Source organism: Somniosus microcephalus, chromosome 21, assembly GCF_052327205.1.
Source record: "Somniosus microcephalus isolate GS21.2 chromosome 21, FLI_Smic_1.0, whole genome shotgun sequence".
In the NCBI taxonomy this organism is placed as follows: domain Eukaryota; kingdom Metazoa; phylum Chordata; class Chondrichthyes; order Squaliformes; family Somniosidae; genus Somniosus; species Somniosus microcephalus.
The window spans coordinates 78,219,899-78,504,375 of NC_141007.1; the positions used below are offsets into that span (position 1 = coordinate 78,219,899).

The 284,477-nt window shown below is 51.1% G+C and overlaps 4 protein-coding genes across 8 annotated transcripts; 1 reads left to right on the plus strand and 3 right to left on the minus strand.

Annotated features, from left to right (window-relative positions):
* Nucleotides 1-21,309: 21,309 nt before the first annotated feature.
* On the minus strand, nt 21,310-31,283 carry LOC147102993 (WAP, Kazal, immunoglobulin, Kunitz and NTR domain-containing protein 2-like). The gene is made up of 2 exons (XM_085964011.1): nt 30,794-31,283; nt 21,310-26,932 (listed from the first exon to the last, which is right to left on the minus strand). Exons 1-2 carry the CDS (start codon nt 30,992-30,994, stop codon nt 25,379-25,381), a joined length of 1,755 nt encoding a protein of 584 aa, XP_085820137.1. The 5' UTR covers nt 30,995-31,283; the 3' UTR covers nt 21,310-25,378.
* Nucleotides 31,284-76,908: 45,625 nt separating this feature from the next.
* Nucleotides 76,909-93,170, minus strand: ankrd40 (ankyrin repeat domain 40). The gene is given in 6 exon segments (XM_085964015.1): nt 76,909-78,309; nt 79,746-79,927; nt 80,706-81,005; nt 85,369-85,422; nt 85,425-85,510; nt 92,981-93,170. Coding segments are annotated over 6 exon segments (894 nt in total). The 5' UTR covers nt 93,112-93,170; the 3' UTR covers nt 76,909-78,168.
* luc7l3 (LUC7-like 3 pre-mRNA splicing factor) lies at nt 79,861-132,501 on the plus strand. 4 transcript variants are annotated; one of them, XR_015073168.1, is made up of 12 exons: nt 101,279-101,447; nt 109,927-109,993; nt 116,416-116,455; nt 116,541-116,688; nt 117,610-117,684; nt 118,555-118,659; nt 120,374-120,535; nt 120,853-121,136; nt 126,541-126,707; nt 128,151-128,350; nt 131,873-131,953; nt 132,343-132,501. XR_015073168.1 is itself a non-coding variant. In XM_085964014.1 (11 exons), the coding sequence occupies exons 4-10, from the start codon at nt 116,563-116,565 to the stop codon at nt 128,315-128,317; spliced, it is 1,086 nt and encodes a 361-aa protein (XP_085820140.1). In that variant the 5' UTR covers nt 79,861-79,948; nt 109,927-109,993; nt 116,416-116,455; nt 116,541-116,562; the 3' UTR covers nt 128,318-128,350; nt 131,873-132,501. The 4 variants fall into 4 exon arrangements, 3 of the variants coding, with proteins under 3 accessions (XP_085820140.1, XP_085820138.1, XP_085820139.1); XM_085964014.1 differs by lacking the exon at nt 101,279-101,447 and adding an exon at nt 79,861-79,948 and having other exon boundaries at nt 131,873-132,501; XM_085964012.1 differs by having other exon boundaries at nt 131,873-132,501.
* A 1,548-nt stretch (nt 132,502-134,049) lies between these two features.
* On the minus strand, nt 134,050-242,334 carry abcc3 (ATP-binding cassette, sub-family C (CFTR/MRP), member 3). 2 transcript variants are annotated; one of them, XM_085964016.1, is made up of 30 exons: nt 242,204-242,334; nt 233,136-233,261; nt 225,764-225,901; nt 224,772-224,897; nt 222,843-222,904; nt 219,582-219,713; nt 218,696-218,914; nt 218,001-218,178; nt 212,994-213,155; nt 212,759-212,851; nt 211,160-211,363; nt 208,290-208,436; nt 204,268-204,355; nt 194,980-195,046; nt 181,413-181,539; nt 177,977-178,153; nt 177,723-177,890; nt 170,722-170,905; nt 168,449-168,554; nt 166,100-166,253; nt 162,705-162,912; nt 161,274-161,584; nt 150,660-150,859; nt 143,319-143,445; nt 142,367-142,468; nt 141,119-141,265; nt 140,104-140,262; nt 138,007-138,173; nt 137,671-137,865; nt 134,050-134,519 (listed from the first exon to the last, which is right to left on the minus strand). In XM_085964016.1, exons 2-30 carry the CDS (start codon nt 233,199-233,201, stop codon nt 134,411-134,413), a joined length of 4,323 nt encoding a protein of 1,440 aa, XP_085820142.1. In that variant the 5' UTR covers nt 233,202-233,261; nt 242,204-242,334; the 3' UTR covers nt 134,050-134,410. The 2 variants fall into 2 exon arrangements, with proteins under 2 accessions (XP_085820142.1, XP_085820143.1); XM_085964017.1 differs by lacking the exons at nt 224,772-224,897; nt 225,764-225,901.
* Between the last annotated feature and the right edge of the window lie 42,143 nt (nt 242,335-284,477).

The following is a 284,477-nucleotide window of genomic DNA, read 5'->3' on the forward strand; positions in this document are numbered from 1 at the left end:
TAGCCTGCTGAGCCTCACTGTCTAGGGTTACAGGTGAAGAACGGTCCCTTGAACAAGGTACTGGAGGAGCGGGTGATGCTCCAAAGACTCGGTGAGTTTGTGCCTTCAGAAAAAGGACGTGAGGAAATAAATCCTGAAATACTCGTGGACCGAACGCTAATCAGAAGATTAACTTAAATGAAGAAATCAGAAATAAACATCCTTGGAGCAAAGAATGAGTAAAAACCCCGACCAGATGCTCCTGCTCAGCCAAGGACAGTGGTGCCAGGGTTACAGCTCCCCACACTGGCAATCCCAACACACGGAATTTACTACTTGTTCATCAGAGCTGGTAACTTTAATCAGAGAGAGAAACAGGGAGAGAGACAGAGAGAGAGCCAGCGCCCTATAACTGTACCCCAGTGAGAGTCAGTGTCTGTGGAACTGTACCCCAGTGAGAGTCAGTGTAGGTGGAACTGTACCCCAGTGAGAGTCAGTGTAGGTGGAACTGTACCCCAGTGAGAGTCAGTGTCTGTGGAACTGTACCCCAGTGAGAGTCAGTGTAGGTGGAACTGTACCCCAATGAGAGTCAGTTTCTGTGGAACTGTACCCCAGTGAGAGTCAGTGTCTGTGGAACTGTACCCCAGTGAGAGTCAGTGTCTGTGGAACTGTACCCCAGTGAGAGTCAGTGTCTGTGGAACTGTACCCCAGTGAGAGTCAGTGTCTGTGGAACTGTACCCCAGTGAGAGTCAGTGTCTGTGGAACTGTACCCCAGTGAGAGTCAGTGTCTGTGGAACTGTACCCCAGTGAGAGTCAGTGTCTGTGGAACTGTACCCCAGTGAGAGTCATAGGGCTGGATTTTGATTGAGGAGGCGTGTAGGAGGCGGGACTACAACTGTCGGGGTTGTAGTCCCGCCTCCATCGAGTTGTGGCCAACCTACGAGATTTTCACTTGATTGACCGCGTTGACCCCGCCCAGCGGGCTCAGCAGGCCAATTAAGGGCCACCCGGCAACAGGTGACGTCACAGATTTACATTTCATCTGTCAAAAGCTCTTTGAAGCTGTCAAACACTGACAATCTGTACTCTAAGTTAATTCCTTCCTCTCAGGCTGATTTAGAGATCTCTCCGGAACAGAAAGCCGAATGCTGCAGATTTTGACAGCTGGCGGCCATTCTGCTTTCTGTGCCGGTGAGATGAGGGACTCCCGAGACCTGAAGGAAGGAAGGCTGGAAAGGTAAGTAAAGGTAAGTAAAACTTCTTTAAACACTTTACACACACCAAACACACTTACCTCTGAACTCATGCACCCATCACTCACCTGAACACCGGACATCTCGAACCCTCCAAGTCCTTCAGCCCGACGGTCCGCCTCGCTAACTTGGCGTGGTTTGGAGCCGTCGGGAATCCCACACTTTAGGGATAAAAATAGGGATTAGCCTAAAAACTGCCCGTTAACTACCTGTTAACAGGCAGTTAATTGGCACTAATCGTCTTCCCGCCTCATGGAGGCGGCTCCCAGCACAGGTCGGGTATCCACCTACTTTAAAACTGGCATGGAGGCGGGTTGGGGGTGGAACGGGTTCGTGCCCCACGATTTCGAGATTTTAACCCCCCACATGCCTCCAATCACGTCTCCACGGCCCAATGAAAATCCTGCCCAGTGTCTGTGGAACTGTACCCCAGTGACAGTCAGTGTCTGTGGATCCGTACCCCAGTGAGAGTCAGTGTCTGTGGAACTGTACCCCAGTGAGAGTCAGTGTCTGTGGATCCGTACCCCAGTGAGAGTCAGTGTCTGTGGAACTGTACCCCAGTGAGAGTCAGTGTCTGTGGATCCGTACCCCAGTGAGAGTCAGTGTCTGTGGAACTGTACCCCAGTGAGAGTCAGTGTCTGTGGAACTGTACCCCAGTGAGAGTCAGTGTCCGTGGAACTGTACCCCAGTGAGAGTCAGTGTCTGTGGAACTGTACCCCAGTGAGAGTCAGTGTCTGTGGATCCGTACCCCAGTGAGAGTCAGTGTCCGTGGAACTGTACCCCAGTGAGAGTCAGTGTCTGTGGAACTGTACCCCAGTGAGAGTCAGTGTCTGTGGATCCGTACCCCAGTGAGAGTCAGTGTCTGTGGAACTGTACCCCAGTGAGAGTCAGTGTCTGCGGAACTGTACCCCAGTGAGAGTCAGTGTCTGTGGAACTGTACCCCAGTGAGAGTCAGTGTCTGTGGAACTGTACCCCAGTGAGAGTCAGTGTCTGTGGAACTGTACCCCAGTGAGAGTCAGTGTCTGTGGAACTGTACCCCAGTGAGAGTCAGTGTCTGTGGAACTGTACCCCAGTGAGAGTCAGTGTCTGCGGAACTGTACCCCAGTGAGAGTCAGTGTCTGTGGATCCGTACCCCAGTGAGAGTCAGTGTCTGTGGAACTGTACCCCAGTGAGAGTCAGTGTCTGCGGAACTGTACCCCAGTGAGAGTCAGTGTCTGTGGAACTGTACCCCAGTGAGAGTCAGTGTCTGTGGAACTGTACCCCAGTGAGAGTCAGTGTCCGTGGAACAGTAGCCCAGTGAGAGTCAGTGTCCGTGGAACAGTAGCCCAGTGAGAGTCAGTGCCTGTGGAACTGTACCCCAGTGAGAGTCAGTGTCCGTGGAACTGTACCCCAGTGAGAGTCAGTGTCTGTGGAACTGTACCCCAGTGAGAGTCAGTGTCTGTGGAACTGTACCCCAGTGAGAGTCAGTGTCTGTGGAACTGTACCCCAGTGAGAGTCAGTGCCTGTGGAACTGTACCCCAGTGAGAGTCAGTGTCCGTGGAACTGTACCCCAGTGAGAGTCAGTGTCTGTGGAACTGTACCCCAGTGAGAGTCAGTGCCTGTGGAACTGTACCCCAGTGAGAGTCAGTGCCTGTGGAACTGTAGCCCAGTGAGAGTCAGTAGCTGTGGAACTGTAGCCCAGTGAGAGTCAGTGCCTGTGGAACTGTACCCTAGTGAGAGTCAGTGCCTGTGGAACTGTACCCCAGTGAGAGTCAGTGCCTGTGGAACTGTACCCCAGTGAGAGTCAGTGTCTGTGGAACTGTACCCCAGTGAGAGTCAGTGCCTGTGGAACTGTAGCCCAGTGAGAGTCAGTAGCTGTGGAACTGTAGCCCAGTGAGAGTCAGTGCCTGTGGAACTGTACCCTAGTGAGAGTCAGTGCCTGTGGAACTGTACCCCAGTGAGAGTCAGTGTCTGTGGAACTGTACCCCAGTGAGAGTCAGTGCCTGTGGAACTGTAGCCCAGTGAGAGTCAGTACCTGTGGAACTGTACCCCAGTGAGAGTCAGTAGCTGTGGAACTGTAGCCCAGTGAGAGTCAGTGCCTGTGGAACTGTACCCTAGTGAGAGTCAGTGCCTGTGGAACGGTATCCCAGTGAGAGTCAGTGTCCGTGGAACAGTAGCCCAGTGAGAGTCAGTGCCTGTGGAACTGTACCCCAGTGAGAGTCAGTGCCTGTGGAACTGTACCCCAGTGAGAGTCAGTGTCTGTGGAACTGTACCCCAGTGAGAGTCAGTGCCTGTGGAACTGTAGCCCAGTGAGAGTCAGTACCTGTGGAACTGTACCCCAGTGAGAGTCAGTAGCTGTGGAACTGTAGCCCAGTGAGAGTCAGTGCCTGTGGAACTGTACCCTAGTGAGAGTCAGTGCCTGTGGAACTGTACCCCAGTGAGAGTCAGTGTCTGTGGAACTGTACCCCAGTGAGAGTCAGTGTCTGTGGAACTTTACCCCAGTGAGAGTCAGTGTCTGTGGAACTGTACCCCAGTGAGAGTCAGTGTCTGTGGAACTGTACCCCAGTGAGAGTCAGTGCCTGTGGAACTGTACCCCAGTGAGAATCAGTGTCTGTGGAACTGTACCCCAGTGAGAGTCAGTGTCTGTGGAACTGTACCCCAGTGAGAGTCAGTGCCTGTGGAACTGTACCCCAGTGAGAGTCAGTGCCTGTGGAACTGTACCCCAGTGAGAGTCAGTGCCTGTGGAACTGTACCCCAGTGAGAGTCAGTGTCTGTGGAACTTTACCCCAGTGAGAGTCAGTGTCTGTGGAACTGTACCCCAGTGAGAGTCAGTGTCTGTGGAACTTTACCCCAGTGACAGTCAGTGTCTGTGGAACTGTACCCCAGTGAGAGTCAGTGTCTGTGGAACTGTACCCCAGTGAGAGTCAGTGTCTGTGGAACTGTACTCCAGTGAGAGTCAGTGCCTGTGGAACTCTACCCCAGTGAGAGTCAGTGTCTGTGGAACTGTACCCCAGTGAGAGTCAGTGTCTGTGGAACTGTACCCCAGTGAGAGTCAGTGTCTGTGGAACTGTGCCCCAGTGAGATTCAGTGTCTGTGGAACTGTACCCCAGTGAGAGTCAGTGTCTGTGGAACTGTACCCCAGTGAGAGTCAGTGTCTGTGGAACTGTACCCCAGTGAGAGTCAGTGTCTGTGGAACTGTACCCCAGTGAGAGTCAGTGCCTGTGGAACTGTACCCAAGTGAGAGTCAGTGCCTGTGGAACTGGACCCCAGCGAGAGTAAGTGTCTGTGGAACTGTACCCCAGTGAGAGTCAGTGTCTGTGGAACTGCACCCCAGTGAGAGTCAGTGTCTGTGGAACTGTACCCCAGTGAGAGTCAATGTCTGTGGAACTGCACCCCAGTGAGAGTCAGTGTCTGTGGAACTGTACCGCAGTGAGTGTCAGTGCCTGTGGAACTGTACCCCAGTGAGAGTCAGTGTCTGTGGAACTGTACCCCAGTGAGAGTCAGTGCCTGTGGAACTGTACCCCAGTGAGAGTCAGTGCCTGTGGAACTGTACCCCAGTGAGAGTCAGTGCCTGTGGAACTGTACCCCAGTGAGAGTCAGTGTCTGTGGAACTGTACCCCAGTGAGAGTCAGTGCCTGTGGAACTGTACCCCAGTGAGAGTCAGTGCCTGTGGAACTGTACCCCAGTGAGAGTCAGTGCCTGTGGAACTGTACCCCAGTGAGAGTCAGTGTCTGTGGAACTGTACCCCAGTGAGAGTCAATGTCTGTGGAACTGTACCCCAGTGAGAGTCAGTGTCTGTGGAACTGTACCCCAGTGAGAGTCAGTGTCTGTGGAACTGTACCCCAGTGAGAGTCAGTGTCTGTGGAACTGTACCCCAGTGAGAGTCAGTGTCTGTGAACTGTACCCCAGTGAGAGTCAGTGCCTGTGGAACTGTACCCCAGTGAGAGTCAGTGTCTGTGGAACTGTACCCCAGTGAGAGTCAGTGTCTGTGGAACTGTCCCCCAGTGAGAGTCAGTGCCTGTGGAACTGTACCCCAGTGAGAGTCAGTGTCTGTGGAACTGTACCCCAGTGAGAGTCAGTGTCTGTGGAACTGTACCCCAGTGAGAGTCAGTGTGTGTGGAACTGTACCCCAGTGAGAGTCAGTGTCTGTGAACTGTACCCCAGTGAGAGTCAGTGCCTGTGGAACTGTACCCAAGTGAGAGTCAGTGTCTGTGGAACTGTACCCCAGTGAGAGTCAGTGTCTGTGGAACTGTACCCCAGTGAGAGTCAGTGTCTGTGGAACTGTACCCCAGTGAGAGTCCGTGTCTGTGGAACTGTACCCCAGTGAGAGCCAGTGTCTGTGGAACTGTACCCCAGTGAGAGTCAGTGTCTGTGGAACTGTACCCCAGTGAGAGTCAGTGTCTGTGGAACTGTACTCCAGTGAGAGTCAGTGTCTGTGGAACTGTACCCCAGTGAGAGTCAGTCTCTGTGGAACTGTACCCCAGTGAGAGTCAGCGTCTGTGGAACTGTACCCCAGTGAGAGTCAGTGTCTGTGAACTGTACCCCAGTGAGAGTCAGTGCCTGTGGAACTGTACCCCAGTGAGAGTCAGTGTCTGTGGAACTGTCCCCCAGTGAGAGTCAGTGTCTGTGAACTGTACCCCAGTGAGAGTCAGTGCCTGTGGAACTGTACCCCAGTGAGAGTCAGTGTCTGTGAACTTTACCCCAGTGAGAGTCAGTGCCTGTGGAACTGTACCCCAGTGAGAGTCAGTGCCTGTGGAACTGTACCCCAGTGAGAGTCAGTGTCTGTGGAACTGTATCCCAGTGAGAGTCAGTGTATGTGGAATTGTACCCCAGTGAGAGTCAGTGTCTGTGGAACTGTACCCCAGTGAGAGTCAGTGTCTGTGGAACTGTGCCCCAGTGAGAGTCAGTGTCTGTGGAACTGTGCCCCAGTGAGATTCAGTGTCTGTGGAACTGTACCCCAGTGAGAGTCAGTGTCTGTGGAACTGTACCCCAGTGAGAGTCAGTGTCTGTGGAACTGTACCCCAGTGAGAGTCAGTGTCTGTGGAACTGTACCCCAGTGAGAGTCAGTGCCTGTGGAACTGTACCCAAGTGAGAGTCAGTGCCTGTGGAACTGGACCCCAGCGAGAGTAAGTGTCTGTGGAACTGTACCCCAGTGAGAGTCAGTGTCTGTGGAACTGTACCCCAGTGAGAGTCAGTGTCTGTGGAACTGTACCCCAGTGAGAGTCAGTGTCTGTGGAACTGTACCCCAGTGAGAGTCAGTGTCTGTGGAACTGTACCCCAGTGAGAGTCAGTGTCTGTGAACTGTACCCCAGTGAGAGTCAGTGCCTGTGGAACTGTACCCCAGTGAGAGTCAGTGTCTGTGGAACTGTACCCCAGTGAGAGTCAGTGTCTGTGGAACTGTCCCCCAGTGAGAGTCAGTGCCTGTGGAACTGTACCCCAGTGAGAGTCAGTGTCTGTGGAACTGTACCCCAGTGAGAGTCAGTGTCTGTGGAACTGTACCCCAGTGAGAGTCAGTGTGTGTGGAACTGTACCCCAGTGAGAGTCAGTGTCTGTGGAACTGTACCCCAGTGAGAGTCAGTGTCTGTGGAACTGTGCCCCAGTGAGATTCAGTGTCTGTGGAACTGTACCCCAGTGAGAGTCAGTGTCTGTGGAACTGTACCCCAGTGAGAGTCAGTGTCTGTGGAACTGTACCCCAGTGAGAGTCAGTGTCTGTGGAACTGTACCCCAGTGAGAGTCAGTGCCTGTGGAACTGTACCCAAGTGAGAGTCAGTGCCTGTGGAACTGGACCCCAGCGAGAGTAAGTGTCTGTGGAACTGTACCCCAGTGAGAGTCAGTGTCTGTGGAACTGCACCCCAGTGAGAGTCAGTGTCTGTGGAACTGTACCCCAGTGAGAGTCAATGTCTGTGGAACTGCACCCCAGTGAGAGTCAGTGTCTGTGGAACTGTACCGCAGTGAGTGTCAGTGCCTGTGGAACTGTACCCCAGTGAGAGTCAGTGTCTGTGGAACTGTACCCCAGTGAGAGTCAGTGCCTGTGGAACTGTACCCCAGTGAGAGTCAGTGCCTGTGGAACTGTACCCCAGTGAGAGTCAGTGCCTGTGGAACTGTACCCCAGTGAGAGTCAGTGTCTGTGGAACTGTACCCCAGTGAGAGTCAGTGCCTGTGGAACTGTACCCCAGTGAGAGTCAGTGCCTGTGGAACTGTACCCCAGTGAGAGTCAGTGCCTGTGGAACTGTACCCCAGTGAGAGTCAGTGTCTGTGGAACTGTACCCCAGTGAGAGTCAATGTCTGTGGAACTGTACCCCAGTGAGAGTCAGTGTCTGTGGAACTGTACCCCAGTGAGAGTCAGTGTCTGTGGAACTGTACCCCAGTGAGAGTCAGTGTCTGTGGAACTGTACCCCAGTGAGAGTCAGTGTCTGTGAACTGTACCCCAGTGAGAGTCAGTGCCTGTGGAACTGTACCCCAGTGAGAGTCAGTGTCTGTGGAACTGTACCCCAGTGAGAGTCAGTGTCTGTGGAACTGTCCCCCAGTGAGAGTCAGTGCCTGTGGAACTGTACCCCAGTGAGAGTCAGTGTCTGTGGAACTGTACCCCAGTGAGAGTCAGTGTCTGTGGAACTGTACCCCAGTGAGAGTCAGTGTGTGTGGAACTGTACCCCAGTGAGAGTCAGTGTCTGTGAACTGTACCCCAGTGAGAGTCAGTGCCTGTGGAACTGTACCCAAGTGAGAGTCAGTGTCTGTGGAACTGTACCCCAGTGAGAGTCAGTGTCTGTGGAACTGTACCCCAGTGAGAGTCAGTGTCTGTGGAACTGTACCCCAGTGAGAGTCCGTGTCTGTGGAACTGTACCCCAGTGAGAGCCAGTGTCTGTGGAACTGTACCCCAGTGAGAGTCAGTGTCTGTGGAACTGTACCCCAGTGAGAGTCAGTGTCTGTGGAACTGTACTCCAGTGAGAGTCAGTGTCTGTGGAACTGTACCCCAGTGAGAGTCAGTCTCTGTGGAACTGTACCCCAGTGAGAGTCAGCGTCTGTGGAACTGTACCCCAGTGAGAGTCAGTGTCTGTGAACTGTACCCCAGTGAGAGTCAGTGCCTGTGGAACTGTACCCCAGTGAGAGTCAGTGTCTGTGGAACTGTCCCCCAGTGAGAGTCAGTGTCTGTGAACTGTACCCCAGTGAGAGTCAGTGCCTGTGGAACTGTACCCCAGTGAGAGTCAGTGTCTGTGAACTTTACCCCAGTGAGAGTCAGTGCCTGTGGAACTGTACCCCAGTGAGAGTCAGTGCCTGTGGAACTGTACCCCAGTGAGAGTCAGTGTCTGTGGAACTGTATCCCAGTGAGAGTCAGTGTATGTGGAATTGTACCCCAGTGAGAGTCAGTGTCTGTGGAACTGTACCCCAGTGAGAGTCAGTGTCTGTGGAACTGTGCCCCAGTGAGAGTCAGTGTCTGTGTAACTGTGCCCCAGTGAGATTCAGTGTCTGTGGAACTGTACCCCAGTGAGAGTCAGTGTCTGTGGAACTGTACCCCAGTGAGAGTCAGTGTCTGTGGAACTGTACCCCAGTGAGAGTCAGTGTCTGTGGAACTGTACCCCAGTGAGAGTCAGTGCCTGTGGAACTGTACCCAAGTGAGAGTCAGTGCCTGTGGAACTGGACCCCAGCGAGAGTAAGTGTCTGTGGAACTGTACCCCAGTGAGAGTCAGTGTCTGTGGAACTGTACCCCAGTGAGAGTCAGTGTCTGTGGAACTGTACCCCAGTGAGAGTCAGTGTCTGTGGAACTGTACCCCAGTGAGAGTCAGTGTCTGTGGAACTGTACCCCAGTGAGAGTCAGTGTCTGTGAACTGTACCCCAGTGAGAGTCAGTGCCTGTGGAACTGTACCCCAGTGAGAGTCAGTGTCTGTGGAACTGTACCCCAGTGAGAGTCAGTGTCTGTGGAACTGTCCCCCAGTGAGAGTCAGTGCCTGTGGAACTGTACCCCAGTGAGAGTCAGTGTCTGTGGAACTGTACCCCAGTGAGAGTCAGTGTCTGTGGAACTGTACCCCAGTGAGAGTCAGTGTGTGTGGAACTGTACCCCAGTGAGAGTCAGTGTCTGTGAACTGTACCCCAGTGAGAGTCAGTGCCTGTGGAACTGTACCCAAGTGAGAGTCAGTGTCTGTGGAACTGTACCCCAGTGAGAGTCAGTGTCTGTGGAACTGTACCCCAGTGAGAGTCAGTGTCTGTGGAACTGTACCCCAGTGAGAGTCCGTGTCTGTGGAACTGTACCCCAGTGAGAGCCAGTGTCTGTGGAACTGTACCCCAGTGAGAGTCAGTGTCTGTGGAACTGTACCCCAGTGAGAGTCAGTGTCTGTGGAACTGTACTCCAGTGAGAGTCAGTGTCTGTGGAACTGTACCCCAGTGAGAGTCAGTCTCTGTGGAACTGTACCCCAGTGAGAGTCAGCGTCTGTGGAACTGTACCCCAGTGAGAGTCAGTGTCTGTGAACTGTACCCCAGTGAGAGTCAGTGCCTGTGGAACTGTACCCCAGTGAGAGTCAGTGTCTGTGGAACTGTCCCCCAGTGAGAGTCAGTGTCTGTGAACTGTACCCCAGTGAGAGTCAGTGCCTGTGGAACTGTACCCCAGTGAGAGTCAGTGTCTGTGAACTTTACCCCAGTGAGAGTCAGTGCCTGTGGAACTGTACCCCAGTGAGAGTCAGTGCCTGTGGAACTGTACCCCAGTGAGAGTCAGTGTCTGTGGAACTGTATCCCAGTGAGAGTCAGTGTATGTGGAATTGTACCCCAGTGAGAGTCAGTGTCTGTGGAACTGTACCCCAGTGAGAGTCAGTGTCTGTGGAACTGTACCCCAGTGAGAGTCAGTGTCTGTGGGAGGTTCTAATTTTAACAGAGTAATGACGAGGCTGTTTCCAGGCTCATTGGTGTCTGAAATATTTCATATGGTATCATGCACTGAATATAAATGTCAGGCTCGAGTAATGCAGCCTAACTGGTCATAGACACCAATCTCCCTTTATATAGATGCAGTAACAATATATAATGTTCTAGTATTGGAACGCCTGCCGATGTGGTAATGTTTGAAAAATACCTTCAAGCTCCTCCCACGCTTCAGTTCGTCCGGGCACTGCGAATGAAGCTGCTGAGCCACACGGAGCACGGGTTCGATTCCGCTCCGTGCTCTTAGTCCATCTCACCCTGCCTAGCACGTGAACTCAGCGCCCCTTTATTCGGGAGAGGTAAATCTGCCAGGTGAGCACCCCTGATTGCTCCCCAGTGACTGCTGCTAGACGGTCCAGGTGTGAGTGTGTGCGCGGACAGGGTGAGACTGAACATGGTTGTGTTCCCTGTGTAAGTTTGCATAAAACATGTGAATGTTTAACACCTCACCGCCTCACTCAGAAATGTTCCAAAGTGCTTCACATTACGATCAGGAAGCGCAGTCCAAAAGCCAAAAGACTTATTGTGTAGGCAACCATGGCAGCCATTTAGCACACAGCAAGATCCCACAAACAACAATGAGATGGCCAATTAATGTTTTTTTGGGTGTTGAATGGAGGAATGTTAGCCCAGGACACCGGGGCGAACTCCCCCACTTTTCTTCCGGTAGCATCCAGCTGAGAGGGCAGACGGGGCTTCGGTTTAATGTCTCATCCGAAAGATGGCCCCTCCCTCAGTACTGCCCCTCCGACAGTGCGGCACTCCCTCAGTACTGCCCCTCCGACAGTGCAGCACTCCCTCAGTACTGCCCCTCCGACAGTGCGGCGCTCCCTCAGTACTGCCCCTCCGACAGTGCAGCGCTCCCTCAGTACTGCCCCTCCGACAGTGCGGCGCTCCCTCAGTACTGCCCCTCCGACAGTGCGGCGCTCCCTCAGTACTGCCTCTCCGACAGTGCAATGCTCTCTCAGTACTGCCCCTCTGACAGTGTAGCGCTCCCTCAGTACTGCCCCTCTGACAGTGCAGCGCTCCCTCAGTACTGCCCCTCCGACAGTGCGGCGCTCCCTCAGTACTGCCCCTCCGACAGTGCAGAGCTCCCTCAGTACTGCCCCTCCGACAGTGCGGCGCTCCCTCAGTACTGCCTCTCCGACAGTGCAATGCTCTCTCAGTACTGCCCCTCTGACAGTGTAGCGCTCCCTCAGTACTGCCCCTCTGACAGTGCAGCGCTCCCTCAGTACTGCCCCTCCGACAGTGCGGCGCTCCCTCAGTACTGCCCCTCCGACAGTGCAGCGCTCCCTCGGTACTGCCCCTCTGACAGTGCGGCGCTCCCTCAGTACTGCCCCTCTGACAGTGCGGCGCTCCATCAGTACTGCCACTCCGACAGTGCGGCGCTCCCTCAGTACTGCCCCTCCGACAGTGCGGCGCTCCCTCAGTACTGCCTCTCCGACAGTGCAGCGCTCCCTCAGTACTGCCCCTCCGACAGTGCGGCGCTCCCTCAGTACTGCCCCTCCGACAGTGCGGCGCTCCCTCAGTACTGCCCCTCCGACAGTGTGGCGCTTCCTCAGTACTGCCCCTCCAGGCTCTGCCCATGTAACGGAGCGGGTCCGGGGCCCAGGCTGTGCAGCAGCTCTCAATCCCCACTGGTTCAAAGTTTATTTTTAATTCATGGTCTTCGGAGCCGCCGGCAGACACGGAAAGGCCTGAGTCTAATTCACTGACTGTGTGTGTTTGAGTGAAGCAGACAATCTGGTTCACCGCCACTCACCGTTACTGAGCAACGCCTCACAGCCCTCCCGGTCAGAGGTCACCAAACCCGCTTGGCCGCCCCGCCCACGCAGGCCCCTCATTGGCTGCCCGACATGTCCATCCTCCAGGGCCCGCCCACACTCTCTCACCATTGGTCGCCCTACATGCCAATTCTTATGTACCCGCCCGCACTCTCTCCATTGGTCGCCTGCCATGTCAATCCTCTTGTGCCCGCCCACACTCTCACACCATTGGTCCTCCGACATGTCAATCCTCCAGTGCCCGCCCATACTCTCACGCCATTGGTTGGCTGACACGTCAATCCTCCAGTGCCCGCCCCCGCACTCTCACCATTGGTCGCCCGACATGCGCATCCCGCCTCCCTTGGCCCCTTGGTAAAGGGACAGACTCTCATCACCAGTTCTGAGGAAAGGTCCCAGACCTGGAACATTAACCCTGTTTCTCCACAGACGCTGCCTGACCTGCTGAGTGTTTCCAGCATTTTCTGTTTTTATTTCTTCATTACCTGATTGGCTGATTTCCGACCGTCAGTCAAACCGCCTTTTATCCAATCTCCAATATTGTTATTGCTCAAGCCCGGCGTCGGGTATCCTGGATACGGTCACCAGGTGAGGGGCAGTTTGGGGAGACGGTGACTCAGCGACACCAAGGCCGCTAACCTTTCGCCTTTGCCCCATGACCTGTTTTTCACGTCAATGTCCTCACCCGGGTGACGGCGACTCGCCCGGGTGACCTGTGGGGAAGTGTCCGGGAGCGAGATCTGGACCAGCAGCATATTTATCAGTAAAGCCTTACAGCGATATTCAATATCATCACCGTGCCAACTCGAAGTGGATCACACCGTGTGCAGGTTTATTTAGAAGGGAATGTTTACCTGATGCTCGAAGAGAACGAAAGAATAAAGGAGTCAAAGACTGAGAAGATGGGAAAGTGTGAGGGTCGAACTGAGACAGATAAACATACCAAGAGAGAGAAAATGGAGAATGAGAGGCTGTTACAGGATGAGAGAGAGAGTTAGAGAGATAGAGGGAGACAGAAAGAGAGATAGACAAGGAGAGAGAGTTACAGAGACAGACAAAGAAATATATATATATAGAGAGAGGGAGTCACATGGAGAAAGATAGTCAGGGGCAAGGAGAGCAGAGACATTTAGAGAGGGATATATAGAGAGAGAAACAGTTACAGAAAGAGTGAGAGAGAGACAGAGCCAGAGATTGTTACAGGGAGAAAGAGAGAGGCGGAGACTAGGAGAGAGACTGCAACACTTACAGGTACAAACCCAGGTCCAGAGTTAGGGACACTGGCCATCTGCATGTTAATGAGGGGATCACCCCCTGACCCCCACGAACTTTGGCGGGGTCAGCAGTGGAGGTCCTGTAGGGGCGGATCCACAAGGTGCGAACCCTCCCCCCCCCACACCACACACCCTCCGCCGGCCCTCAGCTGCCTGTCTCCTGGGCCCCTCATCTTTGAAAAAATGGAGGAACCCTTTCAGACATAACTAACAAACTGCAGCACCGACCGGTGAGGGGCCGGTGATCTGGTGAGGGGCCGGTGATCTGGTGAGGGGCCGGTGATCTGGTGAGGGGCTGGTGAAGCAGATTCAATAGAAATGGAATTGGATAAATACATGAAGGGGGAAAATTAGCAGAGCTCTGGGGAAAGAGCGGGGGAGTGGGACTAATTGGAAGCTCGTTCAAAGAGCCGGCACAGGCACAATGAGCCGAATGGCCTCCTTCTGTGCTGTAACTTGAGGTCATCCAAAACTCTGCTGCCCGTGTCCCAACTCGCACCAAGTCCCATTCACCCATCATCCCTGTGCTCGCTGACCTACACTGGCTCCCGGTCCAGCAACACTTCAATTTCAAAATTCTCATCCTTGTTTTCAAATCCCTCCATGGCCTCGCCCCTCCCTATCTCCTGCCCTCCTGTATGCTTCAGAGACATGGACCTTGTACAGCAGGCACCTCAAAGCATTGGAGAGGTACCACCAACGCTGCCTCCGCAAGATCCTGTAAATCCATAGGCGTCAGTGTTCTTGCTTAGGCCAACATCCCCAGTATCGAAGCTTTGACCACGCTCGGGTCAGCTCCGATGGACGGGTCACATCATCCGCATGCCCGATACGAGACTCCCAAAACAAGCGCTCTACTCGGAGCTCCGACACAGCAAGAGAGCCCCAGGTGGGCAGAGGAAACACTTCAAGGACACCCTCGAAGCCTCATTGAAAAAGTGCAACATCCCCACCGACACCTGGGAATCCCTGGCCCAAGACCGCACAAAGTGCAGGAGAAGCATCCGGGAAGGCACCGAACACTTCGAGTCTCTTCGCCGGGAGCAAGCGGAAGCCAAGCGCAGGCAGCGCAAGGAGCGCACGTCAACCCAAACACCCCACCCGTGACAGAGACTCTAGGTCCTGCATTGGACTCATCAGTCACCTGAGAACTCATTTTTAATGTGGAAGCAAGTCATCCTCGGTTCCGAGGGACTGCCTAAGAGAGAAGAGAGAATCTCCTCCAGCCCCACAAGATCTCTGCGCTCCTCCAATTCTGGCCCCTTGAGCATCCCCGATTTCGATCGCTCCGCCATTGGTGGCCGTGCCTTCAGCTGCTGGGGCCCTGAGCTCTGGAACTCCCTCCCTAAACCTTTCCGCCTTAAAACCTACCTCTTTGACCTATCTCCTTCTGTGGCTCGGTGTCAAATTTTTGTTTGATAATCGCTCCTGTGAAACGCCTTGGGACGTTTTACTACGTTAATGATGCTGTATAAATACAAGTTGCTGTTGTAAGATTCGGTGATTCTGAGTGAAGGGCCATTGTTTGTGAGTTTGTGTAGAGACAGAGTTTGGATGGTGGGAGTGTTTGGGAGCAGCACTGAGAGATCCTGGCTAGGACAGGATGTACTGAGCCTGTTCTCGATGGTTGGGTGCTCAGGGCTGCTTGATACCTGAGCTCTCAGCTTTTACTGCACGCTTTGTTATTCTTCCCACACTCCCCGGGGAAATAATCCCAGGTGAAAATCAAGTAGTTACCCCTCGTTTGCAATCCTTGCTGGTCCACGGGCACCGCAGTGCCTCACCCAAGTGACCATTCTTCTGTGTGAGCTCAGACAATGCATGCCAGGTGGCTATTCAACCATGGGGGTATCACAGCCAATCGCCATCCATCTTCACCAATGACCACACGTAATACTGGGTTAGTAATATACGTCCAGAGCTCACGGGAGTCTTAACACCAGGCGGGTCTTCATGACATCATCAGTATCTAATTTATTTTTATTCGATCCTGGGATGTGGGCATCGCCAGCGTTTATTGCCCATCACTAATTGCCCTCGAGAAGGTGGTGGTGAGCCGCCTTCTTGAACTGCTGCAGTCCGTGTGGTGAAGGTCTTGCTGGGTGGCCCGCCTGCTTTTATTTTTAGTAACGGACTGATAGAGCTGAGTGTGGCTTGCTAGGGCAGTTAAGAGTCAACCACATTGATGTGGGTCTGGAGTCATCGAAGATAGGAGCAGGAGTAGGCCATTCGGCCCCTCGAGCCTGCTCCGCCATTCAATGAGATCATGGCTGATCATCCAAATTCAGTACCCTGTCCCTGCTTTCTCCCCATATCCCTTGATCCCTTTAGCCTTAAGAAATATATCCAACTCCTTCTTGAATATATTTAATGAATTGGCCTCTACTGCCTTCTGTGGTAGAGAATTCCACAGGTTCACCACTCTCTGGGTGAAGAAATTCCTCCTCATTTCTGCCCTAAAGTCACATATAGGCCAGGCTGGGTAAGGACAGCAGATTTCCTTCCCTAAAGGACATTAGTGAACCAGATGGGTTTTTACGACAATCCGGTAGTTTCATTGTCACCATTACTGATACTAGCTTTTTATTCCAGATTTCTGTAATTAACTGAATTTAAATTTCCCAGCTGCCGGGGTGGGATTTGAACTCACGTCTCCAGATCATTAATCCAGTCCTGTGGATTACCAACCCAGGAATATAACCACTCTGCTACCGTAACCCATCTTTACTGGGGGGCCCAGCCCAACAGGGCGAAGGGGATCAGGGCCGGGAGAGACCCCCACAAGGTAAGATTTTATTTATTACTTTCTGTGCAGGGTTGGGAGGGGTCGGGGGGGGTTGTGAGCAATGTTCCCTTTAACTTTTTTAAAGCGACAGGATTTAAGTGAGGCTAAAGTGTTAAAATCAGGCGGGCGAGCGATTCAGGTTAAGGTGCCGCGGTTGTTCCCAGTGCTGTACAATGCTGACACCAAGTGGTGACTCTCTGTAACAACACCGGATGCCTGCCTCAATTCCCCAAAGCACCACAAGATGGAGCTCGATAGCAAAATACCGCAGATGCTGGAAATCCGAAATAACAACAGAAAATGCTGGAAAAACTCAGCAGGCCAGGCAACATCCGTGGAGAGAAATTAGAGTCGACGTTTCGGGTCAAAACCCTTTTTCAAAACTGGTTGAAAAAGGGTTTCGACCCGAAACGTCGACTCTAATTTCTCTCCACAAGGTGGAGCTCCAGGCTTTGCCAAGTAAGGAGGCTTAGAGTGCCATCCTGTGGCAGCCGAGAGAACTTCACACTCTCCCCAGATCAAATTCAGACTCCCAGTCACCCCTGCTGCCCATTTCCAGCAATTTCTGTTTTTAGTTCGTAATTCCAGCAATTATAGTTTTCTTTCTTGGTCCTTGTGCACCAGTCGCTGAAGGTAAGCATGCAGGTGCAGCAGGCGGTTAAGAAGGCAAATGGTATGTTGGCCTTCATAGCGAGAGGGTTTGAGTACAGGAACAAGGATGTCTTGCGCAGTTGTACAGGGCCTTGGTGAGACCACATCTGGAGTATTGTGTGCAGTTTTGGTCGCCTTGCCTGAGGAAGGATATTCTTGCCATGGAAGGAGTTCAGCAAAGATTCACCAGGCTGATACCTGGGATGGCAGGAATGACGTATGAGGAAAGATTGGGTCGATTGGGATTATATTCGCTGGAGTTTAGAAGAATGAGAGGGGATCTCATTGAAACTTATAAAATTCTAACAGGACTGGACAGACTAGATACAGGAAGGATGTTCCCGATGGCCGGGGAGTCCAGAACCAGGGGTCACAGTCTAAGGATAAGGGGTAGGCCATTTAGGACAAAAATGAGGAGGAATTTCTTCACCCAGAGAGTGGTGAACCTGTGGAATTCTCTACCACAGAGGGCAGTAGAGGCCAATTCATTAAATATATTCAAGAAGGAGTTGGATATATTTCTTAAGGCTAAAGGGATCAAGGGATATGGGGAGAAAGCAGGGACGGGGTACTGAATTTGGATGATCAGCCATGATCGCATTGAATGGCGGAGCAGGCTCGAGGGGCCGAATGGCCTACTCCTGCTCCTATCTTCTATGTTTCTATGTTTTCCTGTTGTGTCAACTGTGGCTCAGTGGGCAGCACTTCTCGCTTCCAAGTCAGAAGCTCGTGGGTTCAAGTCCCACTCCAGAGACATGAGCACAAAGTCCATGCTGACACTCTCAGGGCAGTACTGAGGGAGCGCTGCACTGTCGGAGGGGCAGTACTAAGGGAGCGCCGCACTGTCGGAGGGGCAGTACTGAGGGAGCGCCGCACTGTCGGAGGGGCAGTACTGAGGGAGCGCCGCACTGTCGGAGGGGCAGGACTAAGGGAGCACCGCACTGTCGGAGGGGCAGTACTGAGGGAGCGCCGTACTGTCGGAGGGGCAGTACTGAGGGAGCGTCGCACTGTCGGAGGGGCAGTACTGAGGGAGCGCCGCACTGTCGGAGGGGCAGTACTGAGGGAGCACCTCACTGTCGGAGGGTCAGTACTGAGTGAGCGCCGCACTGTCGGAGGGTCAGTACTGAGGGAGCGCCGCACTGTCGGAGGGTCAGTACTGAGGGAGCGCCGCACTGTCGGAGGGGCAGTACTGAGGGAGCGCCGCACTGTCGGAGGGGCAGTACTGAGGGAGCGCCGCACTGTCGGAGGGGCAGTACTGAGGGAGCGCCGCACTGTCGGAGGGGCAGTACTGAGGGAGCGCCGCACTGTCGGAGGGGCAGTACTGAAGGAGCGCCGCATTGTCGGAGGGGCAGTACTGAGGGAGCGCCGCACTGTCGGAGGGGCAGTACTGAGGGAGCGCTGCACAGTCGGAGGGGCAGTACTGAAAGAGCGCTGCACTGTCGGAGGGGCAGTACTGAGGGAGCGCCGCACTGTCGGAGGGGCACTACTGAGGGAGCGCCGCACTGTCGGAGGGGCAGTACTGAGGGAGCGCTGCACTGTCAGAGGGGCAGTACTGAGGGAGCCCTGCACTGTCAGAGGGGCAGTACTGAGGGAGTGCTGCACTTTCAGAGGGGCAGTACTGAGGGAGCGCTGCACTGTCAGGGTGAAAGTACGGAGGGAGTGCTGCACTTTCGGAGGGGCAGTACTGAGGGAATGCTGCACTGTCAGAGGGGCAGTACTGAGCGAGCGCTCCACTGTCGTAGGGGCTGTACTGAGGGAGCCCTGCACTGTCAGAGGGGCAGTACTGAGAGAGTGCTGAGCTGTCAGAGGGGCAGTACTTAGGAAGCGCTGCACTGTCGGAGGGTCAGTACTGAGGAAGCGCTGCACTGTCATAGGGGCAGTACTGAGGGAGTGCTGCAATGTCGGTGCAGCAGTACTGAGGGAGCGTTGCAATGTCAGAGAGGCAGTATTGAGGGAGCGCCGCACTGTCGGAGGGGCAGAACTGAGGGAGCGCTGCACTGTCAGAGGGGCAGTACTGAGGGAGCGCTGCACTGTCGGAGGGGCAGAACTGAGGGAGCGCTGCATTGTCGGAGGGGCAGTACTGAGGGAGCGCTGCAATGTCGGTGCGGCAGTACTGAGGGAGCGTTGCACTGTCGGAGGGGCTGTACTGAGGGAGCGCTGCATTGTCGGAGGGGCAGAACTGAGGGAGCGCTGCACTGTCGGTGCGGCAGTACTGAGCGAGTGCTGCACTGTCGGAGGGTCAGTACTGAGGGAGCGCTGCACTGTCAGAGGGGCAGTACTGAGGGAATGCTGCACTGTCAGAGGGGCAGTACTGAGCGTGCGCTGCACTGTCGTACGGGCTGTACTGAGGGAGCGCTGCACTGTCGGAGGGGCAGTACTGAGTGAGCGCGGCACTGTCGGAGGGGCAGTACTGAGGGAGCTCTGCACTGTTGGATGGGCAGAACTGAGTGAGCGCTGCACTGTCAGAGGGGCTGTACTGAGGGAGGGCTGCACTGTCGGAGGGGCAGTACTGAGGGAGCGCTGCACTGTCGTAGGGGTTGTACTGAGGGAGCCCTGCACTGTCAGAGGGGCAGTACTGAGAGAGTGCTGAGCTGTCAGAGGGGCAGTACTTAGGAAGCGCTGCACTGCCGGAGGGTCAGTACTGAGGGAGCGCTGCACTGTCAGAGGGGCAGTACTGTGGGAGGTCTGCATTGTCGGAGGGGCAGTACTGAGGGAGCGCTGCACTGTCGGAGTGGCGTTACTGAGGGAACGCTGCACTGTCAGAGGGGCAGTACTGAGGGAACGCTGCACTGTCGGAGGGGCAGTACTGAGGGAGAGCTGCACTGTCGGAGGGGCAGTACTGAGGGAGCGCTGCACTGTCGGAGGTGCAGTATTGAGGGAGCGTGCACTGTTGGAGGGGCAGTACTGAGGGAGCGCTGCACTGTTGGAGTGGCAGTACTGAGGGAGCGTTGCAATGTCGGAGGGGCAGAAGTGAGGGAGCGCTGCACTGTCAGAGGGGCAGTACTGAGGGAGTGCTGCACTGTCAGAGGTGCAGTACTGAGGGAGCGCTGCACTGTCGTAGGGGTTGTACTGAGGGAGCCCTGCACTGTCAGAGGGGCAGAACTGAGGGAGCGCTGCATTGTCGGAGGGGCAGTACTGAGCGTGTGCTGCACTGTTGGAGGGGCAGAACTGAGGGAGCGCTGCACTGTCGGTGTGGCAGTACTGAGCGAGTGCTGCACTGTCGGAGGGTCAGTACTGAGGGAGCGCTGCACTGTCGGAGGGGCAGTACTGAGGGAGTGCTGCACTGTCAGAGGGGCAGTAATGAGGGAGCGCTGCACTGTCAGAGGGGCAGTACTGAGAGAGTACTGAGCTGTCAGAGGGGCAGTACTTAGGAAGCGCTGCACTGTCGGAGGGTCAGTACTGTGGGAGCGCTGCACTGTCGGAGGGGCAGTACTGAGTGAGCGCTGCACTGTCGGAGGAGCAGTACTGAGGGAGCTCTGCACTGTTGGATGGGCAGTACTGAGGGAGCGCTGCACTGTCAGAGGGATAGTATTGAGGGAGCTCTGCACTGTCAGAGGGGCAGTACTGAGCGAGCGCTGCACTGTCGGAGGGGCTGTACTGAGGGAGCCCTGCACTGTCAGAGGGGCAGTACTGAGAGAGTGCTGAGCTGTCAGAGGGGCAGTACTGAGGGAGCACTGCACTGTCGGAGGGGCAGAACTGAGTGAACGCTGCACTGTCGGAGGGGCTGTACTGAGGGAGCGCTGCACTGTCAGGGCGGCAGTACTGAGGGAGTCCTGCACTGTCGGAGGGGCAGTACTGAGGAAGTGCTGCACTTTCAGAGGGGCAGTACTGTGGGATGTCTGCATTGTCGGAGGGGCAGTTCTCAGGGAGCGCCGCACTGTCGGAGGGGCAGTACTGAGCCAGCGCTGCACTGTCGGAGGGGCAGTACTGAGGGTGCACTGCACAGTGAAATATTACACCCAGTGAAACACCAAACCCAGTGAAACACTACACCCAGTGAAACACTACATCCAGTGGAACACTACACCCAGTGAAACACTACACCCAGTGAAACACTGCACCCAGTGAAACACCACATCCAGTGAAACACTACACCCAGTGAAACACTACATCCAGTGGAACACCACACCCAGTGAAACACTACATCCAGTGAAACACTACACCCAGTGTAATATTACACCCAGTGAAACACCACACCCAGTGAAACACCACACCCAGTGAAACACCACACCCAGTGTAATATTACACCCAGTGAAACACCACACCCAGTGTAATATTACACCCAGTGAAACACTACACCCAGTGTAATATTACACCCACTATTATCCCATTGAAAGCTGGAGGTTCCAGGATCGAGACTCAATCTGTGCTGAATTCGCTGACCTCAGTTTCATAGCGTTTATACAACATGCTTCTCGCTCCTGGAGTCGGAAGGGGAGCATTCCTCAGGCTCCAGCTCCTGGTCACTGATCAGAGATTCCCTCTGGAAAATGATTCTCTCTGGACGTCTGGTGTGGGTGTGAAGCCCTCCCAGGTTGAACAGCCTGATGGAACTCACTGTTTCAGCTCACAGATGATGAATAGCTGTATGGGTAAGTCACGTGGTGGGAGTGTGCAGCAGTGAGAGGAGGGGAACACTGGAGAAACTACCAGAGTGGAGCAGGGCAGAAGAGAGCAGCAGAACAGAGACAAACTCTTTGATATTTTATTAAGATTGAATATTCACCGTTAAACAATCAGACAGATGGGCACTAGATCCAGGTACAAATAAATAGTATTTACACAGTCATTGGAAATTCATTCACAGTAAGATCAAAAACATTCTAAAAACCGTTTCTTGTTATTGGAATCAACTATTTACAAAATTCTGATTCAGTTAGCACATCTAAATATTGGCAGCTCAATCACACTGATTGAATCTTTATTAACTACACAGAGATATAGTGAGCTCACACTGTCAACTGCTTAAAACGTCAAACATTATTTTGTTAAGAAATTGTCTCTGTTCTTCAACTCCCCAGTGTCCCATCAAACACTCCCAGGGCAGGTGCAGCACGGGTTAGATACAGAGTAAAGCTCCCTCTACACTGTCCCATCAAACACTCCCAGGGCTGGTACAGCACGGGTTAGATACAGAGTAAAGCTCCCTCTACACTGTCCCATCAAACACTCCCAGGACAGTACAGCACGGGTTAGATACAGAGTAAAGCTCCCTCTACACTGTCCCAGCAAACACTCCCAGGGCAGGTACAGCACGGGTTAGATACAGAGTAAAGCTCCCTCTACACTGTCCCATCAAACACTCCCAGGGCAGGTACAGCACGGGTTAGATACAGAGTAAAGCTCCCTCTACACTGTCCCGTCAAACACTCCCAGGGCAGGTACAGCACGGGTTAGATACAGAGTAAAGCTCCCTCTACACTGTCCCATCAAACACTCCCAGGGCAGGTACAGCACGGGTTAGATACAGAGTAAAGCTCCCTCTACACTGTCCCGTCAAACACTCCCAGGGCAGGTACAGCACGGGTTAGATACAGAGTAAAGCTCCCTCTACACTGTCCCATCAAACACTCCCAGGGCAGGTGCAGCACGGGTTAGATACAGAGTAAAGCTCCCTCTACACTGTCCCATCAAACACTCCCAGGGCAGGTACAGCACGGGTTAGATACAGAGTAAAGCTCCCTCTACACTGTCCCATCAAACACTCCCAGGACAGGAACAGCACGGGTTAGATACAGAGTAAAGCTCCCTCCACACTGTCCCGTCATAATTCTCTCATGTTAGTTTAACACCCGATTAGTGTTGGCTATAGCTGCTGTACTAGTTTAATTGGTCCAGCAGGGACCGGGTACTGAATTTGGTTGATCAACCATGATCGCATTGAATGGCGGAGCAGGCTCGAGGGGCCGAATGGCCTACTCCTGCTCCTATCTTCTATGTTTCTATGTCTCGATTCTATATAATGCAGCGTGTGGTATTTGTGCTTCGGTTGTGTATTCGGTTTAAGAGCCCATGGGGGAGAAATTCCCCTCGAGGGCTATTTGGGGCGCTAAGTCAAAAATGTTTGAAAAGTTAGCGCCAGGCACTAACCTTTTCAAACATTTGAGAAATTCCCATTTTTTACTCCAGGAGGGAAGTGGAGCGCTAAGTCAAGCACTCCGCTTGACTCTCGGAGCAGAGGAGGTGGGGAATGTCCCGATCCGGGGAATGTCCTGATCTGGGAATGTCCTGATCTGGGAATGTCCCAATCCGGGAATGTCCCAATCCAAGGAATGTCCCAATCCGGGGAATGTCCCGATCCGGGAAAGTCCCGATCCAAGGAATGTCCCGATCCAAGGAATGTCCCGATCTGGGGAATGTCCCGAACCGGGAATGTCCCGATCTGGGGAATGTCCCGATCTGGGGAATGTCCCGAACCGGGAATGTCCCGATCTGGGGAATGTCCCGATCCAGGGAATGTCCCTATCCAGGGAATGTCCCGATCCGGGGAATGTCCCGATCCGGAAATGTCCCAATCCAAGGAATGTCCCGATCCGGGGAATGTCTCGATCCGGGGAATGTCTCGATCCGGGGAATGTCCCGATCCGGGGAATGTCCCAATTTGGGGCGATGTGCGCAGCAGCACCACGTGTGGCCACGTGTGGCGTTACCGTGTTGCAGGGGCTCTTCCCTCAATGAAAGGGAAGGGCTCCACGCTGCGAGCTCTGCATTTTTTTGGGCATCTGCTGGAGCACTGGTGTGCGAGAGTGCCTCGCTGACCAATCGCAGCACTCAGCCCGCGCCCAGTGCTCAGAAATTATTATTTTTTTTAAATCAACAATTTTTTTCATGTCTGCCGGCCACCGCGCCTTTAAATGGTGCCCCACGAGCGGCCGGCCTCACTATTGGCGACTCCTGCAGCAATCGGTAACATCGCCTGGCGCTGCTGTTGGGCGGGAGGGGGAACTTTTCTTCCGAGGCGCTACCAGGGCACTGCGCCTGGAGGTGACGTCCTGATCTCTGGGCGCAGAAGATCGGGGCGATACCCAGTAGCACAGCCGCTCACCTCCTGCAGAATTTTGCAGGAGGTGCGGTTATTGGGGGCGAAAAGCCATTTGCGCCCCGTTAGCAGAGGCGCTAACGATGGGAATTTCGTCCCCCATGTGTCTTAAGCATCCCTCCAACCAATGATCGCAGGAAGAGTGAGTAGATCTGACTTGCAAAGCTGCTGCTGAATTAACCCAGGATCCTACATCGAATGGAGGAGTGTGTCTGACACTGGTTGCTGTCTCTCGGTCACTCCTGATCGTGTTTCTGCTTTGAATCTAGTGGTTAGAAGCCTGGGCACAGTCGCTTGAATCACATTCCTTCCCTGAAAGCTGGGTTGTTCAATGCCCGGTGTGGTACTGAGCGTGCGGAGTGGCATTAAGGGCACTATAATTGGCCAGTTCTGTCCTTGTTCGCACTCCTTACCGATCCCTGCTGGGAAGAGCGGGAATGTGGATATCCGGTTAGGGAACGGTTGACCTTGAATGAGCTACTGCAGGGCACTCGACCCTCACGGAATTGTACTCAAGTGAGAGCCAGTGTCTTCAGGAGAGTAGAGAGAAAAGCAACTCAGTGCTCGCCCAGTGACATCACACAGTGCTTGCCCGGTGACATCACATATAGCCCAGTGACATCACACATTGATTGCCCGGTGACATCACATATAGCCCAGTGACATCACACAGTGCTTGCCCGGTGACATCACATATTGCCCGGTGACATCACATATAGCCCAGTGACATCACACAGTGCTTGCCCAGTGACATCACACAGTGCTTGCCCGGTGACATCACATATAGCCCAGTGACATCACACAGTGCTCGCCCAGTGATATCACACATTGCTTGCCCGGTGACATCACATATAGCCCAGTGACATCACACATTGCTTGCCCGGTGACATCACATATAGCCCAGTGACATCACACAGTATTCGCCCGGTGACATCACACGTAGCCCGGTGACATCATGCAATGCTAGCCCGGTGACATTACACATAGCCTGGTGACATCACGCAGTGCTAGCCCGGTGACATCATGAGGTTTTAACCCATTGTGATTATGGGCTGGATCAGCATTCATGACGTCACAAGGAGGAACTTGATGGTCGACACAATATGGCAACTACCAGGCTGACCCTGACCAGAGGCCCCACTATGAAGGAGAGCCACAAAGAGGTGACCAGGAGACAGCAATACATACACAAATATCTCCCTTTATTACATCCAGAATATTGGGGAAATTCAGCAGAATCCATGTAGATTTAAACAAGCAGCGTGATGGATCCCTACTGTCCTAACTGCACTGAGCATCATTGTGTCACTGCCAAAGCCCATCAGTAAGAAATGATCTTGTCAATCACCAAAGATGTTCTTACACCTGTTGTAAGCAGTTACAAATCTAAGAAGTTAAGTGCTTATTTAATTAGTTGGTCAAAAGTGAGATTTCTTTCAAAAAGATTTGCATAAGTGTATCTTTTTTCTGTAAGGACCTCTGTACCAGCCTACTGAAGGACCTCTGCAGATATACTGACCAGCACCAGCCTATTGACCGGTAGCAGCGTATTGACTGGTAGCAGCCTATTGACCGGTACCAGCCTATTGACCGGTACCAGCCTATTGACGGGTACCAGCCTATTGACGGGTACCAGCCTATTGACGGGTACCAGCCTATTGACGGGTACCAGCCTATTGACCGGTACCAGCCTATTGACCAGTAGCAGCGTATTGACCGGTAGCGGCCTATTGACCGGTAGCAGCCTGTTGACCGGGACCAGTACCAGCCGATTGAAGTCCTGTCAACTCTCTCAGGAGGTCGCAGGTTTTCTTATCTTTGACCTCAAACAGTTTCTTGATTCGCTTCTCGTTCAAGGTCCTGACGAAACTGTGGGGTTGGAGAACGGCCATTCCATTGTGGACATTGCCCATGACAATGAGAGGACCATCTTCTGTGGTCATGTTGGGGCACGGGCAATTCCAGTCCATATTTAGGAGCGTGATCTCCAGGACCTCACTGCCAAAGAACTGAAGCCCCATCTTTTCATCTTTCAGGACCCTGTCCACGGTGAACAGTGCACGCCCAGAGTCGGTCTCTTCGGTCAGTTCAGTCATGCTGCCAACTATGACATAGTCACTCTTGCAATAGCTGGTGACTATCTTGAAGCGCGGTTTGCAGACTTTGCATTGCTGGCTCCTGGGGTAAGGGCAGATCTCCTCGCAGGTCTCCCTGCTTTCAAAGTTGTTTTCATTCCCGCCACATCCTCCGTAGATGAAGGACTGACACTGCTTCATCAGGCTGTTGTAGGCCCACCGCGGATCCCAGACCTTGCAGGGGCCCTGCAAGGCTGGCAGATTGCAGATGTTGACGGGTTCGTTCATGCAGGTGGACATGCACGCCTCGTAGGTCTCAAAGTGGTTCATGTTGCCATCACACCTTCCATAGTTGAACGTGAAGCAGTTGTTTTTCTTGGGGTCGTAGTACCACCTGATCTGAGGCTCTCCGCAGTTCTCTCGGTCGGGCTGTTTCAAGCACTCCGTGGCTGGGATCTGAGTTGCGTTGGCAGAGCTCTGCCTCACCAGGGCTTCCCGCTTGATCACGGACAAGGGGAAGTTTGCCCTCAGGAAGCCCCCGACATTCCTGGCAGTGCAGGTGTAGATCCCAGCATCTTGGAGCTGAGCATTGTAAATAACCAGCTGACCGATGTTGGTGACGACTACGTTCCCATTGACGTGGTTGGGCCTCATGATGATGTTCTCCCTCCCGTCCAGCTCCTTCTCCCAAGTGATCTCTGGCCGTGGTCTCCCACTCACGTCGCAGAGGAAGCTGACCGTGCCTCCGACGTACATAGACTGGTGGACAGGGTTGGAGAGCAGGGCTGGTGACACCACGTCCTGAGAGGTAGTCAGTAAGTCGGCGGTGGTGGGGTGGACAGTGGTCTCCAGTGGCAGGGGGCTTGTGTTTGGCCAGGTGAGGTGATAGGTGCAGGTAACCATGCTCAGCGTGATGCCCTTGGTGCATGCCTCAGCGTCCATGTAGCACTTGTTGTAGTACGTCAGCCCATCGGAGGCACAGGTGAAGTGTGGCTCCTTCTCACACCTGTCCTTGCATTTACACACGGGCTGCCCATCCCATATATCACATTCGGAGCCCTGCTGGGTGCACATAAACCGGTCGCAAGTGGCTCCTCTGGGCATTCCGACGGGCCCTCTCCTCCCTTTAATGGCCATGTACCTGGCAGCAACACAGCTCTTCAACCCACACACGTTGGGGCAGCATTTCTCAAACGTTTCACAGTCCTGAGGGAAAGGAAAGAACAAAGGTTTCCAATAAAACACCAGGCTTTCAACAACAACTCGCATTTACACAGCGCCTTTAACGTAGGGAAAGCGTCCCAAGGTGCTTCACAGGAGCGTAAATCAGACAAGATTTGACACCAAGCCACATAAGGAGATGTTGCGACTGGTGACTGTGCCCTGCAGCCCCTCAATCCCCGGTGATGGTACTATTGGGGGCACCAGTGTTAATCAGACGTTGGAGGAGTGGGGCAGCCCCTCCCTCACAGTTAGACTTCTAACATCCCACTCTTCACAGAACTTTCATTGAGTTGTGTGAAATGTGAAAAGTGTTTAAAAAAAAACTTGTACAAATGGAATGACACCGACTGGGAGATCAATCTGTTCACCACACCACCCGAACCTACTGCCGCTATATAAATGCAAGTTCTTTCTTTCAACAGGAACAGGCAGGCAATCCAGTACACCGGTCCTGCACTGCTGCTGATGGTGAAAATCACCCATTGAGGGTGTTATTTCCCAGTGCTATTCTGTGGCGATCTCTCAGGCTGAGTCCAACTGTGGGATCATCCAACATGCACATTCCCGGGAGGCGTTCCCTCCCGGCAAAAGCAGTCAGACTCGAACCCATTCCCCACGTCCTGCGGAATACACAGGAACAGTCATCAATGGCACCTGACTGACCTGAAACCCACCGCTGCTGTACGACAACAAACGCCCTGCAACGTCTGTGCCAACTAACCAGGGGGTCAGAATAACACAGGGCGCAGGTTACTGGCGCCAGCTACACTCTGACCTCCAAATCTCTCAGCTCATCCGCAGAACAGAATCAGCTCGCAGCAAACAGTGAGCAGAAAGACTTGCATTCCTACAGCTCCTGTCACCACCTCAGGATGTTTCAAAGCACTTTACAGCCAATGAAGTACTTTTTGAAGTGTAGTCACTGTTGTAATGTAGGAAACGCGGCAGCCAAATATGCGCACAGCAAGCTCCCACAAACAGCAATGAGATAGATGACCAGATAATCTGTTTTAGTGATGTTGGTTGAGGGATAAATATTGGCCAGGACACCGGGGAGAACTCCCCTGCCCTTCTTTGAAATAGTGCCGTGGGATCTTTTACGTCCACCCGAGAGCAGACGGGGCCTCGGTTTAATGTCTCATCTGAAAGACGGCACCTTCGACAGTGCAGCACTCCCTCAGTACTGCCCTGGGAGTGTCAGGCTGGATTTTTGTACTCAAGTTTCTGGAGTGGGACTTGAACCTACAACCTTCTGACTCAGAGGCGAGAGTGCTGCCCACTGAGCCACGGCTGACACCTGAGCAAAGGAAATCACATACCCCCCCAAAAAAAAAAAATCTCTCCCACATACATGATGCAAATCCAATTATCACAGCACGCATGCATGTCACCCATAAACTCTCTGCACCCTAGCAACAAGATTTACTACACACCTGTACATTTGTACCCCAATTCCCTCCCCCTGAATGTGCTGATTCTCTCTGGGGCACAGACTTGCCCGACAGACTGTGACTATTCACCAGAGAGAGCATCACATCCGAGTCCAATCACGCTGGAGGTGGTGGAAATGGCGGAGTGATCCCACCACTAAACACATCTTCCCCTCCCCTCCCTTTCAGCATTCCGAAGGGACCGTTCCCTCTGTGACACCCTGATCCCCCCCAACACCCCCTCCCTTCCCACGACACCTTCCCGTGCAAGCACAGGAGATGCAACACCTGCTCTTTTACCTCCTCCCTTCCCACTGTCCTGAGCCCCAAACATTCTTTCCAGGTGAAACAGCGATTTACTTGTACTTCTTTCCATGTAGTATACTGTATTCACTGTTCACGATGCGGCCTCCTCTACATTGGGGAGACCAAACACAGATTGAGTGATTGCTTTGCGGAACACCTCTGTTCAGAACACAAGTGTAACCCTGAGCTTCTGGTCACTTGTCATTTTAATTCTCCCCCCGACTCCCACTCTGACCTCTCCGTCCTCGGCCTCCTGCACTGTTCCAATGAAGCTCAGCGTAAGCTCGAGGTACAGCACCTCATCTTTCCATTCAGCACTTTACAGCCTACCGGACTCAACATTGAATTCAACAATTTCAGATCATAACCACTGACCCCATTTTTTGGATGGCAGCTGTTGATGATTCTGCTGTCACCATTTACACCTCCTCTAGACCCATCTTTTGTTTCTTTTCTTGTCCCATTACCATCCCCTGCCTTGCACCATCGTCCCTTTTGTCATTTAATCTCTTCTGCCTTCCACCCTATCACAGACCTTCCATTTGTTCTTTCCTCCACTCCCCCCTTCTCCTGCCTCTGTACTCGCTTAAAACCTTAACTTTTTCCAGTTCTGACGAAGGGTCATCGACCTGAAACGTTAACTCTGTTTCTCTCTCCACAGATGCTGCCTGACCTGCTGAGTGTTTCCAGCATTGTCTCTTTTTATTCCTGATCTTTGTACTCGATGCTTCAATTTCTAAAGCCCAGGATGCCAATATACTTTATTAACTGCTTTGTTAACTTGCCCTGCCACCTTCAAAGATTTGTGTAAATACACCCCCAGGTCTCTCTCTTTTTGCACCCCCTTTTAAAATTATACCGTTTAGCTTGGCTTGTCTCTCCTCATTCTTCCTACCAAAATGTATCACCTCACACTTTTCCGCGTTCAATTTCATCTGCCATGTGTTCACCCATTCCACCAACCTGTCTATGTCCTCTTGAAGTCTATCGCTATCCTCCTCACTGTTTAGTACAGTTTCAAGTTTCATGTCATCTGCAAATTTCGAAATTGTGCTCTGTACACCCAAGTCCAATTCATTAATGTATACCAAAAACAGCAGTGGTCCTAGTCCCGATCTCTGGGGAGCTCCATTGTATATCTCCCTCCAGTCCGAAAAACAGCCATTCACCACAATGCTCTGTTTTCTATCCCTTTGCCAGTTTTGTATCTGTGCTGCTACTGCCCCTACCAGTACCAGTCCGGAGCGACGTTTGAACCCAGGGCTTTCTGACTCAGAGGTGGGGGGAATGTAGCCACTGAGCGAAAGGCTTGCTCCTTGTGTTTTGCTTCTTGGCAGTGGTAACGATCTACTTGCTCTGTCTCCTGCAAGCCCGCTGCTAAATTAGCAAAATGTCAACCTGGGCCAGTGACAGGCTGCTCCTGCTCTTGAACCAGTGCAAATATCACTCAGAGAAAACAAGGAGGATTGAAGATGAACATAAAACCAGTTTGTGAACATGTCGTGCTCCTAAGGTGCTGCTCGCTCAGTCTCATATCATGGGGGAGGTTTCAGGAACTCCCATTAACTCTGAAACCTAAAGTAGAAATCAATCAGTGGCAGGAAAATCTGGATAAAAGGGCGAGAGAGAGATCGTAAAGTTTAAAAACAAAAGTTCCCGAATTTTAAATAGGGTAAAACGCACTGAGGGGAAAAAAAGTTTCTCATTATCCTGGAATGCTGTTCATCCCAAAACAATTACAATCCAGGGAATTTGCTCCTGAAATGCAGAAGAGGAAAGTGATGGAAACTTGGGAAGGGACTGAGCTTTGTGAATGAGGCGATGACCCTGAAAGAAATATTCCCAAACTTTAAGATAGTCCCCGCTCACTTTATTCACAAACTCCAAGCGGAATCTGCTGGCTGGGAATTTGTCCTGAACTCAAAAGTGATTGTTTAGAATAGGTTTGCTCCCTTAAAAAACTGACAACGAATAGCGCTCTGTGTCTTAACGCTGTGCCCCGGGTGCCAACCCATCACTAACTACCAGCTCTGTTTATCTCATACATTTTAAATATAATCCTTCCCAGTTTGGGAATAAAGAACGGTAATTTGGAGCCGAGCGTTACCTGGTCGGTCTCACACTCCCGGGAGCAGGTGCTCTGTGCGTCGACCCACAGACTGGGACTCATCTCGTTGGGACAGATCCCGGCGTGAGAGTATTTGATCCGAGACACGGCCACATCTTCAACTGGCAGCGGGAGAAGCAGAGTGAAGAGAACAGGTCCCAGCGAGATCCAAATCCTCCGGGCCAGCAGCTCCCAGGTCATGGCAGCTGCGAGATGGTTAGTGGCTAAAGCAGAATCAATAATCTTAAAACTTTCTACCTCTCATTAATTGTCTCTCTTTCTCTGTCACTCTCTATCTTTTTCTGTCATTATCTGTCTTTCTTTGTCGCTATCTTGCTCTCTTTCTCTGTCACTATTTCTCTCTCTGTCACTATCTCTCTGTCTCTCTCAGTCGCTAGCTCTCTCTCTATCTCTCTCTGTCACTATCTCTCTCTCAGCACTCTAAGGCTGCCCTCGGTCTGAGTACAGGATTATAGAGTTTCAGCTCCTCGTGATTTTTGCAGAAAAGCTAATAGTTAATGAGATTGCCTATTCCCCTCGCCTCTATTTATACACTGCTCTCTGGAGAATCTGTCTGGATGAAGCTTGACATTCTCACTGACCGACCCACTCACAGGGTCTCGGTGACAGCAACAAATTGGTGCTGCGAAAGTTGGAAATAGTTGAAAGAGCTTGTACGCGTGTCTGTGTGAAGCTGTGGGACTGTGGCGGGAGGGGGAGGTGGTGATACACCCCTCCTGGTTACTGAGCACAGAGCAGCGAACCCCCAGCCCCAACGTGTAATAACAGGTCGATGTGTGCACAGGAAACTTAACTCCACCACCTTTCCACAGGGGTCCTTCCTCTGAACATTGTTCAAAAACACATACTCCTGCAAGGATTATAAAACAAGCTCCATCTTTGTCTGACCCGGGGAAGAGCTAGGAACACAAATCATTATACTGTTGGAATCAGGGAAGTAAAGGTCCACATTGTGGGATTGTAAGGGGATTACAGATCCCACATAAACTCATTCACACTCCGTTATCTCATTCACACTCGCTATCTCATTCACACTCGCTAACTCATTCACACTCCGCTATCTCATTCACACTCGCTCTCGTTCACACTCGCTCTTGCTCACACTCGCTCTTGCTCACACTCGCTCTCGTTCACACTCGCTCTCATTCACACTTGCTATCTCATTCACACTCACTCTCTTTCACACTCGCTATCTCAGTAAGCCTGAGGATTGGGAGAGCTTTAGAAAAGGATAACCAAAAAATGATAAAAAGGGAGAAAATAGAATGAGAGTAAACTAGCAAGAAATAGTAGATTGTAAGAGCTTCTACAAGTATGTAAAAAGGAAGAGAGTAGTTGGTCCCTTAGAGGCTGAGACAGGTGAAATTATAATGGGGAATAAGGAAATGGCAGAGTTTTTAAACAAATATTTTATATCTGTCTTCACCATAGAAGACACAAAAAGCATACCAAGAATAGAGGGGAACCAAGGGGATAATAAGAGTGAGGAACTTAAAGTAATTAATATCAGTAGAGAAAAAGTAGTTGAGAAACTAATGGGACTAAAAGCCAACCAATCCCCTGGACCCGACGGCCTACATCCTCGGGTTCTAAAAGAGGTGGCTGCAGAGATAGTGGATGCCTTGGTTGTGAACTTCCAAAATTTCCTAGATTCAGGAACAGGAAAAGGAGAGAAAACAGGGAACTACAGACCAGTTAGCCTGACATCAGTCGTCGGGAAAATGCTGGAATCCATTATTAAGGAAGTGGTAACAGGGAACTTAGAAAATCATAACATGGTTAGGCAGAGTCAACATGGTTTTATGAAAGGGAAATCATGTTTAACAATTTATTAGAATTTTTGAGGTTGTAACTAGCAGGGTAGATAAAGGGGAACCAGTAGATGTAGTATATTTGGATTTCCAAAAGGCATTCGATAAGGTGCCACATAAAAGGTTGCTACGCAAGATAAGGACTCATGGGGTTGGGGGTAATATATTAGCTTGGATAGAGGATTGGTTAACGGACAGAAAACAGAGAGTAGGGATAAACGAATCATTTTCAGGTTGGCGGGCTGTAACTAGTGGGGTGCCGCAAGGATCAGTGCTTGGGCCTGAGCTATTTACAATCTATATCAATGAAGGGACGCGTGCAATGTATCCAAGTTAGCTGATGATACAAAGCTAGGTGGGACAGTAAGCTGTGAGGAGGACACAGAGTCTGCAAAGCGATATAGACAGACTGAGTGAGTGGGCAGTAAGGTGGCAGGTGGAGTATAATGTAGGGAAATGTGAGGTTATTCACTTTGGTAAGAAGAATAGAAAAACAGAATATTTTTTAAATGGTGAGAAACTTTCAAATGTTGGTGTTCAGAGAGATTTGGGTGTCCTCGTGCAAGAAACACAGAAAGCTAGCATGCAGGTACAGCAATCAATAAGGAAGGCAAATGGCATGTTGGCCTTTATTGCGAGGGGGTTGGAGTATAAGAGTAAGGAAGTCTTGCTACAATTGTACAGGGCCTTGGTGAGACCACACCTGGAGTACTGGGCACAGTTTAGGTCTCCTTATCTAAGGAAGGATAGACTTGCCTTGGAGGCGGTGCAACAAAGGTTCACTAGATTGATTCCTGGGATGAGAGGGTTGTCCTATGAGGAGAGATTGTGTAGAATGGGCCGATACTCTCTGGAGTTTAGAAGAATGAGAGGTGATCTCATTGAAACATACAAGATTCTGAGAGGGATTGACAGGGTAGATGCTGAGAGGCTGTTTCCCCCTGGCTGGAGTGTCTAGAACTAGGGGGCATAGTCTCAGGATAAAGGGGTTGGCCATTTAATACTGAGATGAGGAGAAGTTTCTTCACTCAGAGGGTTGTGAATCTTTGGAATTCTCTACCCCAGAGGGCTGTGGATAAATTGAGTATATTCAAGGCTGAGATTGCTAGATTTTTGGACTCTAGGGGAATCAAAGGATATAGAGATCGGGCGGGAAAGTCGTGTTGAGGTCAATGATCAGCCATGATCTTATTGAATGGCGGAGCAGGCTCGAGGGGCCAAATGGCTGACTCCTGCTCCTAATTCTTATGTTCCTATCTCATTCACACTCGCTAAAAGCCGACAACTCCCCTGGACCTGATGGCCTACGTCCTAGGATTCTAAAAGAGGTGGCTGCAGAGATAGTGGATGCATTCGCAACCTTGGTGTCATATTTGACCCTGAAATGAGCGTCCGACCACATATCCACAGCATAACTAAGACCGCCTATTTCCACCTCCGTATCATCGTCCGTCTCCACCCTCGCCTCAGCTCATCCGCTGCTGAAACCCTCATCCATGCCTTTGTTACCTCTAGACTTGACTATTCCAACGCACTCCTGGCTGGCCTCCCACATTCTACCCTACGTAAATTTGAGGTCATCCAAAACTCGGCTGCCCGTGTCCTGACTCGCACCAAGTCCCCTTCGCCCATTACCCCCGTGCTCGCTGACCTACATTGGCAGAGTCTCGATTTCAAAATTCTCATCGTTGTTTTCAAATCCCTCCATGGTCTCGCCCCTCCCTATCTCTGTAATCGCCTTCAGTTCCACAACCCCCCCGAGATATCTGTGCTCCTCTAATTCTGCCCTCTTGAGCATCCCTGATTATAATCGCTCAACCCTTTGGCGGCCGTGCCTTCCGTTGCCTAGGCCCCAAGCTCTGGAATTCCCTCCCTAAACCTCTCCGCCTCGCTACCTCTCTTTCCTCCTTTAAGACGCTTCTTAAAACCTACCTCTTTGACCAAGCTTTTGGTCACCTGCCCTAATTTCTCCTTATGTGGCTCGGTGTCAAATATTTTGTCTTATAATCCTCCTGTGCAGCGCCGTGGGACGCTTTACTGCGTTAAAGGCGCTTTATATATACAAGTTGTTGTTGTTGTTATTGATTGTGATCTTCCAAAATTCACTAGATTCAAGAATAGGCCCAGTGGATTGGAAGATAGCAAATGTAACCACGCTATTCAAGAAAGGAGGGAGAGAGAAAACAGAGAATTATAGACCAGTTCGCCTGACATCAGTAGTAGGGAAAATGCTAGAATCTGTTATTAAGGACGTGGTAACAGGGCACTTAGAAAATAATAATAGGATTGGGCAGAGTCAACATGGATTTATGAAAGGGAAATTGTGTTTGACAAATCTGTTAGAATTTTTTGAGGTTGTAACTAGCAGAATAGATAAGGGGGAACCAGTGGATGTGGTGTATTTGGATTTTCAGAAAGCATTTGGTCAGGTGCCACACAAGAGATTATTACACTAAATTAAAGCTCATGGGTTTGGGGGTAATATATTAGCATGAATTGAGGATTGGTTAACGGACAGAAAACAGAGTGGGAATAAACGGGTCATTTTCGGGTTGGCAGGCTGTAACTAGCGGGGTACCGCAAGGATCAGTGCTTGGGCCTCAGCTATTTACAATCTATATTAATGACTTAGATGAAGGGACTGAGTGTAACGTATCCAAGTTTGCTGACGATACAAAGCTGGGTGGGAATGTAAGTTGTGAGGAGGATGCAAAGAGCCTGCAAAGGGGATATAGACAGGCTAAGTGAGTGGGCAAGAACATGGCAAATGGAATATAATGTGGAGAAATGTGAAGTTAGCCACTATGGTAGGAAAAATAGAAAAGCAGAGTATTTTTTAAATGGAGAGAGATTGGGAAATGTTGGTGTTCAGATGGACCTGGGTGTCCTTGTACACGAATCACTGAAAGTTAACATGCAGGTACAGCAAGCAATTTATTACAAGAGGATTTGAGTATAAGAGTAAAGATGTCTTACTGCAATTATATAGGGCCCTGGTGAGACCACACCTGGAGTATTGTGTACTGTTTTGGTCTCCTTACCTAAGGAAGGATATACTTGCTATAGAGGGAGTGCAACGAAGGTTCACCAGACTGATTCCTGGGATGGGGGGATTGTCCTATGAGGAGAGATTGAGTAGACTAGGCCTATATTCCCCAGAGTTTAGAAGAATGAGGTGATCGCATTAAGACATACAAAATTCTTACAGGGCTTGACAGGGTAGATGCAGGGAGGATGTTTCCCCTGGCTGGGGAGTCTAGAACCAGGGGTCACAGTCTCAGAATAAGGGGTCGGCCATTTAGGACTGAGATGAGGAGAAATTTCTTCGCTCAGAGGGTGGTGAATCTTTGGAATTCTCGACCCCAGAGAGTTCTGGAGGCTCAGTGGTTGAGTATATTCAAGACAGAGATCGATAGATTTTTGGACTCCAGGGAATCAAGGGATATGGAGAGCAGGCGGGAAAGTGGAGATGAGGTTGAAGATCAGCCATGATCTTATTGAATGGGGGAGCAGGCTCGAGGAGCCGAATGGCCGACTCCTGCTGCTAATTCTTATGTTCATTCACACTCTATTTCTTTCACACTCGCTATCTCATTCACACTCTATCTCTTTCACACTCGCTATCTCTTTCACACTTGCTATCTCATTCACACTCGCTATCTTATTCACACTCGCTATCTCATTCACACTCACTATCTCTTCCACACTCGCTATCTTATTCACACTCGCTATCTCATTCACACTCACTATCTCTTCCACACTCGCTATCTCATTCACACTCGCTATCTTATTCACACTCGCTATCTCATTCACACTCACTATCTCTTCCACACTCGCTATCTCATTCACACTCGCTATCTCATTCACACTCGCTATCTCTTTCACACTCGCTATCTCATTCACACTCGCTATCTCATTCACACTCGCTATCTCATTCACACTCGCTATCTCTTTCACACTCGCTATCTCATTCACACTCGCTATCTCATTCACACTCGCTATCTCTTTCACACTCGCTATCTCATTCACACTCGCTATCTCATTCACACTCGCAATCTCATTCACACTCGCTATCTCATTCACACACTGCTATCAGCTTTCCTCAGGTTCAGAAGGTATATTCCAGTTTTCCAGAATCCCGTGCTGGTTGTTCCCAGTTATTTGTCCCAGTTTCTGGTCGCTATTGTTTTTTTCTGGGATTTTTCAGATCTGGGACAGTTATTTTGCCTTATCTGCCTTGATTATTTTCCATATTTCCACAGTTAGTTTCCTAGATTCCCTCAGAATTTGCCCTGGTTTTCCATGGCAAGTTTTTCCAGGTTTCTTTGATTCTTTTTTTCTGGGATTATCAGACACTAAATCTCACTGGGGTACAGTTCCACAAACACTGACTCTCACTGGGATACAGTTCCACAGACACTGACTCTCACTGGGGTACAGTGCCACAGACACTGACTCTCACTGGGGTACAGTTCCACAGGCACTGACACTCACTGGGGTACAGTTCCACAGACACTGACTCTCACTGGGGTACAGTTCCACAGACACTGACTCTCACTGGGGTACAGTTCCACAGACACTGACTCTCACTGGGGTACAGTTCCACAGACACTGACTCTCACTGGGGTACAGTTCCACAGACACTGACTCTCACTGGGGTACAGTTCCACAGACACTGACTCTCACTGGGGTACAGTTCCACAGACACTGACTCTCACTGGGGTACAGTTCCACAGACACTGACTCTCACTGGGGTACAGTTCCACAGGCACTGACTCTCACTGGGGTACAGTTCCACAGACACTGACTCTCACTGGGGTACAGTTCCACAGACACTGACTCTCACTGGGGTACAGTTCCACAGACACTGACTCTCACTGGGGTACAGTTCCACAGACACTGACTCTCACTGGGGTACAGTTCCACAGACACTGACTCTCACTGGGGTACAGTTCCACAGACACTGACTCTCACTGGGGTACAGTTCCACAGACACTGACTCTCACTGGGGTACAGTTCCACAGACACTGACTCTCACTGGGGTACAGTTCCACAGACACTGACTCTCACTGGGATACAGTTCCACAGACACTGACTCTCACTGGGGTACAGTTCCACAGGCACTGACTCTCACTGGGGTACAGTTCCACAGACACTGACTCTCACTGGGATACAGTTCCACAGACACTGACTCTCACTGGGGTACAGTTCCACAGACACTGACTCTCACTGGGGTACAGTTCCACAGACACTGACTCTCACTGGGGTACAGTTCCACAGGCACTGACTCTCACTGGGGTACAGTTCCACAGACACTGACTCTCACTGGGGTACAGTTCCACAGACACTGACTCTCACTGGGGTACAGTTCCACAGACACTGACTCTCACTGGGGTACAGTTCCACAGACACTGACTCTCACTGGGGTACAGTTCCACCGACACTGACTCTCACTGGGGTACAGTTCCACAGACACTGACTCTCACTGGGGTACAGTTCCACAGACACTGACTCTCACTGGGGTACAGTTCCACAGACACTGACTCTCACTGGGATACAGTTCCACAGACACTGACTCTCACTGGGGTACAGTTCCACAGGCACTGACTCTCACTGGGGTACAGTTCCACAGACACTGACTCTCACTGGGATACAGTTCCACAGACACTGACTCTCACTGGGGTACAGTTCCACAGACACTGACTCTCACTGGGGTACAGTTCCACAGACACTGACTCTCACTGGGATACAGTTCCACAGACACTGACTCTCACTGGGGTACAGTTCCACAGGCACTGACTCTCACTGGGGTACAGTTCCACAGACACTGACTCTCACTGGGGTACAGTTCCACAGACACTGACTCTCACTGGGGTACAGTTCCACAGACACTGACTCTCACTGGGGTATGGGTTTCACAGACACTGACTCTCACTGGGGTACAGTTCCACAGACACTGACTCTCACTGGGGTACAGTTCCACAGACACTGACTCTCACTGGGGTACAGTTCCACAGACACTGACTCTCACTGGGGTACAGTTCCACAGACACTGACTCTCACTGGGGTACAGTTCCACAGACACTGACTCTCACTGGGATACAGTTCCACAGACACTGACTCTCACTGGGGTACAGTTCCACAGGCACTGACTCTCACTGGGGTACAGTTCCACAGACACTGACTCTCACTGGGATACAGTTCCACAGACACTGACTCTCACTGGGGTACAGTTCCACAGACACTGACTCTCACTGGGGTACAGTTCCACAGACACTGACTCTCACTGGGGTACAGTTCCACAGACACTGACTCTCACTGGGGTACAGTTCCACAGACACTGACTCTCACTGGGGTACAGTTCCACAGACACTGACTCTCACTGGGGTACAGTTCCACAGACACTGACTCTCACTGGGGTACAGTTCCACAGACACTGACTCTCACTGGGATACAGTTCCACAGACACTGACTCTCACTGGGGTACAGTTCCACAGGCAGTGACTCTCACTGGGGTACAGTTCCACAGACACTGACTCTCACTGGGGTACAGAACTGTACCCCAGTGAGAGTGGGGCTTCATCCAATGTTCATCCCGCAGTTGCCCTGAGATCTGGTGCTGTAGACCTTCTCTTGACCACATCTGTCCAACGCATTCTGCTTATGTTTCCTACCAACCCAGTACAAACCCTGCTCTCTATTCTTTAAGTGTCAGCTGTGGCTCAGTTGGGAGCGCTTTACAGCCAATGTTAGAAGGTTGTGGGTTCCAGTCCCACTCCAGAGCCTGGAGCACATAAAGCTAGGCTGACACCCCAGTGCAGTGCTGAAGGAGTGCTGCACTGTCGGTGGTGCCATTTTACGGCTGAGACGTTAAACCGAGCCCCTGTCTACCCTCTCGGTGGATGTAAGAGATCCCTGTGACCTTTGGAAGAAGTGCAGGGGAGTTCTCCCCAGTGTCCTGGGGTCAATATTCATCCTCCAACCAACATCACTAAAACAGATTATCCGGTCATTATCACATTGCTGTGTGTGGGAGCTTGCTGTGTGCAAATTGGCTGCCGCGTTTCCTACATTACAACAGTGAATACACTTCAAAAAGTACTTCATTGGCTGTAAAGTACTTTGGGAGGTTGTGAAAAGCGATGTAGAAAGGCAAGTCACTTTTTTTCTTCTCTCTCACCTTCTCTCTTTCTCTCTCTCTCTCTCTTACACTGCTTGCAGTTGAGACAGCTGGGAGTTGATTTTAACCTCATGCTGCTACAAATGCACTGTGGTGTTTTTCTTTATATGTGGAGTGTTACAGACATATACACAATAATTAATCATCTCTCTGCACCTCCCTGTGTCTCTCTGCACCTCTTTGGGCCTCTCTGCACCTCCCTGTGTCTCTCTGCACCTCCCTGTGTCTCTCTGAACCTCCCTGTGTCTCTCTGCACCTCCCTGTATCTCTCTGAACCTCTTTGGGCCTCTCTGAGGCTCTCTCGAGGTTCCCTGCTCAGTTGCAGTTGATGGTGTCAGTGCTGTCTGTTAATAACCATCTTCTGTGTGTTGAGTTTGGAGACAGAAGCTGCTATTGATCCAGGTAATGCTGTCCTCCCGATCAGTGTGTGGCAGGGAGGAAGCGCGGTGTCAGCGAGCTCTGTGGCATTGATTTGACCCTGAGACTTCAAGTCCAAATCCATGATTTCTGCTTGTCCATCGGGGGGCAGGGTAGGTGCCACGACTAGGGCGAGTCTGACTGTTCGGGGGCACGGGTGGGAGGGAGCTCCTGCTCCTGCTCCATGGCTGATTCAGATAAGGTCTCTCTCTGTCTCTCTCTCTTTCTACCTCTCTTTGTCTCTCTCTCTTTCTGCCTCTCTCTCACTGTCTCCCTCTCTGTCTGTCTCTCTCTTTGTCTCTCTCTCTTTCTGCCTCTCTCTCACTCTGTCTCGCTCTCTGTGTCTCTCACTCTGTTTCTCAGTCTCGCTCTGTCTCTCTCTCTCTCTCCCTCGCTGTTTCTCTGTCTCTCTCTCTGTTTCTCAGTCTCGCTCTGTCTCTGTCTGTGTTTCTATCTCTTTCTCTATCTCTTTATGTCTGTCTCTGTTTCTCCATATCTCATTCTCTATCTGTCTCTCTCCCCCATTTTTTCTAGGCTGTGCCATATGATTTTGCTTCTGATAGTGCGGCCTCCTCTTTCCAACACAATATTGTGAAGCCTGTATTTATTGCTCCGGCGGTTTCCCTGGCTACGCCGTCCCTTCATTGGAAGAAGATCAGCCTTGTTTGTGTGCAGACGGGGAAAGCCTCGCTCGCTTGCTGTGCCCACGGTGGCGCGAGCTCTGGGTTCTCGGCCCCGTGCACTGCCGCTCTGGGAGTTGAGGCGGTCTGGCCCTGATTAGTCCTTCATGTGAGAGGCGCCACTTCCTGCTGACTGCTTCACTTCCTTTTGCCGGCGTCCTGTGATCTCTCCTCGACGGCTGGAACCGGACACCCGACATTCCCAGCACGGCAGCCAGTGAGGCAGTGAGACAAGGCCTGTCAGAGAGTGAATTACAAACTGGCCCAGGAGCCCTGGGGTTAGGGGCCCCGACAGACCCAACACAGTCAAGGCCGCCTTTGTCCGTCTCCAGACCTTGGCTTTGAGCAAAACCAAGAGCAAAATTCCTAAAATGGTGACTCTTTGAGGGAGGCCTTGACAGCCGGCAATGTTCTGTGATTATTGGATCTAGAAATAACAGCCCTGTGTCTCACACTGCGATATCCTGCAGGGTTAGACCTCACTGTGTGTGACCAATAATCACAGCTACATGCCATGATTACACTGACTCGTTCTGCATCCTGTTAAAGCAGAGGCCTAACCATCCAGACCCCTTTTCATAGAATCACACAGCACAGGCGGCCATTCGGCCCATCATGCCTGTGCCGGCTCTTTGAATGAGCTCTCCAATTAGTCCCACTCCCCCAGCTCCTTCCCCAGAGCCCTGCAAATTTCCCCCTTCAACTATTTATCCAATTCAATTTTGAAAGTTACTATTGAACCTGCTTCCACCGCCCTTTCAGGCAGCGCGTTCCAGATCACAACAACTCACCGCCTAACCAGTGTTTTATAAAGGTTTAGCACAACTTCCTTGCTTTGGTGCTCCATGCCTCTGCTTATAAAGCCAAGGATCCCATGTGCTTTTTTAACAGCCTTCTCAACTTGTCCTGAAACAGATTATCGGGTCATTATCACATTGCTGTTTGTGGGCGCTTGCTGTGCCCAAATTGGCTGCCGTGTTTCCTACATTACAACAGTGGCTACACTTTAATAGTACTCCATTGGCTGTAAAGCACTTAGGGACATCTAAAGCTTCCCCCACCGCGGAGTCACCCCCCCCCCCCACCGCGGAACCCTCCCCCAACACCATAGAGCCATCACCCCGCCCCCCGACCCACCTCCGCAAGAACCATTTCCCCCATTGCCGCGATTCGTGACGTTCATGAATCAGAGGGCTGTTGCCTCTAACACCAGACATTAGGACACTGGCCGGCCGGCCTTGGAATCTCTCCTCCCTTCTCTCTCCCGACCCAATTTTTAACTGATTTTCCTGGTTCTTCTAGGTTGCTGGTCAGCTCAAGGCAGCTCATGTTCTTCCTGTGTGAGCCCAGATGTCGAGCATTGGCTATTTAAACATGGGAATCATTGCAGTCAAGACCAAGGGGTCCTAATTTGTCAGCGACCGGTTTTAGAGTCTCAGGACTGGCCAGAAATTGGGCCTGTTTAATATTCATTGGCCAAGATGCTGGTGCCTCCAGGGGGCAACGCCCGTTTGAAGACATGGATTTCGAGGCCAGATTTTTGTTGGGTCACGGTATCGAGGGATATGGAGCAAAGGCGGGTAAATGGAGTTGAGGTACAGACCCAATTGAAAGGCGGAACAGGCTGGAGGGGCTGAGTGGCCTCCACCTGTTCCTATGTTGGAGGGAGAGTGGGAGGTGGGCTGGGATGTAAGCGGTTGTGGCGAGGGGATGATGCAATGAGAAGATTTAAAACTAAAAATGGGGATTTTGTATTCAAAGCATGGGGCGGAGGTTGGCAGTGATGGGGGGGTGGGGGGGATGGGCGAGTGTGACCGTGTGGTATATGCCACCCCTGAACGGCCTGGCTCTGATTTTAAGGTTATGCCCCCTTGTTCTGGATTCCCCCACCAGAGGAAATAGTTTCTCTCTATCGACCCCTTTAACCGTTTAAAACGCCTCGATTAGATCACCCCTAAACTCGAGGGAATACAAGCCCAGTCTGTGCAACCTGTCCTCGTAATTTAACCCTTTCAGCCCCGGTATCATTCTGGTGAATCTGCGCTACTCCCCCTCCGAGGCCAATATATCCTTCCTGAGGGGCGGGGCCCAGGACTGAACACAGTTACTCCAGGTGGGGTCTGACCAGAGCTCCGTACAACTGAAGCATCACTTCCTCCCCTTTGTATTCCAGTAGTCTTTTTAATTATTTTTTGTACCTGTGCATTGGCTTTTAGTGATTTCTGTACATGGACTCCCTAAATCTCTCTGCCCACCCACAGTTTCCAACTCCTCACCATTAGAATAAGAGTCTCCAGCTGTCTTGACTCTGCTCCCTGGGACTCTCTCCCTAAACCGCTCCCCATTACTACCCCTCTCTCCATCTGCAAAAGACACCTCTCCAGTCACACCTTCAGTCACCAGCCCGAACTTGACTGACGACTCTCTTGGATGGTTTGCACCTTTTCTGGGGACACTTTGACGCTAATGCCTCAGTGTGGCTGTGTGCTGTCGCTCTCCTACACTCACTGATCTGACTGCACCAGGTAAGGGCCCAGGGACATTACAGAGGGTGCAGAGGCTGCTGGCCACCCTCCCTCAGAGACTCCTTCCAGCTACGAGATTAGACACCATCTCTCACCCAAACATCTCGTGACAATTATATGAGCTTACAGAAGGCCAACATTGAATGCCCAGTCACATTAATCTGCTTCCCAGACCCGTAATCAAAGTCACAAGATTCCCACTGCCACCTTTAACAGGCCGGGAGAATTCATCCCTTTGGCTAAGGCCTCCCTGTCCAGCCAGATTCCGAACGTGCGCTGGGAATGATGCACTTCAGGATCTACGGGTCCTGGCAGCTCGGTGGAAATCCCATCAGGTCTATTCCACATTACCCATCCAGAAATAGTCCAACACCTTACAGTCGGAGATTGTTAGAAACAAATCCCATATAATATACACAGGGCGCCCTGGCCATGAACTATAATATGTACAGGGAACGATTCACTCCCGTCTGGGACTGTACGGCCCGTGTGTGTCTCAGTGTCAGCTCCTGTACATGTACAGTACACACAGCGGGTAAAAGGGAACGATTCACTCCCGTCTGGGACTGTACGGCCCGTGTGTGTCTCAGTGTCAGCTCCTGTACATATACAGTACACAGCGGGTAAAGGGAACGATTCACTCCCGTCTGGTACTGTACGGCCCGTGTGTCTCAGTGTCAGCTCCTGTACATGTACAGTACACACAGCGGGTAAAGGGAACGATTCACTCCCATCTGGTACTATACGGCCCGTGTGTCTCAGTGTCAGCTCCTGTACATGTACAGTACACAGCGGGTAAAGGGAACGATTCACTCCCGTCTGGTACTGTACGGCCCTGTGTGTCTCAGTGTCAGCTCCTGTACATGTACAGTACACACAGCGGGTAAAGGGAACGATTCACTCCCATCTGGTACTATACGGCCCGTGTGTCTCAGTGTCAGCTCCTGTACATGTACAGTACACACAGTGGGTAAAGGGAACGATTCACTCCCGTCTGGTACTATACGGCCCTGTGTGTCTCAGTGTCAGCTCCTGTACATGTACAGTACACACAGCGGGTAAAGGGAACGATTCACTCCCGTCTGGTACTATACGGCCCGTGTGTGTCTCAGTGTCAGCTCCTGTACATGTACAGTACACACAGCGGGTAAAGGGAACGATTCACTCCCGTCTGGTACTGTACGGCCCGTGTGTGTCTCAGTGTCAGCTCCTGTACATGTACAGTACACAGCGGGTAAAGGGAACGATTCACTCCCGTCTGGTACTGTACAGCCCTGTGTGTCTCAGTGTCAGCTCCTGTACACGTTAATGCAATCAGACAGGAGGGAAGAAAATGGGACAGAAATTAAATTGTTATGAACTGATTGGCAGAAGTGAAGCTGACCGATGAAGCTGAGAGCAGTGATTGCTGTAAGTATCCTGCGTGTGTCTGTGTCAGTGGGAGGGCTAAACACGGAGCCACAGACCCTGCAATGGTGGAGGGTTGGGCTGAAGTTACCTCAATTCTCAAACAGAAAATCCTAATCTTTTTGCACAATAGATTATTTATGTTCATCTTAGTTTTGCAAAGGAATGAAGTAATTATTGAGCATAATCGTATTACTGTGTCTGCCCGTGGAGCCCAGCTCAGGAATAGTCTGATCCCCAGACTCCGGATACCAACAATAACCCTGTGTGAACAAACTCCAGCCCACACAAGATTCCTCAGCTGGGATTAGCACCAGTGATGGCCTGGCATCACGCCAGACTGCGCTGGGAGACGGTGGAGCCCCAATGGTCAGTGTGGAGGCCCCAATGGTCAGTGTGGAGCCCCAATGGTCAGTGTGGAGCCCCAATGGTCAGTGTGGAGCCCCAATGGTCAGTGTGGAGCCCCAATGGTCAGTGTGGAGCCCCAATGGTCAGTGTGGAGCCCCAATGGTCAGTGTGGAGGCCCCAATGGTCAGTGTGGAGCCCCAATGGTCAGTGTGGAGCCCCAATGGTCAGTGTGGAGCCCCAATGGTCAGTGTGGAGCCCCAATGGTCAGTGTGGAGCCCCAATGGTCAGTGTGGAGCCCCAATGGTCAGTGTGGAGGCCCCAATGGTCAGTGTGGAGGCCCCAATGGTCAGTGTGGAGCCCCAATGGTCAGTGTGGAGGCCCCAATGGTCAGTGTGGAGCCTCAATGGTCAGTGTGGAGCCTCAATGGTCAGTGTGGAGCCCCAGTGGTCAGTGTGGAGCCCCAGTGGTCAGTGTGGAGCCCCAGTGGTCAGTGTGGAGCCCCAGTGGTCAGTGTGGAGCCCCAGTGGTCAGTGTGGAGCCCCAGTGGTCAGTGTGGAGCCCCAGTGGTCAGTGTGGAGCCCCAGTGGTCAGTGTGGAGCCCCAGTGGTCAGTGTGGAGCCCCAGTGGTCAGTGTGGAGCCCCAGTGGTCAGTGTGGAGCCCCAGTGGTCAGTGTGGAGCCCCAATGGTCAGTGTGGAGCCCCAGTGGTCAGTGTGGAGCCCCAGTGGTCAGTGTGGAGCCCCATTGGTCAGTGTGGAGTCCCCAGTGGTCAGTGTGGAGCCCCAGTGGTCAGTGTGGAGCCCCAGTGGTCAGTGTGGAGCCCCAGTGGTCAGTGTGGAGCCCCAGTGGTCAGTGTGGAGCCCCAGTGGTCAGTGTGGAGCCCCAGTGGTCAGTGTGGAGCCCCAGTGGTCAGTGTGGAGCCCCAGTGGTCAGTGTGGAGCCCCAGTGGTCAGTGTGGAGCCCCAATGGTCAGTGTGGAGCCCCAATGGTCAGTGTGGAGCCCCAATGGTCAGTGTGGAGCCCCAGTGGTCAGTGTGGAGCCCCAGTGGTCAGTGTGGAGCCCCAGTGGTCAGTGTGGAGCCCCAATGGTCAGTGTTAGCCCCAGTGGTCAGTGTGGAGCCCCAATGGTCAGTGTGGAGGTCCCAATGGTCAGTGTGGAGCCCCAATGGTCAGTGTGGAGCCCCAATGGTCAATGTGGAGCCCCAGTGGTCAGTGTGGAGCCCCAGTGGTCAGTGTGGAGCCCCAGTGGTCAGTGTGGAGCCCCAGTGGTCAGTGTGGAGCCCCAGTGGTCAGTGTGGAGCCCCAGTGGTCAGTGTGGAGCCCCAGTGGTCAGTGTGGAGCCCCAGTGGTCAGTGTGGAGCCCCAGTGGTCAGTGTGGAGCCCCAGTGGTCAGTGTGGAGCCCCAATGGTCAGTGTTAGCCCCAGTGGTCAGTGTGGAGCCCCAATGGTCAGTGTGGAGGTCCCAATGGTCAGTGTGGAGCCCCAATGGTCAGTGTGGAGCCCCAATGGTCAGTGTGGAGCCCCAGTGGTCAGTGTGGAGCCCCAGTGGTCAGTGTGGAGCCCCAGTGGTCCGTGTGGAGCCCCAGTGGTCAATGTGGAGCCCCAGTGGTCAGTGTGGAGCCCCAATGGTCAGTGTGGAGCCCCAGTGGTCAGTGTGGAGCCCCAGTGGTCAGTGTGGAGGCCCCAGTGGGCAGTGTGGAGCCCCAGTGGGCAGTGTGGAGCCCCAATGGTCAGTGTGGAGCCCCAATGGTCAGTGCAGTGGCCCCAATGGTCAGTGTGGAGCCCCAGTGGTCAATGTGGAGCCCCAGTGGTCAGTGTGGAGCCCCAATGGTCAGTGTGGAGCCCCAATGGTCAGTGTATTTAAACTCACTTTCACGGGCTTTTTTACAGAGGCCAGTGTCGGGAGCGGTGAGAGCGGAGTTTCAGTGAGTATTTAAACTCACTTTCGCGGGCTTTTTTACAGAGGCTTACCAATCTCACAGACCAGCGGCGGTGTTCCAGAGCCACGTCACGATTCAAAATGTGACGCGGGCAGGAGGAAGCAGCTGATTGGGTGAGTACGGCCAGGTGAGTATTTATACTACTCTATAGTTTGACAGTTAAGGTTCATAGTTTATAAAGTTTAGAAGGTCTTAATTTTGTGGTTATAGTTTCTAAGGTCTCTGTTGTGTAGTGGGGAGTGCTAGGAAACAAGGGCCCTTGAGTATATCATTTAATTGTAGTATAATTGGTGGTATTGATTTAATTTAAATTAATTAAAGGGTAAGTCATGGCAGCAAAGCTCGGCCCCGTGGCATGCTCCTCCTGCACTATGTGGGAAATCAGGGACACTTTCTGTGTCCCAGACGACCATGTATGCAGGAAGTGTATCCAGCTGCAGCTACTGGCAGACCGCCTTGCGGCACTGGAGCTGTGAATGTATACATACTGGAGCATTCGCGATTCTGAGGACGTCGTGGATATCACGTTTAATCAGTTGGTCACACCACAGGTAAAGGCTGCACAGGCAGGAAGGGAATGGGTGACCGCCGGGCAGAGTAGTAGGCGCAGGCAGGTAGTGCAGGGGTCCCCTGTGGCCATCCCCCTCTCAAACAGATATACCGCTTTGGATATTGTTGGGGCTCCACACTGGCACCATGGGTGGTTCTGCTGCATGGGACGGGAGGAAAAAGAGCAGGAGAGCTATAGTGATAGGGATTCTATTGTAAGGGGAATAGATAGGCATTTCTGCTGCTGCAAACGAGACTCCAGGATGGAATGTTGCCTCCCTGGTGCAAGGGTCAAGGATGTCTCAGAGCGGCTGCAGGACATTCTGGAGGGAGAGGGGGAACAGCCAGTTGTCGTGGTGCATATAGGTACCAACGATATAGGTAAAAAATGGGATGAGGTCCTAAAAGCTGAATATAGGGAGTTAGGAGGTAAATTAAAAAATAGGACCTCAAAGGTAGTAATCTCAGGATTGCTACCAGTGTCACGTGCTCGTCAGAGTAGAAATAGAAGGATATTTCAGATGAAAACGTGGCTAAAAGAATGGTGCAAGGAGGTGGGATTCAAATTCCTGGGACATTGGAACTGGTTCTGGGGGAGGTGGGACCAGTACAAACCGGACGGTTTGCACCTGGGCAGGACCGGGACCGATGTCCTAGGGCGAGTGTTTGCTAGTGCTCTGGGGGAGGGTTTAAACTAAAATGGCAGGGGGTTGGGAACCTGTGCAGGGAGACAGAGGAAAGGGAAACAAGGATAAAAGCAAAGGACAGGAAGGAGAAAAGCAAAAGTGGAAGTCAGAGAAATCAACGGTTTAAATCAAACATGGCCGCAGTAAATAATAATTCTAATAGGTCTAAGCATTAAAAAAACAAGCCTGAAGGCTTTGGGGGAGAAATTGGGTGAGTAGCGCCACCTGTTAGCGCCTAAAGAGGCAGTCAGTGGCTGTAGCGCCACTGGCTGCGTCTCCGGCGATATTCAGTAGGGGCGCTAATGGTGGCGTTAGGCATTTGCGCTGCGCCGCCACCGATGACGTCATCGGTGTGCGCAGCACCCCATTCGTGCCCCGTTCGCGATATTTGGTAGCGAACGCCGCAGTTGCGCCGCTCGCTACCCGCGCCCGGTTCACGGGGCCTTACTGTGGTGTATGTAACCTGTTCCACCTTAAGAGAACTTAAGCCTGTTCCACCTTAAGAGATGTACTACTTTCTCTGGCTGCTGTATACGTAATACCGGTGGTGACCACCGGTATATAAGCACTGTGTAGTAATATTGTATTCAGTATAGTCCTGACCTCCAACCAGTAAAGACCTGTTGAACTTTAATCTTGTAGTCTGTGTTAGTAATTACAACTAGAACACACAGACTTAACAGTGGCGATGAGTCCGATTCTTACCCTGCGGCAGTTTATATCCACGACGGCTTCGTCCACAGAACGGACATCGAAGAGAGGCTTCCACCCTCATCACCCTGCTGGAAGACACGGCGCGCGGCAGACATCGAGAAACCAGAGTGCAGAAGACATCCTGAACTCAAAGCCTCCATCAGCGGCTGTCAGCTATCTTCTTTCTACCTCGGTGGTGGGTAAGCCGGGCAGCGACGCGACCAGAAAGTCGGCCGCGTTGGCTGTACAGACGTGGAGGGAAGACGGAGGAATAAGGGCGGTGAGATTGATCGCGACCGGAGATAAGGGCCGGGTTCGCATTCGGGCCGAAAGGCGCAGCGCGGGGACATCGATCGCGGCTGGTGATAAGGGCCGGGCCGCATTCGGGCTAAAAAGGCGCAGCGTCTGGGGCAACTGAAGGCGCGAGAGCCGCGGTGAAGCGGAGACAGCGTCGGGGGACGGGTGAAGACCGCCAAGCGTGGGAAAACCGCCATTTTGTAGGCGGAGGACGAAGACAAGAGCGGGAAACCGCCATCTTGGATAAAAATAAAAATAAATTAAATTGCAACGATGCCTAAACATGGGAACATTAATACCTTTGATAGCGACATCGAAGATTGGGCCATGTATGTAGAACGCATACAAAATTATTGTAAAGCAAATAAAATCCCAGATGAAGAGAAAGCACTAACATTATTAAACTTAATGGGTGCGAAGACATACGGGCAATTGAAACACCTTTTATCACCAGATGAACTGGCGGATAAGACGTTCGAGGAGATTGTTACTGTCCTGAAAAATCATCTAAACCCCACGCCGCTGATGCTAGCGGAATGATTTAAATTTTACAGCAGAAGACAGCTGAAGGATGAAAGCAATGCTGAATATTTAATGGAATTGCGTAAGCTAGCAAAGTACTGTCAGTTTGGAACGAGACTGACAGAGGCGCTACGAGATAAATTTGTGTGTGGTTTATTAAAAGAAGATACACAAAAGCGACTGCTCGAGGAGAATGAGCTGATGCTTGAGAAAGTGGTCACTATGGCAGCAGCACACGAAGCCGCAGCGAGAGGCACGGCAGTAATGCAGCTACGGTCACCGGAACTCAGTACAAATAAATTGGGTTTGAGTACTGTAAAATGTTATCGTTGTGGAAAGACAACGCACGATCAGAACCAGTGTTGGTTTAAAAACCAAGAATGCAGAACGTGTGGCAGGCTTGGCCACATAGCTAAAGTATGCCGGTCAGGAAAGAAGACCAGCAACAAAAAGTCACCGCAAGGAAAATACATAAAGGTACACAAGGTGACAAAGAACAGTTCGACCGAACAGAAGTCAGATTCAGACGCTAGCAGTAATGAACTGGGTAGCTTAAGAGTACACAACGTTGGTAAGGGTGCAGATCTCCAGACAATTTGGGTCACCCTTCAGATAGCAGGAGTCCAAGTAAAGATGGAATTGGACACTGGATCGGCATTGACGGTCATGAATAAGAAAGATTACAAAAGGTTATTCCAACATATTCCCCTACGGGATACGGAGATTATATTGAAAACATACACGGGGCAAAGAGTGTACCCCATCGGAAAGATAGAGGTAAAAGTGGTCCACAAGGGCGAAGAAAGCCAAGTAATGGACTTATATGTGCTACCTGAAGGAGGTCCACCACTACTAGGACGGGAGTGGATTAGGAAAATGAATATGGACTGGCACTCCTTGAAGGCACTAACGGTAGATTCCGGGGAAACAGATGTCAAACCTAAACGATTGTCCAAAATATTGGATGATGCTAAAGAGGTGTTCCAGCAGGGACTGGGAACACTGAGAGGAATTACGGCAAACATCAAGATTGATGAACATGCACACCCAAAATTTTTTAAAGCCAGACCGGTACCCTATGCAATACGACCTACTGTAGAAGCGGAACTGGGAGCGCTAGAACGTTCAGGTGTACTGTCTAAGGTAGATTGGAGTGAGTGGGCTACGCCCATTGTTCCCGTTATGAAACGTCCTTCGAGCAACAAGCCAGGAGAACCAGGGAAGGTTTGCATCTGTGGAGATTTCAAAATCACCGTTAATCCGGTGCTTCACACGGTGCAGTATCCGCTTCCGCGGATTGAGGATATTTTTGCTTCGTTGTCTGGCGGGAAACACTTCACCAAGATAGACCTGGCGCAGGCGTACTTGCAGATGGAGGTTGAAGAAGAGTCACGCCAATACCTCACGATCAACACGCATCGAGGTTTGTACCGGTACAATAGGCTGGTTTTTGGAGTGGCATCGGCTCCAGCAATTTGGCAGAGGGCCGTGGAGCAGGTATTACAGGGAATTCCAGGCACACAATGTTACCTGGACGATATTCTGATTACAGGTGATGGTGATGAAGAACACCTCGCAAACTTGGAACTGGTGCTCAACAGACTGAAAGAGTATGGACTTAGAGTTAATCGGCAGAAATGTGAGTTCTTCCAGAAGCGGATCTCGTACTGTGGTCATGTCATTGACCGGGAGGGGCTTCATAAGTCTCCTGACAAGATAGAGGCAGTTGTAAAGGCTCCCGCTCCGGATAATGTCTCTCAGTTGAGGTCGTTTCTAGGATTGATTAACTATTACCATAAATTTCTACCAAATCTATCCACGGTACTGCACCCGCTAAATGCTCTTTTGCAGAAGGGGGTACCATGGGAATGGAGCGAAAACTGTAAGAAGGCATTTCGCAAAAGCAAAGAATTGATCACCTCAGAGGAAGTGTTGGCTCATTTCAACCCGACACTGCCTATTCGGTTGGCTTGTGATGCTTCTCCATATGGTATTGGGGCAGTACTCTCACACAAGTTGCCAAATGGCACGGAAAGGCCAGTCGCGTTTGCATCCAGATCATTGACCTCCGCTGAGCGCAACTATGCGCAGATCAATAGGGAGGCTCTCAGCCTTGTATGGGGAGTGAAGAAGTTTAATCATTACCTGCAGGGCCAAAAATTCACACTTCTGACAGACCATCAGCCGTTGGTATCCATTTTTAACCCTAAGAAGGGTGTTTCAGTGATGACAGCACAGCGTCTCCAGAGATGGTCCCTTTTCCTCGGGGCACATCAATATCAAATAGAATTCAAAGGTACGAAGCAGCATGGCAATGCTGATGGGCTGTCGCGCCTGCCACTACCTGAAGAAGAAGAAACGACGAAAGTTGACCCTGTTGAGTTATTTCATTCGACCATCATCGAGTGTTTACCAGTCACCAATGCAAGTATTGAAAGAGAAACCAGGAACGACCCGACACTGTCCAGAGTCTACGAGGTGACAGTGAAAGGATGGCCAACACGTGGTGATCCTCTGTTACCGGCATTCTCGGCAAGGCGAGACCAGCTGTCCGTCTGCCATGGTACTTTGATGTACGGGACAAGAGTGATTATTCCTCCCAAGTTAAGGGAAAGAGTTCTGAAAGAACTGCATGAAGGTCATCTGGGGGGAGTTAAGATGAAAAGTCTTGCTAGGGCTTATGTATGGTGGCCGGGTATTGACCAACAGATAGAGGAGTTGACGAAAAGCTGCGCTGGGTGCCAAAAAGTGCAAAATGCACCTCCGATCGCACCACTACACCCATGGGAATGGCCTTCAGCCCCATGGCAACGCGTACATATTGACTTTGCTGGTCTATTCATGGACTCCATGTTCCAAATTGCGGTGGACGCACATTCCAAATGGCCAGAAGTGATCAAGATGAATACCAAACATTCAAAAAGGCAATAAAAGCCATGAACGATGATCAGATTCCGCTACAGCACAAGGTGGACAATTTCCTAATGGCATATTGAAACGCCGCTCATGCAGTGACTAACCAAAGTCCTGCCATGATGTTTTATAACAGGAGGTTGCGGTCCAGGTTGGACTTGTTAAAACCAAATGTGTGGAGGGAAGTGGAAAACAAACAGTTCCGGCATATTAATAACAAGACCACTCGAAGTTTCGACGTAGGACAACCAGTGTTGGCAAGGGGCTATGGAAACGAAAAATGGCAGTCCGGAACAATTCGGGCCAGACAAGGACCTCTGATGTACACAGTAGATATTGGTAACAATGTGATAAGGCGTCATGCGGATCAACTGGTAGAATCGAGAGCAAGGGTCGAACCCATGGTTGCGACAGAGACAACTGTGGAAGACGTTAATGAACCTGAAGCATCTACCTCGGCAGGGAATGTACCTGATGATGATAACACCCAATGCATGGGAGACCAACTAGAGGAGTCACCTCAGCAACAGGAATCAGAGACCACTGAAAGGCGTTATCCAAACCGAATCAGAAGGCCTCCTGAGAGACTGAACCTTTGAACTGTTTATACCTGAAGTTATATATGTATATATGTTATTATGTTATGTTAAATGGGGATATGACTGTTAAGCTAAAAAGGGAGGATTGTGGTGTATGTAACCTGTTCCACCTTAAGAGAACTTAAGCCTGTTCCACCTTAAGAGATGTACTACTTTCTCTGGCTGTTGTATACGTAATACCGGTGGTGACCACCGGTATATAAGCACTGTGTAGTAATATTGTATTCAGTATAGTCCTGACCTCCAACCAGTAAAGACCTGTTGAACTTTAATCTTGTAGTCTGTGTTAGTAATTACAACTAGAACACACAGACTTAACACTTACTGTGCCGGCAGCAACGCAAGTTAAGGTGGAGGTGCGGGGTGGCCGCTTTTTCGGCGGCCGCCTGCCAGCATCTCCGCCCCGGCCTCCTAACCCCCCCCCCCCCCCCCGCAGCATTGCCGGCTGTTTCCCCGAGAGCCCGGCACTTCTCCTTGGTGCCGGGCTCATTTGCCGGCACTCGCGAGCGGGGATCGCGCTGTTGCAGGCACCTCCCCCTTAACAGTGGGAGGAAGACCTGCAGTACCGCAGCGTGCCGTGCCGCAGCGTGTGGCGCTGCGGCACGTTGCACTGCGATAATCAGTTTCAGCGCCCTAAGAGGGACGCGGAGCGCCTCGAGCCTCGCCCCGTGTCCCTCGAGGGGCACTGAAACTGAATTTCTGGCGATTGGTATCACTCCGATCGCTGCGCTAAATCCTGCGCTCAGGCGACTTTTGCGCCACTTTGGCGCCCCAACCCAATTTCTAGGCCTTTGTGTCTTAATGCGAGGAGCATTCGTAATAAGGTGGATGAATTAGCTGCGCAAATAGATGTAAACGGATATGATATAATTGGGATTATGGAGACATTGCTCCAGGGTGACCAAGGCTGGGAATTCAACATCCAGGGGTATTCAATATTCAGGAAGGACAGGCAAAAAGGAAAAGGCGGTGGGGTAGCATTGCTGGGTAAAGAGATTAACACAACAGTAAGGAAGGATATTAGCTCTGATGATGTGGAATCTGAATGGGTAGAGCTGAGAAATACCAAGGGGCAGAAAACGTTAGTGGGAGTTGTATACAGACCCCAAACAGTAATGCTGAGGTTGGGGATGGCATTAAACGGGAAATTAGAGACGCGTGCAATAAGGGCACAGCAGTTATCATGGGTGACTTTAATCTACATATAGATTGGGCCAACCAAATTAGTAACAATACTGGGGAAGAGGAATTCCTAGAGTGTATAAAGGATGGTTTCCTGGACCAATATGTCAAGGAACCAGCTAGAGATCAGGCCATCTTAGACTGGGTATTATGTAATGAGAAAGGATTAATTAGCAATCTTGTTGTGCAAGGCCCCTTGGGTCGGAGCGATTATAATATGATAGAATTCTTCATTAAGATGGAGAGTGAAGTACAGGAAACTTTCGATTTACCGGCACCTAAATAACCGGAAATCTCAGTTAACCGGCAAAATTCAGGAGTAGGTTCAGGTAAGTTTTACTTCATATTCTACTTGCCTTCCTCGATCAGTTGCTGTGCAAGGGTGTGGCTGCAGCTGTTGCTAAGCTACAGAGACGCTTGAAACTTGTGGCCATTGTTCTGAACCTGTTGCTAAGCAACAGGGTTTGTTGCTTTATATGGAGCTCTCAGCTCTCCGTATCTTTTACTATAGCTTTCGGTTATCCGGAATTTTTGATGAACTGGCACCACGTCGGTCCCGTCGGTGCCGGATAAAAAAAAGTTTCCTGATGTTGATTCAGAGACTTGGGTACTGAATTTAAATAAAGGAAACTATGATGGTATGATGTGCGAGTTGGCTAGGATGGATTCGGGAATGTTCCTTAAAGGGTTGATGGTGAATAGGCAATGGCAAACATTTAAAGATCGCATGGATGAACTACAGAATTTGTTCATCCCTGTTTGGCATAAAAATAAAACAAAAAAGGTGACTCAACCGTGGCTAACAAGGAAAATTAGGGATAGCATAAGATCCAAGGAGAGGACATATAAATTGGCCAGAAAAAACAGCAAACCTGAGGATTGGGAGCAGTTTAGGATTCAGCAAAGGAGGACAAAGGGATTAATTAAAAGGTGGGACAATAGAGTATGAGAGTAAGCTTACAGGGAGCATAAAAACTGACTGTAAAAGCTTGTACAGATATGTGAAGAGAAAAAGATTGGTAAAGTCAAGCATAGGTCCCTTGCAGTCAGAATCAGGGGAATTTATAATGGGGAACAAAGACATGGCAGACCAGTTAAATACATACTTTGGTTCTGTCTTCACAAAGGAGGACACAAATAAACTCCCAGAGATGTCGGGGAACATAGGGTCTATTGAGGGGGAGGAACTGAAAGAAATCAGTATTTGTAGGGAAATGGTGTTAGGGAAATTGATGGGATTGAAGGCCGATAAATCCCCAGGGCCTGATAATCTACATCCTAGGGTACTTAAGGAAGTGGCCCTAGAAATAGTAGATGCATCGCTGGTCATCTTCCAAAATTCTATAGACTCTGGAACAGTTCCCATGGATTGGAGGATAACTAATGTTACCCCACTATTTAAAAAAGGTGGTAGAAAAAAAACAGGGAATTATAGACCGGTAAGCCTGACATCGGTAGTGGGGAAAATGCAAGAGTCCATTATAAAAGATGTAATAGCAGAGCACTTGGAAAACAGTGACAGGATCGGACAAAGTCAACATGGATTTACAAAAGGTAAATCATGCTTGACTAATCTACTGGAATTTTTTGAGGATGTAACTGGTAAAATAGTTAAGGGAGAACCAGTGGATGTGACGTATTTGGACTTTCAGAAGGCTTTCGATAAGGTCCCACATAGGAGACTAACGTGCAAAGTTAAAGCACATGGGATTGGGGGTAAGGTACTGACTTGGATAGAAAACTGGTTGGCAGACAGGAAGCAAAGAGTTGGAATAAATGGGTCTTTTTCCGAGTGGAAGGCAGTGACTAGTGGGGTACCGCAGGGATCGGTGCTAGGACTCCAGTTATTCACAATATATATTAATGATCTAGATGAGGGAACTAGATGTAATACGTCCAAGTTTGCAGATGACACAAAGCTGGGTGGGCGTGTGTGATGTGAGGAGGATGCAGAGATACTCCAGTACGATTTGGACAGGTTGGGCGATTGGGCAGATGCATGGCAGATGCAGTATAATGTGGATAAATGCGAGGTTATCCACTTTGGTGGCAAAAACAGGAAGGCAGATTATTATCTGAACGGCAATAGATTGGGAGAAGGGGAAGTGCAACAAGACCTGGGTGTCCTTGTGCACCAGTCGCTGAAGGTAAGCATGCAGGTGTAGCATGTGGTTAAGAAGGCAAATGGTATGCTGGCCTTCATAGCGAGAGGATTCAAGTACAGGAGCAAGGATGTCTTGCTGCAGTTGTACAGGGCCTTGGTGAGACCACACCTTGAGTATTGTGTGCAGTTTTGGTCGCCTTATCTGAGGAAGGATGTTCTTGCCATGGAGGGAGTGCAGCGAAGATTCACCAGACTGATACCTGGGATGGCAGGAATGACGTATGAAGAGAGATTGGGTCGATTAGGCTTATATTCGCTAGAGTTTAGAAGAATGAATGGGGATCTCATTGAAACTTATAAAATTCTAACAGGACTAGACAGACTAGATGCAGGAAGGATGTTCCCAATGGTCGGGGAGTCCAGAACCAGGGGTCACAGTGTAAGGATAAGGGGTAAGCCATTTAGGACAGAGATGTGGAGGAATTTCTTCACCCAGAGAGTGGTGAACCTGTGGTATTCTCTATCACAGAAGGCAGTTGAGGCCAATTCATTAAATATATTCAAGAAGGAGTTAGATATATTTCTTAAGGCTAAGGGGATCAAGGGATATGGGGAGAAAGCAGGGACAGGGTACTGAATTTGGATGATCAGCCATGATCACATTGAATGGCGGAACAGGCTCGAGGGGCCGAATGGCCTACTTCTGCTCCTATCTTCTATGTTTCTATGTGTGGAGGTCAGGCTCTGTGGGCAGCCTGCGGTCCAATGTAGCTTCTCGGCCAATTGGTCCCAGAGCACGAGGTCACCCAGAGACTGGGCAAAGTTGGTTCTGCAGGTCAGCGGTTCACCAAGTCAGCGGTCAGCCTCAGCCTCGGTGTTGTTGATGGGCTATGGCACTCGCCATGCCAGGTACCCGCATTGCCCACTCCGGATTGGGTAGGTTGCTCCAGTCTGCAGTCAGCCCGATGACAGAGCCTGTTAGTTTGTGCTGGTGAGATTCACATCTTGACCTATCACTGGTGGGATTCAGTGGAGGGATAATGGGGTAAGTACTTCTAAATAAAGTTCTCCATCTCAAATGTGCTGACTCTCACTGGGGTACAGTTCCACATGCACTGACTCTCACTGGGGTACAGTTCCACATGCACTGACTCTCACTGGGGTACAGTTCCACAGACACTGACTCTCACTGGGGTACAGTTCCACAGACACTGACTCTCACTGGGGTACAGTTCCACAGGCACTGACTCTCACTGGGGTACAGTTCCACAGACACTGACTCTAACTGGGGTACAGTTCCACAGACACTGACTCTCACTGGGGTACAGTTCCACAGACACTGACTCTCACTGGGGTACAGTTCCACAGACACTGACTCTCACTGGGGTACAGTTCCACAGACACTGACTCTCACTGGGGTACAGTTCCACAGACACTGACTCTCACTGGGGTACAGTTCCACAGGCACTGACTCTCACTGGGGTACAGTTCCACAGACACTGACTCTCACTGGGGTACAGTTCCACAGACACTGACTCTCACTGGGGTACAGTTCCACAGACACTGACACTCACTGGGGTATAGTTCCACAGGCACTAACTCTCACTGGGGTACAGTTCCACAGGCACTGACTCTCACTGGGGTACAGTTCCACAGACACTGACTCTCACTGGGGTACAGTTCCACAGACACTGACTCTCACTGGGGTACAGTTCCACAGGCACTGACTCTCACTGGGGTACAGTTCCACAGACACTGACTCTCACTGGGGTACAGTTCCACAGACACTGACTCTCACTGGGGTACAGTTCCACAGACACTGACTCTCACTGGGGTACAGTTCCACAGGCACTGACTCTCACTGGGGTACAGTTCCACAGACACTGACTCTCACTGGGGTACCGTTCCACAGGCACTGACTCTCACTGGGGTACAGTTCCACAGGCACTGACTCTCACTCGGGTACAGTTCCACAGGCACTGACTCTCACTGGGGTACAGTTGCACAGGCACTGACTCTCACTGGGGTACAGTTTCACAGACACTGACACTCACTGGGGTACAGTTCCACAGACACTGACTCTCACTGGGGTACAGTTCCACAGACACTGACTCTCACTAGGGTACAGTTCCACAGGCACTGACTCTCACTGGGGTACAGTTCCACAGGCACTGACTCTCACTGGGGTACAGTTCCACAGGCACTGACTCTCACTGGGGTACAGTTCCACAGACACTGACTCTCACTGGGGTACAGTTCCACAGACACTGACTCTTACTGGGGTACAGTTCCACAGACACTGACTCTCACTGGGGTACAGTTCCACAGACACTGACTCTCACTGGGGTACAGTTCCACAGCCACTGACTCTCACTGGGGTACATAGAAACATAGAAGATAGGAGCAGGAGTAGGCCATTTGGCCCCTCGAGCCTGTTCTGCCATTTAACGCGATCATGGCTGATTATCCAAATTCTGTACCCTGTCCCTGCTTTCTACCCATATCCCTTGATCCCTTTAGCCTTAGGAAATATATCTAACTCCTTCTTGAATATATTTAATGTTGGCCTCAACTGCCTTGTGTGGTAGAGAATTCCACAGGTTCACCACACTCTGGGTGAAGAAATTCCTCGTCATCTCTGTCTTAAATGGCTTACCCATTATCCTTTGACTGTGACACCTGGTTCTGGACTCCCCCGCCATCGGGAACATCCTTCCTTCATCTAGTCTGTCTAGTCCTGTTAGAATTTTATAAGTTTCAATGAGGTCCCCTCTCATTCTTCTAAACTCTGGTGAATATAAGCCCAATCGACCCAATCTCTCTTCATACGTCATTCCTGCCATCCCAGGTATCAGTCTGGTGAATCTTCGCTGCACTCCCTCCATGGCAAGAACATCCTTCCTCAGATAAGGCGACCAAAACTGCACGCAATACTCAAGGTGTGGACTCACCAAGGCCCTGTACAACTGCAGCAAGACATCCTTGCTCCTGTACTCGAATCCTCTCACTTTGAAGGCCAACATACCATTTGCCTTCTTAACCGCCTGCTGCACCTGCATGCTTACCTTCAGCGACTGGTGCAAAAGGACACCCAGGTCTCGTTGCACTTCCCCTTCTCCCAATCTATTGCCGTACAGTTCCACAGACACTGACTTTTTGTGGGGTACAGTTCCACAGGCACTGACTCACACTGGGGTACAGTTCCACAGACACTTACTCTTTCTGAGGTACTGTTCCATAGACACTGACTCTCAGTGGGGTACGGGTTCCACAGACACTGACTCTCACTGGGGTATGGGTTTCACAGACACTGACTCTCACTGGGGTACAGTTCCACAGACACTGACCCTCACTAGGGTATAGTTCTACAGACACTGATTCTTACTGGGGTACAGTTCCACAGACACTGACTCTCACTGGGGTACAGTTCCACAGACACTGACTCTCACTGGGGTACAGTTCCACAGGCACTGACTCTCACTGGGGTACAGTTCCACAGGCACTGACTCTCACTGGGGTACAGTTCCACAGGCACTGACTCTCACTGGGGTACAGTTCCACAGGCACTGACTCTCACTGGGGTACAGTTCCACAGACACTGACTCTCACTGGGGTACAGTTCCACAGACACTGACTCTCACTGGGGTACAGTTCCACAGACACTGACTCTAACTGGGGTACAGTTCCACAGACACTGACTCTCACTGGGGTACAGTTCCACAGACACTGACTCTCACTGGGGTACAGTTCCACAGACACTGACTCTAACTGGGGTACAGTTCCACAGACACTGACTCTCACTGGGGTACAGTTCCACAGACACTGACTCTCACTGGGGTACAGTTCCACAGACACTGACTCTCACTGGGGTACAGTTCCACAGACACTGACTCTCACTGGGGTACAATTCCATGGGCATTGTCGAAAGAGAATTGGAAAAGAGAAATTTTCAGGACGATGGGGAAAGAGCAGGGGAGTGGGACTAATCGGAGAGCTCTTTCAAAGGGCTGGCAGAGGCACGATGGGCTGAATGGTCTCCTTGAGTGCGATAAGTTTCTATTAGAGGGCGAAATGCAGAATATTTTTTTAAAAGGCGAGAGACTATTAAATGTTCATATTTGGAGAGATTTGGGTGTCCTTGTACAAGAATCACAGAAAGCTAATATGTAGGTACAGCAAGCAATTAGGAAGGCAAATGGTATGTTAGCCTTTATTTCAAGGGATTTGGTGTATAAGAGTAAGGAAATGTTGCTGCAATTACATTGGGCTTTGGTGAGACCACACCTGGAGTATTGTGCACAGTTTTGGTCTCCTTACCTAAGGAAGGATATACCTGCCATAGAGGGAGTGCAACGAAGGTTAACCAGACTGATTCCTGGGATGGGGGGATTGTCCTGTGAGGACAGATTGAGTAGACTAGGCCTATATTCTCTGGAGTTTAGAAGAATGAGAGGTGATCTCATTGAAATGTATAAACTTCTTGAGGGGATTGACAGTGTAGATGCTGAGAGGCTGTTTCCCCTAGCTGGGGAGTCTAGAACCAGGGGTCACAGTCTCAGGATAAGAGGTCGGCCATTTAGGTCTGAGATGAGGAGAAATTTCTTCAATCAGAGAGTGGTGAATCTTTGGAATTCTCGACCCCGTAGGGCTGTGGAGGCTCAGTCGATGAGTATATTCAAGAATGAGAGCGATAGATTTTTTGATACTAAGGGAATCAAGGGATACGGAGGTCGGGCAGGAAAGTGAAGTTGAGGTCGAAGATCAGCCATGATCTTATTGAATGGCGGAGCAGGCTCGAGGGGCCGACTCCTGCTCCTAATTCTTATGTTCTTATGTGACTAAATGGCATGGTCAAAGAAGTGTGTTTTTCAGGAGCGTCTTAAAGGAGGAGAGAGCGGCGGAGAGGTTTAGGGGGGGGAATTCCAGAGCTCAGGGCCGCGGCAATTTACAGATAATTGATCTACAACATTGCAGGTTGTGAGAGAAAGCTGGAAGTTAGGATCCCATTTATAATGGTATTTTTCCTGATTAATCCAAGGTGAGTTGATACATGTGGGAGGAATATAAAGAGTAAATATATGTACAAAATGTAAAATTAACAAGTAGAGCAGCAGCGTTAGCGATTGTGATACACAAATCTTTAATGGACAAGTTATGAAGCACTGGAAAAGAAGTGTAAGGGACCCTAATTTTTATAAACAGGAGTCTCGGTTATAAAAGCACAGCAGTAATGCTGCAACTGTCTAAATCATTGGACTGGTGACTGTTGGAATATTGGGGCGATTTTAACCGCACTCACTCAGCAGAAACCTGGCGGGCGGGCAGGCAGTTAAAATCGCCCCGGCTCTGACCTGTCCGAAAGCCGCCACGATCGCAGCATCTGCAATTTTAACCTGCTCTCCTGAGCAGGCAGCAAGGACACAAGCCCGGAGCCAACGGGGTCCTTCTTTACATGTACATGTTGCAGCCCCGATGACGTCATTGAGACCCGACTGTAATTTTAACTCAGGCCTGAGCGGGGAATCCACATGGAGTTAAAATCAGGGCCAATTGACCAGCTTTGGGCGCTTTACTTTACGAAAGAAAGACTTATATTTATATAGCACCTTTCACGACCTCAGGACCTCCCAAAGTGCTTTACAGCCAATGAAGTACTTTTTGAAGTGGAGTCACTGTTGTAATGTAGGAAACACGGCAGCCAATTTGCGCACAGCAAGCTCCCACAAACAGCAATGTGATAATGACCGGATAATCTGTTTTAGATGTTGATTGAGGGATAAATATTGGTCAGGACACTGGGGAGAACTCCCCTGCTCTTCTTCGAAATAGTGCCATGGGATCTTTGACGTCCACCTGAGAGAACAGACGGGGCCTCAGTTTAACATCTCATCCGAAATACGGCACCTCAGACAGTGCGGCATTCCCTCAGTAATGCACTGGGAGAGTCAGCCTGGATTTTGTGCTCAAGTCTCTGGAAGGATGTCAAGCCATGGAGAGAGTGCAGGAGGGATTCATGAAACCTGTGTTACAGAGAGTAACAGGACAGGACAGCAGGATATTAGAGAAGAAACATTGTCGTCCAGTTTTAATAGTTGCTGAGACGGTTTGTGCGCATTTCTGGAGCAGCAGACTGTAAATAACAGGTTAATAATCCATTCACACTGCCAAGCTTCGCAGACAAGGGTGCTGATCACAGCAGGGAGCCTTACAATAGGAGACTGTTGTGTATGAGCTTAGAGATCCTGGTCCCGTGGTACCTGCCCACAGTTCACATGCCTTCTCGTCACGTGCAGCTCAGATGCTTAGTCTGAGCTGAGGCCTGGGGCCGGTCAAGGGGGAGCATTCTGAAACTCTGCTAATTCGCTGCAATAATGTCAACAAATACCAAATGAACAGAACACGATAGATAAAGAGGAATGGGGCAGTGTGGGGTAGGATGGGAGGGGCAGTGTTCTGGGCGAGTTGCTCCATGTAGAGGGTTAATCTCACAAACACTCCCATTTTAGGTACAGCACGGGTTAGATACAGAGTAAAGCTCCCTCTACACTGTCCCATCAAACATTCCCAGGACAGGTACAGCACGGGTTAGATACAGAGTAAAGCTCCCTCTACACTGTCCCATCAAACACTCCCAGGGCAGGTACAGCACGGGTTAGATACAGAGTAAAGTTCCCTCTACACTGTCCCATCAAACACTCCCAGGGCAGGTACAGCACGGGTTAGATACAGAGTAAAGCTCCCTCTGCACTGTCCCACCAAACACTCCCAGGGCAGGTACAGCATGGGTTAGATACAGAGTAAAGCTCCCTTTACACTGTCCCACCAAACACTCCCAGGGCAGGTACAGCATGGGTTAGATACAGAGTAAAGCTCCCTTTACACTGTCCCATCAAACACTCCCAGGGCAGGTACAGCACGGGGTTAGATACAGAGTAAATCTCACTCTACACTGTCCCATCAAACACTCCCAGGGCAGGTACAGCACGGGTTAGATACAGAGTAAAGCTCCCTCTACACTGTCCCATCAAACACTCCCAGGGCAGGTACAGCATGGGTTAGATACAGAGTAAAGCTCCCTCTACACTGTCCTATCAAACACTCCCAGGGCAGGTACAGCACGGGTTAGATACAGAGTAAAGCTCCCTCTACACTGTCCCATCAAACACTCCCAGGGCAGGTACAGCACGGGTTAGATACAGAGTAAAGCTCCCTCTACACTGCCCCATCAAACACTCCCAGGGCAGGTACAGCACGGGTTAGATACAGAGTAAAGCTCCCTCTACACTGTCCCATCAAACACTCCCAGGGCAGGTACAGCATGGGTTAGAGACAGAGTGAAGCTCCCTCTACATTGTCCCCTCAAACACTCCCAGGGCAGGTACAGCACGGGGTTAGATGTAGATTAAGAGCTTATTTCAGTGGCGCTGTGCCTTGGGATGAGCTCCTCACTACCGCAAGTTTTTCTCCCAGTCTGATAGTTGTGTTGTGCTGTTAGCTGTGCGAATGTGGTGTAATGGGTAAGAGTTCTGGAAATTACCAGATTAGTGAGGAATTCTGCATTCCGGAAATAATAATGAGATTTAAACTCAGGGCCGTGACTGAGCTGCTCCAGACCGCGCCATCCCGCCCACGAGCACTTACCCGAGCTCAGTGCTGCACTTGCAGATTTACCCCGCGTGCCATCTCCTGTCTCTCACCCTCTCTTTTCAGTATTAAAACAGTGAGGAGAGCAAGGGTTACATTGGAGATGGTCGCATTCCAGCCCTCGCTCCTGCTTCCCATCACAGCTCACTGTCCAATCGGAGCGGGGAGAACAGAAACAAAATACAACAACTAACAGAATAGTTGGGGGAACCAGTGGATGTGGAGTATTTGGATTTTCAGAAGGTATTTGATAAGGTGCCACACAAGAGGTTATTAAACAAAATTAGGGCTCATGGGATTGGGGGTAATATACTAGCAGGGATTGAGGATTGGTTAACAGACAGAAAACAGAGAGTAGGAATAAACGGGTCATTTTCAGGTTGGCAGGCTGTAACTAGTGGGGTACCGCAAGGATCAGTGCTTGGACCTCAGCTATTCACAATTTATATCAATGATTTGGATGAGGGGACCAAATGTAATATATCCAAGTTTGCTGATGATACAAAGCTGGGTGGGAATGTAAGTTGTGAGGAGGATGCAATGAGGCTTCAAGGGGATATAGACAGGCTAAGTGAGTGGGCAAGAACATGGCAAATGGAATATAATGTGGAGAAATGTGAAATTATCCACTTTGGTAGGAAAAATAGAAAAGCAGAGTATTTTTTAAATGGTGAGAGATTGGGAAATGTTGGTGTTCAGAGGGACCTGGGTGTCCTTGTACACAAATCACTGAAAGTTAACATGCAGGTACAGCAAGCAATTAGGAAAGCAAATGGTATGTTGGCCTTTATTACAAGAGGATTTGAGTATAAGAGTAAAGACGTCTTACTGCAATTATATAGGGCCCTGGTGAGACCACACCTGGAGTATTGTGTACAGTTTTGGTCTCCTTACCTAAGGAAGGATATACTTGCCATAGAGGGAGTGCAACGAAGGTTCACCAGACTGGTTCCTGGGATGGGGGGATTGTCCTATGAGGAGAGATTGAGTAGACTAGGCCTATATTCTCTAGAGTTTAGAAGAATGAGAGGTGATCGCATTGAAACATATAAAATTCTTACAGGACTTGACAGGGTAGATGCAGGGAGGATGTTTCCCCTGGCTGGGGAGTCATAACAGCACAGGAGGCCATTCGGCCCATCGAGTCGGTGCCGGCTCTCTGTCGAGCAATCCAGTCAGTCCCATTCCCCCGCTCTATCCCCGTAGCCCTGCAAGTTTATTTCCCTCAAGTGCCTATCCAGTCTCCCCTTGGAAACATTGAGTGTCTCCGCTTCCACCACTTCCGTCGGCAGCGAGTTCCAGGTCCTCACCACTCGCTGTGTAAAAAAAGGTTTTCCTCACATTAGATGCAGGAAGGATGTTCCTGATCGTGGGGGAGTCCAGAACCAGGGGTCACAGACTAAATATAAGGGGTAAGCCATTTAGGACAGAGATGAGGAGGAATTTCTTCACCCAGAGAGTGGTGAACCTGTGGAATTCTCTACCACAGAAGGCAGTTGAGACCAATTCATTAAATATATTCAAGAAGGAGTTAGATATATTTCTTAAGGCTAAAGGGATCAAGGGATATGGGGAGAAAGCAGGGACAGGGTACTGAATTTGGATGATCAGCCATGATCTCATTAAGTGGCAGAGCAGGCTCGAGGGGCCGAATGGCCTACTCCTGCTCCTATCTTCTATGTTTCCATGTTTCTATCCCCCCTGTATCTCTTGCCCAAAACCTTATATCTGTGTCCCCTAGTCCTTGTACCATTAACTGTTGGGAACAGCCTTTCCCCGTCTAGCCTATCCAAACCCGTCATAATCTTGTACAGCTCTATCAAATCACCCCTCAACCTCCTTTGCTCTAATGAAAACAAATCCAGCTTCTCCAACCTGTCCTTGTAGCTAAGATCCCCCATCCCCGGAACCATTCTGGTAAATCTCCCCTGCACCCTCTCGAGGGCCTTCACATCCTTCCTAAAGTGTGGTGACCAGAACTGGACACAATACTCCAGTTGTTTCCTAACCAGCGCTTTATAAAGGTTCAGCATAACTTCTCTACTTTTGTACTCAATACCTCTATTTACAAAGCCCAAGATCCCATATGCTTTGCTAACCACTCTCTCAATATGTCCTGCCACCTTCAGGGACCTATGCACATTAACTCCCAGGTCCCTCTGTCCCTGCACACTCTGTAAAACTGTGCCATTCAGTGTATATTGCCTCTCCCTGTTCCTTCTGCCAAAATGCATCACCTCACACTTCTCTGTATTAAATTCCATCTGCCACTTGTCTGCCCATTCTGCTAGCCTTTCTATGTCCTGTTGCATTCGATTGGTATCATCATCACTGTTTGCCACACCCCCCAAGTTTGGTGTCATTGGCAAATTTAGAAATTCTACTCTGTATTCCAATATCCAGGTCATTTATATACAGTACTGTATATCAAAAAAAGCAGTGTCCCCAGCACTGACCCTTGGGAAACACCACTACCATCCTCCAGTCTGAAAAACAGCCATTTACCACAACTCCCTGTTTTCTGTCCTTAAGCCAATTCCTTATCCAAGCTGCCACTGACCCACCTATTCCACGAGCCTCAATTTTGTTAACCAGCCTTCTATGTGGTACTTTGTCAAACGCCTTCCGAAAATCCCCATGTAGACAACATCCATTGCATTCCCTTCATCAATCCTCCCTGGGAGACCAGCATCGGACCTAGGAGTGAGCAGCGAGGTCAGGAGGAGGAGCTATAACCCGGCATAAAAACCAGCGGCAGCGACCAGAGGCCCGAGACCAGCATCGGACCTAGGAGTGAGCAGCGAGGTCAGGAGGAGGAGCTATAACCCGGCATAAAAACCAGCGGCAGCGACCAGAGGCATACCAAATCAACAGCAGAGGAGAGAGGTAAAAAAATAATCCAAAAGTGACGTCACCAGGAAGCAGGTAAGTGATTGGTTGGTGAGTATTTCTTCTTTTTATTACAAGCTTAAATTCGGCGGTTTTTTTCTAGGGTCTGTGCTGTAAGGGAGACAGTTGGTTAACCATTAAACTGGTGTAATTTAGAGGGATTGATTTAATCTAAATCCAATTAATTAAATAAAAAATTTATAATTAATTACATAGAATGGAGCAGATGATGTGTTACTGTTGCGAGATGTGGGAGCCGGTAGACCCCATTGAGGCTAACGGTGATTACATCTGTGACAAGTGTCTGCTGCTACAGGATCTCCAGCTCCGTGTTGATGAGCTGGAGTCTGAGCTTCAGATACTGCGACACATCAGGGAGGGGGAGAAGTACCTGGACTCTGTGTTTCAGGAGGTGGTCACACCTATGAAGTTAATTAATTCAGATGTAGCCCATGGTCAGGGACAGGACGGTGTGACCACGAGTGAGGCAGGTACGGGGATCCAGAAGGTAGTGTTGGAGGAGCCGCAGCCCTTGCTCTTGTCCAACAGGTTCGAGCTTCTTACTCCCTGTGGAGACGGAAGCAGGGGCTGCAGGGAGGATGAGCAACCTGGCCACAGCACCGTGGAGAGGGGGGCCATTCAAGAGGGGGGAGTAAATAGAAATGTTGTAGTGGTAGGGGATAGTATTATTAGGGGGATAGATAGAGTTCTCTGCAGCCAAGAGCGAGAGTCCCGTAGGCTGTGTTGCCTACCCGGTGCCAGGGTTAAGGACATCTCCTCTGGGCTGGACAGAAACTTGGAGTGGGAGGGGGAGGATCCAGTTGTCGTGGTCCATGTTGGTACCAACGACATAGATAGGACAAGGAAGGAGGTTCTGCTGAGGGAGTTTGAGCAGCTAGGGGCCAAATTAAAAAGCAGAACCACAAGGGTAATAATCTCTGGATTATTACCTGAGCCACGAGCGAATTTGGCTAGGACAAATAAAATAAGAGAGTTAAATGCGTGGCTCAAAGACTGGTGTGGGAGAAATGGGTTTTGCTTCCTGGGACACTGGCACCAGTACTGGGACAGGAGGGAGCTGTTCCGTTGGGACGGGCTTCACTTGGCCAGTGCTGGGACTAGAGTCCTGGCGGATCATATAACTAGGGCTGTAGAGAGGGCTTTAAACTAACTAGTGGGGGGGAGGTTCCTAGAGAGCAAATAATAAAAATGACAACAGAGAAGGTCAAAGACTTAGGTAGCAGTGGGGAAATTAAAAACCAGAGCATGTCAGGAAGGGGTAGAAGGTGTGGAGTAAAAGGTAAAGTAATAAAAAGGGCAATAGCAGGAACTAAGTGTCACAAAACATATTTGAAAGTTCTCTATCTGAATGCACGTAGCATTCGTAACAAAATAGACGAGTTAAAGGCACAAATAGCTACATATGGGTATGATCTTGTGGCCATTACAGAAACATGGCTGCAGGGTGACAATGCCTGGGAATTAAACATACCAGGTTATTTAACAATCAGGAAGGACAGGCAGGAAGGAAGGGGAGGTGGGGTGGCTATGTTAATAAAGGAAGGAATCACTGTAATACAGAGAAATGATATTGGGTCAAAGGATCAGGATAATGAAACAGTTTGGGTGGAGATAAGGAATAATAAGGGGAAAAAAACACTAGTGGGTGTAGTATATAGGCCTCCGAACAGTCGCAACTCGGTTGGACGGAGTATCAATCAGGAAATAGTTGAGGCTTGTAATAAGGGAACATCTATAATTATAGGGGATTTTAACTATCATATAAATTGGATGAATCAAATTGGGCAGGGCTGCCTTGAGGATGAGTTCATTGAGTGTATTAGGGATGGGTTTCTTGAGCAGTATGTAACTGAACCAACCAGGGGGCAAGCAACCTTAGATCTGGTCCTGTGTAACGAGACAGGATTAATTAAAAATGTCCTAGTAAAGGATCCCCTTGGAATGAGTGACCATAACATGGTTGAATTCCATATTCAGTTAGAGGGTGAGGAGGCTGTATCTCAAACAAGCGTGCTAAGCTTGAATAAAGGAGACTATGAAGGTATGAGAGCAGAATTGAGTAAAGTGGATTGGGAAAATAGGTTAAAGGATAAGACGATACATGATCAGTGGTGTACATTTAAGGAGTTATTTTACAAATTCCAAAAAAAGTATATTCCACTGAGAAAAAAAGGGTGTAAAAGAAAAGACAGCCATCCGTGGCTAAGTAAAGAAATTAAGGATAGTATTCGACTAAAAACAAGGGCATATAAGGTAGCCAAATCTAGTGGGAGGATAGAGGATTGGGAAAACTTTAAAAGACAGCAAAAAATAACAAAAAGATTGATTAAGAAAGGGAAGATAGATTATGAAAGTAAATTAGCAAAAAATATAAAGACAGATAGTAAGAGTTTTTATAGTTATATAAAAAGAAAAAGGGTGGCTAAAGTAAATGTTGGTCCCTTAGAGGATGAGACCGGGAAATTAATGGTGGGAAATATGGAGATGGCAAAAACACTGAATGAATATTTTGTATCAGTCTTTACAGTAGAGGACACCAAGAATATCCCAACACTTGACAAGCAGGGGGCTATAGGGGGGGAGGAGCTAAATACGATTAAAATCACTAAGGAAGTAGTACTTGGTAAAATAATGGGACTCAAGGCGGATAAATCACCTGGACCTGATGGCTTACATCCCAGGGTTTTGAGGGAAGTGGCGGTAGGGATTGTGGATGCATTGGTAATAATCTTCCAAAACTCCCTGGACTCAGCAAAGGTCCCGGCAGACTGGAAAACTGCTAATGTAACACCCTTATTTAAAAAGGGCAGTAGACAGAAGGCTGGAAACTATAGACCGGTTAGCCTAACATCTGTGGTAGGTAAAATTTTGGAGTCCATTATTAAGGAGACAGTAACAGGACATTTGGATAATCATAATTTAATAAGACAAAGTCAGCATGGTTTTATGAAGGGGAAGTCATGTTTGACAAATTTGCTGGAGTTCTTTGAGGAAGTAACATATAGGGTGGATAAAGGTGAACCAGTGGACGTAGTGTATTTAGACTTCCAAAAGGCATTTGACAAGGTGCCACACAAAGGATTACTGCTTAAGATAAAAAATCACGGGATTGGGGGTAATATTCTGGCATGGATAGAGGATTGGCTATCTAACAGAAGGCAGAGAGTTGGGATAAATGGTTCATATTCAGACTGGCAATCAGTAACCAGTGGTGTTCCGCAGGGGTCAGTGCTGGGTCCCCAACTCTTTACAATCTATATTAACGATTTGGAGGAGGGGACCGAGTGTAACACATCAAAGTTTGCAGATGATACTAAGATGGGAGGGAAAGTAGTGAGTGAGGAGGACATAAAAAACCTGCAAGGGGACATAGACAGGCTAAGTAAGTGGGCAGAGATTTGGCAGATGGAATACAATACTGGAAAGTGTGAGGTTATGCACTTTGGCAGGAAAAATCGTAGAGCAAGTTATTATCTTAATGGCAAGAAACTTGAAAGTACTGAAGTACAAAGGGATCTGGGGGTCCTGGTGCACGAAACTCAAAAGGTTAGCATGCAGGTGCAGCAAGTGATTAAGAAGGCCAATGGAATGTTGGGTTTCATTGCTAGGGGGATAGAATATAAAAATAGGGAGGTATTGCTTCAGTTGTACAAGGTATTGGTGAGACCGCACCTGGAATACTGCATACAGTTTTGGTGTCCATACTTAAGAAAGGACATACTTGCTCTCGAGTCAGTACAAAGAAGGTTCACTCGATTAATCCCGGGGATGAGGGGATGGACATATGAGGAGAGGTTGAGTAGATTGGGACTCTACTCATTGGAGTTCAGAAGAATGAGAGGCGATCTTATTGAAACATATAAGATTATGAAGGGGTTGGATCGGGTGGATGCAGGGAGGATGTTCCAGATGATGGGTGAAACTAGAACTAGGGGGCATAGTCTTAGAATAAGGGGCTGCTCTTTCAAAACTGAGATGAGGAGGAACTACTTCACTCAGAGGGTGGTAGGTCCATGGAATATGCTGCCCCAAAAAGCGGTCGAAGCTACATCATTACATAAATTTAAAACAGAAATAGACAGTTTCCTAGTAGAAAAGGGAATTAAGGGTTACGGGGAGCGGGCAGGAATTTGGACATGAGTCTAGGTTCGGATAGGTCATGGCCCTGTGGGTAGCGGAGCGGGCCCAGGGGCCGTGTAGCCTGATCCTGCTCCTGTTTTCGTGTGTCTAATGCTGTTAGATTCAGGAGATAGTCCTGTCATAGTGGATTGGCGGTTAGGATCAGATCAGCCATGATCTTATTGAATGGCGGAGCAGGCTCGAGGGGCCAATTGGCCTACTCCTGCTCCTATTTCTTATGTTCTTATGTTACTTCATCAAAAAATTCAATTAGATTAGTCAAATGCGATCTGCCTTTTACAAATCCATGTTGGTTCTCCTTAATTAGCTTAAACCTCTCCAAGTGCTCGTTAATTTTTTCCTTGATTATTGTTTCTAAAACTTTACCCACCACTGATGTTAAACTGACCGGCCTGTAGTTACTAGGATTATCCTTACACCCTTTCTTGAACACATTTGCCACTTTCCAATCCTCAGGCACCTCCCCCGCATCTAGGGAAGATTGGAAAATTATGGCAAGCCCTTCCGCTATCTCCTCCCCCAATTCCCTTAGCAACCTGGGATGCAAGCCATCTGGACCAGGCAACTTATCCACTCTAAGCATACCCAGCCTTTCTAGTACATCCTGTCTATCAATTTTCACCTTTTCCACTTCTACCGATATTCTGTCAGCATCCACCTCCTTAGTAAACACCGATACAAAGTACTCATTGAGTATTCTAGCCTTGCCCTGCGCCTCTAAGCATAGATCACCTCCTTTGTCTCTTATAGGCCCCACCCTGCCTCTTACTACCCGCTTACTGTTTCCATGCTGGTAGAAGATTTTTGGATTCCCTTTTATGTTAACCGCCATTCTACTCTCATATTCTCTCTTTGCCAATCTTATTTTCATCTTCACTTCCCCTCTCAACTTATTGTATTTCATCTGGTTCTCCCTTGAACAATTCACCTGACACCCTCTTTTTTTGTTTCATCATCTTCTCTATCTCCCTCATCATCCAAGGAGCCCTTGGTTTGGTTCCCTTACCCTTCCCTCTTGTTGGAATGTACCTCGCCTGTACTTGGAACATCTCCTCCTTAAAGATCACCCATTGTTCCGTTACAGTTTTTCCTGTCAGTCTTTGGTTCCATTTTACTCTGGCTAGATCCTTTCACATCCCATTGAAGTTAGCCCTATTCCAGTTTAGAAGTTCCACTCTAGATTGTTCCTTGCTCCTCTCCATTGCTAATCTAAATCTTATGATACGATGATCACTCGTACCAAAGTGTTCTGCCACAGACACTAGGTCGACCTGGCCCACCTCATTCCCCAGCACCAGATCCAGCAATGCCTCCCTCCTAGTTGGGCCAAGAACATACTGATCAAGGAAATTTTCCTGAACACATTTCAGAAATTCCTCCCCCTCCTTTCCCTTTACCCTAGCATTATCCCAATCAATATTTGGGTAATTAAAGTCCCCCAATATCACCACTCTATAGCTCTTGCATATCTCTGCGATTTCCCTGCAGATTTGCTCCTCTACCTCCCTCTCACTATTTGGAGGCCTATAGAATACCCCCAATAGCGTGATCATACCCTTTCAACTCTAACCAAATGCATTCTGTCCTTGTCCCTCAAGAACATCCTCCCTTTCCAACACTACGTCTTCCTTAATCAGCACTGCCACCCCACCTCCCTTTTTTCCTTCACTATCTTTTCTGAACACCTTGTACCCTTGAATATTAAGTGGCCAGACCTCACCGCTTTTAAGCCACGTTTCCGTTATTGCCACAACATCATATTGCCACATGGAGAAGGTAGAAGAAATAGAAGGGGTGACAATTGATAGACAGGATGTACTAGAAAGGCTGGGTATGCTTAGAGTGGACAAGTCGCCTAGTCCAGATGGCTTGCATCCCAGGTTGCTAAGGGAATTGGGGGAGGAGATAGTGGAAGGGCTTGCCATAATTTTCCAATCTTCCCTAGATGCGGGGGAGGTGCCTGAGGATTGGAAAGTGGCAAATGTGACACCATTGTTCAAGAAAGGGTGTAAGGACAATTATAGTAAATACAGGCCGGTCAGTTTAACATCAGAAGTGGGTAAAGTTTTAGAAACAATAATCAAGGAAAAAATTAACGGGCACTTGGAGAGGTTTAAGCTAATTAAGGAGAGCCAACACGGGATTGTAAAAGGCAGATCGCGTTTGAGTAATCTAATTGAATTTTTTGATGAAGTAACAGGGAGGATTGATGATGGGAATGCAATGGATGTTGTCTACATGGATTTTCGGAAGGCGTTTGACAAAGTACCACATAGAAGGCTGGTTAACAAAATTGAGGCTCATGGAATAGGTGGGTCAGTGGCAGCTTGGATAAGGAATTGGCTTAAGGACAGAAAACAGCGAGTTGTGGTAAATGGTTGTTTTTCAGGCTGGAGGTTGGTGTTCCCCAAGGGTCAGTGCTGGGGCCTATGCTTTTTTTGATATATATAAATGACCTGGATTTTGGAATACAGAGTAGAATTTCTAAATTTGCCGATGACACCAAACTTGGGGTGTTTGGCAAACAGTGACGATGATACGAATCGAATGCAACAGGACATAGAAAGGCTAGCAGAATGGGCAGACAAGTGGCAGATGCAATTTAATATAGAGAAGTGTGAGGTGATGCATTTTAGCAGAAGGAACAGGGAGAGGCAATATACACTTAATGGCACAGTTTTAAAGAGTGTGCAGGGACAGAGGGACCTGGCAGTTAATGTGCATAGGTCCCTGAAGGTGGCGGGACATATTGAGAGAGTGGTTAGCAAAGTATATGGGATCGTGGGCTTCATAAATAGAGGTATTGAGTACAAAAGTAGAGAAGTTATGCTGAACCTTTATAAAGCGCTAGTTAGGCCACAACTGGAATATTGCATCCAGTTCTGGTCACCACACTTTAGGAAGGATGTGAAGGCCCTTGAGAGGGTGTAGAGGAGATTTACCAGAATGGTTCCAGGGATGAGGGATCTTAGTTACAAGGACAGGTTGGAGAAGCTGGATTTGTTTTCATTAGAGCAAAGGAGGTTGAGGGGTGATTTGATCGAGGTGTACAAGATTATGACGGGTTTGGATAGGCTAGACGGGGAAAGGCTGTTCCCACTAGTTGATGGTACAAGGACTAGGGGACACAGATTTAAGGTTTTGGGCAAGAGATACAGGGGGGACGTGAGGAAACACTTTTTTACACAGTGAGTGGTGAGGACCTGGAACTCGCTGCAGACGGAAGTGGTGGAAGCGGAGACACTCAATGTTTTCAAGGGGAGACTGGATAGGCACTTGAGGGAAATAAACTAGCAGGGCTACGGGGATAGAGCGGGGGAATGGGACTGACTGGATTGCTCTACAGAGAGCCGGCACCGACTCGATGGGCCGAATGGCCCCCTTCTGTGCTGTTATGGCTCTATGGCTAATTGTGCTTGTAGATCACCAACCTTATTCACCGCACTTTGTGCGTTTACGTACATGCATTCTAAACCCATTTTTGAATTTTTCGTAGTCTTTCTTAGTCTGCTGCTAATATGGTACTCCTTCCGCCTCTAGTACTACTTTCTTCTCTAGTACTATCCAACACACTGAATGTCAGGGAGTCTAGAACTAGGGGTCACAGTCTCAGAATAAGGGGTCGGCCATTTAAGACTGAGATGAGGAGAAATTTCTTCACTCAGAGGGCGGTGAATCTTTGGAATTCTCTGCCCCAGAGGGCTGTGGAGACTCAGTCATTGAGTATATTCAAGACAGAGATCGATAGATTTTTGAATATTATGGATAGTGGATAGTATATATTGGATATTGCAGGAAAGTGAAGATGAGGTAGAAGATCAGCCATGATCTTACTGATTGGCGAAGCAGGCTCGAAGGGTCAAATGGCCGACTCCTTCTCCTACTTTTCATACAAGTGGTAGCAATGAAACATGTGACGCAATACCAGACGGGAGTGAATCGTTCCTTTTACCCGCTGTGTACTGTACATGTACAGGAGCTGACACTGAGACACACGAGCCATACAATACCAGACGGGAGTGAATCATTCCCTTTTACCCGCTGTGTACTGTACATGTACAGGAGCTGACACTGAGACACACACGAGCCATACAATACCAGACGGGAGTGAATCATTCCCTTTTACCCGCTGTGTACTGTACATGTACACGAGCCGTAGAGTACCAGACGGGAGTGAATCGTTCCCTTTTATCTGCTGTGTACTGTACATGTACAGGAGCTGACACTGAGACATACACGAGCCATACAATACCAGACGGGAGTGAATCATTCCCTTTTACCCGCTGTGTACTGTACATGTGCAGGAGCTGACACTGAGACACACACGAGCCATACAATACCAGACGGGAGTGAATCATTCCCTTTTACCCGCTGTGTACTGTACATGTACAGGAGCTGACACTGAGACACACACGAGCCATACAATACCAGACAGGAGTGAATCATTCCCTTTTACCCGCTGTGTACTGTACATGTGCAGGAGCTGACATCGAGACACACACGAGCCGTACAGTACCAGACGGGAGTGAATCGTTCCCTTTTATCTGCTGTGTACTGTACATGTACAGGAGCTGACACTGAGACATACACGAGCCACACAATACCAGACGGGAGTGAATCATTCCCTTTTACCCGCTGTGTACTGTACATGTGCAGGAGCTGACACTGAGACACACACGAGCCGTACAGTACCAGACGGGAGTGAATTGTTGCCTTGTGTGTGACCATGTCTCGCCCCTCCTGTACAGCAGCTCCCTCTGCTGGATGTTCCAGTATTACAGGGCCAAAAGAAATTGTGAAGAGGTTTTTGCGAGAGAAAATTGAGCCCATTACCCCGACATGGGCAGAGATTAACCAGCCCAACGTACATCCAACCCCTTAATTTGAGCATTAACTATGGACTGGAGCAGGAAAATGTGATGAAAAAGATTTCACATTAAACATCGAGCCTCAGATCTTTGTGGGTGTGAGCAGGTAAGTCAGAGGATGCTCAGCGGTAGCATTCTGTGAACACACTAACACAGACTCACACACAAGACACACGCAATCACAGGCACATGCTGACACAGACACAGCAAATTCTGAATAGTGAAGCATAAAATTCTTACAGGGCTTGACAGGGTAGATGCAGGGAGGATGTTTCCCCTGGCTGGGGAGTCTAGAACCAGGGGTCACAGTCTCAGAATAAGGGGTCGGCCATTTAGGACTGAGATGAGGAGAAATTCCTTCACTCAGAGGGTGGTGATTCTTTGGAATTCTCTGCCCCAGAGGGCTGTGGAGGCTCAGTCGTTGAGTATATTCAAGACAGAGATTGATAAATTTTTAGGAATTAAGGGAATCAAGGGATATGGGGATCGGGCGGGAAAGTGGAGATGAGGTAGAAGATCAGCCATGATCTTATTAAATGGCGGAGCAGGCTCGATGGGCTGAATGGCCGACTCCTGCTCCTAATTCTTATGTTCTTTTGACGCAGACACAGACGCAGACGCTTGCAAACACACACCCACACCCCGATACTCATGCACACTCACCAACCTACACACATAAATTCTGGTCCCTGCATAAGATGCAGACCATGTTTTATTGATAATTATACAATTAATATGGTGTCAATTCGTGATTATAACAGTTTTGAAAAAGTGCCTTGGAATATCAAACGAGTAAAGGGAGAGGTATATATATATATAAAAATAGCAATCTCTAAATGCATAGGTTGAGTGAGTGATGGGGCAGCCTGCACCAAATCTACCCGGGAAGCTGGGTTATCTCCGGATGGTGACCTGGGACTCACCGTAAGTTCAATAAAACACCTGAGATGGTAAAAAGCGGAAGAGGAAGCAACAGAACAGATTTCCCGCCGACAGTGCGCGGCAAAGGTCAGAATAGAAAAATAAAATGGCCACAGTTTTATTATCAACTTTTCTTTAAAAATAAATTGTTAACTTGGGGGAGTGCAGCAGGTCAGGTGATAGGGTCAAAGCTCTGATAACGAAGGGTCAGCGCTTTATCGAGCCAGGCTGGATAAGTGCAGGAGGAGAGAGTGCGCGCAGACCGATGCTCCACTCAGTCCAGAGGCTTGTGTCACTCTCTTAGACCGCACGGCTGAGATTAGACTCGTGTGTGTGGGTGTCCCACCCACCCCCGTGATCACACCCAGCCCCAGGGGCGCAGGCTGCACCGTGTGGATTCAAGCCCCTGGGTGCGATGGGCTGGTGTTCTGGGTCAGTACCACACCCGCCGGGGGGAGGAGAGGGGGTGGGGAATTGCCTCGTGGGGTAAAGGAACAAGATGCTCAACAGTTTCGATCCAAAGGAGACGGCTGAACAGGGCCAGCCCATTTCAAAATGCAGTCGAGGCCCCTCCGATGAACAGAGTAGGGCTGGGAAGGGGGAGCGGGGAAGGTAGGGCACAGGAGGTAAATGGAAATAACCACATCCCACCCGGGAAACGGAGGATAATTCTTCACCCGACACTGGGACTGCCAGGATGGGACAAGGGCATCCGGACTAGGGGGAAGGGGGGTTGGCAGGACAGGAGGAGGGAGGGGTCGACAGATTTAATTAGTTACTATTTGTGCGGTACGAGGAGAGGCAGCTTAAAGACTTCACTATTTCCAGAAAGTAGTGTTAGTGACTCTCCGGTAGTCATTGGAATTAACCTTCTAATCATCAAAGCACAGCACAGGGTGAGGCCATTCAGCCCACTCTGAGACGCTCCCTCTCTTGTAAAGCAGGGTGACAGCGACAGTGCTCGGTTTATACTGGGCAGCTGAGATGATCCCAGTAACAGTTTCTCGCGGCGACAGGATTCAGTAGGTCAGCGTTACTGCTCCCGGATTGTAGCAAGGCCGCTCGGTCAGCACAGACTGTGCGGAAATCGAGTTTGTGTCGCCTTTCAGTAAAACAAGCTCCAGCTCCTGGAAATTCTGAAGTCTCGTCACATCTTTATCCTAAATATAAAATGAAATAAAACTTTATCAGTGTTACAGTGAGGGGTATATCAGAGTGTTACAGTGAGGGGTGTGGGGTATATCAGTGTTACAGTGAGGGGTGTGGGGTATATCAGTGTTACAGTAAGGGGTGTGGGGTATATCAGTGTTACAGTGAGGGGTGTGGGGTATGTCAGTGTTACAGTGAGGGGTGTGGGGTATATCAGTGTTACAGTGAGGGGTGTGGGGTATATCAGTGTTACAGTGCGGGGTATATCAGTGTTACAGTGAGGGGTGTGGGGTATATCAGTGTTACAGTGAGGGGTGTGGGGTATATCAGTGTTACAGTGAGGGGTGTGGGGTATATCAGTGTTACAGTGAGGGGTGTGGGGTATATCAGTGTTACAGTGAGGGGTGTGGGGTATATCAGTGTTACAGTGCGGGGTATATCAGTGTTACAGTGAGGGGTGTGGGGTATGTCAGTGTTACAGTGAGGGGTGTGGGGTATATCAGTGTTACAGTGAGGGGTGTGGGGTATATCAGTGTTACAGTGCGGGGTATATCAGTGTTACAGTGAGGGGTGTGGGGTATATCAGTGTTACAGTGAGGGGTGTGGGGTATATCAGTGTTACAGTGAGGGGTGTGGGGTATATCAGTGTGTTACAGTGAGGGATGTGGGGTATATCAGTGTTACAGTGAGGGGTGTGGGGTATATCAGTGTGTTACAGTGAGGGGTGTGGGGTATATCAGTATTACAGTGAGGGGTGTGGGGTATATCAGAGTGTTACAGTGAGGGATATGGGGTATATCAATGCTACAGTGAGGGGTGTGGGGTATATCAGTATTACAGTGAGGGGTGTGGGGTATATCAGTGTTACAGTGAGGGATCTGGGGTATATCAGTGTTACAGTGAGGGGTGTGGGGTATATCAGTGTTACAGTGAGGAGTGTGGGGTATATCAGTGTTACAGTGAGGGGTGTGGGGTATATCAGAGTGTTACAGTGAGGAGTGTGGGGTATATCAGTGTTACAGTGTGGGGTATATCAGTGTGTTACAGTGAGGGGTGTGGGGTATATCGGTGTATTACAGTGAGGGGTGTGGGGTATGTCAGTGTTACAGTGAGGGGTGTGGGATATATCAGTATTACAGTGAGGGGTGTGGGGTATATCAGAGTGTTACAGTGAGGGGTGTGGGGTATATCAGTGTGTTACAGTGAGGGGTGTGGGGTATATCAGTATTACAGTGAGGGGTGTGGGGTATATCAGAGTGTTACAGTGAGGGGTGTGGGGTATATCAGTGTTACAATGAGGGGTGTGGGGTATATCAGTATTACAGTGAGGGGTGTGGGGTATATCAGTGTGTTACAATGAGGGGTGCGGGGTATATCAGTGTTACAGTGAGGGGTGTGGGGTATATGAGAGTGTTACAGTGAAGGATGCGGGTTATACTCTGCTTACCTTTCTTAGCAGAGTGTTGGGCAGTTTCCTGATCCTTTCCACTTGCTCGGGATTGACGTCAAGTTCCTGGCAGCTGACTGTGAGGAGCGCCTGGTATGAGAGTTCCCGGCGATCAAGCTCCACCTCGATGAAGTCGTTGTCCCGGAGAGCAGGATTCTGGATCCGGACTTTCAGCACCAGTTCTGCGAGGATAGAAGGCAGCGGTGGGTACGAGCGGCGGGACCCGGCCATCGCCCATCTGCTCTGCAGGATCTCAGACAGTTAGCCCCGTCTTCATTTCCAGGTTCAGGAATCTCTTTACGGGAGCATTCATTCTCCATCAGAGCCTGGAACCAGCTGGAGGGAGTGTCACCATCGGGACCCCAGGGTACTGTGTGGGACTGGAGTCACATATAGGCCAGGCCGGGTATGGAAGGCAGGTTTCTTTCCCTAAGGGACATTAGTGAACCAGTTGGGTTCATTAATTAATATCAATAATACAGCAGATTCATGGCCACTTTTACTGACACGAGGCACAGCAACTGTGCTGTATATATTCTACAGGGTGTTAACCACTACCCTGTATATATTCTATAGGGTGTTAACCACTACCCTGTATATATTCTATAGGGTGTTAACCACTACCCTGTATATATTCTACAGGGCGTTAACCACTACCCTGTATATATTCTATAGGGTGTTAACCACTACCCTGTATATATTCTACAGGGTGTTAACCACTACCCTGTACATTCTACAGGGTGTTAACCACTACCCTGTATATATTCTATAGGGTGTCACAGTATAATCAGTATTCTGTGCACGTTCTTTAAGGTCTAGTGTTGTGTAACAGACACGACCAACTCACACACATTGCCACTACGTAGTGTGCAGGGACCGAGTGTGCAGGGACCGAGCGTGCAGGGACCGAGCGTGCCCTCCCCCTGCACATGGTGTCTGCCACTGCTCCCCCGCTCCTACCTTGCTCGTGTACGGGAAAGGCTCCAGTGAAGAATAGCGGCTGGAACGTTGCTGGGGGTCCCGCTTGCGCCCCATTCTGCGGCGGTAGCGTTGGTGGTGGTTTGGGGCCTGTTGGCGAGCAGGCGGCTGGACCAGGGAACAGCGGCACGTGGGCGGCTGGAGCCGGGGAGCTGGCGCCCGAACTGGGACTGCCATCGCCCTGCCCGTTCTCCAGGTATGGGAAGGACGGGTTTGCCAGGTAGTTCGGGAGGAATGGGCGCTCAGGTCCACCGTTAATCACAGGTGTTGGATCCTCATCAACTGCTGAAAGAGAAAACAGCAGTGAGAACCGTCTCCATCCAGCCACCCACTCCAACACAACAGCTTGTATTTATATAGCGCCTTTAACGTAGTAAAACGTCCCGCGGTGCTTCACAGGAGCGATCATCAAACAAAATTTGACACCAAGCCACAGAAGGAGATATTAGGGCAGGTGACCAAAAGCTTGGTCAAAGAGGGAGGTTTTAAGGAGCATCTTAGAGGAGAGAGAGGTAGAGAGGTTTAGGGAGGGAATTCCAGAGCTTAGGGCCCAGGCAGCTGAAGGCATGGCCACCAATGGTGGAGCGATGGAAATCGGGGATGCTCAAGAGCCAGAATTAGAGGAGCGCAGAGATCTCGGTGGGGGTGGGTGCTGGAGGAGGTTACAGAGATAGGGAGGGGCGAGGACATGGAGGGATTTGAAAACAAGGATGAGAAATTTAAAATCGAGGCGTTGCCGGACCGGGAGCCATTGTCGGTCAGTGAGCACAGGGGGTGATGGGTGAACGGGACTTGGAGCGAGTGAGGACACGGGCAGCGGAGCTTTGGATGAGGGTGGAAGGTGGGAGGCCGTCTATGCTTGGATATTCGACCTTGGACAGCAATACATCCAAGAGCGAGGGAGGGAGAGAGGAGGGGGCGGGAGAGAGGAGGGGGCGGGAGAGAGGAGAGAGGAGAGGTGGGAGGGGGAGGGAGAGAGGTGGGAGGGGGGAGAGGGGGTGGGGGAGGGAGGGGGAGGGAGAGGGGGTGGGGGAGGGAGAGAGGGGGGGAGGGGGAGGGGGAGGAGGAGGGAGGGGAGGGAGAGGGAGGAGGGAGAGAGGAGGGGGAGGGAGAGAGGAGGGGGAGGGAGAGAGGAGGGGGAGGGAGAGAGGAGGGAGGGGGAGAGAGGAGGGAGGGGGAGAGAGGAGGGAGGGGGAGAGAGGAGGGAGGGGGAGAGAGGAGGGAGGGGGGAGAGAGGAGGGAGGGGGAGAGAGGAGGGAGGGGGAGGGGGAGGGAGGAGGGAGGGGGAGGGGGAGAGAGGAGGGAGGGGGAGGGGAGGGAGAGAGGGGAGGGGAGAGAGGAGGAGGGGAGGGGGAGGAGAGAGGAGGGGGAGGGAGGGGGAGAGAGGAGGGAGGGGAGGGAGAGAGGAGGGAGGGGGAGGGAGAGAGGAGGGAGGGGGAGGGAGAGAGGAGGGAGGGGGAGGGAGAGAGGAGGGAGGGGGAGGGAGAGAGGAGGGAGGGGGAGGGAGAGAGGAGGGAGGGGGAGGGAGAGAGGAGGGAGGGGGAGGGAGAGAGGAGGGAGGGGGAGGGAGAGGAGGAGGGGAGGGGAGAGGGAGGGGGAGGGAGAGGAGGGAGGGGAGGGAGAGAGGAGGGAGAGAGGGAGAGGGAGAGAGGAGGGAGGGGGAGGGAGAGAGGAGGGAGGGGGAGGGAGAGAGGAGGGAGGGGGAGGGAGAGAGGAGGGAGGGGGAGGGAGAGAGGAGGGAGGGGGAGGGAGAGAGGAGGGAGGGGGGGGGAGGGAGGGGGGGGAGGGAGAGAGGAGGGAGGGGGAGGGAGGGGGAGGAGGGGAGGGAGGGGGAGGAGGGGAGGAGAGAGGAGGGAGGGGGAGGGAGGGAGGGGGAGGGAGAGAGGGGAGGGGGGGAGGAGGAGGGGGGAGGGGAGGGAGAGGGGGAGGGGGAGGGAGAGAGGGGAGGGGGGAGGGGGAGGGAGGGGAGGGGGAGAGGAGGGAGGGAGGGGGGAGGGAGAGAGGGGGGAGGGGGAGGGGGAGGGGGAGGGGGGAGGGGAGAGGGGGGGAGGGGGAGAGGGGGGGAGGGGGAGAGGGGGGAGGGGGGAGAGGGGGGGAGGGGGAGAGGGGGGGAGGGGGGGGGAGGGGGGAGAGAGGGGGGGGAGGGGAGAGGGGGAGGGGGAGGGGGGAGAGGGGAGAGGGGGGGGGAGGGGGGGGAGAGGGGGGGAGGGGGAGAGGGGGGGAGGGGGAGGGAGGGAGGGGGGGGAGAGGGGGGAGGGGGGGGAGAGGGGGGAGGGGGAGAGGGGGGAGGGGAGAGGGGGGAGGGAGGGAGAGAGGGGGGAGGGGGGGGAGAGGAGAGAGGGGGAGGGGGGAGGAGGAGGAGGGGGAGAGAGAGAGGGGGGAGGGGAGAGAGGGGGGAGGGGGGAGGAGAGGGGGAGGGGGGGGAGAGAGGGGGGAGGGGGAGAGAGAGGGGGGAGGGGGGGAGGAGAGAGGGGGGGGGGGGAGAGAGGAGGGGGGGTGGGGGAGAGAGAGGGGGAGGGGGGGAGAGAGGGGGGGAGGGGGGGGAGAGAGAGGGGAGGGGGGGGGGTGAGAGAGAGGGGGGGGAGAGAGGGGGGGGAGAGAGAGAGAGGGGGGGGGGGGGAGAGAGAGAGGGGGGAGGGGGGAGAGAGGGGGGGGAGAGAGGGGGGGGGGGAGAGAGAGGGGGGGAGGGGGGGAGAGAGAGAGGGGGAGGGGGGGAGGGAGAGGGGGGAGGGGGGGAGAGAGAGGGGGGAGGGGGGGGAGAGAGAGAGGGGGGAGGGGGGGGAGAGAGGGGGGGGGGGGAGAGAGAGAGGGGGAGGGGGGGGAGAGAGAGAGGGGGGAGGGGGGGGGAGAGAGAGGAGGGGGGGAGTGGGGGGAGGGGGGGAGGGGGGGAGAGGGGGGGAGGGGGGGGGGAGAGAGAGAGGGGGGAGGGGGGGGGAGAGAGAGAGGGGGGGAGGGGGGGGAGGAGAGGGGGAGGGGGGGGAGAGAGGGGGGGTGGGGGGAGAGAGGGGTGGGGGGGAGAGGGGGGGGGGGGGAGAGAGAGGGGGGGAGGGGGGGGAGGGGGGGGGAGGGGAGGGGGAGAGGGGGGGGGGGGGAGAGAGAGAGGGGGGAGGGGGGGGAGAGAGAGAGGGGGAGGGGGGGAGAGAGAGGGGGTGGGGGGAGAGAGAGAGGGGGGGAGGGGGGGGGAGAGGGGGGAGAGAGAGAGGGGGGAGGGGGGGGAGAGGGGGGGAGAGAGGAGGGGGGAGGGGGGGGAGAGAGAGAGGGGGGGAGGGGGGGGGGAGAGAGAGAGGGGGGAGGGGGGGGAGAGAGGAGGGGGGAGGGGGGGAGAGAGAGGGGGGGGAGTGGGGGGGTGGAGAGAGGGGGAGGGGGGAGAGAGGAGGGGGGGAGAGAGAGGAGGGGGGAGGGGGGGGGGAGAGAGAGGGGGGAGGGGGGGGAGAGAGAGGGAGGGGGGAGAGAGGGGGGAGGGGAGAGAGAGAGGGGGGAGGGGGGGGAGAGAGAGAGGGGGGAGGGGGGAGAGAGAGGGGGGAGGGGGGAGAGAGAGAGGGGAGGGGGGGAGAGAGAGGGGAGAGGGGGGGAGGGGGGGGTGAGAGGGGGGAGGGGGGGAGGGGGGGAGGGGGAGAGAGAGGGGGAGGGGGAGAGAGAGAGGGGGGAGGGGGGGGGAGAGAGAGAGGGGGAGGGGGGGGAGAGAGGGGGGAGGGGGGGAGAGAGGGGAGGGGAGGGGGGAGGAGAGGGGAGGGGGGGGAGAGAGAGAGGGGGGAGGGGGAGGGGGAGGGAGAGGGGAGGAGGGGGGGGGGGGGGAGGAGAGAGGGGGGAGGGGGGGAGGGAGAGGGGGGAGGGGGAGGGGAGAGAGGGGGGGAGAGGGGGGAGGAGAGAGGGAGAGAGGGGGGAGGGGGAGGGAGAGAGGGGGAGGGGGAGGGAGAGGGGGGGGTTGGGGGGGAGGGGAGGGAGAGAGGGGGGAGGGGGGGGGAGTGGGGGGAGAGAGGGGGGGAGGGGGGGGAGAGAGAGGGGGGGGAGGGGGGGGAGGGGAGAGAGAGAGGGGGGAGGGGGGGGAGAGAGAGAGGGGGGAGGGGGGGGAGAGAGAGAGGGGGGGAGGGGGGGGGAGAGGGGGGAGGGGGAGGTGAGAGAGGGGGAGGGGGAGGGAGAGGAGGGGGAGGGGGGAGGGAGAGAGGGGGGAGGGGGGGAGGAGAGAGAGGGGGGAGGGGGGGGAGAGAGGGGAGGGAGGGGGGGGAGAGAGGGGGAGGGAGGGGGGAGAGAGGGGGAGGAGAGGGGGGGAGGGAGGGGGAGAGGGGGGAGGGAGGGGGGGAGAGGGAGGGGGGGAGGAGGGTGGGAGGGAGAGGGGGAGAGAGGGGGGAGGGAGGGGAGAGGAGAGAGAGGGGGAGGAGGGGGAGGGAGAGAGGGGGGAGGGGGGGAGAGAGAGGGGGGAGGGGGGGGAGAGAGAGGAGGGGGGAGAGAGGGGGGAGAGGGGAGGGGAGGGAGAGGGGGAGGGAGAGAGGGGAGGGAGAGGGAAGAGAGAAAGAGAAGAGAGGAGAGAGGGGAGAGAGTAATTTGAGAGTGTGAAATAAATTAAAAACAGGCAGAGAGAGCCAGATAGACAAGGAAATGTGACACACAGATCGACAAGAGGAAGAATAAATTGTCAGCAAGTCACCTCCTAATATTGCTCGGATTCGGTTTCGCCGTGAGCAAGCTGCCCTTTCACCTTGTTTGTAAGGATTCTTTATCGGCCGGCATCGAGCAGTTCGGACACGATCGGGCTGTGGCCGCGTTTGCAAGCCCAATGCAAGCAGGTCCTGCAATGCAAGCACACAATGACAGGATGGTGATCACACGAGGAAGAGAAACAGCTGCACATAGCGAGATTAAAGGCGTGTTGGTGCCGGAGTTGTGACCAGTTTAGGGTCACTCTCGCTGGCAGGGTGGGGGGAACGGAAGAGATTTCTCAGTCCAAATACACCAGGAGAAAAGAACTTGCATTTCTATCGCGCCTTTCACAACCTTAGGACGTCCCTTTTAAAATGTAGTCATTTGCGCACAGCATGCTCCGCAAGCAGCAAAGTGATAATGACCAGAAAATCTTGTTTTTTTTTTAAAGAGAGGGGCTGAGAATAGAACTTGGGAAAATAAAATGGACATCAATATTGGCAAAAATTGGGAAACATTTAAAATGGTGTTCAACAGAGTCCAGGAAAAATATATTTTGCTAAAAAAAAGAACAAAATAAGCACTAATGGGACACCATGAGGGTGTTTGAGCAGCTAGGGGCCAAATTAAAAAGCAGAACCACAAGGGTAATAATCTCTGGATTATTACCTGAGCGCGAATTTGGCTAGGACAAATAAAATTAGAGAGTTAAATGCGTGGCTCAAAGACTGGTGTGGGAGAAATGGGTTTTGCTTCCTGGGACACTGGCACCAGTACTGGGGCAGGAGGGAGCTGTTCCGTTGGGACGGGCTTCACTTGGCCAGTGCTGGGACTAGAGTCCTGGCGGATCATATAACTAGGGCTGTAGAGAGGGCTTTAAACTAACTAGTGGGGGGGGGGGAGGTTCCTAGAGAGCAAATAATAAAAATGACAACAGAGAAGGTCATAGACTTAGGTAGCAGTGGGGAAATTAAAAACCAGAGCATGTCAGGAAGGGGCAGAAGGTATGGAGTAAAAGGTAAAGTAATAAAAAGGGCAAAAGCAGGAACTAAGTGTCACAAAACATCTTTGAAAGTTCTTAATCTGAATGCACGTAGCATTCGTAACAAAATAGACGAGTTAATGGCACAAATAACTACATATGGGTATGATGTGGCCATTACAGAAACATGGCTGCAGGGTGACAATGCCTGGGAATTAAACATACCAGGTTATTTAACGATCAGGAAGGACAGGCAGGAAGGAAGGGGAGGTGGGGTGGCTATGTTAATAAAGGAAGGAATCACTGTAATACAGAGAAATGATATTGGGTCAAAAGATCAGGATAATGAAACAGTTTGGGTGGAGATAAGGAATAATAAGGGGAAAAAAACACTAGTGGGCGTAGTCTATAGGCCTCCGAACAGTGGCAACTCTGTTGGACGGAGTATCAATCAGGAAATAGTTGAGGCTTGTAATAAGGGAACATCTATAATTATGGGGGATTTTAACTATCATATTAATTGGACAAATCAAATTGGGCAGGGCTGCCTTGAGGATGAGTTCATTGAGTGTATTAGGGATGGGTTTCTTGAGCAGTATGTAACTGAACCGACCAGGGGGCAAGCAACCTTAGATCTGGTCCTGTGTAACGAGATGGGATTAATTAAAAATGTCCTAGTAAAGGAGCCCCTTGGAATGAGTGACCATAACATGGTTGAATTCCATATTCAATTAGAGGGTGAGAAGGTTGGATCTCAAACAAGCGTGCTAAGCTTGAATAAAGGAGACTATGAAGGTATGAGAGCGGAATTGAGTAGAGTGGATTGGGAAAATAGATTAAAGGGTAAGACGATACATGATCAGTGGTGTACATTTAAGGAGTTATTTTACAACTTCCAAAAAAAATATATTCCACTGAGAAGAAAAGGGTGTAAAAGAAAAGACAGCCATCCGTGGCTAAGTAAAGAAATTAAGGATAGTATTCGACTAAAAACAAGGGCATATAAGGTAGCCAAATCTAGTGGGAGGATAGAGGATTGGGAAAACTTTAAAAGACAGCAAAAAATAACAAAAAGATTGATTAAGAAAGGGAAGATAGATTATGAAAGTAAATTAGCAAAAAATATAAAAACAGATAGTAAGAGTTTTTATAGTTATATAAAAAGAAAAAGGGTGGCTAAAGTAAATGTTGGTCCCTTAGAGGATTAGACCGGGAAATTAATGGTGGGAAATATGGAGATGGCAAAAACACTGAATGAATATTTTATATCAGTCTTTACAGTAGAAGACACTAAGAATATCCCAACACTGGACAAACAGGGGGCTAAAGGGGGGGGGAGGAGCTAAACACGATCAAAATCACTAAGGAAGTGGTACTCGGTAAAATAATGGGACTCAAGGCGGGTAAATCACCTGGACCTGATGGCTTACATCCTAGGGTCTTGAGGGAAGTGGCGGTAGGGATTGTAGATGCATTGGTAATAATTTTCCAAAACTCCCTGGACTCGGCAAAGGTCCCGGCAGACTGGAAAACTGCTAATGTAACACCCTTATTTAAAAAGGGCAGTAGACAGAAGGCTGGAAACTATAGACCAGTTAGCCTAACATCTGTGGTAGGTAAAATTTTGGAGTCCATTATTAAGGAGACAGTAACAGGACATTTGGATAATCATAATTTAATAGGACAAAGTCAGCATGGTTTTATGAAGGGGAAGTCATGTTTGACAAATTTGCTGGAGTTCTTTGAGGAAGTAACATATAGGGTGGATAAAGGTGAACCAGTGGACGTAGTGTATTTAGACTGCCAAAAGGCATTTGACAAGGTGCCACACAAAAGATTATTGCTTAAGATAAAAAATCACGGGATTGGGGGTAATATTCTGGCATGGATAGAGGATTGGCTATCTAACAGAAGGCAGAGAGTTGGGATAAATGGTTCATTCTCAGACTGGCAATCAGTAACTAGTGGTGTTCCGCAGGGGTCAGTGCTGGGTCCCCAACTCTTTACAATCTATATTAACGATTTGGAGGAGGGGACCGAGTGTAACATATCAAAGTTTGCAGATGATACTAAGATGGGAGGGAAAGTAGTGAGTGAGGAGGACATAAAAAACCTGCAAGGGGACATAGACAGGCTAAGTAAGTGGGCAGAGATTTGGCAGATGGAATACAATACTGGAAAGTGTGAGGTTATGCACTTTGGCAGGAAAAATCGTAGAGCAAGTTATTATCTTAATGGCAAGAAACTGGAAAGTACTGAAGTACAAAGGGATCTGGGGGTCCTGGTGCACGAAACTCAAAAGGTTAGTATGCAGGTGCAGCAAGTGATTAAAAGGCCAATGGAATGTTGGCTTTCATTGCTAGGGGGATAGAATATAAAAATAGGGAGGTATTGCTTCAGTTGTACAAGGTATTGGTGAGACCACACCTGGAATACTGCGTACAGTTTTGGTGTCCATACTTAAGAAAGGACATACTTGCTCTCGAGTCAGTACAAAGAAGGTTCACTCGGTTAACCCCGGGGATGATGAGGGGATGGACATATGAGGAGAGGTTGAGTAGATTGGGACTCTACTCATTGGAGTTCAGAAGAATGAGAGGCGATCTTATTGAAACATATAAGATTGTGAAGGGGTTGGATCGGGTGGATGCGGGGAAGATGTTCCGATGATGGGTGAAACTAGAACTAGGGGGCATAGTCTTAGAATAAGGGGCTGCCAATTCAAAACTGAGATGTGGAGGAACTACTTCACTCAGAGGGTGGTAGGTCCATGGAATATGCTGCCCCAAAAAGCTGTAGAAGCTACATCATTACATAAATTTAAAACAGAAATAGACAGTTTCCTAGAAGTAAAGGGAATTAAGGGTTACGGGGAGTGGGCAGGAATTTGGACATGAGTCTAGGTTCGGAATGGTCATGGCCCTGTGGGTAGCGGAGCGGGCCCAGGGGCCGTGTAGCCTGATCCTGCTCCTATTTCGTGTGTCTAATTCTGTTAGATTCAGGAGATAGTCCTGTCATAGTGGATTGGCGGTTAGGATCAGATCAGCCATGATCTTATTGAATGGCGGAGCAGGCTTGAGGGGCCGATTGGCCTACTCCTGCTCCTATTTCTTATGTTCTTATGGATGAATAAAGCCATAAGGGAAAAATTGAGAGTAAGGAAAGAGGCAAACACCAAGTACATGGACAGCAGGGGAGAGCATGATAAGGAGAATAGGGAGAGATTAGGAGAGAATTAAAAAAAAATTAGGAAGGAAAAGAGGAACTATGAAATTAAATGATCAAGGAACATAAAAAAATAATAAAATATTTTATAGGCACATAAATGAAAAAAGCAAGGTCGGAATGGGAATAGAGCCATTAAGGGATAGACAGGATAATACCAGTGGTAACGAGAGAGATGGCAGAAATATTAAATAATTATTTTGCTTCAGTATTTACCAGGGAGATAGAACAGATGGACATGACATTGGACGATGAGATTAGTAATGAGATAACTGCATTTAAAATAAGAGATATATTAAATAAACTAATCAAACTCAGAGGAAAAAAACCCTGGTCCAGATGGATTACATCCACGCATTTTAAAAGAATCTAGGAAGAGATAGCAGCGGCATTCCTACACATATTTAATAATTCGTTAGAAAAAGGTGTAGTGCCAGAGGACTGGCGGATAGCTAACGTAATACTGATATTTAAGAGGAATAGAACATGTCCAGGAATTATAGACCAGTCATCTTATCAGTGGTAGGAAAAATAATGGAATCCCTACTAAAGGAGAAAATAGAAGAACATCTAGAAGCCAAAAATATAATAAGGAATAGTCAGCATGGATTTCAAAAGGGAAAGTCTTGCTGACCAACCTCATTGAATTTTTTAAGCGGTAACAGAGAGTAGACAAGGGTAATGCAATAGATTGGGAGAAGGGGAAGTGCAACGAGACCTGGGTGTCCTTGTGCACCAGTCGCTGAAGGTAAGCATGCAGGTGTAGCAGGCGGTTAAGAAGGCAAATGGTATGTTGGCCTTCGTAGCGAGAGGATTCGAGTACAGGAGCAAGGATGTCTTGCTGCAGTTGTACAAGGCCTTGGTGAGACCACATCTTGAGTACTGTGTGCAGTTTTGGTCGCCTTATCTGAGGAAGAATGTTCTTGCCATGGAGGGAGTGCAGCGAAGATTCACCAGACTGATACCTGGGATGAGGAGAGATTGGGTCGATTGGGCTTATACTCGCTGGAGTTTAGAAGAATGAGAGGGGATCTCATTGAAACTTATAAATTCTAACAGGACTGGACAGACTAGATGCAGGAAGGATGTTCCCGATGGCGGGGAGTCCAGAACCAGGGGTCACAGTCTAAGGATAAGGGGTAAGCCATTTAGCACTGAGATGAGGAGGAATTCTTCACCCAGAGAGTGGTGAACCTGTGGAATTCTCTGCCACAGAAGGCAGTTGAGGCAAATTCATTAAATATATTCAAAAAGGAGTTGGATATATTTCTTAAGGCTAAAGGGATCAAGGGATATGGGGAGAAGGCAGGGACAGGGTACTGAATTTGGATGATCAGCCATGGTCTCATTAAATGGCGGAACAGGCTCGAGGGGCCGAATGGCCTACTCCTGCTCCTATCTTCTATGTTTCTATGTGTTGGGGCCTCAACTATTCACTGTATTTATTAATGATTTAGATGATGGCACAGAAAGCCATGTAACAAAATTTGCCGATGACACAAAGATAGGCGGCATTGTCGGCAGTGTAGATGGAAACATAAAATTACAAAGGAATATCGACAGAGTAAGTGAATGGGCAAAACTGTGGCAAATAGATTTCAGTGTAAGCAAATGTGAGGTCTTCCACTTTGGACTAAAAAAGGATAGAACAGGGTACTTTCTAAATGGTGAAACGCTAGAAACAGTGGAGGTCCAAAGAGACTTGAGGGTCTATGTTCATAGATGATTAAAATGTAATGGACAGGTACAGAAAATAATCAAAAGGCTAATGGAATGCTGGCCTTTATATCTGGAGGACTAGAATACAAGTGGGTCGAAGTTATGCTGCAGCTGTACAGAGCCCTGGTTAGACCACACCTGGAGCACTGGGAGCAGTTCTGGGCACCACACCTTAGGAAGGATAGATTGGCCTTGGAGGGGGTGCAGCGTAGGTTTTACCAGAATGATACCCGGACTCCAAGGGTTAAATTGCGAGGAAAGATTACACAAACTAGGGTTGTATTCCTTAGAATTTAGAAGGTTAAGGAGTGATCTGATCGAAGTTTTTAAGATATTAAGGGGAACTGATAGGGTAGATAGAGAGAAACTATTTCCGCTGGTTGGGGATTCTTGGACTTGGTGGGGGGGGGCGGGCATAGTCTAAAAATTGGAGCCAGACCTTTCAGGAGTGAAATTAGGAAACACTTCTACTCACAAAGGGTGGTAGAAGTTTGGAACTCTCTTCCGCAAACAGCAATTGATGCGAGGTCGATTGTTAATTTTAAATCAGAGATTGATAGCTTTTTGTAAACCAAAGGTGTTCATCGATATGGGGCAAAAGAGTTAGATCGCAGATCAGTTATGATCTCACTGAGGGGCTCAATGGTCTACTGTTGTTGCTTGGAACTCAGCGCCCACTCCCCGCTCCTCCCGCGCGCCCCCACCCCGCTCGCTCCCTCCCACCCCGTACCCCCTCGCTGCGCGGCGGCTCACAGTGCCCCCTCTCCCCACGCCACTTCCCACCCACCCTGTGCCCCGCACCCCCGCCCTGCGCCCCCACCCCATGCCCCGCACACCGTCCCCGCACTGCAGCTCACACCGTGCCCCCACCCACCCATCCCGCGCACCCCCTCCCACCCCATGCCCCGCACTGCGCCCCACCCCGTGCCCCCTCCCCGCACTGCGCCCCACCCCGTGCCCCCTCCCCGCACTGCGCCCCACCCCGTGCCCCCTCCCCGCACTGCGCCCCAGTCCGTGCCCCCTCCCCGCACTGCGCCCCACTCCGTGCCCCCTCCCCGCACTGCGCCCCACCCCGTGCCCCCTCCCCACACTGCGCCCCACCCCGTGCCCCCTCCCCGCACTGCACCCCACCCCGTGCCCACGCGGGGTGGGGGAAGGGGGCACTGTGAGCCGCCGCGCAGCGAGGGGGTACGGGGTGGGTGGGAGGGAGCGAGCGGGGTGGGGGCGCTGAGTTCCAAGCAACAACACGGGGGATCAGGGTGGGCACGGGAAGGGGGCAGCTCCCCGGTGACCCCCCAACACGGCGTGGCCGCGCAGTAACCGGGTGGTCATCGGGAGGCTTCAAGGTCTCCGATAGTTAATGAGAGGAAGGCCTGCATTTCTCTGGCACCAGCCACATCCTCTGGACGCCCCGAGGCGCTTTACAGCCAATGAAGCTGGTCACTGTGCTGGGTTAACCGCGAGTTCATAGGTTTAAAGTCCGAATAGTTAGAGTGTGGATTTGCTGCTGGTTAAGGGTCTGAGTTTAGCAATACTTATTGACTTTACTGCTAGTTATGGGCTGAGGACAGTCACCGATCTGCACCCGGGCCCAGCCCAGGCCCCGCTCTCTTTCCCCGGGCCCAGCCTAGGCCCCGCTCTCTTTCCCCGGGCCCAGCCTAGGCCCCGCTCTCTCGCCCCGGGCCTCACCCACCAGCCGTTCACCGGGTTCTGTCCGTTCACTCGGGCCCCGAGGCCCAGCAGCCGCCGAACCGACTCCACGTCCCCGACACTGCAGGCCTCCCGCAGCCGCTCGTCCAGCTCCATATTCGGGTCGGCCGCCATCTCTCCCGCTCCCGGCCCGGCTCCTCCCTCCAGCCCGGAGACCGGCCCCAGCCCCCGCCCCCCCCGGCCCAGCTCCTCCCACGGCTCCGTCAGCCGGGCTGTTCGACCGTGGGGGCATCACAGAGACTCAGCTCCCCGGGGGGGGGGGGGGTTGTGGGATCTTGCTGTGCTGCCTCCTGGGGGAGGGGGTTGTGGGATCTTGCTGTGCTGCCTCCCCAGGGTGGGAGTCCTGAGCTTTGATTCCTGGAGTCGCACAGGTTTCGGGAGGGACCCCCGTGTGTCAGGGCGAGGCGCCCGAGTGTTGGGCATCCCAAGGTCGAATAGTGGCCATAGTGGCTACAGGGTTCACCGGAGGCTTTGAGTGTGCTGTTGAGCGAGAGTTGATGCCAACGTGTGTGTAAAGGTGATAATTCAGGGCCAAGTCTGAGGTCTGTCCAGAGAGACAAGTGCTGACCCTCGAGGGTGGACATTAGTCTTACGTTAACCATACAACTGAACTTTATAAAGATGGGGCGCTCCAGGAAACTGTAGAGACTCGAAATAGTCTTGCAGCAACTTCCCTGCGAAGTCAGAGGATTTAAGTACATGAGAACAAAAGAATTAGGAGCAGGAGTTGGCCATTCGGCCCCTCGAGCCTGCTCCACCATTCAATAAGATCATGGCTGTTCTTTGACCTCAACTCCACTTTCCCGCCCGATCCCCACACCCCCAGATTCCCCTAGAGTCCAAAAATCTATCATAGGATTACACAGGATATACGGCACAGAAACAGGCCATTCAGCCCAACCAGTCCATGCCGGCGTTTATGCTCCACTCGAGCCTCCTCCCGTCTTTCCTCATCTAAATCTATCAGTGTAACCCTCTATTCCCTTCTCCCTCCTCCCCTTAAATGCATCTATTCTTTTCGCTTCAACCACTCCCTGTGGCAGCGAGTTCCACATTCTCACCACTCTCTGGGTAAAGAAGTTTCTTCTGAATTCCCTATTGGATTTCTTGGTGACTATCTTATATTGACGGCCTCTAGTTATGCTCTTCCCCACAAGTGGAAACACTCTCTCTGTATCCACTCTATCAAAACCTTTCATAATTTTAAAGACCTCTATTAGGTCACCCTTCAGCCTTCTCTTTTCAAGAGAAAAGAGACCCAGCCTGTTCTGATATGTATACTCTCGCATTTCTCATATCATCCTTGTAAATCTTCTCTGCACCCTCTCCAGTGCCTCTATATCCTTTTTATAATATGGTGACCAGAATTGTACGCAGTACTCCAAGTGTGGTCTAACCAAGATTCGATACAGGTTTAGCATAACTTCCCTACTTTTCAATTCTATCCCTCTAGAAATAAACCCTAGTTCTTGGTTTGCTTTTTTATGGCCTTGTTAACCTGTGTCGCAACTTTTAGTGATTTGTGTATTTGTACTCCGAGATCGCTTTGCTTCTCTACCCCACCCAGACTCGTACCCTCCATGTAATATGTGACCTCCCTATTCTTCCTACCAAAATGTAATACCTCACATTTATCTGTGTTGAACTTCATTTTGCCAATTATTTGCCCATTCTGCAAATTTATTAATGTCCTCCTGTAATTTGTTGCAGTCCTCCTCAGTATTGACTATCCCCCCAATTTGGTGTCATCTGCAAATTTAGAAATTGTGTTGAATATACTCAATGACTGAGCCTCCACAGCCCTCTGGGGCAGAGAATTCCAAAGATTCACCACCCTCTGAGTGAAGAAATTCCTCATCTCAGTCCTAAATGGCCGACCCCTTATCCTGAGACTGTGCCCCCTGGTTCTAGACTCTCCAGCCAGGGGAAACAGCCTCTCAGCATCTACCCCGTCAATCCCCCTCAGAATCTTATATGTTCCAATGAGATCACAAACTCCCGATGAGTCAGTTACTTATGAGTATAAAGGTGTCTCTATCATAAGAACTGCTTCTGTTGTGTTTATGTTCATTTGATAAACAAAGACCATTGATCAAACGACTCTCTGTCTTCTGTTTTCAAATAAAATACATTGGTGGGAGTTGTCTTTAAGCCTCCAAACAGTAGTGGTAATGTAGGGGATGGCATCAAACAGGAAATTAGAGATGCATGTAACAAGGGTACTACTGTAATCATGGTGACTTTAATCTACATATAGACTGGCCAAACCAGATTAGCAATAATACTGTGGAGGATTAATTCCTGGAGTGTGTACGAGATGGTTTTTTAGACCAGTATGTTGAGGAGCCAACTAGGGAACAGGCTATCCTCGATTGGGTATTGTGCAATGAGAAGGGGTTAATTAATAATCTTGTGCAGGATCCTTTAGGGAAGCGTGACCATAACATGATAGAATTCTTCATTAAAATGGAAAGTGAAGACCACCAATCCGAAACTAGGGTCCTAAATCTAAACAAAGGAAACTACGAAGGTATGAGGAGGGAGTTGGCTATGATAGACTGGGGAGCTTCATTAAAAGGCATGACGGTGGATAGGCAATGGCTAACATTTAAGGAACGAATGCATGAATTGCAACAGTTATACATTCCTTTCTGGCACAAAAACACAAGAGGAAAAGCGGCCCAACCATGGCTAACAAAGGAAATTAAGGACAGTATTAGATCCAAAGAGGAGTCATATAAAGTTGCCAGAAAAAGTAGCAAGCCTGAGGATTGGGAGCAGTTTAGAGTTCAGCAAAAAAGGACCAAGAGATTGATTAAGGGGGAAAAATAGAGTATGAGAGTAAACTTTCAAGGAACATAAAAGCGGATTGTAAAAGCTTCTACAAGTATGTAAAAAGAAAAAGATTAGTGAAGACAAATGTAGGTCCCTTACAGACAGAAACGGGAGAATTTATAATGGGGAACAAGGAAATGGCTGAGCAATTAAACAAATACTTTGGTTCTGTCTTCACGGAAGAGGACACAAATAACTTCCCAGAAATGCTAGGGAACCAAGGGTCTAGTGAGAAGGAGGAATTAAAGGAATTTAGTATTAGTAAAAAAATAGGGCGGGATAAATTAATGGGACTGAAAGCTGATAAATCCCCAGGGCCTGATAATCTGCATCCCAGAGTACTAAAAGAAGTAGCCATGGAAATAGTGGATGCATTGGTTGTCATCTTCCAAAATTCTATAGATAATGGAACAGTTCCTGCAGATTGGAGGGTGGCAAATGTAACCCCACTATTTAAAAAAGGAGGGAGAGAGAAAACAGGGAACTACAGACTGTTTAGCCAAACATCAGTAGTAGGGAAAATGCTAGAGTCTATTATAAAGGATGTGATAACAGAACACTTAGAAAATATCAACGGGATTAGACAAAGTCAACATGGATTTATGAAAGGGAAATTGTGTTTGACAAACCTACTGGAGTTTTTTGAGGATATAACTGGTAGAATAGACAAGGGAGAACCAGTGGATGTGGTGTATTTGGATTTTCAGAAGGCCTTTGATGTCCCACATAAGAGGTTAGTGTGCAAAATTAAAGCACATGGGATTGGGGGTAATATACTGGCATGGATTGAAAATTGGTTAACAGACAGGAAACAGAGAGTAGGAATAAATGGGTGTTTTTCGGGGTGGCAGGCGGTGACTAGTGGGGTACCGCAGGGATCAGTGCTTGGGCCCCAGCTATTCACAATATATATCAATGATTTGGATGAGGGAACCAAATGTAATATTTCCAAGTTTGCTGACGACACAAAACTAGGTGGGATTGTGAGTTGTGAGGAAGATGCAAAGAGGCTTCAAGGCGATTTAGACAAGTTGAGTGAGTGGGCAAATACATGGCAGATGCCGTATAACGTGGATAAATGTGAAGTTATCCACTTCGGTAGGAAAAACAGAAAGGTAGAGTATTATTTAAATGGTGCTAGATTGGGAAATGCTGATGTACAAAGGGACCTGGGTGTCCTTGTACACCAGTCACTGAAAGCAAACATGCAGGTGCAGCAAGCAGTTAGGAAGGCAAATGGTATGTTGGTCTTCATTGCAAGAGGATTCGAGTACAGGAGCAAGGATGTCTTACTACAGTTATACAGGGCCTTGGTGAGACCACACCTGGAGTACTGTGTGCAGTTTTGGTCTCCTTACCTAAGAAAGGATATACTTCCCACAGAGGGAGTGCAGCGAAGGTTCACCAGACTGATTCTTGGGATGGCAGGACTGTCGTATGAGGAGAGATTGGGTCGACTAGGCCTGTATTCACTAGAGTTTAGAAGAATGAGAGATCTCATGGAAACGTATAAAATTCTGACTGGGCTAGACAGACTGGATGCAGGGAGGGTGTTTCTGCTGGCTGGGAGGTCTAGAACGAGGGGTCACAGTCTCAGGATACGGGGTAGGACATTTAGGACTGAGATGAGGAGAAATTTCTTCACTCAGAGGGTGGTGAACCTGTGGAATTCTCTACCACAGAAGGCTGTGGAGGCCAAGTCACTGAATATATTTAAGAAGGAGATAGATAGATTTCTAGACACAAAAGGCATCACGGGGTATGGGGAGAGAGCGGGAATATGGTATTGAGATAGAGGATCAGCCATGACCATATTGAATGGCGGAGCAGGCTCGAAGGGCCGAATGGCCGACTCCTGCTCCTATTTTTCTATGTTTCTATGTTTCTATATTTCTATGTAAAAAGATTAGGATCGTCCGAACAGGCTGCACCCTAGAAAAATGGGATAAAGCTGAAGCGAATCATAGAAAGAAGAAAGAAGACTTGCATTTATATAACGCCTTTCACGACCGCCGGACATCTCAAAGTGCCCTTACAGCCAATGAAGTACTTTTGAAGTGTAGTCACTGTTGTAATGTAGGAAACGCGGCAGCCAATTTGAGCACAGCAGGATCCCACAAACAGCAATGTGATAATGACCAGATAATGTTTTTGTTATGTTGATTGAGGGATAAATATTGGCCAGGACAGGAGGAGGTCATTCGGCCCATCGTGCCTGTGCCGGCTCTTTGAAAGAGCTATCCAATTAGTCCCACTCCCCCGCTCTTTCCCCCATAGTCCTGCAATATTTTCCTTTTCAACTATTTATCCAATTCCCTTTCAAAAGTTACTATTGATTCTGCTTCCACCGCCCTTTCAGGCAGCGCATTCCAGATCACAACAACACCCTCTTAGCCGGTCTCCCATCTTTCACGCTCCGCAAACTTCAGCTCATCCAAAACTCTGCTGCCCGTGTCCTAACTCGCACCGAGTCCCGTTCACCCATCACCCCCTGTGCTCACTGCCCCGTGTCCTAACTCGCACCCAGTCCCGTTCACCCATCACCCCCTGTGCTCACTGCCCCGTGTCCTAACTCACACCCAGTCCCGTTCACCCATCACCCCCTGTGCTCACTGCCCCGTGTCCTAACTCGCACCGAGTCCCGGTCACCCATCACCCCCTGTGCTCACTGACCCGTGTCCTAACTCGCACCCAGTCCCGTTCACCCATCACCCCCTGTGCTCACTGCCCCGTGTCCTAACTCGCACCCAGTCCCGTTCACCCATCACCCCCTGTGCTCACTGCCCCGTGTCCCAACTCACACCCAGTCCCGTTCACCCATCACCCCCTATGCTCACTGCCCCGTGTCCTAACTCACACCCATTGCCCCGTGCTCACTGCCCCCGTGTCCTAACTCACACCCAGTCCCGTTCACCCATCACCCCCTGTGCTCACTGCCCCCGTGTCCTAACTCACACCCAGTCCCGTTCACCCATCACCCCCTGTGCTCACTGCCCCGTGTCCTAACTCACACCCAGTCCCGTTCACCCATCACCCCCTGTGCTCACTGCCCCGTGTCCTAACTCACACCCAGTCCCGTTCACCCATCACCCCCTGTGCTCACTGCCCCGTGTCCGAACTCACACCGAGTCTCGTTCACCCATCACCCCCTGTGCTCACTGCCCCGTGTCCTAACTCACACCCAGTCCCGTTCACCCATCACCCCCTGTGCTCACTGCCCCGTGTCCTAACTCACACCCAGTCCCGTTCACCCATCACCCCCTGTGCTCACTGCCCCGTGTCCTAACTCGCACCCAGTCCCGGTCACCCATCACCCCCTGTGCTCACTGACCTGCTCCCGGTCCACCAATGCCTCAAGTTTTTTAATTCTCATCCTTGTTTTCAAATCCCTCCATGTCCTCGCCCCTCCCTATCTCTGTAATCTTCTCCTACCCTACAACAACACCCCCCCCCAGATCTCTGCGCTCCTCCATTTCTGGCCTCTTGCGCATCCCCGATTTTAATCGCTCTACCATTGGTGGCCGTGCCTTCAGCTGCCTGGGCCCTAAGCTCTGGAATTCCCTCCCTAAACCTCTCCGCCTCTCTCTCCTCCTTTAAGACGCTCCTTAAAACCTCTTTGACCAAGTCTTTGGCCATCTGCCCTAATACCTCCTTATGTGGCTCGGTTTCAAATTTTGTTTGATAGTCGTCCTGTGAAGCACCTTGGGACGTTTTACTACATTAAAGGCGCTATATAAATACAAGTTGCTGCGTAGAAAATTCTTCCCATCTCCCCTCTGGTTCTTTTGCCAATCACCATGAATCTGTGTCCTCTGGTTCCCATTTGCAGAGTGGGACTGATTATAGGGGAGCATTGTCTCCCGGGTTATGCTGCTGCACCCTGTGCGGTTAAAGTAAGAATTTCCTACAGCATCTTTCACCACCTCAGGACGACCCAAAGCGCTTTTGAGCCAATGAAGTACCTTTTGTAGTGCGGTCAAAAGTGCACTGTTGTAATGTAGGAAACGCGGCAGCCAATTTGCACACAGCAAGATCCCACAAATACGAATGTGATAATGACCTGATAATCCTTTTTTAGTGATGTTGGTTGAGGGATAAATATCGGTCCCAAACACCGGGCAGGACTCCCCTGCTCTTTTTTGAAATAGTGCCGTGGGATTTTTTACATCCATTTCAGAGAGCAGACAGGGGCCTCGGTTTAAAGTCTCAGCTCCGACAGTGCAGCACTCCCTCAGTACTGCCCCTCCGACAGTGCAGCACTCCCTCAGTACTGCCCCTCCGACAGTGCGGCACTCCCTCAGTACTGCCCCTCCGACAGTGCGGCGCTCCCTCAGTACTGCCCCTCCGACAGTGCGGCACTCCCTCAGTACTGCCCCTCCGACAGTGCGGCACTCCCTCAGTACTGCCCCTCCGACAGTGCGGCGCTCCCTCAGTACTGCCCCTCCGACAGTGCGGCGCTCCCTCAGTACTGCCCCTCCGACAGTGCGGCGCTCCCTCAGTACTGCCCCTCCGACAGTGCGGCGCTCCCTCAGTACTGCCCCTCCGACAGTGCGGCGCTCCCTCAGTACTGCCCCTCCGACAGTGCGGCGCTCCCTCAGTACTGCCCTCCGACGGTGCGGCGCTCCCTCAGTACTGCCCCTCCGACGGTGCGGCGCTCCCTCAGTACTGCCCCTCCGACGGTGCGGCGCTCCCTCAGTACTGCCCCTCCGACGGTGCGGCGCTCCCTCAGTACTGCCCTCCGACAGTGCAGCACTCCCTCAGTACTGCCCCTCCGACAGTGCGGCGCTCCCTCAGTACTGCCCTCCGACAGTGCGGCGCTCCCTCAGTACTGCCCCTCCGACGGTGCGGCGCTCCCTCAGTACTGCCCCTCCGATGGTGCGGCGCTCCCTCAGTACTGCCCCTCCGACGGTGCGGCGCTCCCTCAGTACTGCCCCTCCGACGGTGCGGCGCTCCCTCAGTACTGCCCTCCGACAGTGCAGCACTCCCTCAGTACTGCCCCTCCGACAGTGCGGCGCTCCCTCAGTACTGCCCTCCGACAGTGCGGCGCTCCCTCAGTACTGCCCCTCCGACGGTGCGGCGCTCCCTCAGTACTGCCCCTCCGACAGTGCAGCACTCCCTCAGTACTGCCCCTCCGGCAGTGCGGCGCTCCCTCAGTACTGCCCCTCCGGCAGTGCAGCACTCCCTCAGTACTGCCCCTCCGGCAGTGCGGCGCTCCCTCAGTACTGCCCCTCCGGCAGTGCGGCGCTCCCTCAGTACTAACCTGGAGTGTCTTTGTGCTCAAGTTTCTGGTGTGGGTCCTTCTGACTCAGAGGCGAGGGTGCCACCCATCGGGTGAGGTTTGGGGGGAAAGTGATTGAAAGGCTTCCCTGGAATAAAGAAGCGGGCCAACGGGGTCGCCCTGGCAACCGGCGGGCGCTCAGGCGCGGCGCGGCCAGCCCGGGACAGGCCGGGAGGGCCCCGCGCGGGGCAGTGTGGGAGCGGGGGCCGGCGCCATTTTGCGAGCGCGGGCCGGCGGGATGTTGTCGAACGCGCAGCTCCTGGACGAGTTGATGGGCCGCGACCGCAACCTGGCCCCGGACGAGAAGCGGCAGAACGTGCGCTGGGACGACGAGAGCGTGAGTGCCGGGCCCGGGAGGGGAGCCCACACTCGATGGCCCGCCCTGCCTGCGGCCCAGCGCCGCCTCCCCCGCCGGCGGCCTCCTCAGTGAGGGGAGCCCGGGGAGAGGCCGGACAGACTCGCGGTTGGAGCAGCAGCGACACAGAGTCGCCCACCTCTCCGATTCGGCCGGCAATCATGCCCCCGCCCTTCCCCCTTGACCCCTGACCTTCCCCCTTGACCCCCGACCTTCCCCCTTAACCCCATCCTCCATCAACACCATCTCTCCCTTCCCAGAATCTCTCCCCCTCCCCAGTACATCACCACTATCCCTCTACCTCCCGTGCACCCCATCCCCCCCTCCTCCAGCACATTCCCCCCCATCTCCAGCACATTCCCCCCCATCTCCAGCACATTCCCCCCCATCTCCAGCACATTTCCCCCCTCCTCCAGCACATTCCCCCCTCCTCCAGCACATTCCCCCCTCCTCCAGCACATTCCCCCCCTCCTCCAGCACATTCCCCCCCCTCCTCCAGCACATTCCTCCCCCCCCATCTCCAGCACATTCCTCCTCCCCCCCCCATCTCCAGCACATTCCTCCTCCCCCCCCCATCTCCAGCACATTCCTCCTCCCCCCCCCATCTCCAGCACATTCCTCCTCCCCCACACCCCCATCTCCAGCACATTCCTCCTCCCCCACACCACCCCCATCTCCAGCACATTCCTCCTCTCCCCCCCCCCCCCCATCTCCAGCACATTCCTCCTCTCCCCCCCCCCCCCCATCTCCAGCACATTCCTCCCCCCCCCCCCATCTCCAGCACATTCTTCCTCCCCCCCATCTCCAGCACATTCTTCCTCCCCCCCCCCCCATCTCCAGCACATTCTTCCCCCCCCCCATCTCCAGCACATTCTTCCCCCCATCTCCAGCACATTCTCCCCCCCCATCTCCAGCACATTCTTCCCCCCCCGATCTCCAGCACATTCTTCCCCCCCCCCCCATCTCCAGCACATTCTTCCCCCCCATCTCCAGCACATTCTTCCCCCCCCCCATCTCCAGCACATTCCTCCTCCCCCCCCCATCTCCAGCACATTCCTCCTCCCCCCCCCCCATCTCCAGCACATTCCTCCTCCCCCCCCCCCATCTCCAGCACATTCCTCCTCCCCCACACCCCCCATCTCCAGCACATTCCTCCTCTCCCCCCCCCCCCCCCATCTCCAGCACATTCCTCCTCTCCCCCCCCCCCCCCCCATCTCCAGCACATTCCTCCCCCCCCCCCATCTCCAGCACATTCTTCCTCCCCCCCATCTCCAGCACATTCTTCCTCCCCCCCCCCATCTCCAGCACATTCTTCCCCCCCCCCATCTCCAGCACATTCTTCCCCCCCCATCTCCAGCACATTCTTCCCCCCCCATCTCCAGCACATTCTTCCCCCCCCGATCTCCAGCACATTCTTCCCCCCCCCCCATCTCCAGCACATTCTTCCCCCCCCCCATCTCCAGCACATTCTTCCCCCCCCCCCATCTCCAGCACATTCTTCCCCCCCCCCCATCTCCAGCACATTCTTCTCCCCCCCCCTCTCCAGCACATTCTTCCCCCCCCCCCCTCTCCAGCACATTCTTCCCCCCCCCCATCTCCAGCACATTCTTCCCCCCCCCCCCATCTCCAGCACATTCTTCCCCCCCCCCCATCTCCAGCACATTCTTCCCCCCCCCCCCATCTCCAGCACATTCTTCCCCCCCCCCCATCTCCAGCACATTCTTCCCCCCCCCCATCTCCAGCACATTCTTCCCCCCCCCCATCTCCAGCACATTCTTCCCCCCCCCCATCTCCAGCACATTCTTCCCCCCCCCCATCTCCAGCACATTCTTCCCCCCCCCCCCATCTCCAGCACATTCTTCCCCCCCCCCCATCTCCAGCACATTCTTCCCCCCCCCCCCCATCTCCAGCACATTCTTCCCCCCCCCCATCTCCAGCACATTCTTCCCCCCCCCCCATCTCCAGCACATTCCTTCCCCCCCCCCCCCATCTCCAGCACATTCCTCCCCCCATCTCCAGTACATTCCCCCCCCCATTCTCCAGCACATTTCTCCCCCCCTCCTCCAGCACATTTCTCCCCCCCTCCTCCAGCACATTTCTCCCCCCCCCCCCCTCCTCCAGCACATTTCTCCCCCCCCCCTCCTCCAGCACATTTCTCCCCCCCCCCCCATCTCCAGCACATTTCTCCCCCCCCCCAATCTCCAGCACATTTCTCCCCCCCCCAATCTCCAGCACATTTCTCCCCCCCCCCCCCCCCAATCTCCAGCACATTTCCCCCCCCCCAAATCTCCAGCACATTCCCCCCCCATCTCCAGCACATTTCTCCCCCCCCTCCTCCACATTTCTCCCCCCCCCTCCTCCACATTTCTCCCCCCCCTCCTCCACATTTCTCCCCCCCCCTCCTCCACATTTCTCCCCCCCCCTCCTCCAGCACATTTCTCCCCCCCTCCTCCAGCACATTTCTCCCCCCCCCCTCCAGCACATTTCTCCCCCCCCCCTCCAGCACATTTCTCCCCCCCCCCCCCCAGCACATTTCTCTCCCCCCCCCCCTCCAGCACATTTCTCCCCCCCCCCCCCCCCCCCTCCAGCACATTTCTCCCCCCCCCTCCAGCACATTTCTCCCCCCCCCCTCCAGCACATTTCTCCCCCCTCCAGCACATTTCTCCCCCCTCCAGCACATTTCTCCCCCCTCCAGCACATTTCTCCCCCCCCCCCCAGCACATTTCTCCCCCCCCCCCAGCACATTTCTCCCCCCCCCCCAGCACATTTCTCCCCCCCCCAGCACATTTCTCCCCCCCCCCCCAGCACATTTCTCCCCCCCCCCAGCACATTTCTCCCCCCCCCCCCAGCACATTTCTCCCCCCCCCCCCCCAGCACATTTCTCCCCCCCCCCCAGCACATTTCTCCCCCCCCCCAGCACATTTCTCCCCCCCCCCCCCCAGCACATTTCTCCCCCCCCCCCAGCACATTTCTCCCCCCCCCAGCACATTTCTCCCCCCCCAGCACATTTCTCCCCCCCCCTCCAGCACATTTCTCCCCCCCCCTCCAGCACATTTCTCCCCCCCCCCTCCAGCACATTTCTCCCCCCCCCCTCCAGCACATTTCTCCCCCCCCCCCCTCCAGCACATTTCTCCCCCCCCCCTCCAGCACATTTCTCCCCCCCCCCCCCCCTCCAGCACATTTCTCCCCCCCCCCCCTCCAGCACATTTCTCCCCCCCCTCCAGCACATTTCTCCCCCCCCCCTCCAGCACATTTCTCCCCCCCCCCCTCCAGCACATTTCTCCCCCCCCCCCCCTCCAGCACATTTCTCCCCCCCCCCCCCTCCAGCACATTTCTCCCCCCCCCCCCTCCAGCACATTTCTCCCCCCCCCCCCCCTCCAGCACATTTCTCCCCCCCCCACTCCTCCAGCACATTTCTCCCCCCCCCACTCCTCCAGCACATTTCTCCCCCCCCCACTCCTCCAGCACATTTCTCCCCCCCCCCCCCCCCCTCCTCCAGCACATTTCTCCCCCCCCCCCCTCCTCCAGCACATTTCTCCCCCCCCTCCTCCAGCACATTTCTCCCCCCCCCCCTCCAGCACATTTCTCCCCCCCCCTCCAGCACATTTCTCCCCCCCCCCCCCTCCTCCAGCACATTTCTCCCCCCCCCCCCTCCTCCAGCACATTTCTCCCCCCCCCCCTCCTCCAGCACATTCTCCCCCCCCCCTCCTCCAGCACATTTCTCCCCCCCCCCCTCCTCCAGCACATTTCTCCCCCCCCCCCTCCTCCAGCACATTTCTCCCCCCCCCCTCCTCCAGCACATTTCTCCCCCCCCCCCCCTCCAGCACATTTCTCCCCCCCCCTCCTCCAGCACATTTCTCCCCCCCCCTCCTCCAGCACATTTCTCCCCCCCCCCCTCCAGCACATTTCTCCCCCCCCCCTCCTCCAGCACATTTCTCCCCCCCCTCCTCCAGCACATTTACTCCCCCCTCCTCCTCCAGCACACACTCTCTTCCCCCCCCCCCCCCCCCCCATCTCCAGCACATTCCCCATCCCTAGATCCATCCTCTGCCCCTCTCTCCCCCTGTCTCACCCACTGCTCCCTCCGTCCATCCACACTGAGCCGGGGCACATGGCCTTGGTGGAGCCCGACTCGCCCAATACGAGGTGCCTGGTCACTGACTGTCAGGAGCCAGGGTCACCCCCCACCCCCCCCAGTCTAACCGAAGCAGAGGTTGGTGGGCTTCTTGCTGCCCATCAAGCCAGGGCCGCTCTGCCTGGAGGGATATTGGCCTGCAGAGTCTTGTGGAGTGGGAAGAATGTTGCAGGATGCATAGCGAGCGAGGCAGATTGATCACCGATCGGTGGCCCAGAGTTTGGGGTAGATTCCCTCCTGGCTCAGACTCTGCCACACTGAGCCCCAGACCTCAGGAGGTGCTGAGTGGCTCCGCTGTGTTTCCCCACCAGAGCGATAGTCACTGATTGATTGTCAATGGGTTAATCATTGATTAGTTTACAGCTGTGGATCTCCGTCAGTTGTTGTACTCAGCGAGTTCCATTGGGAATTAGAGGAAAATAAACTTCCTGCTGGAGAATGCACTCACTCATTCATAAAATGAACCTCGCTGCATTCTGAAGCTTCAGTCTGAGTTACTAATGAGTATTTCTGAGGGAAATACTGAATGATTGTTAGACTTTTTGGGAAGCAGAGTGGTTGCAGTACATATTTCAATATTTGTGGAATCACAGTGAGCATCCAAGATGATTTTACAGTAGTCTAAACTCACAGACCTGAATTGGGGGCTGCAGTTTTGTTACTTTCCCCCCAATTTAACTGCTTCCAGTGGTTCCTCATCACCAATAAGAGGGCACACTGTCATGAGGAGACCCTGTCTATAGTATATCCCGCAGGTCTATTAACGAGACACATTATAAACTATGTAGTATTTAGAATAATCTCTGTAAATAAAACCCAATGACAGAATATTGCCAGCAGCAGACTTTAAAGATCCCTGGCAGTGTGGGCATCAAGAACATAACATAAGAATGACGTATGAGGAGAGATTGGGTCGATTGGGCTTATATTCGCTAGAGTTTAGCAGAATGAGAGGGGATCTCATTGAAACTTGTAAAATTCTAACAGGACTAGACAGACTAGATGCAGGAATCACCTGGACCGGATGGCTTACATCCTAGGGTCTTGAGGGAAGTGGCGGTAGGGATTGTGGATGCATTGGTAATAATTTTCCAAAACTCCCTGGACTCGGCAAAGGTCCCGGCAGACTGGAAAACTGCTAATGTAACACCCTTATTTAAAAAGGGCAGTGGACAGAAGGCTGGAAACTATAGACCGGTTAGCCTAACATCTGTGGTAGGTAAAATTTTGGAGTCCATTATTAAGGAGACAGTAACAGGACATTTAGATAATCATAATTTAATAGGACAAAGTCAGCATGGTTTTATGAAGGGGAAGTCATGTTTGACAAATTTGCTGGAGTTCTTTGAGGAAGTAACATATAGGGTGGATAAAGGGGAACCAGTGGACGTAGTGTATTTAGACTTCCAAAAGGCATTTGACAAGGTGCCACACAAAAGATTATTGCTTAAGATAAAAAAAAATCACGGGATTGGGGGTAATATTCTGGCATGGATAGAGGATTGGCTATCTAACAGAAGGCAGAGAGTTGGGATAAATGGTTCATTCTCAGAATGGCAATCAGTAACTAGTGGTGTTCCGCAGGGGTCGGTGCTGGGTCCCCAACTCTTTACAATCTATATTAACGATTTGGAGGAGGGGACCGAGTGTAACATATCAAAGTTTGCAGATGATACTAAGATGGGAGGGAAAGTAGTGAGTGAGGAGGACATAAAAAACCTGCAAGGGGACGTAGACAGGCTAAGTAAGTGGGCAGAGATTTGGCAGATGGAATACAATACTGGAAAGTGAGGTTATGCACATTGGCAGGAAAAATCGTAGAGCAAGTTATTATCTTAATGGCAAGAAACTGGAAAGTACTGAAGTACAAAGGGATCTGGGGGTCCTGGTGCACGAAACTCAAAAGGTTAGTATGCAGGTGCAGCAAGTGATTAAGAAGGCCAATGGAATGTTGGCTTTCATTGCTAGGGGGATAGAATATAAAAATAGGGAGGTATTGCTTCAGTTGCACAAGGTATTGGTGAGACCGCACCTGGAATACTGCGTACAATTTTGGTGTCCATACTTAAGAAAAGACATACTTGCTCTCGAGTCAGTACAAAGAAGGTTCACTCGGTTAATCCCGGGGATGAGGGGATGGACATATGAGGAGAGGTTGAGTAGATTGGGACTCTACTCATTGGAGTTCAGAAGAATGAGAGGCGATCTTATTGAAACATAAGATTGTGAAGGGGTTGGATCGGGTGGATGCGGGGAGAATGTTCCCGATGATGGGTGAAACTAGAACTAGGGGGCATAGTCTTAGAATAAGGGGCTGCTCTTTCAAAACTGAGATGAGGAGGAACTACTTCACTCAGAGGGTGGTAGGTCCATGGAATATGCTGCCCCAAAAAGCTGTAGAAGCTACATCATTACATAAATTTAAAACAGAAATAGACAGTTTCCTAGAAGTAAAGGGAATTAAGGGTTACGGGGAGCGGGCAGGAATTTGGACATGAGTCTAGGTTCGGATCGGTCATGGCCCTGTGGGTAGCGGAGCGGGCCCAGGGGCCGTGTAGCCTGATCCTGCTCCTATTTCATGTGTCTAATTCTGTTAGATTCAAGAGATGGTTCTGTGATAGTGGATTGGCGGTTAGGATCAGATCAGCCATGATCTTATTGAATGGCGGAGCAGGCTCGAGGGGCCGATTGGCCTACTCCTGCTCCTATTTCTTATGTTCTTAGGAAGGATGTTCCCGATGGCGGGGTAGTCCAGAACCAGGGGTCACAGTCTAAGGATAAGGGGTAAGCCATTTCGGACTGAGATGAGGAGGAATTTCTTCACCCAGAGAGTGGTGAACCTGTGGAATTCTCTACCACAGAAGGCAGTTGAGGCCAATTCATTAAATATATTCAAGAAGGAGTTAGATATATTTCTTAAGGCTAAAGGGATATGGGGAGAAAGCAGGGACAGGGTACTGAGTTTGGATGATCAGCCATGATCTCATTGAATGGCGGAACAGGCTCGAGGGGCCGAATGGCCTCCTCCTGCTCCTATCTTCTATGTTTCTAGCATAAGATTAGGAGCCGGAGTCGGCCATACGGCCCCTCGAGCCTGCTCCGCCGTTCAATGAGATCATGGCTGATCATGGCTTAAGTTGTTCTTTGTCTTTTTAACTTTGTTTCTGTCACCATTGTGACAGATTCTCTTTTTAAATATTTAGAGCTCTTGTGTCCTGCTCTTGTTGCCTTGCCTCGGTAATTGTGACTGCCACTGGCTTTTAAGCAATAGTGAGAGTACGTTAGCACACTGACTATCAGCATACCTGCAGATTCATCTCTGCCCCATCTGACCTTTATCTCAATATTGCAACAATCAGTAACTGGGAGTGGGTGGAGGTCACGAGTGTGACTTTATGAACTGAATATCCTGTTGTCGTAAATGTCTCATTAATTTTGCTTTTGAACCTTGTAGTTTGAGGTTTGTTAAGCAATTTGCAAGGATGAGTGACTGTATGCTTTCAATTGGGACTTTAGAAATTACCTACCCTGCTCCCTTTGTCTAGAAAATGCTGTCTGTGTCTTCGGATCATTCATGAGCCCTTTGGGAGGTGACTAACAGACGTGGGTGGGCCCTCGCCGTTCTTTTTTAAAATTCTTTTCATCCTCTCCTGAAAGCACAAACCCTTGTGGTGTGGCAGGTACCCTCCAGTACTTTGCCAAGAGGCCGTGTGTCGATGCTTTTCGACTGGCATCACAGCCTGTGCTCACCTACCGTCCATCCACCGGGTTCACTGGGTGACGGTCAGGAGCAGGAACTCTGGCTGGCTGACTTCTGCTCCTGGCCTAGGAACGCTGAGCCCGTCAGTAACGCCTTATTCCTGTCCTGGCCGAGATAGGCTATCTCTGCACAAACTGGGCTCAGACCCTGAATCTGTGTCTGGTGCAGTTTTACACTGGACAGTGCGTGCACCAACCATTGGAGTGACTCTCGTGTTGGAAACTTGGTCCAGTGTTTCCTGCTACTGGCTTGTGTTTCCCGGAATGAATAAATGTCATTTCCACCAGGAGCTGATTGAGGAATTGAAAGTAGTTAGTCTGGAGCAGGGGCCTGCGTCACCCGGGATTCTGGAGAGCACGGTGACTTGAGATGGTGTTGATTTTGTTCCTATTCTTGGACACTTTAGCAACATATGCAGGTTGTTGTGCAATTTTTGAGCAGTTTTGGTTCGAGGAGTGGAGAATAATCTGTTGGGACTGATTTATTTGGAATGTTTTTTGGGGTGGGGTGGGACGGAGATGATGCAAGGGGTAAAAGAGAAACTGCTACTTGTCTTGTCTTTACAGGTGTGTAAGTATTTCCTGTGCGGATTCTGCCCAGCCGAGTTATTTACCAACACACGCTCCGATCTGGGTAAGACTACTTCATTTAGTAACTTTCTCAATGATCCTGTTTTTCAACATCTTACAATTACACTGGGGGAAGTGACAGTCTGTCTGCTTTGTCATTTAAAACTAACCAGGAGGCTGATGCAGTCGGCATCTGCCCTTGGAGTTAAAGCGGGGGGAAACCCCGAGGATTCTGCTCCTGTTGCTATCCTGTGACCCCTGGCGGGTGTGTGTGGCTCTCTGACGGTACGAGGAGGCTCGGCAGTGAAGCCCAACATTGAATAGACTACCATTACCTGTGAAGGATAGACTGTTTTCCACCCCCCATCCCCACCAAAACAAGACACAGCACCTTCAGGAAAGGAGAGAGGGGAATCAGTGAGTGTAGAACTGAACCCAGTCAGAGTCAGCACCTTCAGGGGAGGAGAGAGGGGAATCAGTGAGTGTAGAACTGAACCCAGTCAGAGTCAGCACCTTCAGGGGAGGAGAGAGGGGAATCAGTGAGTGTAGAACTGAACCCAGTCAGAGTCAGCACCTTCAGGGGAGGAGAGAGGGGAATCAGTGAGTGTAGAACTGAACCCAGTCAGAGTCAGCACCTTCAGGGGAGGAGAGAGGGGAATCAGTGAGTGTAGAACTGAACCCAGTCAGAGTCAGCACCTTCAGGGGAGGAGAGAGGGGAATCAGTGAGTGTAGAACTGAACCCAGTCAGAGTCAGCACCTTCAGGGGAGGAGAGAGGGGAATCAGTGAGTGTAGAACTGAACCCAGTCAGAGTCAGCACCTTCAGGGGAGGAGAGAGACCGTAGAGTAAGAGAAACCAAAAGGATTTAAGCTGCCCCTTTTGAGCTCATAAAGCTGCTGCGGTTGCTGAGTCGAATGTACTCGCTGGTTGATGAGCTGCTCTTGCTGTGGCCGGGCAGCCGTTAAATGTATTAATGCAGTCGGTGCTGAAGGTTAATGCATTGATGATCTCAAGTGCGGAGAGCATTGTGCAGCAGTTCTCAACCTGTGACTTCTGTGACAGAAATGAAGGATGTCTCTCTGGTACTGCGGCATTGCTGTGTCAATTCTGTCAGGGTACACAAGCGGTTAAAAGCCAGCTTCCCTTACAGGAAGGAAAAAGTCCCTGTTTACTTTGATTTGATAGTTTTAATCAGGTGCTTGTTTGAGCCAGGTTTCAGAAAGTGGAGCCAAGCCCACGGCTAATCGAGACAGAGTGTAGACTTCAGGTGAAGCAAAGTTCGAGGCCGGGGAGACTTGGACCAGATAGCAAGAGTTTCTACAGCTATATAAAAAGAAAAAGGGTGGCTAAAGTGAACGTTGGTCCCTTAGAGGATGGGACCGGGAAACTAGTGGTGGGGAACATGGAGATGGCAAAGACGCTGAACAAATATTTTGTATCAGTCTTTACAGTAGAGGTCATTAAAAATATCCCAACACTGGACAAACGGGGCAATGGGGGGGGAGGAGCTAAACACGATTAAAATCACTAAGGAGGTGGTACTCAGTAAAATAATGGGACTTAAGGCGGATAAATCCCCCGGACCTGATGGCCTACATCCTGGGGTCTTGAGAGAAGTAGCGGTAGGGATTGTGGATGCATTGGTGATTATTTTCCAAAACTCCCTGAACTCAGGAAAGGTCCTGGCAGATTGGAAAACTGCTAATGTAACGCCCTTATTTAAGAAGGGAAGTAGACAAAAAGCTGGAAACTATAGACCAGTTAGCCTAACATCTGTGGTTGGTAAAATGTTGGAGTCCATTATTAAGGAAACAGTAACAGAGCATTTGGATAAACATAATTTAATAGGACAGAGTCAGCATGGTTTTATGAAGGGGAAGTCATGTTTGACAAATTTGCTCGAATTCTTTGAGGACGTAACATACAGGGTGGATAAAGGGGAACCAGTGGATGTAGTGTATTTGGACTTCCAAAAGGCATTTGACAAGGTGCCACACAAAAGATTACTGATCAAGATAAAAAATCACGGGATTGGGGGTAATATACTGGCATGGGTGGAAGATTGGCTATCTAACAGAAAACAAAGAGTTGGGATAAATGGTTCGTTCTCGGGCTGGCAATCAGTAACTAGTGGTGTTCCGCAGGGGTCAGTGCTGGGACCCCAACTCTTTACAATCTATATTAATGATTTGGAGGAAGGGACCGAGTGCAACATATCCAAGTTTGCCAACGATACAAAGATGGGAGGGAAAGCAGTGAGTGAGGAGGACATAAAAAACCTGCAAAAGGACATAGACAGGCTAAGTGAGTGGGCAGAGATTTGGCAGATGGAATATAATATTGGAAAGTGTGAGGTTATGCACTTCGGCAGAAAAAATCAAAGAGCAAGTTATTATCTAAATGGAGAGAAACTGCAAAGTGCTACAGTACAAAGGGATCTGGGGGTCCTGGTGCATGAAACACAAAAAGTTAGTATGCAGGTGATCAGGAAGGCCAGTGGAATCTTGGCTTTTATTGCAAGGGGGATGGAGTATAAAAACAGGGAAGTCTTGCTGCAGTTATACAGGGTACTGGTGAGGCCACACCTGGAATACTGCGTGCAGTTTTGGTTTCCATATTTAAGAAAAGATATACTTGCTCTCGAGGCGGTTCAGCGAAGGTTCACTCGGTTGATTCCGGAGATGAGGGGGTTGACGTATGAGGAAAGGTTGAGTAGGTTGGGACTCTACTCATTGGAATTCAGAAGAATGAGAGGCGATCTTATCGAAACATATAAGATTGTGAGGGGGCTTGATCGGGTGGATGCGGTGAGGATGTTTCCACTGATGGGTGAGACTAGAACTGGGGGGCATAATCTTAGAATAAGTGGCTGCCCTTTCAAAACTGAGATGAGGAGAAACTTCTTCACTCAGAGGGTAGTAAATCTATGGAATTTGCTACCCCAGAGAGCTGTGGAAGCTGCAACATTAAATAAATTTAAAACGGAGATAGACAGTTTCCTAGCTGATGAGGGAATTAGGAGTTACGGGGAGAGGGCAGGGAAGTGGACGTGAGTCTAGGTTCGGATCAGCCATGATCCTATTGAATGGCGGAGCAGGCCCGAGGGGCCGTATGGCCTACTCCTGCTCCTCCTACTTATGTTCTTATGTGTACGCAACTTAGCCCCCATTTTAAAGTCCCACATTCTGTCCTTATTTTTATTTCCATTATAAATTCTTCTGTGTACCTTTATATTGGAACTTCCAATGTAAATTTGTCACGCTGTAATTACACCCTGCATCCACTGGGATGTATGTAACCATGGTAAACGTTGGTGGGAAGTCCGTGCAGACACGAGATTTATGGCGTGTTCCAATATTGCTCAATTAGTGCTTCGCAGGCATTACTATTTTCTGTGCCCTCAAGATGGTTGAGCTTAATTACTATAACATTTATTTGTATCATTACTGTTTATTTTACTGTTTAATAGATTTGTTATCATAGAATGGTTACAGCACAGAAGGAGGCCATTCGGCCTGTCGAGCCCGTGCCAGCTCTCTGCAAGAGCACTTCAGCTAGTCCCACTCCCCCGCCCTTTCCCCGTAGCCCTGTATATTTTTTCCCCTCAGGTACTTATCCAATTCCCTTTTGAAAGCCACGATTGAGTCTGCCTCCACCACTCGCTCAGGCAGTGCATTCCAGATCCTAACCACTCGTGATGTAAAAAGGTTTTTCCCTCACGTCACCTTTGGTTCTTTTGCCAATCACCTTAAATCTATGTTCTCTGGTTCTCAACCCTTCCGCCAATGGGAACAGTTTCACTCTGTCTAGACCCCTCTTGATTTTGAATATCTCTATCAAATTTCCTCTCAACCTTCTCTGCTCTGAGGAGAACAACCCCAGCCTAACCAGTCTATTCACATAACTGAAGTCCCTCATCCCTGGAATCATACTCATAAATCTTTTCTGCACCTTCTCTAAGGCCTTCACATCCTTCCTAAAGTGCGGTGCCCAGAATTGGACACAATACTCCAGTTGAGGCCGAACCAGTGTTTTATAAAGGTTCATCATAACTTCTTGCTTTTGTACTCTGCCTCTATTTATGAAGCCCAGGATCCCGTGAGCTTTTTTAACCACTTTCTCAGCCTGCCCTGCCACCTTCAATGATTTGTGCACATATACCCCCAGGTCTCTCTGTTCATGCACCCCCTTTAGGATTGGACCCTTTAGTTTATATTGCCTCTCCTCGTTCTTCCTACCAAAATGTATCACTTCACACTTTCCTGCGTTAAATTTCATCTGCCACGTGTCCGCCCATTTCACCAACCTGTCTGTCTTCCTGAAGTCTATCACTCTCCTCCTCACTGTTCACTATACCTCCAAGTTTTGTGTCATCTGCAAATTTTGAAATTGTGCCCTGTACACCCACATCCAAGTCATTAATATATATCAAGAAAAGCAGTGGTCCTAGAACCGACCCCTGGGGAACACCACTGTGCACCTTCCTCCAGTCCGAAAAACAACCGTTCACCACAACTTGTTTCCTGTCACCTAGCCAATTTTGTATCCATGCCATCACTGTCCCTTTTATTCCATGGGTTTCAACTCTGCTGGCAAGCCTATTATGTGGCACTTTAACAAACGCCTTTTGGCAATCCATATACACCACGTCAACCCTCTTTGTTACCTCATCAAAAAACTCGGATCAAGTTGGTAAAACACGATTTGCCTTTAACAATCTGTGCTGGCTTTCCTTAATTAATCCACACTTGTCCAAGTGACTTAACTTTGTCCTTGATTATCGTTTCCAAAAACTTCCCCACTTCCGAGGTTAAACTGACAGGCCTGTAGTTGCTGGGTTTATCCTTGCACCCTTTTTTGAACAAGGGTGTAACATTTGCAAAGCTTCCTACATACCGAGACATGGTCTAGGGCGCATGCACTGGCCTGCATTCCAATCTGTTGGGTTTGTGCAGCCATTAACCGAGTGCTGCAAGTCACAGCGTTCTGTGGGCATTGGATAGCCTGTGGTAGGAGCAGAGCTCCAGAATTTGGTTCACTGTATCAGTGAAGTTGCTGTTTATTACCTATGTCTGGTCTAAGTCGATAACTTCTTCTAGCTTCTAGAGTGAAGATTTCTGTCAGGACTCGGACTGAATACGTTGTGAGTGCAGTAGGGCAGGGGTCAGAGTGCACTCCGACACCCAAGGAGAGGACCATGGAGCTTTACACCATTTGGCCCTTTGAGCCTGTGACAGATCTTTATTAAATCAATCCGGAACTAATCCCACTGCCCCACTCTCATTGCGTAGTCCTGTAATTCCCCCTGCTTCAATTCTTTATATACTCTTCCCTTAAAAGGTGCCAATGGTCTCTGCCTCAAATACTCCTCACGGCAAAGCATATAACCCTCTGTAAAGAAGTTGCTCCGGGTCTTTCTCCTCACTTTTAAATTGATGGCTATTCGTCACTGACTCTCTGACCAACCAGCCCTTTCCTGTTTACTCTCTCATAACAACAACTTGCATTTATATAGCGCCTTTAACGTAGCAAAACATCCCAAGGTGCTTCACAGGAATGTTATAGGACAAAATTTGACACCGAGCCGCATAGCGATATTAGGACAGGTGAGTGGGAGCCATTGTAGGTCAGCGAGCACCATGGGGGTGATGGGTGAGCGCGACTGAAGACAATGGTTTATTTAATTGGGAGACATTTCTGCTTCTGCAGCACTGGATGTTGGGCAAGCAGCGTGACAAATCAGGCAGTTGAGGGATCGAGAGAGGTGGTGGTGAGCTGGAACTGGGTGTCATCAGTGTGTTTTCAGATGATGTCAAGGGGCAGCATGTAGATGAGAAATAGGAGGGGACCAAGGATCGATCCTTGGGGGGGACACCAGAGGTAATGGTGCGGGAGCAGGAAGAGAAGCCATTGCAGGTGATTCTCTGAGTACGACTGGATAGATAAGAATGGAACCAAGCGAGGGCAGTCCCACCCAGCTGGACAACAGAAAACCCCTAATTGTTAAAAAGCTCAGTTAAATTTCCTCGTAGCTTTCTCTGCTCCAGTGGGAACAGTCCCAGTATCTCGGGTCTCTCATCATAACTCTGGTTCTCATCCCTGGCGAATCCACATTGGATGCTCTCTGTGGCTTTAATGTCCTTTCTATAATGGGGCTCCCAAAACTGCACACAGTCTCCAATTGTGACCTTAACAAATTCATCATTACTTCCTTGCACTTTTATTCTATGTCCCTGTTTAAAAAAACAATTTGGTATTGGCCTTTTCTATGGCTTTCTCTACCTCAACTTGCACTGCCAGGGAATTACGCTTTTGAAAGACAATCCTTGAATGTGAGTAATGCCTCGGGTAATATTTGGAGCCACAAGGACTTGCTGGGTGTTTTGCTGAGTGAGCTCCTTACTGATGTGGGGCTTGGGGTCAAAGGGGCCTGCTTCTTGTGGCAGACACACCATTCCAGATGTTGATTTTTGTTTTTCTCTTTCAGGTCCCTGTGAGAAGATTCACGATGACAACCTGCGGAAATAGTAAGTATCTCATTTTGTGTGTTCTCGCAAGCTCGCCCAGTGTGCAGAGCTGCCAAGTTACTTTTTTCCCCTTTTTCTCCCACAGTTACGAAAAGAGCTCTCGTTTTATGAAAGTCGGCTACGAGAAAGATTTCCTGCGTTACCTGCAAAACCTGATGGCTGATGTGGAGCGGCGGATCCGTCGAGGTCACGCTCGACTGGCGCTGTCCCAGAACACGACAACGGGAACCACAGTGAGTGGCAGGGCAGGGCGCAAATGTGGCTGATACCTTCCGAGTTAAATATTCTCTTAAATCCCACCCTTAAACTGTGCTCATTTGCACAAGCCCATAGCTAAGGACGGCTTGCTGGAAGTGTATAATGTGGGTGGCGTGTTGAGCGGGAGTAATGTAGGGGCGGGGGGTTACGGGTGTGATGGGGGTTAGGGGGGTTGTTGGGGGTGTGACGGGGTTTGAGGACGTGACGGGGTTTGGGGGAGGGGGTGTGTGACGGGGGTTGGGGGTGAGGGGGATTGGGGCAGGGGGGTATGATGGGGGTTGGGGGAGGGGGATTGGGGCAGGGGGGTATGATGGGGGTTGGGTGAGGGGGATTGGGGCAGGGGGGTATGACGGGGGTTGGGGGAGGATGTGTGACGGGATTGGGGCGGGGGATGATGGGTGGGGCGGGGGTGTGTGTGATAGGGGTGGGGGAGGGGTGTGTGATGGGTTGGGGCTGGGGTATGACGGGGGTTAGGGGTGGGGCGGGGGTGTGAGATGGGGGTTGGGGCCAGGGGTAGGGGGGGGATGTGTGACGGGGGTTGGGGGAAGGGGGGGGGGTTGACGGGGGTTGGGGGTATGTGATGGTTGGGGCGGGGGATGGGGCGATGGGGGCTCGGAGCGGTGGGGGGTGACGGGGTATGGGGGAAGGGGGGGGTGTGTGACGGGGTTGGTGGGGGTGTGTGACGGGTTAGGGGAGGGGGGTGATGGGGGTTGGGGAGGGGGGTGTGACGGGGTATGGGGCGGTGAGTTAGGGGCAGTGGGGGGGGACGGGGGGACGGGCTGGGTGAGTGGGCAGTTTGTGCTGAGCGTGTGGAATGTGAAGGTTGTGATGGTTACCTGCATTAGTGTTGACGACTGCTGATATTTGATGGGTTGCTCTTCCTGTTTCTCTTGCAGACTGGAGGGCCTGTGAGTAAGAATGAAGAGAAAGGCCAGGTTCTAACAGAGAAAATTGAAGAACTCCTGGAACAGGTTAGAGCGGAGGACCTGGGTGCTAACATTTTGTAAAAAGGCACTTTTTAGATTTCTAGAACTTTATTCCCAAGTTGTCTATCGAGCTGACCTGCAGGAAATCGAGCCAAACTTCCTGTAGTTTTACTAAAACTGCCCTAGCTGAGTAGTGACACGAGTACTGGGTCTGTCGGTATCTGCCGATCACGTTTGGCCCCGAAACTCTGCACTGAGTAAAGGGAGGGAGCTTGGGCAGATTTCACTGTTGCTGGGACGGTGGAAGGTACCTCCCTGCGATCAAACTGCCGAGATCGTGCTCAGTGCGTGAGGTATGGGATGGGTGCACTGTTACTGAACCAGATTGACAAGTGTGTGTGTAACGAGGGGCTGCAGGAGGCGGAATATGTTTCCGGGACCTTTCACCCCATATGGCTGGTCTCTGCCGATAGGCGACGGCGAGACTGCTTCAGCCGTGGCTCAGTGGGTAGCACGCTTTCCTCTGAGTCAGAGGTGGTGGGTTTAAGTCCCACTCCAGTGCAGTTCTGAGGGAGTGCGGCACTGTCTGAGGTGCCGTCCTTCGGATGATTAAACCAAGGCCCTGTCTGCGCTCTCGGGTGGACGTAAAAGATCCCACGGCACTATTTCGAAGAAGAGCAGGGGAGTTATCCCCAGTGTCCTAGCCAATCCCTCAATCAACATCGCAAAAACAGATTATCTGGTCATTATCTCCTTGCTGTTTGTGGGAGCTTGCTGTGCTCAATTTGTCTGCCGCGTTTCCTACATTACAGCAGTGAGTACACGTCAAAAAGCACTTCATTGGCTGTAAAGTGTCCTGAGGTCGTGAAAGGTGCTATATAAATGCAAGTCTTTTTTTTCTTTGTTTCCGTACAGATTGAGGAGCTGGGTTCTGAGGGGAAGGTGGAAGAGGCCCAGGGAATGATGAAACTTGTTGAACAACTGAAAGATGAGCGAGAGCAACTGCGATCCGCCAGCTCGGTGAGTCTTCCTCAGCTTGCCATCTTTTCTTATGTCACACGGTTAGAACATTAAAAAATAGGAGCAGGAGTCGGCCATTCGACCCCTCGAGCCTGCTCCGCCATTCAGTGAGATCATGGCTGATCTTCTGCCTCAACTCCATTCACCGGCCCTATCGCCATACCCCTTGATGCCCTTACTAGTCAGAAATCTATTCACTTCTGTTTTGAATATACCCAATGACCCTGAGCCTCCACAGCCCTCTGGGGTAGAGAATTCCATAGATTCACCACCCTCTGTGAAGAAATTTCTTCTCATCTCAGTCCTGAATGGCCTACCCTTTATCCTGAGGCTGTGGCCCCTGGTTCTAGACTCCCCAGCCAAGGGAAACATTCTCCCAGCATCCACCCTATCAAGCCCTGTAATCATTTTGTATGCTTCAATGAGATCCCTTCTCATTCTTCTGAATTCGAGCATACAGGCCTAGTTTACTCAATCTCTCCTCATACGACAGTCCCGCCATCCAAGGAATCAATCTCATGAACCTTCGTTGCACTCCCTCTATGGCAAGTATATCCTTCCTTAGATAAGTAGACCAAAAGTGTACACAGTACTCCAGGTGTGGTCTCACCAAGGCCCTATATAATTGGAGTAAGCCTTCTTTACTCCTGTACTCAAATCCTCTTGTAATGAAGGCCAGCATACCATTTGCCTTCTGAATGGCTTGCTGCACCTGCACATTCACTTTCAGTGACTCATGTACAAGGACACCCAGGTCCCTTTGAGCATCAGCATTCCCCAATCTTTCACCATTTAGGAAATACTCTGCCTTTCTGTTTTTTCTACCAAAGTGGATAACTTCACATTTATCCACATTATATTCCATCTGCCATGTTCTCGCCCACTCACTGAGCCTGTCGAGATCCCCTTGAAGCCTCTTCACATCCTCTTCACAACTGACGCTGCCACCTAGCTTTGTATCATCAGCAAATTTAGAAATGTTACATTTAGTCCCCTCATCCAAATCATTGATATAGATTGTGAATAGCTGGGGCCCAAGCACCGATCCTTGCGGTACCCCACTAGTCACAGCCTGCCATCCTGAAAAAACCCGTTTATCCCTACTCTCTGTTTTCTGTCTGTTAATCAAGTCTCAATCCATGCTAGTATATTACCCCCAATTCCATGTGCCCTAATTTTGTTCACCAACCTCTTGTGTGGGACCTTATCGAAGGCCTTCTGAAAATCCAGATACACCACATCTACCGGTTCCCCTTTGTCTACTCCACTAGTTACATCCGCAAAGAACTCCAATAGGTTTGTCAAACAGGATTTCCCTTTCATAAATCCATGTTGACTCTGCCCAATCTTACTATTAGTTTCTAAGTGCCCAGTTATTGCATCCTTTATAATAGATTCCAGCATTTTCCCAACTACTGATGTGAGGCTAACAGGTCTGTAGTTCCCCGTTTTCTCTCTCCCTCCTTTCTTAAATAGCGGGGTTACATTTGCTATCCTCCAATCTGCAGGAACCGTTCCAGAATCTATAGAATTTTGGAAGATGACAACCAATGCGTCCACTATCCCAATGGCCACCTCTTTCAAAACCCTAGGATGTAGGTCATCCGGTCCTTGGGATTTACCGACTTTTAGTCCCATTAATTTTGCTAGTACTGTTTTTTTTTACTAATAGCATCTCTCTGTTTTAAAAAAAAATAAATCAATGATTCTGCAGACCATCGAGAGTTTTGCGGCCCAAGAGAAGCAGATGGAGGTGTGTGAAGTGTGCGGAGCATTCCTCATCGTGGGCGATGCCCAGTCCAGGGTCGACGATCACTTAATGGGGAAACAGCACATGGGCTACGCCAAGATCAAAGCAACAGTGGAGGAACTAAAGGTTAGTGCCGAGCTGACGTGGTGTTACAGCTGTACAGAGCTCTGGTCAGGCTGCACCTGGAGTAGTGCGCAGCTCCAGTGGTGTTTCGTTTCTCGCCGGACTTCCCACAGATTGATGAGAGAGAAAGGATGGGAAGGGGTGGGGAAAGAGATCACTGCTGCCGAACTGAAGAAGATAAAAATGAAAAGTTGAATTGGTTAACGTTAACATTTATGTGCAGAATGCTTCTGCACAGCTTCCAGTTCATTGGCAGCAGCCACCCTGTTGGTGAATATTGGTGTGCGGGCCTGTGTATTTAGTGTTTTATTTCTGTCCAGGAGAAGGTTCGGAAGAAGACCGAAGAACCAGAACGTGATGACAAATTAAAACGAGAGCGAGAAGAACGGGAGCTGGAGCGAGAACGCGAGCGGGAGGAGCGGGAGAAGAAACGGCGCCGGGAAGAGGAGGAGAAAGAGAAGGAGCGGGAGAGAGAGGCGCGGCGCAAAAGGAGCCACTCTCGGAGCCGGCACTCCCACTCCAGCCGGGCCTCTGACAGGAGGCGAAGCAGATCGCGAGAGCGCAAGCGCTCACGCAGCAAGGAGCGGGAAAAGAAGCGGAGCAGGTATGGGATAACAAGCATAGAGGAGAGCTACATAGTTAGAGAATTACATTGAGTGTCCGGCACCGACACAGGCCATTCGGCCCAACAGGTCCAGGCCGGTGTTTATGCTCCACACAAACCTCCTACCACCCCTCTTCATCTTACCCCATCAACATATCCTTCTATTCCTTTCTCCCTCGTGTTTAGTTTCCCCATGAGTATTGATGCTATTTGCCTCCACCACTCCATGTGGTAGCGAGTTCCATTATGTGTTAAAACGTTGAGAATCTCCTGTCTCAGCGACGGGGAGCGGTCGCCCACTTTTCTCCCTCCCCGGTGGCGGTAGCTCGCACAGTTGTAGTGCCACAGCTCACCTGCAGTTTCTCCTCCAAATGCCCTTGCTCCATGTGTGAGCCCAGACAAGCTGTTCAACCCTGGATGGTATTGCACCCATTCCTGCCTCTGCTTGGCGTTGCACTCACCAGCAGGAGCCGCTGAATAGCCAACGTGTTTGGTGTTGTATCTTCAGGCTGCCAGAGCAAAAGTCTTATGGTTCCGTCTCTGAAGTGAGTACGGCCGTCCTTCAATGTTAAAGGCTCTGTTTAAATGCAAGCTGTTGTTTTCTGCGTGTCATTTATACATTGCATTACCATCTGAGCGGTGTGTTGAGCTAACCCCTTTAAATAAACCTCCCTCTCCCAGCTCTCTCGCTGCAACCCATTACCTGGGGTGAGAGTGCAAGTTCCCAGCTCTGCCAGTGACTCTGAAACCAACCACCTGATCTGGGTTTGGCACCCAGAGTCCCTCAGATTGGCATTTCATTGGTTTATTCTGTTCAAACCAGCCTATCGGCGATGCAGTAGCTGTGCTACTCTGCCAGTCCCAGGCTGTGCAGAAGCACAGCTGTCGGTGGCCAGTTTCAGCTGCTGTTTGTTCGCCCTAGACTGAGCCAAGGTGTCAGCCGTGGATCCATGATCGCACGCTTGTCTTGGTCAGAGGGTCGTGGGTACAAGCCCCACTCCAGGACATGAGCCCACAACACCAGCTGAGGGAGCGCCGTCCTATACTATCGGAGGAGAGGCTAAACCGAGGCCCCGCCTGCGCTCAGGTGGGTGTGAAAGATCCCACAGCACTGTTTGAAGAAGAGCGGGGGAGTTTCCCTGACCAACATTTGTCCATCAACCATCATTAAAACAGTTTCATTGATCATTAATCACTTTGCTGTTTGTGAGATCTTGCTGTGCATAAATAGCTGCTGTGTTTCCCACATTACAACAGTGACTACACTTCAAAAATACTTCATTGGCTGTAAGGTTCTTGGGGCATCCTGAGGCCGTGAAAGGCGCTATAGAAATGCAAGTCTTTCTTAAACAGTTACACTGGCCGAGATCTAACAACTGATGTGTGTGCACTATTTATTATATTATATTAATGATGATCTAGACAAGGGAACTAGATGTAATATCTCCTAATTTGCAGACGACACAAAGTTGGGTGGGCGTGTGTGCTGTGAGGAGGATGTCGAGAAACTTCAGGATGATTTGGACATGATGGGTGATTGGGCAGAAGCATGGCAGATGCAATATAACGTGGATAAATGTGAGGTTGTCCACTTTGGTGGCAAAAACAGGAAGGCAGATTATTATCTGAATGGCAATAGATTGGGAGAAGGGGAAGTACAACGAGACCTGGGTGTCCTTGTGCACCAGTCGCTGAAGGTAAGCATGCAGGTGCAGCAGGCGGTTGAGAAGGCAAATGGTATGTTGGCCTTCGTAGCGAGAGGGTTTGAGTACAGGAACAAGGATGTCTTGCTGCAGTTGTACAGGGCCTTGGTGAGACCACACCTTGAGTATTGTGTGCAGTTTTGGTCGCCTTATCTGAGGAAGGATGTTCTTGCCATGGAGGAAGTCCAGCGAAGATTCACCAGGCTGATACCTGGGATGGCAGGAATGACGTATGAGCAGAGATTGGGTCGATTGGGCTTATACTCACTGAAGTTTAGAAGAATGAGAGAGGATCTCATTGAAACTTATAAAATTCTGACAGGACTAGACAGACTAGATGCAGGAAGGATGTTCCCGATGGTCGGGGAGTCCAGAACCAGGGGTCACAGTCTAAGGATAAGGGGTAAGCCATTTAGGACAGAAATGAGGAGGAATTTCTTCACCCAGAGAGTGGTGAACCTGTGGCATTCTCTACCACAGAAGGCAGTTGAGGCCAATTCATTAAATATATTCAAGAAGGAGTTGGATATATTTCTTAAGGCTAAAGGGATCAAGGGGTATGGGGAGAAAGCAGGGACAGGGCACTGAATTTGAATGATCAGCCATGATCGCATTGAATGGCGGAGCAGGCTCGAGGGGCCGAATGGCCGACTCCTGCTCCTATCTTCTATGTTTCTATTCCCTCTGATTGTTCGGGGTAGTGCTGACCCTCTATCCAGCCTTCTGACGGCCCGAAGTCCTGAGCTGTGAATCTAGCTTTGTGTCGGGAATGTTCCTGTGTCCTGTGTTCGTTTGCATAGAGTCACAACTCGGGCTTCAGCAGCCAGCCCCCAGGCATACCGTTGTTTGCCGGCGGGGTCACTGTTCTAGTCTGCCTGTGGATGTGCCTGCACAGGACCACTGTACGATACTAACGGTGTTGGGCAGAATGAGCAGGCTGCAGGTGAATGTGTGCAGCTCGTTCTGGAGTCTCTAAAAAGGGTGTATTCAGTACCATGGCAACCACATTACATCACATAACCCATTGGAAACAATTCTGTAATGCACACCAGGTAAGTCTGGAGTAACCCATCACCCCCTGTGCTCGCTGACCTACACTGGCTCCCGGTCCGGCAACACCTCTCAATTTTAAAATTCTCATCCTTGTGTTCAAATCCCTCCATGGCCTCTCTGTTCCCCAGCTCTGTAACCTCCCCCAGCTCTGTAACCTCACCCCCGAGATCTCTGCGCTCCTCCAATTCTGGCCTCTTGCACATCCCTGATTTTAATCGCTCTATCATTGGTGGCCATGCCTTCAGTTGCCAAGGCTCCAAGCTCTGGAATTCCCTCGCTACCTCTCCTTCCTCCTTTAAGTCGCTCCTTAAAACCTTCCTCTTTGACCAAGCTTTTGGTCACCTGCCCTAATATCTCTTTATGTGGCTTGGTGTCAGGTTTTGTCTGATAACGCTCTAGAAATGCAAGTTATTGTCTCGCCTCGTGTTGCGGTTATTGCCTCTTGTTCCATTATAGAATCATAGAACGGTTACAACACGAAAGGCCATTCGGCCCGTCGAGCCCGTGCCGACTCTCAGCTAGTCCCACTCCCCCGCCCTTTCCCCGCAGCCCTGCAAATTTTTTTCCTTCAGATACTTATCCAACTTCCTTTTGAAAGATAAGATTGAGTCTGGCTCCACCGCCCGCTCAGGCAGCGCATTCCAGATCCTAACCACTCGCTGTGTAAAAAAAGTTTTTCCTTGCGTCGCCTTGGCCTTGGCGGAACCCACACTGGGCATCAGTGAGCAGGTTATTGGTGAGTGCTGCTTGATAGCACTGTCGACGACACCTTCCATCACTTTGCTGATGATTGAGAGTAGACTGATGGGGCGGTAATTGGCCTGATTGAATTTATCCTGCTTTTTGTGGACAGGACATACCTGGGCAGTTTTCCACATTGTCGGATAGATGCCAGTGTTATAGCTGTACTGGAACAGCTTGGCTAGAGGTGTGGCTAGTTCTGGAGCACAAGTCTTCACGATAGCTGGGATGTTGTCGGGGCCCGTAGCCTTTATCCAGTGCGCTCAGCCGTTTCTTGATATTACGTGGAGTGAATCGAATTGGCTGAAGACTGGCTTCTGTGATGGTGGGGACCTCAGGAGGAGGCCGATATGGATCACCCACTCGGCACATCTAGCTGAAGATGGTTGCAAACACTTCAGCCTTGTCTTTTGCACTCGCGTGCTGGGCTCCACACTTTTGTACTCTATGCCTCTATTCATGAAGCCCAGGATCCCGTAAGCCTTTTTAACTGCTTTCTCAACCTGCCCTGCCACCTTCAACGATTTGTGTACATATACCCCCAGGTCTCTCTGTTCGTGCACCCCCTTTAGGATTGTACCATTTAGTTTATATTTCCTCTCCCCATTCTTTCTACCAAAATGTATCACTTCACACTTTTCTGCATTAAATTTCATCTGCCACGTGTCCGCCCATTCCACCAGCCTGTCTGTCTTCCTGAAGTCTCTCACTCTCCTCCTCACTGTTCACTATACTTCCAAGTTTTGTGTCATGAAAATTTTGAAATTGTGCCCTGTACACCCACATCCAAGTCATTAATATATATCAAGAAAAGCAATAGTCCTAGTACCGACCCCTGGGGAACCCCACTGTATACAGTCCGAAAAACAACCGTTCACCACTACTCTCTGTCTCCTGTCACTTAGCTAATTCCATATCCATGCTGCCACTGTCCCTTTTATTCCACGGGCTTCAACTTTGCTGGCAAGCCTATTATGTGGCACATTGTCGAACGCCTTTTGGAAATCCATGTACACCACGTCAACCGCATTACCCTCATCAACCCTCTCTGTTACCTCATCAAAAAACTCGATCAAGTTGGTTAAACATGATTTGCCTTTAACAAATCCATGCTGACTTTCCTTAATTAATCCACACCTAGCCAAGTGACTTAATTTTGTCCCTAATTATTGTTTCAAAAAGTTCCCCACTATCGAGGTTAAACTGACTGGCCTGTAGTTGCTGGGTTTATCTTTACACCCTTTTTTGAACAATGGTGTAACATTTACAATTCTTCAGTCCTCTTGGCCCCCCCCCCCTCCCCCATATCTATAGAGGATTGCAATATTATGGCCAGTACCTCCGTGATTTCCGCCCTCAATTCCCTCAGCATCCTAGGATGCATCCCATCCGCTCCTGGTGACTTATCTACTTGTAAGTACAGCCAGCCTTTCTAACACCTCTATCAATTCTTATCCTATCAAGTGTCTCCACTACCTCCTCCTTGGTGAAGACAGATGCAAAGTACTCGTTTAGTACCTCAGCCATGCCCTCTGCCTCCATGCGTAGGTCTTTTTGGTCCCTAATTGGCCCCACCCCTCTTACTACCCGATTACTATTTATATGCCTATAGAAGACATTTTGGATTACCTGTACAGCTTCCATCACCCCCAGAACCGGTCCCAATGTCCCAGGAGTCTGAAGCCCTCCCTCCTGCACCATCTCTCCAGCCACACGTTCATCTGCTCTATCCTCCTATTTCTATACTCACTGGCGCGTGGCACCGGGAGTAATCCGGAGATTGCTACCGTTTGAGGTCCTGCTTTTTAACCTCTTTCCTAGCTTCCTAAAATCTTGGATGAATTTTGTTAAATTATTTAACCGTTGGATCTTTTTAAGTGTACACTGCAACTTTGCTTTCACTGAAGGGGTGAGGATCGGCGGAGCCGGGACCGGTCCGACAGGAGCAGGGACCGATCGGAAAGGAAACACAGGTCCCGGAGTCGAGATCGGCGCAGGTCACGGAGCCGGGACACCAAGTCACACAAGCACAGAAGCAGGAGCAGAGAGAAAGAGAGGAGGTCGAAGGACAAAGGTACAGAGACACGCCATCTGCTTGGCTGTGTGTTTCTCAGTGCTGTTTACGCAGCAGGTTCTCAGTGATTTGCTGCTCCAGTAATGCCCAAGCCTTCTCCACCAGCAGGGAACCCTTTATGTTGAGGTGTTCGTGCAGCTGCAGAACTGACGCTGTTGTTTGTTCACAAACGAAATGAGCAGCAGCAGCAGCAGTCCCCCACACAACACCAAGTAGCACTGATGGCGATGTGCGAGTGAGCTGCATGTTGCGATTCTGAGCCCCGCACACTCGACAGACGTCCAGTTCCAGCCCTGGTCTGTGCTGGGAGGGACAGTCTCATCGCCCCCTCCTTCTCATGTTAAATATCGGAGCTGGTTTGGCCTAAAGTGACGACAGACAGACAGACAGGCAGGCTGTGAGTGACGGGCTTTACGGGCAGGTTCTCATCGCACACTTATCCCATGTCCCTGGTTACATTGAAAGGCAATAAATTGCCAAATGGGAAACGGACCCTGGTAATATCGACTGGTGCATCGACATGCTGTGAAATTACCAGAATTTTCCACAATTAACATTGGATCGTGAAAGTAAAGGTAATAGTTGCAGTGCTGTCAGCCCGAGTTGCTGGTGAACCTGCAGCCGGTGCTGTGGCTGTGCAATGCTCTGATAGTTGAGTCAGTATTTAGCGTGGGGCCCTCTCTCTATCTCCCTGGTGCTGAGACAAGGACTGGGTCAGGCTCGGCTGTACTGCTCTCCAGTGGAGAACAGCCTGCTGGTGTCTGTTCTCCAGGCTCACTCATGGCTACTTGGGTGAGGTACTGAAGGAGAACTGATTTCTGGAACCCATTCCCCAGCATGGCGTCAGCTTCAGGAGAGGAGGGGAGGGAGCTGAAGGGAAATCCCCTGACCTATTTTGAGTGAGGAGAGTTTCAGCTTTAGGCTGATCCCGTACCTTTTGTCGCTTCACAATCCGGCTACTGTACATGTAGTTAAAAGCTGAAACATTGAATCAAAGGTTGCTACAACACAAGAGAAGGAGGCCATTCAGCCCATCATGCTTGTGCTGGCTCTTTGAAAGAGCTCTCCAATTAGTCCCACTCCCCCTGCTCTCTCCCCAGAGCCCTGCAAAATTCTCTCTTTCAACTATTTATCCAATTCCCTTTTGAAAGTTACTATTGAATCTGCTTCCACCGCCCTTTCAGGCAGCACATTCCAGATCACAACAACTCGCTGCGTTAAAAAAAAATTCTCCTCATCTCCCCCCTGGTTCTTTTGCCAATCACCTTAAATCTGTCCCTCTTGCCAGTGGAAGCAGTTTCTCCTTATTTACTCTTATCAGAACCCTTCATGATTTTGAACACTTCTATCAAATCTCCCATTAACCTTCTCTGCTCTGAATCTGAGGAGAACAACCCCAGCTTCTCCAGTCGACATGTTGAGATTTCTCTGATTGTGTTGCAGAAAGGAGAGACTCTGATGAGGTGAGGAAAAGCAGCCGGAAGCCCAGTCAGACGGACCGAGAGAGTGCAGAGGCGCGGGCAGATCCCATGGAGATGGATGCCACTAAAAGCGAGGTCAATGGGAGAGAGGAAGACCTAAAATCTGAAGGTGACACTCAGTCCAATTAAAACTGATCTGATTTGACCTCAGATCAGGCCAAGGTAAGTGTGGCTTCTGCGTTCCTCGGTTAGGGTTTGCCGTTTGTTTTTTTTGTTTGGTTCGCTTTAGCAGTGCAGTGTAAGTATTGCAACAGAGAAGATGGAGAGACTCTAGCCAGCAAAAGCCCATGAAGATATACTTTGTAAAACGTCGAGCGAGGAGGACAGACTAGTCTTGAGAGTAAGAGACAAAAAATGCGTGTTGGAGACACGAGGTACCTTCCTTTACCTCCGCATATTCTATGTGTAATGTACTGAAACCCGGGCCCGCTCTGTTCCTTTCTGGACCCGCAGTGAATGGCAATGAATGGGTTTGTGTTTAAAAGTAATGATTTTATAAAGAAAACTGTGAAATGTGGGGGAATTGGTTGGACTGTGTGGGGCCGGTCGGTTGCTGTGAACTGTTATCAGTCGATTAAGTTTGGAATTCATTAACTGTAGGCAGAGAATGAGTGTTTTTTGCTGTAACTGCATCTAAGGCATATTTGAAAGATTTTTTTGAGTTTGAACGAATCTCTGTTAATGTCACGGATGTTGTAGTAGATTTTTTTTGTTTTTTTTTTGTTTTTTTAAAAAACTGCCTTGCACTCTAATGGAGTCTTTCTGTAACTCGAGCCAGTAGCATGGATTGATGGAAGTGTAGGGTTTATGACTAAGTGAACCTGAGAACCATATCTCACACTGCGCTGGTCTTGTGAGCCGCCTATGAAAGCAAATTAAAAATCAAGGAATCAGTGAATGAATTGCAGGTACTCGTGCCAGGTACACACCTTTCTCTACCCACCTCCATGTTTGAATGCTTTTTGCCTGTTTTTTTTAATGAATCTTTATCTTTTTTTTTTAAAGCTTGCTGTTTCATATTGTATTTGCTGATCGTGTTTAATGCAGGATTTAAATACTCGTTTCCTGTCACCGTAATGTTTTTTTGAAATTGTGGGATTGTTTCTGTGCAGATGTGTTACGGAATTCTCTTCAAACTTTCAGGGGATGCAAGGGAATTTTCAAGAATTAACTTTACCTTTCACATAAACTTAAAACAAACCAAAATCTGTAGCAGCCTTCTGTTTCTGTGCAGTTCGTTACTGGCCCTAGCACAGAGGTACGACTCGCGACTTCTTTGCCCCTCCATCCTCCTACCTTGCCCTCCCATTCCATGTCCACTGAGCTCTTGGTCGGGTGCCGCCCTGCCGTGGCTGATGAAATTGTTTTTCTTAAATATTAAATACAAAAAGACATTTGAACGACGGTGACTTTGGTTACGATTGTGAGGAACGGCATGGTCAATATTAATTCTTTGCTTGTGACCAGCTTCCTTCTGATGGTGACTCAGCTGAAGGATGTTGTAGATCTGTACGAGGTCTTTGAAGTAGCCCTGAAGCAGCTCAAAAATGTGAAGAGTAATTCATAGTGTTTATAGCTCACAGGCATAGTGACAGGCCCGTACCCTACTGTACCAGGTGTCTGCTTACCAATTGGGCACGGCAGCTCCTCCACACCCATCTCATCTGGTGCAACAGCCCTTCGGCCCATTTGATTGCATCCTTCTCTGACACCAACCCCACGCCTCCCATTACACCCTCCAGCTATTAAATCAGCCCAGTGTCCTGGCCTCATCCACCCTCTGTGTAAAGAAACACTTCCTGTCACCTCCTCGAAACTGGCCCTTCGCACCCTCTCCTGTATCTGACAGTATTGTTTCAGATTTACTTTCTCTGTCCCGTGGAGTATCTTCTCCAGCTATGCGATCCCCTCTGAAATGACACTTTCAAAGCTGCCGGGCCCAGGGCTCTGAATTCCTTCCTCACTGGGGCTGTGCCTCGTTCTGCTGTACATCACCTCCAGGCCATGCCTGCTGTGCATGTGGTGTAACTGCAGCACTATACTGCTTCGGAATGACTGCAGGGGATTCGAATTCCACTCCCCCTTTAAAGAGGACCTTTAGGAAAGTGAATTGTAGCTCTAAAACTCATCAGTAATGGTCAGTATAATCCACTAGTGAATCATGAACTCAGTCTGTCTCTGGGATTCCTGTGGCACCCTGCTAGAAATAGCCATTTAGCAGGTGATCTCAGTGATGGCATCTCCAGACTGGGCCACACGGAGTTTCTCCCCTGCCTCCTCTCCTCTCGCCTCCCACATGAGTCTGCTCCGACCCACTCACTCATGTACACCATTTCTTCAAACCATTCTTTAAGCACCATGGGACATTCTTTGTTCAAAACACTACATAAATGCAAGTTGCCGTATAATCTCCTACCCCTCCTGCATAGTATTAATGGCCAGACGAGACCAATCCCCTCATCCTCCTGAGCGAGCACGGCCTTGACTGGGAGAGTGGGCCAGTTAGCAGTGCTCTGGCCTGTGAGTGTACAGGGAGAGTGGGCCACTCGAACACTACTTATTTACCTACAAAACAACAGTGATTGTGCTTGTAATTCATTGACTGAAGTGCTTTGGGACGTCCTGAGGCTGTGTAAGTGTGTGAGATGCTGTATAAATGCAGGTGACAATAATAATTGTGATTGCACAGATGATTCTGATTGTGATGGTAAATTTGATTATAAATAATTCAACAAAACAAAGAATCCTTTTGTAATGATCATGTTAATGCCCTGCTGGAGTCAGTAACTCCTGCAGATTCCCCAATGTTGACAGCACTCACTGTTTAAACAGATATTCAAAAAGTCACCATGTGAGGGAGAAACATTCTTGCAATAATAAATTGTAAATGTGGTTTTCTTTGGGGCTCAGTGGGAACAGTTTAATCTGTTGAAGGGGATTGAGGGTAACGGCAATATCATTGGGGAAAGAGGGAGATGAATTGCTCCTTTTAAAATGGGGGAATCAGCAAGTGTGGGTGGATATTGATTCTAGCGCAGGGGGTGTCTATGATGTATCTAGACGCTGGCTTGATGGGCTAAAAGGGTGTTTCTCACTCCACACTGTTCTTGATTCCCACGTTGCCGCCTTGTATCCAGAAGGATGGTGTTTGGAAGTTGTAACCGAGTGAAGTATTGTTTAAAGTGAAGTGATACTGAGGCTGCTCTACAAGCTGCAATTAAGCACTAACTGGTTTGCTCAAGGCACCAGTGCACATCAAGGAGAGCTTTTCAGTAAAGAATTAATATTGACCTGCCCGAAAGTAAAATGTTTTTAGAGAATGTGACGTCGCTGCCCTTGACCCGTTTTATGTTGTGTGATAAATCCGTTGACAACTCTGTATGCTGTCTGTCATTACAGATGGGAGATTACAGTAAATCACTACTTAAGGATACAGTAGAGGTGGGCTGTTTACACTCTGAGAAAGGGTTTCCTTTTCTAGGTTAGAGCTGTAGCCAGTCGTTAGCAGAAATCCCAGAAGACAAGTGCTCTGTGTAGGGCAGTAGGAAGTCTCCAAGAGGTACTTTCCTTTTGCCTTTTTTATAAAAAAAAAGAAAATAAATGGTTGTGTATAATGGTGAGCAAGGGTGTGCATCGGTTTACACCGATTCTAATTGCATGTTGTCGAATGTTTAATCTCTGTAGGAGTGGCCATCTTGAAGATGTCAAGGAATCCTGGTGAAGATTCGACCACCCGACCTGAAGTCTCTGCCCAGTTAAAACAAGGTGAAAGAAAACTGTGTAGTGGTGTAGAGAGAGGGAGAGAGGGAGAGAAATTGTAATTTTTAAGCAAAAAAAAAATACATTCATTTCAGGACTTTTCTGTATGTTTAGCTGCCCTGAGGAGTTCCCATTTCTTGTGCTTGCAATACTCTTTTTCACCGTCAGTGAACTCGAGTCCTGTTTATTTCACAAGTCTGTGTCAGACTAAAGTGAGCAGCTCCCGCACCATGTGACCTGCATTGTGTACCCGAAGGTTTTCCTTGACGTTTAAATTTCGTAGCAAACTATCTGTAAATACACAGGCCGGTTAAGTTGTATAGAGCTGTTTTGATTAAGAGGCTGATTTCTACCATTGCTCCTGTGGCCACTATCTTTTTTTTTGGTTTTCGTAGTGCTAGGCTGCCTGCCTCTTTCTTCGTTTCCCATCCAACCACGAGGACAAGTGTTGAGAATTTTTCCCCGCCCTGCTGTTCCTGTATTTTGAAAATGGTTGCTGTAATTTGCAAATTTTAGTGTCAAGTATGAATAAATCTTTTTTTCAGTAAACCTTCTACGATGTCTTGTGTTTAATTTAGTGTTTAGGTCAGATTTTTTTCAGGTTGTGGGTGGGGGAGAGATGGGGCGTTGTACTAAGGAATATCGACTCTTTCCCGTAACTGACTTGGGCACCCTGCCAGTCATGGCCTATTGGGGTAAAGCGCTCGCTACTCTCCCCTAATATCTTCACCCCAGCTGCAGAAGAGCAACCCTCATGCTCCAGCCCGGCCGGCAGACTGGATTGGGACTGAAGGTTGTGGGTTCAAGTCCCACTCCAGAGACTTGAGCACAAAAATCCAGGCTGACACTCCCAGTGCAGTGCTGAGGGAGCGCTGCACTGTTGGAGGTGCCATCTTTTGGATGAGACGTTAAACCGAGGCCCCCTTTGCTCTCTGGCGCAAGTAAAAGATGCCACAGCACTTTCAGAGAGGAGCTGGGGACTTCTCCCTGGTGTCCTGACCAATGTTTATTTCTCAACATCACAAACCGATTAATTTCATTTATTTCAGTGCTGTTTGTGGGAATCTTGCTGTGTGCAAATTGGCTGCCACATGTCCTGCATCACACGTGTTTTTGACCATTTTGCTTCTGAGGCCCCTCCTGTGTTATCAAAAGTCTATGGACCCCCTGTAACACACAACTTGTATTTATGCAGCACCTTTAAATGTAGTAAAATGTCCCAAGGCGCTTCACAGGAGTGATTTAAAAAAAACATTTTGACACCAAACCACATAAAGGGATATTGGGGAAGAAGAGAGATTTAAAGGAGCGTCTTGTAGGAGGAAAGAGGTTCAGGGAGGGAATTCCAGAGCTTGGCGCCCAGGCAGCTGAAGGCACGGCCACCAATGGTGGAGTGATGGAAATCTGAGATGGGTGCAGATATCTTGGAGGGTTGTAGGAGGTTACAGTGATGGGGAGTGGCAAGGCCGTAGAGGGATTTGATAAATGTTAGGACTATGGTTAGGGATGACGTTAGTGTTTTGGATTAGGATTTTCCAGGTCAGGGTTGGGGAGCAGGGTGTTACAGTTTGAATACCAAGGCAGTCTGGAAGGTGTGGTAAGCTGGCCCTGACCAGTCACCTTTTCTCCTTCACTTAGATGCTCAGAGTTCTCAACGTTTGCTGTTGCTCCCAGAGATTGGCACTTACATTGTGCGCTGGGGCGAGCCCAGGAAGTGGTCCCCCTGGGGTTTATTAACCCGCTCCCTCCAGCAGCCGGCACAGGCTCCCTAGCTAATTGATGTGAGCATCAGACCAGTAAGAGATGGGGCTGGAGGACCGAGCAAGTCCTCCAACCAATCAGTGCGAGGGGCGGGATATTGTGTAGTATCTGGTTATTTTTGGCAGAGCCCCTGTCCTGTATTACAACAGTGGAAAAAGTACTTCATTGGCTGTAAAGCACGTTGGACATTGAGGTTGTGAAAGGTGCTGTAGAAATGGTATTGCCTGCTTTAACTAGCGGCGCCCTGGTGGTGGGGTCAGAGAGTGAGCCTGCCTGTTTCTGGGTTGTTGCTGCGGATAGGTTACTGGCCTCGATCGAGACAAGTTCATGGACACTACAGGTGTAGCAAAAATCTTGTTTTATTGAAAGAGCAAACTGCCCATGAGATTGTATTCCTGCTGTCACAGCTCATATTATATACTTAGAAAAAAATCAAACTCCTGTTTAACGTATAAATACATCAAGTACAAAAATAGAGAGTGTTGCTCGTTGATTTTACAGAAAAAACTGCCCATCTTTATTCCCCTTTGCTGCAGTGAAAAAAGATTCTCTTTGGCATTAAAGACAGAACCAGCAACGGCAGGTCTCTGAAGCTCTGTAAATTCACACTAGTCACTGTGCGCAGGATCTGGAAACATTCAGGCACAGTTAGGTGCCCGAGATTCCCACCGTGGTTGCTGTGGAGGTCTGTAAGGGTTTGGGTTATGCCAGTCCAGCATCCTTAGCCATGCTGTAGAAGATTCCCTTCTGTGTAATGAGGTTGCTGGGTGTGTCGAACTCTGCTAGGCTCCCGTTGTCCAGCACCAACACCCTGTCGGGGAGAAAAAATAAGTTAATGCAGAGAGATCATTAAACGGGCTGTGCCAAGGCTCCCCTTTAGCTGGAATCCACCCCCCCATGCTACTGATTTAAGTGGTCGCAGGCAGAGTGGACTTTGCTCAATCTGTTCCTCCTAGTTTCTAAGCCAAGGGCAGTGTCCCTGCTGGTACGGACAGTAATGGGCATCATAACCGTTGTATTGCTTTCCTCCTAATGCTGACTGTAGCCTACACCTGTACTGTTCCCGGGAAGGGAGGGCTGCTGTCAACACCACTCCTTGCTCCGGGACCTGCATGAGATAGTAATTCAGCTCTTGGTCAACATTCGCTTTTAAAGCTCACCCTTTCCCTTCCAGAGAAAACTCGCCTTCAGAACAAGATATCGTTCGGACATCCTTGACCTAGATCAACGGAGGAGGATGTACCCTCTCTCCTGCCCCAGATACCCCACCCCTACCTCTGCTTTTTAAAAATTTGTTTATGGGATGTGGGTGTCACTGGCAAGGCCGGCATTTATTGCCCATCCCTAATTGCCCTTGAGAAGGTGGTGGTGAGTCACCGCCTTGAACTGCTGTAGTCCGTGTGGCGAAGGTGCTCCCACAGTGCTGTTAGGGAGGGAGTTCTAGGATTTTGACCCAGCGACTATTGAGGATTGGCGATGTACTAAGTCAGGCTGGTGTGTGACTTGGATGGTGGTGTTCCCATGCGCCTGCTGCCCTTCTAATGGAAGAGGTCATGGGTTTGGGAGGTCCTGCCGAAGCAGCCTTGGCGAGTTGCTGCAGTGCATCTTGTAGATGGTACACACTGCAGCCACGGTGCGCCGGTGGTGGAGGGAGTGAATGTTTAAGGTGGTGGATGGGGTGCCAATCAAGCGGGCTGCTTTGTCCTGGATGGTGTCGAGCTTCTTGTGTTGTTGGAGCTGCACTCATCCAGGCAAGTGGAGAGTATTCCATCACACTCCTTACTTGTGCCTTGTAGATGGTGGAAAGGCTTTGGGGAGGCAGGAGGTGAGACACTCGCCACAGAATACCCAGCCTCTGACCTGCTCTTGTTGCCACAGTATTTGTGTGGCTGGTCCAGTTAAGTTTCTGGTCAGTGGTGACCCCCCAGGATATTGATGGTGGGGGATTCGGCGATGGTAATGTCGTTGAATGTCATGGGGCGGTGGTTAGACTCTCGCTTGTTGGAGATAGTCATTGCCTGGCACTTATCAGCCCAAGCCTGAACGTCGTCCAGGTCTTGTTGCATGCGGGCATGGACTGCTTCATTATCTGAGGAGTTGTGAATGGCACTGAACACTGCAATCATCAGTGAACATCCCCATTTGTGACCGTATGTTGGAGGGAAGGTCATTGATGAAGCAGCTGAAGATGGTTGGGCCTAGGACACTGCCCTGAGGAACTCCTGCAGCGATGCCCCGGGTCTGTGATGATTGACTTTCAACCACCACAACCATCTTCCTTTGTGCTAGGTATGACTCCAGCCAGTGGAGCGTTTTCCCCAATTCCCACTGATTTCAGTTTTACTAGGGCTCCTTGATGCCACACTCGGCCAAATGCTGCCTTGATGTCACGGGCAGTCACTCTCACCTCACCTCTGGAATTCAGCTCCTTTGTCCATGTTTGGACCAAGGCTGTAATGAGGTCAGGAGCCGAGTGGTCTTTGTGTTACCCACAGTGCATCAGTGAGCAAGTTTTTGGTGTGTAAGAGCCACTTGATAACACTGTCGATGACACCTTCCATCACTGCTGATGATTGAGAGTAGACTGATGAGATGGTAATTGGCCGGATTGGATTTGTCCTGCTTTTTGTGGACAGGACACACCTGGGCAGTTTTCTACATTGTTGGATAGATGCCAGTGTTGTAGCTGTACTGGAACAGCTTGGCTAGAGGCGTGGCTAGTTCTGGAGCACAAGTCTTCAGCACGATAGCCGGGATGTTGTCGGGGTCCATAGCCTTTGCTGTATCCAGTGCGCTCAGCTGTTTCTTGCTATCACGTGGAGTGAATCGAATTGGCTGAAGACTGGCTTCTGTGATGATGGGGACCTCAGGAGTAGGCTGATATGGATCATCCACTTGGCACTTCTGGCTGAAGGTGGTTGCAAACGCTTCAGCCTTGTCTTTTGCACTCACGTGCTGGGCTCCACCATCATTGAGGATGGGGATATTCATGGAGCCTCCTCCTCCCGTTAGTTGTTTAATGGTCCACCACCATTCACGACTGGATGTGGCAGGACTGCAGAGCTTTGATCTGATCCGTTGATTGTGGGATCGCTTAGCTCTGTCTATAGCATGCTGCTTCCGAGCATGCATGTAATCCTGTGTTGCAGGGTGTCCTCAGTGTGAAGACGGGACTTTGTCTCCACAATGATTGTGCGGTGGTCACTGCTGCCAATACTGTCATGGACAGATGCATCTGCGACAGGTAAATTGGTGAGAACGAGGTCAAGTCGGTTTTTCCCTCGTGTTGGTTCTCTCACCACCTGTCGCAGGCCCAGACTGGCAGCTCGGTCAGTAGTGGTGCTGCTGAGCCACTCTTGGTGATGAACATTGAAGTCCCCCACCCAGAGTACATTCTGTGCCCTTGCTACTCTCAGTGCTTCTTCCAAGTGGTGTTCAACATGGAGGAGTACTGATTCATCAGCTGAGGGAGGGCGGTAGGTGGTGATCAGCAGGAGGTTTCCTTGCCCGTGTTTGACCTGAAGCCATGAGACTTCATGGGGTCCGGAGTCAATGTTGAGGATTCCCAGGGCCACTTCTTCCTGACTGTACCGCCACCCCTGGTGGGTCTGTCCTGCCGGTGGGACAGGACATACCCAGGGATGGTGATGGAGGAGTTCGGGACATTGGCTGAAAGGTATGATTCTGTGAGTATGACTATGTCAGGCTGTTGCTCGACTAGTCTGTGGGACAGCTCTCCCAATTTTGGCACAAGTCCCCAGATGTTGGTGAGGAGGACTCTGCAGGGTTGACTGGGCTGGGTCGACTGGGCTGGCTGTGCCGTTGTCGATCCCGGGAGGTCCGTCTGGTTTCATTATTATTGTATTTCATACCGGTTTGTTACAACGGACTAACTTGCTTGGCCATTTCAGAGGGCACTTAAGAGTCAACCACATTGCAATGGATTTGGAGTCACTCCTTACCTGGTGTAATCCATGATTGTGTTCAAGCGGTGTGCGATGGTGAGGACGGTGCAGCCCTCAAATTGGGTCCTGATGGTCGACTGAATTAGGTCATCAGTTTCCAGGTCGACAGCAGCAGTGGCCTCGTCAAGAATCAGAATCCTCGTCTTTCTCAGGAGTGCTCTTGCAAGACACACAAGCTGCCTTTGCCCCACACTGGCGAGAAATAGTGTAAAGGTTTTAAATCAGAAATTAAATCTTGAAATTAGTGCAAAAAAACCCCATTCCCTCATGTTAAAAGTCACTAAGATTGCCACGTTCTTGTTCCTGCTGTTTTCTTTGGCCCAAGGGGTTTACCTGAGGTTCTCTCCTCCTTCAGAACACTCGTGCTCCAGCCCAGCCGGCAGGGTGTGGACAAACTGCTTGAGGTAGGACAGTTCCAGAGCATTCCACACTTCCTCCTCGGAATACTGATCAAAGGGGTCGAGGTTCATCCTTAAGGTGCCAGAGAATAGCACAGGGTCCTTGAATAAACAGATTAGAACGCGTTAGTTACGTGGGTGACAGGATGCAGAGCAGTTAGATCATGAATTCTGAAACGAGGAGTCTATTCTGACAGTCCAGCTTTCATTCACTTGAAGCAGTGGGTGCAGTGCTGGCGTTCGGTCCCTCGGTGTCTCTAGTGAGCTGTGGAAAGGGACGCTCAGGGAGCGCACGGCTGCCATCTGCTGGCCAGATTCCAGGCCTGCACCAGCCATTGGGAAGACAGTCAGTCTAAAGACAAGTTCAGATCCCAGCAAGGGTCAACTCTCCCCTCCCACTTCACCTGGGGTTGGGGCGGGGGTTAGAGATTTAATGAGCACTTTCCAAATAAATAGGACACTCTTTATTTTGCTGTGTTTGGCTTTATTAACCCTTTAGATGCTGGTCAAGACTGGGGTGAAACTTCAAGCAGCAGGTCAAAGGTTAGCAGGTAGTAGCTGATTGCAGCAGAGGCTTGCCATGGGATCTTCCTTTGCCAGAGGGCACCTCAGTATGGGGGGGGGGCAGGCAGGTGAGATTTCCCTGCCTTGTGCTCTTTTCTCTCTGGTTTCTATTGGAGTTCAGAAGAATGAGAGGCGATCTTATGGAAACATATAAGATTGTGAAGGGGCTTGATCGGGTGGATGCGGGGAAGATGTTCCCAATGATGGGTGAAACTAGAACTAGGGGGCATAATCTTAAAATAAGGGGCTGCTCTTTCAAAACTGAGATGAGGAGAAACTTCTTCACTCAGAGGGTGGTAGGTTTGTGGAATTTGCTGCCCCAGAAAGCTGTGGAAGCTACATCATTAAATAAATTTAAAACACAAATAGATAGTTTCCTAGAAGTAAAGGGAATTAAGGGTTACGGGGAGCGGGCAGGAAATTGGACATGAGTCTAGGTTCGGAATGGTCATGGCCCTGTGGGTAGTGGAGTGGGCCCAGGGGCCGTGTAGCCTGGTTCTGCTCCTACTTCTTGTGTTCTAATTCTGTGTTAGATTTCAGGAGATGGTTTTATTCCTGTTCCTGGCTGGGGTGGAGATCGCTTTTACAGAAGGTAAGTACTGTAGAAAATATAGGGACAGAGTGATCTCCTGGAAGAGTTTCGATCACCTAGATGGGTCGGAGAGGAATCTCCCAAATTGGCCATTGGGTTTTTTATCTGGTTTTTCGCCTCTCCCGGGAGATCACATGGGTTCGGGTGGGATGGAGAGTGATAGAAGATTTGAGGTTAGGATCAGATCAGCCATGATCTTATTGAATGGTGGAGCAGGCTCGAGGGACCGATTGGCCTACTCCTGCTCCTATTTCTTATGTTCTTATGGCTGAGGGATATCTGGTGTGGTCAGTGCTGCTCTGACCAGCCGCTGCCCAATGAGGTGGGCGTCATCACCTGGGGTTCAGTGAGTAGCTCGCTCGCCTCGGAGGCAAGAGGTTGTGGGTTCAATTCCCACTCCAGAGCAATAAATCCAGGCTAACACTCCCAGTGCAGTACTGAGGGAGCGCCGCACTGTCGGAGTGTCAGTACTGAGGGAGCGCCGCACTGTGGGAGTGTCAGTACTGAGGGAGCGCCGCACTGTCGGAGGGGCAGTACTGAGGGAGCGCCGCACTGTCGGAGGGGCAGTACTGAGGGAGCGCCGCACTGTCGGAGGGGCAGTACTGAGGGAGCGCCGCACTGTCGGAGGGGCAGTACTGAGGGAGCGGCAGTACTGAGGGAGCGCCGCACTGTCGGAGGGACAGCAGAGGGAGTGCCGCACTGTCGGAGGGTTCTGGTACTGAGGGCGCGCCACTAAACAGATTAGCCATTCGGTTTGTGGGAGCTTGCTGTGCACAGAATAGCTGTTGCATTTGCCGGTGTAGCAAATGCTGACACAACAGAGTAAATAACCGTGTGTAGCACCAGAGAATTTGCAGCCTGGAGTTTGGTGCTTACCTGGGGAATGATGGTGAGTTTTGAGCGGAGATCATGAAGCCCAATATCTGCGATCTTCACCCCATCGATGGTGATCTCGCCTTTCGCTGCCTCTATGATTCTGAAGAGGCAGAGAGTCATCGAGGATTTGCCAGCTCCTGTCCGTCCGACAATACCGACCTACACCAGACAGACACCGTTAGCTGCACAGGTGGGTGTAGAGAGGGTCCAGTTCCATGCTGCCATGTGCAATCTGTTACATTAACCAGTCACACAGCAGATAGTTCCCACACCTTCCTGCCCCATATTCTGCCTCTCACCTCCCCCAGCACTCATCATCGACTCACCACCCCTCAATAAAACCTTCACCTGTCCTGCCCCAGACAGATCCTAAACAGCCGGCTCCTCCCTGGCCCAATGTTTGCTGGTATTAGACATTTCCCCCTCCTTTTGGTCTGGTTCCCAGGTCCTTCATAACTGTTGTGCAGAAACCCTTTCTCAGCCCCTCGATTCTTTCTCTAACCTCTTGCCTTTCAATAGAATCTTACAGCACAGGAGGCCATTCGGCCCATTGTGCGTGTGCCAGCTCTTTGAAAGAACGAGTCCCACTCCCCCGCTCTTTCCTCAGAGCCCTGCTAATTCCCCCTCCCCGCCTCAAGTATTTATCCAATTCCCTTTTGAAAGTTACTATTGAATCTGCTTCCACCGCCCTTTCAGGCAGCGCGTTCCAGATCACAACAACTCGCTACGTAAAAAATTTCCTCATCTCCCCTCTGGTTCTTTTGCCAATTACCTTCAATCTGTCTCCTCTGGTTACCGACCCTCCCGCCCCCACCCCAAACCCACCAGCATTGCTACACCTCTCTCCACCACCCCCCCCCACCCCCATCACCAGGGACTTGGTACATCCCCCGCTTTCCCCCCTCCCTCTTTCCTCCCTCCCTCTTTCCTCCCCCCCTCCTCTTTCCTCCCCCCCTCCCTCCTCCCCCTCCCTCCCTCTTTCCTCCCTCCCCCATCCCACCCTCCCCCATCCCACCTTTTCTCCACCGTGCACACTCAGATGGAGGTCCTTGAGCACTAAGTCCAGCCCCTCCCGGTACCGCACGCTGTATCCATTGAACTCCAGATTCCCAGTCTCCGGCCAGGACTTCGGAGGACGATTACTCTCGATCACCCACGGGGCCTGCAATTAACCAAAGGGTCAGGAGTTATGCACCTATTCGGGCAAACATTCCGCGGCTGCATGTTTCTGTTTAGGCCACGGTTGAGTGGGTGGGGGGGGCGGGGTTGATGTTCTGAGCTACGGAGTATCCGGATTCTGGTCTGCCACTTGTGAGTTCCCCATATGCTATTGGATGGTCTAATTATCACACTTCTCATGAGCACTACAGACACCTCTCGACAGGATTTGCGGGGCTTCCTATGAGGGTCTTTAAGACCGCACTACAGTGCAGTACTGAGGGCTTCAGATCTCACTACAGCCTTTGTCCAAACATAGACACAAGAGCGGAAATTCAGAGGGGAGGTGAGTGACTGCCCTAGTAAAACTGAAGTCAATGGGAATCAGAGAAACCTCTCCACTGGCTGGAGTCATACCTAGCACAAAGGAAGATGGTTGTGGTTGTTGGAAGTCCCAGGATATCACTGCAGGAGTTCCTCATGGCAGTGTCCTAGGCCCAACCATCTTCAGCTGCTTCATCAATGACCTTCCCTCCAACATAACGTCAGACATGGGGATGTTCGCTGATTGCACAGTGATTGTTCAGTGCCATTCACAACTCCTCAGATAATGAAGCAGTCCATGCCCGCATGCAGCAAGACCTGGACGACATTCAGGCTTGGGCTGATAAGTGGCAGGTAACATTCGCACCACACAAGTGCCGGGCAATGACTATCTCCAACAACCGAGAGTCTAACCACCGCCCCTTGCCCTTCAATGGCATTACCATCGCTGAATCCTCCCCATAAACATCCTGGGGGTCACCATTGACCAGAAACTTAACTGGACCAGCCACATAAATACTGTGGCAACAAGAGCAGGCCAGAGGCTGGGTATTCTACAGCGAGTGTCTCACCTCCTGGCTTCCCAAAGCCTTTTCACCATCTACAAGGCACAAGTCAGGAGTGTGATGGAATACTCTCCACTTGCCTAGATGAGTGCAGCTCCAACAACACTCAAGCAGCTTGACACCATCCAGGACAAATCAGCCCACTTGATTGGCACCCCACTGCCGGGTCTCCAAACCCCCCCCCCCCCCCCGCGGGAACTCAGTGGGTCACGTACCTCGGGTTCAGTTTCCGAATACTCTTTTACTCTTTCCACTGCCACGATGTTAGATTCCAGGTCAGAGGTCATCCTCACCATCCAGTTTAAGGACATGGTGACCTGTGAGATCAGAGGAAACGTTCTGTTTGTTAATCCAGGACAAGCCTCCTAACTTGGCTCTCTAGGAGACAAGAACGCTGGCAGAAGACCGCGATTCTCACCCGCTACCTGCAGTTATTGAGCTCAACCTAATTAAATTCCAGCTCACAACTCATTGGAGGAAGGAATACCCCCCATGGTTGAATGGTCAGGTGCGCCGATTGGTGCAGTCATGAGCGCTACAGACTGTGAAGGTGTCAGCTTCGATCTTGGTTCTGGGCGGGGTTCACTGATCTAAGCTGGGACACAGTAAGAGCCATAGGGCAAATCAGCCAGGAGTCCCACTCCTTAACCTAACTATCAGCCATGGCTCAGTGGGCAGCACTCTCTCTTGCCTCGGAGTAGGAGGCTGTGGGTTCAAGTCCCACTCCAGAGACTTGAGCACAAAATCCAGGCTGACTCTCCCAGTGCAGTACTGAGGGAGCGCTGCACTGTCGGAGGTCCCTTCTTTCGGATGAGACATTAAACCGAGGCCCCGTCTGCTCTCTCAGGTGGATGTAAAAGATCCCGTGGCCACTATTTCGAAGAAGAGCAGGGGAGTTCTCCCCGGTGTCCTGGGGCCAATATTTATCCCTCAACCAACATCACTAAAACTGATTATCTGGTCATTATCACATTGCTATTTGTGGGAGCTTGCTGTGTGCAAATTGGCTGCTGCGTTTCCTACATTACAACAGTGACTACACTTCAAAAAGTACTTCACTGGCTGTAAGCGCTCTGGGACATCCTGAGGCTGTGAACGGCGTGGGAGAAATGGGACGACTTGATCGCAAGCAATGTGTTGGGGGCGTTGGGGGTCAGAGGTCCTTACCTGCAGGGCGTAGGATACCGAGAGGCCAACAATCCCTGGGTCGAGGTCATGTCGGCCTATGACCACGAACAGTGCAGCAAAAAGGACGATACAATTGCCGATAAACTCGATCCGGATCCCCAGCCACCTGAAGAGGAACAGGAAGGAGTCAGAGCTGGAGCAGAACCGGAGTTGCTTCCCCTCCCCCGCCCAGCCCAACACTCACCACTGCCGCCGGCCAGCTATTACCATCCCCCCACCCTTCCCAACGCTCACCCCTTCCCAGCCCCTCCCTCTCCGACCCTAGTCCAGGGAACTATAGACAAATCAGGTTAATGTCGGTGGTAGGAAAGATAATGGAATCTTTACTCAAAGATGTAATAGAAAAACATCTAGAAACTGAAAATAAAATAAAGAATAGTCAGCATGGATTCCAAAAAGGTCATGCTTAACTAACCTCATTGAATTCTTTGAGGTAACAGAAAGGGTAGATGAGGGTAATGTAGTAGACACAATATATTTGGATTTTTAAAAGGCCTTCGATAAGGTATCCCATTGTAGATTCATGACTAAGGTCAGAACATGTGGAGTCAGGGGACAAGTAGCAGAATGGATAGCAAGCTGGCTACAAAACAGGAAAGAGAGAGTAGGGGTTAACAGTAGTTGGGAAATGGTGGGAAGTGGTGTTCCACAGGGATCGGTGCAGGGAGCACTGTTGTTCACCATTTACATAAATGATTTGGACTTGGGAATCGGAAGCACAATTCAAAATTTGCAGATGTCACCAAATTGGGGGGTGTAGTTAATACAGAGGACTGTGATCAAATACAGGAAGACATTAATAAACTTGCAGAATAGGCCTGTAATTGGCAAATGAACTTCAATATAGAGAAGTGTGAGGTGGTACATTTTGGTAGGAAGAATAAGGAGGTCACATACTCCATGGAAAATAAGAGTCTAAGAGGAGCAGAGCGATCTGGGATTACAGATACACAAATCACTAAAAGTAGAGACGCAGGTTAATAAGACCATTAAAAAAAGCAAACAAAGCTCTGGGGTTCATTTCTAGAGGGACAGAATTGAAAAAGCAGAGAAGTTATGTTAAACATAGAAGATAGGAGCAGGAGTAGGCCATTCGGCCCCTCGAGCCTGCTCCGCCATTCAATGTGATCATGGCTGATCATCTGATATACCTATCAATTCAGTTCATGAAAAGCGACGAGTTAAGTTAGTAACTATAGGTTTTTATTGGCTAAATAACAGAGCCCACCCTCGTGGGTGATCGGATCCAACAAGGAGGAATACCAGCCAGTCGACCACCTTTATACCTGGGCAAGCAGGCGGAGCCAGCTGTGGTCAGCCCAGGTATAACAGCGTGGCAAGAGGTGACCTTGTGTAGTGATACAACAGTGTAAACAGTGATAACCATAGTGTAACGATAGTGAACGATAAAAGTGGTTTACCACATTCACCCCTTGTTTAAATTTGAGTCCGGCGGGGTGAAGTGTACTACCAGTTCGGGTATGTCAGTCTGTCCGGAGGCCTCGTAAGCCTTTCTGATCGGCGCGGCGGCGGTGGTGCAGTATCCGATGTTAATGCTGGTGTCTGCGTGGTCGGCGAAGGCTCGTGGGGTTCCGGCATGCCGTCTACCTGGGCTGGATTTGGGGGGGTGGTGGGGGGTAACGGTGGTGTCTCGGGGTGCCCGAGGGTGCGAGGTCTCGTAAGGAGACTGTGTCCTCCCGCCCGTCTGGGTATGCCACATAGGCGTACTGGGGGTTGGCGTGCAGGAGGTCCACCCTCTCTACCAGGGGGTCCGTTTTATGGGCCCTCACGTGCTTTCGCAGCAAGACGGGCCCCGGAGAAGTCAGCCATGTTGGTAGCGAGGTTCCCGTAGTCGACTTCCTGGGGAAAACAAACATTCGTTCATGGGGGGTGGCGTTAATGGCCGTGCAAAGCAGTGACCGGATGGAATGCAGCGCTGCCGGGAGGACTTCCTGCCAGCGAGAGGTTGGGAGGCCCTTAGACTTTAAGGCTAAGAGAACGGCCTTCCAGACAGTCGCGTTCTCTCTTTCCACCTGGCCGTTCCCTCGGGGGTTGTAGCTGGTGGTCCTGCTTGCAGCAATACCTCTCGCTAGTAGGAACTGGCGAAGTTCCTCGCTCATGAAGGATGAGCCCCGGTTGCTATGTATATAGTTCGGGAACCCGAACAAGGCGAAGAGGTCGTTCAGGCATTTGATGACCGTGGTACTGGTCATGTCTGGGCAGGGGAAGGCAAAGGGGAAACGGGAGTACTCATCAATAATGTTGAGGAAGTACACATTACGGTCAGAGGACGGGAGGGGCCCCTTAAAATCGATGCTCAAGCGCTCGAAGGGGCGGGTGGCCTTGATCAGGCTTGCTCTGTCCGGCCTAAAGAAATGCATTCGGCACAGGTTTGGTAGTTCCTGGTCATGGTCCTGACCTCCTCGATGGAGTAGGGCAGGTTGCGGGCCTTAATGAAGTGGTAAAGTCTGGTGACCCCGGGGTGGCAGAGGTCGTTGTGGAGGGTCTGCAGTCTATCAATTTGCGCGTTGGCGCATGTACTTCGTGATAGAGCATCTGGGGGTTGGTTCAGTTTACCAGGCCGGTACAAGATATCATAATCGTAGGTGGAGAGCTTGATTCTCCACCTCAAGATCTTGTCGTTCTTGATTTGCCCCTCAGCTTGTTATTAAACATAAAAGCGACCGAGCGCTGGTCGGTGAGGAGGGTAAATCGTTTGCCTGCCAGGTAATGCCTCCAGCGTCGTACTGCCTCCACGATCGCCTGGGCCTCCTTCTCGACCGAAGAGTGTCGGATCTCAGGGCCCTGGAGGGTCCTTGAGAAGAAGGCCACAGGTCTCCCCGCCTGGTTAAGGGTTGCAGCTAGGGCGAAGTCGGATGCATCGCTCTCCACTTGGAAAGGGATAGACTCATCCACCGCGTGCATTGTGGCCTTAGCAATGTCTCCCTTTATGAGGGAGAAGGCTGCGCATGCTTCTGCCGTCAGGGGGAAGGAGGTGGACTTCATGAGGGGTCTGGCTTTGTCCGCATAATTGGGCACCCATTGGGCATAGTAGGCGAAGAGCCCCAGGGTTCTCTTCAGCGCCTTTGGACAGTGGGGGAGGGGAAGCTCCATGAGGGGGCGCATTCTTTCGGGGTCGGGGCCGATGACTCCATTCTCTACTACGCAGCCGAGGATGGCAAGGCGCGAGGTGTTAAACACACATTTCTCCTTATTGTAGGTGAGGTTCAGCCGTTGGGCCGTACGGAGGAATCTCTCCAGATTAACATCATGGTCCTGCCGGTCGCGGCCGCAGATGGTGACGTTATCTAGATAAGGGAACGTGGCATGCAGCCCGTTCTGGTCAACCATCCGGTCCATCTCCCTTTGGAAGACTGAAACCCCGTTGGTGACGCCGAAGGGAACCCTAAGGAAGTGGGAGAGGCGGCCATTCGCCTCGAAGGCGGTATACTGGCGGTCCTCAGGGCGGATAGGGAGTTGGTGATAGGCCGACTTAAGGTCGATGGTAGCGAATACCCGGTACTGTGCAATCTGATTGACCATATCAGATATGCGGGGAAGGGGGTATGCGTCCAGCTGGGTGTACCGGTTTATGGTTTGGCTGTAGTCGATGACCAGGCGGTGTTTATCGCCGGTCTTAACGACTACGACCTGGGCACGCCAGGGGCTGTTGCTTTTCTCGATGATGCCCTCCTTCAGGAGTCGCTGCACCTCGGAGCTAATAAAAGCTCTGTCCCCGGCGCTGTACCGCCTGCTCTTGGTAGCGACGGGTTTACAGTCGCGGGTGAGGTTAGCGAACAGGGAGGGGGGCGGGACCTTGAGGGTGGATAGGCCGCAGCTGGTACGCGGTGGGCGGTTTAAAAGCTGCTGGTTGTAGACTGTGAGTGGGAGGAGGGGTCCACCGTATGCCAAAGTGACACTTTGAAGGTGGGATTGGAAATCCAGCCCTAGTAGGACGGCAGCGCAGAGCTGGGGCAGGACGAGAAGTTTAAAATTTTTATACTCCGTGCCCCTAACCGACAGGGTCACAACACAGTAGCCGCTGATGTCTGTAGAATGGGACCTCGACGCTATCGAGATCCGGTTGCGCGTTGGCCGGACAGTGAGGGAGTAGTGGCTCACCGTGTCTGGATGGATGAAACTCTCCGTGCTTCTGCTGTCGAACAGGCAGGTCGTGGCGTGGCCGTTTATTTTGATGTCCATCATGGACTTGGACAGGTGATGCGGGCGAGCTTGGTCAAGTGTGACGGAGGCTAGTGTATGGCTGAGCGAGCTGCTGTAGTCTGCGGGTGAGGCGGTGGTCAGGTCTGGAGACAAGGTGGCGGTCGAGTCTGAACAAAATGGCGGCGCCCACGACGTTGAATAAAATGGCAGAGAAGATGGCCGCCCCCACAACTCACGAGGCACTGCTGGCGTCGGTGGCCTTGATCAAAGATGGCCGCCCCCACGACTCTCGAGGGGATACTGGCATCTGTGGCCTTGATGAAAGATGGCCGCCCGCACAACTCGCATGAGGCACTGCTGGTGTCTGTGGCTTTCCCCCTGCAGGCCTTCGCGAAGTGGCCTTTCTTGTGGCAGTCGGAGCAGGTCGCGTTTCTTGCAGGGCAGCGCGCCCTCGGGTGTTTCGCCTGGCCACAGAAAAAGCAGCCGGCGGCCCGATTGCGGGGCTCCGATGTCGCAGCCGGTACCGGGGGTGGCGGTCCCGATCGGTTCCGGGACACCGACGCTGTGGTAGGTCCCAGAGGCGGCGGTGCGAGGGGTATTGCGGCCGGGGTCGGGCCCGAGTCCCAGGGTCGCGCAGCACAGTACCTGGAGTACGCCTCGAGGTCCCGATGGGCCACTTCCAAGGAGCGAGCGAGGGTAGCAGTTGTTTTCAGGTCGAGGTCCTTTGATTCCAGCAGTCTTTGCCGTGAGTAGTCTGACCGAAGGCCTTTCACGAAGGCATCTCGGATGTTTCCATCTGTATGTTCTGCAGCTGTTACGGCTTTAAAGTCACAGTCCCTGCCGAGTATTTGCAGCGCCCGTAAGAAATCATCAACCGACTCTCCTGGCTGTTGCGAGCGGGATCTTAGGAGATGCCTGGCGTACATTGAGTTTACAGGGCTCCGATACTGTTCTTTTAGCAGGTTGAGGGCGTCCTCGTATGTGGCAATGTCCTGGATGAGTGCAAATACTTTAGGGCTCACCTGAGCGGTCAGAACTCTTAGTTTGGATGCCGGAGGCACGCCGGATTCTCCCAGGTAGGCTTCGAAGCAGCTCAGCCAGTGTTCGAAGTCGAGGGCTGAATTCGCAGCCTGTGGGTTTAGATCCAGGTACGGCGGCCAGAGGGCTCGTAGCCAGGCCGGCTGCTGGGGCTGTTGTAGATGGCCGTTTGGCTGAGGCTGTACGTCTGACTGGTCGTTTGGCTGCTCCGTTGTAGACATTTCAAAATTTAGCCAATAAAATTGATATACCTATCAATTCAGTTCATGAAAAGCGACGAGTTAAGTTAGTAACTATAGGTTTTTATTGGCTAAATAACAGAGCCCACCCTCGTGGGCGATCGGATCCAACAAGGAGGAATACCAGCCAGTCGACCACCTTTATACCTGGGCAAGCAGGCGGAGCCATGGGCGGAGTCAGCTGTGGTCAGCCCAGGTATAACAGCGTGGCAAGAGGTGACCTTGTGTAGTGATACAACAGTGTAAACAGTGATAACCATAGTGTAACGATATAAACAGTGATAACCATAGTGTAACGATAGTGAACGATAAAAGTGGTTTACCACACCATCCAAATTCAGTACCCGGTCCCTGCTTTCTCCCCATATCCCTTGATCCCTTTAGCCTTAAGAAATATATCCAACTCCTTCTTGAATATATTTAATGAATTGGCCTCTACCGCCTTCTGTGGTAGAGAATTCCACAGGTTCACCACTCTCTGGGTGAAGAAATTCCTCCTCATTTCTGTCCTAAAATGGCCTACCCCTTATCCTTAGATTATGACCCCTGGTTCTGGATTCCCCGACCATCGGGAACATCCTCCCTGCATCTAGTCTGTCCAGTCCTGCCAGAATTTTATAAGTTTCAATGAGATCCCCTCTCCTTCTAAACTCCAGCGAGTACAAGCCCAATCGACCCAATCTCTCCTCATACGTCATTCCTGCCATCCCAGGTATCAGCCTGGTGAATCTTCGCTGAACTCCTTCCATGGCAAGAATATCCTTCCTCAGATAAGGCGACCAAAACTGCACACAATACTCAAGATGTGGTCTCACCAAGGCCCTGTACAACTGCAGCAAGACATCCTTGTTCCTGTACTCGAACCCTCTCGCTATGAAGGCCAACATACCATTTGCCTTCTTAACCGCCTGCTGCACCTGCATGCTTACCTTCAGCGACTGGTGCACAAGGACACCCAGGTCTTATTGCACTTCCTCATCTCCCAATCTATTGCCATTCAGATAATAATCTGCCTTCCTGTTTTTGCCACCAAAGTGGATAACCTCACATTTATCCACGTTATATTGCATCTGCCATGCTTCTGCCCAATCACCCAACCTGTCCAAATCATCCTGTAGTTTCTCGGCATCCTCCTCACCGCACACACGCCCACCCAGCTTTGTGTCGTCTGCAAATTTGGAGATATTACATCTAGTTCCCTCGTCTAGATCATTAATATATATTGTGAATAGCTGGGGTCCAAGGACCGATCCCTGCTTGTATCGAACTTTGGTAAGACCACACTGGGAGCACTGTGAACAGTTCTGGTCTCCATATTATAAAAAGGATATAGAGGCACTGGAGAGGGTGCAAAAAAGATTTACAAGGATGATACCAGAACTGAGCGGTTACACCTATCAGGAAAGACTGTACAGGCTGGGGCTCTTTATTCTCGACAAAAGAGGCTGAGCGGTGACCTGATAGAGGTATTTTAGATTATGAAAGGGTTCGATAGGGTAGACGTAGAGAAGATGTTTCCACTTGTGGGCGAGACCAGAACTAGGGGCCATTAATATAAGATAGTCACTAATAAACCCAATAGGGAATTCAGGAGAAACTTCTTTACCCAGCGAGTGGTGAGAATGTGGAACTCGCTACCACAGGGAGTGGTTGAGGCGAATAGTATAGATGTACTTAAGGGGAGGCTGGATAAACACACGAGGGAGTAAGGAATAGGTTAGGTCAATGGGGTGAGATGAAGAGGGGTGGGAGGAGGCTTGTGTGGAGCATCAACACCAGCACAGACCAGTTGAGCCGAATGGCCTGTTTCTGTGCTGGACATTCTGTTCATTAGGAGTGTCAGGAAGCATTCACAATTTCACGGGGGCCCCGGTCTCACCTGTTCGATACAATGCCTGGGTAATAACTCTTCTGGTTTGCATCCACTTTTGTGTTGTTCATGAGGATGAAGCTTTTCTCCCTCCCGTACGCTCGGATCACACTGGACCCAGTGATGGTCTCGGAGAAGTGGGAGTAGATTGGGGAGCGGCTGACAGACTCCAGGCGTTTCAGCTGCCGCGATGTGGCCACATAGAACCGCTACCAGTCGGGAATAAAAATGAAACAGCGGTTAGAATGAGGACAAGGCTGCGTGTCGCACGTCACCACAAGACGCCGAGCTCACTGGTAGCAGCACAGCTAGACAGTGACAGCAGCACTGGGTCCGAGTCCCGGCTAAAGTGCAAGCTTGTGTGGAGAGGGAGGTCGGGGCGAGGGGCAAGAGTCGCAATCGGGGGCACCTTCAGCAGTCCGCTGTCCAGAATCCCCCACGGGCTATCGGAGCAGCATTGGCAATCGTGCTCCCAGGTACTGCCGACTGTGGGGAATATCAGCCGAGCCCAATCCTATCAGACTCATGCAAGCTACATACACACACTCAAATATACACACAAGCTCACACACATTTCCTGCCAGGAGTCACTGGATGGTGATCAGGAGCAGGGTTCCTGGCCCATTCCTCCCCGCTGTTTCCGGGGTCAAAGGTCAGTCATGGCCAATCTGTGATCAGCAAACGGATGGAGAGCAGGGCTGGGAGTTCCGGGTCCTTACACCAAGCCACAGCCGGAGAGGAGAGGACCATTCCGGCCCAAAGTGTGGCATTATGGAACTGCTAGGGGGTCGGGTGCTCAGCAAGAAATCCTCCTCTAATTTCTTAACTATTAAATATGAGGAATCATTTGTGTTGTTAAATCTGTCAGCAGTGACTGGCGCGAAGGTTTGAATCAGGCGTATTTCAGTCAGTGCAGATGTAGGTTTCCATTAACCCAAAAAATAATCCTGTAACGAGAGTTCCCGGTACTGTGGGGTTTGCCCACTGGGCCAGGGCAGCAGCTGCCTCTGCTTTAACTCACAATTCACAACTGTTTGTCGAAATCTACAACAACTTGCATTTATATAGCGCCCTTAACGTAGGATAACGTCCCAAGGCGCTTCACAGTAGCATAAATTAGACAGACTAGCTGAGTCGAAGAAAGAGACATTAGGACAGGGAAGTGGTAGGTTTTAAGGAGCGTCTTAAAGGAGGAGAGAGAGGTAGAGAGGTTTAGGGAGGGAATTCCAGAGCTCGGGGCCCAGGCAGCTGAAGGCACAGCTGCCAATGGTGGAGTGATTAAAATCAGGGATGTTCAAGAGGCCAGACTTGGAGGAGTGCCGAGATCTCGGGGGGGTTGGAGGAGGTTACAGAGAGAGGGAGGGGCGAGGACATGGAGGGTTTTGAAAACAAGGATGAGAATTTTAAAATTGAGGCGTTGCCGGACTGGGAGCCAGTGTAGGTCAGCAAGCACAGGGGGTGATGGGTGAACGGGACTCGGTGCGAGTTAGGACACGGGCAGCAGAGTTTTGGATGAGCTGAAGTTTACGGAGGGTAGAACGTGGGAGATCAGCCAGGAGAGCGTTGGAATAGTCGGGTCTGGAGATAACAAAGGCATGGACAAGGGTTTCAGCAGCAGATGAGCTGAGGCGGGGCGGAGTCGGGCGATGTTACGGAGACGGAAGTAGGCGGTCTTGGTGATGGAGTGGATATGTGGTTGGAAGGTCATCTCGGGATCAAATACGACACCAAGGTTGCGAAGGGTCTGGTTCAGCCTCAGAGCGTGGCCGGAGGAGGGATGGAGTCGGTGGCTAGGGAACGGAGTTTGTGGTGGGGACCAAAGACTCAATATTTAGCTGGAGGAAACTGCGGTTCATTCAGACAAGCATGTTGACAGCACACAGACAATGAAGGTGTCGAGAGAGGTGACGGAGAGGTCGAGAGAGGTGTGCGCACACACACACACGTATAATTACCTGTCTGCCTGTCGCAGGTTCCAGGTAAATATTAAACGAAAGGTTCTGTGCTCATGGAGAGCCAGGGCTGCTTTTGGAAGCTTAGACAAGAACAAGATTGGGCAGAAGCATGGCAGATGCAATATAACGTGGATAAATGTGAGGTTATCCACTTTGGTGTCAAAAACAGGAAGGCAGATTATCTGAATGGCAATAGATTGGGAGAAGGGGAAGTGCAATAAGACCTGGGTGTCCTTGTGCACCAGTCGCTGAAGGTAAGCATGCAGGTGCAGCAGGCGGTTAAGAAGGCAAATGGTATGTTGGCCTTCGTAGCGAGAGGGTTCGAGTACAGGAACAAGGATGTCTTGTTGCAGTTGTACAGGGCCTTGGTGAGACCACATCTTGAGTATTGTGTGCAGTTTTGGTCGCCTTATCTGAGGAAGTATGTTCTTGCCATGGAAGGAGTGCAGCGAAGATTCACCAGGCTGATACCTGGGATGGCAGGAATGACGTACGAGGAGAGATTGGGTCGATTGGGCTTGTACTCGCTGGAGTTTAGAAGAATGAGAGGGGATCTCATCGAAACTTATAAAATTCTAACAGGACTAGACAGACTAGATGCAGGAAGGATGTTCCCGATGGTCGGGGAGTCCAGAACCAGGGGTCACAGACTAATGATAGGGGTAAGCCATTTAGGACTGAGATGAGGAGGAATTTTTTGACCCAGAGAGTGGTGAACCTGTGGAATTCTCTGCCACAGAGGGCAGTGGAGGCCAATTCATTAAATATATTCAAGAAGGAGTTAGATATATTTCTTAAGGCTAAAGGGATCAAGGGATATGGGGAGAAGGCAGGAACAGGGTACTGAATTTGGATGATCAGCCATGATCTCATTGAATGGCAGAGCAGGCTTGAGGGGCCGAATGGTCGACTCCTGCTCCTTGTTTCTATGTATGTTTTCTAACAGCTAACAGGGGAGCTCAGGAGAAGTGCAGGATAGAGCAGAGCGCGGCTCCCTGGTCAGTCTCTGTAATCACTGGCTCGGTTACACCCCCAATTCACTGCCAATCCCGGCCATTCATTAGGAAATGGCAGATTTGAAACCCCCCCTAGTCAGGGGGTGGGGTCGCTGAATCCGCACATAGGTGACTGGAGGGAGGGACATTCCGCTCAGACTCAGTCACAAGGCCAAGCTGTGTGGGGGTCGGGGGGTAATTCTGGGACTGGAAAGGTGAGAGGGGGGATTGTGCTGGAACCCAGTGACTGCCCTCCTGACCCGCAGCACCACGGGAACAGCAAGATCCCACTCAACCTCACAGTTCACTTAAAAAAAAACTCTGCAGAATTGCCCAAAGTCTCTCGGCGAGATTCCCAAATCCCACCAGCTCGGAGCTCAGTCCTATTTACCTGAACCAGCCAATAGAAGAGCAGCAAGGGGACAGTCACTAGGAGGAAGGCTGGACTCAATACACAACAAATGAGCAGGACTGTGAGTGTGAACCAGAGGCAGCGGATCCATATGTCAATCCCCTCTGGGATGCTGACGTCAATCATAGCCATACCTTTACCAAAGCGATTCAGTATCCTCCCAGTGGGAGTTGACTCGAAGAAGGACAGAGAGCAACAGAGGATTCGCTTAAGCATGTGGAGGTGAATCAACTTGAGGCCCTGAGCATGCAGTATGTCCGGCTCAGACCGCAGGTCATTAGCATGAGGAACCCTGTGCGGGAAGAGGGAGAGCAGTGAAAGGACACAGAGAGAACACACACAAGCTGCAGAAACACAAGCATCAGGGAGACTGAGGCAAAGAGAGAGACAGTCCCTGGTTGGGGGCTGAGCGTTATTGCACGGAATCAGATTAGCACCACCCCCCCCCCCCCCCCCCCACCGGCAACGTTACGGAGACCTGAAAGACCATCCTAGCAACGGGACCCTAACCGTTAAAGAGCCCGGCCTCCGCAATAGCTGGACACTCGCGAAAAGAGAGATCTGGTCCCTCGCCACTAGAACACCTGTCATCAAGCATCTCGGGAAATGTATTACCCTCATGATTAGCAGGTGGATGGTGGCCACGGGATTTTTATTTAAAGGGATTGGGGGAGGGAAGTGAAGAATAACTTGCGAAGTATTGTGCATGTAGGGGTGGGGCAGAGGGGGAAAGAGATGGGGAGAGAGCGAGGGCGGGGGGAAAGAGAGAGACAGAAAGAGAGGGGGAAATAGAGGGAGAGAGCGCGAGAGAGCCAGAAAGAGAGAGCGACAGAGACTTCTGTTCAACCCAGCTCATTGCTCATCATTTGTGCAGCTAATTATCACACCTGGTTTGAGCTGCCGTGACTGCTGGTTTAGTTTCTTTCAGTCTCTGTCCCTCACATTCACCCACACCCAGCCTCGCTGCCCTCATCTGAGGGGAGGTTTACTCACTGTCAGAAGTCTGGGGGGGCGGGGGGAGAACTAACTGGCAACGGGCCCTGGGCCCAGACACCGGCAACGGGCCCTGGGCCCAGACACCGGCAACGGGCCCTGGGCCCAGACACCGGCAACGGGCCCGGGCCCAGACACCGGGCCCTGGGCCCAGACACCGGGCCCTGGGCCCAGACACCGGCAACGGGCACTGGGCCCAGACACCGGCAACGGGCACTGGGCCCAGACACCGGCAACGGGCACTGGGCCCAGACACCGGCAACGGGCCCTGGGCCCAGACACCGGCAACGGGCCCTGGGCCCAGACACCGGCAACGGGCCCTGGGCCCAGACACCGGCAACGGGCCCTGGGCCCAGACACCGGCAACGGGCCCTGGGCCCAGACACCGGCAACGGGCCCTGGGCCCAGACACCGGCAACGGGCCCTGGGCCCAGACACCGGCAACGGGCCCTGGGCCCAGACACCGGCAACGGGCCCTGGGCCCAGACACCGGCAACGGGCCCTGGGCCCAGACACCGGCAACGGGCCCTGGGCCCAGACACCGGCAACGGGCCCTGGGCCCAGACACCGGCAACGGGCACTGGGCCCAGACACCGGCAACGGGCACTGGGCCCAGACACCGGCAACGGGCACTGGGCCCAGACACCGGCAACGGGCACTGGGCCCAGACACCGGCAACGGGCCCTGGGCCCAGACACCGGCAACGGGCCCTGGGCCCAGACACCGGCAACGGGCCCTGGGCCCAGACACCGGCAACGGGCCCTGGGCCCAGACACCGGCAACGGGCCCAGACACCGGCAACGGGCCCTGGGCCCAGACACCGGCAACGGGCCCTGGGCCCAGACACCGGCAACGGGCCCTGGGCCCAGACACCGGCAACGGGCCCTGGGCCCAGACACCGGCAACGGGCCCTGGGCCCAGACACCGGCAACGGGCCCTGGGCCCAGACACCGGCAACGGGCACTGGGCCCAGACACCGGCAACGGGCACTGGGCCCAGACACCGGCAACGGGCACTGGGCCCAGACACCGGCAACGGGCACTGGGCCCAGACACCGGCAACGGGCCAGACACTGGCAACGGGCACTGGACCCAGACACTGGACCAAAGGGCTGAGTTTAACAACAACGTGAAAGAAAAATTAAAATTACTTTTAAAAGGAGCTGCCATGGCAACACCTGTTCAAATTAAACCCTCAGCCTTCATTTTCACTGAGCCTGGGAATTATTCTCTCCTCTGCCTTCTGTTGGGATCCAGTTCTGCGGGCATCGGAGGCCCTCGCATACTTCAATCCCAGCACCCATTCTTCATGCCAGAAGAAAACAGCAAGGATCGGCAGAGTATTCAACCGTGGCTCACCATACCTAACTCAGCACAGGCCGGGGATGGAGCCTGGGCCTTTCCTACATACTGTGTGCTGCAGTTACCGGATTTACTCTTCGGAGAAACCCCGAAACTATTTCTAACGGGGAGGCACCCTCTGCAGGGAGTTTCTCACGCGACACCCCTAATACCTGGAGGGAAAAGTACAGGCAAGCGATTGGAAGAGAAGGCAGGAGACAGAACGGAATGGAGTAAGCCAGCACCAGGAGGGTGGAGAGGACATCAAATAAGTAGAGCAGTAGGTCCTCCACACACGCTGGGATCCGATCGTCAATCGTCTCCATGTCCTGCGAGAAATGGTTCAGGATTCGTCCGACCGGTGTCAGCTCAAAGTACTGCGTAGGACAGCGGAGGGTTTGGTTAAGCAGAAGTGCATGCAGGAGAGGAGAGGCACGGATACAGCACACTGCAAACGGCAGCTGGGACTCGAGGTAGGACAGGACGCCTGTTGGACAAGAACCGGGTGTTACTGCCCTGAGTTACCATCCTAACATAACCCAGCTTACTCTCCTTCCCCCAAGGGTCCCAACTCTCACTTCGATATAGCAGTATAGAGGGAGCTTTACTCTGTATCTAACCCGTGCTGTACCTGCCCTGGGAGTGTTTGATGGGACAGTGTAGAGGGAGCTTTACTCTGTATCTAACCCGTGCTGTACCTGCCCTGGGAGTGTTTGATGGGACAGTGTAGAGGGAGCTTTACTCTGTATCTAACCCATGCTGTACCTGCCCTGGGAGTGTTTGTGACAGTGTAGAGGGAAATTATTTCTTTTAATTGACAGAATCAGAAACTACAGCACAGAAGGAAGTCATTTGGCCCATCGCACCTGCCCCACCGCTAGCTCTTTAACTGTAGCTATCTACTCTAGTCCCATTTCCTTGCACCTTTTTATATTATCATTTACAAATCCTTACCCAGTTGCTTTTTAAATGATGTCCCAGTCTCTGCCTCAGTAGCCCCTTGTGGTAAAGTTCGCTCTGTTCAAATAACCTTGTGTGTGAAAACATTTCTTCTAATTTCCCCCTTCATTCTCCCAGTAATGATAAAATCTTCAGTCTGTGCCCCTTGTTAGCGATTCACCAACACTGAGCCTGATCTTTCACCCTCTCAAAACCTTCCAGAATTTTGAATACCTCCGCATGGTGGGCTATGGGATTGCAGTGGTTCGGTTACAGGATTTGTAATCTAGAGAACGCAAGTTCAAATCCCACCATGAGAGTTAAAAATATTTGAAAATAAAAAGCTGGTCTCAGGAACAGTGAAGCTGTCGGATTGTCGTAAAAACCCAACTGGTTCACGAATGTCCTTTAGGGAAGGAAACCTGCCGTCCTTACCCGGCCTGGATCTACGTGTGACTCCAGACCCACAGTGGTCACTCAGTTTGTGTCAAACCTGCTCACAGTGGTTCAAGGCGGCCCACCACCACCTTCTCAGGGCAACTAGGGATGGGTTATAAATGCCAGCCTTGCCAGCGACGCCCACATCCGGAAAAAAGATTCCCCATTATGGCGTAAATGTTCTAATTTTCTGAGCTTTCCTCCATCACTCTCCATTCTCGTTCTGTGGCTCGAATATTAGAACTTCCATTCTGCGCATTGCGGGTCTGCTGCCCTGTGTCCTTCAGCCAGCCACAGGGACACTGACTGACGTGACGGCCCGCGGGACACTGACCGACGTGACGGCCCGCGGGACACTGACCGACGTGACGGCCCGCTGGACACTGACCGACGTGACGGCCCGCGGGACACTGACCGACGTGACAGTGAGGTCTGATTTTGGGTATTTTTGTCTTGTGCCCTGGTAGGATACGCAAGAACAGGAGGGTCATTCATTTCCTCGAGCCTGTGCCGCCATTCAATCAGATCATGTCTGATCTGTACCTCAACTCCATCTACCCGCCCTTGTTCCAAATTCCTCGATACCCTGACCCAACAAAAATCTATCGATCTCAGTCTTGAAAGTTCCAATTGACCCTCAGCATCCACAGTTTTTGGGGGAGAGAGTTCCAGATTTCCACTAGCCTTTGTGTGAAGAAGTGCTTCCTGACATCACCCCTGAACGGCCTGGCTCTAATTTTAAGGTTCTGCCCCCTTGTTCTGGACTCCCCCCACCAGAGGAAGTGTTTCTCTCTCTCTACCCGATCGAATCCTTTAATCATCTTAAACACCTCGATCAGATCACCCCTTAATCTTCTAAACTCCAGGGAATACAAGCCCAGTCTGTGCAACCTGCCCTCGTAATTTAACCCTTTCAGCCCCGGTGTCATTCTCTTTTCCCGAAGGTGGTCCCGTGGATTTAAATCATCCCCAACCCGCCCACTCCCACCCCACGAGATGAAATCAGTTCATACAATGTCCACTTGTGTAGATAAAGGTTTTAAAATATAGATCCTTACTGCTCTCATCCTGCCAGGAATGCCAGACTGTTAGAGATGTTTCCCAGGTGCAAAGCAGTCTGTGCTAAGAGGGGACTCCGTCTAGCCTAACCTGCTAGACGAGATTGGGGCGACCCGCGTTTCCCGCAGGGTGAGTCTGGGGGTGATTCACCCCATGAGTGTTTGCGATGTGCGTGGCCACATGTGGGAGCCATTCCTTCACCTCCCACTTAAGCGGAAAGGACCAAATGGTCTCCACCATCAATCCAGCCCCTCCTCAGGGAGAAGTGCCCCTTGTACCCGTGCTCCAGCCTCAGGCAGCTCTCTTTGATTTTGGGGAGGGGGTTTTCCTCTCTGATTTTATGCCTCTTCCTCAGGGAATGTGTCCCCCTTGATTTAAAAGCTCTCTGTGTCGCAGCGTTACAAAGTGCTGGAGACATGACAGCTTGTAAACCGAGAAAAATGTCAGCGTCAGACCAAATCCTGTTCAGGTATCTGCGTGCAAAGGAGGTTTGGTATTCGTTCACAGAATAAACCCCATCTAACTCACCGACAGCAAACTTTTTAAGTTCGGACGAGTAATTTTAACATTTACAGATCCAGGGTCGCTAAAATCTTCAAACTTCCCTGGAATTTTTCTTTAGTTCACCGAATGTCGGAATGCCACTAACCACACAGGAGTTAGTGAGGGTCCAGGTTCGAACTCCCCTCGGAGAGAGACTGAGCACAGTTCCCCAGCTGTCAGAACGTAAAGGGTTTGCTGAGGATTGATTTACTTCACAAAACACGTTCCCAACTGAGGTGGTTTTAAACAATCACCCATCCTGGATACCGTCAGCATTGTGTGTGACGAGGGAGAGAGAGAGAGAGAGAGAGAGAGAGAGTGAGTGTGTGTGTGACGAGGGAGAGAGAGAGAGAGAGAGAGAGAGATGGAGCGAGGGAGGGAGGGAGGGAGCGAGCAAGCGAGGGAGCGGGAGCGACAGAGAGAGAGAGTGAGACTGACTGACTGACTGTTCGTGGTCAGGCTAACAGGTTAAAGCAGAATGTGTTTGAAGAATCCCCATCGTATTAGATTAGTTGGTGCCGTTTGTGTCGGTAAATGATCAGTGCATCAGACATGGTGCAGTACCCTGCCCTGCCCAGAGTCCCAAACAGTGCGCTAACAAATCGCGGCAAACGCACCATCCTTCACACTCTCCACTCGCGCCACTCTCTGCAACACGGCCCGGGAGCTGAATGCCGAGGAGTCTTGGTCTAATGATTCCCCCTTCGGCCCCCCAGGCCATGCACGGCCCCCCGCCAAGGCAAGAGGGTGACTGATGCTCAGGCTTTCCATGGAACTGACCAGTGGAGATCGGTGGAGGGGCTGCGGGGCAGCACAGTGTGTGGGCGGGACAAGGGGAACCAACGCGGCCCTCTCACGCAGACAGTCTGCGACTCGCCACATTCTGTCCTCCATGGAGTTAGTGATGGGACTGGGCAGGTACGCGAGGCAACGCCCTCACCCGCACTGACAGTGCCACTGGGTGAATGGGGGTTACCTTGACCCGCCATGTTAATACAGTGCATTAAACAACATAAAATGCAGTGTACAAGTGGCAGCTTCTGGAGCCGGTTTCTGGCCATCAGTGACACACACGGCCATCATCCACTTGTTACAGGGTGGGGGAATTCGACCTGGGGCAGTCAGATCTACATGGCCCCGTTCTATCCCAGACTTACCTCCTAGGATCCGGCATAAAAGGAGTGCGTGGGCAGGGGACAAGCGTCACAGCACTGGCACAAATTCCCCAACCCACACTCGCTCCGAGTGTGACTGAGCCAAACATCACGTGCATTACAGGGCTTGTGCTGTGCCGTTCCTGACATCGGGTGCTGATACACCGAGCACACCTGTCAGACACACAGCAGAGAGTGGGGTTCAGTGTCGGGGTACAGCCAGGCTGAGGGAAGTGTCAGGCTGCCTCTCAATGTGTTACACCGACAGACAAAAGCAACGACAAAAAGTGTGAGACACGCTCATTCCGCGGCCTCGCACTTTCAGCAGAGTTACTTCACAGCTGATGAGTGATGGTCACTCGCAGACCACACCGAGGGCCTTGGGTTGGCAGAGGAGAGTGGAGAGAAGCCGATACACAAACACTGACAGCGAAACACGAGGGAGCCCCAGTGTCAGACAGTCACATCACCGAGGCAGATTTTTAGGAGAAAGGTGATCACAACAGTCGGGTCACTGACTGTATCTCTACTGATGTTAATCCAGCTCCCTCACGCTGTCACTCAGTAACCCCTCTCCCCCAGCGCCCTGCGTTACTGACTGTATCTCTACTGATGTTAATCCAGCTTCCTCACTCCCCAGAATTGGGAGGAGGGTTTGTCATATCAAATTGGAATTTGTGGTCACTTTAAGTGACGTTCTGACAGTGAGGCTCCCTCTACTGAAAGAGTGTGACTGCCCCTTGCCATCATCCTTTGCATCGCAGCATGTCCATGAGAAAGTGGAGGGGGAGATACCTGTACAAAGAAGTACACAAAGAGCAGTGGCACGATCAGCAGAGTGAACCACGGGGTGCTGGCCATTATTACTATCATGGTGGACACGGAGTTGAAAAACGTTGAGAGGAACATCTGGAATGTCAGCGGAATGACTTCATCAATCACGTGAACGTCCTTGCCAAAGCGATTGATGATGCGCCCGATGGGTGTGGTGTCAAAGAATGCCTGTGGTGTGTGTAACTTGTTGTCCAGGAGCCGTGCGTGGAGCTGCCGGGCAGCCCCCAGGCCGCCGAGCGCCAGTGTGAAGGAGGAGATCATAACTACGACCCCTGCGATGGAAACACAATGCAGTTCCAGAATGGAGGTTAGCACACAGACCAGTCCCCCTGCCGCCAGCAACCCCTCCCCGGCAACCCCGTCCCCCTCCCCGGCAACAGACAAACCAGCCCCCACCCCGGCAACCCCGCCCCCACCCCCCGGCAAACCTCACCATGGGGTCAATTTGCCCTTCCTGCAGGTGTTGACGACGTCAGTCAACCAATTAGGTAAGTGAACCTTGAAGGAGTCAATCCCCGGGGGTCACACTCGAGAGGGGGGTCAATCCCCGGGGTTCACACTCGAGAGGGGGTCAATCCCCGGGGGGACACACTCGCTAGGGGGTCAATCCCCGGGGGACACACTCGCTAGGGGGTCAATCCCCGGGGGATCACACTCGAGGGGGGGGGGGGTCAATCCCCGGGGGAATCACACTCGAGAGGGGGGTCAATCCCTGGGGGTCACACTCGAGAGGGGGGTCAATCCCCGGGGGGGTCACACTCGAGAGGGGGGTCAATCCCCAGGGGTCACACTCGAGAGGGGGGTCAATCCTTGGGGGTCACACTCGAGAGGGGGGGTCAATCCCCGGGGGTCACTCCCCGGGGGTCACACTCGAGAGGGGGTCAATCCCTGGGGGGTCACACTCGAGAGGGCTTCAATCCCCGGGGGTCACACTCGAGGGGGTCAATCCCCGGGGGTCACACTCGAGGGGGGGGGTCAATCCCCGGGGTGTCACTCCCTGCAGCTCAGTGACTCACTGACCCCTTGCCTAGAAATCAAGGAAAAATTGCTAAAGAAATCACAATTTATTTAAACACGTTTGGGAACTGGAATAAACATCTGCAGTGGTCAGATTCACAAACGCTGAGGTTCGCAGCATAACGCTCCAGCCCCAAACCTTGCCCCCGCCCCCAGCACGGAGGCCTAGAGATATTCCCAGATCAGTGCGAGGACCTCCCCCCCTTTAATTACTGGATGATTAAATTATTCCTCGACAGCCGCCAATCAGATCAGACGGCAGAGTCCCGATTGGTTCCGACCATCCCAGCCCCGCCTAGGTGACGAGCAGCGATGAGCTTCCTCCCTCCTCCCCCTCCGCGGGGCTGTGTATCGGGCTGCAGGAAGGAGCCTTACCTTGCGTGAAGCCAAGTGCTGCGTACACCCCTACCCGCATGTTCGTCTGATGCTGAGTCCCATTAACGACGGGGTCGTTGGTCCAGGCGCTGAGCCAGAAGTTGGCGCCGATTGCCGCGGCGTTCTGGCAGCAGTAGAGGAAGCAGATCACCACGGAGATGAAGGGGCCGACTGCTTTCAGGTATTGCCAGAACACGGTCAATTTAACCTGCCGTTGAAACACAGGCTCAGTTACCCACCGTTCTTTGGGACAATTCCTCTCGTCTGTGCACAAGCCCCGGTTCCCTCTCCCGCCCCCCCGACAGCACCACCAAGATCAGGCTCTTCCAGAAACCAGTATCCCAACAATCCCCACAGTGCTGTGCCGGAGTGCAGCTCACTCCTTACATTGCTCCATGCTTCCAACCTCCGCTAAGGTTATGCTGATCGAGGGAGATGAAGAGTAGGCTCGTGTGGGCGTCGCTGGCAAGCCCAGCATTTATTGCCCATCCCTAATTGCCCTTGAGAAGGTGGTGGTGAGCTGCCTTCTTGAACCGCTGCAGTCCGTGTGGTGAAGGTGCTCCCACAGTGCTGTTAGGGAGGGAGTTCCAGGATTTTGACCCAGCGATGATGAAGGATCAGCGATACATTTCCAAGTCAGGATGGTGTGTGACTTGGAGGGGAACTTGGAGGTGGTGGTGTTCCCATGCGCCTGCTGCCCTTGTCCTTCTAGGTGGAAGAGGTCATGGGTTCGGGAGGTGCTGCCAAAGAAGCCTTGGCGAGTTGCTGCAGAGCATCTTGTAGATGGTACACACTGCAGCCACGGTGCGCCGGTGGTGGAGGGAGTGAATGTTTAAGGTGGTGGATGGGATGCCAATCAAGCGGGCTGCTTTGTCCTGGATGGTGTCGAGCTTCTTGAGTGTTGTTGGAGCTGCACTCATCCAGGCAAGTGGAGAGTATTCCATCACACTCCTGACTTGTGCCTTGTAGATGGTGGAAAGGCTTTGCAGAGTCAGGAGGTGAGACACTCGCCGCAGAATACCCAGCCTCTGACCTGCTCGTTGCCACAGTATTTATGAGGCTGGTCCAGTTAAGTTTCTGGTCAATGGTGACCCCCAGGATGTTGATGGTGGGGGATTCGGCAATGGTAATGCCATTGAATGTCATGGGGCGATGGTTAGACTCTCGCTTGTTGGAGATGGTCATTGACTGGCGCTTCTGTGGTGCAAATGTTACCTGCCACTTACCAGCCCAAGCCTGAACGTTGTCCAGGTCTTGTTGCATGCAGGCATGGACTGCTTTCATTATCTGAGGAGTTGTGAATGGCACTGAACACTGCAGTCATCAGCGAACATCCCCATTTCTGACCTTATGTTGGAGGGAAGGTCATTGATGAAGCAGCTGAAGATGGTTGGGCCTAGGACACTGCCCTGAGGAACTCCTGCAGCGATGTCCTGGGGCTGTGATGATTGACCTTCAACCACCACAACCATCTTCCTTTGTGCTAGGTTTAACTCCAGCCAGTGGAGAATTTTCCCCCCCGATTCCCATTGACTTCAGTTTTACTAGGGCTCCTTGATGCCAGATTCGGTCAAATGCTGCGCCTTGATGTCAAGGGCAGTCACTCTCACCTCATCTCTGGAATTCAGCTCCTTTGTCCATGTTTGGACCAAGGCTGTAATGAGGTCGGGAGCCGAGTGGTCTTGGCGGAACCCAAACTGGGCATCAGTGAGCAGGTTATTGGTGAGTAAGTGCTGCTTGATAGCACTGTCGATGACACCTTCCATCACTTTGCTGATGATTGAGAGTAGACTGATGGGGCGGTAATTGGCTGGATTGGATTTATTCTGCTTTTTGTGGACAGGACATACCTGGGCAGTTTTCCACATTGTCAGATAGATGCCAGTGTTGTAGCTGTACTGGAACAGCTTAGCTAGAGGCGCAGCTAGTTCTGGAGCACAAGTCTTCAGCACGATAGCCGGGATGTTGTCGGGGCCCATAGCCTTTGCTGTATCCAGTGCACTCAGTCGTTTCTTCATATCACGTGGAGTGAATCGAATTTGCTGAAGACTGGCTTCTGTGAAGGTGGGGACCTCAGGAGGAGGCCGATATGGATCATCCACTCGGCATTTCTGGCCGAAGATGGTTGCAAACGCTTCAGCTTTGTCTTTTGCACTCACGTGCTGGGCTCCACCATCATTAAGGATGGGGATATTCATGGAGCCTCCCCCTCCCGTTAGTTGTTTAATGGTCGCAGGCCGAGACTGGCAATTATGTCCTTCAGGACTCGGCCAGCTCGGTCAGTAGTGGTGCTACGGAGCCACTCTTGGTGATGGACATTGAAGTCCCCCACCCAGAGTACATTCTGTGCCCTCGCTACTCTGCATAGACCAGTTGGGTCGAATGTCCTGTTTCTGTGCTGTACATTCTGTGTCCTGTTGCTGCGCCCAGGATTAATCACCCTCGCTGCCGATACAGTTTGCTCGACTGCTCCTTCGGCAGCACCTCCCAAACCCGAGACCGCTTCCACCTAGAAGGACAAGGGAAGCAGGCGCACGAGAACACCACCACCTCCAAGTTCCCCACCAAGTCACATATCATCCTGACTTGGAAATATATTGGACGATCCTTCATCGTCGCTGGATCAGAGTCCTGGAACTCCCTCCCTAACAGCACTGTGGGAGCACCTTCACCATGCGGACAGCAGCGGTTCAAGAAGGCGGCTCACCACCACCTTCTCGAGGGCAATTAGGGATGGGCAATAAATGCCGGGCCTCGCCAGCGACGCCCACATCCCATGAATGAATAAAACAAATAAAACCTGGCATATGCCCTCAGCTCCTTATTATAAATATCAGGTACAATAGTGTCGTGGTTCTGTTACTGGACAAATAATCCAGAGAACGCGCGTTCAAATCTCAGTGGCAGTTTGAGAATTTGAATTCAGTTGTTAAAAATCTGGAAATAAAAAGCTGGTCTCAGTAAAAGTGACCATGAAGCTGTCGGATTGTCGTACAAACCCAGCTGGTTCCCTCATGTCCTTTAGGGAAGGAAATCTGCCGTCCTTACCCGGTCTGGCCTATATGTGACTCCAGGCCCACAGCAATGTGGTCGACTCTTAACTGCCCTCTGAAATGGCTCAACACGTATCTCAGTTTTATCCAGGGCAACAAGGGGTGGGCAATAAATGCTGGCCTTGCCAGCGACACCCACATCCCAAGAATGAATGTGTGGAGCGTCTCAGAGCCGGTGGGTGGAGGCCAGGCAATTACCCACAGGTAAGGAGGAAGCTCCTGTGGGATGTGCCGAGTGTTCACACCTAGCTGCTAAGCTCCAGGTCCTGCATTGCCGAGGGTGGCAGGTGAACACAGCCGAGAGCGAGAGGAGGCAGGGCGGTCTGCGCGGTGCGTGCTTACCCGCCCGGTTTCTGCTGTCTCGGCCTGGATCAGCCTCTTCGATTCAGGCATCGTTTGCGGATGACTTTTGCCCGCCTTCTTCTTCTCACTCAGACGCTTCCTCGTGGATTTCCATGTGGATGCCTCTCCGTCAGAAGAGATCACACTGATTTGTCTGATAACGGAGGAAGAGCAACGAGGATTAGGAAACAGTCAGTTGCCCAAGAAGAGAACAATTGAATTAATGAGTATGGGGACGGGACAACGGCACAGACCTCAGCGTCCCACGGAAATGGTATTTTGTAGTGTGCCCTGTGCTACCCACTCAGCCGTGGCACACTCACATCAGTCAGAAGATCGCGGGTTCAAGTCCCACTCCAGGAATGAGAGTCCATAATCTAGGCGGATACTCAATGCAGTACTGAGGGAGCGCCGCACTGTCGGAGGGGCAGTACTGAGGGAGCGCCGCACTGTCGGAGGGGCAGTACGGAGGGAGCGCCGCACTGTCGGAGGGGCAGTACGGAGGGAGCGCCGCACTGTCGGAGGGGCAGTACTGAGGGAGCGCCGCACTGTCGGAGGGGCAGTACGGAGGGAGCGCCGCACTGTCGGAGGGGCAGTACGGAGGGAGCGCCGCACTGTCGGAGGGGCAGTACGGAGGGAGCGCCGCACTGTCGGAGGGGCAGTACTGAGGGAGCGCCGCACTGTCGGAGGGGCAGTACGGAGGGAGCGCCGCACTGTCGGAGGGGCAGTACTGAGGGAGCGCCGCACTGTCGGAGGGGCAGTACTGAGGGAGCGCAGCACTGTCGGAGGGGCAGTACTGAGGGAGCGCAGCACTGTCGGAGGGGCAGTACTGAGGGAGCGCCGCACTGTCGGAGGGGCAGTACTGAGGGAGCGCGGCACTGTCGGAGGGGCAGTACTGAGGGAGCGCGGCACTGTCGGAGGGGCAGTACTGAGGGAGCGCCGCACTGTCGGAGGGGCAGTACTGAGGGAGCGCAGCACTGTCGGAGGGGCAGTACTGAGGGAGCGCCGCACTGTCGGAGGGGCAGTACTGAGGGAGCGCAGCACTGTCGGAGGGGCAGTACTGAGGGAGCGCCGCACTGTCGGAGGGGCAGTACTGAGGGAGCGCCGCACTGTCGGAGGGGCAGTACTGAGGGAGCGCCGCACTGTCGGAGGGGCAGTACTGAGGGAGCGCCGCACTGTCGGAGGGGCAGTACTGAGGGAGCGCCGCACTGTCGGAGGGGCAGTACTGAGGGAGCGCCGCACTGTCGGAGGGGCAGTACTGAGGGAGCGCCGCACTGTCGGAGGGGCAGTACTGAGGGAGTGCAGCACTGTCGGAGGGGCAGTACTGAGGGAGCGCCGCACTGTCAGAGGGGCAGTACTGAGGGAGCGCAGCACTGTCGGAGGGGCAGTACTGAGGGAGCGCAGCACTGTCGGAGGGGCAGTACTGAGGGAGCGCAGCACTGTCGGAGGGGCAGTACTGAGGGAGCGCCGCACTGTCGGAGGGGCAGTACTGAGGGAGCGCAGCACTGTCGGAGGGGCAGTACTGAGGGAGCGCAGCACTGTCTGAGGCTATGTTCCCCCTAAGGTACGTGGCCGCTCACCAGCTGCTGCCACTGGGAAATTGTAGCTACCCCTCCTGACTCCCCTACTTGAGTATGGACTAAGGCACAAGTAAGGAATACTCTCCACTTGCCTGGATGAGTGCAGCTCCAACAACACAACACAAGACGCTCGACACCATCCAGGACAAAGCAGCCCGCTTGATCGGCATCCCATCCACCACCTTCAACATCCACTCCCTCCACCACCGGCGCACCGTGGCTGCAGTGTGTACCATCTACAAGATGCACTGCAGCAACTCGCCAAGGCTTCTTCGGCAGCATCTCCCAAACCCGCCACCTCTTCCACCTAGAAGGACAAGGGCAGCAGGTGCATGGGAACACCGCCACCTCCAAGTTCCCCGCCAAGTCACACACCATCCTGACTTAGAAGTATATCGCCGATCCTTCATCGTCGCTGGGTCAAAATCCTGAAACTCCCTCCCTAACAGCACTGTGGGAGCACCTTCACCACACGGACTGCAGCGGTTCAGGAAGGCGGCTCACCACCACCTTCGAGGGCAATTAATGCCGGCCTTGCCAGCGACGCCCACATCCCATGATCGAAAAAAAAAAAAAATCACAGAACAGCATCAAACAGCAAATAACTGGGATCTTCCTGATCTGAGAGACTCAATATCACACCTATCGGCCCATGCATCCACTGAGCCACCAGGGGGTGCTGGTGTGCCAGTTTTAAGAGTCTCCAGACATTTGCGATCTGTGCAGCCGAGAGTCGATCGATGGTGCGGGACTGAGCTGGGACACTCACCTCATGAACAGTTTCCGCGCCTCTGCTGCTGAGGGCTCACTGTCGCTCAAGTCGGCGTGGTTACTGAGGGCATCCTCCCCGAGAAACTCCTCATCTTCATCAAGCACTGTGGAGTGACGAGGAAGGGGGATTAGTCACAAGAGCGGAGAATCAGGCCACATGCCCCTGTGTAAGTGGGTCAACACTCTGAAGACACAGCACAGCCCACCCAGAATCCAGTAACATCGGCCCTGGGGAAACCCACTTGGAGGGTCGCTTTGCTGTTAGCGGACTGGCTGGTTTCCCAGTTGAATTAAGAGCGTGCATTTTATATTTTTCTATGAACAGTTGTGCCACGTGTTGATTTTGAATGGGACGGGACGGTGGGAGAGTCACTAGTCCAGGGGCAGGCTTCGGGTCAGAGGACACTCGCTGGGGAACCCGCTAGTCAGTCCGCCCGTCACTGAAACACAAACCAACAGGAGCGCACTGCAGAGAAGCAAATGCAGAGCCAGCCTGGCCTCCACGTGGCTCGAGAGAGAGAGAGAGAGAGAGAACTCCCCGACTAATGCTTCGTGTTAAGTGACCTCCTTTAAAAGCAACACCCTCATGCAAGGGTTTTACATTTCTAATCCCCCCCCCCCGCCCTGACCTGCCTCGGAACACACGGGCTGTTGCTGAGGTGAGGTTCTCTGACCGCCCGGCCGTTATAGAAACAGCCCAGTTGTAAATTCCTTCGATTCCCCCGCCCCCCCTCCTCCTCCTCACTGATTTACCGCAGCTCAGCATTGTCGAGCAGTCAGCGTTTAGCGAGCGGTTTTCATTGTTGCTACACGACTTGCCCTTTACCCTCTGGCGAAAGGGCTTTAATTTTCCAACTTTGTGCTCTCGGTGGGGAGTCTCACCCAGTGGGAGGAGGCACCATGAACCCAGCCCCGCCCCCACGCCATGTGCTCACCAGGGTTCGTAACCTGGGTCCTGGGTCAGTGAGCCTCTCCGCCGAGGGACACGAGAGTCCGAAAACTACCTCGAAACGCAAGTGTGAAAATAACAGTGTTGGTGTGACAGGAGTCAGGCCTCATGGGTGCCAACGCCAGACTCGTTCAGAGGGCAGGGCCCCGCCCGGCCAGTGTGTGCAGCAACTTGGACCGAAAAATGAATTAGGAAGCAGAGTCACAAACCTTCATTATCCTGAGGCTGGTCTGCAGCATGGGGAGGGGGTGAGAGAGAGAGAGGCGGGGGAAAAGGAGAAGGGCACAAAGTGAATAATGTTATAACCCGGGCGAGAGCAGAAACTTGAAGCCGCCTGCTTCCTGACTGTCTGCTCCCAGCGACAGCATGACAAGGCGGGACTGTCGTAAACAAAATCCTCCGCCTCACTGCCTTCATGTTATCCAGACCAAACCTTCCAGTTGATTTTGGAAGATTCCCCACCCCCAGCTCTTCACTGGAGTCGAGCCCACGCTGTGATTCAGAGTCTGGATCAAGTTCCTTTCTCGACTGCTTTTGATCAGCTGTTGCCCCCGTTTAATCACAGAATCTTACAGCGCAGGAGGAGGCCATTCGGCCCATCGTGCCTGTGCCGATCCTTTGAACGAGCTCTCCAATTAGCCTCACTCCACCCCCCTTGCCCTGCAATTTTCTTCTATTCAACTATTTATCCAATTCCCTTTTGAAAGTTACTATTGAATCTGCTTCCACCGCCCTTTCAGGCAGCGCGTTCCAGATCACAACAACTCGCTGCGTAAAAAACAAACATTCTCCTCATCTCCCCCCTGGTTCTTTTGCCAATGACCTTCAGTCTGTGTCCTCTGGTTACCGACCCTCCTGCCACTGGAAACAGTTTCTCCTTATTTACTCGATCAAAACCCCTCATGATTTTGAACACCTCCATTAAATCTCCCCTTAACCTTCTCTGCTCTAAGGAGAACAATCCCAGCTTCTCTGGTAAATCTCTTCTGCACCCTCTCCAAGGCTTTTACATCCTTCCTAAAGTGCGGTGCCCAGAATTAGCCACAATCCTCCAGCTGAGGCCCAACCAGTGATTTCTAAAGGTTTAGGTTAACTGCCTTGCTTTTGTACTTATGCCTCTATGAATAAAGCCAAGGATCCCGTGTGCTTTTTAACAGCCTTCTCAACTTGTCCCATCACCTTCAATGATGGCGGGACAAGTTAATGCTTTGTTAAAGTGCTGGGCAGTATTAATATGACACACTGAGATCGCGCCCATAGTAACCATACGGCAACCTTCCTGTGGCCTGTGACCCATGCCCCCCGACCTGAAGCCCTCGCACCTGTTGGCTCGTCCTCCTCCACATCGTCTCGCTGCGCATAGTTACGCAGGAACTCCGCGAAGGCTCCATTCTGGGCCTGCAGCTCCTGGTACGAGCCCATCTCGGAGACCTTGCCGTTCACCAGCACCACGATCTGATCCACCTGCGGCAGGAAGCTGATCCCGTGCGTCACCAACACTCGGGTCTGCGAAGCCAAAAGGTCAAAAGGTCAAAGGCCGGAGCCCAGATCTACCACGAATGCTGGGAGCCAAGCAGCTGAAAGGGATGGTCACTCAGCGTTACCCCACCCTCAGGAGGGGGAACTGGACGACAGAGTCACGTGCTGGGGTTGTCACACCATGGTCCAACCTGACACAACTGCACTCTCAACACCCCCTACTTTCAAACTCATTCATTCACTGATTGCTCCCAGAATTCAGCTTCGGAAGACAGCAGTATTATCTCAGATGCCTCAGCACAGAAATGCTCAGAATCACCACACTGAGCCAGGTAAGTCCAACATAGAACAGGAGGCCATTCAGCCCCTCCAGCCTGTTCCACCATTCAATCAGATCATGGCTGATCTGGATCTCAACTCCATATTCCTCGATACCCTTACCCAACATAAAACGATCGATCTCAGTCTTCAAACTTTCAATTGTCCCTCAGCACACAGCTTTTTTTTTTGGGGGGGGGGGGGGGGAAAGAAGGAAATCCAGATTTCCACTGCCCTGTGTGTGAAAAATGCTTCCTGACATCACCCCTGAGCTTTAATTTAATTTTAAATTTAATTTATTAAGGTTCTGCCCCCTTGTTCTGGACTCCCCCCACCAGAGGAAATAGTTTCTCTATCTACCCGATCGAATCCTTATAAACACCTCGATTAGATCACCCCCTCAAATCTTCAAAATTCATGGGAATGCAAGCCAAGTTTACACAAACTGACCTCATAATTTAACCCTTTCAGCCCCGGTATCACTCTGGTGAATCTGCGCTGCTCCCCCTCCGAGGCCAATATATCCTTCCTGAGGGGCGGGGCCCAGGACTGAACACAGTTACTCCAGGTGGGGCCTGACCAAGGCTCTGTACAACTGAAGCATAACTGGGTACACGGGAAGGGTCACTCACTGTAACTGTACAGAGTCACTGTTTATTCAGGGTAAGGGTCACTCACTGTAACTGTACAGAGTCACTGTTTATTCAGGGTAAGGGTCACTCACTGTGTAACTGTACAGAGTCACTGTTTATTCAGGGTAAGGGTCACTCACTGTGTAACTGTACAGAGTCACTGTTTATTCAGGGTAAGGGTCACTCACTGTGTAACTGTACAGAGTCACTGTTTATTCAGGGTAAGGGTCACTCACTGTGTAACTGTACAGAGTCTCTGTTTATTCAGGGTAAGAGTCACTCAATGTAACTGTACAGAGTCTCTGTTTATTCAGGGTAAGGGTCACTCACTGTGTAACTGTACAGAGTCACTGTTTATTCGGGGTAAGTGTCACTCACTGTGTAACTGTACAGAGTCACGGTTTATTCAGGGTAAGGGTCACTCACTGTGTAACTGTACAGAGTCACGGTTTATTCAGGGTAAGGGTCACTCACTGTGTAACTGTACAGAGTCACTGTTTATTCAGGGTAAGGGTCACTCACTGTAACTGTACAGAGTCACTGTTTATTCGGGGTAAGTGTCACTCACTGTAACTGTACAGAGTCACTGTTTATTCAGGGTAAGGGTCACTCACTGTGTAACTGTACAGAGTCACGGTTTATTCAGGGTAAGGGTCACTCACTGTGTAACTGTACAGAGTCACAGGCCTAGAAATTCACTTTGGGGCGGCCAGCTCGCTCGCGCCCAAAAGTTAGCGCTGGGCGGGGAGCCATTAGCGATCGTCAGATATTCAGTGTTTGCGCCCCAATTCAGAACCGGGCGCTATACCAGGGTTTGCCCGCCTCCGCTTGGGGCGCTGGCACTGAATTTCAGCGCTCTTGGCGCCGCTGCGGAGCGGCAGACTGCGGTACTGCAGGCCTCCTCCTTCTCTTAAGGGGGAGCTGCCTGCAACGGGGAGATCGCCGCTGGCGAGTGCCGGCAAATGAGCCCGGCACCACGGAGAAGTGCCGGGTTCGCGGAAAGCAGCCAGCAATGCCGCGGGGGGGGGGGGTGGTGGGGTGTTGGAGGAGGCCGGGGAAGGAGGTGTGGGCAGGCGGCCGCCGAAAAAGCGGCCGGCCGCACCTTCTCCTTTAAAGCGCCCCACTAAGGCTACAGCACGGCCCCGTTTTCTGGTCGCTGTTTGCGGCCGCTTCGGAGGAGGCGGCCGCTACTAAATATGGGAATCGGGCCGGTTTCGGGGCGGAACTGGGGCACTGCGCACACCGATGACGTCATCGGTGCCGGCGCAGCGCTAACGGCTACCGCCGCCAATACCGCTGCACTGAATATCAGCGCAAACTCATTTTTGGCGCAGAAGCCCTCTTTAGGCGGTAACTGGCCGCAAAGCTGGCAGCGGCTTAATGAATTTCTAGGCCACTGTTTATTCAGGGTAAGGGTCACTCACTGTAACTGTACAGAGTCACTGTTTATTCAGGGTAAGGGTCACTCACTGTAACTGTACAGAGTCACTGTTTATTCAGGGTAAGGGTCACTCACTGTAACTGTACAGAGTCACTGTTTATTCAGGGTAAGGGTCACTCACTAACTGTACAGAGTCACTGTTTATTCAGGGTAAGTGTCACTCACTGTAACTGTACAGAGTCACTGTTTATTCAGGGTAAGGGTCACTCACTGTAACTGTACAGAGTCACTGTTTATTCAGGGTAAGGGTCACTCACTGTGTAACTGTACAGAGTCACTGTTTATTCAGGGTAAGGGTCACTCACTAACTGTACAGAGTCACTGTTTATTCAGGGTAAGGGTCACTCACTGTAACTGTACAGAGTCACTGTTTATTCAGGGTAAGGGTCACTCACTGTAACTGTACAGAGTCACTGTTTATTCAGGGTAAGGGTCACTCACTGTAACTGTACAGAGTCACTGTTTATTCAGGGTAAGGGTCACTCACTGTAACTGTACAGAGTCACTGTTTATTCAGGGTAAGGGTCACTCACTGTGTAACTGTACAGAGTCTCTGTTTATTCAGGGTAAGAGTCACTCAATGTAACTGTACAGAGTCTCTGTTTATTCAGGGTAAGGGTCACTCACTGTGTAACTGTACAGAGTCACTGTTTATTCGGGGTAAGTGTCACTCACTGTGTAACTGTACAGAGTCACGGTTTATTCAGGGTAAGGGTCACTCACTGTGTAACTGTACAGAGTCACGGTTTATTCAGGGTAAGGGTCACTCACTGTGTAACTGTACAGAGTCACAGGCCTAGAAATTCACTTTGGGGCGGCCAGCTCGCTCGCGCCCAAAAGTTAGCGCTGGGCGGGGAGCCATTAGCGATCGTCAGATATTCAGTGTTTGCGCCCCAATTCAGAACCGGGCGCTATACCAGGGTTTGCCCGCCTCCGCTTGGGGCGCTGGCACTGAATTTCAGCGCTCTTGGCGCCGCTGCGCCAGCCGCTGCGGAGCGGCAGACTGCGGTACTGCAGGCCTCCTCCTTCTCTTAAGGGGGAGCTGCCTGCAACGGGGAGATCGCCGCTGGCGAGTGCCGGCAAATGAGCCCGGCACCACGGAGAAGTGCCGGGTTCGCGGAAAGCAGCCAGCAATGCCGCGGGGGGGGGGTGGTGGGGTGTTGGAGGAGGCCGGGGAAGGAGGTGTGGGCAGGCGGCCGCCGAAAAAGCGGCCGGCCGCACCTTCTCCTTTAAAGCGCCCCACTAAGGCTACAGCACGGCCCCGTTTTCTGGTCGCTGTTTGCGGCCGCTTCGGAGGAGGCGGCCGCTACTAAATATGGGGATCGGGCCGGTTTCGGGGCGGAACTGGGGCACTGCGCACACCGATGACGTCATCGGTGCCGGCGCAGCGCTAACGGCTACCGCCGCCAATACCGCTGCACTGAATATCAGCGCAAACTCATTTTTGGCGCAGAAGCCCTCTTTAGGCGGTAACTGGCCGCAAAGCTGGCAGCGGCTTAATGAATTTCTAGGCCACTGTTTATTCAGGGTAAGGGTCACTCACTGTAACTGTACAGAGTCACTGTTTATTCAGGGTAAGGGTCACTCACTGTAACTGTACAGAGTCACTGTTTATTCAGGGTAAGGGTCACTCACTGTAACTGTACAGAGTCACTGTTTATTCAGGGTAAGTGTCACTCACTGTAACTGTACAGAGTCACTGTTTATTCAGGGTAAGGGTCACTCACTGTAACTGTACAGAGTCACTGTTTATTCAGGGTAAGGGTCACTCACTGTGTAACTGTACAGAGTCACTGTTTATTCAGGGTAAGGGTCACTCACTGTAACTGTACAGAGTCACTGTTTATTCAGGGTAAGGGTCACTCACTGTAACTGTACAGAGTCACTGTTTATTCAGGGTAAGGGTCACTCACTGTAACTGTACAGAGTCACTGTTTATTCAGGGTAAGGGTCACTCACTGTAACTGTACAGAGTCACTGTTTATTCAGGGTAAGGGTCACTCACTAACTGTACAGAGTCACTGTTTATTCAGGGTAAGGGTCACTCACTGTAACTGTACAGAGTCACTGTTTATTCAGGGTAAGTGTCACTCACTGTAACTGTACAGAGTCACTGTTTATTCAGGGTAAGGGTCACTCACTGTAACTGTACAGAGTCACTGTTTATTCAGGGTAAGGGTCACTCACTGTGTAACTGTACAGAGTCACTGTTTATTCAGGGTAAGGGTCACTCACTAACTGTACAGAGTCACTGTTTATTCAGGGTAAGGGTCACTCACTGTAACTGTACAGAGTCACTGTTTATTCAGGGTAAGGGTCACTCACTAACTGTACAGAGTCACTGTTTATTCAGGGTAAGGGTCACTCACTGTGTAACTGTACAGAGTCACTGTTTATTCAGGGTAAGGGTCACTCGCTGTGTAACTGTACAGAGTCACTGTTTATTCAGGGTAAGGGTTACTCACTGTGTAACTGTACAGAGTCACTGTTTATTCAGGGTAAGGGTCACTCACTGTGTAACTGTACAGAGTCACTGTTTATTCAGGGTAAGGGTCACTCACTAACTGTACAGAGTCACTGTTTATTCAGGGTAAGGGTCACTCACTGTGTAACTGTACAGAGTCACTGTTTATTCAGGGTAAGGGTCACTCACTGTGTAACTGTACAGAGTCACTGTTTATTCAGGGTAAGGGTTACTCACTGTAACTGTACAGAGTCACTGTTTATTCAGGGTAAGGGTCACTCACTGTGTAACTGTACAGAGTCACTGTTTATTCATGGTAAGGGTCACTCACTGTAACTGTACAGAGTCACTGTTTATTCAGGGTAAGGGTCACTCACTGTGTAACTGTACAGAGTCACTGTTTATTCAGGGTAAGGGTCACTCACTGTGTAACTGTACAGAGTCACTGTTTATTCAGGGTAAGGGTCACTCACTGTAACTGTACAGAGTCACTGTTTATTCAGGGTAAGGGTCACTCACTGTGTAACTGTACAGAGTCACTGTTTATTCAGGGTAAGGGTCACTCACTGTAACTGTACAGAGTCACTGTTTATTCAGGGTAAGGGTCACTCACTAACTGTACAGAGTCACTGTTTATTCAGGGTAAGGGTCACTCACTGTGTAACTGTACAGAGTCACTGTTTATTCAGGGTAAGGGTCACTCACTAACTGTACAGAGTCACTGTTTATTCAGGGTAAGGGTCACTCACTGTAACTGTACAGAGCCACTGTTTATTCAGGGTAAGGGTCACTCACTGTGTAACTGTACAGAGTCACTGTTTATTCAGGGTAAGGTCACTCACTGTAACTGTACAGAGTCACTGTTTATTCAGGGTAAGGGTCACTCACTGTAACTGTACAGAGTCACTGTTTATTCAGGGTAAGGGTCACTCACTGTGTAACTGTACAGAGTCACTGTTTATTCAGGGTAAGGGTCACTCACTGTGTAACTGTACAGAGTCACTGTTTATTCAGGGTAAGGGTCACTCACTGTAACTGTACAGAGTCACTGTTTATTCAGGGTAAGGGTCACTCACTGTGTAACTGTACAGAGTCACTGTTTATTCAGGGTAAGGGTCACTCACTGTAACTGTACAGAGTCACTGTTTATTCAGGGTAAGGGTCACTCACTAACTGTACAAGAGTTACTGTTTATTCAGGGTAAGGGTCACTCACTGTCAGTGTACAGAGTCACTGTTTATTCAGGGTAAGGGTCACTCACTGTCAGTGTACAGAGTCACTGTTTATTCAGGGTAAGGGTCACTCACTGTAACTGTACAGAGTCACTGTTTATTCAGGGTAAGGGTCACTCACTGTAACTGTACAGAGTCACTGTTTATTCAGGGTAAGGGTCACTCACTAACTGTACAGAGTCACTGTTTATTCAGGGTAAGGGTCACTCACTGTAACTGTACAGAGTCACTGTTTATTCAGTGTAAGGGTCACTCACTGTAACTGTACAGAGTCACTGTTTATTCAGGGTAAGGGTCACTCACTGTAACTGTACAGAGTCACTGTTTATTCAGGGTAAGGTCACTCACTGTGTAACTGTACAGAGTCACTGTTTATTCAGGGTAAGGGTCACTCACTAACTGTACAAGAGTTACTGTTTATTCAGGGTAAGGGTCACTCACTGTCAGTGTACAGAGTCACTGTTTATTCAGGGTAAGGGTCACTCACTGTAACTGTACAGAGTCACTGTTTATTCAGGGTAAGGGTCACTCACTGTAACTGTACAGAGTCACTGTTTATTCAGGGTAAGGGTCACTCACTGTAACTGTACAGAGTCACTGTTTATTCAGGGTAAGGGTCACTCACTGTAACTGTACAGAGTCACTGTTTATTCAGGGTAAGGGTCACTCACTGTGTAACTGTACAGAGTCACTGTTTATTCAGGGTACGGGTCACTCACTGTAACTGGACGGGATTGCGGAGAGATTCTGGCCTTACCTTTCCCTTCAACGCTCCTTCTGGGCCAATGACTTTATCGAAGATGTGTTTGGCCACATGTGCGTCCACGGCTGAGAGGGGGTCGTCCAGGAGATAGACGTCCATGTCGCTGTACACCGCTCGGGCCAGGCTCACCCGCTGCTTCTGGCCTCCCGACAGGTTTATTCCCTACACAAGGAACGTCGGATGGTTAGTGGGGAAACCTACAGCCAGGTTCAGGAGTGGCAGCGGTGGACGTGAGCAAAGGCATTTACCTTTTCCCCGATCTCAGTCTGGTCCCCGCCGGGCAGGACGCTCAGGTCAGTGATCAGCGCGCAGGCCTCCAGCACCTGTTGGTATCTCTGCTCATCGAGAGACTCCCCAAAGACAATGTTATCCTTCAGTGTGGCGTTCCGAATCCAGGCCTGCTGAGGGACATAGGCCACAGATCCCTGGGAGAAGAGACACTCAAATATCACCGACTGTAGTCCCCACCACTGAAACCTTCCACCGTTAAAACGGGCAAAAACGGGCAGCAGTTTATATCGGCCAAAGAGTGAAAACCAGTATCCATTCGCATTAACGTCAACGTTACTGGTTACCGCCTCTTCAGCGCTCCGTGTATTCCGGGGAGGCAGGAACGACTGTATTTACCCACTGGTTCTCACCTTGTTAACGTGCAATGAATGGAAGAGCAAACGTGAGTAAATAAGAAATAAAGAGAAAATATGCTGGAAATATTCAGCAGGTCAGGTCCAGAAGACTCAACATTGAGTTCAACAATTTCAGATCATAAGCTCTGCTCCCATATTTCATAGAAACATAGAAGATAGGAGCAGGAGTAGGCCATTCGGCCCCTCGAGCCTGCTCCGCCATTCAATGAGATCATGGCTGATCATCCAAACTCAGTACCCTGTCCCTGCTTTCTCCCCATATCCCTTTAGCCTTAAGAAATATATCTAACTCCTGCTTGAATATATTTAATGAATTGGCCTCCACTGCCTTCTGTGGAGGAGAATTCCACAGGTTCACCACTCTCTGGGTGAAGAAATTCCTCCTCATCTCGTTTCAGCCAACAGCTGCTGCTGATTCGCCCATTCCCACCGACACCTCCTCTAAACCCATTCTTTGTTTCTTTACTTGTTCCAATACCCTTTCGCCTCACACCATCATCCCTTTTGTCATTTAATCGCGCCTGCCTTCCACCCGATCAGACTGTCCCTTTTGTTCTTTCCCAGCCCCTGCACTTGCTTAAAGCCTGTTACACCTCTAACATTTTCCCAGTTCTGATGAAAGGTCATCGACCTGAAACGTTAACTCTATTGCTCTCTCTACAGATGCTGCCAGACCTGCTGAGTGTTTCCAGCATTTTGTTTTTATTTCAGATTTCCAGCATCCGCAGTATTTTGCTTTTGTATCAGTAAATATTGCCTTGTTAATGTTCAATGACCTTTTGTGTATTTAAGCCCCTCTCAGTGACATGGGGGTCCAGTTTGCAGTTTGAATAAAGGTGCAGGTCAGAGTGGAGCTAGAAACAACTGGGCAAAAGGACTCTACACAGAAGGAGCATTCTTGTTATATTAGAGTATAACGAGAGGAGAATGGGCCGATACTCTCTGGAGTTTAGAAGAATGAAAGCTGATCTCATTGAAACATACAAGATTCTGAGGGGGCTTGACAGGGTAGATGCAGAGAGGATGTTTCCCCTGGCTGGGGAGTCTAGAACTAGGGGTGGATAGTCTCATAAGGAGTCGGCCATTTAGGACTGAGATGAGGAGGAATTTCTTCACTCAGAGGGTGGTGAATCTTTGGAATTCTCTACCCCAGAGGGTTGTGGAGACTCAGTCGTTGAGTATATTCAAGACAGAGATCGATAGATTTTTGGATATTAAGGGAATCAAGGGATATGGGGATAGTGCAGGAAAGTGGAGATGAGGTTGATGATCAGCCATGATCTCATTGAATGGCGGAGCAGGCTCGAGCGGCCGTATGGCCGACTCCTGCTCCTATTTCTTATGTTCTTAAAACTGTGTCTGCAGGCACAGGCCTGCTGTAAGTGGTGTGGGACTGTATCTCCCGGTTTGAATGTACGGAGTGGTGTGGGACTGTACCTCCCGGTTTGAATGTACGGCACTGTTGGTGGGTGACTCGGTAACACTGTGATTCTGATAAACAAGCTTCAAAATGAGGATTATTAGTGGGCCTCCCTTGGCATTGCTCCCAGCAACTGGCAGATCCTAGGGCTGATTTCTAGCCTGCCCGCTTGGTGGAAATTGAGCGGCGAGACAGTTACAATTGCCCATGGGATTTACCCGCTCCGATCCCGCTGCCTTCCTGCGGGTCCTGATCGTAACTGCTCCTCTGAGCAGGCGAGAGGGACCCCCGCCAGAAGGGAGTGGGGTCTTTAAATAAGTAGACCGGGCACTAATGACGTCATCATAGGAGCAGGAGGAGGCCATTCAGCCCCTCGAGCCTGTTCCGACATTCTATGAGATCGTGGCTGATCTGTATCCGAATTCCATCCACTCACCTTGGCTCCATATCCCTTAATACCTTCAGCTAGAAAATATTTATCGCTTTCTGTGGGAGAGAGTTCCACACTTCCACCACCCTTTGCATGAAGCGTTTCCTAACTTCTCTCCTGAATGGCCCGGCTCTGATTTTAATGTATTGCCCCCTTGTCCTAGACTCCCCCAGCAGTGGAAAGAGTTTCTCTCTATCTACCCAATCAATTCCTTTCAAAATCCCAAAAAACTTTCATTGAAATCATAGAATTTACAGCACAGAAACTGGCCATTCGGTCCAACTGGTCAATACTGGCATTTATACTCCACACGAGCCTCCTCCCTCCCCCCTTCATCTCACCCCATCAACATAACATTCATCAGGGACCACAATTTAAACTGTGTACAGTAATCAGATAGTGGGGTATCCACCCACACGGTACCGCGTACAGTAATCAGATAGTGGGGTCCCCACCCACACGGTACTGCGTACAGTAATCAGATAGTGGGGTCCCCACCCACACGGTACCGCGTACAGTAATCAGATAGTGGGGTCCCCACCCACACGGTACCGCGTACAGTAATCAGATAGTGGGGTATCCACCCACACGGTACCGTGTACAGTAATCAGATAGTGGGGTATCCACCCACACGGTACCGCGTACAGTAATCAGATAGTGGGGTCCCCACCCACACGGTACTGCGTACAGTAATCAGATAGTGGGGTATCCACCCACACGGTACTGCGTACAGTAATCAGATAGTGGGGTACCCACCCACATGGTACCGCGTACAGTAATCAGATAGTGGGGTACCCACCCACACGGTACCGCGTACAGTAATCAGATAGTGGGGTACCCACCCACACGGTACCGCGTACAATAATCAGATAGTGGGGTCCCCACCCACACGGTACTGCGTACAGTAATCAGATAGTGGGGTATCCACCCACACGGTACCGCGTACAGTAATCAGATAGTGGGGTACCCACCCACACGGTACCGCGTACAGTAATCAGATAGTGGGGTACCCACCCACACGGTACCGCGTACAGTAATCAGATAGTGGGGTTACCCACCCACACGGTACTGCGTACAGTAATCAGATAGTGGGGTATCCACCCACACGGTACCGCGTACAGTAATCAGATAGTGGGGTATCCACCCACACGGTACCGCGTACAGTAATCAGATAGTGCGGTACCCACCTCGATCGCCACTCTGCCCTGCAGCTTCTCCATCTCCCCCAGAAGGGCAGAGACGAGCGATGACTTGCCACATCCAACATGGCCGACCACCGCCACCAGGGAGCCTTGCGGCACCGTCAGACTGATCCTGGATTAGAAAAACAGAAAGGACATAAGACCATAAGAAATAGGAGCAGGAGTAGGCCATACGGCCCCTCGGGCCTGCTCCGCCATTCAATAGGATCATGGCTGATTTGAACCTAGACTCACGTCCACTTCCCTGCCCTCTCCCAGTAACCCCTAATTCCCTTATCTGCTAGGACAATGTCTATCTCCATTTTAAATGTATTTAATGTTGCAGCTTCCACAGCTCTCTGGGGTAGCAAATTCCATAGATTTACTACCCTCTGAGTGAAGAAGTTTCTCCTCATCTCAGTTTTGAAAGGGCAGCCCCTTATTCTAAGATTATGCCCCCTAGTTCTAGTCTCATCCATCAGTGGAAACATCCTCACCGCATCCACCCTTTCAAGCCCCCTCACAATCTTATATGTTTCGATAAGATCGCCTCTCATTCTTCTGAACTCCAATGAGTAGAGTCCCAACCTATTCAACCTTTCCTCATACGTCAACCCCCTCATCTCTGGAATCAACCGAGTGAACCTTCTCTGAACCGCCTCGAGAGCAAGTATATCTTTTCTTAAATATGGAAACCAAAACTGCACGCAGTATTCCAGGTGTGGCCTCACCAATACCCTGTATAACTGCAGCAAGACTTCCCTGTTTTTATACTCCATCCCCCTTGCAATAAAAGCCAAGATTCCATTGGCCTTCCTGATCACCTGCTGCACCTGCATACTAACTTTTTGTGTTTCATGCACCAGGACCCCCAGATCCCTTTGTACTGTAGCACTTTGCAGTTTCCCTCTATTTAGATAATAACTTGCTCTTTGATTTTTTCTGCCAAAGTGCATAACCTCACACTTTCCAACATTATATTGCATCTGCCAAATCTCTGCCCACTCACTTAGCCTGTCTATGTCCTTTTGCAGGTTTTTTATGTCCTCCTCACTCACTGCTTTCCCTCCCATCTTTGTATCGTCGGCAAACTTGGATACGTTGCACTCAGTCCCTTCCTCCAAATCGTTAATATAGATTGTAAAGAGTTGGGGTCCCAGCACTGATCCCTGCGGGACACCACTAGTTACTGATTGCCAGCCCGAGAACGAACCATTTATCCTAACTCTTTGTTTTCTGTTAGATAGCCAATCTTCCACCCATGCCAGTATATTACCCCCAATCCCGTGATTTTTTATCTTGATCAGTAATCTTGTGTGTGGAACCTTGTCAAATGCCTTTTGGAAGTCCAAATACACTACATCCACTGGTTCCCCTTTATCCACCCTGTATGTTACATCCTCAAAGAATTCGAGCAAATTTGTCAAACATGACTTCCCCTTCGTAAAACCATGCTGACTCTGTCCTATTAAATTATGTTTATCCAAATGCTCTGTTACTGTCTCCTTAATAATGGACTCCAACATTTTGCCAACCACAGATGTTAGGCTAACTGGTCTATAGTTTCCAGCTTTTTGTCTACTTCCCTTCTTAAATAAGGGTGTTACATTAGCAGTTTTCCAATCTGCCGGGACCTTTCCTGAGTCCAGGGAGTTCTGGAAAATGATCACCAGTGCATCCACAATCCCTACCGCCACTTCTCTCAAGACCCTAGAATGTAGGCCATCAGGTCCGGGGGATTTATCCGCCTTAAGTCCCATTATTTTACTGAGTACCATCTCCTTAGTGATTTTAATCGTGTTTAGCTCCTCCCCCCCCTATAGCCCCCTGTTTGTCTAGTGTTCGGATATTTTTAGTGTCCTCTACTGTAAAGACTGATACAAAATATTTGTTCAGCGTCTTTGCCATCTCCATGTTCCCCACCACTAGTTTCCCGGTCCCATCCTCTAAGGGACCAACGTTCACTTTAGCCACCCTTTTTCTTTTTATATAGCTGTAGAAACTCTTGCTATCTGTTTTTATATATTTTGCAAGTTTACTTTCATAATCTATCTTCCCTTTCTTAATTAATCTTTTAGTTATTGTTTGCTGGCTTTTAAATGCTTCCCAATCTTCTAACCTCCCACTAGATTTGGCTAATTTATATGCCCTTGTTTTCAGTCGAATACTATCCTTTATTACTTTACTAAGCCACGGATGGCTGTCTTTTCTTTTACTCCCCTTTTTCCTCAGTGGAATATATTTATCTTGAAAGATGTGAAATATCTCCTTGAATGTAGACCACAGCTCTTGTACCGTCTTACACTTTAATCTGTTTTCCCAGTCCACTTTAGTCAATTCTACTCTCATACCTTCATAGTCTCCTTTATTTAAGCTTAGTACACTGGTTTGAGATCCAACTCTCTCACCCTCAAACTGAATTTGGAATTCAACCATATTATGGTCACTCATTCCAAGGGGATCCTTTACTAGGACATTTTTTATTAATCCTGTCTCATTACACAGGACCAGATCTAAGATTGCCTGCCCCCTGGTTGGTTCAGTTACATACTGCTCAAGGAACCCATCCCTAATACACTCTATGAACTCGTCCTCAATGCTGCCATGCCCAATTTGATTAGTCCAGTCAATATGAAAGTTAAAATCCCCCATGATTATAGCTGTTCCCTTATTACAAGCCCCAACTATTTCCTGATTTATACTCCGACCAACAGAGTTGCAACTGTTAGGAGGCCTAGAGACTACGCCCACTAGTGACTTTTTCCCCCTTATTATTCCTTATCTCCACCCAAACTGTTTCACTGTCCTGATCCTTTGACCCAATATCATTTCTGACTATTGCAGTGATTCCATCCTTGATTAACATAGCAACCCCACCTCCCTTTCCTTCCTGTCTGTCCTTCCTAATTGTCAAATACCCTTGTATGTTTAGTTCCCAGTCATGATTATCTTGCAGCAATGTTTCCGTAATGGCCACCAGGTCATACCCATGTGTAGTTATTTGCACCGTCAACTCGTCAATTTTGTTACGAATGCTGCGTGCATTCAGATAAAGAACTTTCAAATATGTTTTCTGACAATTTATTCCTGCTTTTACCCCTTTTACTACTTTACCTTTATCATTATACATTCTGTCCCTTCCGGACATGCTCTGGTTTTTAATTCCCCCACTGCTACCTTGCACTATTGCCTTCTCCGCTGTCATTTTTATTTTTCGCTCTCTTAAAACCTCCCCCCCACTAATTAGTTTAAAGCCCTCTCTACAGCCCTAGTTATTCGATTCGCCAGGATTCTAGTCCCAGCACTGGCCAAGTGAAGTCCATCCCAACGGAACAGCTCTCTCCTGTCCCAGTACTGATGCCAGTGTCCCAGGAAGCAAAACCCATTTCTCCCACACCAGTCTTTGAGCCACGCATTTAACTCTCTAATTTTATTTACCCTAGCCAAATGTCACAGGTGTCAGCTTTCATAATTGGACACTTGGAGGAAGGGCCGAGGCCCAGGGAGCAGGACTCCACCATGCTCATAATAAGTGAAGTGAAACTGAGCTCAGTGTTTCAATCAGAGAACTGAGGGAGGCGCGGAGATACACGACTGGTCCTGGGAAAGAAAAAGAGTCAGTCGAGTTGGTTCAGTGGGTAGCACTCTCGCCTCCGAGTCACAAGGTCGTGGGCTTCAAGTCCCACTCCAGAGACTTGAGCACAAAATCCAGGCTGACAGTCCCAGTGCAGTGCTGAGGGAGCGCCGCACTGTCGGAGGGGCAGTGCTGAGGGAGCGCCGCACTGTCGGAGGGGCAGTGCTGAGGGAGCGCCGCACTGTCGGAGGGGCAGTGCTGAGGGAGCGCCGCACTGTCGGAGGGGCAGTGCTGAGGGAGCGCCGCACTGTCGGAGGGGCAGTGCTGAGGGAGCGCCGCACTGTCGGAGGGGCAGTGCTGAGGGAGCGCCGCACTGTCGGAGGGGCAGTGCTGAGGGAGCGCCGCACTGTCGGAGGGGCAGTGCTGAGGGAGCGCCGCACTGTCGGAGGGGCAGTGCTGAGGGAGCGCCGCACTGTCGGAGGGGCAGTGCTGAGGGAGCGCCGCACTGTCGGAGGGGCAGTGCTGAGGGAGCGCCGCACTGTCGGAGGGGCCGTCTTTCGGATGAGATGTTAAACCGAGGCCCCATCTGCCCTCTCAGGTGGATGTAAAAGATCCCAGGGCACTATTGGAACAGCAGGGGAGTTCTCCCCGGTGTCCTGGGCCAATATTTATCCCTCAACCAACATCACTAACAGATGCTAATAATTTTTCACTACTGCTTGTGGGATCTTGCATTACCATTACCAGTCGTGTTTGCCTAAAGAACAGTGACTGCACTGCAAAAGGAATCCTTTGGCTGTGAATCGCTCTGGGGCGCCCCAATGATGTGAAAAAGCTTCTTTCCCTTCTCTCCATGATCCAGAACAACTCCATTATCATTGTATCGCATGACTACCAGGGCCGTGATCTTTTATTGTCTAGCGATTCCTCAGTTCCTTCTTACTGAAGGGGACAAGTCTTGATGCAGGGGGTGGGGAGAAAAGAGTGTGTACGATGGGATATTTAGAGAAACATTTAGAGGACCATGGTGAAATAGGAAGGAAGAGAGGCCAGAGGTGAGAGGGACTTCCCCCTGGTCAAACATCACCCTTATCTTGTATCCTGTCCAAGAGTGATGGAATTCAAATCAGAAAAGGGATCAGCACCCAGGCCAGTCCGTCATATCCACACCCAACATACCTACACTGGCAATTCAAACCAGTCTGGTGGCATTAGTGACATTTCACAGTAGAAACAGACAGTGCACAGAAGGGCAGATGGTGGGTCTGCCCCACCGGCAGGACAAACCCACCAGGGGTGGCGGCACAAGGTATACAGTCGGGAGGGAGTGGCCCTGGGAGTCCTCAACATTGACTCGGGACCCCATGAAGTCTCATGGCTTCAGGTCAAGCACGGGCAAGGAAACCTCCTGCTGATTACCAGCTCCCGCCCTCCCTCAGCTGGTGAATCAGTACTCCTCCATGAAGGGCAGTAGTGGCATCAATCACCAGTGTCTCCAGCTGCCAGAGCTCTCAGAGAGCAGCTCATTCAAGAGCGTTTCATGTGAACCATCCCTCCTGTCCTCAATGTCAACAGTCCCACAATCCTCATCACCTGTAATTGCCTTCCTTCAGTCCAGCCTTATGGGTCTGGTCTTCACTTCAACTATAAACACCAACTCCAGACAATTCATCCAACAACTCAATTCCATCTGTATTGAATAGTGAACAGAAATAATTACAAAACACCCTTGAGCAAGCCTTTAGTGCTTGTCCTTTGTGTTTATTTACTTAGCCTAGCGCTCCGCAGCTTGGGAGGTGAAAGGCAGCTGAGCTTCCATTGATGGCCGTGGCGAGCAGCTTTGGGCCATGAGTGACCGGCTGCAGCATCTCAGTGTGGGCCAGGGCAGTCTGGCCCAGCTGGCTGTGTTGCACTAACAAGGCACCGGCAGAGCATGCGGCGGGGTAACAGGCATACTATCCTCCTGAGGGAGGACAGCGGGTATTTCTCACGGAGCCAAGATCACTCTCATGGGACTGTGCCTCAGCACTCCTGAGGCTCTGCGTGAGAAGATAGTGCTGAAGAGATATGATGCTCTGGCCCACAAAGATATAACAACAGGCATCTGAGCTCCCACGGCAGCGGTGTTGGCTGCCATGGAAGCTGTCAGGACAGCCAGCAGAGGCTGCATCACGGTGGGCGCTACTGGCGTGTTCATGGAGATGACCGCTTGGTTCACCTTGGACAGAATGACCTATCCTATGCGCAGGCTCGCTGGCAGGCTGCCCCATACACCTTGCATTTCCTAGTGTATGCCCATCAGCTGTCTTTGGTGAGCCAGCACTGGTGGCATCCTATTCCCCCTACCCTAGTTCTGCCAGTGATTCGGAGGTGTGCGCAGAGAGTAAAAGAGCAGTAATTTTACCTCGACAACTCTGGTGAAGTCATTGAACTTCTTGTGGAATTGCAGACATGTCCTGGAGTAAGCTCCTGGCATTGACCTTACTCTGCAACCTCTTCCTAGCAGCATTGTAGGCGTTGCCTGGAGGGCTTTCTGCTCCCTGGGAAGAACAGGATCTCCCTCCTCCTGTCCGCCGCCTTCACCGGGCCTCCAATGCGGCATCGGAGAACCTGGGTACCCTGTCTGGACCTCCTCCAGTTCTCCTCGGTTTAACGTCTTATCCGAAAGACGGCTCCTCCGACAGTGCAGCACTCCCTCAGTACTGCACTGGAGTGTCAGCCTAGATTTTTGTGCTCAAGTCCCTGGAGTGGGACTTGAACCCCCAACCTTCTGACTCAGAGGCGAGGGTGCTGCCCACTGAGCTCCAATGATCAGTGCTGGGACCACTGTTGTTCACGATTTAGACTTTGGAATCAAAACCATAACTTCTAAATTTGCGGATGACACCAAATTGGGGGGGAAAAGTCAATACTGAGGAGGACTGCAACAAATTAGAGGAGGACATTAATAAACTTGCAGAATAGGCATATAATTGGTAAATGAATTTCAACACAGATAAATGTGAGGTATTACATTTTGGTAAGAATAATAGGGAGGTCACGTATTACTTGGAAAATACAAATCTAAATGGGGTAGAGGAGCAAAGGGATCTCGGAGTACTAATACACAAATCACTGAAAGTAGCGACACAGGTTAACAAGGCCACAAAAAAGCAAACCAAGCACTAGGGTTTATTTCTAGAGGGATAGAATTGAAAAGTAGCATAACTTCACAAAACTTGTATCGAACCTTGGTTAGATCACACCTGGAGCACTGTGAACAGTTCTGGTCGCCATATTATAAAAAGGATATAGAGGCACTGGAGAGGGCAGAGAGAAGATTTACTAGAATTATACAAGAAATGCGAGGGTCTACATATCAGGAAAGGATGAACAGGCTGGGTCTCTTTCTCTTGTAAAGAGAAGGCCGAGGGGTGACCTAATAGAGGTCTTTAAAATCATGAAAGGTTTTGATAGAGTGGATACAGAGAGAATGTTTCCACTTGTGGGGAAGAGCAAAACTGGAGCCCATCAATATAAGATAGTCACCAAGAAATCTAATAGGGAATTCAGAAGAAACTTCTTTACCCAGAGAGTGGTGAGAATGTGGAACTCGCTACCACAGGGAGTGGTTGAAGCGAATAGTATCGATGCATTTAAGGGGAGGCTAGACAAGCATGTGAGGGAGAAGGGAATAGAGGGTTATGCTGATAGATTTAGATGAGGAAAGACGGGAGGAGGCTCGAGTGGAGCATAAACGCCGGCATGGACTGGTTGGGCTGAATGGCCTGTTTCTGTGCTGTATATCCGAAGTAATCCTGTGTAAGCACCACTTGGAAGAAGCACTGAGAGTAGCGAGGGCACAGAATGTACTCTGGGTGGGGGACTTCAATGTCCATCACCAAGAGTGGCTCGGTAGTACCACTACTGACTGAACTGGCCGACTCCTGAAGGACATAGCTGCCAGTCTGGGCCTGCGACAGGTGGTGAGAGAACCAACACGAGGGGAAAAACCTACTTGACCTCGTCCTCACCAATCTACCTGTCGCAGATGCATCTGTCCATGACAGTATTAGTAGCAGTGACCACCGCACAGTCATTGTGGAGACAAAGTCCCGTCTTCACACTGAGGACACTCTTCTTGTTGTGTGGCACTACCACCGTGCTAAAATGGGATAGATTCAGAACAGATCTAGCAGCTCAAAACTGGGCATCCATGAGGCGCTGTGGGCCATCAGCAGCAGCAGAATTGTATTCCACCACAATCTGTAACCTCAAGGCCCGGCATATCCCTCACTCTACCATTACCAGCAAGCCAGGGGACCAACCCTGGTTCAATGAGGAGTGCAGAAGAGCATGCCAGGAGCAGCACCAGGCGTACCTAAAAATGCGGTGCCCACCTGGGGAAGCTGCAACACAGGACTACATGCATGCTAAACAGTGGAAGCAGCATGCTATAGACAGAGCTAAGCGATCCCACAATCAACAGATCAGATCAAAGCTCTGCAGTCCTACCACATCCAGTAGTGAATGGTGGTGGACCATTAAACAACTAACGGGAGGAGGAGGCTCCATAAATATCCCCATCCTCAATGATGGTGGAGCCCAGCAAGTGAGTGCAAAAGACAAGGCTGAAGCGTTTGCAACCACCTTCAGCCAGAAGTGCCGAGTGGATCCATATTGGCCTCCTCCCAAGGTCCCCATCATCACAGAAGCCAGTCTTCTGCCAATTCAATTTGCTGCACAGGATATCAAGAAACGGCTGAGCGCACTGGATACAGCAAAGGCTGTGGGCCCCGACAACATCCCGGCTGTCGTGCTGAAGACTTGTGCTCCAGAACTAGCCGCGCCTCTAGCCAAGCTGTTCTAGTACAGCTATAACTGGCATCTATCCGACAATGTGGAAAACTGCCCAGGTATGTCCTGCCCACAATAAGCAGGACAAATCCAATCCGGTCAATTACCGCCCCATCAGTCTACTCTCAATCATCAGCAAAGTGATGGAAGGTGTCGTCAACAGTGCTATCAAGCAGCACTTACCAATAACCTGCTCACTGATACCCAGTTTGGGTTCCGCCAAGACCACTCGGCTCCCGACCGCATTACAGCTTTGGTCCAAACATGAACAAAGGAGCTGAATTCCAGAGGTGAGGTGAGAGTGACTGCCCTTGACATCAAGGCAGCATTTGACCGAGTGAGGCATCAAGGAGCCCTAGTAAAACTGAAGCCAATGGGAATCGGGGAAAACACTTATTGTGCAATGTGAAAGGGTTAATTAATAACCCTGTAGTAAAGGGGCCTTTAGGGAAGAGTGACCATAATATGTTAGAATTTTATATCGAGTTTGCAAGTGATTTAGTTAAATCCGAAACTAGGGTCTTAAATCTAAACAAAGCAAACTACATAGGTATGAGGGGAGAGTTGGCTAAGGCAGATTGGGAAATTACATTAAAAGGTACGACGGTAGAAAAGCAATGGCTAGCATTTAAAGAATTAATATATCATTTACAACAAATATACATTCCTTTAAAAGGCACAAAAAACCCGACAGGAAAAGTTGTCCAACCGTGGCTAACAATAGAAGTTAAAGATAATGGCCCAGAAATTCGGCTCTCTCCGGGTGAGTACGCACGGGGTACTCACCCATAGGCCGAATGGAATTGCCGGTTTCCTACATGCGCGGGAAACTGGCACTTCCGATCCTCTGAACGAAGAGGTTCAGAGGTCAAACGCACGCGCAGGGGAGGCTGTGCGTGCGCTTTGAACTTATTATTATTTTTTATTTTTTTTTATACAGGTTTTCCTGGGAGGGTAAGCCTGCAGGATTTACACATTTAAAAAGCAGGCGTAAGGCCTGCTTTTTGCAAGGTAAGTGGTCAATTAATTAAAATTAAAACATTTTTTCCACAGGTTTATTATTTTTAAATACTTTAAAGCAAGGTAAGTTTATTTTTAGCCCCGTTAGAATATAAAATTATTTTTTTCAAAAATTTAAATTATTGTTTAAAAGTTATTTAATGTAATTTATAGTTTATTTAAAAAGTGTGATTTGAAAAAAAAATTATTTGAAGGTTTACTGCTATTTTGGGCCCGTAGTATTTATAAGTTTTGACAGGTCTACCTGTCAATCTTATGAATGGGCTTTTCCCTCCTCCGATTGGCTGCCCATGGCTCACGTGATCCCAGGGGAACGCATCGCACTAACTACGCCCCTGGGACACGCAAGCACAGCGCGCCGGCAGCTGGGCCAGGCCCCGGAGCAGAATGCCACAGGGCCCTACAGCTCAACTGCCGGCGCGCAAGGTAAGTGCAGGTCGGGGGCTTACACCCGCGGGAAGCCCCCGACCCGAATTTCTGGGCCAGTATTAGATCAAAGGAAGAGGCTTATAATGTTGCCAAAAAGAGTAGTAAGCCTGAGGATTGGGAAGATTTTAGAATTCAGCAAAGGAGGACCAAGAAATTGATAAAGGGAAAATAGAATGAGAGTAAACTAGCAAGAGACATAAAAACAGACTGTAAAAGCTTCTATAGGTATGTAAAAAGGAAAAGATTAGCAAAAGTAAATGTGGGTCCCTTACAGGCTGAGATAGGAGAAATTATAATGGGGAATAAGAAAATGGCAGAGAAATTGAACAAATTCTGTGTGTCTGTCTTCACAGAAGAAAACGCAAAAAACTTCCCGGAAATAGCGGAGAACCAAAGCTCCAGCGAGAATGAGGAACTGAAAGAAATCAGTACTTTTTTTAATTTTTTTAAACTAATACTAGAGAAAATTATGGGACTGAAAGCTGATAAATCCCCTGGACCTGATGGCCTACATCCTTGGGTTTTGAAAGAGGTGGCTATAGAGATAGTGGATGCATTGGTTGTCATTTTCCAAAATTCCATAGATTCCAGAACGGTTCCTGTGGATTGGAAGGTAGCAAATGTAACCCCACTATTTAAGAAAGTGGGGAGAGAGAAAACGGGGAACTACAGACCAGTTAGCCTGACACCAGCAGTAGGGAAAATGTTAGAATCTATTATTAAGGACGTGGTAACAGGGCACTTAGAAAATAATAATAGGATTGGGCAGGGTCAACACGGATTTATGGAAGGGAAATCGTGTTTGACAAATCTGTTAGAGTTTTTTGAGGTTGTAACTAGCAAAATAGATAAGGGGGAACCAGTGGATGTGGTGTATTTAGATTTTCAGAAGGCATTCGATAAGGTGTCACACAAGAGGTTATTAAACAAAATTAGGGCTCATGAGATTGGGGGTAATATACTGGCATGGATTGAGGATTGGTTAATGGACAGAAAACAGAGAGTGGGAATAAACGGGTCATTTTCGGGTTGGCAGGCTGTAACTAGTGGGGTATCGCAAGGATCAGTGCTTGGGCCTCAGCTATTCATAATCTACATCAATGATTTGGATGAGCGGACCAAATGTAATATATCCAAGTTTGCTGATGATACAAAGCTAGGTGGTAATATAAGTTGTGAGGAGGATGCAAGGAGGCTTCAAGGGGATATAGACAGGCTAAGTGAGTGGGCAAGAACATGGCAAATGGAATATAATGTGGAGAAATGTGAAGTTATCCACTTTGGTAGGAAAAATAGAAAAGCAGAATGTTTTTTAAATGGAGAGAGATTGGGAAATGTTGGTGTTCAGAGGGACCTGGGTGTCCTTGTACACAAATCACTGAAAGTTAACATGCAGGTACAGCAAGCAATTAGGAAAGCAAATGGTATGTTGGCCTTTATTACAAGAGGATGTGAGTATAAGAGTAAAGACGTCTTACTGCAATTATATAGGGCCCTGGTGAGACCACACCTGGAGTATTGTGTACAGTTCTGGTCTCCTTATACAAGGAAGGATATACTTGCCATAGAGGGAGTGCAACGAAGGTTCACCAGACTGGTTCCTGGGATGGGGGGATTGTCCTATGAGGAGAGATTGAGTAGACTAGGCCTGAATTCTCTAGAGTTTAGAAGAATGAGAGGTGGTCTCATTGAAACATACAAAATTCTTACAGGGCTTGACAGGGTAGATGCTGGGAAGATGTTTCCCCTGGCTGGGGAGTCTAGAACCAGGGGGTCACAGTCTCAGAATAAGGGGTCGGCCATTTAGGACTGAGATGAGGAGAAATTTCTTCACTCAGAGGGTGGTGAATCTTTGGAATTCTCTACCCCAGAGGGCTGTGGAGGCTCAGTCATTGAGTATATTCAAGACAGAGATCGATAGATTTTTGAATATTAAGGGAATCAAGGGATATGGGGATAGTGCAGGAAAGTGGAGATGAAGTAGAAGATCAGCCTGATCTTATTGAATGGTGGAGCAGGCTTGAAGGGCCAAATGGCCTACTCCTGCTCCTATTTCTCATGTTTTTACAATCTTATGTTCTCCACTGGCTGGAGTCATACCTAGCACAAAGGAAGATGGTTGTGGTGATTGAAGGTCAATCACAGCCCCAGGACATTGCTGCAGGAGTTCCTCAGGGCAGTGTCCTAGGCCCCACCATCTTCAGCTGCTTCATCGATGACCTTCCCTCCATCATAAGGTCAGAACTGGGGATGTTTGCTGATGATTGCTCAGTGTTCAATTCCATTCACAACTCCTCAGATAATGAAGCAGTCCGTGCCCGCATGCAGCAAGACCTGGACGACATTCAGGCTTGGGCTGATAAGTGGCAAGTAATATTTGCGCCACACAAGTGCCGTGCAATGACTATCTCCAACAAGCGAGAGTCTAACCACCGCCCAATGACATTACCATTAGTGAATCCCCCACCATCAACATTCTGGGGGATCACCACTGACCAGAAACTTAATTGGACCAGCCACATATATACTGTTGCTACAAGAGCAGGTCAGAGGCTCACCTCCCAACTCCCCAAAGCCTTTCCACCATCTACAAGGCACAAGTCAGGAGTGTGATGGAATGCTCTCCACTTGCCTGGATGAGTGCAGCAACACTCGAAGCTCTACACCATCCAGGACATGGCAGCCTGCTTGATTGGCACCCCATCCACCTTAAACATTCAGTCGCTCCACCACCGGCGCACCGTGTCTGCAGTGTGTACCATCTACAAGATGCAATGCATCAACTAGCCAAGGCTTCTTCGGCAGCACTTCCCAAACCCGCAACCTCTTCCACCTAGGACAAGGGCAGCAGGCACATGGGAACACCGACACCTCCAAGTTCTCCTCCGAGTCACACACCATCCTGACATGGAAGTATATCGCCGTTCCTTCATCGTCGCTGGGTCAAAATCCTGGAACTCCCTCCCTGACAGCAGTGTGGGAGCACCTTCACCACACGGACTGCAGCGGTTCAGGAAGGCAGCTCACCACCACCTTCGAGGGCAATTAGGGATGGGCAATAAATGCTGGCCTTGCCAGCGACGCCCACATCCCAGGAATGAATAAACATAACTCAATCTTGACAGGCAGCCACTGGGAATGTTTCCTGCTCCCACTAGCTCAGGACAAGGTCAAATATTGCACTGATTTAATTCGCCTCCCACTGGCACACGGTGCCTTGGCTGCGTGGAGGGAACTGTGGGCTGGAGATTAGTCTCGGCCCGTTTCATGGCCCGATACGGTCAGCAGTGCGGGCCAGAAGCTGGAGGCCTGAAATTGGGCTCCAGACCTCACCAGCATAATCCCAGCAAGCTGTGGTGTCCAAAGGCACCCTGCCGCTGACCTCTGCACCCACTTGGGCCAGTTTCAGCATTGGTCAGGTGGGTCTGGGGTTGTGGCAGCAGCAGTGCTGTTCCCCCGGGAACTTAAAACGGAAGAGCTTATCCTATTGTTGACAGCCCTGAGTCCCTGAATCCCATCCCCAATCATGTCCCCCAGCCCCTCACCCCGAGTCCCGTCCCATCCCCTGACCCCCGCCTCATGTCTCTGACCCCCACGCCCCTGCCCGAATGGAACTTGGCTTCCACCTTATTGCAGTGCAATTCCCTTGGGATTTTACTCTCAAACCTTTGGTGCATAAACTCACACAGCAGCAGCAATATAATCAAACCTTACCCGTCCAGAACAACTGGGTCTGACTTCCCCCAACTGAAGGTCCCGTTCAGCACAGTGATAGAGTGTCCTGCAAAACACAAGAGCCTTTAGAGATGGGAAACCGGAGCGAGAGAGATGACGTCAGAGAGGAAGAGAGAGAATGAGCAAAAAGGGAAAGGGAGAGAGAAAAGCAGCAGGGAGGGGGAGAGAGAGAAACTGCAAGACTTTCATGCTGTAAAGAACACCGTCCTTATTATAAGTTGGGAGTAAATTCAATGCAGGGAAACAGGCTGGAGGATGGGGTGAGGGCAGGGTGTTTATAAGTTGCGAGAGGGTGAGGTGGGTTTTTATGGGGTGGGGCGGGATGTTTATACAATGGGAGGGGGCGAAGTGGGTTTTTATGGGGTGGGGTGGGGCGGGATGTTTATACAAAGGGAGGGGGGAGAGGTGGGTTTTTATGGGGTGGGGCGGGGTGTTTATAGGACGGAGGGGGCGAGGTGAGTTTTTATGGGGTGGGGGCAGGGTGTTTATAGGATGGAGGGAGCGAGGTGGGTTTTTATGGGGTGGGGGCAGGGTGTTTATAGGATGGAGGGGGCGAGGTGGGTTTTTATGGGGTGGGGCGGGATGTTTATACAATGGGAGGGGGCGAGGTGGGTTTTTATGGGGTGGGGCGGGGTGTTTATAGGATGGAGGGGGCGAGGTGGGTTTTTATGGGGTGGGGCGGGATGTTTATACAATGGGAGGGGGCGAGGTGGGTTTTTATGGGGTGGGGCGGGGTGTTTATAGGATGGAGGGGGCGAGGTGGGTTTTTATGGGGTGGGGCGGGATGTTTATACAATGGGAGGGGGCGAGGTGGGTTTTTATGGGGTGGGGCGGGATGTTTATACAATGGGAGGGGGCGAGGTGGGTTTTTATGGGGTGGGGCGGGATGTTTATAGGATGGGAAGCTACAGGAACCCCTACACCCTTCCCCCGAGCACAGAGGCCGGGTCTGGGTCTCGTGTAGGGTTGCAAAGGGGTGGAAAGTTTCCGGTAAATTTCCAGAAATTTTCCACGGGAAGTTTAGCTTGGGAATTTTGCCCAAAAAAGCACATGCTAGCATAATATTGTTTTTTTTGTATTTCTTTATTTTTTTTCCACAGGTCCTCTCTTAAAATTACTAACAGAGATGGAATCTTAATTATTAAGGAATTTCTTAATCAATATATGTTTATCTTCTTACTTGGCTTGTTTTAATAATTACAAGTTTTGTGTGTGACTGTGAACAAATGTGTCCTGATTGGTTGGATGAGTGGATGAGCGATTAGCTCCCTCTATTTGTAATATTTGCATATCGAATTGTGATTGGCCTGCAGGCATCTGTAAGACTGCTATAGTTTTTTTAAGATCCAGGTTAGGGGTCCTGAGGGAAGTCATTTTGTTTTCTGCTGATGTTGTGATGATGCAGTAAGTAAATCAGACTTTATACCAAATAAACCAGTTACTTGTTGAACTCTGTTGTCCTTCAATTTAAAATATACAAAATAATACACTATTGGTGATGTAGCGTCGTGTGTGTACAGGTCATGCTTCCATCACATGGAGCATCAGCAAAAATGTACTCACCCTGTTGCAATCGTGCTGATCGACCGCAGTTCGACACAGAGATGAATGCCCTTTATTTCTCTGCATAGAACAATGCCACGTTTACCGTCGGATGTGTGGAAGCATTTTACCCCAGGCATTAAAGATGGAAAGGCTGTGTACATGTGCAAACACTGTAGAAAGCCATATGTAAAGAATGCCACAAAGATGCGGCAGCATTTATCCAAATGCAACAACTTCACTCAAAGCTCACAGCAGTCAGCCCAGAGTTCCTCTGCTTCCATTCAAGAAGATACCGGTTCTCATTCAGCATCAGGCTCCTTATCATCAGCAACTCCTGGCCCACTTGGAAGGTTCTTTGATACAATGGATAACCATAGCCAGAAGAATGCAGATGAGTGCCTTGCTCGAGCTGTATATGCAACAGGCTCACCCCTCATGCTCACAGCCAATGTGTACTGGAAGAGATTTTTCAATGTTATTCGCCCTGCATACTGTCCTCTCACCAGACATGCTTTGTCTACTTATTTGCTGGAGGCTGAGTATAACAGAGTCCAAGGAAAGCTCAAAGAAACGATAGTGATGGCAGACTGTGTTGCAGTTATCTCAGATGGGTGGTCAAATGTACGAGGGGAGGGCATCATAAACTACGTCGTCTCCACTCCTCTCCCAGTGTTCTTCAAGAGCACAGACACGAAGGACAACAGACACACAGGCACATACATTGCTGATGAGCTGAAAGCGGTCATCAACGATCTTGGATCACAAAAGGTCTTTGCAGTAGTTACTGACAATGCTGCGAATATGAAGGCTGCTTGGGCTCAAGTGGAGGAGGCCTACCCTCATATTACGTCTATTGGGTGCGCAGCTCATGGGCTTAACCTGCTCCTCAAGGACATCATGGGTTTGAGAACCACGGAAGCACTGTACAAGAGAGCCAAGCAAGTTGTTAAGTATGTCAGGGGAAAACAGGAAGTTGCAGCAACCTACAACTCCAAGCAAATGACAAAGAACAAGAACACCACACTGAAGCTGCCCAACAACACTAGATGGGGTGGTGTTGTCATAATGTACAACAGCCTTCTGGAGGGTAAGGAGTCGCTGCAAGAAATGGCAATATCCTAGTCTGGGGATATGGAAACCACCATCAAGAAAATACTGCTGGATGATGTGTTTTGGGAGAGAGTGGTTAGCAGCCTTAAACTACTCTCACCAGTAGCATCTGCAATTGCTCAGATTGAAGGAGATGACGCTGTCTTGTCAGATGTTCTCAGGCTTTTTACTGATTTAAAAGAACAAATCAGCATTGCCCTACCCACATCCCTGCTGCTCAAAGCAGAGGAGAAGGCAATTGTTCAATTCATACAGACGCGTCAAGAATTTTGTGTCAAGCCGATTCATGCTGCAGCATACATGCTGGACCCAAAGCATGTTGGGAGACCAATACTTTCTGGAGAACAGATCGACAGCGCTTACAGTGTGATTTCTACCCTCTCACACCATCTCAATCTGGATGTGGGCAAAGTTCTGGGAAGTCTGGCAAAGTTCTCTACCAAGCAAGGTCTTTGGAATGGGGATGGGATATGGGAATCATGCAAGCATATCAGTGCACATACCTGGTGGAAGGGACTTTGTGCATCTGAGGCCCTGTCACCTATTGCATCGGTGATACTCCAAATCCCACCTTCATCAGCGGCCTCTGAACGAAACTGGTCACTTTTTGGGAATACGCATACAAAGGTGCGCAACAGGCTGACTAACAAGAGAGTGGAGAAACTGGTGGCTATCCGGGCGAACCTACAACTTATTGAGCCAGATACAGAAGTGTCCACCACACAGCTAGACACTGACACAGAGGAGGAAATGGACACGTCAGAGCCAGAGTCAGAGAATCAGGAGGAGCAATGAGGAGTAGAAGACTCATGAGTAGAAGACTCAAAGGGACAAAATAAGGACAAATTACAGGCTAAATAAGCGGACGCTCTTTTTATTTTATTTTAGATGGGTCTTTTTTGTGGGGGTTCAATAAAGTTCAAAATTATAACCTAAATAAAGTTTTGAAAGCCTGTTTTTATTTGTATGGAACAGTATGTCTATTTTGACGACAAAGATAATATAAGGGTCAGAGACAAAAACCATCAGTGTGCAAAAAAACTCAAAATTCCCATAAATTCCCCAAAATTCCCATGGAAAGTTTCCTCTTTTAAAAATTCCCAGAATTTTGCAACCCTACCTGTGCCACTCCCTCATCACCACCTCTTCCTCCTCCAGCAATGAAATTATAAAGAGGGGGATTCCCCATGGGGAAAACCTTTTCGCCACATCCCTTTCAATGTGGAAAAACTCCCCAAATTACAAGCTAGTTAACAGGGAGATTTCCAAATACAGCCTGGGGCCTCGAAAAGAAAGAGCAAAGTAAGCTTTGACAAAGGATCACGCCAAGTAAATCTACGAGCCGCTTATGGCACAATGAAGCACAGCCATTTATCTGGAAGGTGCCAGCACTGGCCTCCCTCAGCTGATGTTCCAAGTGCCCGGCTTATTGGGGCATTCCATAGGTCAATGGATCCTAGGATGGAATTGTTGAATTTCGGACGGACCCAGCTCCTGTAGGTGGAGCAGGAATACCTCAACCATGTGAATCCACAGCTAGTTCCTTCCGGCCGGGACCCTCATTGGTGTCCAGGGTGGGTTTGGAGTGATATCACTCCTGGTAGGTTCATCACCGAAGGCAGGGAAGGATTTTTGAGGTCTGGTGCAGTCTTTAAAGGGCTGCCGCCGGTTCAAGGGCAGGGTCACTATTCGGCAAGAATGTCTGAAGCAACAACCGCGAGGGTCTGGGCAGCTGGACTGGGTTCCCAGATTCTCAGACTTATCCCTGGAGGCTATTCAGGACCAGAGGAACAAGACTGTTAGCAGGAAGGTCCATGGGAGAGCAGTGCCTGGAGGGAGTTGGCGGGGCAGTCCAGGTAACCTCCACCACCCCAACAACTGCCACACAGGGCAGAGAGAAAGAGGTTCAATGACCTCACAAGGACAGCCAAGGCAAGTCAAGGATCTGGTGTCAATACAGACCCTCTGCCACTCACATCTCCTTTTTCTCATCCTTTTACCTCTCATACTCTTTCTCCCTCACTCAAGGAAACACTCGAGGACCATCTGAAATAACAGATGGTTGACTGTGGTTGAGTGGGTAGGAGCATGTAGAGAAAAGACGCTTTCTGTATTGCCTAACTTCTAGAGCTTCCAGTCTAGCCTTTTCCATGTCCTCATCCTGCTCCTCTTCATAGCACAAGAATGGAGGAATTCCCATTGGGAAACCCACATCGCCTGGGCAAAGCAGGACTCTGAGCAGGGCCGAGTGAAACTAGCAGAAGTCCTGACTGAATCTCTAAGGGCCTAAAGAGATCATTAGACAGCCAGTCATCAGTAACAGCACATAAACTGGCCTCCTGTCGTATCTGCCCCAGGGCGCTTCCTCCAGCCTCTGCCTCCAGTTATATAGTAGGGTCATTATTTGGGGTGGAGGTTGGGGAAAATAGATCAGAGGTGTCAGCCATGCTCCTTGTCCCCATTTATACGAGGTGGGTCAGGCTTAAGAACATAGAACATAATAAATAGGAGCAGGAGTAGGCCATTTAGCTCTGGTTTAATTTCCCTGCCAGTTCCTTATTCACCATTATAATTTCTCCTGTCTCAGCCTGTAAGGGACCCACATCTACTTTCGCTAATCTTTTCCTTTTTACATACCTATAGAAGCTTTGTGTCTGTTTTTAAGTCTCTCACTAGTTTACTCTCATTCTTTTTTCCCCTTTCTTTATCAATTTATTGGTCCTCCTTTGCTGAATTCTAAAATCCTCCCAATCCTCAGGCTTACTACTCTTTTGGGCAACATTATAAGCTTCTTCCTTTGATCTAATACTATCTTTAACCTCTTTTGTTAGCCATGGTTGGACCACGTTTCCTGTGGGGTTTTTGTGCCCTAAAGGAATGCATATTTGTTGTAAATTATGTATTAATTCTTTAAATGCAAGCCATTGCTTCTCTACTGTCAAACCTTTTAATGTATTTTTCCAATCTACCTTAACCAATTTGCCCCTCATACCTATGTAGTTTGCTTTGTTTAGATTTAAGACCCTAGTTTCGGACTTAACTAAATCACTTTCAAACTCAATATAAAATTCTAACATATTATGGTCACTCTTCCCTAAAGGCCCCTTTACTACAAGATTACTAATTAACCCTCTCATTGCACAATACTAGATCTAAAATAGCCTATCCCCAAGTTGGTTTCTCAACATACTGATCTAGAAAACTATCTTGTATACATTCCATGAATTCATTGTGGTAAACCACTGTTTGTATTCCTGTTTGTATTCCACTGTGTACATGCCTCGGCTGACTCCTCCCACAGGTCCTAGTATAAAGGTGACTGCTCCCCAGCCCTTGTATCCTGGACCGGTCGACCACTCGAGGCAGACCTCCATTCTGTTGTTAATAAAAGCCTTTGGTTACTCTTCTAACTCTCAGTCTTTTATGAGTAATTGATAGCGCATCATTCATCCTCCACACTATTACTGCAAATTTGGTTTGCCCAGTCTATATGTCGATTAAAGTCCCCCATGATTACTGTATTACTCTTGTTACATGTGCCTCTAACTTCCTGATTTATACTCTGCCCTACATTACAACTACTGTGGGGAGAAGGCAGGGACGGGGTACTGTACTGAATTTCGATGATCAGCCACGAGCTCATTAAATGGCGGAGTGGGCTTGAGGGGCTGAATGGCCTACTCCTGCTCCTATCTTCTATGTTTGGGGGCCTATAAACAACTCCCACCAATGTTTTCCGCCCTTTGCTGTTTGTTAGCTCCACCCAAACTGATTCTACTTCTTGAGTTTTGGAGCCAAGATCCTTTCTCTCTACTGTCTTTATCCCATCCTTTATCAGGGCTACCCCTCCTCCTTTTCCATTTTGCCGATCTCTTCAAGTTAAGTACCCTGGAATATTTAGTTCCCAACCTTGGCCACTTAGCAACCATGTCTTCGTTATGGCTATTCGATCAAACCTGTTAATTTCTATCTGCGCTATTAATTCATCTATTTTGTTGCGAATGCTTCGTGCATTCAGATATCGTGCCTTTAGCTTTGACTTATTTCTATTTTTCCTTTTGTCACCTTAATCACTGATACCTTATTACCTGTTACTCTCCCTGTCCCACTCTGCTTATTTTTACCCAAAACGCTGCTCTGCTCTGGAGCCTTGACTTTTCTCTCGCTGCTTTTAAATTTACTCTTTCCCGAATCCTCCCGCCCCCCCCTTCATTAGTTTAAAGCTCCGTCTACTGCCCTAGTTATTCGGTTCGCCAGGACACTGGTCCCAGCCCAGTTTAAGTGGAGCCCGTCCTAACGGAACAGCTTCCTCTTTCCCCAGTACTGGTGCCAGTGCCCATGAACTGAAACCCCTTCCTGCCACACTAATCTTTGAGCCACGCATTTAAACCTCTAATGTTTGTCCCAATGCCAATTTGCGTGTGGCTCAGGTAACAATCCAGAGATTATTACCTTTGAGGTTCTGCTTTTTAATTTGGATCCTAGCTCCTCAAACTCCCTCAGCAGAACCTCATTCCTAGTTCTACTTATGTTGTTGGTTCCTACGTGGACCACGACAACTGGATCCTCCCCCTCCCAGTCCAGCCACGAGGAGACATCTTTAACCCTGACACCGGGCAGGCAACACAACCTTCAGAACTCTCAGTTGCGCCTGCAGAGAACAGTATCTATCCCCCCTGATTATACTGTCCCCTACCACAACTACATTCCTTTTCACTCCCCCCACTTGAATGGCCTCCATGGTGCCATGATCAGCTTGCTCATCCACACAGGCAGCAAGAACCTCATACCTGTTGGATAAGGGCAAAGGCTGAGGCTCCTCCAGCACTGCACCTGGGGTCTCCTTACCTGCCTGAGTTGCAGTCACACCCTCCTGTCCCTGACCACTAACCAGACCTGTACCACTACCTAACCTAAGGGGTGTGACTGCCTCCTGGATCAAAGTGTCCAGGTAACTCTCCCCATCACTGATGGCAGATGCAGTATAATGTGGATAAATGCGAGGTTATCCACTTTGTTGGCAAAAACAGGAAAGCAGACTATCTGAATGGAAATACATTGGGAGAAGGGGAAGTGCAATGAGACCTGGGTGCCCTTGTGCACCAGTCGCTGAAGGTAAGCATGCAGGTGCAGCAGGCGGTTAAGAAGGCAAATGGTATGTTGGCCGTCATAGCGAGGATTCGAGTACAGGAGCAAGGATGTCTTGCTGCAGTTGTACAGGGTCTTGGTGAGACCACACCTTGAGTATTGTGTGCAGTTTTGGTCGCCTTATCTGAGAAAGGATGTTCTTGCCATGGAGGGAGTGCAGCAAAGATTCACCAGGCTGATACCTGGGATGGCAGGAATGACGTATGAAGAGAGATTGAGTCGATTAGGCTTATATTCACTTGAGTTTAGAAGAATGAGAGGGGATCTCATTGAAACTTATAACATTCTAACAGGACTAGACAGACTAGATGCAGGAAGGATGTTCCCGATGGCCGGGGAGTCCAGAACCAGGGGTCACAGTCTAAGGATAAGGGGTAAGCCATTTAGGACAGAGATGAGGAGGAATTTCTTCACCCAGAGAGTGGTGAACCTGTGGAATTCTCTACCACAAAGGGCAGTTGAGGCCAATTCATTAAATATATTCAAGAAGGAGTTGGATATATTTCTTAAGGCTAAAGGGATCAAGGGATATGGGGAGAAAGCAGGGACAGGGTACTGAATTTGGATGATCAGCCATGATCTCATTAAATGGTGGAGCGGGCTCGAGGGGCCGAAGGGCCTACTCCTGCTCCTATCTTCTATGTTTCTATGTCCTGCATTGTCTGCACTTCAGACTCCAGCTCAACAACTCTGAGCTGAAGTTCCTCAAGATGCAGGCACTTACTGCAAACGTGGTTGTCCGGGATCACAATGCTCTCCACAAACTCCCACATGCTGCAGTTGCGGCACCGCCTGCACTGCCATCCCCATATGACCTTGTTTTATTTAATTTAATTTAATTTGTAATTACTTAACTTAGTTTACAGTGTAGTTTCTTGACTACTTACTTGATCTAGCTTAAGTTAAGGATACTGAAATTAAACATCTACCTGGAACACAAAGCACTATAAGTAGTGTCGGCAAAAAGCAGCAACTCCTTCCCCCTCTTCTACGAATTCCTATTCTTTCCAAATTCCCAAATAAAACACTCGGTTCAAGTCCACGCTGCTTAATCCCGCTCTGTGCAGACCGCTTCCAGTGGGACAGATATTTTAAGGCGGATTTGAGGAGGCAGCCTATAGAAACCCATTTTACTACACTTATTGTTCCAAATGGGGCAGTAATTCAGAGAGAGGGAGAAATAAAGGGAGAGAGAGTGAGATGGAGAGAGAGAAATGGTTGGAGAGAGAGAGAGGAGAGAGAGAGAGAGAGAGATAAATAGAAGGAAAGAGAGTGAGAGGGAAAGTGAAAGAGAAATGGAAGGAAAGAAATACTGTAGGAGAACTTGGGATAAATAGAGGGAGAGAGAGGGAAGGAGGGAGGGAGGGAGATCACGAGAAACACAGTGCTCAAAGGACTGCAGTATGTAAAGACGGAGAGTTTAATGCAAACAGTCAGACGAGTTCAGACAGGACGCAGGATTACCTGTCCCAGTCTTCTGTCTCTCAACACTTGTGGGGTCCAGCTCATCATGACTAAGGAAGTTCTGTAATCGCTTCAGTGAAACAGTGGCCTGAAAAAGAAAGATTACAATGAATCCAAACCCCAATCAGAGCAGGCCTCATCAGAGAGTATATGGACAGGGGAGGTTTATATGTGTAATACCCACTGGAAATGTTATGTACGCTAAGTATGGTTATCAATCTTTAACTTAGACACTGTATTATCATTGTTATAAATCCCTGGGTTAAAGTTGCCCATGTGAAGGTACGGCAAGAACTTTTAAGGACACAATGTGACTAAGAGCAGACTTTCCATAATTCTGCACCAGTATCAACTGTTGCAGACAGTGAGGCTGCGCAGTCTCCAGGCAGAAACCCCAGGAGGAAGGGGTGGAGTCGGGTTTTTCGAGCGGGAAACGGGAGTGACTGGAAGAAAAGAGGGCAGGAGCTCTGAAAAGAGGGCTCAGGAGGCAAATGGCTGCCGCATCCCGTCCCGGGCTTCCAAACTCGGCCGCCGCCCTTCGTATTAGTAGCTCTGCATCCAGAACTCAAAGTGGGATTCAGTGATCGTGAAGCGAATTCAACGAAGGGGTTCGGAGTCGTAAGTCTTGCAGACATTATACATACCATGAGCTCCAACTTAAGCGCGCCAACGAAAGAGTGCACTCGAATTTGGACACAGGGACAGATTCTCCTTTGAATCCATGTAAATGGAGAATGTATGTTTATTATGTCTAGATTCATTCTAATGTATGCAAATGTCTAATTTAGTTCATTGACCTGTAATAATCTTATACTGTCTGACGTTAAAACTATAAAGTAAGATAATTAGAATTAAGCCATTGTAGTAGTGATCTCCTTACTGGACTATAGAATACTGTCTACAACAGAGACCACATCTCACATATACCTAGATAACCGTGAACGGGTTACATATGATATGCTTAAACAAAGAAATAAGTTGAATATCAGGAAGTATTTTTTTTCCAGAGAGACATTGCGCTGTGAACAAAGTGACGAATTATGAATTCGCTGCCAGCCTTCAGTGGGAAGTGGTGGTTAGAGGGGGAGGGTGTTTGTAGTTGTTGAGGTTACGTTGTGTGGTAGCTCGGGTTAAGCGTCAGGCGTGGCTCAGTGGGTCGCACTCTCGCCTGAGTCAGAAGGTTGTGGGTTCAAGTCCCACTCCAGACAGAGCACAAAAATCAAGGCTAGCACTCCAGTGCAGCACTGAGGGAGCGGCGCACTGTCGGAGGGGCAGTGCTGAGGGAGCGCCGCACTGTCGGAGGGTCAATACTGAGGGAGCGCCGCACTGTCGGAGGGGCAGTGCTGAGGGAGCGCTGCACTGTCGGAGGGTCAATACTGAGGGAGCGCCGCACTGTCGGAGGGGCAGTGCTGAGGGAGCGCTGCACTGTCGGAGGGACAGTGCTGAGGGAGCGCTGCACTGTCGGAGGGGCAGTGCTGAGGGTGCGACGCACTGTCGGAGGGGCAGTGCTGAGGGAGTGCTGCACTGTCGGAGGGGCAGTGCTGAGGGAGTGCTGCACTGTCGGAGGGGCAGTGCTGAGGGAGTGCTGCACTGTCGGAGGGGCAGTGCTGAGGGAGTGCTGCACTGTCGGAGGGGCAGTGCTGAGGGAGTGCTGCACTGTCGGAGGTACCCTCTTTCGGATGAGACGTTAAGCCGAGGCCCCGTCTGCTCTCTCAGGTGATCGTAAAAGATCCCATGGCACTATTTTGAAGAGCAGGGGATCGCTCCCCGATGTCCTGGCCAATATTTATTCTTCAATCAACATCACTAAAATAGATTCGCTGACCAGTATCACATCGCTGTTTGTGGAAGCTTGCTGTGCGCAAATTGGCTGCCACGTTACAACAGTGACTACACTTTAAAAAAAAAGTACTTCATTGGCTGTAAAGCGCTTTGGGACGTCCAGTGGTCGTGAAAGGCGCTATATAAATGCAAGTCTTTCTTTCTTTACAGGTTCCTGCAGTTTTCTGATGCTTTTGCACAATTGCTTTAGAGAATCAGAGAGGAGTTTCCCCAGAGATCTTCCTGAATTGGCCTCAGCTTCTTTCCCATTTGCCTTGGGGGGTCAGGGATGGAGTACAAGTTTGGACCATGTCTGGATGGAGTGGGATTGATGGACCAGACAGTCTTTCCCTGTCCTTCCCTCTGTGTGTTCATACGTTGAATAAATTCAACATCTCTTCCTTGCTTTGTATAAACTTTTATATTTAATGTCCCTATGAATAAAACTCAAACTGCTCTTGCATTTTCACTAAATTCAGATGGTTTTGGATACCTCGGTCAGAATTACCACAAGGTAGGAGCTTGATGTCTACAGCCCATCAGCGTCCCTCTCTCGCTGTATCTGTTCACTGGTGTTCTGTCACAGATCCCCCTCTCCCGTGGGATTTCACTCTCGTCCGAGGCCATCACTTTATTCCGTTTAGAGATTTTGTCTCTGCGCTCACGGTCAGTTCATTTGGGCGAGATCGGGCACATCCGTAATTTTTTTTAAAAAAAAACAAATTCTTGAGGCAGAGCTCAGCTGCACGTTGGCCATCAGCCAATTGGCTTCCAGCCCAGATCCAGCAAAAGGCACCAGAAAAAAGCCAGAGAGGAAATAACGCTCAACAAAACATGAACTTTTCAAAACCTTTCTAACATGTTTTTTTTATTTTTTATAATTAGTTTATGGGATGTGGGCGTCGTTGGCAAGGCCAGTATTTATTGCCCATCACTAGTTGCCCTGGAGAAGGTGGTGGTGAGCTGCCTTCTAGTCGGTGTGGTGAAGGTGCTCCCACAGGGCTCCCAGAGGGAGTGCCAGGACTCGGATCCGGTGACGGTCAAGGTTGTGGTTATTGCCAGCTGTGGCTCAGTGAGTTGCACTCTCACCTGGTGCGAGGCCCACTCCGGAGACTCGAGCTCATAATCCAGGCTGACACTCCCAGTGCAGTACTGAGGGAGCGCTGCACTGTCGGATGGGCAGTACCGAGGGAGAGCCGCACTGTCGGAGGGGCAGTACTGAGGGAGCGCCGCACTGTCGGAGGGGCAGTACTGAGGGAGCGCCGCACTGTCGGAGGGGCAGTACTGAGGGAGAGCCGCACTGTCGGAGGGGCAGTACCGAGGGAGAGCCGCACTGTCGGAGGGGCAGTACCGAGGGAGAGCCGCACCGTCGGAGGGGCAGTACCGAGGGAGAGCCGCACTGTCGGAGGGGCAGTACTGAGGGAGCGCTGCACTGTCGGAGGGGCAGTACTGAGGGAGCGCTGCACTGTCGGAGGGGCAGTACTGAGGGAGAGCCGCACTGTCGGAGAGGCAGTACGGAGGGAGCGCCGCACTGTTGGAGGGGCAGTACCGAGGGAGCGCTGCACTGTCGGAGGGGCAGTACTGAGGGAGTGCTGCACTGTCGGAGGGGCAGTACTGAGGGAGCGCTGCACTGTCGGAGGGGCAGTACTGAGGGAGCGCTGCACTGTCGGAGGTGCTGTTTTTCAGATGAGAAGCTAAACCGAGGCCACGACTGTCCTCTAAGGTGGATGTAAAAGATCCCACGGCACTCTTTTGAAGAGGAGCAGGGGAGTTCTCCCCGCTGTCCTGGGCAATATTTATTCCTCAATCAACATCACAAACAAATTATCTGGTCATTATCACATTGCTGTTTGTGGGAGCTTGCTGTGCATAAATTGGCTACCGAGTTTCCTACATTACAACAGTGACTACACTTCAAAAAGTCCTTCATTGGCTGTAAAGCGCTTTGGGATGTCCAGTGGTCGTGAATGGTGCTGTATAAATTCAAGTCTTTTTTTTCCATTTAGTGCAAAGCAGTCTGCGACGACCCACTCCAACCCGAAGCAACTTCTCATCTCCCTGGACAGAACCACATCACATCTGCACACTCTGGCTATGTTAACTCCACAATCAGAAAGGGAGGCGTTACCTCCCTGCTACCCGCCATGGGCCCTTTCTACGGGTCAAGTGGGCTCTCGTTCTCAGGACAGCGATGGCCTCACCTGAACAACACTGCTGATGACCTGAGGCAGCATGTTGAGCGGAAACCGCAGGATATTGAAGAGGGACAGAGAGACAAAGGCTTTCTGTGCATCCAACACATTATTCTCATCCACGGTCACGTACACCGCGAAGGTCGTCAAGGCAACCTGAATTAGAACGAAAGAGCCATGGCAACCATTAACGTTGAATCCTTGGTGGAATTGAGTACTCACCAATGAGAGAACACCAATCAAACGCTCCCAGAGCAGGTACAGCACGGGTTAGATACAGAGTAAAGCTCCCTCTACACTGTCCCCATCAAACACTCCCAGAGCAGGTACAGTACGGGTTAGATACAGAGTAAAGCTCCCTCTACACTGTCCCATCAAACACTCCCAGAGCAGGTACAGTACGGGTTAGATACAGAGTAAAGCTCCCTCTACACTGTCCCATCAAACACTCCCAGGGCAGGTACAGCATGGGTTAGATACAGAGTAAAGCTCCCTCTACACTGCCCCATCAAACACTCCCAGGGCAGGTACAGCACGGGTTAGATACAGAGTAAAGCTCCCTCTACACTGTCCCATCAAACACTCCCAGGGCAGGTACAGCACGGGTTAGATACAGAGTAAAGCTCCCTCTACACTGTCCCATCAAACATTCCCAGGGCAGGTACAGCACGGGTTAGATACAGAGTAAAACTCCCTCTACACTGTCCCATCAAACATTCCCAGGGCAGGTACAGCACGGGGTTAGATACAGAGTAAAGCTCCCTCTACACTGTCCCATCAAACACTCCCAGGGCAGGTACAGCACATGGTTAGATACAGAGTAAAGCTCCCTCTACACTGTCCCATCAAACACTCCCGGGGCAGGTACAGCACGGGTTAGATACAGAGTAAAGCTCTCTCTACACTGTCCCATCAAACACTCCCAGGGCAGGTACAGCACGGGTTAGATACAGAGTAAAGCTCCCTCTACACTGTCCCATCAAACACTCCCAGGGCAGGTACAGCACGGGTTAGATACAGAGTAAAGCTCCCTCTACCACTGTCCCATCAAACACTCCCAGGGCAGGTACAGCACGGGTTAGATACAGAGTAAAGCTCCCTCTACACTGTCCCATCAAACACTCCCAGGGCAGGTACAGCACGGGTTAGATACAGAGTAAAGCTCCCTCTACACTGTCCCATCAAACACTCCCAGGGCAGGTACAGCACGGGTTAGATACAGGGTAAAGCTCCCTCCACACTGTCCCATCAAACACTCCCAGGGCAGGTACAGCACGGGTTAGATACAGAGTAAAGCTCCCTCTACACTGTCCCATCAAACACTCCCAGGGCAGGTACAGCACGGGTTAGATATAGGGTAAAGCTCCCTCTACACTGTCCCATCAAACACTCCCAGGGCACGTACAGCACGGGTTAGATACAGAGTAATGCTCCCTCTACACTGTCCCATCAAACACTCCCAGAGCAGGTACAGCACGGGTTAGATATAGAGTAAATCTCCCTCTACACTGTCCCATCAAACACTCCCAGGGCAGGTACAGCACGGGTTAGATACAGAGTAAAGCTCCCTCTACACTGTCCCATCAAACACTCCCAGGGCAGGTACAGCACGGGTTAGATACAGAGTAAATCTGGGTACATTTAGTGACCATCCCTCGTTGGCTGAGATCAGCTGTCACTGCACAGACTGGGATTAACCTGGGTCCTTTCTGGTCACCATATTCCAGTCCCACAGTGGGTGGTGCATCTTGCCACATCGCACCTTCGGGGAGTGTGAGTTTGTGACGAGGTCCAGAGCAACAAGCTCCTGGACAGATCGACGGCCCAGGGTTAATGTGCCGGGACGTCCCCAGGATACAGTCCAATCAATCCCAGCTTCACATCCAGATAACAACATAGAAATACATCGGATATACAGCACAGAAACAGGCCATCCGGCCCAACCAGTCCATGATGGGGTTTATGCTCCACTCGAGTCTCCTTCCATCCTTCCTCATCGAACTCCATCAGCATAACCCTCTATTCCCTTCTCCCTCATATGCTTATCTAGCTTCCCCTTATAACAGATGGGTCAATTCATCCAAATTCAAGTAAATTCCCTACCCAGGGAGGCGCTGAACCGTCAGACAAAGAGGTGCTCGGTTTGATCCCCGCTCGGGACTGAGCTTGCTGGGGCAGCAGTGTGTCCTACAATTGGTCTCAGTACCCCTGGATTGGTTGCTGGACAATCAGCCAGGGATCCTGCTCCTGATCACTGTCCAGTGACCCCGAACGACAAGGAGGGGCGCTCAGATGCCCAGTGAAGCCAGGACTGGGATCAGCACCCACGTTTCTTCACAGTTGAATATCCCCCTGGGGTGAGGTAGAGGGCAGAGTACACCTATGGAACCAGTTCCCCATCGAGAGTCAGTGCCTTCGTAATGGGGTAACGCCTCCATTTCAAAAATCTCATCCTTGTTTTCAAATCCCTCCATGGCCTCGCCCCTCCCTATCTCTAACCTCCTCCAGCCCTACAACCCCCCCCCCAGCCTCCACCCCGAGATCTCTGCGCTCCTCTAATTCTGGCCTCCTGCACATCCCCGATTTTCATCGCTCCACCATTGGCGGTCGTGCCTTCAGCTGCCTGGGCCCCAAGCTCTGGAATTCCCTCCCTAAACCTCTCCGCCTCTCTCTCCTCCTTTAAGACACTCCTTAAAACCGACCTCATGACCATTTGGTCACCTGTCCTAATATCTCACATGGCTCGGTGTTTAATTATGCCCGATGATGCTCCTGTGAAGCGCCTTGGGACATTTTACTACGTTAAAGGCGCCGTATAAATACAAGTTGTTGGGGGGGGAAACCTGAATAAAAGTTGTAACACAGCAGCAGTTACTCACGATAAAGGGGGCAGTTGTCCAGGTGAAAGTGGAGAGGGCGCCGAGGTAGGCGGCTTTCTTCAGGATGTTGAGCTCCTTCTGACGAATGGCCAGGACCTTCTGTTCGAAGGATGGTTCCCAAGCGTACAGCTTCAGCACCTTCATACCATTCAGGATCTCGTTCATCAGCTTGATCCGAGCGTCTTTGTGCAGCATCTGTTGCACCTGCAGTGCACGAGGGGGAGCGGTCACGTCACGCCGTGCGCCGGGGGGCCGCGGTCACGTCATGCGCCGGGGGGCCGCAGTCACGTCATGCGCCGCGCGCCGGGGGGCCGCGGTCACGCCGTGCGCCGGGGGGCCGCTGTCACGTCACGCCGCGCGCCGGGGGGCCGCGGTCACGTCACGCCGCACGCCGGGGGGCCGCGGTCACGTCATGCGCCGGGGGGCCGCGGTCACATCGTGCTCCGGGGGGCCGCGGTCACGCCGTGCGCCGGGGGGCCGCGGTCACGTCACGCCGCGCGCCCGCGGTCACGTCACGCCGCACGCCGGGGGGCCGCGGTCACGTCATGCGCCGGGGGGCCGCGGTCACGTCATGCGCCGCGCGCCGGGGGGCCGCGGTCACGTCGCGTGCCAGGGGGCCGCGGTCACGTCACGCCGTGCGCCGGGGAGGCCGCGATCACGTCACGCACCGGGGGGGGGGGGGCGCCGCGGTCACATCACGCCGTGCGCTGGGGGGGCCGCGGTCACGTCACGCCGTGCGCCGGGGGGGGGGGGCGCCGCGGTCACATCACGCCGTGCGCCGGGGGGGGGGGGGGGCCGCGGTCACGTCACGCCGTGCGCCGGGGGGGCGCGGTCACGTCACGCCGTGCGCCAGGGGGCGCGGTCACGTCACGCCACGCCCCAAAAATCAGCCCCACCCACATTTAATTTTTTTAAATTCATTCTCGGGATATGGGCGTCACTGGCAAGGCTTCTTCTGGAACCACTGCAGTCAGTTTGCTATAACAGTGTCTCGCTGGGCCAGTTCAGAGGGCGGTTAAGAGTTAACCCCATTGGTGTGGGACTGGAGTCACATATAGACCAGAGCAGGTAAAGACAGCAGGTTTCCTTCCCTAAAGGACATTCGTGAACCAGTTGGGTTTTTAACCACAATCCACTTTTACTGAGACCAGCACTTTTTCCCCCAATGTTTTTTTACACTAAATTCAAGTTCTCAAACTGCCCTGCTGGGTTTTGATCACATGTTCTCTGGAATATTAGCTCAGTGTCTGGATTATCTGCCCAGTAACAATCAATAAACGAGCGTACCCTACTGAGATGGTGCCGGTTCTGGTACCACTTTTGAGTGCAGGGAAACAATAAAAGGGTCAGGAATAGAGGGAGGGACAGAGAGGGCGGTGGAAGGAAGCAAGCAGGAAGTGAAGGAAAGAGTGAGGAAGTAAATGAAACAGTGAAGGGAGAACGAGTGGGAATGAGGGAGAAACAGAAGCAGGTAGTGAGACAGTAAATGGGTGAGTGCGAGGCTGATGGGCAATGGATGGGGGATGTATTGCGAGTCCAGGAACGAAGAAGGGAGGTAGATGACGAGAGGAGTGAGGAAGGATCTTTCTTCGGACATACCTGAAAGCTTCGGCTTTTCATGGCGATCACTGCATTGAATGGGATCAGCAGAATCATCACTGCAACACCAGCCAGCACGGAAGGACCCAGGTACTGGGAGAGGAGACAGAGACCGAGTTAGTGCTTACACCTCTCCAATTATCAAACACACACTTCAACTCTTGGCTGTGCCACTGTCCAGTTCAAGGCCACAGCATTTTTGTCATTTCAGTACGAGAATGGGGAGAGGAGGTACCTGCCACAGGAAGTAGAGGGCCAGACAGATCTGGAGTGGGGCCGACCACAGCATGTTCAGGAAGCTGGTGAGATCCATGAACCTCTGGGCATCCACAGACATCAAGTTCACAATCTCCCCAACAGTGGAGGAACGTTTGGCTGAGTTGGTGATGGCCAGAGACTGGAAAATAAAACTCAAATAATCTCACATTTAACGAGAGTTCATGTTTAGCACCACACTCTAATCTCACATCCCCCTCTCCTGAGGACACTGACTCTCACTGGGGTACAGTTCCACAGGCACCGACTCTCACTGGGGGACAGTTCCACAGGCACCGACTCTCACTGGGGTACGGGTTCCACAGAAACGGACTCTCACTGGGGTACATTTCCACAGACACTGACTCTCACTGGGGTACAGTTCCACACACACTGACTCTCACTGGGGTACATTTCCACAGACACTGACTCTCACTGGGGTACAGTTCCGCAGACACTGACTCTCACTGGGGTACAGTTCCACAGGCACCGACTCTCACTGGGGTACAGTTCCACAGGCACCGACTCTCACTGGGGGACAGTTCCACAGGCACCGACTCTCACTGGGGTACAGTTCCACAGACACTGACTCTCACTGGGGTACAGTTCCACAGACACTGACTCTCACTGGGGTACATTTCCACAGACACTGACTCTCACTGGGGTACAGTTCCGCAGACACTGACTCTCACTGGGGTACAGTTCCACACACACTGACTCTCACTGGGGTACAGTTCCACAGACACTGACTCTCACTGCGGTACAGTTCCACAGACACTGACTCTCACTGGGGTACAGTTCCACAGACACTGACTCTCACTGGGGTACAGTTCCACACACACTGACTCTCACTGGGGTACAGTTCCAGACACTGACTCTCACTGGGGTACAGTTCCACAGACACTGACTCTCACTGGGGGACGGGTTCCACAGACACTGACTCTCACTGGGGTACAGTTCCACAGACACTGACTCTCACTGGGGTACAGTTCCACAGACACTGACTCTCACTGGGGTACAGTTCCACAGACACTGACTCTCACTGGGGTACAGTTCCACACACACTGACTCTCACTGGGGTACATTTCCACAGACACTGACTCTCACTGGGGTACAGTTCCACAGACACTGACTCTCACTGGGGTACAGTTCCGCAGACACTGACTCTCACTGGGGTACAGTTCCACAGGCACCGACTCTCACTGGGGTACAGTTCCACACACACTGACTCTCACTGGGGTACATTTCCACAGACACTGACTCTCACTGGGGTACAGTTCCACAGACACTGACTCTCACTGGGGGACGGGTTCCACAGACACTGACTCTCACTGGGGTACAGTTCCACAGAAACGGACTCTCACTGGGGTACAGTTCCACACACACTGACTCTCACTGGGGTACAGTTCCACAGACACTGACTCTCACTGGGGTACAGTTCCACAGACACTGACTCTCACTGGGGTACAGTTCCACAGACACTGACTCTCACTGGGGTACAGTTCCACAGACACTGACTCTCACTGGGGTACAGTTCCACAGACACTGACTCTCACTGGGGTACATTTCCACAGACACTGACTCTCACTGGGGTACAGTTCCACAGACACTGACTCTCACTGGGGTACAGTTCCACAGACACTGACTCTCACTGGGGAACAGTTCCACACACACTGACTCTCACTGGGGTACAGTTCCACAGACACTGACTCTCACTGGGGAACAGTTCCACACACACTGACTCTCACTGGGGTACAGTTCCACAGACACTGACTCTCACTGGGGTACATTTCCACAGACACTGACTCTCACTGGGGTACAGTTCCACACACACTGACTCTCACTGGGGTACAGTTCCACAGACACTGACTCTCACTGGGGTACAGTTCCACACACACTGACTCTCACTGGGGTACAGTTCCACAGACACTGACACTCACTGGGGAACAGTTCCACAGACACTGACTCTCACTGGGGTACAGTTCCACACACACTGACTCTCACTGGGGTACATTTCCACAGACACTGACTCTCACTGGGGTACAGTTCCACACACACTGACTCTCACTGGGGAACAGTTCCACAGACACTGACTCTCACTGGGGTACAGTTCCACAGACACTGACTCTCACTGGGGTACAGTTCCACACACACTGACTCTCACTGGGGTACGGGTTCCACAGACACTGACTCTCACTGGGGTACGGGTTCCACAGACACTGACTCTCACTGGGGTACAGTTCCACACACACTGACTCTCACTGGGGTACAGTTCCACACACACTGACTCTCACTGGGGTACAGTTCCACAGGCACTGACTCTCACTGGGGGACAGTTCCACAGACACTGACTCTCACTGGGGTACAGTTCCACAGACACTGACTCTCACTGGGGTACTGTTCCACACACACTGACTCTCACTGGGGTACATTTCCACAGACACTGACTCTCACTGGGGTACAGTTCCACACACACTGACTCTCACTGGGGTACAGTTCCACACACACTGACTCTCACTGGGGTACAGTTCCACACACACTGACTCTCACTGGGGTACAGTTCCACAGACATTGACTCTCACTGGGGGACGGGTTCCACAGGCACTGACACTCACTGCGGTACAGTTCCACAGACACTGACTCTCACTGGGATAGAGTTCCACAGACACTGACTCTCACTGGGATAGAGTTCCACACACACTGACTCTCACTGGGGTACAGTTCCATAGACACTGACTCTCACTGGGGGACGGGTTCCACAGGCACTGACACTCACTGCGGTACAGTTCCACAGACACTGACTCTCACTGGGGTACAGTTCCACACACACTGACTCTCACTGGGGTACAGTTCCACAGACACTGACTCTCACTGGGGGACGGGTTCCACAGACACTGACTCTCACTGGGGTACAGTTCCACAGACACTGACTCTCACTGGGGTACAGTTCCACAGACACTGACTCTCACTGGGGTACAGTTCCACAGGCACTGACACTCACTGCGGTACAGTTCCACAGACACTGACTCTCACTGGGGTACAGTTCCACAGACACTGACTCTCACTGGGGAACAGTTCCACAGACACTGACTCTCACTGGGGTACAGTTCCACAGACACTGACTCTCACTGGGATACAGTTCCACAGACACTGACTCTCACTGGGATAGAGTTCCACAGACACTGACTCTCACTGGGGTACAGTTCCACAGACACTGACTCTCACTGGGATAGAGTTCCACACACACTGACTCTCACTGGGGTACAGTTCCACAGACAGTAACTCTCACTGGGGTACAGTTCCACAGACACTGACTCTCACTGGGATAGAGTTCCACAGACACTGACTCTCACTGGGGTACAGTTCCACAGACACTGACTCTCACTGGGGTACAGTTCCACACACACTGACTCTCACTGGGGTACATTTCCACAGACACTGACTCTCACTGGGGTACAGTTCCACAGACACTGACTCTCACTGGGATAGAGTTCCACATACACTGACTCTAACTGGGGTACTGTTCCACAGACACTGACTCTCACTGGGGTACAGTTCCACAGACACTGACTCTCACTGGGGTACAGTTCCACAGACACTGACTCTCACTGGGGTACAGTTCCACAGACACTGACTCTCACTGGGATAGAGTTCCACATACACTGACTCTAACTGGGGTACAGTTCCACAGACACTGACTCTCACTGGGGTACAGTTCCACAGGCACTGACTCTCACTGGGGTACTGTTCCACAGACACTGACTCTCACTGGGGTACAGTTCCACACACACTGACTCTCACTGGGGTACATTTCCACAGACACTGACTCTCACTGGGGTACAGTTCCACACACACTGACTCTCACTGGGGTACAGTTCCACAGACACTGACTCTCACTGGGGTACAGTTCCACAGACACTGACTCTCACTGGGGTACAGTTCCACACACACTGACTCTCACTGGGGTACAGTTCCACAGACACTGACTCTCACTGGGATAGAGTACCACAGACAGTAACTCTCACTGGGGGACGGGTTCCACAGGCACTGACACTCACTGCGGTACAGTTCCACAGACACTGACTCTCACTGGGGTACAGTTCCACAGACACTGACTCTCACTGGGATAGAGTTCCACATACACTGACTCTCACTGGGGTACAGTTCCACAGACACTGACTCTCACTGGGATAGAGTTCCACATACACTGACTCTCACTGGGGTACAGTTCCACAGACACTGACTCTCACTGGGATAGAGTTCCACATACACTGACTCTCACTGGGATAGAGTTCCACATACACTGACTCTCACTGGGGTACAGTTCCACAGACAGTAACTCTCACTGGGGGACGGGTTCCACAGACAGTAACTCTCACTGGGGTACAGTTCCACAGACAGTAACTCTCACTGGGGTACAGTTCCACAGGCACTGACTCTCACTGGGGTACAGTTCCACAGACACTGACTCTCACTGGGATAGAGTTCCACAGACACTGACTCTAACTGGGGTACAGTTCCACAGACACTGACTCTCACTGGGGTACAGTTCCACAGACACTGACTCTCACTGGGATAGAGTTCCACAGACAGTAACTCTCACTGGGGGACGGGTTCCATGGACACTGGGTGCCTTCTGGTGATCCACCCAATGGGACAATCTTCACATGACCCTAGACTGGGAGTGTCAGCAGGATATGGAGAACTGGAGCGGAGCCTGGTCTTGGTCCTGGTCCTGTCCGCACCCAGTGCATCTTAGGCGGAGTTGAGTTGAAGTCGCTAAAGGACATTCGTGAACCCGTTGGGTTTTTCCGACAATCCCACAGCTTCACGGTCACTTTTACTGACTCCTGCTTCTTATTTCCTGAACCGAATTTAAATGTTCCAACTTGCCAGGGTGAGATTTGAACTATGTTCTCTAGATTATTAGTCCAGTAACAGAACCACTGCACCCCCTAGGTGGTGGTGAAAGGAGCAGATTTCTCACCTTGCGGTATATGGCTCCAACAATGGCCGTCCGCAGCCGCATGCCAGTTACAAAGCAGTACTGGAAGTGCTGGTGGAGGATGAGTGTCTGCAAGGCGGCAGAGAGGAACATCAAGAAGGAGATGCTGTACCCCCACCAGGTCCTGGCCTCTGGGTTTTTGATGAAGGAAATCAACATGCTGGGTGTAAAAGAACAGGATCGTGAGTCAGGGGCTGAAACCGAGCCAGCAACTCCAGAACAGGTCAGGAGCAAGCAGCGCCTCTTCCCTTTACACTTCTTTCAAATCAAAGGGGCTGAATTCCATTACCGGTTTAACCCCCCCCCCCACCACAAGCAGGAGTGATCTGGCAGAGTCAAAAACCACAATCCAGACCTCAGTCTGGAATTCCCGTCCGCCTTTTGTGCAGAGAGATATGGGTCTGGGAATGCCCCACCCTAGGGGGTAATTGTAATTTACCCCGCCCAACGGGAAACTGAGGGGGTGGGTTCAGACACCCGTTTTATACTCCAGGGGAGACGACGGTCGGGGCTGGGGTGTAAACTGGGCTAACCCGAACTCCACAATTTCCCACCGGGCAGAGCAGGATAAAATGACACCCTGTATTTCAGGCAGGGCCTGGGGAGAAACCTGGGCTGCAAGAATTTACAACGCGAGGAACATTTAATAACTTCCCTTCGGTACATAAACTTCGTACTTGAGAAGCTGGGGATTGACAAAGGACAGCAGGTCCTGGCACAGCTTCAGTGCCGAGCCCATGAGGAAGTACGGAGTGAAGGTCTTGCATAGGGCTAGGAATAACGAAGGCTTCTCCTGGTCTGCCTTGTTGGGAAACAGGACCTGGGCTTCGTGAGGCTCCCCCTCCGTGGAGTTCAACGTGGGCGGGCATTTGGCGTTGAAAAGCACCTCCTGCTTCCTGGTGAAAGGCAGAAAATGTGGAATTAATCACCGATCAGCAGCCCGCCATCTAATCACACATCAACCATACTGACCCCTTGATTAGATTCCAGCCAGTAACTTACTCCCGGGGATCTGTTATTCTATATATAAACCCCCCCGAACCCCTCGATTAGATTCCAGCCAGTAACTCACTCCCGGGTATCTGTTATTCTATATATAAACCCCCCGAACCCCTCGATTAGATTCCAGCCTGTAACTCACTCCCGGGGATCTGTTAATTCTATATATAAGCCCCCCGAACCCCCTCGATTAGATTCCAGCCAGTAACTCACTCCCGGGGATCTGTTAATTCTATATATAAGCCCCCCGATTAGATTCCAGCCTGTAACTCACTCCCAGGGATCTGTTAATTCTAAATATAAACCCCCCCTGAGCCCCTCGATTAGATTCCAGCCTGTAACTCACTCCCGGGGATCGGTTATTCTATATATAAACCCCCCGAACCCCTCGATTAGATTCCAGCCTGTAACTCACTCCCGGGTATCCGTTATTCTATATATAAACCCCCCGAACCCCTCGATTAGATTCCAGCCTGTAACTCACTCCCAGGGATCTGTTATTCTATATATAAACCATCTGAAGGAGTCACCATCACTGAGAGGAAGGGGTGGAGTCACCGTTACCTCTGGGCTTTCAGCTTCTGTTTCTCCCACTCTTTGAGTAGTTTTGGCACAATGACATCCGATCTGTCGTCTTTGTTCAGTGACCAGAGATCTTTGTCCTCCAGGGGTTGCTTGTAACCCTGTATTGCCATACTGTGGAGAGAAAAGAGAGGGGGAGAGGGAAAAGAGGGGGGGGGAGAGGAGGAGAGAGAGGGGGGGGGAGGAGAGAGGGGGGGAGGAGAGAGAGGGGGGGGAGGAGAGAGGAGGGGGGGAGGAGAGAGAGGGGGGGAGGAGAGAGAGGGGGGGAGGAGAGAGGGGGGGGAGGAGAGGGAGGGGGAGGAGAGAGAGGGGGGGGAGGAGAGAGAGGGGGGGGAGGAGAGAGAGGGGGGGAGGAGAGAGAGGGGGGGAGGAGAGAGGGGGGAGGAGAGAGAGGGGGGAGGAGAGAGAGGGGGGAGGAGAGAGAGGGGGGGAGGGAGAGAGAGGGGGGAGGAGAGAGAGGGGGGAGGAGAGAGGGGGGGGAGGAGGAGAGAGGGGGGGGAGGGAGGAGAGAGGGGGGGGAGGAGAGAGGGGGGGGAGGAGAGAGAGGGGGGGAGGAGAGAGAGGGGGGGGAGGAGAGAGAGGGGGGGAGGAGAGAGAGGGGGGAGGAGAGAGAGGGGGGAGGAGAGAGAGGGGGGAGGAGAGAGAGGGGGGGAGGAGAGAGAGGGGGGAGGAGAGAGAGGGGGGGAGGAGAGAGAGGGGGGGAGAGAGAGAGGGGGGGGAGAGAGAGAGGGGGGGAGAGAGAGAGGGGGGGGAGGAGAGAGAGAGGGGGAGGAGAGGAGGGGGGAGGAGAGAGAGGGGGAGGAGGAGAGAGGGGGGAGGAGAGAGAGGGGGGGAGGAGAGAGAGAGGGGGGGGAAGGAGAGAGAGGGGGGGGAAGGAGAGAGAGGGGGGGGAAGGAGAGAGAGGGGGGGGAGGAGAGAGAGGGGGGGAAGGAGAGAGAGGGGGGGAAGGAGAGAGAGGGGGGAGGAGAGAGAGGGGGGGAGGAGAGAGGGGGGGGAGGAGAGAGAGGGGGGGAGGAGAGAGAGGGGGGAGGAGAGAGAGGGGGGGAGGAGAGAGAGGGGGGGAGGAGGAGAGAGAGAGAGGGGGGGAGGAGAGAGAGGGGGGGAGGAGAGAGGAGAGAGAAAAGAGAGCGAGACTGACTGTCAGCTGAAACTTGTGCTAGCACTGTATTCAAATATTCCCACTTTAAATTCAGTTTACCAAGCAGTCGCCCTTATATGAGAAATAACCTCCTTGCAGAGAGGGAGCAATCACTGGAACTGATCAGCGGGTAACCCTTCCCTAAACCACATCAGTGTAACTGAAGCAATGCCCGCCCCTGGCACAGCAACCTCCTTCAGTCACATCTGACAGACAGATCAGCGACTCGCCAAGTGTAGAGCACGGGCTGGAGCTTGGGCTGCTACACACAGGTTCCTGATCTCCAGTGCACCGGACACGAGGGGAGACGGGCCACAGTAGTGCCCAAGGGAAACAAGATGCCAGCTGGCAACTTGTCCTGGACAGCCCGTGCCCGCCTCCTAGTGACGGGTTTGATAGGGCATCGTTGGCAGTGGCCTGTTGACTGATCAGCCCAACGAGTGGTTTGTACAGCACCTTTAACATAGTAAAATATCCCAAGGAGCTTCACAGCAGCGTTACCAAACAAAATTTGACACCGAGCCACATAAGTACATATTAGGGCAAATGAGGTCGGTTTTAAGGAATGTTTTAGAGAGAGAGGCGGAGAGATTTAGGGAGGGAATTCCAGACCTTAGCACCTCAAAAGCTGAAGGCACGGCCTCCAATGGTGCGGCGATGAAAATCAGGGATATGCAAGAGGCCAGAATTAGAGGAGTGCAGAGATCTCGGAGGGTTGTGGGGCTGGAGGAGATTACAGAGATAGGGAGGGGTGAGGCCATGGAGGGATTTGAAAACAAGGATGAGAGTTTTAAAATTGAGGTGTTGCCGGACCGGGAGCCAATGTAGGTCAGCGAGCACAGGGCGAGGGTGCTGGGTGAACGGGACTCGGTGAGAGTTAGGACACGGGCAGCCGAGTTTTGGATGAGCTGAAGTTTACGGAGGGTAGAATGTGGGAGGTCAGCCAGGAGTGCGTTGGAATAGTCGAGTCTGGAGATAACAAAGGCATGGATGAGGGTTTCAGCAGCAGATGAGCGGAGGCGGGGGAAATGTCAGGCGATGTTCCGGAGCTGGAAATAGGCGGTTTTAGTTGTGGTGTGGATATGTGGTCGGAAGGTCATCTCGGGGTCCAATATGACAGCAAGGTTGCGAACAGTGTGGTTCAGCCTCAGACAGTTGCCAGGGAGAGGGATGGAGTCGGTGGCGAGGGAACAGAGTTTGTGACGGGGACCGATGACAATGGCTTTGGTCTGCCCAATACTTAGTTGGAGGAAGTTTCTGCTCATCCAGTACTGGATGTCTGACAAGCAGTCTGACAATTTAGAGACCGTGGAGGGGTCGAGAGAGGTGGTGGTGAGGCAGAGCTGGGTGTCATCAGCGTACATGTGGAACCTGACGCTGTGTTTTCGGATGATGTCACCGAGGGGCAGCATGCAGATGAGAAGTAGGCGGGGCCAAGGATAGACCCTTGGGGAACACCAGAGGTAACGATGCGGGAGCGGGAAGAGAAGCCGTTGCAGGAGATTCTCTGGCTACGACTGGATAGATAACAATGGAACGTGGCAAGGGTCGTCGCACCCAGCTGGACGATAGAGAGGTGGTACCACACAGCCGGGGGGACTAGTCTCCGCAGGTGATCCAGGAGTCTGATGTCAGTCACTGTACAGGAACTAATAATAATAATAATAATAATAATTCAACTTTTATTGTCATTGTACAATGCACAAGTACATGAACAACGAAATGTGATCTTGCAAGCTCCCATGAGTCCAGTACAAATAACATTAACATTAAACGTAAATAGCACCGTCCTGGGAGAAGCAAAGCCGCTGCGTCTGTGCGCGCCACCATTCCATTTCCACCATTCCTCCTGTCCGACAATCTTCAGCCCAACGCCCAGGCCTGCTCACCAGCCGCCCCTCCTCGGGGCTCCTTCCGTGACCTACTGCACCTGGTCTTCCCTAATGGTCACCCCTCCAGGTACTAACCAGGCCTGGCTCTGCTTAGCTTCCAAGCCTTGCCAGTGACCCTGTCCCTAGTCCCAGGAACAGGGCTGGAGGGGGAATAAATACACCTTTTTATGAGGACAGTTTGACTGCTCAAGAAATAAGGAGGAAACGACTCACCTAGTAAACCACCAGAATGTCAACTTCGAGAGGAATCCAGCACTCGCTTCAGGGCAGGGGTTCTGTGGTAAATAACAGCAAGGTTGGTCAATCCTTCAATCACTCGGTTTCACCATCTCTAGGTTAGAATCATACAGCACAGGAGGCCATTCAGCCCATCGTGCCCGTGCCGGCTCTTTGAAAGAGCTCTCCAATTAGTCCCACTCCCCCGCTCTTTCCCCAGAGCCCTGCTAATTTCCCCCCTTCATGTATTTATCCAATTCCCTCTCGAAAGTTATTATTGAATCTGCTTCACCAGCCCTTCAGGCAGTGAATTCCAGATCCACAATAACTCGCTGTGTAAAAAAAAGTCTACATCTCCCCTCTGGTTCTGTTGCCAATGACCTTCAATCTGTGTCCTCTGGTTACCGACCCTCCTGCCACTGGAAACAGTTTCTCTTTATTTACTCCATCGAAACCCTTTTTCCAGTTCTGACGAAGGGTCATCGACCTGAAACGTTAACTCTGTTTCTCTCTCCACAGATGCTGCCTGGCCTGCTGAGCGTTTCCAGTTTTAGATCTAATTTGGATTTGTAAATCTAAAATGTCTGAGCAAGCTGTAAAACTCCCGTTTCAATTTTATTTGTGAATCAAATTGAATGGGGGAAACAGGCTCGAGGGGCTGAATGGCCTCCTCGTGTTCCTTCCGAATAAGGAGAGATGGGAAGCAAAGCCTTTACTGCCTGGGTCAACACACCACAGGGTCCATCTGTGAAACAGGTGGCAGCGAGTCGGCAGCCCGCTTCACATCGCTCCCCATTGATGTTTTACACCTCAGTCAGTCAGGATCCACCCCCGCATTCTGTCGCACACCACCGTTTCAATTCTGAGTGATTCCTTCAAATAACTTGCATGGATATAGCGCCTTTCCCGACCTCAGGACCTCCCAAAGCACTTCACAGCCAGTAGTGCTTTTGAGTTGTAGTCACTGCCACAGTGTAGGAAACGCACAGCAAGATCCCACAAACCACGAGACAAATGGCCAATCGAACGGTTTTAGTGCTGTTGGTCGAGGGATAATTATTGGCCAGGACACCTGGGAGAACTCCCCTGCTCGTGTCCATCCGAGGGAGCAGACGGGGCCTCGGGAGAACTCCCCTGCTCGTGTCCATCCGAGGGAGCAGACGGGGCCTCGGGAGAACTCCCCTGCTCGTGTCCATCCGAGGGAGCAGACACCTGGGAGAACTCCCCTGCTCGTGTCCATCCGAGAGAGCAGATGGGGCCTCGGGAGAACTCCCCTGCTCGTGTCCATCCGAGGGAGCAGACGGGGCCTCGGGAGAACTCCCCTGCTCGTGTCCATCCGAGGGAGCAGACACCTGGGAGAACTCCCCTGCTCGTGTCCATCCGAGGGAGCAGACACCTGGGAGAACTCCCCTGCTCGTGTCCATCCGAGGGAGCAGACGGGGCCTCGGGAGAATTCCCCTGCTCGTGTCCATCCGAGGGAGCAGACGGGGCCTCGGGAGAACTCCCCTGCTCGTGTCCATCCGAGGGAGCAGACGGGGCCTCGGGAGAACTCCCCTGCTCGTGTCCATCCGAGAGAGCAGACGGGGCCTCGGGAGAACTCCCCTGCTCGTGTCCATCCGAGGGAGCAGACGGGGCCTCGGGAGAACTCCCCTGCTCGTGTCCATCCGAGGGAGCAGACGGGGCCTCGGGAGAACATCTCTCTCTCAGCGCTGCACTGCAAGTGTCGGCCTGGATTACGTGCTCAAGTCTCTGGAGTGGGACTTGAACCCACCACCTGCTGACTCACTACTCACGGCCGACACCTTTCACATGGTTCGTGAATTTCCTGATGTCCTACAGTAACTGGAGTCTCCAAGACCGCGAGGGTCGGAGATGTGAAGATGCTGCAGACTTTGGCACCGCAGGGCTGGCAGCAGCTGCACTCACCGCATCGGGTGATATCCTGCAGAAGTACGGAGGAGGCTCACTGCAGCAGCAGAGAAAGAATTGAATCAGAACTAAGGCAAAGTAAATGTAGAACGTGGTGAATCGGAAGACATCAGATACTCCACCCTGGGGAAAAAAGAGGAGAAATCGGTCAACAATTCATTCACACCTCAAGACAGGGCCGCTTGTCTGTCTCTCTCTGAAACCCATCATCATTGCTCAAAGTCTTCAAACCAAGCTACACATATAATCGCACACAGGTACAGGCTTGCACAATAAGGACTTCACACTCTCTCCCTTCAGGGGCACTCCCCACTAACCCAAGCCCACAGATCTTGGCCACAGGTTGGGAACAGTCAGGTCGAAAGACCCCCTCCTCCTTCCCTCAAGTCCACACATGATACTGAGGTTTAAGCGGCTAAAACCAGGTACCAGCTACATGGTTTCCCACTGCTTGTTCAGCCAAGGCAGGACCACCCTACACATTACAGCACTGGCCTGTAGGGCTATCAGGAGTCAAGTGGGAGAATCTCAGGCCCCAGTGACAAGCCTATCATTAGGAACCATCACTCCAAAGAGAGCCTGTCCATTGGAGCTCGAACATGAGAGAGCATATGAGATAGGTCACTCGGCCCATCAGCCCCACTCTCCCCCAGCCCACCTGCACTCTCCCCTATCACGGGCTCTACCCACCCATTTAATCATCTCCCACAGCCCATGTACACTCTCCCCCATCATGGACTCTACCCATCCATTTAATCTCCTGTGGGAAAGTTTCATATAAATACTCACTGATCTTCAAAGGGAATTGAGAAAAATTCCAGAATATCCATTGTCGGCACTGTTTACCCCATCCCGAGTCAACACCCTCAGTGCTATATGGAGTGCACTGACTTAATGTTTGCCTAATACAGCCGTTATCCCATTTAAAGTACATGGGGACGTATCAAAGAACAAATACTTGTGCTGCCCCTCACCCCTCTCCTGCTTACCTCACTGAGTGCCAGCAGGATCTTCGACCTGAAAGGTATCACAGCGCAAAGCAACGAGATCAGCCAGAAGAAGAACAGCATCCCAGAGGACTGGATCCCCCGCAGCCTCTCGTATTGGATCAGAAACGTTGCGAGTAACTGAAGTCACAACGAAGAAGTGTTAGAAATGGGCAGGCTCCACCCCCCCGGATATCATCACGCTCGGCAACAGAACCTCGCAGAGGTGTCCATCTCACAGACTCACCACCTGTACAGCTCAGGCATTAAAAATACTCGCTTCTCTCCCGAGGGCACCGGCTCTCCCGGGGGTACGGGTCCCACAGTGTTGACTCTCCCGGGGGTCCGGGTCCCAGTGTTCGACTCTCCCAGGGGTACGGGTCCCACAGTGTTCGACTCTCCCAGGGGTACAGGTCCCACAGTGTTCGACTCTCCCAGGGGTACGGGTCCCAGTGTTGGCTCTCCCGGGGGTCCGGGTCCCACAGTGTTGGCTCTCCCGGGGGTCCGGGTCCCACAGTGTTGGCTCTCCCGGGGGTCCGGGTCCCACAGTGTTGGGTCTCCCGGGGGTCCGGGTCCCACAGTGTTGGCTCTCCCGGGGGTCCAGGTCCCACAGTGTTGGCTCTCCCGGGGGTACAGGTCCCACAGTGTTCGACTCTCCCGGGGGTCCGGGTCCCACAGTGTTGGCTCTCCCGGGGGTCCGGGTCCCACAGTGTTGGCTCTCCCGGGGGTCCGGGTCCCACAGTGTTGGCTCTCCCGGGGGTCCGGGTCCCACAGTGTTGGCTCTCCCGGGGGTCCGGGTCCCACAGTGTTGGCTCTCCCGGGGGTCCGGGTCCCACAGTGTGGGCTCTCCCGGGGGTCCGGGTCCCACAGTGTTGGCTCTCCCGGGGGTCCGGGTCCCACAGTGTTGGGTCTCCTGGGGGGTCCGGGTCCCAGTGTTGACTCTCCCGGGGGTCCGGGTCCCACAGTGTTGGGTCTCCTGGGGGTCCGGGTCCCACAGTGTGGGCTCTCCCGGGGGTCCGGGTCCCACAGTGTTGGCTCTCCCAGGGGTCCGGGTCCCACAGTGTTGGGTCTCCCGGGGGTCCGGGTCCCAGTGTTGACTCTCCCGGGGGTCCGGGTCCCAGTGTTGGGTCTCCCGGGGGTCCGGGTCCCACAGTGTTGGCTCTCCCGGGGGCACGGGTCCCACAGTGTTGGCTCTCCCGGGGGTCCGGGTCCCACAGTGTTGGGTCTCCCGGGGGTCCCACAGTGTTGGGTCTCCCGGGGGTCCGGGTCCCACAGTGTTGGCTCTCCTGGGGGTCCGGGTCCCACAGTGTTGGGTCTCCCAGGGGTCCGGGTCCCACAGTGTTGGCTCTCCCAGGGGTCCGGGTCCCACAGTGTTGGTTGCCCATGTGCCTCACCCATTCTTCAGGGGTGATCTGATCGAGGTGTTTAAGATGATTAAAGGATTTGATCGGGTAGAGAGAGAGAAATTATTCCTCTGGTGGGTGGAGTCCAGAACTATGGGACATAACCTTAAAATTAGAGTTGGGCCGTTCAGGGGTGATGCCAGGAAGCACTTCTTCACACAAAGGCTAGTGGAAATCTGGGACTCTCTCCCCCAAAATGCTGGGGGTCAATTGGAGCTTTCAAGGCTGAGACTGATAGATTTTTGTTGGGTAAGGGTATCGAGAGATATGGAGGAAAGGCGGGTAAATGGAGTTGAGGTACAGATCAGCCGTAATTGAACTGAATGGTGGAGTAGGCTCAAGGGGATGAATGACCTCTTCCTGTTCCTCTGAGTGTCAATGGGCTATTCAGCTGTGGGGGGCTTATCTTCGGCAAAGCTACCAGCAGCAGTCATGGGAAGGCGATTAGGAGGAGGGACCCCGACTTGACACGTTCCCTTTTGTAGCCGAGGGATGTTGCTAAGGATTGTAGCATCCTTCACCACCCTGGATTAGATCAACTAACTGTGCACAGACCAGGGGTGGAACCAGAGCCCTCCTTAGGCTGTGCTCGGTACCACACGGAGTGTTGGGGTGAGCTCAGATCATCGTGCGTTAACAGGATAACGGCTGCTCTCAGCAATTAAAGAAGACGACAATAAGTGAAATTCACCCCAGCTGTGTCAGTGTGTCACCGACCTATCCAGACCGGCTAGCTGCAATCCCTATCCCACTCCACGTGGAGTTACCTTGTCCCACCTAGGATTTTATTTTTATATTCATTCTCGGGGTCTGGGCGTCACTGGCAAGACCAGCATTTATTGCTCATCCCTAGCTGCCCTGAGAAGGTGGTGGGCCTTCATCCTGAACCACTGGCAGCGGTTTGATACAAACGGAGTGTCTCGCTGGGCCACTTCAGAGGGCAGTTCAGAGTCAACACGTTGGTGCAGGACTGGAGTCGCATATAAACCAGACTGGGCAAGGACATTAGAGGGGTGCGTGTGTGTAGGTGAGGGAGTAAATAAATCGACCCAACATGGGTATCAAGCTGTGCTGGATTTCAGGAGCCCAATCACCGCTGGTCAGAGGGGCACTGGCCGCTGGTCAGAGGGGCACTGGCCGCTGGTCAGAGGGGCACTGGCCAGAACGGATGAGCGGAGGGAACAAACAAAGTGAAGGCAGGGCAAACTGCTGACACCCCCGTCACCCCCCACATTGAAAGCGAGGGGTCATTTCTTCCTGCTCTTAAGGACTCTCTCTCTCACCACTGTCACTCCGCAGCTCATCTGGTCACAGTTGGTCAGGACACTCTGACATGCCAGAGTGACCGCTGCCCCGGCTCGAGATGCTCCCCCAGCAGTCCAGGCAAGCGTACGAGCTCTCGGTGCAGAGCTGCAGATGCGATCCGGGTTTACAATATCATAATTACTGGTGCAGCAAGATCCCTAACCTCTGCCGTGCCACTGAGGAGTGTGGTGTGGCCCGGGCAGGGGGGGGCGGTGCGTGGGCCGGAGAATCAGGCTGGACCTGGGGGAGAACAGCGACCGGAGGTGAGGCTTAAAAGCGGCGGCAGCAGCGAGGCCCGACCAACTCAGCAGCGGGGAGAGAGGTAAAAATTAATCAGAGTGTGACGTCACCAGGGAGCAGGTAAGTGATTGGTTGGTGAGTATTTCTCTAGTTGTTAAACTTTAACTCTGTGGTTTATAGTTGCTAAGGTCTTTCTGGTGTAGCGGGGACTGTTGGTAATCCATATAAGCGCCCGAGAGTAGATCTTTAACTGGTGGTATTGAATTAATTTAAATTAAAGGGGTAAGTCATGCCAGGAGAGCCCAGCCCCGTGTTATGCTCCTCTTGCTCTATGTGGGAATGCAGGGACGCTGCCAGTGTCCCCGACGACCACGTGTGCCAGAAATGCATCCAGCTGCAGCTACTAGCAGACCGCATGGAGGCGCTGGAGCTGCGGATGGATAGGCTTTGGAGCATACACAATGCTGAGCGGGTCGTGGATTACACGTTTGATGAGTTGGTCACGCCGCAGGGTAGGGCTGCACAGGCAGAAGGGAAATGGGTGACCATCAGGCAGAGCAATAGAGGCAGGCAGGTAGTGCAGTGGACCCCTGTGGCCATCCCCCTTCCAAACAGGTATACCAATTTGGATACTGTTGAGGGGGATGACTTACTAGAGGAAGGCAGCAGCAGCCAACTTCCTGGCACCAGGGGTGCTTCTGCTGCTCAGGAAGGGAGAAAAAAGAGTGGGAGAGCAATAGTGGTAGGGGATTCTATCGTAAGGGGAACAGATAGGCGTTTCTGTGGCCGTAGACGTGACTCCAGGATGGTTTGTTGCCTCCCTGGTGCCAGGGTCAAGGATGTCACTGAACGGCTGCAGGGCATTCTGAAGGGGGAGGGTGAACAGGCAGAGGTCGTGGTTCACATTGGGACCAACGACATAGGTAGGAAGAGGGATGAGGTCCTGCAGCAAGAATTTAGGGAGCTAGGTAGCAGATTAAAGAGCAGGACCTCAAAGGTTGTAATCTCTGGATTACTCCCGGTGCCACGTGCTAATGAGTATAGGAATAGGAGGATAGAGCAGATGAATGCGTGGCTAAAGAGTTGGTGCAGGAGGGAGGGCTTTAGTTTCCTGGATCACTGGGCCTGCTTCTGGGGAAGGTGGGACTTGTACAAGTCGGGCGGGTTGCACCTGAACCAGAGCGGGACAAATATCCTTGCGGGGAGGTTGCTCGGGGGGGGGGGTTTAAAACTAAAATGGCAGGGGGTTGGGAACCTGAGCAGGGAGACAGAGGAAAGGAAAACAGGGATAAAAGCAAAAGATAGGAAGGAGAAAAACAAAAGTGGCAGTCAGAGAAATCAACAGTTTAAATCAAACGTCGCCACAGTAAATAATAATTCTAATAGGTCTAAGAGCGTTAAAAAAACAAGCCTGAAGGCTTTGTGTCTTAATGCGAGGAGCATTTGTAATAAAGTGGATGAATTGGCTGCGCAAATAGAGGTAAACGAATATGATTTGGTTGGGATTACGGAAATGTGGCTCAAGGATGGCCAAGACTGGGAACTCAACATCCAGGGGTATTCGATATTCAGGAAAGATAGGCAAAAAGGAAAGGGAGGTGGGGTAGCATTACTGGTTAAAGAAGGGATTAACACAATTGTAATGAAGGATATTAGCCCTGATGATGTGGAATCTGTATGGGTATAATTGAGAAATACTAAGGGGAAAAAAACATTAGTGGGAGTGGTATATAGACCTCCAAACAGTAAGGCAGAGGCTGGGGATGGCATTAAAAGGGAAATTAAAGAAGCGTGCAATAAGGACACTGCAGTCATCATGGGTGACTTTAATCTACATATAGATTGGGCCAACCAAATTAGTAACAATACTGTGGAGGAGGAATTCCTGGAGTGTTTACGGGATGGTTTCCTGGACCAATATGTCGAGGAACCAACCAGAGATCAGGCCATCTTAGACTGGGTATTATGTAACGAGAAAGGATTATTAGCAATCTCGTTGTACGAGGCCCCTTGGGTCGGAGTGATCATAATATGATCGAATTCTTCATTAAGATGGAGAATGAAGTAGTTGACTCAGAGACAAGAGTCCTCAATTTAAATAAAGGAAACTACGATGGTCTGAGGAGCGAGTTGGGTAGGATTGATTGGGGAATGTCACTCAAAGGGTTGATAGTGGATAGGCAATGGCAAACATTCAAAGACCGAATGGATGAGCTACAGAATTTGTTCATCCCAGTTTGACATAAAAATAAAACAAAAAAGGTGACCCAGCCGTGGCTAACAAGGGAAATTAGGGATAGCATAAGATCCAAGGAGAGAACATATAAATTGGCTAGAAAAAGCAATATTCTTGAGGATTGGGAGCAGTTTAGGAGTCAACAAAGGAGGACAAAGGGATTAATTAAGAAAGGGAAAATAGAATATGAGAGTAAGCTAGCAGGAACATAAAAACTGACTGTAAAAGCTTTTATAGATATGTGAAGAGAAAAAGATTGGTGAAGTCAAGCGTAGGTCCCTTACAGTCAGAATCAGGGGAATTTATAATGGGAAACAAGGAAATGGCAGACCAACTAAATACATACTTTGGTTCTGTCTTCACAAAGGAGGACACAAATAACCTCCCAGAGATGCCGGGGAACATAGGGTCTGATGAAAGGGAGGAACTGAAATAAATCAGTATTTGTAGGGAAATGGTGTTAGGAAAATTGATGGGACTGAAGGCCGATAAATCCCCAGGGCCTGATGGTCTACATCCCAGGGTACTTAAGGAAGTGGCCCTAGAGATAGTAGATGCATTGCTGGTCATCTTCCAGAACTCGATAAGACTCTGGAATGGTACCCATGGATTGGAGGGTAGCTAATGTTACCCCACTATTCAAAAAAGGTGGTAGAGAAAAAGCAGGGAATTACAGACCGGTAAGCCTGACATCGGTAGTGGGGAAAATGCTAGAGTCTAGTATAAAAGATGTAATAGTAGAGCACTTGGAAAGCAGTGACAGGATTGGACAAAGTCAACATGGATTTACAAAAGGTAAATCATGCTTGACTAATCTACTGGAATTTTTTGAGGACGTAACTGGTAAAATAGATAAGGGAGAAGCAGTGGATGTGGTGTATTTGGACTTTCAGAAGGCTTTCGATAAGGTCCCACATAAGAGATTAGCGTGCAAAATTAAGGCACATGGGATTGGGGGCAAGGTATTAACTTGGATAGAGAACTGGTTGGCGGACAGAAAGCAAAGAGTTGGAATAAACGGGTCGTTTTCCGAGTGGCAGGCAGTGACTAGTGGGGTACCGCAAGGATCGGTCCTAGGACCCCAGCTGTTCACAATATATATTAATGATCTGGACGAGGGAATTGGATGTAATATCTCCAAATTTGCAGACGACACAAAGCTGGGGGGGAGGGTATGCTGTGAGGAGGATGTCGTGAAACTCCAGTACGATTTGGACAGGTTGGGTGATTGGGCAGAAACATGGCAAATGCACTATAATGTGGATAAATGTGAGGTTATCCACTTTGGTGGCAAAAACAGGAAGGCAGATTATTATTTGAATGGCAATAGATTGAGAGAAGGGGAAGTGCAAAGAGACCTGGGTGTTATTGTGCACCAGTCGCTGAAGGTAAGCATGCAGGTGCAGCAGGCGGTTAAGAAGGCAAATGGTATGTTGGCCTTCGTAGCAAGAGGGTTTGAGTACAAGAACAAGGATGTCTTGCTGCAGTTGTACAGGGCCTTGGTGAGACCACACCTTGAATATTGTGTGCAGTTTTGGTCGCCTTCCCTGAGGAAGGATGTTCTTGCCATGGAAGGAGTTCAGCGAAGATTCACCAGGCTGATACCTGGGATGGCAGGAATGACGTATGAGGAGAGATTGTGTCGATTGGGCTTATACTCACTGGAGTTTAGAAGATTGAGAGGGGATCTCATCGAAACCTATAAAATTCTGGCAGGTCTGGACAGACTAGATGCAGGAAGGATGTTTCGGATGGCCGGGGAGTCCAGAACCAGGGGTCATAGTCTAAGGATAAGGGGTAAGCCATTTAGGACTGAGATGAGGTGGAATTTCTTCACCCAGAGAGTGGTGAACCTGTGGAATTCTCTGCCACAGAGGGCGGTGGAGGCCAGTTCATTAAATATATTCAAGAAAGAGTTGGATATATTTCTTGAGGCTAAAGGGATGAAGGGATATGGGGAGAAGGCAGGGACAGGGTACTGAATTTGGATGATCAGCCATGATCTCATTGAATGGCGGAGCAGGCTCGAGGGGCCGAATGGCCGACTCCTGCTCCTATCTTCTATGAATCTATAAATCTATATGCCTGTGTAGCTATTTTCAAAAAGTATTTAGCGCTGTGAATTCCAACCGTCCGGCCATGTAGCAGCGTGCAGTCTGTTAATGAAGTCACTCTGCAATGCTCTGCTCACCATGGTGACTCCCAGTAGCAAAGGGCTGATGAAATACGCTAGAGCCAGTGCTTTTTGATTCACCATTTCATCCAAGGAATAGAAGAGGTCCGACCAGCAGACAATCCACAGCAGCACCCCCAGAGCCTGCAGGAGAGAGAACCGGGACACGGGACAGTTAGTCAGACAACGGGGGACGCAGACAGGCCACGCCGATAATACAAAGATGTGTTTCTAAGTGACTGAGTGTCTGACACACGTCAGGTTTAAGAGGCTCCAACAGAAGCTACTGGGAAATCCACACAGACAGTTCCTGTCTTCCCAACGCTGTCTCCCTGAAGGACAGCCCACTGAGCCAAGGCACAGGAGGATACAGGCCAGGGGTTGGGAATTGGGCAAAAGGTAGTTATGGATGGATTTGGATCAGTTTGTGGAGACTGGTCACCAGTGGTGTCCCACGGGCATCAGTATTGGGACCGTTGCTCTTTATTATTTTTATTAATGAACTGGATGTAGGTGTTGGGGGCACGATCTGCAAATTACAGAAGATCTGTGTGAGTATTAGGACTGTAGATGATGCTCGTCTGCTTCAGGAAGATTGGGCTCCTGACTGACAAATGATGTTTAATTTGGATAAGTTCAGAGCTACACATGTGGGCGGGGCGACTGCTCAACATTCAAACACCCTTCAGGGAAAAGCATTAAAGAAGGTGGAGATGGAGATAGAAAGAGATCTGGGCATTCTAGTGCATACATCTCTAAAGGTACATGAGCAATGCCGTGAAGCAATAGCTAGAGCGAATAGGGTGTTGGGGTGCATCCATAGGACAGTGGAGTATAAGACAAGGCACAGTATTTTGTCCTTGTACAAGACCTTGGTCAGGCCTCACTTGGAATACTGTGTCCAGTTTTTGGTCTCCTCACATGGTGGGTGATATTGAGCCTTTGGAAATGGTGCAGAGGAGGAGCCACTGGACTAATTCTCAGTTTAAAGCCTCTTAGTTATCAAGATAGGCTAAAAGAGTTGGGACTCTACACTTGAGAAGCGCAGAGTTAGGGGTGATCTGATTGAGGTTTATAAGATAATGAAGGGAATAGATTGTGTTTCAGTTGAGTTTGTTTCAATTAAATAGGTTAGGGGGGACCAGGGGGTCACAAATTTAAGTAGTACAGGGAACTCTCTTTTAACCGACACCTAAATATCTGGAAATCTCTCTTAACCGGCAAAATTCAGGAGTAGGTAACCGGGGCTCCCGCACCCGCGGCCGCGCCACCGGGGCTCCCGCACCCGCGGCCGCGCCACCGGGGCTCCCGCACCCGCGGCCGTGTATGGGGCTCTCGTACCTTGGTAAGTATACCTCTGTAATCCGGACTTTTTGTTCAACCGGCACCACGCCGGTCCCGTCGGTGCCGGATAAAAGAGAGTTTCCTGTATAAGGCCAGATCGAGGTTAGATGTCAGGAGGTGGTTCTTTTCCCAGAGGATAGTGGAGCTCTGGAACAGGCTGCCGAGTCACTGAATTCCTTCAAGCGAGAGCTGGATTTGTTTCTGGCTGGGGCGGAGATCACCTCTTACAGAAGGGAAGGTACTGCAGGGAATTCAGGGCCAGAGTGATCTCCTGGGCTAGTTTCCATCGCCTAGATGGGTCGGAGAGGAATTTCCCAGATATTTTCCCCCAAATTGGCCTGGGTTTTTCTCTTTTCCCAGGAGGTCCCATGGTTTGGGGGGAGATGGACAGTATATGTTGTGATACACAAGGTATCCCCATCGTGTGGGACAGGGTGGATGGACCAGAGGGTCTTTACCTGTCTGTCATTGTTCGTACATCCTAAGCCTGCGCTGGGATAACTGCTGCCATTCAACTGGCTAAAGCCACAGCTTAGCAGCACAGAGCCCTGGGAAGTAACCTGCACTGACCGTACTCACTAGGCCACCGGGTGGAATTGTTATCTGGAGTGAGTCAGAGGTACCCAAGCTCCCAGTGCTGGTTCCATGTCCCATTCACGGGTCAGGCTGCCTGGTCAATCATTACCACTGCTCTGGAGTAGCTGCCAGCTTAGGTATCAGATTACAGAGTCGACCACAGAGGGTTGATAGCAAAATACTGTGGATGTTGGAAATCCGAAATAACAACAGAAAATGCTGGAAAAACTCAGCAGGCCAGTCAACATCCGTGGAGAGAAAATAGAGTCAACGTTTCGAGTCAAACCCTTTGTCAAGACAACAGAGGGTTGACTTTACCCCAACCTTCTGTACCAAACGTCCCAACTTGGAGCCATCTGTACCCCAAAGAGACCCACATCTCTCACCCAAGGAGGGCAGTTATGAGGGGCACGGTGAGCGGCAAAACACACCATAAGATGTGCGAGTGCATTACCACCATCCCTGCACCCATAGCTTGGACACACCCCATACCCCACTAATGGGCAGAGATTCAGCAGCCAGCACTGACCCTAGAATATATGAGCACGAGTTCCAGCTCGTTGCACCTGCTGGGAGAAGCAATTTGATTGGAAGAAGCCTTGAGGAACATCCTCAGAAGGCACTAGGCTCTGGTGTAACTGGAGTTACTGAGTATTCCTCACTGAGGACACTGGGGGAATTACCAGGGTTTGGAAATACAGAGTGTGGTAGAAATAGTGATGAGCTTAATGTAAACAGATCACAATGAGGTTCCCATAGTTGGAACCTTACTACAGTGCATTGTTGAGGCAAGTCCCGTTCACCCATCACCCCCTGTGCTCGCTGACCTACACTGGCTCCCGGTCCAGAAACGTCTCACTTAAAATTCTCATCCTAGTCTTCAAATCCCTCCGTGGCCTCGCCCCTCCATATCTGTGTAACCTCCTCCAGGCCTACAACCCTCCGAGATCTCTGCGCTCCTCCAATTCCGGCCTCTTGCTCATCCCCAATTTTCATCGCTCCTTGGAATTCCCTCCCTTAACCTCACTGCCTCTCTACCTTTCTTTCCTCCTTTAAGATGCTCCTTAAAACCTACCTCATCTGTCCTAATATGTCCCGATATGGCTCGGCAGCAAATTTTGCCCGATAACGCTTGTGTGAAGCACTTTGTGACCGTTTACTATGTTAAAGGCACTATATAAGTGCAAGTTGCTGCTGTTGTACAATATGGGCCATTGGCTCATTTGTGAGAGTCACAGAACCAGATTACGGTCAATAACGTAAGGATGTCCTTTTGTTCCTGTGGAGTAGTAACCAGGGAAGGAACGCACACAAACAACACAACGGGCAGCACGGTGGCATAGTGGTTAGCACTGTTGCCTCACAGCGCCAGGGACCCAGGTTCGAATCCGGCCTCGGGTGACTGTCTGTGTGGAGTTTGCACATTCTCCCGTGTTTGCGTGGGTTTCCTCCGGGTGCTCCGGTTTCCTCCCACAGTCCAAAGATGTGCGGGTTAGGTTGATTGGCTATGATAAATTGACCCTTAGTGTTCGGGGGATTAAATACGTGGGGTTACGGGGATAGGGTGGGATATGCGTTGGTGTAGGGGTTACGGGGATCAGGTGGGATATGTGTCGGTGCAGGCTCGATGGGCCGAAATGGCCTCTATCTGCACTGTGTAACACTGGCGGCACACTATGTTACAGCTTGCCATGAACAGAGGGACAACCAGTAAACTAAGACAAGAGTATATATAAACAAGGCGAAAATATATTTATAAACTCAGGGATATACCTGTTTATACACTGTATGAATGGAACCGCGTTTATGTGTTCAACCATAAATGTATTTTGATGCTTTGGCAACATAAGATGTACCTTATCATGCCAATAAAGCGATTTGTATTGTATTGTGTTTCTGTGATTCTGTGAACACTAGAGGTGTCAACATGACAGGGAACCAATTATTAATAAATCAATACGAGTATAATAGATTGGCACTCCCAGATACAAGGCAGTCACAGTCTGGTTAATCAGGTATCTCCGTGCCTGTTCTCTGACTGCAGAGTTTTTTGGTACTTTCCTTTCTTTGATTGCCGTGTGTAATTTCCAGTAAAACTATTTATTTTGACTTTTCCAAGTTCCCCCAGCTTTACTTTCACGCATTAAATCTATCCGACCTTAACCGAGAGAAGTTATTGTTGGCTTGAAAGACAGAATTACAGGAGGCCTCAGACCGCACCAAATAAAGCGTCAAAGATGAAAACTTTCTGGGTGCAATTCCGCAAGAAAATAAATCTCTCACCTCCTGTCATTTCTATCTTCACCAATGCTGCAGATTGCCCTCTGATGGACTTTCCCTTTACAATAAAAGTGATTGACTGTTGCATGTAGCTGCATCGTAAATTATCGCCATCACCTGGCCCGGCCCCACTTAACTCAGTTTCTCTCTCCACGATGCCACCTGACCTGCTGAGTGTTTCCAGCATTTTCTGTTGTTGTTTCAGAGTTCCAGCACCCGCAGTATTTTGCTATTGTAATTATTCAAGGAGATGGGACTAAAAGAACTTATTCAAACTAAAAGGTCGACTGATTGACATCAAATTATCCCGAGGGAAGGAAGCATGAAGGTTCAGACTAAAATTCTGTGGAAGAGTCGTGCCCGAGTCAGAGTATTGCAGAGTGCGAAATGTGTCGCCTCTCTCCAACAAAGGGGATGGGGATAGGCCGGGAAATTATAGACCAGTTAGTCTCACCTCAGTTGCTGGCAAATGATAATAAAGGTACAACATTACTAAACATCTAGAGAATTGGAAGATAACCCAAAGTTCCTCACAGCCAATTAATTATTTTTTTAAGCAGCTTTGGAGGGAAACGCGGCAGACAATGTGAGCTCAGCGAGGTCCCACAAACAGCAATGAATAAATGACCAGTTAAGTTGTTTTGGTTGAGGGAGGAATCTTGGCCAGGACACCAGGAGAACTCCCTGCTCTTCAAATGTTATAGATAATCATCATTTACATCCACAGTCCAGGCAGAGGGTATCACAGTTTAATGTCTCGTCTGAAAAGTGGCAGCTCCGACAGTGCAGCGGAACTCAGTACTGCACTGGGGAGTGTTGGCCTGGATTACGGGCTCAAATTCCAGAGTGGCACTTGAACCCAGGACCTTCTGATTCAGAGGCGAGAGTGCCACCCACTGAGCCACAGCTGATACGTGAAACAATGGAGAGGAGACAGGCCGGAACAGCAGAAGTAGATTCAGACAAAGGCTGTGACCGAGTTTCACTGGTCACGAGACATAAACAGCACTGTAGTTCAAACAGAAAGAGCAACAGCTCCCAGAAAACTCAAACCAAATGCTACATCTTGGCACGAAAGCTCATTCATACTCTGCAAATCCATTAATGATTCACTCGCCTCCTCATAAAAGCAGACTGGGCCCTCGGGAATATAATCAGTAATTTTTATCAGGGCTGCTCCCGAACGGCAGAGTGAGCAGGCTGATAGTTACCGTGATAACATGCACTGCCGGCATCACAAATACAACTACCGTCTTACTTCATTTACTATTTCTTTTCCTTTAAACTTGTCCCCTTCGTCCTCTCCCGCAAGCACCGTTACCCCGCCCCCCACCATTGCCCCGCCCCCTCCCCCACTCGCCCCCCCCCTCCCCCACCCCACTTACCGCCCCTCCCTCCACCATCACCTCCCCCTCCCCCACCCCACCCCTCCCTCACCTCGCCCCCTCCCCCCACTCACCGCCCCTCCCCCACCGCTCGCCACTCCCCCTCCACTCGCCGCCCCCTCCCCCCCATTCGCCGCCCCGCCCCTCCCCCCCACTCGCCGCCCCGCCCCTCCCCCCTCGCCTCCCCCACCCTACTCACTGCCCCTCCCCCACCCCTCCCCACCGCCCCTCCCTCCACCATCGCCTCCCCCTCACCGCCCCCCTACTCACCGCCCCGCCCCTCCCCACCCCTCGCCGCCCCCTCCCCCCACTCACCGCCCCTCGCCTCCCCCCACTCACCGCCCCGCCCCTCCCCCCCAACTCACCGCCCCGCCCCTCCCCCACGGCACCAGCCTCTGGCCAGGTGATTGCAGTCTTCAATTTAGCACAAAGAGAATGCAGTCACTTTAAACACACCCACATACATAACTGAAGCGCAAGGGTTTGCATAGTTAGACACGGCCCTGAACAGAGGGCAGCTCTGAACCATCACAGCTGGGTCAAGCTCCAAGATCAGAAATGTCTGGATAATGAGTCACGGAGAATGAATCAACCAGTCATTTCCTCAGGATTGCGTCAATGTTACACTGCAGGGCTTTAGAGCCTAGACTGAACCTTTCTTTTTTAAATTTATTCACAGGATGTGGGCGTTGCTGGCAAGGTCACCATTTATTGCCCATCCCTAACTTGCAGAGGTGGTGGTGGTGTTCCCCTGCGCGTGCTGCCCTTGTCCTTCTAGGTGGAAGAGGTCGCGGGTTTGGGAGGTGCTGCCGAAGAAGCCTTGGCGAGTTGCTGCAGTGCATCTTGTAGATGGTACACACTGCAGCCACGGTACGCTGGTGGTGGAGGGAGTGAATGTTTAAGGTGGTGGATGAGGTGCCAATCAAGCGGGCTGCTTTGTCCTGGATGGTGTCGAGCTTCTTGAGTGTTGTTGGAGCTGCACTCATCCAGGCAAGTGGAGAGTATTCCATCACACTCCTGACTTGTGCCTTGTAGATGGTGGAAAGGCTTTGGGGAGTCAGGAGGCGAGATACTCACCGCAGAATACCCAGCCTCTGGCCTGCTCTTGTTGCCACAGTATTTGTGACTGGTCCAGTTAAGTTCCTGGTCAATGGTGACACCCAGGATGTTGATAGTGGGGGATTCGGCGATGGTAATGCCGTTGAATGTCAAGGGGCGGTGGTTAGACTCTCGCTTGTTGGAGATAGTCATTGCCTGGCACTTGTGTGGCAAGAATGTTACCTGCCACTTATCAGCCCAAGTCTGAACATCATCCAGGTCTTGTTGCATGCGGGCATGGACGGCTTCATTATCTGAGGAGTTGCAAATGGCACTGAACACTGCAGTCATCAGCGAACATCCCCACTTCTGACTTTATGATAGAGGGAAGGTCATTGATGAAGCAGCTGAAGATGGTTGGGCCTAGGACACTGCCCTGAGGAACTCCTGCAGCGATGTCCTGGGGCTGTGATGATTGACCTCCAACGACCACAACCAGTGGAGCGTTTTCCCCGATTCCCATCGACTTTAGTTTTACGAGGGCTCCTTGATGCCACACTCGGTGAAATGCTGCCTTGATGTCACGGGAAGTCACTCTCACCTCACCTCTGGAAATCAGCTCTTTTGTCCATGTTTGGATCAAGGCTGTAATGAGGTCTGGAGCCGAGTGGTCTTGGCGGAACCCAAACTGGGCATCAGTGAGCAAGTTATTGGTGAGTGCCGCTTGATAGCACTGTCAATGACACCTTCCATCACTGCTGATGATTGAGAGTAGACTGATGGGGCAGTAATTGGCTGGATTGGATTTGTCCTGCTTTTTGTGGAGAGGACATACCTGGGCAGTTTTCCACATTGTCGGATAGATGCCAGTGTTGTAGATGTACTGGAACAGCTTAGCTAGAGGCGCGGCTAGTTCTGGAGCACAAGTCTTCAGCACGATAGCCGGGATGTTGTCGGGGCCCATAGACTTTGCTGTATCCAGTGCGCTCAGCCGTTTCCTGATATCACGTGGAGTGAATCGAATTGGCTGAATGGCTGTTGTGATGGTGGTGACCTCGGGAGTAGGCCGATATGGATCATCCACTCAGCACTTCTGGCTGAAGATGGTTGCAAATGCTTCAGCCTTGTCTTTTGCACTCATGTGCTGGGCTCCACCATCATTGAGGATGGGGAGATTGAGCCTCCCTCTCCAGTTAGTTGTTTAATGGTCCACCACCATTCACGACTGGATGTGGCAGGACTGCAGAGCTTTGATTTGATCCGTTGATTGTGGGATCGTTTAGCCCTGTCTATAGCATGCTGCTTCCGCTGTTTAGCATGCATGTAGTCCTGTGTTGCAGCTTCCCCAGGTTGGCACCTCATTTTACGACAATCCGGTAGTTTCATGGTCACCATTACTGATACTAGCTTTTAATTCCAGATTTATTTAATTGAATTGAAGCCCCCCAGCTGTCATGGTGAGATCTGAACTCATGTCTCCGGATTACTAGTCCAGTAACATGACCACTATGCAACCTTTCCCAATGTCTAGTCATACACTCCCAGGACAGGTACAACACTGGTTAGATACAGAGTAAAGCTCCCTCTACACTGTCCCATCAAACACTCCCAGGACAGGTACAACACTGGTTAGATACAGAGTAAAGCTCCCTCTACACTGTCCCATCAAACACTCCCAGGGCAGACAGCACGGGTTAGATACAGAGTAAAGCTCCCTCTACACTGTCCCATCAAACACTCCCAGGGCAGACAGCACGGGTTAGATACAGAGTAAAGCTCCCTCTACACTGTCCCATCAAACACTCCCAGGACAGATACAACACTGGTTAGATACAGAGTAAAGCTCCCTCTACACTGTCCCATCAAACACTCCCAGGACAGATACAACACTGGTTAGATACAGAGTAAAGCTCCCTCTACACTGTCCCATCAAACACTCCCAGGACAGGTACAGCACGGGTTAGATACAGAGTAAAGCTCCCTCTACACTGTCCCATCAAACACTCCCAGGACAGATACAACACTGGTTAGATACAGAGTAAAGCTCCCTCTACACTGTCCCATCAAACACTCCCAGGGCAGGTACAGCATGGGTTAGATACAGAGTAAAGCTCCCTCTACACTGTCCCATCAAACACTCCCAGGGCAGGTACAGCACGGGTTAGATACAGAGTAAAGCTCCCTCTACACTGTCCCATCAAACACTCCCAGGGCAGGTAGAGGCTTCAATGGGAGAGTTAAATGTACCAGAGGGATGGGCCAAATGGTCTCTCTCATTGTGGCTTTTCTTCATGACCGTCGGAGGTGAAATTTGCCTCAGTGCCATGCTTGGCAAATGGCCACTTGGGATGAGGTGGCAGAGGGCTGCCTGTGTCCATGGAACCTGAACACCAGTGGGATGCGGGGGGGGGGGATGGTAAAAAAAAAAGCACTGGTGACAAAAATCTTGAGCGAGACACCTACCGTTTTGACCCTGTTGAGCACGGTGACCCTGATGTAACCTCTACTGCTCTGTCGGAGATACAGGAAGTAAAGGGGAAAAGTCACCCACAGGTACACGCACGGAATCCAAACCAGGATCGTCTTCTGGAAGCATGGCGTCAGATCTGGACTGTCTGTGTGGAACGTAATGTTATGATCCTGTAACCAAGAGAAAGGGGAGAGGGCACAGAAAGAGGTCAGCATGGGAGAGGCGTAGCAACCCAAATAGCCGCTGAAATTAGTCAGTCACCCTTATTACAAGAGGTCCCAATGCCAGACTTCTCTATGGAGACAACTAGCTGATGATGCTCTAATGCTAGGGGGGCCCAGTATGCTGCGTTCCCACATGGAGAATCGAGAGACAGCTCGAGTTCACCACCACGAATACACCCAGACAACCAGCCCTTATTTCTCTGATAAACACAATGCCCCGATTCACCCTGGTAGGCAAATCCTGATCTGATAACCCAGTAACAAGGCTCTGTATCCAATGCAAACAAGGCAGCTTGAAACAAAGCAGAGTCAAAACGGCATCTATGTCCTGAACCACAACCACTTTGAATACCTGAGCAATCTCACAGAAAACAAATAAATGTAAACAGGGAACTCGAGCCATGGCTCGATGAAATGACTGGAGCAGCAGCATGGTGGACTGCCCTGGTCCTCAGATCCAATTCAGAGGGGGGGGGGGGGGGGGGGGAGAAGAACTGGCTCAGGTTAGAGACAATGGAAACCGCGACAGTCCCTCGGTGTTTGTGTGCAGGAGACCTGCTCCCAGCTCTACTGCAGTCTCAAAGACTATTGCCAGAGTCCACCCACCCCCCAATCCAAAGGATGGGTACGGTAGTGTAGTGGTTCTGTTACTGGACTAGTACTCCAGAGAAGGGAAGTTCAAATCTCACCACGGCAGTTTGTGAATTTGAATTCAGTAACAAAAGCTGGAAATAAGAATCTGGCATCAGTAAAAGTGAGCATGAAGCTGTTGGATTGTGGTAAAAACCCAACTGGTTCAGATGGGATGCATCCTAGGATGCTGAGGGAAGTGAAGGAAGAAATCGCAGAGGTACTGGCCATAATATTCCAATCCTCCTTAGATACAGGGGTGGTGCCAGAGAGGACTGGAGAATTGCAAATATTACACCATTGTTCAAGAAAGGGTGTAAAGATAAACCCAGCAACTACAGGCCAGTCAGTTTAACCTCAGTAGTGGGGAAGCTTTTAGAAACAGTAATCAGGGACAAAATTAACAGTCTCTTGGACAAGTGTGGATTAATTAAGGAAAGCCAGCACGGATTTGTTAAAGGTAAATCATGTTTAACTAACTTGATCCAAGTTTTTTGATGAGGTAACAGAGAGGGTTGATGAGGGTAATGCAGTTGACGTGGTGTACATGGATTTCCAAAAGGCATTTGACAAGTGCCAGATAACAGGCTTGCCAGCAAAGTTGAAGCCCGTGGAATAAAAGGGACAGTGGCAGCATGGATACAGAATTGGCTAAGTGACAGGAGACAGAGAGTAGTGGTGAACGGTTGTTTTTCGGGCTGGAGGAAGGTACACAGTGGTGTTCCCCAGGGGTCGGTTCGAGGACCACTGCTTTTCTTGATATATATTTATGACTTGGACGTGGGTGTACAGGGCCCAATTTCAAAATGTGCAGATGACACAAAACATGGAATAACAGTGAACAGTGAGGAGGAGAGTGATAGACAAATAGAATAGATGTATTTAAGGGGAGGCTGGATAAACAGGAGGGAGACAGACAGGCTGGTGAAATGGGCGGGCACGTGGCAGATGAAATTTAACACAGAAAAGTGCAAAGTGATACAATTTGGTAGAAAGAATGAGGAGAGGATACGTAAACTAAATGGTACAATCCTTAAGGGGGTGCATGAGCAGAGAGACCTGGGGGTATATGTGCACAAATCATTGAACTTGGCAGGGCAGGTTGAGAAAGCGGTTAAAAAAGCTTACGGGATCCTGGGCTTCAAGGTATAGAGTACAAAAGTGTGGCAATGATGATGAACCTTTATAAAACACTGGTTCGGCCTCAACTGGAGTACAGTGTCCAATTCTGGGCACCGCACTTTAGGAAGGATGTGAAGGCCTTAGAGAAGGTGCAGAAAAGATTTACGAGAATGGTTCCAGGGATGAGGGACTTCAGTTACGTGGACAGACTGGAGAAGCTGGGGTTGTTTTCCTTCGAGCAGAGAAGGTTGAGAGGAGATTTGATAGAGGTGTTCAAAATCATGAGGGGTCTGGACAGAGTAGATAGAGGGAAACTGTTCCCATTGGCAGAAGGGTGGGGAACCAGAGGACACAGATTTAAAGTGATTGGCAAAAGAACCAAAGACGACATGAGGAAAAACTTTTTTACGCAGCGAGTGGTTTGGATCTGGAATGCACTGCCTGAGCGGGTGGTGGAGGCAGACTCAATCACGGCTTTCAAAAGGGAGTTGGATAAGTGCCCGAGGGGAAAAAATATGCAGGACTATAGAGAAAGTGCCCTTGCAGAGAGCTGGTACGGGCTCAATGGGCCAAATGGCCTTCTTCCGTGCTGTAACCATTCTATGAAGTGTGAGGTGGTACATTTTGGTAGGAATGCTCCTTGGAAAATAAGCGTCTAAATAGGGTAAAGGAACAGCAGGATCTGGGGGTACAGATACACAAATCACCAAAAATAGCAACGAAGGCTAATAAGACCATCAAAAAAGCAAACCAAGCTCTGGGGTTCATTTCCAGAGGGATAGGATTGAAAAGCAGAGAAGTTATGTTAAACTGGTATCGAACCTTGGTCAGACCACACTGGGAGCACTGTGAACAGTTCTGGTCTCCAGATTATAAAACAGATGTAGTGACACTGGAGAAGATGCAAAAAGAATTACTAGGATGATACCAGAACTGAAGAATACACTTATTAAGACTGAACAGGCTGGGGCTCTTCACTCTAGAAAAGAGAAGACTGAGGGATGACCTGATAGAGGTATTTTGGACTATGAAAGGGTTCGATGGGGTAGACGTAGAGAAGATGTTTCCACTTGTGGGTGAGACCAGAACTAGGGGCCATAAATATAAGATAGTCACTAATAAACCCAGGAGAAACTTCTTTACCCAGCGAGCGGTGAGAATGTGGAGCTCGCTACCACAGGGAGTGGTTGAGGCGAATAGAATAGATGTATTTAAGGGGAGGCTGGATAAACAGGAGGGAGAAAGGAATAGAAGGATATGCTGATAGAGTGAGATGAAGAGGGGTGGGAGGAGGCTCGTGTGGAGCATGAACATCGGCACAGACAAGTGGGGACGAATGGCCTGTTTCTGTGCTGTAATTAGCGGAAATGGTAGCACAGTGGTTATGTTACTGGACTAGTAACCCAGAGACCTGGACTAGTAATCCAGAGGCCTGGACCAGTGACCCAGAGGCCTGGACTAGTGATCCAGAGGCCTGGACTAGTGACCCAGAGGCCTGGGCTAGTGATCCAGAGGCCTGGATTAGTGATCCAGAGGCCTGGACTAGTGATCCAGAGGCCTGGACTAGTGATCCAGAGGCCTGGACTAGTGATCCAGAGGCCTGGACGAGAACTCCAGAGACCTGGACTAGAACTCCAGAGACCTGGACTAGTGATCCAGAGGCCTGGACTAGTGATCCAGAGGCCTGGACTAATCCCACCACAGCAGCTGGGAATTTAAATTCAGTTAATTAAATAAATCTGGAATAAAAAGCTAGTATCAGTAATGGTGACCGTGAAACTACTGGATTGTCGTAAAGACCCATCTGGTTCACTAATGTCCTTTAGGGAAGGAAATCTGCCGTCCTTACCCGGTCTGACCTATTATGTGACTCCAGACCCACAGCAATGTGGTTGACTCTTAACTGCCGGCATCGACCTCGGCACTGGCTTCGGACACGGCACCGGCACACCCAGCCCAGTCAACCCTGCAAAGTCCTCCTCACCAACATCTGGGGACTTGTGCCAAAATTGGGAGAGCTGTCCCACAGACTGGTCAAGCAACAGCCTGACATAGTCATACTCACAGAATCATATCTTTCAGCCAATGTCCTGAACTCCTCCATCACCATCCCTGGGTATGTCCTGTCCCACCGGCAGGACAGACCCACCAGGGGTGGTGGCACAGTGGTATACAGTCGGGAAGGAGTGGCCCTGAGAGTCCTCAACATTGACTCCAGTCCCCATGAAGTCTCATGGCTTCAGGTCAAGCATGGGCAAGGAAACCTCCTGCTGATCGCAACCTACCGCCCTCCCTCAGCTGATGAATCAGTACTGCTCCATGTTGAACACCACTTGGAAGAAGCACTGAGAGTAGCGAGGGCACAGAATGTACTCTGGGTGTGGGACTTCAATGTCCATCACCAAGAGTGGCTCGCTAGCACCACTACTGACCGAACTGGCCGAGTCCTGAAGGACATAATTGCCTGTCTGGGCCTGCGACAGGTGGTGAGAGAACCAACACGAGGGAAAAACCTACTTGACCTCGTCCTCACCAATCTACCTGTCGCAGCTGCATCTGTCCATGACAGTATTGGTAGCAGTGACCACCGCACAGTCATTGTGGAGACTAAATCCCGTCTTCACAATGAGGACACCCTCCATCGTGTTGTGTGGCACTACCACCGTGCTAAATGGGATAGATTCAGAACAGATCTAGCAGCTCAAAACTGGGCATCCATGAGGCGCTGTGAGCCATCAGCAGCAGCAGAATTGTTCTGACGAAGGGTCATCAACCTGAAACGTTAACTCTGTTTTTCTCTCTCCATGGAAGCTGCCTGACCTGTTGAGTGTTTGCAGCATTTTCTGTTGTTATTTCAGATTTCCAGCATCCGCAGTATTTTGCTATTATAGCAGAATTGTATTCCGCTATTATAGCAGAATTGTATTCCACCACAATCTGTAACCTCATGGCCCGGCACATCCCTCACTCTACCATTACCATCAAGCCAGGGGACTAACCCTGGCTCAATGAGGAGTGTAGAAGAACATGCCAGGAGCAGCACCAGGCGTACCTAAAAATGAGGTGCCAACCTGGGGAAGCTGCAACACAGGACTACATGCATGCTAAAAAGCAGAAGCAGCATGTTATAGACAAGGCTAAACGATCCCACAATCAACGGATCAGGTCTAAGCTCTGCAGTCCTGCCACATCCAGTCGTGAATGGTGGTGGACCATTAAACAACTAACGGGAGGAGGAGGCTCCATGAATATCCCCATCCTCAATGATGGTGGAGCCCAGCACGTGAGTGCAAAAGACAAGGCTGAAGCGTTTGCAACGTTCTTCAGCCAGAAGTGCCAAGTGGATGATCCATATCGGCCTACTCCCGAGGTCCCCACCATCATAGAAGCCAGTCTTCCGCCAATTCAATTCACTCCACGTGATAGCAAGAAACGGCTGAACGCACTGGATACAGCAAAGGCTATGGGCCCAGACAACATCGCGGCTGTCGTGCTGAAGACTTGTGCTCCAGAACTAGCCGCGCCTCTAGCCAAGCTGTTCCAGTACAGCAACAACACTGGCATCTATTTGACAATGTGGAAAACTGCCCAGGTATGTCCTGCCCACAAAAAGCAGGACGAATCCAATCCAACCACTTAACGTCCCCGTCAGTCTACTCTCAATCATCAGCATGGAAGGCGTCGACAGTGCTATCAAGCGGCACTTACTCACCAATAACCTGCTCGCCGATGCCCAGTTTGGGTTCCACCAGGACCACTCGGCTCCAGACCTCATTACAGCCTTGGTCCAAACATGGACAAAGGAGCTGAATTCCAGAGGTGAGGTGAGAGTGACTGCCCTGGACATCAAGGCAGCATTTGATCGAGTGTGGCATCAAGGAGCCCTAGTAAAACTGAAGTCAATGGGAATCAGGGGAAAACTCTCCACTGGCTGGAGTCATACCTAGCACAAAGGAAGATGGTTGTGGTGATTTCATCACAGCCCCAGGACATCGCTGCAGGAGTTCCTCAGGGCAGTTCCTAGGCCCAACCATCTTCAGCTGCTTCATCAATGACCGTCCTTCCAACATAAGGTCAGAAATGGGGATGGTCGCTGATGACTGCAGTGTTCAGTGTCATTCGCAACTCCTCAGATAATGAAGCAGTCCATGCCCGCATGCAACAAGACCTGGACAACATTCAGGCTTGGGCTGATGTGTGGCACAAATGTTACCTGCCACCTAAGTGCCAGGCAATGACTATCTCCAACAAGCGAGCGTCTAACCACCGCCCCTTGACATTCAACAGCATTACCATCGCCAAATCCCCCACCATCAATATCCTGGGGGTCACCATTGACCAGAAACTTAACTGGACCAGCCACATAAATACTGTGGATGCAAGAGCAGGTCAGAGGCTGGGTATTCTGCGGCGAGTGTCTCACCTCCTGACTCACCAAAGCCTTTCCACCATCTACAAGGCACAAGTAAGGAGTGTGATGGAATACTCTCCACTTGCCTGGATGAGTGCAGCTCCAACAACACAAGAAGCTCGACACCATCCAAGACATAAGAAATAGGAGCAGGAGTAGGCCATTTGACCCTTCGAGTCTGCTCCGCCATTCAATAAGATCACGGGAGCCTACTAGTTCGGCACCCCATCCACCAGCTTAAACATTCACTCCCTCCACCACCGGCGTACCGTGGCTGCAGTGTGTACCATCTACAAGATGCACTGCAGCAACTCGCCAAGGCTTCTTCAGCAGCACCTCCCAAACCCGCGACCTCTACCACCTAGAAGGACAAGGGCAGCAGGCACAAGGGAACACCATCACCTGCAAGTTCCCCTCCAAGTTACACACCATCCTGACTTGGAAATATATCGCCATTCCTTCATCGGCACTGGGTCAAAATCCTGGAACTCCCTCCTCGCAGCATTGTGGGAATACCCTCACCACAGGGACTCTAGCGGTGGCTCACTATCACCTTCTCGAGGGCAATTAGGGATGGGCAATAAATGCTGGCCTTGCCAGTGACACCCACATTCTAGGAACGAATAATTTTTTTAAATGTTTCATAAAGACAAGTTAATCTTCTCTGAGGGGAACAAACTAACAAAAGGACAAGCGGCTAGCCACCCACGCACTTTCCTATCTGCGAATCACACTCCATCAGCACAAGGGAAGGAATTACTGACAAGTGACTGGAATACTGAGCCTGCGTGGCAATCAACAGGCAGAATCTGTACAAGAGCTGTCCTGGGAGAACATGCCGCTCCGCTCCAACCTTGGACACATCCCTAGCGAGATGGCAGTGGAACACGGTCTCTATTTCTGGGCACTTGTCCTTCGGAAAGACATTGATGCATTGGAGAAAGATCAGGGACAAGCAGCAAGGGAGGTTCCAGTCTCCAAATTCTAACACAAGGGAGCCACGCAGCCAGTTGGTTTCCTTGAAGCAAGGACACCAGAGATGACGGAGGTCCTTAAGCTGCTGCATGGTACAAGTATGTAAGTGTACGTGGGCTGCTTAACCGGAACCACTACCACAGAACAAGTACAGTGTTAATCACCATCAAACCAGACAAGAGATTAGAAAAGACCACCCCAACCCTTCCACATGGAATTAACTTCATCTGCACAGATCAAACTGACACACAGTCCTGTCCCTAACCAGCTTTTTGTTTGGCAGGTCTCCCAGCAATCATGGGCCAACAGTTCTGCATAATGGAGCCCAATTCAGCAAGGACATGGGGTACAATCTGTCCCTTCACGTCCTCCAGAGCAGGCCACAGCTGGGAACACAAGCATCCTTCCAACAAATGAAGTGTTTGTATGATCCAGCTCACTGTTCAATCACCAGTTTGGAAAATCTTCTTAGAATCCAGTTGGTACAAACAATTCACTCCCACAGGATCCTCCTGAAAATATTCTCAGCAGAACAGGACACGTCAAGTCTAACGGCAAACATCCACTACAAACCCACCGACTCCCACAGCTTCTAATCTCTTTTACTTCTTTTGGTTCTTTTATTCTTTTGTCCGATCGCAGCCCTGCCTTCGATCTAGTTCCTTTTCTCTCCAGTTTTGAAGAAGGGTCAAACCCGAAACGTCAACTCAAATTTCTCTCCACGGATGTTGCCTGACTTGCTGAGTTTTTCCAGCATTTTCTGTTGTTATTTCGGATTTCCAACATCTGCAGTATTTTGCTATCGTACACTTCCTCCCACCCCGCCTCCTGTAAGGACTCTATTCCATTCTCCCAGTTTCTCCGTCTCCGCCGCATCTGCTCCGACGATGCCACCTTCCACCATTTCCTTTTTCCTCAACCGAGGATTCCCCTCTACTGTGGTTGACACGGCCCTCGACCGTGTCCGTTCTATCTCCCGCACTTCTGCCCTCACCCCTGCCCCTCCCTCCCAGAACCACGATAGAGTTCCGCTTGTCCTCACCTTTCACCCCACCAGCCTCCACATTCAACGGATCATCCCCTGCCATTTCCGCTACCTCCAGCGTGATCCCACCACCAAACGCATCTTCCCCTCCCCTCCCCTTTCAGCATTCCGTAGGGACCGCTCCCTCCGAGACACCCTAGTCCACTCCTCTATCACCCCCAGCACCCCTTCCCCTTCGCCCGGCACCTTCCCCGTGCAAGCGCAGGAGATGCAACACATGCCCTTATACCTCCCCACTGTCCAGGGCCCCAAACACCCCTTCCAGGTGAAACAGCGATTTACTTGTACTTCTCGCAATTTAGTATACTGTATTCGCTGCTCACGATGCGGTCTCCTCTACATTGGGGAGACCAAACGCAGATTGGGTGACAACTTTGCGGAACACCTCCGTTCACTCTGTAAGGGTGACCCGGAGCTCCCGGTCGCCTGTCATTTCAATTCACCGCCCCATTCCCACTCAGACCTCACCGTCCGCGGCCTCTTGCATTGTTCCACGGAAGCTCAGCGTAAGCTCGAGGAACAGCACCTCATCTTCCGATTAGGCACTTTACAGCCTTCCGGACTCAACATCGAGTTCAACAATTTCAGATCATAACCTCGGCCCCTATCACATATATATATATTTTTTATCCACACTTTGTTTGTGTCTGTTCTTCCCTCCCACAGGGCAGCTGTCGCTCACTCTGCCAGCGCAATTCACACTTCATCTAGAGCCATCCTTTGTCTCTTAACCTGTCCCATTACCACCTCCTCTCGCCTTGAGTATCTCTCAATCTCAATTCAATTCAATTCAAATCGCTTTATTGGCATGACAAGTTACATCTTATGTTGCCAAAGCATCGGAAAACATTCATGTTTGTTCACAAAAATACAGATCTATCCATACAGTGTATAAACAGATATATCCCTGAGTGTATAAATATACTTTCATATAATTTATATATACTCTTTTCTTGTATTTAGTGGTTGTCCCTCTGTTTATGGCAAGCTGTAACATAGTGTGCCGCTAGTGTTACACAATTTCTCTCTTCCCCTAGTAGGTATGGGAGTTTTTGGTCGTCATTCAAATTTCTGAATTCCGGGCATATTTTTGTGAATTTTGGGTAGAAATTCTCCCTTATGCCCTGATATTTTCTACAAGCTGTGCTCTCTCAATGTCTCTCAATCTCTCCTGCCTTCTATCCTATCACAGACCTTCCCTTTTGTTCTTTTATCCCTCCCCCTTTTCCCAGCCCCTAAACTTGTTTTCCATTGCCTGCTTTTTTCCAGTTCTGACGAAAGGTCTTCGACCCGAAACGTTGACTCGGTTTCTCTCTCCACGGATGCTGCCTGGCCTGCTGAGTATCTCCAGCGTTTTCTGTTATTACGTCAAGTCTAATGTTCTGCCTCGGGCACTTTCCGAGCACAGCCTGAATTTCCAGACATTTGATACTTTAACCACAGTTGCTCACTGTAACTGAAACATTATCAGTGCTTCACACGCCGATTCACTGCGAAGGGCAGTGACTGCTCCAATATGGGAAAGTGTAGCAGCAACATCAAACCAGGCTGGGGCGAATGGCCAGCTCATCTATCGTTGGTATGAGTTGAGGGAGGAACGTTGGCCTGGGAAACCGAGGAGACTTCCCAACTAGACGGGACCTTGGCTTAAGGTCTCATCCAAACAACGGCACTTAGAATCACGGAACATTTCCAGCCTAGATGGTGTGCTCAAGTCCTTGAGTGGGGCTCGAACCCACGAGCTTATGACGCAAAGGAAAGAGTCCAACTGAGCCACGCTGACGGGGATCAGTGGAAACCTGGTCCAACTGCCATTTCGTTAGAAAACAATGTATCTCGCCATGAGGAAATCCACAGAGGAGATTTCTGGTGGTTCTGACGAAGGGTCGTCGACCTGAAACGTTAACTGTTTCTCTCTCCACAGATGCTGCCTGACCTGCTGAGTATTTCCAGCATTTTCTTTTTTTACTTCAGATTTCCAGCATCCGCAGTATTTTGTTTCTAAACTTCGTTCGGCACAGATCGCCATTCCTGCACTTTTTTTCCTCAACTTCCAAGAAAACAAAAAGGACTTGCATTTTCTACAGCACCTTTCACAACCTCAGGATGTCTCAAAGCGCTTTACAGCCAATGAAGTACTTTTTGAAGTGTATTCACTGTTGTAATGTAGGAAACGCAGCAGCCAATTTGCGCACAGCAAGCTCCCACACACAGCAATGTGATAATCTCCAGATAATCTGCTTTAGTGATGTTGAACAAGGGATAAATATTGGCCCCGGGACACCAGGGAGAACTCCCCTTCTCTTCTACCATATAGTGGCTGTGGGGTCTTTTACATCCACCCGAGGGGGCAGACAGGGCCTCAGTTCAACACTTCATCTGAAAGACGGCACCATCGACAGTGCGGCGCTCCCGCAGTCCTGCCCCTCCGACAGTGCAGCGCTCCCTCAGTACTGCCCCTCCAACAGCGCAGCGCTCCCTCAGTACTGCCCCTCCAACAGCGCAGCGCTCCCTCAGTACTGCCCCTCCGACAGTGCAGCGCTCCCTCAGTACTGCCCCTCCAACAGCGCAGCGCTCCCTCAGTACTGCCCCTCCAACAGCGCAGCACTCCCTCAGTACTGCCCCTCCAACAGCGCAGCGCTCCCTCAGTACTGCCCCTCCGACAGTGCGGCGCTCCCTCAGTACTGCCCCTCCGACAGTGCGGCGCTCCCTCAGTACTGCCCCTCCGACAGTGCGGCGCTCCATCAGTACTGCACTGGGAGCATCAATCTAGATTACATGCTCAAGTTTCTGGTGTGGAACTTGAACCATCGACCTTCTGACTCGAAGCACGAATGCTACCCACTGAGCCACGGCTGACACCGTATTGACTTCAATTTCTTGGCACCAACACCAAGCTATTAAAAACTGGGGACAGGGTTGGAACAGGCTCCCGGGGAGAGGGGAGATTTTAAGTTTTCCGGTAGGAAACGGCTGGTTTCGGTGAGATTCTCGCCATCCCCGATTAACATACGATCGATTGACGTCCCAGTCGGAATGGGCAGGGCAGCGGCCACCCAGGGAAGATCTGGCTGGTCCTTGGCCCTCTGGTAAATGTGGAGACTGGGGTTCCTGGGGAGGGGGTTCGTATGGTACAGAAGGGGGGGGGGGGAAAGAGAGAGCGGGGTGCAGGGAGAGACCCAACCTTTGCCAAGTATAAAACTCTTCTTGAATGACCTCGTCTGCCTCCAATCCTCTTCACTTGACCGCATCGGGCAGGGAAACTCGCGATTCCCCCTCGCAGGTCGGAGTTCAAATCGCAGTCGAATGGACGTGATTGGACGCCGATCTGTTTGCTTTGAGAAGGACTTGGCTAGCTTCAGGCGGGTGGCTGTGTCGCTGGCTCAGAAGAGCGGGTTACAATTAAAGACAGTGGGACCCAGGCAGGACATCAGTGGGCAAGTCCCTTGGACGATGTGAACGGCCGGCACATTGGGGACAGTTAAAATCCACCCCCTGGTTTCACAATCCAAGATCTCCAATCAGACTGACTGAATCCAAGGTCAGGGCCAAAGATATTACTTTTTAAAATAAAATATATTGGACATCCCGTGGCGAGGCTCACAGTCAGTCGGCGTGCGAGGCCACGTTCAGCTGTCCACTGGGCAGTGTGTGCAGTCTGGCCTCTCCCCGTGTCACCGCTGTAAAATATGGGAAAGCTGGGGTCAAGTCAAGGGATGCCGTTACTCAAGGGGAGATTGAGGATTGGGAAGTCCCGGGTCATGCGCAGTGATCTCTCCCACATACAGCACGTCAGGAGCTGCCTGTCCTCTGCTGATCCTCCACTTCTTCCTCCAGGTGGTGTAAATGGAGGGATTCCCACTGGTGGCAGCAGTGGCTCTCACCAGACGGGACGGGACAGGACGGAGGGAGCTAACCAATCACCACAACCCAAGTAGCAGCAGAAACAAACTGACCGACGACAGCACAGCAACAGTGCGAGAACAGAGGGAAAGATACTCCAGAGCTCTTTAAATTCATTGCCAATAGTTCGAGTCCTGATCAACCCCAGACACATTTTATACACGGTGGAATTATCATCGAGGGGCCGGCACAGCTGAACGGTGGGAGATTGCATGCAGCATGTTTCCAAAATACTTCAAATTATTTACAGTTTTGACGTCACTTCCCACCCATTTGTTTGCTGTCGTAAACTGGGCAACAACCTAGTGGAACAGCTCTGCACTCAGTTTTCCCCACTCTCCAAGTAATGGCCACAAACGGAGCGAGCTGCGGAAGAACACACAGGCTGATGATTCACTCCAACTCCAAACATTTATCTCCACCCAAATAGAACAGGAAAGAAAGAAAAACACAAAAAAAAAAATCAGAAACCATTTGTTGATATATTCACAGCATCAACAGGACTCGCGCACTGGGAATCCAGCATCTGTGCAGCAACGCACGGGTCACTCACTGCCATCTCGCCCAATTCCCACAGCGCTCGACACGGACATTATACACTGGGGCAATGACAAGTAGAAGGGATCAACAGATACAGTGGGGAGGTGGGATCAGGGGAGACGGGGAGGAGGAGGGGGGATTAGGGGACACGGGGAGGAGGTGCGGCGATGGTTGGGGACACGGGGAGGAGGAAGAGGGATTGGGAGGCACGGGGAGGAGGAGGAGGGGGGGGGATTGGGGGAGACGGGGAGGAGGTGCGGCGATGGTTGGGGACACGGGGAGGAGGAGGAGGGTGGATTGGGGGAGATGGGGAGGAGGAGGAGGGATTAGGGGACACGGGGAGGAGGGGGTGAGCACTGTTGGTTTACACAGATCAGAAAACTGGCAGCTGCCCCCCCATCACTGCTGTAACCGCCTGTGGTAAACCACTTTTATCGTTACACTATAGTTATCACTGTTGTATTGTTATCACCGTTATCACTGTTGTATCACGATACGAGGTCGCCTCTTGTCGCGCTGTTATACCTGGGCTGACCACCTCCGACTCCGCCCATGGCTCCACCTACCTGCCCAGATATAAAGGTAGTCGACTGGCTGGTATTCCTCCTTGTTGGACCCGATCACCCACGAGGGTGGGCTCTGTTATTTAGTCAATAAAAACCTTTAGTTACGTTCCTAACTCGTCGCTTTTTATTGGACGAATTGATAGGTATATCAATTTTATTGACTAAATTTTAAAGATGTCTACTACTGGCCAGCCAGAAGCCCTCCCAGAAGCACAGCCACAGCAGCTTTCAGACACCGGGCTACACCAGCCACACCAGCCGGCTTGGCTGCAAGCCCTCAAACCACCGTACCTGGATCTAAACCCACAGGCAGCAAACTCAGCCCTCAACTTCAAACACTGGCTGGACTGCTTCGAATCCTACCTGGAAGAATCCGGCGCCCCGCAGAGATCCAAACTAAGACTTCTGAACGCCCAAGCGAGCCCGAGAGTATACGCACTCATCCAGGATACGACTACATACGAGGCCGCTATCAACCTACTGAAACAGCAGTACCGCAGCCCGGTAAATTACATGTACACCAGGCACCTCCTAAGATCCCGCCCGCAACAGCCAGGAGAGTCTGTAGCTGAATTTTTACGGGCGCTAAGAGCACTCGGCAGGAACTGTGACTTTAAAGCGGTGACGGCTGTTGAAAATACGGAAGATAATATCCGCGATGCCTTTGTGAAAGGCCTACGGTCCGACTACTCACGGCAAAGACTGCTTGAAGCTAAAGACCTCGACCTGGACAAAGCTGAAGCCCTCGCTCTCTCCCTGGAGGTGGCCCATCAGGACCAGGAGGCGTTTTCCAGGTACTGCTCGCGACCCTGGGACTCGGGCCCGACCCCTACCGCAATACCCTTCGCAGCGCCGCCCCCGGGACCTACCTCAGCGTTGGCGTCCCGGACCCGACCGGGCCCGCCACCCCCGGTACCGGCTCCGACATCGGGCACCCGCGATCGGGCCGCCGGCTGCTTCTTTTGCGGCCAGGAGAAGCACCCGAGGTCGCGCTGCCCAGCCAGGAACTCTACCTGCGCAACCTGCAGGAAGAAAGGCCACTTCTCTAAGGCCTGCAGGAGCGGATCTTCAGAGGCCAGCAGTGCCTCATGCGAACTGTGGGGGCGGCCATCTTCTTTCACGGCAACTGAGGCCAGTATCCCCACACGTGAGTCATGGGGGCGGCCATCTTTGATCAAGGCAACCGACCCCAATAGTGCCTCATGTGAGTTATGGGGGCAGCCATCTTCTCCGCCATTTTGTCCTACCTCGTGGGAGACGCCATTTTACCCACCACGCCCGACTGCCACCGGGCCCCCGGACCCGACGACCGCCTCGCCCGCAGACGACAACGACTCGCTTACCTACGCACTGGCCTCCGTCACTCTGGATCAAGCCCGCCCACACCACCTGTCCAAGTCGATGATGGACATCAAAGTAAACGGCCACGCCACGACCTGCCTGTTCGACAGCGGAAGCACGGAGAGCTTCATCCACCCAGACACGGTGAGCCACTACTCCCTCCCTGTCCTGCCAACGCGCAACCGAATCTCGATGGCATCGAGGTCCCACGCCACGGACATTAGCGGCTACTGTGCTGTGACCTTGTCGGTTAAGGGTACAGAGTATAAAAACTTTAAACTCCTCGTCCTCCCCCAGCTCTGCGCTGCCGTCCTACTAGGGCTGGACTTCCAATCCCACCTCCAAAGTGTAACCCTAGCATACGGTGGACCCCTCCCCCCACTCACAGTCGACAACCAGCGAAGGTTAAACCGCCCACCGCGTCACACCTGCAGCCTATCCACCCTCAAGGTGCCGCCACCTTCCCTGTTCGCTAACCTCACCCCCGACTGCAAACCCGTCGCTACCAAGAGCAGGCGGTACAGCGCTGGGGACAGAGCTTTCATTAGCTCTGAGGTGCAGCGTCTCCTGAAGGAGGGCATCATCGAGGGGAGCAACAGCCCCTGGCGTGCCCAGGTCGTGGTCGTTAAGACCGGCGATAAAAATCGCCTGGTCATCGACTACAGCCAGACCATAAACAGATACACCCAGCTGGACGCATACCCCCTTCCCCGCATATCTGACATGGTCAATCAGATTGCACAATACCGCGTATTCTCGACCATCGACCTTAAGTCGGCCTACCACCAACTCCCTATCCACCCCGAGGACCGCCAGTACACCGCCTTCGAGGCGAATGGGCGCCTATACCACTTCCTTAGGGTCCCCTTCGGTGTCACCAACGGGGTCTCGGTCTTCCAAAGGGAGATGGACCGGATGGTTGACCAGAACGGACTGCAGGCCACATTCCCCTACCTAGATAACGTCACCATCTGCGGCCGCAACCGGCAGGACCACGACGTGAATCTGGAGAAATTCCTCCGTACAGCCCAACGGCTGAACCTCACCTACAATAAGGAGAAATGTGTGTTTAACACCTCGCGCCTTGCCATCCTTGGCTGTGTAGTAGAGAACGGACTCATCGGCCCCGACCCCGAAAGAATGCGCCCCCTCATGGAGCTACCCCTCCCCCACTGCCCTAAGGCACTTAAGAGAACCCTGGGGCTCTTCGCCTACTATGCCCAATGGGTGCCCAATTATGCGGACAAAGCCAGACCCCTCATGAAGTCCACATCCTTCCCCCTTACGGAGGAAGCGTGCGCAGCCTTCTCCCTCATTAAGGGAGACATTGCCAAGGCCACTATGCACGCAGTGGATGAGTCCATCCCCTTCCAAGTCGAGAGCGATGCATCCGACTTCGCCCTAGCCGCCACCCTTAACCAGGAGGGGAGACCGGTGGCCTTCTTCTCAAGGACCCTACAGGGCCCTGAGATCCGACACTCGTCGGTCGAGAAGGAGGCCCAGGCGATTGTGGAGGCGGTACGACGCTGGAGGCACTACCTGGCAGGCAAACGATTTACCCTCCTTACCGACCAACGTTCGGTCGCTTTTATGTTTAATAACAAGCTGAGGGGCAAAATCAAGAATGACAAGATCTTGAGGTGGAGAATCGAGCTCTCCACCTACGATTATGATATCTTGTACCGGCCAGGTAAGCTGAACGAACCCCCCGATGCTCTGTCACGAATTACATGCGCCAGCGCGCAAAGTGATAGACTTCAGACCCTCCACAACGACCTCTGCCACCCCGGGGTCACCAGACTTTACCACTTCATTAAGGCCCGCAACCTGCCCTACTCCATCGAGGAGGTCAGGACCATGACCAGGAACTGCCAGACCTGTGCCGAGTGCAAACCGCACTTCTTTAGGCCGGACAGAGCAAGCCTGATCAAGGCCACCCGCCCCTTCGAGCGCCTGAGCATCGACTTTAAGGGGCCCCTCCCGTCCTCTGACCGTAATGTGTACTTCCTCAACATTGTTGATGAGTACTCCCGTTTCCCCTTTGCCTTCCCCTGCCCAGACATGACCAGTACCACGGTCATTAAATGCCTGAACGACCTCTTCGCCTTGTTCGGGTTCCCAAACTATATACATAGTGACCGGGGCTCCTCTTTCATGAGCGAGGAACTCCGTCAGTTCCTACTAGCGAGAGGTATTGCAGCAAGTAGGACCACCAGCTACAACCCCCGAGGGAACGGCCAGGTGGAAAGAGAGAACGCGACGGTATGGAAGGCCGTCCTCTTAGCCTTAAAGTCTAAGGGCCTCCCAACCTCCCGCTGGCAGGAAGTCCTCCCGACAGCGCTGCACTCCATCCGGTCACTACTTTGCACTGCCGTTAACGCCACCCCCCATGAACGAATGTTTGTTTTCCCCAGGAAGTCGACTACGGGAACCACTCTACCAATCTGGCTGACCTCTCCGGGGCCCGTCTTGCTGCGAAAGCACGTGAGGGCCCATAAAACAGACCCCCTGGTCGAGAGGGTGAACCTCCTGCACGCCAACCCCCAGTACGCCTACGTGGCTTACCCAGACGGGCGGGAGGACACTGTCTCCTTACGAGACCTCGCACCCTCGGGCACTCCGGAGACACCACCTTTACCCCCCCCCACCACCCCCCCAATTCCAGCCCAGGTAGACGGCATGCCGGAACCCCACGAGCCTTCGCCGACCACGCAGACACCAGCACTAACACCGGATAATGCAGCACCGCCGCTGCGACGATCGGAGAGGCTTACGAGGCCTCCGGACAGACTGACATACCAGAACTGGTAGTACACTTCACCCCGCCGGACTCAAATCTAAACAAGGGGTGAATGTGGTAAACCACTTTTATCGTTACACTATAGTTATCACTGTTGTATTGTTATCACCGTTATCACTGTTGTATCACGATACGAGGTCGCCTCTTGTCGCGCTGTTATACCTGGGCTGACCACCTCCGACTCCGCCCATGGCTCCACCTACCTGCCCAGGTATAAAGGTAGTCGACTGGCTGGTATTCCTCCTTGTTGGACCCGATCACCCACGAGGGTGGGCTCTGTTATTTAGTCAATAAAAACCTTTAGTTACGTTCCTAACTCGTCGCTTTTTATTGGACGAATTGATAGGTATATCACCGCCCAATTAATGCAAGCCAGGACCAGGAGCGAGCGGGGTGACTGATGACAGCACCATTTCCCTGCTGCGATTGGAGCTCACAACCAGCTGCCAGTTTCCAAGTAAAGTGAGTCTGAGCCCTCTCAATCCAGTGCCTTGTGGGTGTGGGCTCACAACTAGCCCAACTCATTACCAACCTGAACTAAACGCCAAAACTACTCCAGGAAGCCCACTCAAGTGAGTGGTGTCACAATCCCACTGGGCGCTGCCTAATATTAGGGTTAAGGAATTGACAAGGGCACTGTAGAGCGAGCTTTACTCTGTATCTAACCAGTGCTGTACCTGCCCTGGGAGTGTTTGATGGGACAGTGTAGAGGGAGCTTTACTCTGTATCTAACCCGTGCTGTACCTGCCCTGGGAGTGTTTGATGGGACAGTGTAGAGGGAGCTTTACTCTGTATCTAACCAGTGCTGTACCTGCCCTGGGAGTGTTTGATGGGACAGTGTAGAGGGAGCTTTACTCTGTATCTAACCCGTGCTGTACCTGCCCTGGGAGTGTTTGATGGGACAGTGTAGAGGGAGCTTTACTCTGTATCCAACCCGTGCTGTACCTGTCCTGGGTGTGTTTGATGGGACAGTGTAGAGGGAGCTTTACTCTGTATCTAACCCGTGCTGTACCTGTCCTGGGAGTGTTTGATGGGGACAGTGTAGAGGGAGCTTTACTCTGTATCTAACCCGTGCTGTTCCTGCCCTGGGAGTGTTTGATGGGAGCAGGCACCCTAGCCTATTCCCAGCATCACTGCTGTAATGAGCTCAAAAATCAGTCAAAAACCTGAATATACAGCGAGGTGCAACACGTACAATTTGACGACAAAACTCAGTTTGCCATCAGCAGAAAGTGTTGTTGCTGCCAATCCATTATCCAATTGTGGTTAGAAACAAGACCAAGACCACTGATAGCGCAGCAAGCAGCATCCGGCAGCAACACACCACCCACTGACAGCATCTTGATTCACTCGCTGCCTTTGTAAACTTCGGATAGTGGACAAGTCTGCAAACTTCAATCTGCACCACAAACCGTCATTAGGACTTGATTCTCAAAACTGTAGCCTTATTTGGAGCACACACTTGCTGCTGCCTGTCTGCAGTGCTCTGCATCATCCTCCCGCGCCCTCTGACCCTCCTGCCCACGGCTGCCCTTACTTCTCGTAACCTTATAGGTCTTGCACAGTTAAGAGAATTCACCTCTTCATTAAACTATCGTTCAATAGCGCAGACAATGAACGAGTGACCCCTCGACAGTGCGGTCTGTCACTGTCTGACCCCTCGATAGTGCGGCCCCGTCACTGTGTGACTGACCCCTCGATAGTGCGGCCCCGTCACTGTGTGACTGACCCCTCGATAGTGCAGCCCCGTCACTGTGTGACTGACCCCTCGATAGTGCAGCCCTGTCACTGACTGTCTGGCCCCTCGATAGTGCGGCCTGTCACTGTGTGACTGACCCCTCGATAGTGCAGCCCCGTCACTGTGTGACTGACCCCTCGATAGTGCAGCCCCGTCACTGTGTGACTGACCCCTCGATAGTGCGGCCCTGTCACTGTGTGACTGACCCCTCGATAGTGCAGCCCCGTCACTGTGTGACTGACCCCTCGATAGTGCGGCCCCGTCACTGTGTGACTGACCCCTCGATAGTGCAGCCCTGTCCCTGACTGTCTGGCCCCTCGATAGTGCGGCCTGTCACTGTGTGACTGACCCCTCGATAGTGCAGCCCCGTCACTGTGTGACTGACCCCTCGATAGTGCGGCCCCGTCACTGTGTGACTGACCCCTCGATAGTGCGGCCCCGTCACTGTGTGACTGACCCCTCGATAGTGCAGCCCTGTCCCTGACTGTCTGGCCCCTCGATAGTGCGGCCTGTCACTGTGTGACTGACCCCTCGATAGTGCAGCCCCGTCACTGTGTGACTGACCCCTCGATAGTGCAGCCCTGTCACTGTGTGACTGACCCCTCGATAGTGCGGCCCCGTCACTGTGTGACTGACCCCTCGATAGTGCAGCCCTGTCACTGTGTGACTGACCCCTCGATAGTGCGGCCCCGTCACTGTGTGACTGACCCCTCGATAGTGCGGCCCTGTCACTGTGTGACTGACCCCTCGATAGTGCGGCCCTGTCACTGTGTGACTGACCCCTTGATAGTGCGGCCCTGTCACTGTGTGACTGACCCCTCAACAGTGCAGCCCTGTCACTGTGTGACTGACCCCTCGATAGTGCCGCCCTGTCACTGTGTGACTCTGACCTCTCGATAGTGCGGCCCTGTCACTGTGTGACTCTGACCTCTCGATAGTGCGGCCCTGTCACTGTGTGACTCACTGACCCCTCGATAGTGCGGCCCTGTCACTGTGTGACTGACCCCTCGATAGTGCGGCCCTGTCACTGTGTGACTGACCCCTCGATAGTGCAGCCCGTCACTGTGTGACTGACCCCTCAACAGTGCGGCCCTGTCACTGTGTGACTCTGACCTCTCGATAGTGCGGCCCTGTCACTGTGTGACTCACTGACCCCTCGATAGTGCGGCCCTGTCACTGTGTGACTCTGACCCCTCGATAGTGCGGCCCTGTCACTGTGTGACTGACCCCTCGATAGTGCCGCCCTGTCACTGTGTGACTCTGACCTCTCGATAGTGCGACCCTGTCACTGTGTGACTGACCCCTCGATCGTGCGGCCCTGTCACTGTGTGACTCACTGACCCCTCGATAGTGCGGCCCTGTCACTGTGTGACTGACCCCTCGATAGTGCAGCCCTGTCACTGTGTGACTCTGACCCCTCGATAGTGCAGCCCTGTCACTGTGTGACTGACCCCTCGATAGTGCGGCCCTGTCACTGTGTGACTCTGACCCCTCGATAGTGCGGCCCCGTCACTGTGTGACTGACCCCTCGATAGTGCAGCCCTGTCACTGTGTGACTCTGACCCCTCGATAGTGCAGCCCTGTCACTGTGTGACTGACCCCTCGATAGTGCGGCCCTGTCACTGTGTGACTGACCCCTCGATAGTGCAGCCTGTCACTGTGTGACTGACCCCTCGATAGTGCAGCCCTGTCACTGTGTGACTGACCCCTCGATAGTGCGGCCCTGTCACTGTGTGACTGACCCCTCGATAGTGCGGCCCTGTCACTGTGTGACTGACCCCTCGATAGTGCAGCCCCGTCACTGTGTGACTGACCCCTCGATAGTGCGGCCCCGTCACTGTGTGACTGACCCCTCGATAGTGCAGCCCCGTCACTGTGACTGCACCCTTGATAGTGTGGCCCTGTCACTGTGACTGGCACATCACTGTCACCTATTCTAACCCTAATCCCCAGACGTTTCCTCTTTCCCCGTGTCTTTTATATTCCTCCTTTTCAAATCCTTATCCAGTTCCCTTTTAACTGATGTTGCAATCTCTCCATCAACAGCCCCTTGTGGTAAACCATTCCCTGTTCAAATAACTTTGTGTGTGAAAACATTTCTTCCAACTTCCCCATTCATTGTCCTAGTGATGATGCTCAGTCCGTGCCTCTTGTTAATGATTCACCAAACACTGGGGAAATCTCTCACTGTTCATCCTCGAAACCCTTCAGAATTCTGAAAACCACGAGTGCATTGCATCTTATTGCAGGTTCTAGGGACCGATATACATTATGATAAAATACTCCACAGGATATGACTGTTCCTGAGCACCTGGGCTGGGGAGGGGTGTGGGCAGGAGAGAAGTGTGCGCGGAGGGGAGCAGGCCACGGATGGATAGAGCGAGTGAACGGATGGATGAATGAATATTCTGGAGCTTTACTCAATTCTCATTGGGAATCGGGGATTGTTAATACAGAAAATCCTGAGGAGATCAAATCTGCGGGGAGAGTCCATGGTAATATATTTGACCCTGAAATGAGCTTCCGACCACATATCCGCACCATCACTAACACCGCCAATTCCCCCCGACCAACTCGGCCTCCAGACTGAAGTGAAACTTTTAGTCGTGTCTATTTTTTGACAAAAGGAAAAAAAGGAGAAAGGACTTGTATCGATAGTGAGAGGGCCAAAGGAAGGGCGGGGCCGATTCGCTCGTCTTGTGGAGGCCCAGGCACTAAATGAGCACTTTCCGTCTGTCTTCACTAAAGAGGATGTTGCAAATGTCACAGTAAAGGAGGAGGAGGTAATAGGAACATAAGATTAGGAGCAGGAGTCGGCCATTCGGCCCCTCGAGCCTGCTCCACCATTCAATAAGATCATGGCTGATCTTCGACCTCATCTCCACTTTCCCGCACTATCCCCATATCCCTTGATTCCCTTAATATTCAAAAATCTATCGGTCTCTGTCTTGCATATACTCAATGACTGAGCCTCCACAGCCCTCTGGGGTAGAGAATTCCAAAGATTCACCGCCCTCCGAGTGAAGAAATTTCTCCTCATCTCAGTCCAAAATGGCCGACCCCTTATTCTGAGACTATGTCCCCTGGTTCTAGACTCCCCAGCCAGGGGAAACATCCTCCCTGCATCTACCCTGTCAATCCCTGTAAGAATTTTGTATGTTTCATTGAGATCACCTCTCGTTCTTCTAAACTCTAGAGAATTCAGGCCTAGTCTACTCAATCTCTCCTCATAGGACAATCCCCCCATCCCAGGAACCAGTCTGGTGAACCTTCGTTGCACTCCCTCTATGACAAGTAGATCCTTCCTTAGGTAAGGAGACCAAAACTGTCCACAATACTCCAGGTGTGGTCTCACCAGGGCCCTGTATAATTGCAGTAAGACGTCTTTACTCTTATACTCAAATCCTCTTGTAATAAAGGCCAACATACCATTTGCTTTCCTAATTGCTTGCTGTATTGGCTGGGATAAAAATAGATAAAAAGAGGTACTAAAAAGGTTGGCAGTCCTCAAAGTAGAAATGTCCCCTGGTCCGGATGGGAGGCATCCTGGGTTACTGAGGGAAGCAAGGGGGAAATTGCGGAGGCTCTGGCCACTCTCTTCCAATCCTCCTTAGATATAGGAGTGGTTCCAGAGGACTGGAGGATATTGTACCCCTGTTTAAAAAAGGGGGCGAGGGATAAACCCAGCAACGACAGGCCAGTCAGCCGAATGTCAGTGGTGGGAAAACTGAGACATTCCAGGACAAAACTAATTGGCATTTGGAGAAATATGGACGAATAAATGAAAGTTAGCGTGGATTTTTTTAAAGGCAAATCATGTTTGACTAACTTGATCGAGTTCTTTGATGAAGCAATGGAGAGGGTTGATGAGGGTAATGCAGTTGATGTTGTGTAGATGGACTTTCAAAAGGCATTTGACAAAGTACATGATAGACTTGGGATTAAAGGGACAGAGGCAGTGTGGATAGGAAATTGGCTAAGGGACAGAAAGCAAAGAGTAGCGGTGAACGGTTGTTTCTCAGACTGGAGGGAAGTGCACAGTGGTGCTCCCCGGGGTCGGTATTAGGACCACTGCTCTTTTTGATGTATATTAATGACCTAGACTTGGGTATACGGGGCATAATTTCAAAGTTTGCAGATGATACAAAACTCAGAAATGTAGTAAACAATGAGGAGGGTAGCAACAGACTTCAGGAGGACACAGCCAGACTGGTGAAATGGGCAGACATGCGGCAGATGCAATTTAACACAGAAGTGTGAAGTGAAACATTCTGGTCGGAAGAATGAGGAGAGACAATATAAACTAAAGGGGACAATTTAACAGGGGAGCAGGAACAGAGCGACCCGGGGGGGGAACGGACACAAATCATTGAAGGTGGCGGGACAAGGTGAGCAGGCTGTTAAAAAGCACACGGGATCCTTGGCTTTATTCATAGAGGCACAGAGTACAAAAGCAAGGCAGTTAACCTAAACCTTTATAAATCACTGGTTAGGCCCCAGCTGGAGTATTGGGTCCAATTCTGGACACCGCACTTTAGGAAGGATGTCAAGGCCTGGGAGAGGGTGCAGAGGAGATTTACTGGAATGGTACCAGGGATGAGGGACTTCAGTTATGTGGAGAGGCTGGAGAAGCTGGGATTGTTCTCCTTAGAGCAGGGAAGGTTAAGAGGAGATTTGATAGAGGTGTTCAAAATCATGAAGGGCTTTGATAATAAGAATAATAAAGAGAAACGGTTTCGAGCGGCAGGAATGTCAGTAGCCAGAGGTCAGAGAGTGAAGGCGGCTGGCAAGTGAACCAGAGGCGACATGAGGAAATACTACTTTGACGCAGCGAGTGATGATCTGGAATGCACTGACTGAAAGGGTAGAGGAGGCAGACTCAATAACATTCAAAAGGGAACTGGATAAATACTTGAAGGGAAAAAAATGACAGGGCTCTGGGGAAAGAGCGGGAGAGTGGATTAATTGGAGCTCGTTCAACAAAAGGCCAGCACAAGCAGGACGGGCCGAATGGCCTCCTTCTGTGCGGTATGATACCATGTCTTCATGGCGTTTCAAAGCATTTCACAGGCAACTAAGTACTTATGAACTCTTCTTACTTATTTTATATGCAAATGAACATCCAATTTACATAGAGCAAGGTCCCACAATGAGATACAGAACCAGATAATGAAGGGTTTTGATAGAGTAAACAGGGAGAAAAGGTTTTCACTGGCAGGAGGGCCAGTAATCAGAGGACGCAGATTTAAAGTAATTGGAAAAAAAAGGGAAATGAGGAGAATTTTTTTTACACTGCATGGCACAACGATCTGGAACGCGCTGCCTGAATGGGCGGTGGCAGCAGATTCAACAGTAACTTTCAAAAGGGAATGGCACACAGTAAATACTTGAAGGGGAGAAAACTGTGGGGCTAGGGGGAGAGGGACTAATTGGAAGCTCTTTCAAAGAGCCGGCACAGGCACGATGGGCCGAATGGCCTCCTTCTTCTGTAATATTCTACAATAATCTGTTTTTATTGTTGATTGAGGCTTTGATATGGCCAAAAAAATGGCCAAGCCACTGGCGAGGCCCAACCAGAGACGGACCTGGGTGAGGATTGCAGAGCGAGCAGTGAGGCATAAAACCGGCAGCGAGCCTGTGTGTGGAGCGAGGCCTGACCAGAGACGGACCTGGGTGAGGATTGCAGAGCAAGCAGTGAGGCATAAAACCGGCAGCGAGCCTGTGTGTGGAGCGAGGCCCGACCAGAGACGGACCTGGGTGAGGATTGCAGAGCGAGCAGTGAGGCATAAAACCGGCAGCGAGCCTGTGTGTGGAGCGAGGCCCGACCAATTCAGCAGCGGGGGACAGAGGTAAAAAGTAATCAAAGTGTGACGTCAGCAGGAAGCAGGTAAGTGATTGGTTGGTGAGTATTTCTCTCTTTTTAAACTTTAACTCTGGTTTATAGTTTCTAAGGTCTCTCTGGTGTAGCGGGGACTGTTGGTAAACTATTTAACTGTAGTGTAATTAGTGGGATTGATTGATTTAATTTAAACTCAATTAATTAAAGGGTAAGTCATGGCAGGACAGCCCGGCCATGTGATCTGCTCCTCCTGCGATATATGGGAACTCAGGGACACTTCCTGTGTCCCTGACAACAACATGTGCAGGAAGTGCACCCAGCTGCAGCTACTGACAGACCGCATTGCGGTGCTGGAGCTGCGATTGGATGCATACTGGAGCGTTCACAATGCTCGGGACATCGTGAATAGCACGTTTAGGGAGTTGGACACACCACAGGTAGAGGTTGGACAGGAAGAAAGGGAACGGGTGACCAACAGGCAGAGGACTAGGCGCAGGCAGGTAGTGCAGGGGTCCCCTGTGGCCATCCCCCTCTCCAACAGATACACCACTTTGAGTACTGTTGGGGGGATGGCTTACCAGAGGAAGGCAGCAGCAGCCAACTTCCTGGCACCAGGGGTGGCTCTGCTGCACAGAATGGGAGGAAAAAGAGGGGTAGAGCTATAGTAATAGGGGATTCAATTGTAAGGGGAATAGATAGGCGTTTCTGCGGCCGCAAACGAGACTCCAGGATGGTGTGTTGCCTCCCTGGTGCAAGGGTCAAGGATGTCTCCGAGCGGCTCCAGAACATCTTGGAAGGGGAGGGTGAACAGCCAGTTGTCGTGGTGCATATAGGCACCAACGATATAGGTAAAAAGCGGGATGAGGTCCTAAAAGCAGAATATAGGGAGTTAGGAGGTAAATTAAAAAACAGGACCTCAAAAGGTAATAATCTCAGGATATCTACCAGTGCCACGTGCTAGTCAGAGTAGAAATAGAAGGATACTTCAGATGAATACGTGGCTAGAGGAATGGTGCCAGGGGGAGGGATTCAAGTTCCTGGGACATTGGAACCGGTTCTGGGGGAGGTGGGACCAGTTCAAACCGGACGGTCTGCATCTGGGCAGGGCTGGAACCGATGTCCTAGGGGGAGTGTTTGCTAGTGCTGTGGGGGAGGGTTTAAACTAAAATGGAAGGGGGTTGGGAACCTGAGCAGGGAGACAGAGGAAAGGGAAACGAGGATAAAAGCAAAAGATAGGAAGGAGAAAAACAAAAGTGGCAGTCAGAGAAATCAACGGTTTAAATCAAACGTGGCCACAGTAAATAATAATTCTAATAGGTCTAAGAGCGTTAAAAAAACAAGCCTGAAGACTTTGTGTCTTAATGCGAGGAGCATTTGTAATAAGGTGGATGAATTGGCTGCGCAAATAGAGGTAAACGAATATGATTTGGTTGGGATTACGGAAACGTGGCTCAAGGATGGCCAAGACTGGGAACTCAACATCCAGGGGTATTCGATATTCAGGAAAGATAGGCAAAAAGGAAAGGGAGGTGGGGTAGCATTACTGGTTAAAGAAGGGATTAACACAATTGTAATGAAGGATATTAGCTCTGATGATGTGGAATCTGTATGGGTAGAATTGAGAAATACTAAGGGGAAAAAAACATTAGTGGGAGTGGTATATAGACCTCCAAACAGTAAGGCAGAGGTTGGGGATGGCATTAAGGGGGAAATTAAAGAAGCGTGCCATAAGGGCACAGCAGTCATCATGGGTGACTTTAATCTACATATAGATTGGGCTAACCAAATTACTAACAATACTGTGGAGGAGGAATTCCTGGAGTGTTTACGGGATGGTTTCCTGGACCAATATGTCGAGGAACCAACCAGAGATCAGGCCATCTTACACTGGGTATTATGTAACGAGAAAGGATTAATTAGCAATCTTGTTGTACAAGGCCCCTTGGGTCGGAGCGATCATAATATGATCGAATTCTTCATTAAGATGGAGAATGAAGTAGTTGACTCAGAAACTAGGGTCCTCAATTTAAATAAAGGAAACTACGATGGTCTGAGGAGCGAGTTGGGTCGGATTGATTGGGGAATGGCACTCAAAGGGTTGACGGTGGATAGGCAATGGCAAACATTCAAAGACCGAATGGATGAACTACAGAAGTTGTTCATCCCAGTTTGGCATAAAAATAAAACAAAAAAGGTGACTCAACCGTGGCTAACAAGGGAAATTAGGGATAGCATAAGATCCAAGGAGAGGACATACAAATTGGCCAGAAAAAGCAATAATCCTGAGGATTGGGAGCAGTTTAGGATTCAACAAAGGAGGACACAGGGATTAATTAAGAAAGGGAAAATAGAATATGAGAGCAAGCTTGCAGGGAACATAAAAACTGACTGTAAAAGCTTTTATAGATGTGAAGAGAAAAAGATTGGTGAAGTCAAGCGTAGGTCCCTTGCAGTCAGAATCGGGGGAATTTATAATGGGGAACAAAGAAATGGCAGACCAACTAAATACATATTTTGGTTCTGTCTTCACAAAAGGATGACACAAATAACCTCCCAGAAATACCGGGGAATGTAGGGTCTGATGAAAGGGTGGAACTGAAAGAAATCAGTATTTGTAGGGAAATGGTGTTAGGAAAATTGATGGGACTGAAGGCCGATAAATCCCCAGGGCCTGATAATCTACATCCCAGGGTACTTAAGGAAGTGGCCCTAGAAATAGTAGATGCATTGCTGGTCATCTTCCAGAACTCAATAGACTCTGGAACAGTACTCATGGATTGGAGGGTAGCTAATGTTATCCCACTATTCAAAAAAGGTGGCAGAGAAAAAGCGGGGAATTATAGACCGGTAAGCCTGACATCGGTAGTGGGGAAAATGCTAGAGTCCATTATAAAACATGTAATAGCAGAGCACTTGGAAAGCAGTGACAGGATCGGACAAAGTTAACATGGATTTACAAAAGGTAAATCATGCTTGACTAATCTACTGGAATTTTTTGAGGATGTAACTGGTAAAATAGATAAGGGAGAACCAGTGGATGTGGTGTATTTGGACTTTCAGAAGGCTTTCGATAAGGTCCCGCATAAGAGATTAGCGTGCAAAATTAAGACACATGGGATTGGGGGCAAGGTATTGACTTGGATAGAGAACTGGTTGGCGGACAGAAAGCAAAGAGTGGGAACAGGTCATTTTCCGAGTGGCAGGCAGTGACTAGTGGGGTACCGCAGGGATCGGTCCGAGGACCCCAGCTGTTCACAATATATATTAATGATCTGGACGAGGGAATTGGATGTAATATCTCCAAATTTGCAGACGACACAAAGCTGGGTGGGAGGGTAAGCTGTGAGGAGGATGTCGGGAAACTCCAGTACGATTTGGACAGGTTGGGTGATTGGGCAGAAACATGGCAAATGCACTATAATGTGGATAAATGTGAGGTTATCCACTTTGGTGGCAAAAACAGGAAGGCAGATTATTTGAATGGCAATAGATTGGGAGAAGGGGAAGTGCAAAGAGACCTGGGTGTTCTTGTGCACCAGTCGCTGAAGGTAAGCATGCAGGTGCAGCAGGTGGTTAATGCGGCAAATGGTATGTTGGCCTTCGTAGCAAGAGGGTTTGAGTACAGGAACAAGGATGTCTTGCTACAGTTGTACAGGGCCTTGATGAGACCGCACCTTGAGTATTGTGTGCAGTTTTGGTCGCCTTATCTGAGGAAGGACGTTCTTGCCATGGAAGGACTGCAGCGAAGATTCACCAGGCTGATACCTGGGATGGCAGGAATGACGTATGAGGATTGTGTCGATTGGGCTTATACTCACTGGAGTTTAGAAGATTGAGAGGGGATCTCATCGAAACCTATAAAATTCTGTCAGGCCTGGACAGACTAGATGCTGGAAGGATGTTCCCGATGGTCGGGGAGTCCAGAACCAGGGGTCATAGTCTAAGGATAAGGGGTAAGCCATTTAGGACTGAAATGAGGAGGAACTTCTTCACCCAGAGAGTGGTGAACCTGTGGAATTCTCTGCCAGAGGGCGGTGGAGGCTAGTTCATTAAATATATTCAAAAAGGAGTTGGATATATTTCTTAAGGCTAAAGGGATCAAGGGATATGGGGAGAAGGCAGGGACAGGGTACTGAATTTGGATGATCAGCCATGATCTCATTGAATGGCGGAGCAGGCTCGAAGGGCCGAATGGCCTACTCCTGCTCCTATCTTCTATGTTTCTATGAGAACTCACCTGCTCTTCTCTTAAACAGTGCCCTGGAATCTTTTACATCCACCTGAGAGCAGACGTGGCCACAGTTTAAGATCTCATCCGAAAGACTGCCCCATCGACAGCGCAGCGCTCACTCAGTATTGCCCCGCCAACAGTGCAGAGCTCCCTCAGTATTGCCCCGCCGACAGTGCAGCGCTCCCTCAGTATTGCCCCGCCGACAGTGCAGCGCTCCCTCAGTATTGCCCCTCCGACAGCGCAGTGCTCCCTCAGTATTGCCCCGCCGACAGCGCAGCGCTCCCTCAGTATTGCCCCGCCGACAGTGTGGCGCTCCCGCAGTACTGGCACTGGGAGGGCCGACCTGGATTTTGTGCTCAAGTCTCTGCGGTGGGGCTTGAACCCACGACCTTGTGACTCAGAGGTGAACGTGCTACAGATGACACCAAATGGATACTAAAGACATCCCGAGAACCGACAAACATTTCCTACAATTGGACATCTAAAACAAAAATATTTAATCTTAATGCAAAGATTCCTTTTCCTGTGCAGGTCACAGTTCCTTTACGAGTGGGCCCCATAAAACGTCAAAGGACATTATCGTTGCCATGGATACAGGGTATCCTATAAACATGGCTTGTCTCCTGGAAATGATAGTCACCTGGCAACCAGCCACATCTGCTTCAGCGCAGTGTTTACTCACAGATTATTTAGCTTGTGAACTATGCCAACTATTTAAAAATGGGGAAGAGATAAATCCGGCAACTCCAGGCCCAACGTCGGTGGTGAGGAAACAATAATCCAAGACAAAATTACTTGTCACTTGGGAATGTATGGGCTAATAAATGAAAGTCAGCACAGATTTGTTAAAGGCAAATCGTGTTTGACTAACTTGATGGAGTTCTTTGATGAAGTAGTGGAGAGGGTTGATGAGGGTTTTTTTTAAATTCGTTTATGGGATGTGGGCATTGCCCATCCCTAATTGCCCTTGAGAAGGTGGTGGTGAGCCGCCTTCTTGAACCGCTGCAGTCCGTGTGGTGAAGGTGCTCCCACAGTGCTGTTAGGGAGGGAGTTCCAGGATTTTGACCCAGCGACGATGAAGGATCGGCGATATACTTCCAAGTCAGGATGGTGTGCGACTTCAGAGGGGAACTTGGAGGTGGTGGTGTTCCCATGCGTCTGCTGCCCTTGTCCTTCTAGGTGGAAGCAGTCGTGGGTTTGGGAGGTGCTGCCGAAGAAGCCTTGGCGAGTTGCTGTAGAGCATCTTGTAGATGGTACACACTGCAGCCACGGTACGCCGATGGTGGAGGGAGTGAATGTTTAAGGTGGTGGATGGGGTGCCAATCAAGCGGGATGCTTTGTCCTGGATGGTGTCGAGCTTCTTGAGTGTTGTTGGAGCTGCACTCATCCAAGCAAGTGGAGGAGTATTCCATCACACTCCTGACTTGTGCCTTGTAGATGGTGGAAAGGCTTTGGGGAGTCAGGAGGTGAGACACTTGCCGCAGAATACCCAGCCTCTGACCTGCTCATGTTGCCACAGTATTTATGTGGCTGGTCCAGTTAAGTTTCTGGTCAATGGTGACCTCCAGGATGTTGATTGTGGGGGATTCGACAATGAATGTCAAGGGGAGGTGGTTAGACTCTCGTTTGTTGGAGATAGTCATTACCTGCCACTTGTCAGCCCAAGCCTGAACATCGTCCAGGTCTTGTTGCATGCGGGCATGGACTGCTTCATTATCTGAGGAGTTGTGAATGGCGCTGAACACTGTGCAGTCATCAGCGAACATCCCCATTCTATTTCTGACCGTATGTTGGAGGGAAGGTCATTGATGAAGCAGCTGAAGATGGTTGGGCCTAGGACACTGCCCTGAGGAACCCCTGCAGCGATGTCCTGGGGCTGTGATGATTCACCTTCAACCACCACAACCATCTTCCTTTGTGCTAGGTATGACTCCAGCCAGTGGAGAGTTTTCCCCGATTCCCATTGGCTTCAGTTTTACGAGGGCTCCTTGATGCCTCACTCGGTCAAATGCTGCCTTGATGTCAAGGGCAGTCACTCTCACCTCACCTCTGGAATTCAGCTCTTTTGTCCATGTTTGGACCAAGGCTGTAATGAGGTCAGGAGCCGAGGGGTCTTGGCGGAACCCAAACTGGGCATCAGTGAGCAGGTTTTTAGTAAGTGCCGCTTGATAGCACTGTCGATGACACCTTATGCTGCTGATTGAGAGTAGACTGATGAGGCGGTAATTGGCCAGGTTGGATTTGTCCTGCTTTTTGTGGACAGGGCAGTTTTCCACATTGTCGGATAGTTGCCAGTTATAGCTGCACTGGAACAGCTTGGCTAGAGTCGCAGATAGCCGGGATGTTGTCGGGGCCCATAGCCTTTGCTGTATCCAGTGCACTCAGCCGTTTCTTGATATCACGTAGAGTGAATTGAATTGGCTGAAGATTGGCTTCTGTGATGGTGGGGACCTCAGGAGTAGGCCGATATGGATCATCCACTCGGCACTTCTGGCTGAAGATGGTTGCAAACGCTTCAGCCTTGTCTTTTGCACTCATGTGCTGGGCTCCACCATCATTGAGGATGGGGATATTCATGGAGCCTCCGCCTCCCGTTAGCTGTTTAATGGTCCACCACCATTCACGACTGGATGTGCCAGGACTGCAGAGCTTTGATCTGATCCGTTGATTGTGGGATCGCTTAGCCCTGTCTATAGCATGCTGCTTCCGCTTTTTAGCATGCATGTAGTCCTGTGTTGCAGCTTCCCCAGGTTGGCACCTCATTTTTAGGTACGCCTGATGAACCAGGGTTGGTCCCCTGGCTTGATGGCAATGGTAGTGCGAGGGATATGCCGGGCTATGAGGTTACAGACTGTGGTGGAATACAATTCTGCTGCTGCTGATGGCCCACAGCGCCTCATGGATGCCCAGTTTTGAGCTGCTCGATCTGTTCTGAATCTATCCCATTTAGCACGGTGGTAGTGCCACACAACACAATGGAGGTTGTCCTCAGTGTGAAGACGGGACTTCGTCTCCACAATGACTGTGCGGTGGTCACTACTACCAATACTGTCATGGACAGATGCATCTGTGACAGGTAGATTGGCGAGGACGAGGTCAAGTAGGTTTGTCCCCTCGTGTTGGTTCTCTCACCACCTGTCGCAGGCCCAGACTGGCAGTTATGTCCTTCAGGACTCAGCCAGCTCGGTCAGTAGTGGTGCTACCGAGCCACTCTTGGTGATGGACATTGAAGTCCCCCACCCAGAGTACATTCCGTGCCCTCGCTACTCTCAGTGCTTCTTCCAAGTGGTGTTCAACATGGAGCAGTACTGATTCATCAGCTGAGGGAGGGCGGTAGGTGGTGATCAGCAGGAGGTTTCCTTGCCCGTGCTTGACCTGAAGCCATGAGACTTCATGGGGTCCGGAGTCAATGTTGAGGACTCCCAGGGCCACGCCTTCCTGACTGTATACCACTGTGCCACCACCCCTGGTGGGTCTGTCCTGCCAGTGGGACAGGACATACCCAGGGATGGTGATGGAGGAGTTTGGGACATTGGCTGAAAGGTACGATTCTGTGAGTATGATTATGTCAGGCTGTTGCTTGACTAGTCTGTGGGACAGCTCTCCCAATTTTGGCACAAGTCCCCAGATGTTAGTGAGGAGGACTTTGCAGGGTCGACTGGGTAGTGCAGTTGATGTTGTGTATATGGACTTTCAAAAGGCAATTGTCAAAATACCACAATAGACTTGTTCACAAAATTAATACCCATGGGATGGGATTAAAGGGACAGAGGCAGTGTGAACAAGAAATTGGCTAAGGGACAGAAAGCAGAGAGTAGTGGTGAACGGTTGTTTCTCAGACTGGCGGGAAGTGTACAGTGTTTTCCCGGGGTCAGTATTAGGACCACTGCTCTTTTTGATGTATTTTAATGACCTGGATTTGGGTATACGGGGCATAATTTCAGAGTCTGCAGATGATACAAAACTCAAATGTAGTAAACAGTGAGGAGGATAGCAACAGACTTCAGGAGGGCACAGCCAGACTGGTGAAATGGGCAGACATGCGGCAGATGCAATTTAACACAGAAGTGTGAAGTGATACATTCTGGTCGGAAGAATGAGGAGAGACAATATAAACTAAAGGGGACAATTTAACGGGGGAGCAGGAACAGAGAGACCCGGGGGTGAACGGACACAAATCATTGAAGGTGACGGGACAAGGTGAGCAGGCTGTTAAAAAGCACACGGGATCCTTGGCTTTATTCATAGAGGCACAGAGTACAAAAGCAAGGCAGTTAACCTAAACCTTTATAAAATCACTGGTTGGGCCCCAGCTGGAGGATTGTGTCCAATTCTGGACACCGCACTATAGGAAGCCTTTGGGACTGCACAGTTTAAAACAAAACACGATTAAAAATGTTTTTATTTCAGGAATAAACAAGATAAAAATCAACCATCAGAATGATCACAAAGCACAATCTTGCTTTTGGTTATCAGGCTGATCAGGAATGGACTGAAAAACATTTAAAGCGAGCCTCGTTTATCACAAGTTGCAAACTGATCATCGCAAGCCGGAAGGTTTCATACATCGAGCCCTGTGTCAGCAGAACACATCACTGCAACAGCTCGACCGACACGCTCTGCAGCCAAGACACAGTTCACAACATACGGAACAAATCCTACCCACTACATCCCAAACAAAGGGGAGCGCTAGATCGCTCCGTCCCTCTCCACCAGCACTGGGCCTGGAGCCAGGGGCCCAGGTGCAAACTCCTGAAGTATCTGTATCAGATTTTATACACAGCCCACTGCTTTTGCTAGATCAAATATCAACCATCCCAGTTAACATGGAAACTGGTTTGTACAGCTCCCTAGACCTGGACAAGTGTTTCAAAGTGAAAGGCAGTAGCTCACTAGACTGTTTGCACGAATGTTCCATGACATGCACACACTGACTCCCCTCAACTGACTCAACACACACTGCTCTTCTTCCAATAGTGCCATGGGATATTTCACATCCAGCTGAGGGGGCAGACGGGGCCTCGGTAAAACGTCTCATCCCGAAAGACGGCAACTCCGACAGTGCGGCGCTCCCTCAGTACTGCCCCTCCGACAGTGCGGCGCTCCCTCAGTACTGCCCCCCCGACAGTGCGGCGCTCCCTCAGTACTGTCCCTCCGACAGTGCAGCACTCCCTCAGTACTGCCCCTCCGACAGTGCGGCGCTCCCTCAGTACTGCCCCTCCGACAGTGCGGCGCTCCCTCAGTACTGCCCCTCCGACAGTGCGGCGCTCCCTCAGTACTGCCCCTCCGACAGTGCGGCGCTCCCTCAGTACTGCCCCTCCGACAGTGCAGCACTCCCTCAGTACTGCCCCTCCGACAGTGTGGCGCTCCCTCAGTACTGCCCCCCCGACAGTGCGGCGCTCCCTCAGTACTGTCCCTCCGACAGTGCAGCACTCCCTCAGTACTGCCCCTCCGACAGTGCAGCGCTCCCTCAGTACTGCCCCTCCGACAGTGCAGCACTCCCTCAGTACTGCCCCTCCGACAGTGCAGCACTCCCTCAGTACTGCCCCTCCGACAGTGCAGCGCTCCCTCAGTACTGCCCCTCCGACAGTGCGGCGCTCCCTCAGTACTGCCCCTCCGACAGTGCGGCGCTCCCTCAGTACTGCCCCTCCGACAGTGCAGCACTCCCTCAGTACTGCCCCTCCGACAGTGCAGCGCTCCCTCAGTACTGCCCCTCCGACAGTGCGGCGCTCCCTCAGTACTGCCCCTCCGACAGTGCGGCACTCCCTCAGTACTGCCCCTCCGACAGTGCAGCGCTCCCTCAGTACTGCCCCTCCGACAGTGCAGCACTCCTTCAGCACTGCCCCTCCGACTGTGCGGCGCGGCGCTCCCTCAGTACTGCCCGTCCGACTGTGCAGCGCTCCCTCAGTACTGCCCCTCCGACACTCCCTCAGTACTGCCCCTCCGACAGTGCAGCGCTCCCTCAGTACTGCCCCTCCGACAGTGCAGCACTCCTTCAGCACTGCCCCTGACTGTGCGGCGCGGCGCTCCCTCAGTACTGCCCGTCCGACAGTGCAGCGCTCCCTCAGTACGGCCCCTCCGACAGTGCAGCGCTCCCTCAGTACTGCCCCTCCGACAGTGCAGCACTCCCTCAGTACTGCCCCTCTGACAGTGCAGCGCTCCCTCAGTACTGCCCCTCCGACAGTGCAGCGCTCCTTCAGTACGGCCCCTCCGACAGTGCAGCGCTCCCTCAGTACTGCCCCTCCGACAGTGCAGCGCTCCCTCAGTACTGCACTGGAATGTCAGCCTAGATTTTTGTGCTCAAGTCTCTGGAGTGGGACTTGAACCCACAACCTTCTGACTCAAAGGCAAAAAGTGCTAACCACTCAGCCATGGCGAACGCCTAAAATGATACGGCATGGATTATGGGCAGTGGGGCCTGTGGTGACGCAAGAGTGTGCACGCGGGTAGGGGAGGGGGTAGGGGGCGGGCGGAGGGCTGTGCCTCAGGCTATTCCCAGGGAGGTGGTGTAATGTCACAAAAATGCTTCAGTGAAATTTAAACAGGGTTTTGTCTCAGTGATTGACAGTTTCTTGCTCCCAAACCAGCCTCCCCACCCATCTGATTAACCGTCTTTCAGGTAAAGCAAGCTAAAATGTTGTTCCTCTGCAAGATATAAAAGACTTCACAGATAATACAATGCTCCAGATTAATTTCCCCACCCTTTATATCATAAAACACAACTTCAAACACTAAGCAACAGCGGCTGGAGGCTTGACTGTGTAAAACCTCTCAGAACAGGCCCTGCTCACTGCTCAGAGAGACGCTGCTCCTTTCTATCCAAGGCAATGAGAGAGCATGAGGGCCATGTATCCCCGATTCTTCAGAACACGGATCCCACCGCTTCCGATCAACAGCAAATTACTGCAAGATACTGGAAAGGCCAGTATGAACCCCTGCAGCACCCGTTCCCAACTTTAAAAGTTTCAGAAAAACATTTTGCTACTCGCTTGCAATATATCGACATCATCCGTTGTGTTAAACGGTGTTTGGTACGGTTAGAATCTGTGCTACCACCAGGGGACGGCGTGCGTGACAATGTTTTGTTGACTGCAGGGTTGGGTGTTCAAGCAAACTTTCACCTGCACCTGGGAAGAGGATGGAGAAGGCAAACAAGGGGCAGAATCGTTGCGAATGAACAGCCTCATGCCCCACAGTGACAGGCTCAGCTACTGTACACCACCGAGCCAAGGCTGCTCTTTTGTTAGGAGAGCTAGTTTGAGGGAGAAACAGAGATATCGTGTGAAGAAGAGGGAGACTCACCTTTCACACAATGTCACCTCACCTGGATCCAACACCTGCAGTTCACCACCTCTCCCGATGGAAATGCTGAATTCCAGTTATACAGCAGAGCTCCCGATCCAGAGAGGAGCAGAGGATCGCATCTCTACTGACACTGGAGGGCAGATCAGGTGATAAACACAACACACAAACACTGCAGGAGCCTCTCACCACCCAGCATCAACACTATCGACACGCTCAGCACATCCCATCCACACCCAGGAGAGGGGGAGGGAGAGCGAGCGAGCCAGAGAGAGAGGGGGAGGAGAGCGAGCGAGCCAGAGAGAGAGGGAGGGAGAGCGAGCGAGCCAGAGAGAGGGGGGGAGGGAGAGCGAGCGAGCCAGAGAGAGAGGGGGAGGGAGAGCGAGCGAGCCAGAGAGAGAGGGGGAGGGGAGAGCGAGCGAGCCAGAGAGAGAGGGGGAGGGAGAGCGAGCGAGCCAGAGAGAGAGGGGGAGGGAGAGCGAGCGAGCCAGAGAGAGAGGGGGGAGGGAGAGCGAGCGAGCCAGAGAGAGAGGGGGAGGGAGAGCGAGCGAGCCAGAGAGAGAGGGGGAGGGAGAGCGAGCGAGCCAGAGAGAGAGGGGGAGGGAGAGAGCGAGCGAGCCAGAGAGAGAGGGGGAGGGAGAGCGAGCGAGCCAGAGAGAGAGGGGGAGGGAGAGCGAGCGAGCCAGAGAGAGAGGGGGAGGGAGAGCGAGCGAGCCAGAGAGAGAGGGGGAGGGAGAGCGAGCGAGCCAGAGAGAGAGGGGGAGGGAGAGCGAGCGAGCCAGAGAGAGAGGGGGAGGGAGAGCGAGCGAGCCAGAGAGAGAGGGGGAGGGAGAGCGAGCGAGCCAGAGAGAGAGGGGGAGGGGAGAGCGAGCGAGCCAGAGAGAGAGGGGGAGGGAGAGCGAGCGAGCCAGAGAGAGAGGGGGAGGGAGAGCGAGCGAGCCAGAGAGAGAGGGGGAGGGAGAGCGAGCGAGCCAGAGAGAGAGGGGGAGGGAGAGCGAGCGAGCCAGAGAGAGAGGGGGAGGGAGAGCGAGCGAGCCAGAGAGAGAGGGGGAGGGAGAGCGAGCGAGCCAGAGAGAGAGGGGGAGGGAGAGCGAGCGAGCCAGAGAGAGAGGGGGATGGGAGAGCGAGCGAGCCAGAGAGAGAGGGGGAGGGAGAGCGAGCGAGCCAGAGAGAGAGGGGGAGGGAGAGCGAGCGAGCCAGAGAGAGAGGGGGAGGGAGAGCGAGCGAGCCAAGAGAGAGGGGGAGGGAGAGCGAGCGAGCCAGAGAGAGAGGGGGAGGGAGAGCGAGCGAGCCAGAGAGAGAGGGGGAGGGAGAGCGAGCGAGCCAGAGAGAGAGGGGGAGGGAGAGCGAGCGAGCCAGAGAGAGAGGGGGGAGGGAGAGCGAGCGAGCCAGAGAGAGAGGGGGAGGGAGAGCGAGCGAGCCAGAGAGAGAGGGGGAGGGAGAGCGAGCGAGCCAGAGAGAGAGGGGGAGGGAGAGCGAGCGAGCCAGAGAGAGAGGGGGAGGGAGAGCGAGCGAGCCAGAGAGAGAGGGGGAGGAGAGCGAGCGAGCCAGAGAGAGAGGGGGAGGGAGAGCGAGCGAGCCAGAGAGAGAGGGGGAGGGAGAGCGAGCGAGCCAGAGAGAGAGGGGGAGGGAGAGCGAGCGAGCCAGAGAGAGAGGGGGAGGGAGAGCGAGCGAGCCAGAGAGAGAGGGGGAGGGAGGAGCGAGCGAGCCAGAGAGAGAGGGGGAGGGAGAGCGAGCGAGCCAGAGAGAGAGGGGGAGGGAGAGCGAGTGAGCCAGAGAGAGAGGGGGAGGGAGAGCGAGCGAGCCAGAGAGAGCGGGGGAGGGAGAGCGAGCGAGCCAGAGAGAGAGGGGGAGGGAGAGCGAGCGAGCCAGAGAGAGAGGGGGAGGGAGGAGAGCGAGCGAGCCAGAGAGAGAGAGGGAGGGAGAGAGCGAGCGAGCCAGAGAGAGAGAGAGAGAGGGAGGGAGAGCGAGCGAGCCAGAGAGAGAGAGAGAGAGAGAGAGAGAGAGAGAGAGAAACAAAAAATGGGAAAATATTCGCTTGTTTCATTGACTTCAAGAAAGCCTTTGACTCTATCTGGCACGAAGGGCTCTATTATAAACTTCTTCAGTGTGGAATAGGGGGCAAAGTCTATGACCTTATTAAATCGATGTATCTGAAAAATAAATGCGGTGTCAAAATTGGAGACAAACGCACCGGTTTCTTCACCCAGAGAAGAGGCGTCCGGCAGGGCTGCAATTTGAGCCCGACCCTGTTCAACATATACATAAATGAATTAGCAGACATGCTGGAGAAAAGCGAGTCACCGGGTCTCTGTCTCCTGGATGGAGAAGTGAAATCCCTGTTCTATGCGGACGACCTGGTTCTGCTGTCTCCCACAGAACAGGGATTACAGCAACAAACTAGACCTACTCGACAAATACTGCCAAAATTGGGCCCTAACAGTAAATCTAAAAAAAAACCAACATCATGATTTTTCAAAAAAGGCCAGGTGTCAGGAAAACAAATACCACTTTACTCTCAGTGATACCATCATAGGACACACTATGAGCTACACTTACCTTGGTCTAACCATTACAACATCAGGGAGCTTCAGCATAGCAGTGAATGCACTAAAAGAAAAAGCCCGAAGAGCCCTATATGCAATAAAAAGAAAATTCTACAACATCCAAATCCCAATCAAAATCTGGCTCAAAATATTTGACAGCATAATCCTGCCCATTGCGCTGTACGGTAGTGAAGTATGGGGCCCGCTCAATCACCATAGCTACACTAAATGGGAAAAACACACAATAGAAGCCCTACATGCAGAATTTTGCCGAAGCATTCTTCGCACCCAAAGGAAAACACCAACAAATGCATGCAGAGCCAAACTAGGCAGATACCCACTGATAATAAACATCCACAAACGAGCACTAAACTTCCTAAATCACCTCAAATCTAGCTCCCCAGACACCCTTCATTTTAAAGCCTTCCAGACCCAAGAGCTAAACCCAGAAAAGAGTCCCCTGAGTCAGCTGCTACTGAAACTAAGTACTCCTACTCAGCCGGACCCTGACCAGTCCCAGACCAACACTGCCATCCAAACACCAATCCGAGTGAACCAAATCATTAAACAATGCAAAGAAACCTACCTGGAACATTGGAACAATGTAACCGAAAGCCAAAGCAGATTAGAATGTTACCAGGCCCTAAAAAGAGAATATAAACTGGCAGACTATCTCTTGACCATCAGAGACACAAAACAGAGACAGACCCTCACTAGGTACAGACTAAGCGACCACCAACTGGCAATTGAAAAAGGAAGATACAAGAAATCCTGGCAGCCTAGAGAGAATAGAATATGTGATCAATGTCTGGCCGGCGAGGTTGAGACAGAGATGCATTTCCTCCTAAAATGCGAAAAATTCAACACAACAAGAAACATATTATTTGACAAGCTCAGCCAAACAACCCCAGATTTCAAAGAATTGGATGACCTGTCAAAATTAAGATTAGTCCTGGGAGGAGACAGGCCATACCTTGGGGCCAAATATGTAACAACATGTCACAACCTGAGGACTGTTTAAAATTAATACTGAATGTACCCAACGATGTTCAACGACTTTAAATTAATATTGTTTAAACTAATATTGTATGTACCCAACGAAGGTCAAAATTGTTTGACACCTACAGAATGTTGGAAAACTGTTATGTAAGCTTTGGCAATATGGTTCCCTGTAAACTTTCATGCCAATAAAGCATTTGAATTGAATTGAATTGAGAGAGAGAGAGAGAGAGAGAGGGGGAGGGAGAGTGAGCGAGCCAGAGAGGGGGGGGAGGGAGAGAGAGAGAGAGCCAGAGAGAGAGGGAGGGAGGGAAGGCGAGCGAGCCAGAGAGAGAGAGAGAGAGAGAGAGAGCCAGAGAGAGAGGGAGGGAGGGAAGGCGAGCGAGCCAGAGAGAGAGAGAGAGAGAGGGAGGGAGGGAAGGCGAGCGAGCCAGAGAGAGAGAGAGAGAGAGGGAAGGCGAGCGAGCCAAAGAGAGAGAGAGAGAGAGAGCCAGAGAGAGAGGGAGGGAGGGAAGGCGAGCGAGCCAGAGAGAGAGAGAGAGAGAGAGGGAGGGAGGGAAGGCGAGCGAGCCAGAGAGAGAGAGAGAGAGAGGGAAGGCGAGCGAGCCAGAGAGAGAGAGAGAGAGCCAGAGAGAGAGGGAGGGAGGGAAGGAAGGCGAGCGAGCCAGAGAGAGAGAGAGAGAGAGAGAGGGAGGGAGAGCAAGCCAGAGGAACAATATTACATGGACACAGATCCTCCTCAGTCTGGCCTCTCCACTGATGACACAGGCAGTAAGCCAAGCTCCATGAGCTTTATTTACTAAACAATTCAAACTTCAATTCAACAGGTTTCAAGTGAGGCTCGGCAAAGCAAACAGCCCTGTGCGCAGGTCAAGGGTAGAAAACAGCCAAAACACTCCTGGCCGGCCTCCCACATTCTCCCCTCCGTAAACTCGAGCTCACCCAACATGCGGCTGCTGCCCGTGTCCTAACTCACACCAATTCCCGTTCACCCATCACCCCTGTGCTCGCTGGCTTGCATTGGCTCCCGGTTAAGCAACGCCTCGATTTAAAAATTCTCATCCTTGTTTTCAAATCCCTCCATGGCCTCGCCCCTCCCCATCTCTGTAACCTCCTCCAGCCCCACAACCCTCAATCTCCGCACTCCTCTAATTTCTGCCCTCGAGCATCCCCGATTTTAATCGCTCTACCACTGGCATCCGTGCCTTCAGCTGCCGGGGTCCAAAATTCTGGAATTCCCTCCCTAAACCTCTCCGCCTCTCTCCTCCTTTAAACATCCGCCCTAATTTCTCTTTTTGTGGCTTGGTGTCAATTTTTTTTTATATCACTCCTGTGAAGCACCTTGGGATGTTTTACGACATTAAGGGCGCTGTATAAATGCAAATTGTTGTTGCAGATGTTGGAAATCTGAACCAACAACAGACATCACTGCAGATATTCAGCAGCCCAGGCAGCATTGTGGAGAGAACGGAAGGCAATGTGCGGGGTATAGACCCATCCGCTGGAGCAAACTGCATCACTTGAAACGACAAATGTTGGCCTCTCCACGGCTGCTGAGGGTTATCAACATGAGGGTATGTACCCGACATCACATGATTCAACAACACACACACACACACACACACAAACTGAAACAAGCAGGGAGCGAGCCGGCACGCAGGCGGGGAGCGAGCCGGCACGCAGGCGGGGAGCGAGCCGGCACGCAGGCGGGGAGCGAGCCGGCACGCAGGCGGGGAGCGAGCCGGCACGCAGGCGGGAGCGACAGAGGGGCTCGGGGGTGCGTGGACAGAGGCACGGGCACACGCATTCCCTCGTCTGATATAAAGGTGTCACCCCATCCTCGACCACCTGTTTAAAGTAGGACAACCTGTGTCAGACCAGAATGGAGCCTTTCACCACGAGGAGCCACAGAGCCAGAGACTGGAACACCATCCAAAAGGGAACTGGATAAGAATTTGAAAAGACAATTACAAATGGATACAGGAAAAGGGATGGCGCGAGTTGTGGATTCGATGGGCCGAATCACCTCCTCTGTGCTGTAGTTTCTATAAAATG

Coding starts and splice junctions, on each gene's coding strand:
- LOC147102993 (XM_085964011.1), bottom strand. CDS start 30,994: ATGACCTGGGAGCTGCTGGCCCGGAGGATTTGGATCTCGCTGGGACCT. Junction 26,933..30,793: donor GGGAGTGTGAGACCGACCAG/GTAACGCTCGGC, acceptor CCTTTCCCTCAG/GACTGTGAAACGTTTGAGAA.
- luc7l3 (XM_085964012.1), top strand. CDS start 101,349: ATGTTGTCGAACGCGCAGCTCCTGGACGAGTTGATGGGCCGCGACCGC. Junction 116,689..117,609: donor ACACGACAACGGGAACCACA/GTGAGTGGCAGG, acceptor TTTCTCTTGCAG/ACTGGAGGGCCTGTGAGTAA. Junction 117,685..118,554: donor TTGAAGAACTCCTGGAACAG/GTTAGAGCGGAG, acceptor GTTTCCGTACAG/ATTGAGGAGCTGGGTTCTGA.
- abcc3 (XM_085964016.1), bottom strand. CDS start 233,201: ATGGTGAATCAAAAAGCACTGGCTCTAGCGTATTTCATCAGCCCTTTG. Junction 181,540..194,979: donor GACCCAGTTGTTCTGGACGG/GTAAGGTTTGAT, acceptor TTTCTAATCCAG/GATCAGTCTGACGGTGCCGC. Junction 137,866..138,006: donor GAAGGAGGAGAGAACCTCAG/GTAAACCCCTTG, acceptor ATTTCTCGCCAG/TGTGGGGCAAAGGCAGCTTG.